At 48.8% G+C, this 247306-nt stretch overlaps 40 protein-coding genes across 40 annotated transcripts; 19 read left to right on the top strand and 21 right to left on the bottom strand.

Annotated features, from left to right (window-relative positions):
* Window positions 1-37873: 37873 nt before the first annotated feature.
* On the bottom strand, window positions 37874-40011 carry GGS23DRAFT_605642 (Cation/H+ exchanger; the record flags this gene model as incomplete). Its single annotated transcript, XM_051519792.1, has 9 exons — window positions 37874-38054; window positions 38097-38194; window positions 38265-38329; window positions 38389-38575; window positions 38723-38805; window positions 38923-39613; window positions 39677-39774; window positions 39894-39918; window positions 39970-40011. The coding sequence occupies 9 exons, from the start codon at window positions 40009-40011 to the stop codon at window positions 37874-37876; spliced, it is 1470 nt and encodes a 489-aa protein (XP_051371039.1).
* Window positions 40012-43425: 3414 nt separating this feature from the next.
* Window positions 43426-44789, bottom strand: GGS23DRAFT_93466 (uncharacterized protein). The gene is made up of 3 exons (XM_051521409.1): window positions 44710-44789; window positions 44223-44563; window positions 43426-44157 (listed from the first exon to the last, which is right to left on the bottom strand). The coding sequence occupies exons 2-3, from the start codon at window positions 44413-44415 to the stop codon at window positions 43721-43723; spliced, it is 630 nt and encodes a 209-aa protein (XP_051371038.1). The 5' UTR covers window positions 44416-44563; window positions 44710-44789; the 3' UTR covers window positions 43426-43720.
* Window positions 44790-45967: 1178 nt separating this feature from the next.
* Window positions 45968-47664, bottom strand: GGS23DRAFT_93443 (cytidine deaminase-like protein). The gene is made up of 2 exons (XM_051521408.1): window positions 47378-47664; window positions 45968-47309 (listed from the first exon to the last, which is right to left on the bottom strand). The coding sequence occupies exons 1-2, from the start codon at window positions 47560-47562 to the stop codon at window positions 46034-46036; spliced, it is 1461 nt and encodes a 486-aa protein (XP_051371037.1). The 5' UTR covers window positions 47563-47664; the 3' UTR covers window positions 45968-46033.
* A 5562-nt stretch (window positions 47665-53226) lies between these two features.
* On the top strand, window positions 53227-55634 carry GGS23DRAFT_605639 (bifunctional 6-phosphofructo-2-kinase/fructose-2,6-bisphosphate 2-phosphatase; the record flags this gene model as incomplete). Its single annotated transcript, XM_051519791.1, has 5 exons — window positions 53227-53265; window positions 53320-53705; window positions 53832-54486; window positions 54543-54704; window positions 54777-55634. 5 exons carry the CDS (start codon window positions 53227-53229, stop codon window positions 55632-55634), a joined length of 2100 nt encoding a protein of 699 aa, XP_051371036.1.
* A 958-nt stretch (window positions 55635-56592) lies between these two features.
* Window positions 56593-57646, bottom strand: GGS23DRAFT_93225 (uncharacterized protein). Its single transcript, XM_051521407.1, has 2 exons — window positions 57371-57646; window positions 56593-57186 (listed from the first exon to the last, which is right to left on the bottom strand). Exons 1-2 carry the CDS (start codon window positions 57521-57523, stop codon window positions 56725-56727), a joined length of 615 nt encoding a protein of 204 aa, XP_051371035.1. The 5' UTR covers window positions 57524-57646; the 3' UTR covers window positions 56593-56724.
* An 834-nt stretch (window positions 57647-58480) lies between these two features.
* Window positions 58481-60881, bottom strand: GGS23DRAFT_93203 (uncharacterized protein). The gene has a single exon (XM_051521406.1). It carries the CDS (start codon window positions 60694-60696, stop codon window positions 58573-58575), a length of 2124 nt encoding a protein of 707 aa, XP_051371034.1. The 5' UTR covers window positions 60697-60881; the 3' UTR covers window positions 58481-58572.
* A 768-nt stretch (window positions 60882-61649) lies between these two features.
* GGS23DRAFT_93144 (velvet factor-domain-containing protein) lies at window positions 61650-63986 on the bottom strand. Its single transcript, XM_051521405.1, has 2 exons — window positions 63368-63986; window positions 61650-63305 (listed from the first exon to the last, which is right to left on the bottom strand). Exons 1-2 carry the CDS (start codon window positions 63510-63512, stop codon window positions 61945-61947), a joined length of 1506 nt encoding a protein of 501 aa, XP_051371033.1. The 5' UTR covers window positions 63513-63986; the 3' UTR covers window positions 61650-61944.
* A 9774-nt stretch (window positions 63987-73760) lies between these two features.
* Window positions 73761-74908, bottom strand: GGS23DRAFT_597548 (family A G protein-coupled receptor-like protein; the record flags this gene model as incomplete). Its single annotated transcript, XM_051518638.1, has 4 exons — window positions 73761-73858; window positions 73949-74146; window positions 74230-74378; window positions 74487-74908. 4 exons carry the CDS (start codon window positions 74906-74908, stop codon window positions 73761-73763), a joined length of 867 nt encoding a protein of 288 aa, XP_051371032.1.
* A 3909-nt stretch (window positions 74909-78817) lies between these two features.
* On the bottom strand, window positions 78818-81935 carry GGS23DRAFT_597547 (ARM repeat-containing protein; the record flags this gene model as incomplete). The annotated part of the gene is made up of 3 exons (XM_051518637.1): window positions 78818-79834; window positions 79895-81582; window positions 81653-81935. 3 exons carry the CDS (start codon window positions 81933-81935, stop codon window positions 78818-78820), a joined length of 2988 nt encoding a protein of 995 aa, XP_051371031.1.
* Window positions 81936-84268: 2333 nt separating this feature from the next.
* GGS23DRAFT_605634 (cyclin-domain-containing protein) lies at window positions 84269-87098 on the top strand (the record flags this gene model as incomplete). Its single annotated transcript, XM_051519790.1, has 4 exons — window positions 84269-84978; window positions 85032-85423; window positions 86326-86884; window positions 87029-87098. 4 exons carry the CDS (start codon window positions 84269-84271, stop codon window positions 87096-87098), a joined length of 1731 nt encoding a protein of 576 aa, XP_051371030.1.
* Window positions 87099-87826: 728 nt separating this feature from the next.
* Window positions 87827-88877, top strand: GGS23DRAFT_605633 (pyrroline-5-carboxylate reductase; the record flags this gene model as incomplete). The annotated part of the gene is made up of 2 exons (XM_051519789.1): window positions 87827-87890; window positions 87973-88877. The coding sequence occupies 2 exons, from the start codon at window positions 87827-87829 to the stop codon at window positions 88875-88877; spliced, it is 969 nt and encodes a 322-aa protein (XP_051371029.1).
* Window positions 88878-89105: 228 nt separating this feature from the next.
* GGS23DRAFT_92772 (acyl-CoA N-acyltransferase) lies at window positions 89106-91046 on the bottom strand. Its single transcript, XM_051521404.1, has 3 exons — window positions 90867-91046; window positions 90521-90796; window positions 89106-90467 (listed from the first exon to the last, which is right to left on the bottom strand). Exons 1-3 carry the CDS (start codon window positions 90877-90879, stop codon window positions 89290-89292), a joined length of 1467 nt encoding a protein of 488 aa, XP_051371028.1. The 5' UTR covers window positions 90880-91046; the 3' UTR covers window positions 89106-89289.
* Window positions 91047-93752: 2706 nt separating this feature from the next.
* On the top strand, window positions 93753-95423 carry GGS23DRAFT_92732 (Zinc/iron permease). Its single transcript, XM_051521403.1, has 4 exons — window positions 93753-93927; window positions 94010-94026; window positions 94106-95107; window positions 95160-95423. The coding sequence occupies exons 1-4, from the start codon at window positions 93889-93891 to the stop codon at window positions 95338-95340; spliced, it is 1239 nt and encodes a 412-aa protein (XP_051371027.1). The 5' UTR covers window positions 93753-93888; the 3' UTR covers window positions 95341-95423.
* Window positions 95424-103852: 8429 nt separating this feature from the next.
* On the top strand, window positions 103853-105106 carry GGS23DRAFT_92611 (uncharacterized protein). Its single transcript, XM_051521402.1, has 2 exons — window positions 103853-104006; window positions 104078-105106. Exons 1-2 carry the CDS (start codon window positions 103943-103945, stop codon window positions 104989-104991), a joined length of 978 nt encoding a protein of 325 aa, XP_051371026.1. The 5' UTR covers window positions 103853-103942; the 3' UTR covers window positions 104992-105106.
* A 2405-nt stretch (window positions 105107-107511) lies between these two features.
* On the bottom strand, window positions 107512-108650 carry GGS23DRAFT_605630 (uncharacterized protein; the record flags this gene model as incomplete). Its single annotated transcript, XM_051519788.1, has 4 exons — window positions 107512-107708; window positions 107798-107887; window positions 107918-108236; window positions 108573-108650. The coding sequence occupies 4 exons, from the start codon at window positions 108648-108650 to the stop codon at window positions 107512-107514; spliced, it is 684 nt and encodes a 227-aa protein (XP_051371025.1).
* Window positions 108651-112451: 3801 nt separating this feature from the next.
* Window positions 112452-114527, top strand: GGS23DRAFT_605629 (WD40 repeat-like protein; the record flags this gene model as incomplete). The annotated part of the gene is made up of 4 exons (XM_051519787.1): window positions 112452-113428; window positions 113479-113841; window positions 113895-114240; window positions 114297-114527. 4 exons carry the CDS (start codon window positions 112452-112454, stop codon window positions 114525-114527), a joined length of 1917 nt encoding a protein of 638 aa, XP_051371024.1.
* An 821-nt stretch (window positions 114528-115348) lies between these two features.
* Window positions 115349-116962, bottom strand: GGS23DRAFT_92510 (uncharacterized protein). Its single transcript, XM_051521401.1, has one exon. The coding sequence runs from the start codon at window positions 116836-116838 to the stop codon at window positions 115627-115629; it is 1212 nt and encodes a 403-aa protein (XP_051371023.1). The 5' UTR covers window positions 116839-116962; the 3' UTR covers window positions 115349-115626.
* A 496-nt stretch (window positions 116963-117458) lies between these two features.
* On the top strand, window positions 117459-119141 carry GGS23DRAFT_571765 (uncharacterized protein). The gene is made up of 2 exons (XM_051516593.1): window positions 117459-118330; window positions 118406-119141. Exons 1-2 carry the CDS (start codon window positions 117642-117644, stop codon window positions 118929-118931), a joined length of 1215 nt encoding a protein of 404 aa, XP_051371022.1. The 5' UTR covers window positions 117459-117641; the 3' UTR covers window positions 118932-119141.
* Window positions 119142-120960: 1819 nt separating this feature from the next.
* Window positions 120961-121832, bottom strand: GGS23DRAFT_92420 (uncharacterized protein). The gene has a single exon (XM_051521400.1). The coding sequence runs from the start codon at window positions 121566-121568 to the stop codon at window positions 121068-121070; it is 501 nt and encodes a 166-aa protein (XP_051371021.1). The 5' UTR covers window positions 121569-121832; the 3' UTR covers window positions 120961-121067.
* Window positions 121833-133620: 11788 nt separating this feature from the next.
* Window positions 133621-137051, top strand: GGS23DRAFT_605627 (Pleckstrin homology domain-containing protein; the record flags this gene model as incomplete). The annotated part of the gene is made up of 5 exons (XM_051519786.1): window positions 133621-133864; window positions 133942-134632; window positions 134719-134960; window positions 135016-135721; window positions 135797-137051. 5 exons carry the CDS (start codon window positions 133621-133623, stop codon window positions 137049-137051), a joined length of 3138 nt encoding a protein of 1045 aa, XP_051371020.1.
* A 2147-nt stretch (window positions 137052-139198) lies between these two features.
* On the bottom strand, window positions 139199-141247 carry GGS23DRAFT_92201 (T-complex protein 1 subunit theta). Its single transcript, XM_051521399.1, has 3 exons — window positions 140934-141247; window positions 139465-140857; window positions 139199-139404 (listed from the first exon to the last, which is right to left on the bottom strand). Exons 1-3 carry the CDS (start codon window positions 140990-140992, stop codon window positions 139219-139221), a joined length of 1638 nt encoding a protein of 545 aa, XP_051371019.1. The 5' UTR covers window positions 140993-141247; the 3' UTR covers window positions 139199-139218.
* A 295-nt stretch (window positions 141248-141542) lies between these two features.
* Window positions 141543-143290, top strand: GGS23DRAFT_571732 (uncharacterized protein). Its single transcript, XM_051516592.1, has 3 exons — window positions 141543-141842; window positions 141997-142235; window positions 142306-143290. Exons 1-3 carry the CDS (start codon window positions 141827-141829, stop codon window positions 142945-142947), a joined length of 897 nt encoding a protein of 298 aa, XP_051371018.1. The 5' UTR covers window positions 141543-141826; the 3' UTR covers window positions 142948-143290.
* A 995-nt stretch (window positions 143291-144285) lies between these two features.
* GGS23DRAFT_605624 (uncharacterized protein) lies at window positions 144286-148881 on the bottom strand (the record flags this gene model as incomplete). Its single annotated transcript, XM_051519785.1, has 6 exons — window positions 144286-144362; window positions 144486-144837; window positions 144945-146191; window positions 147654-148213; window positions 148266-148755; window positions 148827-148881. The coding sequence occupies 6 exons, from the start codon at window positions 148879-148881 to the stop codon at window positions 144286-144288; spliced, it is 2781 nt and encodes a 926-aa protein (XP_051371017.1).
* A 904-nt stretch (window positions 148882-149785) lies between these two features.
* On the top strand, window positions 149786-151118 carry GGS23DRAFT_92008 (ribosomal protein L37ae). Its single transcript, XM_051521398.1, has 3 exons — window positions 149786-149991; window positions 150149-150313; window positions 150396-151118. Exons 1-3 carry the CDS (start codon window positions 149942-149944, stop codon window positions 150457-150459), a joined length of 279 nt encoding a protein of 92 aa, XP_051371016.1. The 5' UTR covers window positions 149786-149941; the 3' UTR covers window positions 150460-151118.
* A 1314-nt stretch (window positions 151119-152432) lies between these two features.
* Window positions 152433-153758, top strand: GGS23DRAFT_91970 (uncharacterized protein). The gene has a single exon (XM_051521397.1). The coding sequence runs from the start codon at window positions 152569-152571 to the stop codon at window positions 153238-153240; it is 672 nt and encodes a 223-aa protein (XP_051371015.1). The 5' UTR covers window positions 152433-152568; the 3' UTR covers window positions 153241-153758.
* Window positions 153759-153961: 203 nt separating this feature from the next.
* Window positions 153962-156269, top strand: GGS23DRAFT_91967 (uncharacterized protein). Its single transcript, XM_051521396.1, has 2 exons — window positions 153962-154425; window positions 154505-156269. Exons 1-2 carry the CDS (start codon window positions 154041-154043, stop codon window positions 156118-156120), a joined length of 2001 nt encoding a protein of 666 aa, XP_051371014.1. The 5' UTR covers window positions 153962-154040; the 3' UTR covers window positions 156121-156269.
* Window positions 156270-158476: 2207 nt separating this feature from the next.
* Window positions 158477-159644, bottom strand: GGS23DRAFT_605621 (universal stress protein family; the record flags this gene model as incomplete). Its single annotated transcript, XM_051519784.1, has 2 exons — window positions 158477-159136; window positions 159228-159644. 2 exons carry the CDS (start codon window positions 159642-159644, stop codon window positions 158477-158479), a joined length of 1077 nt encoding a protein of 358 aa, XP_051371013.1.
* Window positions 159645-159794: 150 nt separating this feature from the next.
* Window positions 159795-160957, bottom strand: GGS23DRAFT_91943 (uncharacterized protein). Its single transcript, XM_051521395.1, has 2 exons — window positions 160279-160957; window positions 159795-160107 (listed from the first exon to the last, which is right to left on the bottom strand). Exons 1-2 carry the CDS (start codon window positions 160698-160700, stop codon window positions 159945-159947), a joined length of 585 nt encoding a protein of 194 aa, XP_051371012.1. The 5' UTR covers window positions 160701-160957; the 3' UTR covers window positions 159795-159944.
* A 6376-nt stretch (window positions 160958-167333) lies between these two features.
* GGS23DRAFT_571698 (uncharacterized protein) lies at window positions 167334-168141 on the top strand. The gene has a single exon (XM_051516591.1). The coding sequence runs from the start codon at window positions 167515-167517 to the stop codon at window positions 168103-168105; it is 591 nt and encodes a 196-aa protein (XP_051371011.1). The 5' UTR covers window positions 167334-167514; the 3' UTR covers window positions 168106-168141.
* An 829-nt stretch (window positions 168142-168970) lies between these two features.
* Window positions 168971-171626, bottom strand: GGS23DRAFT_571695 (eukaryotic translation initiation factor 3 subunit). The gene is made up of 3 exons (XM_051516590.1): window positions 171118-171626; window positions 169914-170954; window positions 168971-169783 (listed from the first exon to the last, which is right to left on the bottom strand). Exons 1-3 carry the CDS (start codon window positions 171427-171429, stop codon window positions 169700-169702), a joined length of 1437 nt encoding a protein of 478 aa, XP_051371010.1. The 5' UTR covers window positions 171430-171626; the 3' UTR covers window positions 168971-169699.
* Window positions 171627-171808: 182 nt separating this feature from the next.
* GGS23DRAFT_571694 (P-loop containing nucleoside triphosphate hydrolase protein) lies at window positions 171809-175597 on the top strand. The gene is made up of 4 exons (XM_051516589.1): window positions 171809-172180; window positions 172267-173207; window positions 173263-175088; window positions 175194-175597. The coding sequence occupies exons 1-4, from the start codon at window positions 172118-172120 to the stop codon at window positions 175580-175582; spliced, it is 3219 nt and encodes a 1072-aa protein (XP_051371009.1). The 5' UTR covers window positions 171809-172117; the 3' UTR covers window positions 175583-175597.
* A 1113-nt stretch (window positions 175598-176710) lies between these two features.
* On the bottom strand, window positions 176711-178747 carry GGS23DRAFT_91701 (kinase-like protein). Its single transcript, XM_051521394.1, has 4 exons — window positions 178691-178747; window positions 177812-178537; window positions 177098-177759; window positions 176711-177023 (listed from the first exon to the last, which is right to left on the bottom strand). The coding sequence occupies exons 2-4, from the start codon at window positions 178472-178474 to the stop codon at window positions 176882-176884; spliced, it is 1467 nt and encodes a 488-aa protein (XP_051371008.1). The 5' UTR covers window positions 178475-178537; window positions 178691-178747; the 3' UTR covers window positions 176711-176881.
* Window positions 178748-182386: 3639 nt separating this feature from the next.
* On the top strand, window positions 182387-184596 carry GGS23DRAFT_91617 (DEAD-domain-containing protein). The gene is made up of 2 exons (XM_051521393.1): window positions 182387-183146; window positions 183217-184596. The coding sequence occupies exons 1-2, from the start codon at window positions 182660-182662 to the stop codon at window positions 184386-184388; spliced, it is 1659 nt and encodes a 552-aa protein (XP_051371007.1). The 5' UTR covers window positions 182387-182659; the 3' UTR covers window positions 184389-184596.
* A 10683-nt stretch (window positions 184597-195279) lies between these two features.
* GGS23DRAFT_91537 (uncharacterized protein) lies at window positions 195280-196425 on the top strand. Its single transcript, XM_051521392.1, has one exon. The coding sequence runs from the start codon at window positions 195581-195583 to the stop codon at window positions 196391-196393; it is 813 nt and encodes a 270-aa protein (XP_051371006.1). The 5' UTR covers window positions 195280-195580; the 3' UTR covers window positions 196394-196425.
* Window positions 196426-206885: 10460 nt separating this feature from the next.
* Window positions 206886-208819, top strand: GGS23DRAFT_91467 (Aminomethyltransferase folate-binding domain-containing protein). Its single transcript, XM_051521391.1, has one exon. The coding sequence runs from the start codon at window positions 207054-207056 to the stop codon at window positions 208479-208481; it is 1428 nt and encodes a 475-aa protein (XP_051371005.1). The 5' UTR covers window positions 206886-207053; the 3' UTR covers window positions 208482-208819.
* GGS23DRAFT_571655 (DnaJ-domain-containing protein) lies at window positions 208743-210190 on the bottom strand. Its single transcript, XM_051516588.1, has 2 exons — window positions 209962-210190; window positions 208743-209853 (listed from the first exon to the last, which is right to left on the bottom strand). The coding sequence occupies exons 1-2, from the start codon at window positions 210072-210074 to the stop codon at window positions 208878-208880; spliced, it is 1089 nt and encodes a 362-aa protein (XP_051371004.1). The 5' UTR covers window positions 210075-210190; the 3' UTR covers window positions 208743-208877.
* Window positions 210191-211645: 1455 nt separating this feature from the next.
* GGS23DRAFT_571638 (uracil-5-carboxylate decarboxylase) lies at window positions 211646-213705 on the bottom strand. The gene has a single exon (XM_051516587.1). The coding sequence runs from the start codon at window positions 213192-213194 to the stop codon at window positions 211977-211979; it is 1218 nt and encodes a 405-aa protein (XP_051371003.1). The 5' UTR covers window positions 213195-213705; the 3' UTR covers window positions 211646-211976.
* A 258-nt stretch (window positions 213706-213963) lies between these two features.
* Window positions 213964-216238, top strand: GGS23DRAFT_91407 (thymine dioxygenase). Its single transcript, XM_051521390.1, has 4 exons — window positions 213964-214322; window positions 214401-215233; window positions 215401-216119; window positions 216189-216238. The coding sequence occupies exons 1-3, from the start codon at window positions 214284-214286 to the stop codon at window positions 215531-215533; spliced, it is 1005 nt and encodes a 334-aa protein (XP_051371002.1). The 5' UTR covers window positions 213964-214283; the 3' UTR covers window positions 215534-216119; window positions 216189-216238.
* Window positions 216239-216758: 520 nt separating this feature from the next.
* Window positions 216759-218340, top strand: GGS23DRAFT_597516 (uncharacterized protein; the record flags this gene model as incomplete). Its single annotated transcript, XM_051518636.1, has 3 exons — window positions 216759-216800; window positions 217061-218099; window positions 218210-218340. The coding sequence occupies 3 exons, from the start codon at window positions 216759-216761 to the stop codon at window positions 218338-218340; spliced, it is 1212 nt and encodes a 403-aa protein (XP_051371001.1).
* Window positions 218341-218715: 375 nt separating this feature from the next.
* GGS23DRAFT_597515 (tyrosine phosphatase-like protein) lies at window positions 218716-219768 on the bottom strand (the record flags this gene model as incomplete). The annotated part of the gene is made up of 3 exons (XM_051518635.1): window positions 218716-218795; window positions 218894-219301; window positions 219528-219768. 3 exons carry the CDS (start codon window positions 219766-219768, stop codon window positions 218716-218718), a joined length of 729 nt encoding a protein of 242 aa, XP_051371000.1.
* Window positions 219769-247306: the final 27538 nt, after the last annotated feature.

The following is a 247306-nucleotide window of genomic DNA, read 5'->3' as shown; positions in this document are numbered from 1 at the left end:
AAAATCGCTTTAAGTTAAAAAATATCGTACTTACGGAAGAATTTAAGCTATCGAGTAATTTATTAATCTATGAAATTACGCTATATCTATAAAAAATTATCTCTCTTATCGCGAAAATATACGCCGTCCTACTTAGGTTAATATTTTATATTAATAATTTATACTCTACCGTTAATTTTATATATAATTCCTAATCCGATCCTACGCTTAAAACGCTTTAACCGGCTCCGCGATTAAATGTTACTTATTATCGATTATATTTTATTACCGCGTAACCTCGGGTATATAGTTTAAGCGTTAAAGAGGTAGCTTTACGCGTAAGTAACGTATTACGATAGTAAATTCGAAGACGGTATAAGGTAACCCGACGTAATAGCGGTAATTCTTTTCTTATTTCTTTATTTTCTTTATTAATAATATAATTATTATAGTAGTACGGTAAGACATACCCTCTTAATATATTACGTAATACGCTACGATAGGCCTTATGCCTATATAGAGTAACCATAGCTCCCGTAAGTACGGGATATGCCATGTTTATTATCTAGTTTATTACTTAGCTAGATTACTATCTTTATTATTTTTGCCTTAATTAAAGATTCGTTTTTATTATTAGATTCGTCGTTCTCCGATTAATATATCTATCTTAGTTATAGGCGCTTAAGTTACTTCGTCGTACCGTTATAAACGAATAAGTAACTTTTGCGTTTTACCCCTTTTCTTTCCTTACCTCTTATACCTTCGGGCTAGCGACTATTATATCTTTACGACTAAGGAATATAGCTAAGATACGATAACTATATTAGATTCCTTGCCTTTCGATTAATATAGTAATATTAGTTTTATTTATCCTGGATTATCGTACGTACTATAGTTTTCGATAAAGTATACTTTCGAGTAAATCTATCCGGGTTTTTAGTATCGCGTACGCTTTATTCCTCCTTAGTAGCGACTACCTTATAACTTTTTCGACCCCTTAACCTTTAGTCTACGGAGTTTTTATTACGCTATTAGGATTTAAAGGATACCGATTACCGTCGGCGCCGCTATTTAACCCGCGAAATAGCCCGCGTTTTACGTTAAATAAAGTATCCCGCCTTATGGTTATTTATTTACTATAGAAAGGTACGTATAAGCCCGGGAACTTTTATAACGATATTATTATTATTAGGATGCTACTTAGCCCTTAATACTTATAACGTTAATAAGCTATCGATATTACGATATAATACGACGATTAAACCGCGTTTATACCGATTAGGATATTCCTCGTATGGTTATTTATTTACTATACGGAAGAACCCGTAAAACCCGGAGAACTTTCGTCGTAATATTACCGCTACTAGGGATAGTACTTAGCCCTTGATATTAATCGCTTCTTTAAACCGCTAATAATATAGTATATTTCGTACGAGTAAATAAAGCTTATAGCGATTAGGGTAGCCCCCTTATGGTTATTTACTTATTATATAAAGAACGTACGAACGCCTTAGTATAAATTACGATAACCTATACGACCCGCTATTCTTTTATTAATACTAAGGGCGGATAAAGGCTAATAGTAATTATACCTTAACCGATCTTACGATAGCTTCTTTTTCCCTCTAAATCTATTAATCGATATAGATTAAATATATAGATATTAATAACTTATTATGCTAGAGATATTTTAGGATACCTAGGCGTAGCGATTCGACGATATAGTATACGATATAATATAGATATTTATATTAATAATATAAATAGAAATTAATAGATTAATAGTTATTAGTAACCGATAGTTTTAAAGAGAACTAGGAATTAATATTAATAGGATTACGTAGATATAGAGGATTAAGGAAACGGAACTAAAGTCGAGTTAATAGGTATACCTATATATAAGCTAGCCTTATATTATTAATTAATAGTTAGTATAACGAGAAGTATTAATATAGGCGTAAAACGGCGCCTAGCGATAATACCGCTAATATTATTAAATAACCTTCGTTAGATCGAAACCGGCCTATAGCTATAACCGGTATCGTATTTAGCGCGATTCTTTACTCGGGATTTATTCCCTATACGTATTACCTTAACGAAGGTTATACGTTAGGAGTTTTAGACCTTAATGGAAGGAATTATCGTCGACTTATTTATAATAATTAAACTATTAGTTTAGGGAATACGTATCGTACTTTAGTTAGGCGTTAGCCGATTAGAGAAGCTCGTATAGTACCCGGATTTTATCGATCGGGATAATATAATAGATAGTAATATACTTATACTAAAGGAAAAGTATTAGGATATAGATAATAATTATTATACCTTTATTTTTATGTTAGATAATAAGACCCTTATTACTTTTTTTTTTACTTTATACCTCGTACCGATAAACTAGACGGAATTCGTAGCTAGGAAACGGAATAAATCGCCGTTAGGACCCGAAGTAATAAAAATTAAATCATTAATAAAGACCTTAAGAGTCGATATTAGCTTTCCGCTCCTATATCCGCCCGAAAAGGAGAAGAACGACAATAAAACTCCTACTTAGTTATTCTTTACCCGCGGCTCTATACTTATTCCGTTAATCCTTATGGTATTATCTTAGAATAGTAATAACGGGGCCTTTAGTAGTTAGAATATACCGGTAGCTATCCCGATTATCGTAATGTTAGTTATTAGGTTTCTTAACCCTACCGATTACCTTTGAGTTTAATAAATATAATATAATTTAATAATTAAAAAGGGTAGATCGATTATTTAACCGCTATCGTATAAGCGACGACGATAAGATTAAGAAGATCGGCGAATAAATTACGACTAAGATTATTAGGGAGCGTATTAACGACGTTACGAAGGATTAAACGATCTAAAGAGTTATCGTTATAGCCTTAAAGTACCGTTTTAAGATTACCGATAAACTAAGCTAAGCTAACGTTAAACGTAAACTCGTATAGCTAGAACGAGGTAACGTAATTAACGATCCTAAGGCGATTTTTACGTATCTTATAAACTATAAACGTCTTTTTAAGCTCGTAAACGATAACGGAAAGCTTCCCTAGAAAGTAGGATACTTAACCGATAAATTCCGGATATTTTTAATTATAAAGTTCTATAAAACGGGAGACTATAATTATAATAAGATCGGAAATATTAATTACCGGATTCTTTATACCTAGCTTTATAAGTAGGCGGAACGTCGTATAGTAGTATAAATTACCGATAAGGCCTAAGCCGAAGAACGACGATAGTAGAAAACGGTAACTTTCGAAGAACCCGAGAAACCTATAATATAGATAGTTTAACGATTAGCGATTCCTAGCTTTTAAATACCTTTACTACCGCCTTCCTTATAGCCTAGACCTTCTTACGGCTACCTAAGTATTAATTAGGAAGCTAGTATTAAGGAGGAGCAGAGCGTACGCGATGCTAGAGACCCGGATAGGTTTACTCGAAAGTACACTCTATCGAAGACTATAGTACGTACGATGGTCTAGGATAGATAAAACTAGTATCGCTATATTAATCGAAAGGTAAGGAATCTAATATAGTTATCGTATCTTAGCTATGCCTCTTGGTCGTAAAGATATAGTAGTCGCTAGCCCGAAGGCATAAGAGGTAAGGGGAGAAAAGAGGTAAAACGTAAAAGTTACTTATTCGGCTATAGCGGTACGACGAAGTAACTTAAGCGCCTATAACTAAAATAGATATATTAATCGGAGAACGACGAATTTAATGGTAAAAACGAATCTTTAATTAAGGTAAAAATAGTAAAGATAGTAATCTAGTTAAGTCGTAAATTAGATGATAAGTATGGCATGTCCCGTACTTACGGGAGTTATGGTTACTTTATATAGGCATAAGGCCTATCGTAGCGTATTACGTAATGCATTAAGAGGGCATGTCTTACCGCACTACTATAGTATATAGGCCTTTTACGACCGGCTTAACGCTTTAGAAATAAAGATAACTTCGTAGAACTACCGTTAGGATAATAGCTCTTATAGCCTTAGGGATACGTATAACGCCGATTAATAATATTAATAGGAAAACCCGTTCCTAATAAACGCGGTTCGGAACTTAAGTCTTTATAACTTATAAACTAATAAAAGGACCCTAGTAAGCTCTAAACGTAATATTATATTAGATTACCGAGGCATACGTAATAGGATTCTATTAACTTAAACGAATAATTATAAGGAATTCGAATATTAATTTTATAGTACTTTTAATCGGTTTTATAACTATAGCCGCTATCCGTTACTAATAAATATAACCTAGAATCGGTTCTGTTATAAGAATAGTAAGCGATTATACTACCTCGAGAACGGAAACTTAAATAAGTTAGAATTAACGCTAGTCCTAGGATCGATTATTACCTAAGCTAAGCGTAAAGGAGAACCGATCGCTTACTATATTTTGTTTTACGTATACTAGAGTAAGGAATCTCTAGAGTAAGTACGTAGGATAGTATATTATTATTTAGCCGGAAAGCTAAAGCTTATATTCCTCGACCTACGATACTTTAAAAGTAAGGAAATAATATTAAAGCAGGAAGAGATATTAAGAGCTATATCGGAAATTAACGTTATTTAGATAGTCGAACGTAAATATAATTACGAATTATACGAAACGGGGATCTTAAGTTATAATTAGATTAAGGATTTTATCGACGACGAAGGTATTTATTATTATAAGGGTATCATTAAAACGAACCTAGTCGAAGTTAACGTAGTTAAGCAAGCTAGAGGTCCTAACGGCGAGTATATCGAAAGAAAAGTACCCGATTAAGAGGATGTAGAAGTCCTATCGTTATAACCTAAGCGTAGACCGACTAAAGCCGGTAAGAACGTTACTTCGAATACGAACGACCTAGTTAGGAAGGCGAAAACTATTAACGAATTATTAAAAGAATTTTAATTAAATAAGATTAATAAGAATAATAAGAAACGCTTCGAGGTTTCGTAGGACGACTTAATTAAGTTTATGCCCAGGTTTTCGGAATAAATAGTTAAGTACCTTACGATACGCGTTATAGAGATTAACGAAGGTTAGCCTAAGGTTATTAAGATTATAAAGGAATAAGTATAAAAGGATCGGGAAGAAAGTATTAAGATATCTAACGTACCGTAAACTACCGCCCCGTTTACTAACCCTTCGAATAAAATGGCGGTAAATTCTATTATCGCGAAGGATATTAAAAACTATATCCGGCTTCTCCCTAAGCTAATAATTAACGTAAGACCTAACGGAAACGAAGCTCTCGTATTTACGGTAATCGATATAAGAACGTAATTTAATATAATCGTAAAAAGCTATATAAAGAAGTAACGTCTTTTTATAACCGGTATTAAGGCGATATAGCGAGGTTTTAGATCCTTTATAAAGACCTTATATATAAGAATAATCGACGGTTCTATCTAGCTTACCGATTACTACCTTCGCTTATCGATTTATATCGTTAAAAATAGGTTCGTTAATTACCCTTTATTACTTAGTATAAACTTTATCTTTTAGTCCCGCATAAAACTCGAATTCGACGGAAGTACTGTAGTGGTGCGGTAAGACATGCCCTCTTAATGCATTACGTAACACGCTACGATAGGCCTTATGCCTATATAGAGTAACTATAGCTCCCGTAAGTACGGGATATGCTATGCTTATTATTTAGTTTATTACCTAATTAGATTGCTATCTTTATTATTTTTGCCTTAATTAAAGATTCGTTTTTATTATTAGATTCGTCGTTCCCCGATTAATATATCTATCTTAGTTATAGGCGCTTAAGTTACTTCGTCGTACCGCTATAGCCGAATAAGTGACTTTTGCGTTTTATTTCTTTTCTTTCTTTATTTCTTATGCCTTCGGACTAGCGACTACTATATCTCTACGACTAAGGGGCATAGCTAAGATACGATAACTACATTAGATTCCTTACCTTTCGATTAATATAACGATATTAGTTTTATTTATCTTAGATTATCGTACGTATTATAGTCTTCGATAGAGTATACTTTCGAATAAACCTATCCGGGTCTTTAATATCGCGTACGCTTTACTTCTCCTTAGTAACGACTACCTTATAACTTTTTCGATCCCTTAACCTTTAATCTACGGAGTTTTTATTACGCTATTAGGATTTAAAGGATACCGATCGCCGTCGGCGCCGCTATTTAACCCGCGAAGTAGTCCGCGTTTTACGTTAAATAAAGTATCCCGCCTTATAATTATTTATTTACTATAGGAAGGTACGTATAAGCCTAGGAACCTTTATTATAATACCATAGCCGCTAAAATACTACCTAGCCTTTAATACTTATAACGTTAATAAGCTATCGATACTATAATATAATACGACGATTAAACCGCGTTTATATCGATTAGGATATTCCTCGTATAGTTATTTATTTATTATACGGAGAAACCCGTAAAACCCGGGAGAACTTTCGTCGTAATATTATCGCTACTAGGAATAGTACTTAGCCTTCGATACCGACCGCTTTCTCGAACCGCTAGTAGTATAGTATATCTTACGCGAGTAAATAACGCTTTTAACGATTAAGGCAGCCTCCTTATAATTACCTATCTACTATATAGAAGACGTACGAGCGCCTTAATATAAATTACGATAACTTATACGACCCGCTACTCCCTTATTAATACTAAGGGCGGATAAAGGCTAATAATAATTATACCTTAGCCGACCTTACGATAGCTTCTTTTTCCTTCTAAATATACTAATCGATATAAATTAAATATATAGATACTAATAACTTATTATACTAAAGGTATTTTAGGATACCTAGGCGTAGCGATTTAACGATATAATATACGATATAATATAGATATTTATATTAATAATATAAATAGAAATTAATAAATTAATAACTACTAGTAACCGATAGTTTTAAAAAGAACTAGGAATTAATATTAATAAAACTACGTAAATATAAAGGATTAAGGAAACGGAACTAGAATCGAGCTAATAAGTATACCTATATATAAGCTAGCCTTATATTATTAATTAATAGCTAGTATAGCGAGAAGTATTAATATAGGCGTAAAACGGCGCCTAGCGGTAATACCGTTAATATTATTAAATAGCCTTCGTTAGATCGAAACCGGCTTATAGCTATAACCGGTATCGTATTTAGCGCGATCTTTTACTCGGGATCTATTCCTTATACGTATTACCTTAACGAAGGTTATACGTTAAAAGTTCTAGACCTTAATAGGAGGAATTATCGTCGACTTATTTATAATAATTAAATTATTAATCCAGGGAATACGTATCGTACTTTAATTAGGCGTTAGCCGACTAAAGAAGCTCGTATAATACCCGGACCCTATCGATCGGGATAATATAATAAATAATAATATACCTATACTAAAGAAAAAGTATTAGGATATAAATAATAACTATCTTACCTTTATCTTTATATTAAATAATAAGATCCTTATTATTCTTCTTTTTATTTTATACCTTATATCGATAGATTAAACGGAGTCCGTAGCTAGGAAACGAAGTAAATCGCCGTTAGGATCCGAAGTAATAAAGATTAAACTATTAATAAATACCTTAAGAGTCGATATTAGCTTTCCGCCCTTATATCCGCCCGAAGAGGAGGAGGACGACGATAAAACTCCTACTTAATTATTCCTTACCCGCGGCTCTATACTTATCCCGTTAATTTCTATAGTATTATTTTAGAATAATAATAACGGGGCCTTTAATAGCTAAAATATACCGGTAGCTATCCCGATTATCGTAATGCTAGTCATTAGATTTCCTAATCCTACCGATTACCTTAGGCTTAAGTTTAATAAATATAACGTAACTTAGTAACTAAAGAAGGTAGATCGATTATTTAACCGCTACCGTATAAGCGACGACGATAAGATTAAAGAAATCGGCGAATAAATTACGACTAAAACTATTAGGGAGCGTATTAACGACGTTACGAAGGATTAAACGATCTAAAGAGTTATCGTTATAGTCCTAAAGTACCGTTTTAAGATTACCGATAAACTAAGTTAAGCTAACGTTAAACGTAAACTCGTATAGCTAAAACGAGGTAACGTAATTAGCGATCCTAAGGCGATCTTTACGTATCTTATGAATTATAAACGTTTTTCTAAGCTCGTAAACGATAACGGAAAGCTTCTTTAGAAAGTAAGATACCTAACCGATAAACTCCGAATATCCCTAATTATAAAGTTTTATAAAACGGAAGATTATAATTATAATAAGATCGGAAATATCGACTACCGGATTCTTTATACTTAGCTTTATAAGTAAGCGGAACGTCGTATAATAGTATAAATTACTAATAAAGCCTAAGCCGAAGAACGACGATAATAAAAAACGGTAACTTTCGAAGAACCCGAGAAACTTATAATGTAAATAATTTAACGATTAACGACTCTTAGCTTTTAAATGCTTTTATTACCGCCTTCCTCGTAACCTAGACCTTCTTACGGCTACCTAAGTACTAGTTAAAAAGCTAATATATAAGCCCTTTACGACCGACTTAACGCTCTAGAAATAAAAATAACTTCGTAGAACTACCGTTAGGATAATAGCTCTTATAGCCTTAGGGGTACGTATAACGCCGATTAATAATATTAATAAGAAAACCCGTTCCTAATAAACGCGGTTCGGAACCTAAGTCTTTATAACCTATAAACTAACGAAAGGACCTTAATAGGCTCTAAACGTAATACTATATTAAACTATCGAGATATACGTAGTAGGATTTTATTAACTTAAACGAATAATTATAAGGAATTCGAATGTTAGTTTTATAATACTTTCGATCGGCTTTATAATTATAACCGCTATTCGTTATTAATAAATATAACGTAGAATCGGTTCTGTTATAGGAATAGTAAGCGATTATATTACTTCGAGAACGAAAACCCGGATAAGTTAAAGTTAACGCTAATCCTAGGATCGATTATTACCTAAGCTAAGCGTAAAGGAAAACCGATCGCTTACTATATCTTATTTTACGTATATTAAAGTAAGGAATCTCTAAAGTAAATACGTAGGATAATATATTACTACCTAGCCGGAAAGCTAAAGCTTATATCCCTTAACTTACGATACTCTAAGAACGAGGAAGTAGTATTAAAATAAGAAGAGGTACTAAGAACTATATCGGAAATTAACGTTATTTAGATAGTCGAACGTAAATATAGCTACGAATTATACGAGACGGGGATCTTAGGTTATAGTTAAACTAAGGGTCTTATCGACGACGAGGATATTTATTATTATAAGGGTATTATTAAAACGGACCTAATCGAAGTTAACGTAGTTAAGCGAGCTAGAGGTCCTAACGGCGAGTATATCGAAAGAGAAGTACCCGATTAAGAGGATATAGAAGTCCTATCGTTATAGCTTAGGCGTAAACCGATTAAAGCCGGTAAGAATATTACTTCGAATACGAACGACTTAATTAAGAAGGCGAAGATTATTAACGAGTTATTAAGAGAGTTTTAACTAGATAAGATTAATAAGAATAATAGGAAACGCTTCGAAGTTTCGTAGGATAACTTAATTAAGTTTATGCCCGGGTTTTCGGAATAGGTAATTAAGTACCTTACGATACGCGTTATAGAGATTAACGAAGGTTAATTTAAGGTTATTAAGATTATAAAGGAATAGGTATAAAAGAATCGGAAAGAAAGCGTTAAAATACCTAGCGTATTATAAACTACCGCTTCGTTTATTAACCCTTCGAATAAAATAACGGTAAATTTTATTATCGCGAAGGATATTAAAAACTATATCCGGCCTTTTCCTAAGCTAGTAATTAACGTAAGACCTAATAGAAACGAAGCTCTCGTATTTACGGTAATCGATATAAGGGCGTAGTTTAATATAATCGTAGAAAGCTATATAAAGAAGTAGCGTCTTCCTATAACCGGTATTAAGGCGATATAGCGAGGTTTTAAATCCTTTATAGAGACCCTATATATAGAAATAATCGACGGTTCTATTTAGCTTATCGATTACTACCTTCGCTTACCGATCTATGTCGTTAAAGATAGGTTTATTAGTTATTCCTTATTACTTAGTATGAACTTCATTTTCTAGTCCCGTATAAAACTCGAATTCGACGGAAGTACCTTTATAGGAACCGTTAACTTTAGCTCGGTCCGGATAATGATTTCTCTCGCTATTAACTTAAGAAGCGATACGTTACTAAGCCTTATATTCGGCGATTAAAAAAACTAAATGCTATTAATACCTTAGGCCGCTTTAATGGCGTATATAAGCCTAAAAACGCGTTCCTAGCCGAATACCTAGAAACCGACGCTAACCTTTAAGCTAAAATTAATTATGCCTGCCTTTATAACGACGATATAGAGGTAATACTTATCTCCGAAGCTAAGGATTCGTCGGCCCTCGAACTTAGTTTGGATAAGGGAGATAAGGCGATCGCTAAATTAAGCGACGAAGAATTTCTTTACGTCTTTAATAAAGCCGTTACGAAGGTAATTCGATATACGACGTAGGAATCGAAATAATATAAGCGAAACCTAATCCTTATTTCGGAATTAACTTACTAAGCTAAACGTATGTTTTTAGTTAATACTATATATAAGCTTAAGTCGCGTAAAGTTTAACCTATAGATAACGTACCGTTAGACGGTTAGATACCGTTAGGAATATTCGATAAAAAGGATTAGGTAATAGGAGAGGTTAAGTCGAAGTACGAACCGCTAAAGGTATTATAGCGCGATAAATCCTATGAGAATATTATATTAAAATTCGTTAGTAACTCCCGAGGTATTAGATTAATAACGGAAAGACTTAACGCTATTAAAGTAGGTTTATTAGATACGGAATTAACCGATTAAAAGAAAGACGTACTTATTAAGATCCTATACTAAAAAGAGATAACCCTAGCTTAGGATTTCTTTAAAATCGGAAAAATCCGACCTAAGGTTTACTTCGATTATGAAATTAAAACGGTATTATATAACGCTTGGTAGGCTAAGGGTATCCCTATCCTAGTACTTCTTAAGGAACGAGTAATCGAAGTCTTACGTATACGACTAAAGAACGGAATCCTAGAAGAGAATTACGGTTCTTATCGAAATACGTAATTCGTAATCGAAAAGAAAGATAGTAGTTTACGACTTATTAACTCTACGATAAAACTTAACGCTTAGATTATTCGCGACGCCTTCCTATCCCGAGATAGAGACTCCTTTACTTAAGAATTCGTTATATATTTAATTCTTATAGTCGTCGACTTTTTTTCTAGGTACGACTAGGTAACGCTAGCGGAAACGAGCCGTAACCTAACTACGTTCGCTACTTTTATTAGCCTTTTACGTATAACGATTCTACTATAAGGCGCGACGAATTTAATTACCGCTTTTTTCCGAGCCGTTATACGAATCTTTTACGATTTAATCCTTATTAAGTACGAGCCCTTTTTCGACGACGTTAGTATTAAAGGGCTAGTATCGAGATACGATAACTAAGAGGCTTTTCTGGGAATACGATGCTTTATCCTAAAGTACTTAGAAAATATCGACGCCGTCCTTTTAAACTTCGAATTAGCCGGTATTATTACTAGCGCCGTTAAGTTTACTTAGTATAAAAGTAATACGGTAATCGTCGGATATTTATACGGTATAAACGGTAGAAAGTCCTCGGAAGCGAAGATAGTTAAGATCTTAGAATAAAAGTTATATAAAAACATAAACGAAGTAAGGTCTTTTATCGGTATTACGGTTTTCTTTAAAATATAAATCGATTATTACGCTATAATCGCTAAACCCCTTCTAGTATTAATACGTAAGGAAGTATACTTTATCTAAGGTATCGATTAATAATATGTTATAAATTCGCTTAAGATTATTCTTATTAACGTACCGGTATTAATTATTTTAAACTATATTATCGAGTAGTTAATCCGCGTAAAAGTCGACGCATTAAAAGACGGTTAAGGCTACGTATTAAGTTAGGATAACGATAAAAATAACTTTAGACCTTCGAGATACGAGTTAGGGATCTAAAGAGGAGCGGAGTTAAATTACGACGCTACGAAACGAAAGTATCTAAGAGTCGTTAAGTTCTTACGACGGCTTCGAAATTATCTTTACGGTATTTACTTCGTACTTAAAACCGACGCTAAAGTATTAATCGTTTAATTTAACGACGGATTCTTTAGTCTCCCGGGCGTTATCCTTATTAAGTAGATAACTTATATTAAGATATTTAGCTTCGATATTTAATATATACCCGGTAAGAGATATTCCGTTACGGACGGTTTCTTACGTAAACCTAGTAGCTTAAGTAACGACGACGACGATTAATAGGAAGGCGATATAAAGGACTTTATTAATATATAGTTTAATATAGTATACGCGAATATAGTCGTATTATTTAACGTCGTCGAATAATCTAACGATAAAGCCTTACCGTTATAACTATTAAAAGAATAATCGATAAAGTCGTAAGAAATAGTAACGTTTCTTACGCGATTTTAATTATTTAGCCGATTAAGAGATAACCGATTAATAGGGTATTAAAAGCGATAGATCCGGTTTAAAAAGGAAGCGCTTAAATACGTCGTTTCGGAGGATATTTTATAGAGAAAGCCCGAGAAGTATAAGGATATACGACGAATTATCGACTAGGAGAAATTACGTAAAGCTATAGTTAAGGATTACTACGAGGATTTCGGCTATAAGGGACGTACTTCGACCTACGATCGGATAGTTAGATTATACTACTAGCGCGGTATATTCGAATACGTCGCCCGAGAGGTTAAATCGTATCCTAAATATTAAAAAGAAAATAATACCCGGAAAGTCGACCCCGCTTTATATAACGAGTTAATTAACGTTCTTACTTACTAGGTAATAAACGTATAATATATACTAATAAATAACGGATTTATCGTAATAATCGAAGTACGAAACGAACTATCCGGTTTTTTCGAAGCTCGAGTCATTAGAAAAATAAATTCTAAAACGATCGCTAAGTTCCTTTAGGAGTAGATATTCTTATAATACGGCGTACCCCTAGTAATTAAGTATAATGATAATTCCGAAAATAAAAAGAAGGTCCGTAAAGTAATAAAGTTAGTCGGTATTAAAGTTAAAATCGATACTACTTATTTCCCGTAATCCTAGGATATAATCGAGGTTAGGTATAAAGTAATTCGCGGAGGCCTTATAAAAGGTATAAACGGTAGCGATCGGAGGTAAACGAACTTATTAGGGGTAATTATATAAGTAAATAAAACTTCGACGCGCTTATACGGAATATCGTTATACGAATTAATATATAAGCGTAAGGCTATTATCCTAATAGAAACCGTTATCCCGACCTAGCGTATTATAAACTAAAAAAATATCCCGGACCGAGAATCGCTTTTAATTATACGCGTACGATTAATCGAGAAACGCTAGGAAGATATATTAACCGTAATTAAGGTTTTAGCGATTAAATATAAGGAAGCTACCCGGTATTAGGACGAAAAGAACGCTTACCGAATGCGAAAAAAGCCCCTAAAAACCGACGACCTCGTGCTATTATACGATACGTTACGATATATAAATAAGTCGATAGCCGTAAAACTAAAGTATTATTAAAAGGAACCGTACTTAATCGCCGAAGATCTAGGCTATAGTCGTTATAAGCTTAAAGAACCGGATAAAGTTACGTTATTATACCTAGTTTTAGGTTATAGATTACGGAAATTTATTTAAGATATTAACGGATTTTAAGAGCTAAAAAACCCGAAGGAAAACGAATAAATTATACGCTTACTACCGATTAAATATAAGGACTAAGAATCGACGATTACTAACGACCCTTAAGCTAAAGGAAGCCTAAAACTTATACCCTCGGTAATCGACGACGAAGAAAAAGAATGGTTAGTTCCGAACGATAAGGCACGAATTATAGTAAAAATACTAAATAAAAAGCTTAAAGGATACGAAGTTATACCTAACGATAAACCCGGACTAAGAAGATCGACCCGACTTAATAAATAACCCTTTTATTATAATACGATAAGGCTATAATGCCTTAAAATAACCTACCTATACCGATCGAAGAATAATAAAGCCTAGGAGCTTAATATATAGTCGCTTTCTTAAGTAAAGGAGGAAAGAAATTATCCTTATATAGTTATTAAACCGGTAGCCTATATACGAAATTAATACCTTAAATTATAATACTAATAGATACGCCTTCCCTTATTTCTTACCTTAAAAGAAAGTATGTTTTTATAGATTATTAACGCTGATTAGCGCGTTTTTATACTTAGATAAGTTATCCTTTACGTTTATCGTTAGGAATCCGGGATATTAATATCCTAGTATTACGTAACTATTATATTTTAATATTGTAGTGGTGCGGTGGATCTAGGCCACGTAGCCTTTTCGATGTATATTTATATGGGTCGCGCACTTATATTTTCATTAGCTAGACTTAGACCTGTAGATATCAGGACCTATAGCTATTCATTCGTTTCTTGCCATGCCTTTCTAGCTATCCTCGTCTTTGCCTTTTTAGTTACCCCCTTTCCTAGCTGCCGTTTTTAGCTGGCCGATTAACCGATTACAGCTGTTTATAGCTGTAATCTTAATTGATCGGCACTGGGCCAGTTGTTGGCAGTTGGGTAGCCGTTTCGTGCCTCCGTTAGCGTATCCACGCTGCTCCTATTCAGTGGCGACCACCTAGTAGCTCGAACCTCACCTCATCTTAGGAGTAACCTTTTACGACCGTTTTTACAGTCATCAGGTTTAGGATTCGTCGATTAGGAGATTCCCTGTTTTTTTAATTAATTAGGAGCTATTTTCGTGGCTCCAGAGCCGTTTTCTCGTGGCTTTCGGATTAAGCCTTTTTAGGTGGCTAGATCAATAGGAAGGGCAGATAACCATAGCGACCATCAATAACCACGCCCTCCTATCAGCTTTTAATCAGCTTACCTGAAAGCTCGTTCGCCGATTAGTAGATCTATCTTATCCTCGTTTCTTAGTTGTCTTTTTTGAAGGAGCTATGCCCGTTTTTACCTAGTTTTACCTCCGTCGTTTTTTAAGTGCCTAGATGATAGTTTTCTCGTCCTTAGTTGATCTGACCCCGTTACCGCCACCACCCCTTTTTATAACCTCGTACGCGCTTAAAGGCAGTTAGTCCTTTCCGATCGGTTTATTTTAATTATAAGAGGCTTACCGATAGATCCGATCGCCCTTGTTTTATCCCTGCTAGCTAGTTACGGTACCTAGGGAGGTTTCTCCCTAACCGATAGGTGTTACGATGCCTTTAATTGCTATAACAAAATACCGATATACCTTATACCCACGAACCTAATCGGGACCTACCGATCAGCGCGATAGACCTACAAACGATACCGCGATATACGAATTAAATAAGATATTAAATAAGAAAGCCTAGAAAAAACAGTCACAAGTTATAATCGGAAATAACCATGATAATACCCGGAGACCCCTCTTATCGCCCTTACCGATATGTGGTTAGTAGGAAGAGCCAGAGCCTCTAGAACCACGTATAGGGGAAGGATCGAGGGTTAAGGGAAGCCCGGTAAATGCTACCGGACGAATAATAGTCACACGAGAACAGCTAGAAACGAATTAGAAACGGGCCTTGAATAGGATATATCAGTCAGTTTACAGAATTAAGATCAGTTAAAAGGATCGGCAATAGCCATGAACGAGAAGGACGGGATTACGTTATATCGTATGGGATTATTTCTTTGTTTCTTACGGGAGCTACGCTTGTTTTACCTGCCCCGTTATAGTTCCTATTTCCTAACTGTTGATCCCTATTGTTTCTTGGTGGCCTTTGATGGAACTGGCTTACTCCTAGTTAATTAGGGTTGATTAGGAATAGGTTAATCAGGTTAGTTTATAGGTTATAGCTCCGCCAGCCTAGTTCTTATTATCAGATCTTTCCTGTTTCCTATTAATCGTTAATTGAACTGGCTTAGCTCCCAGTTAGCAACGATTGAATAGGTTTAGGATTAATTAGGATCAGGCACAGTTAGGCACGGTTACAGTTAGTTACCCACCCTACCACCCACTTGTTACTATTGCAATCGTTCCCAGTTGTTAGGATCACCCTGTTTCTTCCTAACTTATCCTATTGGCCTTTAATTAAACTAGCTAGCTTTCAGTTAATTAGGGTTAATCGGGATTAGGTTAATTAGGTTATTTAAGATTAACAGGAAACGAAAGCTACCGCACCTGTTGTGTTAGGAGTTTAATTGCTCCTTGCGGATTAATTAAACTAGGGAGGCTGTAGTGGTGCGGTGGATCTAGGCCACGTAGCCTTTTCGATATATATTTATATAGGTCGCGCACTTATATTTTCATTAGCCAGACTTAGACTTGTAGATATTAGGACCTATAGCTATTTACTCGTTTCTTGCTATGCCTTTCTAGCTATCCTCGTCTTTGCCTTTTTAGTTACCCCCTTTCCCAGCTGCCGTTTTTAGCTGGCCGATCAACCGATTACAGCTGTTTACAGCTGTAATCTTAGTTGATCGGCACTGGGCCAGTTGTTGGCAGTTGGGTAGCCGTTTCGTGCCTCCGTCAGCGTGCCCACGCTGCTCCTGTTTAATATAGGTATATTTTAGTATTTAAAGGGAAAGTAAGGAAAGTAATTCATATTAATAAAAGCAAAAGAAAAAGGAAAGAAAAGGAATACGCGTCTAAAAATAAGCTAGAAGTAACGTATACCCGCCGATTAATACCTCTCTTTTCCTCTTTACCTTCTTACCTTATCTTTTACTTATTAGTTATTAAGAAAACTAAAAACTTATTTACTTTCCGACCCCTGGAAAGTAGCGATTTTTAAGTTTATTATAACTAATAACTCTTCCCCTATTACCCGTATTATAAGCGGGCATAAGGCTTAGTTTAAATCCTTTATTAGAGGGGGGTTACGATTTATCCTCGCCCGTAGATAAGTAAACCGCTCGTTACGAAATTCGTAACGTATCCCGTTAATAAAGAAAAGGTAAACGCCGTAGGAGTATCCGAAGATACGATCGGGGATTAGCGATCGGTAGGAAAAGAAGGGCTATATATTCGCGTACTTAGCGGTATCGGAAGAAGCGAGCCGGCGCTCGTAGTACTAGTAAGGTACTTCGTTAGGTACCTTATATTATTAAACGAATAAGCTAACGACGTAACGAAGGTCCGTCGCTAACCGACGGAAATACTTATTAACCGGGCCTCCGTTATTAATCTTTATAAATAACGTCCGACGGCGAAAGGATTAAACGTAACAAACGAAGGATATAGCGTAGCTTTAAAGGTAGGTAACCTCTTAAAAGTCCTTACTTATAATCTCTTATGCGATATACCGGCCGGCCGCCGGCCTACCTAAAAAATAAAACCGAACGTTACGAATTATCTTACTATTAATTAATATAACCTTTAATTAATAGATTTTATTAATATTAAGAGCTATATACTTAGCGCTATTAGTTTATTATCCGAATTCCTTCGATGCCTCGGAGTTACTAGCCGATAATTACTTTCGGGCTTTAGTTTAGCGGATAGGAATACGGGGCGTACGGTACTTACTAGGGCTTAGGAATTAGCCGATTAACGTTCCGGAACTCTTCGGTAGAGGGTAGGCGGCGGAAGGATTCGTCGGGTTACTTATTTATTAGATTTACCGGCGGCGGTATCGACTTAGTCCGTTAATGCGTTACGGCTTTTTTCTTATCCTCCTTAGCCTTTTTAAACGCCCCGGTAATCTCTTCGTCGGTAATCCCCGTAGCTTTTAATTATTCGAATAGCTTAAGGGCGGTCGCCCGGTTTAGTTTAAGGAGTTACTTCTGGATAATAAGATTTATTATATATATATATAAGAAAAAGAAAGATAAGGACGACGAAATTATAAATTTAGAATTAAGAAAAATCGAAAAACGAATTAAAACGAAGATAAAGGACCTAGGAAATAAAAGAAAGGAAGTAGATTAGGACCGTAGAATAGCGAGAAATAAGAGGAAAGGTTAGACGAGAATAAGAGAGTCGAATACGTTACTTAGGTCGTAAGTACCGTACTTAGGAAAGTCTCGATAGTATTTATCCTAGCTTACGTTTAATTACGAGTTTACGAACGTACGTACTTATTACTTTATTAAAAGCATATAATAGGAAGTTATAAGTTAACGCGTTTTCTATTATAACTTTATACGTATACGGGGGAACGCGTTTTCCTAAAGCGTTAGCTATAAAGGTATATCTAATTATATCGTTAATACGTCTTCCTCCTTTTCTTTTTTTTTCCTCTTTAGGTATTTTATTTCGAAACCCCTCCTTATAATTATTATATTCTTATTAATCTCTAGCCTATCTTTCTTATTATTAATTTAAATTCTTACTTTTACCTTTAACTTATTATCTTTTTCCCTTTCTCCCTTAATTCTTTTTATTTATTTTTACGATATCTTTCCCTTATTCCGCCGGAATCCCCCTTTCCTTCTTCCTTTCCTTCGTTTATAGAGACGTACGTCGCGCCGATCTAGCCGATTTAATTAAACTCTTACGGGAGATTTACGATAGTAAAGATAACTAGAGTAATATAAAGGAGTATTAGCTTAGTACTTTAAATAACTACGATTCGGGAAAGGGTCCGATCGAGCTAGGATCCGATATAGCCTAGGCCTTCCGGCTATCCGATAATCGATCCCGAACTATAAACTAATAGCTATAGGAATAAACGAAGGTAGCCTTAATTAACTCTTTCGTATGCTTCGCCCGTTACGATTACCTTACTAACGAAGATATCCGCGTCCTTTATATTATAATTAACTACGACCTCGAAAACCGAAAGGCGGCCTTCGAAGTAAACCCGTATTAAACGATAGGCTACCGATCGGTAGGATCGTTTAACTTCCTAACCCGCTAATACTTCCTCGATAATCCTATCTTTATTTTAGTCTTTACGATTTATACGGATCTAGTAAACCTCGAACGAGTTATTACCGACCCTTTAAAGTTCTTTTAAGCCTACTTCGCTATAATATTATACCTTCCTAAGCCCCGGAAATTATTTAGCTTTAATATAGTTAGAAACGGCGCCTTCGATCGGGCGGCGTACGCGTTCGGCTAATTACGGCGAGTATAAAAAGACGGTAATCTCGAGCTTAATATAATCCCTTAGTTTACTTACTACGTTACGCTAGTGGACTAATAAGATAGCTTTAGCTACGGGTTTTAGAGCGGTATTTTACCGTATCTTATCTTTAAACGACCGATCGAAGTCGCCCGCTAAGCCTAAGAAAATAAAGAGCTCGACCTCTTTAATATTATAAAAGAATACGCCGAAGTAGTAGAGTAATTTTATAACGTTCGAGTTTTAAAAGGAAAAGTAAGTATCGTTAAGCGTCTTCGGTAAGCCGTAAATTATTAAAAACGAATTAACCTTATTAACGTTATAGCATTTACTTAAAGTACGCCGATCGGCGAGCCCCTTAGCCGTAAATCCTCCGTTCGGTTTATCGTATAAGCCGAAGTCCGTCGTTCCTTTGTAGCCTTAATACCTAATTTCCTTTATTCCTTTATATCGGCAGACGTAAACCTCCGCTATAATAACCTCGTTAAGGTTATAGCGCGCTCCTTCCTTTCCCCCGGACTAGAAAGGATTAAGGCTTTCTAGTCGGGAAAGACCTTTATACCGTATAAGTAGAAGGGAAATACCTAATTAACCCTCGGGACGCGTTCGTTTCCTTATTATTCCTCTAACTAGAAGGGTTAAAACGAAACTAAGAAGAAGGTAGCCGAAATAAAGAAGGAGAACGCCGATCGGGCTAGATCGGCGAGGATAAACCGGGCTAAGTTAACCGTAAAGTAATAAAAAGGCTTCCTTATAATATTAAACAAGAAACTAAAAGCACGACGGTAATAATTAAATAATAGCCGGTAAAATAAAGTTTCGCGGTAGTTTTTAAGGGAAGATATTAATCGGGATATACCGTACTACCCTTTTTAGTTTAATTATTCCTTACGGTATAATTAAACTAAGAAAGCTATAGTAATATAGTAAAACATATCCTCTTAATATATTACGTAATACGCTACGATAGGCCTTATACCTATATAGAGTAACTATAGCTCCCGTAAGTACGGGATATACTATACTTATTATTTAGTTTATTACCTAGCTAGATTACTATCTTTATTATTTTTACCTTAATTAAAGATTCGTTTTTATTATTAGATTCGTCGTTCCCCGATTAGTATATCTATTTTAGTTATAGGCGCTTAAGTTACTTCGTCGTACCGCTATAGCCGAATAAGTAACTTTTACGTTTTACCTCTTTTCTTTCTTTACCTCTTATACCTTCGGGCTAGCGACTATTATATCTTTACGACTAAGAGGCATAGCTAAGATACGATAACTATATTAGATTCCTTGCCTTTCGATTAATATAGCGATATTAGTTTTATTTATCTTAGACTATCGTACGTACTATAGTCTTCGATAGAGTATACTTTCGAGTGAACCTATCCGGGTCTCTAGTATCGCGTACGCTCTGCTCCTCCTTAGTACCTTCATAGGAATCGTTAACTTTAGCTCGGCCCGGATAATAATTCCTTTCGTTATTAACTTAAGAAGCGATACGTTATTAAGCCTTATATTCGGCGATTAGGAAAACTAAATACCATTAATACCTTAGGTCGTTTTAATGGCGCATATAGGCCTAAAAACGCGTTCCTAACCGAATACTTAGAAACCGACGCTAACCTCTAAGTTAAAATTAATTATACCCGCCTTTATAACGACGATATAGAGGTAGTACTTATTTCCGAAGCCAAGGACTCGTCGGCCCTCGAACTTAGTCTAGATAAGGAAGATAAAGCGATCGTTAAATTAAGCGACGAAGAATTCCTTTACGTCTTTAATAAAGCCGTTACGAAGGTAATTCGACATACGACGTAAGAGTCGAAATAATATAAGCGAGACCTAGCCCTTATTTCGGAATTAGCTTACTAAACCAAACGTACGTTTTTAGTTAATATTATATATAAGCTTAAGTCGCGTAAAGTTTAGCCCGTGGATAACGTACCGTTAAACGGTTAGATACCGCTAGGAATATTAGATTAAAAGGATTAAATAATAAGGGAGGTTAAATCGAAGTACGAACCGCTAGAGGTATTATAGCGCGATAAACCCTATAAGAATATCATATTAAGATTCGCTAGTAATTCCCGAGGTATTAGATTAATAACGGAAAGACTTAACGCTATTAAAGTAGGTTTATTAGATACGGAATTAACCGATTAGGAGAAAGACGTATTAGTTAAGATCCTATACCGAAGAGAGATAGCCCTAGCCTAGGATTTCTTTAAAATTAAAAAAATCCGACCTAAGGTTTATCCCGATTATGAGATTAGAACGGTACTATATAACGCCTAGTAGGCTAAGGGTATCCCTATCCTAATACCCCTTAAGGAACGAATAATCGAAGTCTTACGTATACGACTAAAGAACGGAATCCTAAAAGAGAGTTATGGTCCTTATCGAAATACGTAATTCGTAGTCGAAAAGAAAGATAGTAATTTACGACTTATTAACTCTACGATAAAACTTAACGCCTAGATTATTCGCGACGCCTTCCTATCCCGAAATAAAGATTCCTTTACCTAAGAATTCGCTATATATTTAATCCTTATAATCGTCGACTTTTTCTCTAGGTACGACTAAGTAACGCTAACGGAAACGAGCCGTAACTTAACTACGTTCGCTATTCCTATTAGCCTTTTACGTATAACGACTCTACTATAAGGCGCGACGAACTTAGTTACCGCTTTTTTCCGAACCGTTATACGAATTCTTTACGATTTAATTCCCATTAAGTACGAGCCCTTTTTCGACGACGTTAATATTAAAGGGCTAATATCGAGATACGATAATTAAAAGGCTTTTCCGGAAATACGACGCTTTATCCTAAAGTACTTAAAGAATATCGACGCCGTCCTCCTAAACTTCGAATTAGCCGGTATTATTATTAGCGCCGTTAAATCCACTTAATATAAAGGCAGTACGGTAATCGTCGGATATTTATACGGTATAAATAATAGGAAGCCCTCGGAAGCGAAGATAGTTAAGATCTTAAAATAGAAGTTATATAAGAATATAAACGAAGTAAGGTCTTTTATCGGTATTACGGTTTTCTTTAGAATATAGATCGACTATTATACTATAGTCGCTAAACCCCTCCTAGTATTAATACGTAAGGAAGTATACTTTATCTAAGGTATCGATTAATAATATACTATAGATTCCCTTAAAATTATTCTTATTAACGTACCGGTATTAATTATTTTAAACTATACTATCGAATAATTAATCCGAGTAAAAGTCGACGTATTAAAAGACGGTTAAGGCTACGTATTAGGTTAGGATAACGATAAAGGTAACTTTAGATCTTCGAAATACGAATTAGGGATCTAGAGAAGGGCGGAGTTAAATTACGACGCTACGAAACGGAAATATCTAGGAGTCGTTAAGTTCTTACGACGGTTTCGAAACTACCTTTACGGCATTTATTTCGTACTTAAAACCGACGCTAAAGTATTAATCGCCTAGCTTAACGACGGATTCTTTAGTTTCCCGGGCGCTATCCTTATTAAGTAGATAGCCTATATTAAGATATTTAACTTCGATATTTAATATATATCCGGTAAGAGATATTCCGCTACGGACGGTCTCTTACGTAAACCTAACGGCCTAAACGACGACGACGACGATTAATAAGAAGGCGATATAAAGGACTTTATTAATATATAGCTTAATATAATATACGTAAATATAGTCGTATTACTTAACGTCGTTAAGTAATCTAGCGATAAAGCCTTACCGTTATAACCGTCGGAAGAATAATCGATAAAGTCGTAAGAAATAGTAACGTTTCTTACGCGATTTTAACTACCTAGCCGATTAAGAAACGACCGATTAATAGGGTATTGTAGTGGTGCGGTGGATCTAGGCCACGTAGCCTTTTCGATGTGTATTTATATGGGTCGCGCACTTATATTTTCATCAGCGAGACTTAGACCTGTAGACATCACGACCTACAGCCATTCACTCGTTTCTTGCCATGCCTTTCTAGCCATCGTCTTTGCCTTTCCAGTCCTCCCTTTCCCAGCTGCCGTTTTCAGCTGGCCGATCAACCGATTACAGCTGTTTACAGCTGTGATCTTGGTTGATCGGCACTGGGCCAGTTGTTGGCAGTTGGGCAGTCCTTGTTTCGTGCCTCCGTCAGCGTGCCTACGCTGCTCCTATTCAGTATTAAAAGCGGTAGACCCGGTTTAAGAAGGAAGCGCTTAAATACGTCGTTTCGGAAGATATCTTATAAAGGAAGCCCGAAAAGTATAAGGATATACGACGAATTATCGATTAGGAGAAACTACGTAAAGCTATAATTAAGGATTACTACGAGGATTTCGGCTATAAGGAACGTACTTCGACCTACGATCGAATAGTTAAACTATATTACTAGCGCGGTATATTCGAATACGTCGCCCGAAAGGTTAAATCGTATCTTAGATATTAAAAAGAAAATAATACCCGGAAAGTCGATTCCGCCTTATATAACGAACTAGTTAACGTTCTTACCTACTAGGTAATAAACGTATAATATATATTAATAAATAACGGATTTATCGTAATAATCGAAGCACGAAACGAATTATCCGGTTTTCTCGAAGCTCGAGCCATTAGAAAAATAGATTTTAAAACGATCGCTAAGTTTCTCTAGGAGTAGATATTCCTATAGTACGGCGTATCCCTAATAATTAAGTATAATAGTAATTCCGAGAATAAAAAGAAGGTCCGTAAAGTAATAGAGCTAGTCGGTATTAAAGTTAAAGTCGGTATTACTTATTTCCCGTAATCCTAGGATATAATCGAGGTTAGGTATAAAGTAATTCGCGGAGGCCTTATAAAAGGTATAAACGGTAGCGATCGGGGATAAACGAACTTATTAAGGGTAATTATATAAGTAAATAAGACCTCGACGCGTTTATACGGAATGTCGTTATACGAATTAATATATAAGCGTAAGGTTATTATCCCGATAAAAACCGTTATCCTAACCTAACGTATTATAAACTAAAAGAATATCCCGGACCGAGAATCGCTTTTAGCCGTACGCGTACGATTAATCGAAAGACGCTAGGAAGATATATTAGCCGTAGCTAAGGTTCTAGCGATTAAATATAAGGAAGTTATCCGGTACTAGGACGAGAAAAACGCTTACCGGATACGAAAAGAGCCCTTAAAAACCGACGATCTCGTATTATTATACGATACGTTACGATATATAAATAAGTCGATAGCCGTAAAACTAAAGTACTATTAAAAGGAACCGTACCTAATCGCCGAAGATTTAAGCTATAGTCGTTATAAGTTTAAAGAACCGGATAGAGTTACGTTATTATATCTAGTTTTAGGCTATAGATTACGGAAATTTATTTAAAATATTAACGGGTTTTAAGAGCTAAAGAACCCGGAAGAGGACGAATGGATTATACGCCTACTACCGACTAAATATAAGGACTAGGAATCGACGATTACTAACGACCCTTAAGCTAAAGGAGGCCTAGAGCTTATATCCTCGGTAATCGACGATAAAGAGGAAGAATAATTAGCCCCGAACGATAAGGTACGAATTATAATAAAAATATTAAATAAAAAGCTTAAAGGATACGAAGTTATACCTAACGATAAACCCGGACTAAGAAGATCGACCCGACTTAATAAATAACCCTCTTATTATAGCATAATAAGGCCATAGTACCCTAAAATGACCTACCTATATCGATCGAGAAGTAATAAAGCCTAAAAGCTTAATATATAATCGCTTTCCTAAGTAAGGGAGGAAAGAAGTTATCCCTATATGATTATTAAACCGGTAGCCTATATACGAAATTAATACCCTAAATTATAATACTAATAGATACGCCCTCCCTTATTTCTTACCTTAAAAGAAAGTATGTTTCTATAGATTATTAACGCCGATTAACGCGTTCCTATACTTAGATAAATTATCCTTTACGTTTATCGTTAGGAATCCGGGATATTAATATCCTAGTATTACGTAATTATTACATTTTAATATAGGTATATTTTAGTATTTAAAGGAAAAGTAAGGAAAGTAATTTATCCTATCCGGAGGATTGTTATAATACGCATAACCCCCTGTCATGCTGATTAATTGCGGGGTTAAATACCCCTGTAAATAGCCCTGTAAATAACCCTGTAAATAACCCTGTAAATAACCCTATAAATAACCCTGTAAAGGGGTTATTTAGGGGAAACTCTGTTTTTACTGGCTAAAAAACGCGCTATGGGTCCCTAAAAATGCGTGCACCCAATAAAAACGGCGGGATAAATGGAGTCTTATAATTTGAAATCCTTACGTATATTTACTAACGCGTTTTCTACCCTTATTTCCTAACCTTTCCTGACCTATTTTGCCGTGACCTTTCCTGACTTTTCCTGACCTTTCTTGACCTGTTTTGCAGTGACTTTTCCTGACCTTTCCTGACCTGTTTTGTAGTAACCTTTCCTGATCTTTCCTGATCTTTCCTGACCTGTTTTGCAGTGACTTTTCCTGACCTTTCCTGACCTGTTTTGCAGTGACCTTTCCTGATCTTTCCTGATCTTTCCTGACCTGTTTTGCAGTGACCTTTCCTGACCTGTTTTGCAGTGACTTTTCCTGACCTTTCCTGATCTTTCCTGACCTGTTTTTCAGTGACCTTTCCTGACCTTTCCTAACCTGTTTTGCAGTAACCTTTCCTGATCTTTCTTAATCTTTCTTAATCTTTCCTAATCTTAGATTTTAATCCCGTTAAAAATTATATATAATTTCTTACGTTTTCTATGTTTTTTATTATAAATAAAGTTCGTAAACGTAAAAATGGTTATTAAATAAACTAAGTATATTTATATAAGTTTTCTGTATATAATTTTTTGCGCTTTCTATATTTTTATTATAAATAAAGTTCGTAGCTCTAAAAATCGTTATTAAATAAACTAAGTATACTTCCTATATCTCTCTATCCTCCGGATAGGTTATTATTTTTAGCGTAAATGCTAAAAATAAGCCCGAATTATTCTGCTTCACAGAATAATTCGGGTCTTATTTTATTAGTAAAAGCAAAAGAAAAAGAAAAGGAAAGGAAAGGAATACGCGTCTAAAAATAAGCCAGAAGTAACGTATATACGCCGATTAATACCTCTCTTTTCCTCTTTACTCCCTTACCTTATCCTTTACTTATTAGTTATTAAGAAAACTAAAAACTTACTTACTTTCCGACCCCCGGAAAGTAGCGATCTTCGAGTTTATTATAAATAATAATTCCTTTTCCGTTACCCGTATTATAAGTAGGTATAAGGCCTAGCTTAGATCCTTTATTAAAGGGGGGTTACGATTTATTCTTATCCATAGGTAGGTAAACCGCTCGTCCCGGAATTTATAACGTACTCCGTTAATAGAAAAGAGGTAGACGCCGTAGGAGTACCTAAAGATACGATTAAGGGCTAGGAATCGGTAGGAAAAGAAGGGCTATATACCCGCGTATTTAACGGTATCGGAAGAAGCGAGCCGGCGCTTATAGTATTAATAGGATACTTTATTAAGTATCCTATATTATTAAACGAATAAACTAACGACGTAACGAGGGTCCGTCGTTAATCGACGGAAATATTCGCTAACTAGTCCCTTATTATTAATCTTTATAAATAACGTCCGACGGCGAAAGAACTAAACGTAACGGGCGAGGGATATAATATAGCTTTAAAGGTAGGTAACTTTTTAAAAGTCCTTACTTATAATCTCTTATACGATATACCGGCCGGCCGCCGGCCTACCTAGAAAATAGAACCGGACGTTATAAATTATCTTACCATTAGTTAATATAGCCTTCGATTAATAGATCTTATTAATATTAAGAGCTATATACCTAGCGTTATTAATTTATTACCCGAATTCTTTCGATATCCCGGAGCTACCGGCCGATAATTACTTTCGGGCTTTAGTTTAACGGGCGGAAGTACGGGACGTACGGTACCTACTAAGGCTTAGGGATTAGCCGATTAACGTCCTGGAATTCCTCGGTAGGCGGCGGAAGAATTCGTCGGGCTATTTATTTATTAGGTTTACGGGCGGCGGTATCGACTTAACCCGTTAATGCGTTACGGCTTTCTTTTTATTTTCTTTAGCCTTTTTAGATATCCCGGTAATCTTTTCGTCGGTAATTCCCGTAGCCTTTAGTTACTCGAGTAGCTTAAAGGCGGTCGCCCGGTTTAGTTTAAGGAGTTACTTTTAGATAGTAGGGTTTATTATATATATATATATAAGAAAGAAAGATAGGAACGACGAAATTATAAATCTAGAATTAAGAAAAATCGAAAAACGAATTAAAACGAAGATAGAGGACCTAGGGAAAGGAAGAAAGGAAGTAGATCGGAACTATGGAATAGCGAGAAATAAGAGAGAAGGTCGGACGAGAACGAAAGAATTAAATACGTTACTTAGATCGTAAGTACCGTACTTAGAAGAGTCTCGATAATACTTACCTTAGCTTACGTTTAATTACGAGTTTACGAACGTACGTATTTATTACTTTATTAAGAGTATATAGTAGGAAGCTATAAGTTAACGCGTCTTTTATTATAGCTTTATACGTATACGAGGAAACGCGCTTTCCTAAAGCGCTAGCCGTAAAGGTATATCTAATTATATCGTTAATACGTCTCCCTCCCTCCTTCTTTTTTTCCTCTTTAGGTATTTTATTTCGAAAACCCCTCCCTTATAATTATTATATTCTTATTAATCTCTAGCCTACCTTTCTTATTATTAATTTAAATTCTTATTTTTACCTTTAATTTATTATCTTTTCTTTTCCTTCTTTTAATTCTTTTTTTTTTATTTTTATTATATCTTCCCTCCGTTCCGCCGGAATTTCCTCCTCCTTCTTCCTTTCCTCCGTTTATAAAAATATACGTCGTACCGATTTAGCCGACTTAATAGAACTCTTACGGGAGATTTATAATAGTAAAGATAACTAAAGTAATATAAAGGAGTATTAGTTTAATATTCTAGATAATTACGATTTAGGGAAGGGTCCGATCGAGTTAAGATCCGATATAACTTAGGCCTTCCGGCTATCCGCTAATCGATCCCGAATTATAAACTAGTAGCTATAGAAGTAAACGAAAGTAACCCTAGCTAACTTTTTCGTATGCCTCGCCCGTTACGACTACCTTACTAACGAAGATATCCGCGCCCTCTATACTATAACTAGCTACGACTTTAAAGGCCGAAAGACGGCCTTCGAAGTAAATCCGTATTAAACGATAAGCTACCGATCGGTAGAATCGTTTAACTTCTTAACCCGCTAATACCTCCTCGATAACCCTACCTTTACTTTAGTTTTTACGATTTATATAGATCTAATAAACCCCGAACGAATTATTACCGACCCCTTAAAGTTTTCCTAAACCTATTTCGCCGTAATATTATACCTTCCTAAGCCCTGAAGATTATTTAGCTTTAATATAGTTAGGAACGGCGCCTTCGATCGGGCGGCGTACGCGTTCGGCTAATTACGGCGGGTATAGAAAAACGGTAATCTCGAACCTAATATAACCCCTTAGTTTACTTACTACGTCGCGTTAATAAACTAATAAAATAGCTTTAGTTACGGTTTTTGGAGCGGTATTTTACCGTATCTTATCTTTAAACGACCGATCGAAGTCGCGCGTTAAGCCTAAAAAAATAAGGGCCTCGATCCCCTTAATATTATAAGAGAATACGCTAAGGTAGTGGAATAATTTTATAGCGTTCGGGTTTTAAAGGAAGGAATTAATATCGTTAAACGTTTCCGGTAAGCCGTAAATTATTAAAAGCGAATCGACTTTATTAACGCTATAGCCTCGGCGTAAAGTACGCCGATCGGCGAGCTCCTTAGCCGTAAATCCTCCGTCCGGTTTATCGCGTAAGCCGAAGTCTATCGTTTTTTTATAACTTTAATACCTAATCCCCCTTACTTCTTCGTATTAACGGACGTAAACCTCCGCTATAATAACCTCGTTAAGGTTATAACGCGTCTCTTTCCTTTCCCCGGATTAGAAAGAATTAAGGCTTTTTAGTCGGGGGAAACCTCTATACCGTATAGGTAAAGGGGAGATACCTAATTAACCCTTAGAACGCGCCCGCTCCCTTATTATCCCTTTAACTAAGAGGACTAGGCCGAAACTAAAAAGAAGATAACCGAAATAGAGAAAGAGAACGCCGATCGGGTTAGATCGGTAAGGGTAAACCGGGTTAAGTTAGCCGTAAAGTAATAAAAAGGCCTCCTTATTATATTAAACGAAAAGCTAAAGGCCCGGCCTTAGTAATTAAATAATAGCCGGTAAAATAAAGTTTCGCGGTAGTTTTTTTAAAGGGAAATATTAATTAGGACTTACCGTATTACCCTTTTTAATTTAATTATTCCTTACGGTATAATTAAACTAAGGAGGCTATAGTAGTACGGTAAAATATACCTTCTTAATATATTACGTAATACGTTACGATAGGCCTTATACCTATATAGAGTAACCATAGCTCCCGTAAGTACGGGATATGCTATATTTATTATCTAGTTCATTACCTAATTAGATTATTATTTTTATTATTTTTACCTTAATTAAAGATTCGTTTTTATTATTAGATTCGTCGTTTTCCGATTAGTATATTTATTTTAATTATAGGCGCTTAAGTTACTTCGTCGTATCGTTATAACCGAATAAGTAACTTTTACGTTTTACCCCTTTTCTTCCCTTATCTTTTATACCTTCGGGCTAGCGATTACTATATCTCTACGACTAAGAGGCATAGCTAAAATACGATAACTACATTAGATTCCTTACCTCTCGATTAATATAATAACATTAATTTCATTTATCCTAGACTATCGTACGTACTATAATCTTCGATAAAGTATACTTTCGAGTAAACCTATCCGGGTTTTTAGTATCGCGTACGCTCTGCTCCTCCTTATTATAATTAACGGATTTAACGGTAGCGCTAGAACTAGCGCCCCGGAAACGACCTCCTCGAGTACTTACGCGAGAATTAACTCGTCGAAGCCGACCTTTACGTACGTTTACGTTAAAATAAACGCGAGAGCTAATTCGTCGAAGCCGACCTTTACGTACGCCTACGTTAAAATTAACGCTAGAATTAATTCGTCGAAGCCGACCTTTACGCGCGTTTACGTTAGAATTAACGCTAGAGTTAGTTCGTCGAAGCCGACCTTTACGCGCGTTTACGTTAGAATTAATATTAAAGTAAGTATAAGTACGTCGAAGCCGACCTTTACGGCCCCTTACGCTAAAATCCCCTACGCTAAAACTAACGCGAGAGTAACCGCGCCTAAGCCGACCTTTTAATTAAACCTTCCCCTTAAATACCGTTCGCTCTTAAGAACTTAATAGCGTTTTTAATCGTTAAAATTCGTTTATAATTAAGCCGCTACGGTAGGAAAGAGACTTTAACGTTAACGTAATTAGCGATATCGATTACGCGATTTTAATACGGTTTTAATTAACGTTAAAATAAGAACGACGTAAATATTATAGTCGTTACGGGGAGTATTAGTTTAATATAGATTTAAATACTATAAATATCTATAAGTATTATCGTAATAAAAACTAAATAAAGCGCGTAAATAAGTCCTTTTTTTTTAGCGTAGGTAATTATCTTAACTTTAGTATCCTTCCTTCTTTTAATTTATTATTAAAACTAATAATAATCGAAGAATTACTTATTACGCGGGTTTACGTAATAATAAATATACTTATAATCCGCGGTTAATAATATAAATATCGCGGCTACGTCGTATACTTTATACGTAACGTTAGTAAAATATACGACTATCTTTCCTTCCTTCCTTAATATCTTAATATCGTTTTATTACGCTTACGCGAGCTAGCGTAAAATCCCGAATAAATAACCTAGTTTCGAATTAAGTTTAGAATACGCCGGCGCGTTATCGAAATATAGCTTAAGTATTTAAGATATAACTACCCGGGTTATAAAGACTTTAAATAAAATCGCGCCGCGTTAAAAGAGCTACCTAACGACGGTAATGTTTTTAAATAGCTTAATATTTAAAACTTCGTCGATAATGGTTAAGCGCTCTAGGCTAGCTTAGTTACGAAGGGCGACCTAGAAAGGTTAGAAGCCTAATACGATAAATTTATTATACTAAACGTTACGTTAAAATAAACTAAGATAAAGCGTTTAAAGTTAGAATTAAAAGGGGCGCTTATTTCTAAAGGTTATTCCGTTAAACTTATAAGTACTTATTATTTATCCATACCTTTTATTCGCTAGACCTTTATTAACGAGTTTATACGTTTAACTACGTTATTTTTACTAGCGTTTCCTACTTTATTTCCGCGTAAAGAAGCTAAATTTATATATCTAAAGTAACGTAAGATCGATTTCGACGATTAAGTATAATACGCTATACGTTAACGCGATAATCGATTCGCGTAATACCTTACTTTTCGCGTTATCGCGTTTAATATACTTATGCGCTAGTAAGCGATAGTAGTAAGTAAATATTTCGTAAAAAGAAAAGGCGTTTAATAGTAATAAATTACGCGGTAAGATCTTAAGTAAGCGTTAGAAAACCTTAAGAATACCGAGGCTAATACGTTATTAAGGAATATTACGCGCGTTATAATTTATTTAAAGGATACGCGGCCTTTTTAGTTTAAACGAAAACGCGAGTACGTTACTTTTACTAAGTACTTTAAGGTTCCTAACGCTTTTCTTACCTTAAGCCCTATTAATCTTTACTAACGAAGCCTTTTTTAATATATGCTACGCTTTTAGGAATAACTTTCCTCCCTTAAAATCTAATACATACGCTTATCCCGCGAGTTATTAAAAACTAATCCCTATATTACCGCGTAGCATTTTTACGCTCGGAATTAGCTCTTCCGTAATATCGTCTTAGTTAAGAAGTTCGGCTTACGCGATTATTAAATCGATACGAATTTTAAAGGCGTAAGAATACGTATTATTACGGATTATTTTAATTCGAAGGTAATCCGTTACTTAATATAACCTCTTTCGAATAACGTTAAAATTACGCTCGTATTTAAAGCTACTACGCCTTTACGGTTAATCTAAAGCCGCGCCGGCGCTTAGATTAAAATAAAAGTAATCCGTTCGTACTACGGCCTTTAAACGCGCGGCCGTCGTTTCGTTAGCTCTTTTAGATTATTAATCGTTACTAACGTTATAAATACTTCTCCGTATATTACCTCCGTATTAATAAGTATAAAGCGCGAGAAGCGGGATAGGGTAATGGCGTTTTACTACCTTTAAAATACCGATTTCTTTTCCCGCGGCCGTACCGCGCCTACGCCGAGATTATTATATAGCCGTATAAAACCTAATAATTATTTAAAACGTAACGTAACGACGAATAATTAAATTAATATAATCGAATAATTACCTTTATTTAGCTAGTTAATATCGATATTTCGCCTTATATTAACGTAGAAGCTATTATAAATTACGTAGTAAAGTATTACTTTAAAGTAGAAATTAAAACCGATAGTTATAACATCCTTACTAAATAAATCCTCTTAAAGGTCTTTAACGTAAATCCTTTTCTTTCTTTTATATCGAAGTTAATAAATAAATTAATCGGAAAGCGAAATTACTTTACGTAAGAGGTTTATTATATATTATATAGGCTACCTTTATAAGCTAATTCGCGTATTATACGTAACGTAAATTACCGGCCCTTAACGAAGTAAAACTATAACCTCGAGCTCGGCTTTAGCGACGTTTCTAGTAAGCGTAATACTTATGAAAAGTATCTTTAGCGCGATTTAAAGGTACTAGAGGTTATTAAATTAAGCTTCTTTCGCTTCGTATTAATTTAGAATTTTAATAAGCCATACGTTCGCGATTAACGCCTTTTTTAACGTAACGTAAAAGAACGTATACTTAATTATTACCCTATTTACCGCGTAAATAAAGACCCTAACGAGCTAGAGTCGTTTTACTACGTTAAGCTTATATTAAATTATCCGTATATTAATGAAGAAGAGTTATTTTTAATTAACGGTACTTAATTTCTAACGTATATACTAACGTATACGCGATATTAAATAACCTATTAATACGAGAATAATTACTACGGCGACCTTCCCGGACCCGACGAAGAGGAATTCGAGCTCCTAAAGGAAAAAGAGTAGGCTTTAAACGAGGAGGACTAGGCTAAACTAACGCGTTTACTTCCGAATTAAGCGCTTACGTAAGAAATATTTAACGTATTTAGGAATAAAGATATCGACGTAAATTACGATTAAGTTATATACGTAGCCCGATATAAGTACCCTTACTTTTACGATTTTATTTATTAACGTAAGATAATAAGTACTACGGATACGCCGGAGTAAGAGATCGTTCCCTTAAATACCCGTAATACGTTAAATCCGGAATAAAGGCTAATTTACGATACCGTTCTTAGTTACGTATAAAGTCGCAACTAAAACTAACTCCTGTTTTAAATCGACGATAGTAGCGGTACTAAAAAATCGTATCTAATTAAGATTTTAGCCTCTTACGTTCGCTAGGCTTTTACTTAAGATTCGGTAGCCCTTATTACCTTAATTAACGCTACGAATAATAACATTCGCAAGAAAACGATATATTCTTTCCTTCGTTTATCCGTAAAACGTAACTTTAAACCGTTCTTTAATAACGCTTTCGCTAAGATATAACGACGCCTTATTAACCTTCGCTATTTAATTATCGACGAAAAGAGTATATTAAGGTTACGTATACTTAGGTTTATTAACCGCTATTTACAGTAGATATTCCTACGTAATTCGCGGGTTTTTAATAACGTAAATATAATCTTAATCGGCGACTTCTTTTAGTTACCCTTAGTATTATTAAAGCCTATCTATACTTTTAATTCGACGTATCTTTCGGTAAACGAATTCGTCGGCTATAATACGTATAGAGCTTTTTCTAAGTCGGTATTTCTATCGGTAGTTTAGCGCTAGATAAGCGAGGACTAGGCGCTTTTTCGAAAAGCGCTAAACGAATTACGCTTAACGTAAGTCTCCGTCGAATCGTTTTAGCTCTTATTTACGAAAATAACCGCGGTATTAACTAAGTAAGATCGTTTCGGCTTTAAAGAAGCGGTACGTATATATTCTACGCGTAAAGAGGTACTTTAATATAATTTTAACTATCTCGTAACGCTTAATTCGCTAATTATTTAAACGTACGTTATTTATTACGGCCGAAAAGCGCTAAACGCGCCTAACGACTTAGCCGGTAACCTTTTCTCTAAGCTATTACTCTATATAAGCGCTCGAGTAATATTATTACGTAATATCTCTTCCGAAATACGGCTTATAAATAACTCCTAAGGCTTTATTTACGATATAAGTTAAACGTAAGGCGCTAATCCTAAACGCGAGCCGCTAATAGTAGTTATAATAACTTTCGACGATTACGACGGACCTAGGTTTAAAAATACTTAAGGAAATAAGCTACGCGATTCTCGAGGGAAAAAGGTAGTATTAATATTACGCGAGCGCTAGGAGTTCGACTATAAGGGTATCTCTTATATACGAGAATAATTCCCCCTAACTATCTTATACGTAATAACCGTTTATAAAGCGTAAGGTATTATTATTCTTTACGCTATCGTTAGAATTATAGAAAAGGAATTCGCGTCAAGGTTAAATTACGTCGCCTACTTTAAGGTTACCTCGTTATAAGGCCTAATATTCGACGAGCCGTTTTATAAAAATACGGTATATAAGGAGCTAATAAATAGTAAGTTTCTTTTTACGTTCGTTAATATTTAAGCTAATATATATTTCGTAGGTATAAAAGTTAAACTAAAAGATAAAGATCTCCGTTTACGTATATAGCTATTTACTTAACCTTTATACTTATTACGATACCCTTATAAATAATATACTTTAACGTTATAAATAATAAATAATAATAGCGTATATATATTAATTCTATCGAGCGAATATAGTTTATAATACTTTAATTAATCTCTATATAACTAAACCGCGTAAAAGTAAAGAATACGGGTATAAAAGTAACGTAAATATATTATTTTTTATATAAAAGTACGTTTTTCTTACTTTAATTACGGAGCGTCTTTTAAAGTACGCCGCTCTTTCCTAACGTATAAAGATATCGTAACTTCCTTAGAAATTAGCGCCGTACCTTCCTTTAATCGCGACTTCTTATAACGCTTCCTTATTTACGAAATAAAATAACTTATTTCCTATTATTAATTACTTTTACTATTTCCTTTCCTTTTTCCTTACGCCTCTTACCCCTCCTATAATTACGTAAATTTAAACCTTTACATATAGTTAATTAAGCTTAAAACGAACGCTAACGATATTTCGTAATCTTTTATTTAATAAAATAAAATTAAAGTAGTTAAAAAAAGTAAGAAATTTAATACGCGCGTAATAGATTTAGCTAATTAAAATAATATCTAAGATTTCGACTACCGAACTCGTTAACCTAAGCCTCGATTAGTTATCGGTTAACGACGCCCGCTGCGTAATTAATATTAATATTACGATAGGTAGTATTAATAACCTAGCGGCCGCCGGCGGCGGTAGCGACCCTCCCTCCCCTAGTATACCTTATAAAATAAGTTATACTTTACGAACTTTATAGTATAAAAAAAATACGCGATTAAATAATAATATACGTAGGCGTTAATTTTACTATATAGAATCTACCTATAAACCGAATCCGTTTCCTTATTAATAGCGACGACGACGACGACGACGACGACGGTAGCGACGACGGTAGCGACGACGATAGCGACGACGACGGTAATAAAGAAAGAGCGTTACCTTATAAGGTATACTTTAAACGAATTAATCGATTATAAGCGAACGCTTACGTAAAAAAAACCGGTATATAAAATAGCGTAAAAAACGCGAAAAGTTACGTATACGCGATAACTAATAAATATAAAAGATAATCGCTACTATTATTATTATAAGGGCTACTACGCTTACGCTAAGATACCCCGGAAGGCCGAGCTAAAGCTCGTTAAATTTATAAAATTAAAAAAAGCTCTCGATTTAAAAAAAATTAATAAAAAAGTACGTTAATACGTAATAAAGTACGCTAACGTAGAAATTTTAATTTAAAATAAGCTTTTAATAAAGTCTATAAGAAAACTAAAAAGGTAATCCGGAAGGCGGAAGAGCGGGTTATAAAGTAATAAGGATTAGATATTAATGCTTTTTCTAGTAACGAATTATTACGAAAAATCCTACGTATATTATAGTGGTACGGTAAGACATGCCCTCTTAGTGCATTACGTAATACGCTACGATAGGCCTTATGCCTATATAGAGTAACCATAGCTCCCGTAAGTACGGGATATGCTATACTTATTATTTAGTTTATTACCTAGTTAGATTACTATCTTTATTATTTTTGCCTTAATTAAAGATTTATTTTAGCCATTAGATTCGTCGTTCTCCGATTAATATATCTATCTTAGTTATAGGCGCTTAAGTTACTTCGTCGTACCGCTATAGCCGAATAAGTAACTTTTACGTTTTGCCCCTTTTCTTCTCTTACCTCTTATGCCTTCGGGCTAGCGACTATTATATCTCTACGACTAAGGGGCATAACTAAGATACGATAACTACATTAGATTCCTTATCTTTCGATTAGTATAGCGATACTAGTTTCATTTATCTTAGACCATCGTACGTACTATAGTCTTCGATAGAGTATACTTTCGAGTGAATATATCCGGGTCTCTAGTATCGCGTATGCTCTGCTCCTCCTTAATATTACGAAAAAAAAATACGGATACGTAGAAAAAAGTAGAAAAGAAACGTAAAAAAAAGTAATAAAGATATAAGTTTAAGAGTTTCGTAGTTTTATTAAGTATAACGCCCTTTTTTAATATAGAAATTACGTACCTACGTAATTTTAACTTTAAAAAATTTTTTCTATACTAGATTTCTTTTATATTTTATTCTTTTTAAATTCGTTTTACTATATACGTTTTTTATCGTAAATAATATACGCTTTACTTAATATAATATACGTTAACGTAAAAATTTAAACTAGTTTTAAATTTATAAAAGATAGTTTCGTATGAACTATAAGTTTTCTATATATAATTTCTTGCGTTTTCTAGGTTTTCTATAATAAATAAAGTTCGTAGCTCTAAAAATCGGTATTAAATAAACTAAGTATACTTTCTATATCTCTCTATCCTCCGGATAGGTTATTATTTTTAGCGTTTACGTTAAAAATAAGCCCGAATTATTCTACGAAGCAGAATAATTCGGGCCTTATTTTAAATCAAATGGAGAGAAGAACTTGACTGGTTGATCTTGTCCACCGTCCCAGCTTGGATCCCGTTGCCGCCTCCCTGCTACCTACCTATGGTGTGCAGCTGACGACGAAAGGAGGCCGAGAGGGGGGAAGGAGAAAAACATGGCCCACGGAAAAGGTGCCGCTGACACCTGCTTTACAGGGCTATACGTGAGACGTCGACCCCGCAGCTATGTTTTCATGCATCCATTAGATGCTAACGGAAGGGTCAGAAAAAGAAAGGTGGGGGAAAAAATGAGCTATCACGATACCGACGGAGAGAACTATCTCAGACACGCAGCACGACAAATCATTCCAGATTCGGTGGTGGCACCTCCCCCTCAGGCTCCCGAGACACATCATCGTTATCCCAGACCCTCGGCTGTTAACCCGAACCACACCGTTACGTTGAGGAGGTAAAGGCATGCTCAAAGCTGATTCTAGTATCGGGTCTAGCGTGTCGGTGCCCGGGGTCCTTTGCAGCCGCCGCGGGACCCGTCCGCTTCGTCGGGGATAGCTAAATATAGGTATAAGGAAGGAGAGGTAGCGTCCACGTGCTCTGGGAGAACTCTATAGACAAGTTGCACAGACACGGGGCGCAACTTGCGAGAACTGCCAACTCCCGTTGGATCTCTAGAGTTGTACTGCGGTACCGTTCTACGCTATTGCTCAGACGGCCCGGGGGAGCCCTCCGACGAACTCGGGCTCCCAGAGATAGAGCGAGGAAGGTAGAAACCTAGCTTCACTATGGGAATGCTAAGGCCGTGGACAACCTTTTACTTCATAAGTATACCTAATAGAAAATCCCGTGACACTTTGGGATGAGAGGCTGAAGCTACTTACGACGCTGCTAATCACCATGAACCAGACGAGAACCGACACGGCCTCCCGGAGATGGGCCACATCCCCTCTCGGCTCGTTTCCTCGACCGGGATTTAGGGCCGTGATAAATTCCAGCGTGACGTACAAAAGATAGCCGAGCAGCTGATCGGGCCAAAAAAGCCCATAAAGACAGCATGCCGTAGACTTTCTATCTGCGGGATTCTCTTACGGAGCACCAGGATAGACGGAAGGCGCCTGAACAGCAGCACGAGGATCGCGAGAAGGATTAGCCGGGGCAGAGAGGTAATGCTATTCGCCGGAAAGCTATACCACTGGTAGCATCTCCATGTCAGCGCATTTGGCGGCGGTTCACGTCGGGCAGCCTTGGTAAGCACTAGATATGTATCGAAGACAACTCGCACTTCTATAGCCCGTACAACGCGGCGGGAGGGTACATGGGTATTTTTATATATACTCACAGGGCAAACAGCGCCGTACCACATGAACACGGTTACATTGAGGAGCATATCGATAGTAGGCTGAAGCGAACTGGGACAAGGCACTACAATTAGCAAACTAGATCAATAGTTTCGAAGAGCGTTGCTGAGCGGGTAGTCGTAGACGCATACTACGCCCTCGTCAGTACACCGTATTAAACACAGGGCCGCACTCGCCATACATACCTCATCGAGTGTCTCGAGGCGGTACCGATCGTCCCAATTGAAGACATTGCCGGCGACGAAGCAAGCGAGGATGTCGTCGGTGCCGATCATGCCGCAAGTGCCGGTGATGAAGAGGGCGAGCGAGAAAGCAAACGCGACAAAGCTCTCGTGGTCAATGATCCTACGCTCCTCGCACAAATGAAGCAATACCCTGGCGGCCCAACCCGCGAACGCGCCGTACACCACGCTGAAGATGATGGTATATCCCATCGTCTCCCCGACCCACAGGCTCATGGCGAGGCCGGCGCCTCCCAGTTCGGAACGACCGCCGTCGCCGACATACTTGATCAAGTATAGGGCGAAGAACAAGAAAGGGTAGCCGAGCCCGTCATTCGCCCCGGACTCGGCGATGATGAGGCTCTGGAGATCTTTAGGGACGTTTTTGTCGGCGAGCCTGCCCTTCACAATGACGTTAGAGAGCACCGGGTCTGTCGGCGTGACGCAAGCCCCTATCGCAAGGGCGTGGAGGAAAGGCAGGCGCGGTATCAGGGCCCAGACGAGGAGGCTGGTGGCCACCCACATCGCCGCCATGAGCGGCCTGAGGAGCAACCCCAGCGGCTTCCATTCCTGCCGCAAGTACCGGCTGGGTAGCTGGCCCCCGGCAAAGAGCAGCTGGACTCCGAGCACCAGGCGAGTAAAGGACAAGGTCTGCAACGAGGGTGGTGGTGAGCACTCCTCACTTAAGGGGATGGGTCTTCCGAGCTTTCTCACAGCTGCATCCAGGTTTTCCTCCGAACCAGCATATTCAAGAGGCCGAATAAAATTGGCCCCGCGGGGCGAGAAGACGAGGCCAGCCAAGAGGGAGATGACTAGGCCGATGGAGGGTTCGTGGTTAGCCAGCTCTACATATGCGTGCCTAGGCGGGCGTATGCAGGTCTCAGAAAGAGAGACAGGGTATGGGGGGGTAGACATGCCCGGGGAGACTTACGAGCCTCTGACATATAAAAATGCTCCTTTACCAAGTAGGACACGAGGCCAAAGGCCAAAATTCACCCCCCAAACACGCCGAGGACGATGTTGAAGCTTGTAAGAGCAAGAGTCGGCATTTTGCTATTGACTCGTTGCCGTCTTCTTATTAATTTATTCTTTTTTTCTTGGATATTCTTGATCTTCTCGTTTTAATAGTTAGAACGCCGCAATTCTTCAAGTGAGGTTGAAATTCTCGTGGTAACCACACGACACGGAGCATCGAAGTAAATATACGTGCGCGAAGCGATCTCTATCGAAGCAATTGGTTCTGGTGGCACTCTAGTCAGATTTTAACAAGCCGCCCACCTTGTCTCTCTTTAATATGACCAGATCGGGCTTCACGCCACGAGTGGTCTCCGAAAGCTCCGGTAGCTTGCTGGCGGCGTAGTCTCAGTCGAAATGTTCCCCCTCTAGGCGTAGTGCGTATTGCTTCCCTTCTCAGACTCCCTTTTCTACTACTATGGTACGGCGTGAAGACCGAAGCAGGCTATCTACATGCGGATTCAGCCACACGAGGATTCTACCTCCGCAACCGACTTGTAGTTGTTGCTGATGTGAGGCGAATAACGAAGGATTTCCGGCAGCTAGCACACAGCCATAATACGTATGCCGTATGCTTGTATTCCGAGGATGTGAATGAGGGTGGGTAGATACGTGTAGAGCACGCGTTTATAACGCCGGAGGGATGCGGGATAGGAAAAGGGGGGGGGGGGGGAGAGTAGAGATATCAACTACATGGAGTAGGAGTTAGAACTGGAAAGGGAACGGGCAGGCGGACAGACAGACGTACATACATACCTACATATAGAGGGAGGGAGAGCGAGAGACCAGGGGTTGAGGTGACAGGTAATAACCAACACGGCCTCCAATCCCTATATTAATAGATTTATTATGCGTGCCTGCCTGCATACGTATTGTCTCCCTACGTATTGTAATCTCCTGAACGCAATGGCCGATCTCCCCGAGGCCCGTAGCCCAGTATAGGAAGCACAGAGAACCATTGCAGAATACCCATGTGACACATTGTGGTTCACGTTGGTTCACCAACTAGGAAGTATCAAGTAGCAGCGGGATAATACCACCGAGCAGGGAGCAGTTAATACACTTGTCTGCCGAAATCAATCAACGACATAGTGACGTGCTGGCGAGGGATCGCTTGAGAAATGACACATCGGTCTAGAGAGGGGTGTTTTTTTTTTTCCCACGGCTGCCCGACAACGTGGCTGCTTATCTGTGTGTTGTTGGACGAAGCTATCGGGATCCATGAATCCTACGTGCCGCCCCTAGACGTCCGGAGTCGGCTCACGGATTGGTAGTCACTTGGCAGAGAGACGAAGGATGCCCCAGGCAAGCAGGCCGCCTGGGCGTCCTACCTTACTTTAGTGCGGCTCGTGTATAGAAGCGCACGCAGTACACCGGATAGAGACGAAACCCGGAAACGATGCCCCCCTCCTTTCACTGGGCTTGCTGTGCATGTGTGTGCCCGCGCCTGCGTATGTGCGTATGCAATCCCGGCCTGCCCGACGGCCTCATCGGTTAAGCTCTCGCGCACGCACGGGGCCGTACGCGAGCGATCAGCATTGGCCCTCTCATTGATAGTGGCGACGCAAGTGGTGAGAAGCAGGTCAGCGGAAATACTAGAATCCGAGGGGGGCACAAAGAGCCTATCGATACCTACATTATCGCGTATATCCCTGACTCCCGCTGCCTGCCTTACCTGCCAGCCTGCCTACACATGCAGGGATCGCATCGCTGTCACGACCGCAATGGGCTACTTACGCATACGTATAGCCTCTATCCTGTCCTCCTTCCTACTTAGGCCCGCCTATAACTGACGTGAGGCAGACTACAGTCGCAGCGCTAGCTCTGCGCTCCCTCTGGCTCCCAGGCGGAGGAGATTCCTCCACCCCGCGGAGCAGATTCGCGGCGACGACCCCCTCGCCGCACGAAACAACACGTGAGAAACCCGGGTTAGCAGATGCTGCGGCTCTCCCAATCTTTCCCCGTACGAGGGAGGCGTCGAAGACGCCCAACGTGTGCTCAACCAAAAGGTAGGCATATCCCGGGGAAACCCAGAGAATAATCGACGCCGGGTACTAGGAGAACCATACAAAAGGACCGCAGTTCCCCCTTCCTGCCTCCCTACCGAGTTACTTCGTCGCGAAGGCGCACCGGAAGCCGTAATAAGCATTACCCAAGCGTTCGGGGAGGGACCGCAGACAGACGCTAGTAGCTAAGGAGGTAGGCGGGCCATGAATAGCTGCCCGTCCGAGAGGACTCGGGATGTTGATAGCCGGACGGACGAGTGCCATCAGATCCTCACTCATACGTTTCTGTTCCACCATTTATGAGCCTCTCCCGCTTCTTCTCGTCTTACGTTGTCTTTCTGAAGAGCGGAACAGAAGCTTCCTTCACTGCCGTCGCGACTATCACCATCATCCTCATCTTCCCCCATTTCGTTCTCACACAACTCCACATCAACGTTGTCTCAAGAGACGACTACGCTTTGCTCTAGGCACTATGGCGACAGCTTTCGGATGGTGAGAGCCAGCAGAAAACAAAAAAAAGGGGGAGGGCAGGGGGGGCCGCTTTGAAAGACCAATCCAATCTACATGAGTCTATGTGCATGCCGATTGCCGGCGACGCCACCGTCCTCCTTTTCATAGCGAAATCTTTCGTCCCACTCCCTTTAGACCCTTCGCCCATACGCATATCCGAGCTCGCTCCCACACACATTCATACGTATCTACACATCCCTACACCCTCATATTCACACTCACACATGCGGATACGGGCATTTCTAATCAACTACTACTCAATTTGCCCTTACTTGAAGCTAGGTAGGGGAGGAGAGGGTAGGGCAGGGTAGGCGGGCAAGTAATTAGGTGGAGGGCTCGACCATTATTTCACCTACCCATCTGTCTCACTGTGAGGCTACCGTAGTACGCCGTCAAATATCCTGCTGGTACTTCTTTATTCCAACGACGTGTATGTAGGGTAAGTAGACGCCGCCAGTCTTAACTGTCGCTGTCTTATCTGTTCTGTGTCCTTCCCATCCGAGCCCGATCCGAGACTAATGCACGAGAGAAAAGAAGAGAGAGGGAAAAAAAGGGAAAAAGGGGGGGGGGAGGGTAAGGAGGGGAACAGGGGTGAGGACCGAAAAAAAGATGTAGCAGCAGTCCCGGGGATGGTATCATTCGTTTTGGCGTTGCCTAACCCGTCGTAAGAAAGTCGTCAACCAAAATAAAAAGCCTGCTAGCGCGCATCTCATCGTCCACGGTATCGGCTGAATGGAGGGATAGGGCTCCTAGACGATGACGACGACGAGGCGGACGTTCAGCTGGCTAGCGCTTCCCCATCGCGCCCTGGACAGCCAGCTCGTCGGCCGCCACGTTGCCCCTCTCCTCGGCGTGGCTCTTGACCCACTGGAAGTATGTCGCGGTGCCGAACTCGTTGCGCTCGTCGATCTTGGCGCGGATCGCCTCGACGAGGTCCTTATTCTTCACGAGCCCGTCCTTCGTCCGCCACCCGTTCTTCTGCCAGTTGACGTACCACTCTGTCACACAGCTCAGCGAGTACTTGCTGTCCGAGTAGATGCGCACCTTCTGGTCGACAGCCACGCTCTCGAGCGCGCGGAGGATCGCCGTCAGCTCGGCCCGCTGGTTTGTCTGCACATCGCCCTCAAGGCGCTCCGATATGTTTCTGAGAAAAAGGTGTCGCGCGTCAGGAGGGCCCGCATTGGCCATTTTTTGCCTTCGAGAGAGATCTGGCTTCTTTTTGCCCCACTCACCTTTCGTCGTCTTTCCCGAAATATACGCCGACTCCGGCGGCCGCGCCTGGTTTGCCGTTGGAGAGACTGCTGCCGTCTGTGTAGATATGTTGAACGTCCGGCTCGTCCTCGGCGACGAGACTAGCACCGTTGCTCTTGGTCGTCTTCCTCTTCTTCGAAGGAACTTCGCCGCCGTATTGCAATAACGCCTCCTGAGCAGCTTCGTTTCCGTGTATCCGGATATACTCTATCGCCTCCTCGCGCGTGTCAAATCTTTTATATTTGGGCCCCTTCCACCCCTTGATGGCCAGAGATGCCTTGTCCCAATCGGTGTAGACTCCCGGCTCTCTACCGATGGCTACGGCATAGTACCGCTCCTCGCCCGGTGCGGTGACCGATGTCTTCTTACCGGCTACGTACGCTTCGGCATCTTTTCGACTTAGGAAGGACTTGTCTGCGAATGGAATGTCAGCCGCGGTCGACGCGCAAAGGGAACTCTGAACCGCGTACAGGAAGCACCTCTGTATCCCGCCGTCTGCTTCTGGCACTCGGGCCAGGTCAGGTAGACGCCAGGCTTGAACCCAGCCCGGACAGCATAGTATTTCTGAGCGTCGGGGTCCATCTTGCGTTTCCTGCTGGTTCTAGATGGGGCCGGATTGGCGACTTGGGCCGGTTTCGACACCTTGGTCGTCTTCGTACCGTTCGCCGACATGTTGAATAGTGGGAATATGTGATGTATTTAAAATTCGAAAGGAATTCTCTCGTCCATAGCAATCTACCAGATAACGTCCTCGGAGGCCGACGCGATGTGACACCTGTTCAGGACAAGCCTCTTTGTTACCGGCGTTGGGGAAGGGGCGGGCACGTCTGGGAGGAGGGAAGACGAAGCGCGCGCGAAAAGCGGTGTCGGAGAGGTCAAAGGAGTGTCATTTTCATCGAAGACAGACAGCTTGGGGCCCGGGGAGAGATGAAAGAGATGAGATGTGATGCCCGTCCTCGTTGGCGCCGGTGGATATTTATTTCGGTTCTCTCGCGGGCGAGATGGCAGTGAAATTCCAGAAGGTATAGATGGGTGTTGAGAAGAGGGGAATCGCAGGTGTCAAGTCATCACCAGCGGCGTAAGAGGCATAGCTAAGTATGTACATAGCACACGCCTCTTTACTTGCATACGGTTACCTATGATAAGGGGGTTACATAAAGAAATTACCTGCTACGTGCATACATGTATTTAGGTACCTGAGGTAAGAGAGTGGAACCGTTCTATATAAGTAGGTACGTAACCTGACAGGAGACGCCGCGTAGGATCCAATTAGAGAGCGGATATCTAAGTGTTAGTAGGTATAATAGGAATTATGCTCGTACCTATGCATTTACGTGGTCCCCTGCCTCGCTCCTATCATGCTTCCTAATATATATATATATATATATATATTCCAGATACGCTGCTGGATACATCCCGCCTTCACAAGCACGTCGGCAGCCAAGACAACGGCCTTTCCCGTAGGGAATAAATGTATGGGCTAGTACCTAACGTCTTACCTAGGTAGTTGGCGGACATTTCAAGATACGGCAGTGTCTCGTCACACAGATTGGATACCCAATCTAGGTAGTCATCAAAGGGCATGAGCCTGGTGGACATCCCTATATCTGTAATCAGCTATCACCTTGCCCGTATACAACATGCTTACACATTCGCCCACGGATGCATGGGGTAGCGAGGCATAGTATACGGATCTGACGATAAGATGATAGGTGAAGCCTCGCGTCCGCCTTTGACGGATGGATGGCTTGCGCTTCGCGCCAATGTATGTAGTTACGCATGCATGTATGTACGTGCATACGTACATGCATGTATGCGGTAGAGGTAGGTGGCCTATAGAGAATGAATCAACATGTATTCTTCCCCCGGGCGCATGTAACCGCGACAAACCAAGCCATCCACCCACCCACCCTTACAGGGCGCGACACATGATACTTCTGAAACCAACTGTGAAAGAAGTGTGCCCGACGCCAGACAAGAGGACTGCTTCAGTCGGGGCACACCATGATGCACCACTCCCGTACTCATGCGTAGCCTGTCGCCTCGTGCTAGACATGCCAACGGACACCTCAACTTCTCGGGCCTGGACCATCGTCAAGATGTCCCACGTAAAACCACCATCGGTTTGCCCTTCCAATGTATACAATGCAATCCGATGAGGGCGGTGGCGATACTTCGTCACGTCCTCAGTACAATGCTGCGTGCCCTCTAGCAATGGCAGGCCGACAGAGAGGACTACCTAATTTCTCCATGTCCGCCTCAAAACTAGGTCTGTTTTGATGTTATGCTCTCAGGCATGTAGATGGGGATCGACGGGGAGGCTCTCGACCTTGTCCGTCTCCCACTCCCAACCCAGCATGCTCCAGTTCAGCTCTTTGCGCCAGTGAAGACCTAGGCCCTGACCACCGCCGCAAGAGCCACGCTTGCAAGAGCCGGGTGCTCCGCACGCGTCGTGCCCTCGGTCTTCCGAGCCCATGCCACCCGTCAACGGCATGCGGTGACGGAACACGATCCTGCCCATTCGGGAATGCAGGATTGCCATGGCGCACATGGTGCACGGCTCGTGGGTCATGTAGAGTTCTAGTTCGTGACATAAGTAGCCATCGGGGCAAGGGTGCTCGACATCAAAGACGGCTTGCTCGTCGGCCAGCAGGGGCTTGTCTTGAAAGGCTTCGAACTCCAGAATGTGCTGTTCGGATTCGGGCCGATTTTCGGCCCTCACCAATTTCTGTGCCACCATGCTGATAGCCCTAAGCGCAGCATGAGCCATTGGGTTCCCAGTGTGTCCCGTCTTCTCTTGCTGGTGCCAGCGAGCATCCGCCGCGATAGCAACAATCTGGGCTGTCTCGTTGGTCTCGGCACCCAGTGCGGAAGACGTATCCTGGGCGTCCGGATCTAGCTTCGAGGCACGCCGCCGCTTCCCGTCGCCATTGCAAGTGGGAAAAGTGACGGGGCCAACTTCCACAACTCGGGCGCTTTCATCAGACGAGTCGGACTGCTGATTGCCGTCAGATTCCATCAGGCCCTCCTTCGTCAAAGTACATTTTCCAGAATCGACCCTCGCAGGAACTATGCGCTTGATAATAACAGCGCCGATAGGCTCACCAAAGCCGGCCTTCTGGGACTTTTTGGCGATCTGGTGCGCTAAAGTCATCCACACAGAGGCATCTCGAGTAACGGAGATTTCAGATCGCGTGATGGTACTCGGGTGGGGGCCGAGCGGGTTGTTCCTGCGATACACCGTCTGCCAGAACTGCTGGGACCACATATTGGCTTGCACTTGAGAGGTCGGAGCTAGCAAAGGAATCGGTATTGTTCCCACAAAGATGTCATCACTAATTTCGTCAATAGTAGCGAGGCCTTTCACAAGCTCTTCGTACGGCATAACATCTCGGGGGCCCAGCAGAACGTAGAGCCATGTGGATTTCGTGGCATGTATCAGCTTCCCATTTCCTTCGTTCATGAATTGCGTCTTGAGGTGTGGTGGGAGGTCAGAGGGCTTGGAGCACCGACGTAGGTGCGGTAGGTTCTTAGCCGCATCATCACCGATCAGGGCCCGCGCCATACTATAGTGGACAGGATTAGCCGACGACAGAGGAGTTGACGATGTGTAGGAGGGCGGGTTGTCGCCTACTTTATCACATCATTAGCGAATTTGCTAGGTACACGCGTTACATAGGTATAACCGATAGACAGGTTGTCTCTGAGCTCGAGAACGGTCTTGAGAGGTACTAAGGTTCCTATATCGATATTCGGAGGAACGAGTCTTTGCGAGACGGGGTCGAGTGTCTCGACAACTTCCTTCATGGAATCGCTCATAGCGGAAACCTGCAAACCAGTAAGGAAACGAAGCGTCTGGCGTGCCGGAGTGTTGAGGCGGGACTCCGCTGATGGAAGCCTCAAAACGAGACGGCTGCTGCGAATGCGACGCAGGGGCTGCTATCGCGGTGCTGTGCGCGAAGAGGTAGAGCGTAGTTTGGGTGATTTGAGAAGGCCGTACGAGCCGGAGAGGCTCTGATTCAGATGAAACGGGAGATGGAGGAAATCCAAGCTGGAGGTAGTATCAAGACTCCAAGCATCGTGTCGAATGTTGCGGATGCCAGAAGGATAGGATATGCTCCTGGTGGTTGGCAAGACTCGTTTTTGGTTCTCAAGGTAGACGGAGGTGAGGAAGGTGGAATTTGCCTGGGGTTTATTTTCTTTCCCCCTCTCTCGCGTCGCGAAAGTGTCTCCCGGCGACAGGTCGTGACGTTTTCTCACGCGGACGTCGGAGAGTTCGGTGCGCGGTTTGTGAGGGCGTGAGGGCTTGAGGGGAAGAGCGCAAGCGTGCTGTTGTTTATGGTACGTGTGTGTGTACGTGTATGTATGTGTGTGTGTGTGTGTGTGTGGCAGGAAAATGGCTTTAGGGATCGAAGGGCACGAACTTGTTGCGACTGCCGGAGAGCAGGGTTGAAATTTATTGGATGCTACGTTAAGGTACCTACATACCTACCTACCCCTTATTACGCTAGGTGGTAGGCGTGAAGGGTCCAATCCTGCCGAGCATAGTCTCCCCGCAAGAGAGCATTTGGCGGGGTTTATCGATAAGCAAGCAGAGGTCCGATTTACGTAACTAAGTGAGGTGCGTGATGCTACACGTATAGGCACCTAACGTTTTGTCAACTCTCAGTGCGTCCGTTCCAGGCGCGGGGGGCCGAACCCAATCCTATGCCTACAGGCACCCAACCCAAGGCACCCGCCCTAGGCTAGGTACGTGGAGTTATAGGTACATACCGGGCAGCTACCTCTCCTCTTAGAGGTATGTACCTCCTTTAGGTAGGCTACCTTTAGGTAAGCTTATGTATGACTACCTTCTGTACCTATGTGTAGGTACATACCTCTATATCTACCTAGGTAGGTAGGTAGGCAGGTAGGAGGTAGGCACCTAAGCCACTACGAGTAGGTAGGAAGCAAGTTTCAACTGCCATGAGCAGGTACATAATAACCTTCCGTATGTGGGTACCTGTCTCAAGTACCGATCTATAGTAAGCTAAGCCGTGCCCTTTAGGTTAGATACGATGCATGAAGCTGAGTGGCACCGAAGGTTACGAGATACCTCCCAAAATCTAAGGTATGCGTGATGCAGCCAGTATTTCTCGATCAGCGTCCGCCTGCCTACATTAGTACCGATATCGTAGCCTCCAACCGCTCCCGATTACCAGCATCGACACCTCGCGGGGTTGTGCTGCCTTACAACCGATGTGCAGCCCCAGCTCTTTCGGGAATCTTGTCCGACTAGCTCCCCAGTTGACTTCCCATGGCCGAGCCAAGGATAATCCCGGTGGGGTTTCCTGCTTTTGAATAGATCCTCCCACCCATCCTATGCGAGGCTGCGTACCGATGGTTGGATCGATGTTTTTCCCTCATAACCACCTTATCTTCCCCCCCCCCCCCTTTTTTTTTTCCCTTTTCCCTTCTCTTCGCAGATGCTTTCCGGCGAATACTGCGCTCCTGATTCTCCACGTGCGCTATGACTGGAGAGGCGATGCTCCCAGACCTCTTCGCGAAAGGGGCCCTCGTGCGTCTTAAATACCTACTTTAGCTAGGAATCGTACGGGCGGTTTGCCAAGAATTGGCATAGGTCATCGACCTTCTAGACCGTATCGCTTCCCCAGGTTGACGTTGCACTGGAGTTCAACCACCCGCTCAACGGCCTCTCGCGGTTACAGACGCGACGGATGCAAGGCGTGACCACCGCGGCGATGTGATTCCACTGTGCATCACTAGGGCGGCCTGACGTAGTCGCTCTTGATTAGAGCCATTTCTCTCACATCAGCTCGTCCGAGGTGGTTAATAATGCTGCATGTACCTGCGGTTGCAGTATACGGTTGCAGTATTGGTAGGAAGACGTCCCGTCAGATTACGAACCCGTGGCCGCTGGATCTTTCAGGCGCACTGATCTCAGATCGAAAGGGCATACGGACAGGCTTCTTGGAGAACGACCGGGGTGCGCTTCTTCTCTCCTCGGACCAGACCAGCAAACGCCGGAGCGAGCTGAGGTACCTAGGTAGTTCAGCGAGTTGGTTACATGCCTATGATGCAGGCGTATGCGGCACCTCCCCAAAAAAGGAGAGGAAGAAAAAGGAAGCTATCGCCAAGACGGATCTCCGGTAAATCTCTCAGACAATGTAGGTCGTAGCGAATTGGGCAAGCCATAGCAATACACTTTTACGCCCCGTCTCGGCGCCGAGCACAATACAAATATGGAATTAAGTTGGGAATCGAGGGTGCGTGACGAAGGAAAGACCGCCAAGCTCGGAGTTACGTCAAGGGTGGAAAAAGGGAGTGAGGACAGCGAAATCGGGAGCCCGATGAGGAAAACAGTAGGTAGGTACCTGTGCTAACCAGCCTGTCCTCTTGTTACGTGCCTCCCACCTTTGCACCCTCCCTCTGACTCGAGAGATGTAGGTTTATCTGCGCGATAAATCACGTCGAGACGACAGGCTCCTCTAGGGGATGTAAGCCGGCGAATCATTTGCGGCGGCATTTACATAGCACACACTTCGAGACGTCCTCCCACCAAGATGTTCAGCAAGATTCTGTGGTCGACCAAATCGGTGGATATAATCACTTCCCATGGTAGTGAGTGTATGCTCACCGACCGCCGGGGCCTACCTCGATAGTCGGGTGCATGACTGCGGGTGCGAGATTTTTGTTGGAGACGGGACTGCGAGGCAGGAGACAAATTTGGTATACAATCCCCCGTTTTCCCACTTTGGGTTTTCGATATGACCTCCTCCGCCGAGTAGACTCGTCATATCCTCAATCGAGAATACTTCTGAGAACAAAAACAATACTTCATCTGCCTAGGTAAAGAGACCGTAGGTTCGGCCTAACCTAAGTCGAGCCTAAGGGGCAGGTTAGCTCCGAGAACAAAGCAATCCCCTCCGGCTAATCCAGCATATCCACCTTCTAGATTCAACTATTGCCCGCCTTAGCCATTTCGATTCCACGCAGTGGAACGGACAGCAACGCGCAAACACCAGGTATATAAGTTGATTTAGTCGCAACCCGAGACATTGAGGGTTAGGCTTTAAGTCTACCCGGGCCGTCGATATAGAGAAACAGAAACCCCGAGCGACGGAGATCGGAGAGAGAGGAAGGGGGGGAGTTTTGTCGATTGAGCCAAGGCGACTCAGCCTCAAGAGTAGGTATGTACACATGCTTATCTCTCGTCTCGAGGCGTCAATGATTTATTGCGTCTCGGGCATCACCAACTAGCACAGGAAGAGAGTCGCCAAGGTTGCGACTGGGCCAACTGTTGAGGGTCGCCTCATGGTGAAAAACAGAACCTTACCACTTTTTTTTTTCTTTCAACAACTTATACGTTCGGCCATTTCTAACTCGGGTATATCTCGAACGGGGCCCGCAGGCGCTACATCATCGAGTCCACCCACCAAGGTCCTGGGAGACCCACTTAGAACCCACGTCGACCGACGCCGTCCGACCCACAAACAGAGGGGAATAGACGCTGCCACTTACATAGGTATTCTCAGTGCGCGCTCTCTGCCCTGTAGCTCGCTGCGGCAGGCAGAGGAATATCAGAAACAAGAACCCGCAATCGGCCACCATTCACCTCGGACTATTCCCTCTTGTAATTCATTCTCCTGATATTATCCCGCGCTCTGCTCACCTCTCCGGCTTCTCCGGTCCTCTCTTCCTTCGTTTCCTCTCCTCGTTCCGTTTTCTTATTTCGCATCTACTCAAGGGTCTTCGCCGTTGGGATTTAGCTGCGCGACTGTAGGCAGTCAGCCTCCCCCATCTTTCTCTTCACCCTTCCGCGGCATCACCGGCCTCTCTTTGCGAAACTGCGACGCAGCAGAATTACGACCGCGGTCGGTCGATTTCAGGTCATCTACGAGTGGTGTGAGGCTGCTGCGATCGGGTCTGATTGACACGAGCTGCGGAGGAGGGTTGTGTGACTGGGATCAGTTGGAGATCCGTGTAGACGGACACGACTTATCAGAAGCCAAAAAAAAAAAGAGCGAAGGATAACGCCAGAAAAGAATACGCAGCCACGACGAAGTTCAGTGGAAGCAAGCTTTTAGAAAGTGCAGCCGCCTACTGCACGATTACAAGTCGACCCGGCCACCCGCCTGACCTACCAGGCATCTCCGATTCGCCGGTCTCGCTCCGGCCAGCCCTGCTGCAAGGTTGCATCCCACGCAGTTTCTGCCACCTGAGGCTTTTTACCAGCCATTACGTACTTTGGTTACCTGACAGACGGGTACAGTACGCACAGCGTACAGTACGTCCCACTGTACCTATTTGCGGGCACTTCCCAAGGGGGGGTCGAGGAAAACCTTAAAACCCAGCCAAGGATTGGACCCTGAAAACCCCCCTTCAGCGACAGCAAAAGCTCCAAAGCAGCCCCCAAAAGAAGAAATCGAATCACAGGCCAGGTGCACGGGCGCCGCAGTCCACCACAGTACGTACACATAGGTACGTAGGCGATTGGCGAGCAGCAGAGAGGGCAACTCGCTGGTCCGTGGCACGCGCGCTTGGTCAGGCTACGTACGAGGTACCTAGCGTAGCCGCCCTATGTACATCGCCTCCCCCTGCGCCGGAATACCTTAGGTGCCCTGTTGTTGTTCCTGACGACGTATCCAGTGCCTCCACTATGACTCCTCGTCTACACGTCAAGGGAGCTGGGCCTCATGAGATTGTCGCATCGACCGAGAACATCAGTTCAACAGTGAACCCACAAAATGCCGGCAGCAGTCCTATTAGCAGCAGCAGCAGTCCGTCACCATCGCCAGGTTAGTCCAGTCTGGCACGTTGCGTCGAAAATTACGTACCCATCTGAACTCACATGTGTACACACGTCTCTCCTTTTTCCCTTTTCCCTCAGTCGATATTGCACCGTCTCGTCTTATTACGCTTGCCTCATCTCCCTGCCTCTCCCCTTCCTCTCTCTCTCTTTTTCCTCGCAGCCCCCCCTTGAATAATTTGATTCCTACACCAGCACCTGCGACGCGCGCATCGCGTACATATTGAGTCGTCCCATTCACTCTGTTTGCGCTGTTCGTCCCGTTCTTCCTCTCCCTCTCCTTCTCCCTCCCTCTCTCCTCTGCCTCGCACACTCGCACTTACACGATCCCCACGCTACCCCTACAGCCCAATCAATCCCGACCGTTCCATCCCACCTCCATCACTAACTCCCAGCTGCGCTGCGCTGCACTGCGCTGCACACCAGGGCCCATCTGCCTCCCTCACCTGCCTGTCCACCCTGACACACCCAAGACACCTGCGCATCCCCCCCTCGCTAGACAGGCGCACTTGCGCAACCAGGTGCACCCTCCTCTCTTCCCTATGATATCCCTCTCGGCGCTCCCCGATTATCGGTGGCGTTTACTAAACCCTGCGCCTTTGCGATTTTTTCTAGACCGCAGACCTGTCCGCCGACAGTCCCAGTCGCAGCAATCATCGCTTGCCAAAGCGGCGATGAGCAATCAGCGTCTCGTCTCTCACTCCGCTAGTCCTGTCCATCCCGCAAATGCCGTTCCTCCCAGATCGGTGCCGACTCCGCCGGAGCAGACGACGGCCGCCACCACGTCCGAGTCTCGCATCGCCACTCTGAGCACCCGCTTGCCAAGTGTTCCTAAGGAGGGCACGCCGGCAATGCCGCCCTCGCCGACTTCGCTGCATGACGACAACCACGCCAACAATATAGGGAATCATACGGCGCCGACATCGTACCAGAGCACCCCGAATCAAACCAGCCTCGTGCCCCCCTCCCTCATCAACCTTCCCCATGTTAGTCTCGGTCCAGCTGCGCATTCTTCGTTTTTAGCCAACGCGCTGAGAGCCCTCGATGATGGGCCCGCCGGAGCGGCTGCATTTCGCGAATTCCCTGTGCCTCCGTCTAACGATTCTCCCTATGCCAAGAGCATCTCCTCTACGGCGCCGGCGTCGCCTCGCATGTGAGTTTCCCATTCCAAATCCGGCGTCGTCCGCCGCATGCATGTGTGGCTTCTGTTCTTTTATTAATTTAACCCCCCCCCCCCCCCCCCGTATTTCTATTCGTTGCTGACCGTGGGCTGCCGTAGTCCCCCAATCAGACAGAACTCGGGTTCCCAGACTCCTCGGGTGCGCCCGCACGCCACCACCCTCAGCATCCCTGGTATGACAAGATCGCTTGTTTCTCCCGATGGCAGAATTGCCGATAGGGACGTCGCGGCGAAGCTCGTGATTCTTATGGTTGGCCTGCCGGCCCGTGGCAAATCCTACATCACCAAGAAGCTTCGGAGATATCTCGCGTGGCAACAGCATAACACTCGGATATTCAACGTTGGTAACCGAAGACGCGTGGCCGTCGTGAACCCGCCCAAACATGAGCGCAGCCAGAGCTCGGTAGATGTCCCGGTGCCAGGGGCTACTATTCTCGTCAATGGCGCTCAAATTCCGGATTCTCCGTGCCAGAAGTCGCCTCCCGACCAACCCGACTCTACCCCGATTCCCATGGACCAATCCGCCAAGTTCTTCGATCCGAACAACGAGCAGGCGGCGAAGCTCCGAGACGAGATCGCCATCGACACTCTTAACGAATTGCTGGACTATCTGATCAGCGGCGGCGGCTCGGTTGGCATACTGGACGCCACCAATAGCACGATCCAGCGCCGGCAGAAACTCTTCGACCACATCAAAGCCAGAGAGCCCAAGCTGGGTATCCTATTCATCGAGAGTGTTTGTAAAAACCCAAATGTGAGTCAGGACCTGCAAATCCGGGTTATCTGTGGACCCCGCTCTGACTAGATCAGCTCCTGGAAGCGAACATGCGCTTAAAACTGTCCGGCCCCGACTACAAGGATAAGGACCCTGTCAAGTCGCTGGCAGACTTCAAGGAGCGCGTCAAAGCCTACGAGAGCGCGTATGTCCCTCTGGGCGATTACGAGGAAGAGCACGAGATGCAGTACATCAAGGTGAGCGAAAAGAGTTGGAGTTTTCATTTCGCCGAGTTGCCGGCGTACAGTCTCGGCTGACAACGCTCGTAGATGACAGACGTGGGCAAGAAGCTCACTCACTTCGGTCTAGGGGGCTTTCTGAGTAGCGGCATCGCTCACTACCTATCATCTTTCAACCTGTCGCCGAGACAGATCTGGATCACCCGCCACGGCCAATCTCTCGACAACGAGGTGGGAAAGATCGGAGGCAACTCGGCGTTGACCGATCGTGGAGACGCCTACAGCCTCTGCTTGTATAAGTTCATCACACAGAAACGCAAGGAGTGGCTCGTCGAGCAGCAGAACAAGATAGCGCAGTCGTCATTTCCCCCCTTACCCGGAGACCGGTCGCCGCCTTATCCCGACCTGAGTCGCGAGCTCGACGAGAAGAACTTCTGCGTTTGGACGTCGATGCTGACGCGCAGCATACAGACGGCTCAACATTTCGAAGCAGATGAGGACTACGATGTGAAGAATTGGGAAATGCTCAACGAGCTCAACTCCGGCACGTTCGAGGGCCTGACGTACGAGCAGATCGCCCGAGACCACGAGGACGAATACACCAAGCGCCAGATGGACAAGCTCCAATACGTCTACCCGGGGGTTGGCGGCGAAGGCTACCTTCAAGTTATCAGCCGTCTTCGCGACATGGTGCGCGAAATTGAGCGGATCAAGGACCACGTCATGATTATCGGTCACCGCTCGGTTTGCCGAGTGTTGATGGCGTACTTCATGGACCTCACGAGGGATGACATCGCCGACCTGGATATGCCGCTGGGCATGCTCTACGCGATCGAGCCTAAACCCTACGGTATCGAGTTCCATGCGTACAAGTACAACGAGGGGAAGGCGTGGTTTGATGAACTTCCCAATTACAAGCCGACGAGGACTGTCGATCGCAGTGCCTAAGGCGCGACGAATTACGTGACGAGGGCCACTCTTTTTCTTCTCCACCCCCCGTTTGCATTAATTGACACTGTACACTATTGATTCGTCATTACGGCGCGAGTAAGGAATTGGAGGGGGAGGGGAGTAAAGATACCATTACAGACACGGCAGGCGGCATTCGTGGTTTATCGTTTCCTGGGTTCCGCTGCTCTTTGTTTTGTTTTTTTCTCCTTGTTTTTTTTTTCAGCCCCCCCTCTCCCTCCTGCGAAGGAGGGAGGAGGGAAGGCTGATCGGTCTGCATGCTTTCGGAGTTCGGATAGTCGTGGGGGAATCGGGGACTTCCGACGACCATGGATGTGCTTTCTTCTCCGAGCAAGAGAGAGCTACGGCTGGTCCGGTCCGGTCCGGTTGCGGCAAGAATGGCGTACGGGGAGGCTCCCCAGAGAGAGATTTCCACGCGGCTTGGTTTTGTTTTGTCACTTTCGCATCTTCCGGTATTTGTCCGTCGCCTCCTCCCGTCGTGCGATAGGGTACGAGAGAGAAATGACGGCGAGATACCTGATACGCGGGGGCTGTAGGTTAGCAAGTCAGCAATGGCTCTTGGCAGAGGTTTGGCATAACGTCGGATGCGAGCCCGCCCTACGGCGGGAACGGTCCTAGATGCCTCAATGTTAGTTAGGTATCCACGCATACCGCACACTATACTACATTACTCTGCAAACGGCCGGGGGCAGCTTCTCCTAGAGTCGTGATGTATACGCCTGCCCCGCGGCTGTTTTTTTTCTTTTCCTGGAAACCATTTCGCGTCATTACGCCCGAAGTTTGTCGTCAAGAGATAGAACCACATTCGGCGGGAGCCGAAGATGTCGAGGTGTGTTATGTATTTAGGCCTGCCAGTCTGATTCTAGACAAATCTCATCTATTCGTTGAATATATATGTGTGTGTGTGTGTGTGTGTGTGTGTGTGTGTGTGTGTGTGTGTGTTTCGTTGCCTCTAGAGTCGCTGAACTGATTCCCTGGCTTGCGCCTTTTCTTTCCGCACCGGCGGTCTACTAGCTTAAGCACACCGAGTCTACTACGATAGGTAACATACCAACGCTCACTCACTCAGTCACCAAAGCAAGCCAAGCCAGGGGCAGTCGAGGGAACTAATATATATGAGGCGTACTACACACTGTAGCCCGCCCCATTCCCTCAAACTATGTATGTACATGGACCTTCTTTTTTCTCTCACATTTCTTTTTCTCGCCGTGCGGTCTCTGTGTGTCCCGTCCCGTCTGTTCTGGATGAAAAATTTTTTTTTTTGGATTTGGGCCCGGCTTAGTTGACGGATCGATTGGATCGGTCGTACTTCGGCTGGCTTTTTTTCAATTTTATAGTCGTTCCGTGTCGTTAGCTCGTCATTAATTCCCTGCCGTAGACCGAAGAGCGTAGGAAAAGGAAAAGAAAATTTAGGAAAATGGAAAACCACCGCCGCCACCGCCGCCGCAGGCCGACCCCATTCCCTCTCGGATCTGCCCGAGACAGGTTGAGCCGAACCTAACTTCCCTACGTCATTACAAGTTCGATCCGTCTCTCGGTCGGGAGGAGGGGAGGGAGGGGGGATCTGGTCCCGCAGTCTGTTCACCCGTCCTCGAGCGGATCCCGTATTCAACTGTTCACAGCACGCGTGCCGGTAGAAGAGCGAAGCCGAAAGAGTCGAAAAAGGGCGAAATAGAGAACGGATGATGCTCCTCCCCTCCCCTCCCCTCCCCCGCCTTGAGGATCAGATGTAAGGGAGGTCGATAGACAGGGTCGGGACGGTTTGCTTGCTGGTGCGCCCGGGTGGGCGGGCCATGAGAGGCCGCATTATTGTCGAGTCTGCGTTGGCGGGGGCGTTTTCCGCCTCTCCCTCTCGCCCCCCTTGCCATCGAAATCAAACTGCGGGAAGGGGGCTCGAGGGTGGGAGGAGAGCTATCGCCGTCGTTGGGGGTATATACGCGCCTGGGGGTAAAACGCAGTCTTGCCTCCCCCCGAAGGAAAGCAAAAGCAAAACAACAACCAAATTTGTTTCTTCTATAATTCTCCCCTGAGAGAGAGCCACCGGGCCTAGGTAGGGCAAATAACCCCCCCCCCCCCGGCCTGCTAGGTGACTTAAAAGGAAAAGGTCATGACATCATGGGCAAAAGAAATAGAAGTAGAAGCCGAAGAGAAATCGAACAAGAGTCGAAGAATCCCGTCCCGGAGGGAGGGCCGAACTCAGAAAACCGCCGTTTCGGATACGGCTTTCTTTCTTCGCCTCGTTTCCTTTGTGTCTGCGTCCCTCACTCAGTGTTCCCTCCCCTCCGCTCCCCTTCTTTGTTTCTTTACCCTTGGGGTTCTTTTTTTTCCAGTATTTTTCTCGAATTTTCTAGGTTCCACTTCCCCCCCCCACCGCGACACGCAGGCATCAGACTGAAAAAAAGGAGTATAATGATAATATAGTAATAGCAGCGGTAATATCGGCCCGGAAAGGTAGTGGTGGTATCATGTCGTGTCGTGTCGTACTAGGTTCATTCCGTCGTGATCGTCACAAGACAACAAAGGGAAAGGTGAGAAAAAGAAATCAACAGCAACCACAAGCATATACACACGACGAGACGCGATGCCGCTGTCTGTATTCCAGTCCAGCCGGTCGGTCGGTCGGTCGGTCGATCTTCTGGCCTATCGATGGATGGACGTATCGATGGGCGTTTCCCCTCTTTCTTTCTTTTCTTCTTGCTTTCTCTCTCCCCACCTGGTCTCTTTCGGGATAAGGGGCGCCGGGTTCGTGGAATAGGATGGGTCGGACGTAGCGCAGAGGGCGGTGTAAGGAAGTTATCGGTAGATAGCGGAACCTGGTGTAGTTCGAAGTAGAGCGGCGTAACGAGAATATGGAGGGCGCCTCAAGGACGACAGGACGGTAGGCAGACCGGCTAGATCTGCCGACGCTGTGTCAGCCTTACAATGCCTCCCCGACACCCCGCCCCTCCATGATCCGTGCGTTCTCGTCGGTGACGGTGGCTACGCTGCGCCGGCCCGACTTGCTACTACTGCTCCCGGCGTAGCCGCAATGGTAGCGGTCCGGGATCCGCGGCACGGACGGGATCCCGCGATTCGCATCCGGCACGACGCTCAGCGGCTTCGCCGCGCCGCGGGCGTCCCGAGCCAGCTCGACGCTGCCTCTGCGCCGCAGCGTGCCCTCCTCGCTGCTCTCCCAGTCCATCCGGTCGGCGGCGTAGCCGTTTTCGATGTCGCTGTCGTCGTCGTCGTCGTCATCGTCGGCGCCTAGCACCTCCCAGTTGACCGACGATGTCGGTGTTGTCACCGACGGCGGCGCTACTACTACCGTTGTCGCGGCCATCATCGACGACGCCGTGCCGGGCCGGGACCGCGACCGCAGAGACGACGACTTGCTGCGCTTGCGAAGCCGGTTCGCGCGGGCCTTCTTGCTACTGCTGCTGCGGCTGCTGCTAGTCCTGCTCACTGCCACGTGCTGTTTCTGCTCCTGGTCGCAGTCGAGGTCGGAATCGTAGAAGTAGTACCCGCCGCGCCGCGCCTGCTGCTGGTCCCGGTACTGCCATCCGTCGGCCACCGCGAACGCGAGCGCGTCGTCGTACGACGGCCGCGGTTCGGGAGACGGCGAGCGCACCCTCACCCCGCGCTCCGCCACGTACACCGTACCGCCTATCGACTGCGACGGCGGCAGCCGCAAGATGCCGTCGGGCGCGCAAGCCGAGGAGCCGTTGCGGGTGGCGGGGATCCGGATCAACTGAGCAGTGACGGAGAGGTTGGCGTCAGTGTTGGGGATGTGGGGGCTCGGGTGGGAGGTGGGGGGCAGTGGCGGTGACGAAGGAGTCCTGCGGAGCTTCTTGGCGACCCTCTTGAGCGGCTGGGTAAAAGACGACGAGGACAGCGACGTCGTCGATGACGAAGGCGCCGCCGCGGCGACGAGCGGTACTACGGGCGCCATGAGCGAGACTGGTGACGTCGGCGGCGAGTAGTCCTCGGCGCTGACTCGGTTGCGCTTACGGCCGCGGAGTGCGTACCACGAGTCCTTACCCTGTAGCAGCTGTTGGAAGGCCGAGGGCGGCTCCGCCGTCTCGATCTCAGACGAGACGCGTATCGAGGGTAGCCGTGACCCGTTGCTATTGCGATTGCTGCTGAGGCTCGGCCTGCCGCTGCGGGCAAAGGTGGGGGCGGCCGGGCTCTGCGGCGGTGAGCTATACCACGGGCTGGCGACGACGCCCACCGAAGAGATGCGTGGCGGGGGCACCGGCGAGCGAGCGGCGGCCGGTACTACGGCACCCTCAGAATGGCGGCCACCTGGCGGAGCGTAGCGGGTCGATTGTATGGCATGGGACTGAAAGAAGCCCGAGGCCATCAATTGGTTGTACGACTGCATGATCTCGTCGCGTGACGGGCGGTTGGCGGCACCTCCAGCGGCAGCACCGCCGACGTTAGGTAGCTGAGGCATGACCTCGTACATCTCCGAATGGGACTTAGTATTGCGGAGGTTCTCGGGCCGTAGCATCTCTGTTGTCGCCATCGACGGTAGCGATTGCTGTTGCCGAGGCAATGGCTCCTGGAGGCTGCTGTGCTTCCTCGAGTCCTGCTGTCTGTGTGTCACTACCGCGGCTATTCCTCCGCCACGCGAGGACGACGAGTTCCATCCGGCCAGGGCGTCCCGGACTCTGCTGAAGAAGCTGGTGGACTTCTTATGGGCGACGGTGTGCTGCTCCAGTCCCGTCGTGTTGTTGGCGATGCTGTCTTCACCGCCACTCTGCAGCTGTGCGGGATCAGAGAACGGCCGGTCGCGGCGAGGCTTGCTGCGTGTCTCTCTCTGTGCGGCGGAGGCGGCGGCGGCGGCGGCGGCGGCGACAGCAGCAGCAGCAGCAGCATCAACAGTGGCATGCGGCTCGGTATAGAACATCCTCTCGTACTCCCCCAGCTGCTCGGGCCCGAGGAATTGTGGTGGCGGCACGGCGCTGACTCTGTCGTTCATGGAGCCCTCGACGAATCGAGAAGTCGGTGGACGCGAGCCGCCATTCTGGGTCGGTGGCCTCAGTGCATCAGAGGCCATCATGGTGGCGGCGGTTGGTATGCGGATGACTCTTGAAAGGGGGGGTGGGCGAGCATGAACTCGAGAGGAGTCAGCGGCGGAATGTGGGAGGAAGGATTAAAACGGCAGTGCACTGGCGAGCAGATTGTTTACTCGGTCGGACTGTTGTAGGCTGGTTGCCCCGGTTGGGCGCGGCACGTCGTGGGAGGGGCAACGGAGCCTGTGAGCTAGGATCAACTAGCCCGCCGAGGCATAGGCCGGCTTGGTACCTGCAGATACTGTGTACTTGGGCCGCTACTAACTGCACTGGGCAAGTCGTCGTTTTTGCGCTTCCGCATCAGGTCTAGCCGCTGCTCTTAAGCAATTAGGTACGTTTTTCGAACCTCCTACCTGTAATTAAGGGGGCCGTTCCCTTCCCCTTCCCCTGGTTCTGCTGCCAATATCCAATGTGAGTATGCTGAAGGCGACGCCGGATCCCGAAATGCCTACGTGCATAGAGTACCCCCCGTACACGGATACTCATACAGACCCAACACCGAGGCTGGGGTGCATACATAGGTATATAACAGGTAGTTATATATAACGACCTTACATCTGCACCGCCGTCTCTCATCACTACAACCCACAGCACGACACGCACAGACAATTCACTGTTTCGGGGAGGGGGAGGCTTTGATTCCATTGCTCGTGTATATGTACAAAGACACCGCCCTACTCACTCACTTAACCTCACCTAACCCTCGAAGCGAACACATAAGAACTCTCTAGACTGGATCCCGAACGGGATCAGCCAAGTAACGACAATAGGTATCAACCAACAACGCTGACCAACGCACCATGGTGAGCGCCTCGCCTAATCCGCGGTTCCCATCTTTCCCACGCGTCTCCGCCCGATGACGTTCTGCTTCTATCACACGCAGAACTTCGTGATCCCGGCAACTTTATATAGTATGTAGCGACCCCAAGTGGGAGTTCCCACCAGTCTGCGAGGGGGGCGGGGTTGTGCCAGTTGAAGGACACCTCGACAGAGGGAATCCCCCATGCTAAAGCTATTTACGCTGCGAAAATGAGTGGCAGCGGGAAGTAGTCGAACACAAATGAAACAGAAAATAGTAGGCACATCCATGGCCATGTTGCATAATGTATATATATATATACAAGCGGCGAAAGCCGCCATTGGCGCCGTCCAACGCCCAACTCCGCCGCAAATCTTGCGCGTTGTTATTCGTGAAATCCGTGAACCTGTCGTCAGGCAGCCGCCGCATAAATGGTCTACGCGAGAGTGTCCGGGAATACAGCCGTCCTTTCTGAACCGTCGGCCCTCCGGTACACAGGAAGTCCAGTGTGATAGCTGATCGACGGCCGTTCTCCATTAACATTACGGCCCTCCTGCGTAGTCGACGTGAGTTCGTCAATGGAGCGCTTCATGGGCCTGGACTCCGGTTGAGGGTATAGCGGCCGAGGCAGGGCCGCTATCGAGCCCGAACGGTCGCCCAAGTGGGATGGTGACATTTTCGGGCTCGCAATTATCGATGGCAGAGACGGTATAGGCCCGATAGATGAGGCTGTGGGAGGTCTCGGCGGCACCCGGGAGAGGGAATACGGCGCTGGGGGCTTGGCGGAAATCGTAGAGAAGCCGGCTGACGACCGCCTTCGAAGATCCGGGTCTCCGGTAGCAGGTTCGTACTGCGAATAGCCGGACGAGTAGCTAGGCGAGGGAGGCGGCGGCGGGAAGTTGACACCCTGGGGGAAGAGCGGCGCTGCGGGGGACACCGGCGTGGATTGGCTCGCGGGAGGCGCGGGCCCGTAAGGTTGGGCGAAACCAGAATTGCCCCCGTGTCCAAAATTTAACATGGCTGAAGGGGGTTGTCCGTTCTGGTAGAGCGGCGGCGGCGGCGGGCCATACTCGGCGTTCGAAGGGCGACGCGGGTGGTCAGGAGCGTATGCGGCTCGCTCCATGCTCGAATTGCTCATAGACCGGGCGCGGTAAGCTTCGGGGGTCTGCGTTCTATGACGTCGAGTATATTCGTCTTCGGCGTTGTTGTCATATTCGCTAGCAGCAGAGGCCTTGGTGTCGCGGCGCCTCATGCGGACGTCGCGTCGGATACGTACGCGGCAGCCCTGTTCGGCGACGGTACGACTCAGTGAGGTGCTCTCGGTCAGACCGGGAAACTTCTTGGCACTATAAACGATGAAGTCGGACGACCTCAGGTCCATACGGTGGTTGGCGTTCCCCGCACTCAGATCCGACATACCATCCTCGGGGTCTGGAGGCGGCGCGTCTCGGTCTTGGTCTTGTTCCTCCTTGATCAACTCGTACAGACTAAAAACCAGTCGGTAGCGTCCTTCGTGGCGGACCGAGAGATCCGGGAATAAGAAGTACCCAGCCGGGTCCGGACGGTCGAGATAGCAGCATCCGGACACGGGAAAGCCCGTGAGAACAGGCGGCGACGTGGCTGCCGGGGTCTGGACTCTGCCGTGGGCCATAGGGCGGGCATGTTCGAGAGAGGCGTAGCAGAAGAAATCCACATTATAATCGAAAGTGATATCCCGCGCAGTATCAAAGTGTTCGCCTTCGAAAACCCTGAGGATGACCACTGGCGGCGGGTCGACAGGGCGTCGATCGGCAGAGGCTATTGTATCTCGGTTAGAGACTAGGTTCTTTTCGAGGGCAAAGAGAAACAGCTGTTCGTACATTTGGGGCCCGAACCGCACGCTCTCGCACGCTCGGGCTGCTGCAAGACTTCCAGCTGGTACCAAAGGTGCCTACCGCCCTTGGTGATCCGATGCTCACGAGTGGCGCACAGTTTGCTGTCGGCGGGGGCTATGGTATTCGCCATGCTCGACTCGGGCTAGAGGGCCATCACATATTAGCATGAATTTGAACGGCAGAAACAAACGCCGAGAAATAGGCAGTGCTCGATGCCTTGACAGTGCCATTCAACAGCAGAGCGGTGGCTCTCGAAGGAGATAAACCCGAGCTACCGGAAACGTCCACGCTCGGCAGGACGAACTGCGACATACCTGGATGGGAAGCATCGCGGCCATTCACCCTCACTCTACCGACGAGGAAGAAAAGAACGGGAATAATGATGAAGTCTTGGATAAACGTATTTCGCGGTGGAATAATCCACCTCGTGCAGTCCTCCTGCTACAACTAGAGAAATCTGGGCCACCTGGCGAGCCGGAGGAACCAGATTGACGGAACCGGGTAAAACGTGGTCGGGCGCATGAATGAGCAAAACTGACGAACGGGAAGAAAGCCCGTCAAATTGGGCCGGGGGGGAGATCAAGTTTGTTCTATAACGTAGTAAGGAACCCGAGGCGCTGGCTGGGACTTTTAGCGCACGAAGGTTCGGCAGCCCAACGACGGGTGGGACGTGTGGTGCGGTCGGGATGACGATAGACGATGTAGTCGAGGAGAACGGTTGGACGGTGGGTGAATGGTCCACGCTCCGAGGGTGAGGGTTGCGAGTCGACGTCCCGGGATGCCTGTCACGCTGCCTTGACTCGTGTGCTGTCGAGATCGACTCAGGCCGACGGTTGAAGGGTCAGAACGTACGTCGACCTAACCGGCGACGAGGCCCACAAAGTAAAAGTAGGCGCGGATTGTCGACGGGATGGCCGGTTGGGGAAAGTCTAATGTGTGTGAGGGATGGTCGGAGGAGGAGAGGGAGAGAGAGGGAAGAGACGGAGCCGAGCCAAGGACGAGAGAAGGACCAGAGAGAGGAGGGAAAGGAAGCGAGTTAGCGTGAGAGAGAGAGAGAGAGAGAGAATAGAGCGTCAAACCTTCAGCCTTTAGCGTGTGCGTGCGTGCGTGTGAATGGTGAGGCGGGCCGGTTTGGGTCGAGGGTGGGAGAGCCAGAGGAGGAGCCCAGCAGGAGGAGCCCAGCAGGCGGACCTACCTACCTAACACAGGTAACCGGTGGCTACTAGTGGCTACCAGTGGCAGGGCAGCGTGCGTGGGTGGGTGGATTTTTGGGGTGGATTATTTGGGGAGAGTGCTAGTGTGAGATTTTGGCAGATTGGGCGATAGCACGAGTGCGAGACCCGCAGGGGGAAGGATGGGATTGGCCCGAGCAAATCAGCCGGGGTCGTGCGGGTTCCAGGTGGAGATGATTGCATCGGGATCCCTAGCTGTGGGTCGGTTCTGCCCAATGGACGAGCCGGTGTCGGTGGGTCACAGGTCCGCTGGGCGACGGTGGGCACGTATCTTGTACCCGTTCACGGATGGGCATACATGAGGATGCCTGCCCGTGCGTGCGTCTCCTTGCGGCACTCCAAGTACCCACGAAGCAAGTTCCGCTTCAGCCATGTACCTGTACACTTGTGGCGCACTCGCTAGGCAGTACATGGCAGGCCCCACCCTGTTCCTCCCCCATGGTTAGGATGGCCCCATCTCTGCCACGCTAGGCTGGTTTTGGGAAGGTCATTTTCATCATACACCACTCAGCGCCACCCAGCACCCTGCCGGGACAGGGATCTCTGAGGAATTTTTCTTGATCAAGTGGCTTCGACAAACCAACACCAAGTACTACATACCTAGCCATGTTCGGCACGCACATACTCGTACATGCGTGGGAGCTACCTCCTATGTACGTAGGCCTAGTCGGTGCCATGCTGTGTACTAGGTCCGCGTGCGCAGCGCATATATACCTACCTACCTAGACGTAGTGTCAAGTACCCGAGACGCCATTACGTATGCGGGCACTACCTCCCTACTGCCTACCATAGAGGCGAGGTAGGTATGTGTATATGTGTATATGTGTACGCATGCATGCTTGTTATGTATACTCATACCATAGGGATGGGGGAAGTCATCCGCTTAATTTCAACCCGGCTGTAAATCCCCGAATGCGCGTGCACGTTCGAGCGAGAGACCAGTCGAGGCAAGTCCCGTCTACCTGGACCGGAGACGGTGTCGGGATGCCACGCCGTACTGTACGTAGGATGCGTGCTGCAGAGCAAATGGTAGAAACTGGTGGATCCCATTTGCGCGGCAACCAACCACCTGCTCTCCCGGGCGCCAGGATTCTCCTTCATCTGAAGTTCCTTGGGTCGTCCTTGTTTTGAGAAGGGCGGCCTTTTTTTTTTTTAATGTCTCAAACCCAGACCAGGGGAGGAAATACAATACAAAATGCACGAATTGCACTTTCGCAAGAAGACGAGATCCGGTTTCCCTTCCCCAATACCATGATGGCGGGAACAACCGTACCCCACCACACATACACGTATATGTGTATGTATATATGTATCTATGCAGTTATACATACTACAACAGATATGTACACGCGACGCCATATAGGGAGAGACGAGACCCAGTTGCTAACGCGCTTCTATGTAAATTGCGTCCGTGCCTCGACCCCTATGTATGTGTATTTATATGGTACATCTAAGATTAGGAATGGGTCATATATATATATGTGTGGTGTGTGTGTATGTGTGTTTTGAAGGTCGAGCTAGGTACGTAAGAAAGTAGTAGGTAGGTATCAGCGTCAACAAGCCTTCGTAGTACCTAAGGTGTTAGGTAGCAGCGAGACTAGGTAATATGAAGCAGCACCAGGTTTGGGGATTAGACAATGCATAATTTCGAGGTTGAGGTCTCTCCCCTCACTAAGAGCCTTTGCGAGGTATATCGTAGAGGGATACATTCTTTAGGCAGCTTGCTAGGTTTCCCGCAGTCATCATCCAACTATATCGTATACGATGCAATAAACTCAACAGAAACCCGATACCGTTTGCTTCTTATCTGCTTCTGATGTGCATATATATACTCACGTTTTCTTCCTTGCTACCACTTTATAGGCCCTGTCCCCCTTTCCCCCATTTCGGCCTTTTTTTTTTTCTAATATAAAATTGCACATGTACGTGGGATGACAAACCCCCCATTCTATGTCGGATGAAACTGCCATGGCCGTAGAGTACATACGCCTCCGCTCTCAAAATCCCCCGTCGAGTCTGCACACATTAGGTACTACGGCGAGTGTAGATGTATGCATACGTGCATATAATATACCTGTCTGCATGTACCATATGTGTTGTGGTGTAGGTAGGTAGGTAGTACCTAAGGTAAGATCAACACTCCCGCCGGGTCGCTTTTCGCACTGGCTCTTTTTTCCAGAAGATCGGTCCACGAGGTAAACAGGAAGCGATCTGATGTGACGATGAAACACCGTTGCAGCCTCCCGGGTTCGTACCATTGTAGGTAATAGCATGCTACGTCGTGTGCATATGTACGTAGATATGCACGGAGTGCCCACCCGCCGGACCTGGGAACCCACCCAATACATGCCCACACCACCCGTATAACGCATACACACACATATATACATACACAATACCCATACTCCTCGCGTATAGATTATCTATATACAGTGGGAGCCCAGGCGGGTTACAGGGCCAAGCACTTACATAACGAATCTGCGTATTATCCATATCTGTTTATCCGTGTGATACGTAGGTACCTACATTTATTCACTTGCTACTCCCCACGTCCAAGCACTATGGATATATACACTACCCACGCATTCCCGCAAGCTGACGCCCCAGGTGCCTACATAAGTACACACATAGTAGTATTTATTCAAGTCGACGGCTCAGCCATTACGGGAGAAAGGGGCTAGGGGGGTTGGAAATCGCTATCACACATTCTCCAGCTCGGGACCCGCAATTCCATTCCGCGTGTTAAATTCCGAGTCGAGTAGCAGCGAACCATTGCACCCCCCTACTACTTACCGTGGTTGCTTCCGCCAATTCTATACGCGTAGTAGGCTTGGGACGGGCAAGGTACCACGTGAGGTACAGTACAATATGCACCGTGTGCGGCATGATACATGTACGGTGCCTGCTCTGTCTATATGTACCTAATGTGGGTGTGTATGCATGTAGGAACTTTGTCTTAGGTAGGTACTTGGCCACGTTTATCAGGTGTGTTAAGTACCAAAGGCAGCACCCATGTACTTACATTTACTTGCATCGAACGATAGATGCTACCTGGAGGGTGTGTACCTCATATGTACTGCGTCGTAGAAGCGAGGTACGATTCAGTAGATATAATGTACATGTATGGGCAGATCCACCGATGGATCGCGGCCCGGTTGGTCGGAGTGGAGGTTGATTAGAAATGGCGGGTTTACATATGTCCCATATGCCATGTGGTAGTGGGTGGACTGGGTTGGGCAGGTAGAATGTACCGGATGTACATATGGGTATGCTGTCTGTACGAGCATGAGAGGTATCTCTCATATACAGGCACCTACCTATACTTATAGAGGTAGGTGTAGGATCGTGAGTTGCCCCGAGCTTGTTAAGAAAGTCGAGTTTGTCGATCTAGCAAATCCCACGCGCCATCTGTGCTTCAGATACTGTACCGTTCCACCTTCGGAGCCGTTACCGAGATGATCCTTTCAGCATTGATAACAAATCGTTAGATGCGTGCATGCCTACCTTAGGTAGGTACCTATACGTAGGTATATATACAGGCTTGTCACGCCTTGCTGGGATACTACTAGGTATGTACACACGTAGATGCATGCCTCCCACACCAGGACAATGTTACTATACAATATACCCAGATACTGTGCAAGTATGTGGCGCCGGCGATAGCAATCCAGAGATATGTGTCCGCTCTCCTCGATAAATGGGACGTGTTTGCCAGTCTCGCGGGTGGCACGGGCAGAGAGGACCTAGGACCGACATTAGCCAGTCCAGTCTCCCTGGCATCGTCGCCATATAACTAAGTTTGAACGGTACCATGATTGACGGCGTAGCGCTAGGCTCTCTTGGCAGCGTTTATAGTATAAGCGGCACCTAGAAATTTGTCCCGACATCCACCTAATATAGCCGTCGAGATGGGACGACATAGCTAATGTTCATCCGTCCCCCCCCGGCTTAGTGGCGCCTCAACTACCTTCAAGGTTGGGGCGACGGCCTGTAAGTTTGTGAGAGCCACAGCGAAGAGAAGGGAAAAGAGATAGATATTTATCTGGCTATGTGGTTATTCCCATGTTTGCTTATTCTTGTTCGCTTGTTGGTTGCCAGCGAATGTCAGCGGCCGGTTGGTTATTATTGGTTGGTCGATCTGTTTGGTAGGTTGCCTCGACAGCGAGGATGGCGATAGGCCAGTCTCCAGATCGTCGCCGTCGTACACGAATGTACGGCCGAGACCCTGTCCGTCCTCTGCTCCGGGAATACTGACTCAGCTAGGCAAGAAATCGTGATCGGTATCCCTTGCAGTCATTGGGGCCTCAACTAGAAGCTTAGTCAACGCGGTACGCCAGGAGCCCAGACAAGGCGCCCATCTAAGCTCCGTCAGACGAAAGCGACGGCGGCAATTAGGCCTCTGGACGCCCGCCGATCTACGGACCAGATTTTATATGCATCTCCCACCGTCACCCATGTATGTATCTACTACTTGCAAACGCTTCTCACCAGGGCGTCTGTCTCGCCCGCCATCCATCCCGAAGCGCCGCTGCCGCCTCCTCTCTTATTCTCTCGGCGAGCGACTTTAGTGACCAACGGTAGAAGTTTAGACGCATTCATACCGTGCGCCCCCGTTGCTAGCGCGGCCGGCCGATGCCCAATACCGGCCATATCCATGACAGAGCGTCGCCGAGGTTTAGGCACACGGCTACGCGAGGAACGGTGATCCGGCACCATGGCCTCTGCTCTGCATTATCGCCTCACCGTGACGCGCAAACCTTGTCGTGTGCATCCTCCCAGTCTAGCAAACCGGAACCAGACAGCGGTGCAGACGAAGATTACTTTAGACGCCACATCCTACTCAAGCTACTCAAGACCGACATCGTGCCGGGCAGGGAGGCGTTCCCTCATCAACAAGCATGGAAACCGAGGTCATCCCCATCCGTAGGGTTTTGATACTTAGTTCAACTACCCTGGCCCCGGGGATACTCGACAGGAAGACGAAGGCGAGAGGAGAACAGGTTGTAGAGCTCAGGCAATGCCTAGTACTACCTCTATAGGTATATTTGATGTATAATTGATTTTGGTGTCTTGTCAACCCATCACAATTATTTCTATGGTTGAATTAGTTACTGCCTTGGCTCCCGCACGTTATGGGACAGCGTTGCAGGATGTTAAAAATAAAATAAAGAACTTACAGGCATGTAGATAGATAGATGAATGCAGCACCACATGAACCCCTCTACCGAATGTACCTAACTTGCACTTACAACTAGATCTCAACACAAATTATAGCGTATGAAACGGCAATACGATATACATATACAACTATATACTATGTAGTATGAATAAATTCACCTAAAGAGTATATGGGTCAAGGGCAGCGGGTATTACCTAGGGAATTTTGTGTCTGCCTTGCATGTGCTTCGTCAATAGTCGAGGAGCAACGACAATCTTCATCGGGTGAGAAGAGGGGGGGGGGATTAAATAAAACCCAGGCCCTCAAGCAGTAATAATATAACAAAATATGGACCAAATATCACAGCTCTTAAAAAATAGGTAATATTATCTCTCGGAAGGCCCAGCATAGATCCCCGAGCCTCCGGTTCCTTCCCAGAAATCGCGCCGGCCCTTCGCATGAGGACATGTACGCGAAGAAAATTAGCGAGGCGAGTATCGTGACCGGCATCGCCCCTTTTCTCTTTGCGCGTCTCTCTCCTATAATCCACCACCTTCGCTCTCTCTTCGTCTCTCAGGTTTTTTTTTTTTTGGTTTTGCATTAACGGGAACTGCAGCAAGCATGTAATAACCCCAAACTCGGTAGATTGGTAGATTGTATGGCTCGGTCGGAGCAAAGGATGGATAGGGAGAGCGAAGGGAGGTATGCGGTAATAATCTTCTCGCCGTTTTACACAAGTAGCACTCCGCCCGATGACCGGATGTCGCGCTGGCAGCTCCCCCACGCGACAGGCTTTTTCTTCTTTTTCCTTTTCGCAATGCCGTCCCGTAGAGCCGACAACCTGGGTCTCATGACACTCGCGAAAGGAGGGGAGGACACTCTCGAACAAGAGCAATAACGAGGAAAGAAATTAATAAGATGGAAAAGGGGAAAAATGAAACCAAATAAGCAAAGGGTCGATCATGAGCTGGTTAGACTAGGATGGGCCTTCTCCACGAGCGGCTCTAGACATGCGCACTGATAGATGATATGTATGCCGGAATCAATTCATGGCATTTCCTCGTGTCCACTCTGCCTTCGAATCACACCGCTTGATAGGCACGATGCCCGAAGCGCTTACGTATGTCGACTGCGATGCTCAGAGGACTCAAGAGAAGGAGATGCGGCACAGTCAAGTCGCACCACATGGCATCCCACACGTACGGAGCCGATGGAACACCAAGCTCGCCAAAGAAATGAATGCATACGTACATACATAGTTGCATGCACTAGTTACGTAGAACTGGGTGAAGCACTTGGCTCATATGACTCGAAGGGCTCTATGGGGAGATGCTGTCTCGGATAGATAAAATACAGATAAATAAATAGAGAACACTCCCGCACCCCCTTTCCAAAAATGCCCCCAACCGTACCCCCTAATCGTATCCCCCTCGACCCGGGAACGTAGGTATGTAGTAGACGTAGAAACGAGAATGAGGCTTCCAGAAACCAATGCAAATAATGTATACGCACACATGCTTTCGTATTCGTTTACTCAGTCGTTAAGTATCCGTATCGGCTGCGTACGGCTCACGTCACGCAGATTTCTCGGTAGCTGAGACTCTAATACTGTCACGTCACACGATAGTTGAGGGAGCCAGCGAGCTAGCGAGTGGCTGGGCCTCTCTCTCTCGGTAGTTGTCGCTCGCCGCTCACCTCGTCTCGGTACCCTTGCTGGGTGTTAAGCTTGTTTCACCCACCTACGGGGCGGAGGTTTGTTTGGGTGGGGAGAAAGGGAGAGGAGCGCGACGAGGTCTGTTGATGTAGGACGGTAGGGATCGTCTCATTTCTAACAAAAAAGAAGCTGAAGCTTCCCGTGGATAAGATGGAGCAGGTGATTAGGCGGTGGTAGATCTCTGCCAGGAATAAGTCGAACAACGCCGTCATTGCTTCGGCGTCTGAACGCATCTCATGTGGTATGCCGTGGAAAGAAGAGTAGTGAGCTACGCCATACTACTAAGGAGTATGATATATGCCCAGTGTGTGTACCCCGATACCCCATATATCTTCTAAGCTTCCCGAAGTAACTAATAAGGACAATTCATTATGAGATAGCCATGCGTCGATTAAAGAGTATTCGTGTATCTGTATATCCCACAGGCTACTAGAACCAATACTAATGTCTATCCTCCTAGAAGCCGCCATCCCTCACCACTACGCATATCACTGACGCTCACGACTCGTTTACTTACACACGGCGCTCTCTCCCCCCCCTTCTGTTTCTTGCCACAAGCTACAATGCGCCATTCCAAGACTTACATGCCTAATTATACGACGGCATCTTCCCCCTACGCAGATGCCGCCAGAAAAGAGTGAATTATTATGCCGCGTCTGTTTCCTCCCTAGCCACACTCCCCGCTCAGTTCCTTTCTTTACCGGGACGCCTAGCACCGGCGTAACGCCCGAGAAATTCTAGGGTCGAGCGGGAATACTAGAAGCAAGAATCGAAGATGATCCTTGGGGAGAACGTTCCCCGTAAATACGCGAGAATGGCGACGAGCCGGGTAGATAGGTTGGGCGCGTTATGACAACCCCTTGCCCTTCCCCGACTGATTGCTCCTCCAGATATGCTTCCTTGGTCTCTCTCTCCGCGTACACAGAAGAGAGGCTTGAATGTTCCACGTATGGCCGGTATTCGGAGATGAGGTCAGACAGGCATGAGACCGTAAACCAAAGAGCACGTCGCAACGGGACCTCCCGAAGACTAGAGAGCCCACATGGTACACCCGCCTCCATGGTGATGGTGCCAGCGCGGACTCGGCGAACCTAACGGCACGAGTCAGGCGGCTCAGTGAAAAAGCTCGATCCCCTACTCTCCCAGCCTCCCGGGTATGTAGAGGGCTAACTAGGCATGACTCGCCGGGTACATAACCGTTGCCGAGGGGGCTGAACCAGGAAGGGTTGAGTGTATGCCCTTCTCGTTTACAGGTGTTAACAGTCCCAGGCACCGGGATCCCGGAACCTAGAGAGCCATCTCATGAACTTCAGCTTCGGTCGAGTCTTATGGGGGCAAGATCGTGGTAGAGGTGTCTAAGTCCCTTATTTTGACGCGTATGGGCCAAAACTTTTGGACAGATATACACATGTAAGTTGGCTAATCGCATGCCGATGCTGTCTTCTCAGACCTCACGTAAGTGTACGTAATGCCGACCACGATGATAGGGCGGAGCTACTAGAGCTAATTAGTCTCAAGCCGAATCTATAGAATTCGAGTCCGCGGAGTCTGGGGCTGAGAGGCTAGTCCCCGTGCGTAAAGTCCTCTTTATTATAAGAGGTGTAGCTATTGCTAGCACGCAACCACAGTGACTTACTGAATGCGGATGATATAAATATTCATGTTTCGGGTCGAAGCGGCGGAAGGAGAGGGGTATTTATTTCGTCTCTCACTCGCACTCACTACTCCATTAGCTATTAACTCTCATCACCCTCTCTCCTCAGTCCTTGACCCCCCAAATTCCCCCCTATCATACCATAAAACAGCGTAATTACTACGAAGGGTATAAGTTTTCGCGTTCCTGCCTCTCCTTTATAACGAGCGAAGGTTCCTGGGAGTGTAATCAAGCGCGCGCGCCAAGTTAAGACGCACACAATTTACCCCATTCATAACAGACGTCCTTAATAGCCAATTCCATCCGTTTTCGTCACTCGGGTATATCGCATGTGTGCGTTTATATAATCCATATGGGTCGTGTTCGTGATCGTCGTTCTTGGGTCGGGTCTCGTGCCGAGCCGTCATGTAATGACCATAACGACAGCAGTAACAATTATAATATCGGATAGCGAGTGTCGGGCCCTACCAAAGAGAATAGAGAAAAGAAAGATAGTCCGAAAGACGCCGTGGTCGACTTTCCGTAGGTCTGTCCATGGGACGTTTGTCGAAGGGCGGAAAGTCGCGCCGTCTCTATCGTGACGCGATGCGGCGCACGTATGCGCGAGTCGCTCAATTCCTCTATGCGGCCTGCTCGCCAACGACGGCACCCTGCGCCGGGGCGGCGGTCTTCTCGGGGAACTGGCCTGAGGTGGGGACGCGGCCGTACCGAGTGAACGCTACAGCAACCTTCAGTTAGCTTCTCTCTTTCTTGCTTATGGATAACTATAAAAAGGAGGGGTGGAGGGTTGGTGAAGGGAGGTGCGTACCGATATTAAGCTTGCCGTAGTCCCAGCGGCGCGCGAGGAAGAGGAACGCGAAGGAAACGGCGGGCACAAGCAAAACGTCGAGGATGCCGAAGAAGATGTACGCCGGCGTCACACCGATACGGTTACCACCGTCCGACAGGCCCCAGGCGATGGGGTACAGGAGCCACAGCAGGTTGACCCAGCCGGCCAGGAGGGTGTCTGGTCGAGTTAGCCACCAAACTCTCACCCGTACGCGCACAAAAGAAACGGGGAGTGAAGATTGGGGAAGGCGTTAAACGTACAGTCGCCAGCGACCTCAACCCGACGAGCGGCCACAGTACCTCCGAACAGGGTGTTGAAGGCGAGGAGTCCCCAGGCAGTGGTCCCGAAGGCATAAAATCCCCACTTATAGTTGGTCGTGACGAAGGCAGAGACGAGGTAGGAGATGGCCCTTCAAACCGGTCAGCCCCTTTATCCCGACAGACATACGAGAAACTTTGCGCATTCGCGGCAAAAGGGGGTAGGGAGAGGAGCGGGGGAGAGGAGGGGTTTTACTTACCAGGTCCATGCGAGAGTCACATTATATAAGATGGTAGCCCAGGAGATGCCGCTCAGAAGGCCGAGGGCGATGGTGATGGCAGGCCAGCTGACGACCCAGTTGACGTACTCAGCCCAGAAGACCTGGCGGGTCCAGAATTCTTCGGGACGGTAGTTGACGACGGGGATCGCGACAAAGCCGAGGTCGGAGGCGATGGCAAAGGAGGTGATGGAGCCAACGAGCAGGGCAATGGTAAATAAGTAGTGGAAGATCTTCTCGCCGGACCGAGCCGCGAAGCTGGTGGCGAAGAAGGCGATGAAGGAGACGACGTAGATAGCCGTCACGGCCCAGAGCCAGTTACTCCCATTTACCGTGAGCTCCTCGTTGCCCGCTGGAGGGTTGATATCCAGAGCCTGATTTAAGCGTGGGAAGATAACAGCCATGGTGAAGGTTGGCTATGTTATTGATGGTTTGTTTACTCGGGATGAATTCGGTAGATTTAGACCTGGAAGATTTCAGATGGGCGAGGCCTCAGTTTCGGGGATGAAAACGGGGGGGGGGGGGGGGTTTAGGTGATTCTAATATATATAACCTTTCGATCACGGGCTGAGGCGCTGCGAGCAAGGCAACTCAGAGGAGGGGAGGGTCCTATTATAAAGAAGAGCCTACCAACATCACTGCAACCCCCTTTCTTCCCCTAGCTTAAAAAAAAAAGGGCATCGAGGACCGAGCCGCGCAGAGTCACATCTGCCGCGAGGCCCGGAGACCGAGTATTGGCGGTGACTCAGTGGCCAAGGATCAAGAGGTAGGACTAAAACCGAAGTCCGAACAAAGCATTCCGCTTGGTCGGTCATATGATCTCTATTCCATGGAAACTTCCACAACGTCTGGTAGGTGGCGGGCGGCGGATCACGACGGATCATGGTGATGCGGTTGTGGCATGGGATAGATAGCCCAGTTAACTACCCACATCGGGACTGGGTTCGGCATGGGTGGGACGACGCAGTGTCTTCTGACCCCGACGAAGAGCAGGTAAAAGTCTTCATGCAGGATAAAAGCCTTTCGTGATACACAATTCTTTGGACCAATACCGCCGGCCCTCCCCAGTCCTGGTGTGGGGAAGCTATAGGACTCTACGTATCAATGGCAAGGAACGTGGCAGCTCGCAACCGGTTCAAGCCGACACCGGGCATCCAGTATTAGTGCAAGCCTTGTCTGAGACGAATATCCGCGGAGCAACCTCCGGAGGACGGTCATAAAAGCACAAGCCGACCTATGAGCGGCTCGATAGGCAGTAGTAGGTAGCATCGAGCCTGGCGTAGCAAGGGGAGAGGGCGCCGGGGATGGCCCACTTGTTCTATCCCGGCCCCCGGTCGACGTCGCCGCCTTACAAATGAAGCCGAGAGAAATACGGAGAAGGGGAGAGGCTTGCTCAGAAGGACGATGACGGTTATTCAGAGAAGGGAAAGCTAGGAGGATGCTTCGGGATCTAGTCAGCAAGAAGCAAGGTGTGCCCGGTAATCATGTCAAGTGATAATCTATGCGTGAAAACCGGTGATCCGTTGCCACGACTCTTCGAGCTAGTCTGTGTAGATGAGGGATGGCGAGATGGTAGATGGGTGGGGGCTTTCACGGCAGCGTCGGATGAACTAACTCAGGACAAGAAGAAGGCCTAGTCTGACGCGGGCCATTGGGTTCCCACGATGCTGGACCACGTTCCCGTCTAAGAAGGGCAACGCGCCATCGACCAAAACGGGCTTAACGATCCAGCAATGCCGGAGCTTTCCCTGCGCCTGAGCGGCGTGACATGGGCTTTGCTGGGCGCGAGAGACCTCTCGACCCCTCCAACTCAGGTCGGTAGCGGTTAAGCGACTGGGCAGATGCACTGTGGCGTCGACTTGACGTGACGTGACGTGATTATAATTAAGGTGCTGTGACGGCGGACTAGTAAATGGACCATGTAGTATTGCTCGCCCAACCTACCTAATTGTAGTTCGCAGCTAGCGGGTATTGGAGAGGGTTGCCAGGAGGCGACGAGATAGGTAGATCAATATGTCTCTCACCGAAATAGCCTCTTTACCCCTATCGACCAACTAGTCTCGCCCTTCTCGTTCATGGCAACTTTGCTCTCGATTAGAACATGCCGGTATGTGAGTAGGTAGATCGTTCGTTCCAGGCCCATCATTACCCTCTTCAACAAGGTACCTTGAACCCAAAATCGGCGAGGTTGGAGATGGAGAGAGGGGGAACATGGGATATTGGGCCACTGAGAGCCTCAATTGCCCGCAGTTCGAACCCCATCCCCCCCGGCTCCCGCGGAATCACCAATGCAACCCAGCTGCCACGCTAATCCTGTCTGAGATGACGATCGACCACACGGGTTGTCATGCCACCGGGTCTTTCAGTCGCGGCCGTGGGCGAACGGAGTTGGAAATGGGTCGTCTAATAATAATAGCCGGCAGAAGATTTAACAGAGAAGAGAGCTTGTTTAAACATCCCTAGGAAGTCAAGTCAGGTGGAGATGAAATGAAAGTCCGGATGCTTCGGCAGGGGCTGACTTATAAACCTACGAGGTAGAGAAGCACAAAGAGAAAGCTGAGGGCATTGGATGGTGAGATGAGATGAGCCCGACATCGGGTATAAGTCAGCAAGGGGTGTAAAAGAAATGCACGAGTTCAAGGAAACATTTGCAGATCGGGGGCTGTCTAGGCTCACTAACGAAACCTACGAGCGCATACCCATACCCTCCTATACATTCATGATACACCCCCTTTTAGTTTTGATGTCCTAAGCCAAATGCCGAGGTACGAAGTCGGCGAGAGTGACAGGTAGCGACGGGTGACTACGTACGCCGCCGAGCGGTGGCTCAAATGCACGGGAAAAGTGGCCGGCGAGCGCTCTGCAATAATACTCTGCAATAGCACCCGTGGAGTTTTCGGTTGAACTTGTCCGTCGCAACGCTCAACCCAAGCCCGTCGGAAACCGTTGCCCCATCAGCTCTCCATCGGGTGCTACATCGCACGCCCGCGTGGTACGGCGTCAACAATCTGGATGCGAATTGGCCGGACTTGCTGGGTGCCTCGAGATTCGGGAAAACAAGGAGGGAGGAAAAAAAAAACCAATGCGTTGTTACAACTCGTAACATAACCGCTGGCTCATCGTAAGCAAATCTTCGCTTTTTTGTTTTCCGTCCTTCTCCGAGGTGTAATTCGCTAAGAAGATCTCGCAGAGCTCCCCCCCCGTTCCGCGCCCTCCCCCCTTCGTACTCACTCACATGTGGCTTCGCGATGAGCTCTCACTCGCTGGCGCGCCGGCTCGGCACCTCGGACACAGGGAGCATGCCCGAATGTGCGGAGGGGAGGGGAAGAAGGCAAGTAGTAATATACAACCACCCATCCATCCCACACGATACATACACCATCCATCCCACACACCATCCATCCCACACACCATCCATTCCACACATACATACCGCAAAGGCAATGCAGTTGGCGAATCAACCCTACCCGCTGCTGCTACGGTACTGCGGATTATTGGCCCAGAGTAGGACCATGTAAATCGTGCCACGCCCGTCTGTATGTGCCGGTCACGCCATTGGCTCGTCCTCCCGTCCTTTTAGCTAAGAGCTTCAACCCCATACCTCAAGTGCCATCGCCCATCGCCCATCCCCCGCCGGCGTAGGGCCTAGCATATGCGCCATGGCATCCTCGTCGATCTGTTGTTGTATGTTAATCTGTTGTATGTAGTTATTGTATCTTTGACGCCTTCTTTCGACGATCCGCCGACACACACCGACGTGTTTTCATTCTTCCCCTCCGGGCCCTACCCAACCTCTCTCTCGTTCTTTCTCGCCACCCCTTTAACTCACTCGGCTAGCCTTAGCATAGCTATCTAGGGTCAACTCTGGGGGAAAATCCCGCCCACCTGACTTCGAGACTGCGCGCCGTCTAGTCGCTAGGCCTGATGCCAATGTCAGTTCGGTGTATGCGACACACGGGCGTACATCCGTCTACCCAATATATGTGCGGGATTCCGGTGGTATCTGAGACTGGACCTAGGTTAAGGACTAGAATTGTGACGACATCCGGGGTTAGTATTCAGCAATTAATACTTGGGCGGCCGATGTGGTAGGCATACACTGTGGACAGATATACACTCTGCCGGTTTTGTTCGTCGCTCCGAGGAGTTCACGACTACCCAGGTAGGAGGAAAACGCCTAGAACGCCGTTTCGCCTGCTATGCTAGGCATACTCGGCTGCCTATCCACCATCAGCGCCCGTACCAATATTGCTCCTTAGGCCGAGCTGCGCCCGGGTCTCGGCCTCGCAGCATCTCTTCCTAGTGTTACATTTTTAATAGGCCGCCGGCTTCATCTGCCACAGAGCGGATTTCGCCCGTTCGCGCACGTCGATCTCGTCGTCGCCCTCCCTAAGAGCCTCGAGTTTCGACAAGAACCCCAACTTCTTTAGCTCGAGGGCCCTCTGAGAACATCCTGGTCCGTCGCTGGCATTGTCTAGCCACGTCAAGTTGTTGATGAGGTGGCACAGGGCCACCCGAACCTCTCTGTCCTTACTATTAAATAGCTTTGCGAGCTTTTTGAGTAGCTCCGTCTGGGATACCACTAACTGTCGGTGACGTGGTATGCTGGCCGCTATGTGAACCAGGATGTAGATAACCGATTCGATGATCTTGGTCTGCGGCTGAAGCACGCGGGCCTTGTTCCCCGTAGGGCTCCGCCGGCGATAAGGGTGGAGCACCTTAACCCGCAGCTTGGAGGCGAGGATTCCGAAAAATCGGTCTTGCCCCAAGGTATTGAACAAGTAATCGATCATTTCTGTTGTCTCGTTTGCCGAATCAGCGCTGCTGCTAGAGTGGGCACCGCCAATCAGATTCCGTATGAATCCCAGGCCTTGTTCCTGAATCCCGAGGTCGTCGTGCCGTGCTTTGGGGATAGGATCCAGCTCTGGTGCCCGGAGCGCTCCTAGCTCCATTTCCGCGAGCCGGATTATGCGGACATCGGGCTGGGCTCGGGTAGTAGGCGTCTTGTAGAAGGCTGTTGAAAGGACAGAACGATTATGGTCACCCGGGAGACCCATGTCTACATCCTCGTCCATGTCGTCGGGTATATCCCGAGAGGCTGGCCTATCACCCCTCGAATTTGCTAAGAAGAGTGCGTCGTCCTCGGTGTCGTCGCAGATTAATTGAACTAACCAGCCCGACTCAAGCTCCTCGACACACCTCTTCTTCAGATCGACGCTCGACGAATGAACTAGATTTTTAAGGGCCCACAGAGCATTTAATCGTAAAGATGGGTTGTGCGAGTGCGCGTGCTCGCACAGTATCCCGAGGATGCCTGCTTCAACAAGGGGCTACAAAAAAGCAGGGTTAACCGTTGAGTAGGTTGGATTGAGCTTGCTTTTATCACTTACTTCTCTCATCGGGCTGAAGTCCATGACGAGATTGCAAACCGCCGCGGTGGCTGCTACCTGCACCTCGATATCATGATGTCGAAGGAGCTCGAATAGAGGCATTGACACCGCATGGTCGACGAGCGCTGTCCGCAAAATATTAACCGAGCGAGAGAGAGTGCGGACAGCATAACAGGCTGCGATAACAACCGGAATCGGGTTGCCAGGGTTTTGAGCCACAGACTCGACGATGTAATGAATTGCTTCCTGGTCAACGATAGCTTTCCGGTATTCATCCTTAAAGGTTGCGAGCGCGCCGATAGCTCTCAGGGTGCTCTCCCTGACTTTGACGCGATGGACTAAATATCGGTGCTCGCCTTCTTCGCCTAGGCGACACTCTGGGGGCAGCCGACTGGGCGAACCTGGGCTCTTGTTGTGCGTCGACCACGTCCATGATTTGGCAAGGGGGGGCGGTACGTCGTAACTATCTTTGAGTAGCTTGCATACCGTCCTCACCGCGCCGCAATCGAAGGCTGCCTTCTGAAGAGGTTCACTATCGGTGATTAGGCGGGCTAGTATCGCCGGGGCCTCCTCGATAATATTGAGCATCGACGCCGTATCACGATCACAGTTACTGTAATCGACGCCCCTCATCTTCGTCTCGACCTCGTTTAGTATACTCAAGAGGACCGGTACAACAAGAAGGCCCAGGCTCGCTTCCCTTGTCTTATACGAGAACCCGGCTTTGAAGAGAGAGGTTAGAATCGAAGTGGCCATCAGGACCTCGTTGCCACTCCGTGATCTAACTAGAGTAATGAGCCAGGGTATCAGGGGACTCTCAACTTTTTCAAAGTCAGTATCGTTGTTAGGAGCAAAAGCATCCTCAGATGGGGTTCGTGAGGCAGCGGCACTCTGGAATTTGGATGCCGGGCGCCCGTTGGGGGTCGCATTCTCTCGTACTGTGCCGTATGATGGGAACGAGGCGTGGTCCGGGTGCCCCCGAGATTGAGCCAACATATAGGGGAGAAGCAAGTCCACAGGTTCGAAATCGATGTGTTTCGTTGGCCCTATCCCAGGGAGTTCCACGGGACCAGAGGGAGATTTCGTAGACTTAGTCGGATCGGTATCAACAATGGGAAAAACAGCTAGAATCGAGGGCGAATAGAGTAACTTGCACGTGCGATACGGCGAATCCCCGATAATGGCAGCGATTGCGCCTAGAACGCCGTCCAAACTACTAGTGGACGTAGCAGGCTCAGGCATATAATCCTCCAGGCCCTCCAGACGGCTTATGATATCGGCTCCTGGTAATACCTGGCCGTTGGCAACCACGAAACTAGCCAACCTGGTGGCGAGTGCATCTAGGATCCTGCTACTGACTAAGGCGGCCTGGTAGCGTTCCTCACGGCAAAGGCTCTTTATCAGGTGAGCGACGATTGATATTTGGGCTTCGCTATCGGGATTCGAGGCCTTGGGCGTGAGGATCTGGTAGATAGACTCGAGAGTAGGGCTGGTAAATAGTATGTCGGCCAGGAATGAGGAGGTGATAGGAGAAGAGGGCGAGGCAAACGCGGCGGCACCGGCAACGTCTCGTACCACCCGAAGGGCGGCCAGGACGATTTGATGATGCTCGTTTTGGAGACATGCCGGACTCAAGACGGCGGGCAAGACCCCGGCGGCATATAAGGGAGCGAGGAATGCAGGGCCGGCTATACGACACGATATGTAAGCTCCGTGCTAGATGCGCGGTAGTAGCCAGGGGGACGAGAGGGTGCATACCGTTGGCAAAGCTGGCGAGGAGCTGCAAAGCCTGGAGCTTTGCGCTATCTTCGTCGGTAAACGCCCTGAGCGTCAAAAAGGGCGGTTGCGTGCCTTTGCTATCTGGCTCGAGCGCATCGGAGGCTATGATATTGACGATGGGCCGGATGACGCCGTGCCGTACCCACTGCTCCTTCTTTTGCACATGGCCGACCACCTCGTTCTTCAGGAACCGGAGAGCCGTGACCTTGTCGCGAGTCCTTGCGTTGAGCTTAACTAACAGGGACTGGGGATCGAGCGCCATTGATGGCCAACGTGTCGTTTCTGAACCAGTCAACTTCGAGAGAGGGGAGAAGGGAGACGGTTTAGGGCGCAGCGTTGTGATATGGATGTACGTAGTCAGTCAGCGCACGAGGAGAGAGAAGGTTGATAAGTAGATTGATAAATAGCGATCGCGGCTTCGTTGCGAATGTCGTTGAATTACATTCTACGAGGGAATCCACAGGAGTGCTGGTACGTCCAGAACAATTACAGAGGTACATAGGTACTTATATAAGGTATCGACCTGGTTGGTAGGAGGTAGGTTAGGTGTAGGTACCTAGTCCGCCTAAGAGGTTTGAAAGAGGTACCTATCTCCTAGGAGTCTCACCTAACGCAATAATAAGGTACCCAAGGTACTGCGTGCCTGCCCTATATTAGGGGTACCTCGGTACCTACCTGTACTCCCGCAGACAGGTAGGTGGCAGGCATACCTGGTATGCGAACCCACCGAGGGCGTGGGACCCAGAAGAGCTGGAATCCATTGCTACATCCACCATCGTACATACTTCCTTTCTTCCCCTTCCTCTTTCATACCCGGAGCTTTTTAACCCAGACGCAGATGCGCCACAATGCCACAGCATCATGAAAAACGTTGCCATCATGCCCGGCACATGTTGATCTGCCAATTCAGGAATATAATTACTTCTCTATAGCCTCGGCACATAAACGGTCGAATAGAAGCCAAGGACTGATACCTTAAATTCGAGTAAGAGACTTAGGTACCTATGGGCTCGGACTTTGTAACTACAAATACTGAGGTCCTTAATTGGCTAAGATTGTAAACGTCATTTTTAGCTCTCTTTTCTGCCTGAGAGCCCTATAGAGAGAGCAACATCCAGTGGGATCCACCATTTACATTGATTTGTATAGAAATATAATGACGTCCTGATACCTTTGGTTTCTAACTGTTTAAGATAGTCGATATGTATGTGAGCATTGTGGGTTGTATTCTGAGTCGAGTTAGCTGCCTCTAGGGAAAAGAACTCTACCCTATGTCGCGCGGAATAAAGGATATTGAGGATAGAAGAGTTGCCAAGAGATTAGAAACTATACTCATAGATGAAAATTTCACCCCGCGCCTAGTGTTTTTGGTCCTTTTCGAATAAAAACCATTGCAAGGTCAGTATGTGTAGTTGAACTAGGGACATGTCCTATGGTACAGTACATGGTAGGTACATATTTTACATGCATGGATTAAGGCATTTACTCAAAGGTAGGTACCTACAAGTAGTAAAAAGTAAGATACTTCCATAAGGACATTGAAGCTTCCAACATAAGAGGTATGGAATCGTAATCGCATTACAAGCCAGATATATTCAGCCAGCTAGATGTAGTAACACATCCGTATATACGCATCCCGATATGCTAATACAACTGTCTAGGGATGAGCTAATATGTCTATGTCTACCTCGCATACGTAGGTATGTACGGTGACAAGTACCTGCCTAGGTATACTAGAGGTGTGTGCCCCACTGTTACTTACCTAACCTCTAACCCCTCATTGATTAATTCCCCCCCCCGTCCACCTCCCATGTGCATAATCTTCAAGTGCTGCTGCTGGAACCACGGACGCCTTGTTCTCCCTCCCCAACTACCTAACCTACCCAACCCAGCAAGCCTAAGAGAAAAAAAAAAACGCCTACCGATATCTACCTCCCACTATATCCCTAAGTCAATATAGTCCAATTTTGCATACCACTCCGGTGCGTGAGGCATGTGGCACCTCCGGTAGCGTGATCCATTCACTGACCCCCGATTCGTCTCTCCCATATCCGGAGCGACGCTCTGTAAGGGCAGACCTGGGAGTGGTGGGTCACCGCATGGAACTCGTGCCGAAGCAAATCAGCACCCAACCGTGGCCCTTGGTTTTTTTTGCCGCTTTTCACTGTTCTGTGGTGCGTTCTTTACCTCTCGACCTTCCAATCCCTATCGGTCATGACATCGAATATGTCTCACCGCCGCCTCTCACAGAAAGCAGAATTCTCCTCCGCCTGCGACCACACCCTACCTAACCCGCATTCCCTCTTCTAGGCGAACCGCCAAAGCGAGGCGTAGAAACGGGGAGCGAGAGTGAGTGCGTGCGTGAGCGAGCGAGCGAGCAGAAGAGGGGAAGAACAAGAGAGAGAGGCAGAGACCGAGTCGGAGAGCGCAGGTGTGAGTGAAGGGAAAAGGGAAAAGAAGAGAAAAGAAGACAATCTCTCCAGTTGCAGAGGGTGCTATTTCCATGACTGTCCACTTAATCCCGTTGGCGTAAACAACGAGTCGATCGCTCCCCAATAGTCAAGACGGCCGAGACACTATGACGCTGTGGAAATCATGTTAACATCGTCGCCTACGATAGCAGGAGCAACGAGCGCATCGCCGAAGACTCTCCATTATGCGACATCACGTTCTCCGCAACAGTCGCCCAAGATAACGGTGCCATTACCGCGTCGCCAATCTCGACATTCTCTATCACGTTCCTCGCCTTCAACCTCCATACGCTCTCCGTCCCTGTCTAGGCCAAAGCAATATGTGGGAGTCGATGCCGCCACCCAGTACTCACCGATGGAACCCTTCGACCCCATGGTGCCCTTACGAGCCGCATCGGTGTCAGGTCCCAGAATATCAAGCTCCACGGCTGCCGCGACAGCGATAGCGACAGCACCAGCGACGGTGATGACCACGACCGAGATCGAACCCAAACCCGCAATTTTGGAGACTTCGGTTGAACCAAATATATCTTCGGGCAGAAACGCGGAGGCCCAACACCAGGTCCAGATCCAAACCCTCTCCCCTAATAAAAGGCGCAAATCGCAGGACCCCATCGCCGCCCAGCCATCTTCGTCGATAGTAGCTTTGAGCCAACCGAGCTCTCCAAAACGGTCGAGACCTAATGAAGGTCCTCCTAAGGTACTGCCTCTGAGATATGAGCTGTGTGACGTGGAGGATATGGTGGTCCTCATTTCGAACATGCTCGGGGAGTTGATTGAAACGAACGACTCGATTGCTATGAAAAGCGCCCACCTCACGAGGTTTCATTCTAGGTGCGTTCCGGGCATTTCACGCGACCGGGCGATGATATTGATGAGGAACATAGAACAGCTCCGGGCATATCAGTTCTGGACTATCTCCAGCGACTCGCGAAGCACGCTACGCTAACGCCGCCACTTCTCCTTTCCATGGTGTCCTACATCGACCGCCTATGCGAGGACTATCCTGATTTTACAATCAATACTCTGACAGTGCATCGCTTTCTGATCACTGCTGCTACAGTGGCGGGGAAGGGCCTGTCGGATTCGTTCTGGAACAATTCGTTTTATGCGCGCGTCGGTGGCGTTAAAGTAGCGGAGCTGAAACTGCTAGAGCTTGAATTTTTAGGTCGGGTGGACTGGAGGATAGTGCCCAACCCGGAAGTCTTGGTGGCCTACTATAAAGGTCTGGTTGCGCGTTGCCCCGGCTACAGCCTGCAAGATGAGTTGTCCCTATCTGGTGGGGAAGACGAAGACGAGGAGAATGAAGATATATCGAATTAAGCAGGGGGAAGGACGGTTCTCGGCCTGCTGAGGATGGGGGTTCCCCGGGGGTCCTCGTCACTGCGAGGTTTCAACTCCTTTGTTATACCGAAAAGCAAGAGTTGCTTCGGTCGTTAGATCTATTTTCGGTCATAAGCGACACGGAGAGCTTTGCAGACACCAAGAAGAATCGGGGTCGCGATCCGCACCGTCACATCCATAATGAGGGATGTGTAGTGCTCAACGGAGACTACTTACTGGACAGCAATACATGAGTGGCCCTGAGCGTATATAACAACTTGACACAAGTATCAGGACGACAACTGGGTTTTTATCGTAATAAATAGATCATTAATGTATTGGAGGGATCCATGAATTTACAATAATTCGGTTAATTACGTCTCTCTTGTGGAGGTAGGTATTTACATCGGCTACGTACCTCTCTGTATGCTGGGTTGGCAGTTGAGGCTCATTTGGTTACAGGAAGAGCAAGCGGGACTAGGGATACATATGCACATCGCATTGATGTATGAACATGGAATTTGCTTACTATGGGAAGTTGCATGTGTACCTGAATGCTACGTAGCCAGGCCCCACTGGAGGGGGGATCATCGATAAAGGTGCATACATGTAGGTACCTTATTTTACCTTAGGTTAGGTACCTCCTAAAAAGGTACCTCCTTTAGGTACTCTCCACTACATTACCTGGTACCTGCGTGCCGACCTACCTATTTCTGTACCGGACACTGTGAACACCGCCTGCTACACCCCGTACATCACAGATCAACTGCTATCAACCTACGCCATTCGACATTCGTAACCCTGACTCAACACTACTCATCGCTTTCCGCCTCCTTGAATTTTACCTTGGAAACTCAGCACCTGGCTTCAAACCCCATGAGAGCTCCATGAAGTTCCTATCAGGCGTCTACGGCCTCACGGCCCTCGCGCTGGCCAGCCTAGCCAGCACCGCCGCCAGCGACCGCACCGCCGCCATATACATCCAGCCCGTGTCACTTTCGGCTGGAGAGCCGGCATCGGCCCCAGCGCCTCTCGCCGAGGTCCGGTACGACGCGTCGGCGGGCGCGGAGGTAGTTTCCTACGAGGCACCCGAGCTGCCGGAGGGAACGCGGCTCGTGCGGGTCGGGGTGTGGGACGCGGGCGGTGGGCGGTGGGCGTCGTCGACTACGGTAGGTTCGGCGGATAACTTTGGCAAGGGATTGGCGCCGGCGCTGCTGTTGTCGGTCGACGCGCGCGGTGACGTGCTCAGTGCAGCGCTCCGCGGGGTCCGCATCGACGCCGGTCAGACGCGTGACTTCGGCCCCCGCGCCCTCCTGCTCCCCTCTCTACCCGGCCGCCAGCCCGAGCTCAACAAGCCCGTCGTGCTATCGCCCGAGGGCAAGACCGTCGCCCCCGAAGAGAAGACGTTATTCCAAAAGTAAGCCGACCCCATAACTCTTCCGCGCCTATCTGATCTTACTCTGGCTACCCCTCTGCTCCTAGTTGAGTAGCCAGCCTTGCCTGCTTACCTGGAGCACCATCTTTAGCCCATGATCTGTTTGCTAACCGTGGCGTTATGTAGATATTGGTGGGTAATGGCCGTTGTTCTCCTCCTAACAATGAGCGGAGGAGGTGGTGACCAAGGGAAATAAGAGTTAGACTACGCGACGGGACGGGGACGGGCCACATTGCTCTACTTAACCGAGAGAACTAGATTCTTACTTACTCCTTTTAACTATAGCAGCCTGCTCTCTATAGGTATAGATAGGATAGTGGCGATTATCCAAGGACAGGGCACTATTTATGTTGGCTTTGGCACTGCTTGCCGTATTTATACATCACAAGTGCACTCGCCTTCTACTCTGTGATAGGTCGTCAATACTGCCGACACTTAAAAATGCGGATTTATGGGAAGAGCGTGTTATGAACTTAATTTACAATCTCGTCGTTCACCAGTCTATCCCATCCAGGCGAGGCATCGCACTCGGTAGGTATACACATCCCAGGTACTGTTGGTTGTATGATTTCCACAGGCAGAGGGAACCAGCGATAAGATAAGCAAAAGTGGAAGCGATCGAAAGCAGTTGGCGGTGAATACTGGCATAAGGTAGCTGAGGTAACAACTAAAACAGGTTTCTGCTTGGGAAAACAACAAATCAGGACCAGGACTGGAGGCACATCGGGTGGTGGCACAGTTCTTCGTGAAGGCTTACACCCTATTCTTGACTTTTCTTCGCCTTCATTTTGCCTCTCCCGTCTTAGCCTACTCGTCTAGTCGTGCATTGGACTTGGCTTGGCTTCAACACCAAGACCAACCTCTTTGGGCTGCAGCGACCTCTTGACAGAAACACCCGAGCATACTACTACGATAGCTAACAATATGCTGGCCCTCACGCATCACGAACACAATGCGCCGGAACTGACGCTGTCGGTTCTTGGCTGCGGTATGTCTTGCCTGACGTTTCATGCAGCTCGCGGCAGCTAACGGATTGGCCCGTCCCCCTCCCCCCTCCCCCCGGTGATTAGGTACTATGGGTATTGCCATCCTCTCCGGCATCCTGAGCTCGCTACAGGAGATGTCCGGTCCCAAGCCTCTGCAGACACCTTCTGGACGCTCGACGCCCCAGGATGAGGTCCCCGCCCAGCTGCCCTCCCGCTTCATCGCTTGCGTGCGCAGTCCCGAGTCCGCCAAGCGGGTCAAGCAGGCCCTGTGGGCTCACAGCTCGTCGCTCAAGGTCGTGCAGCGGGATAACGTGTCGGCTGTGACCAAGTCCGAGGTGGTCATCCTCGCCTGCAAGCCCTACATGGTTGAAGAGCTCCTCAACGAACCCGGCCTGTCCAAGGCGCTCCACGGCAAGCTCCTCATCAGCATATGCGCCGGCGTCACCGTCCCGCAGATCGAGAAGGTCCTGCACGGCGCCGTGCCCGAGAAAGACCCCGAGGTCGACGGCCGCTGCCGGATCGTGCGCGCCCTCCCCAACACTGCCAGTATGGTCCGGCAGGGCATGACCGTCGTCGCCAACAGCAATCCACCCCTGCCCCCGCATACATCGAGCCTCGTGACATGGATTTTCCGGCGCATTGGTGACGTCCTCTACCTGCCCGCCGAGAGCATGGACGCGTCGACGGCACTCGCCGGCGCTGGCCCGGCATTCTTCTCCCTCGTGCTCGAGGCCGCTGTCGACGGCGCTGTATCGCTGGGCCTCCCGCGCGCCGAGGCGCTGCGGATGGCAGCGCAGTCCATGAAGGGTGCTGCTGCCCTGGTGCTCAGCGGGCAGCACCCCGCGGTGCTCCGGGACAATATCAGCACCCCCGGCGGCTGCACCATCGAAGGCCTTCTCGTGCTCGAGGACGGTCGGGTCAGATCCACCGTGGCCAAGGCGGTGAAGGAAGCCGCCGTCGTCGCGAGCCAGCTGGGCAAAGGTATCTAAAGCTGAAGAAAATGAGGGAGAACCCTCGGCGTCGAATGTATACATGGGGTGGAGTTAAGGGCGTCGTATATCCTGTATAGACTGTGTCCCAAAATGCCGGATAATGCGTTCATGTATCCGCTGATCGCCGCACTCGCCTGCTTTTTTCGCCTAATCAATCGTCTCACATGAGAATGCAGTTGGTAGTGTAGGTAATGACTACATGTCTTCCGTACAACGACTAGCAGCCGAGCCGTGCTCTATAACAGCCAATAATGGCATGTTCCTCGGGCAAGATACCTAATTACGACCTCTCGAAACCAGCGCGAAAGTACAGGAGGTATCTATGATTCAATGCCAGCCATAACTCCGTTCCCACCTGCAAAGCACGAGATTTCTCTCATAAGCGTCTAAAAGCCAAGACTATGCCTTCCTACGAGGCGTCCCCGACGCGGGCCTTTTTGCTCACGGGATTCTCGCCGGCGTCCGCGACATCGAGCTTCCTCTTCCCATCCGAAGCGGTAGTCGCCGACTCGAGCCGGTCCAGAATCCTCGCATACTCCCACTCGACGTTGCCGACAGTCTCGTTTAGCTTAATGATGCGCTCCGTGATCTCGAACTCGCCTAGGACAGACATATTGCGGCGGTACAGCCGCTGCTTGAGAAGCAGACGCCAAAGCGCGTAGGCATGCTTGTCGGCTTCCGGTGCCGCTTGCTTCCCAGAGTCCCTTTCGGCTTGGGGCCGGACGGAATCGGGAAGGGTGGACATTAGGTGCATCTCGACGAGTCGTGAGAATTGCCGGGGCGCGATTTTCGACTTGACCCGTAGACTTTCCAGCCTCGCGATGTCTACGATCGGATCGCCAGAGGCGCTTGCATCTTCCGAAGCGGATACTTGCGTGCTGTGGTGCAAGGTGGCACCCTTCTCGGGGATAGCGATCTCGGTGTTCAGCCTGAGCCCAGAAAATTCCGGCGCATTCTTGCGCAAGTACTTCATGTCGCACAAGTCCCGCAGGAGGTCGAAGTCGTCGTTCGGATCTTCCACGGTGACTTCTTTAACGGCGCTGTTGTTTATCGCTAGCTCGAAGATGGTATTGTAGAGGAAAGCGCCGATTCCCTTGCCTTGAAAGGGAGGGAGGATGACAAACTGTGAAATTCGCACGCGGTGAGGCAGGTACTCGAGTGGAAAGTCCCCCGTCGGTAGCTCCCAAGACTCGTTATTGGGAATCTTTCGAGGAGCAGGTGTTTGGTACATCCAGAAATTATAGACCGTCGAGTAGCCCTGGAAAGTATACTGATGCTTGCCCGCCGCAGCGGGATCTGCTTCCTTCTTGTAAACGAAGAAGATGGACCATCGAGAGAGAGAATAGGCGGGTTCATCCTTCCCTTCGGCATCGACTCCGATGTAAGATCCCCCTTCGATGAAGAGAAGAACTACGAATTGGATGCGCTTGACGAGTTGTAGGATAGCCGGATCGGACAACTTGCCATGCCAAATCTCGTACGTCTCTCCGTTCTTCTCATAGGTCTTGAGGAGGCTTCCGGGAGGGGTCCAGTTGTCGGGGATATTCTTAATAGCTAACTGGAAGTCTTGCTTCGATTGGAAGGCGACTGGGCATTGTTAGCAGACATCGGAAGCGTCATGCTAGAAGAGGGGCGCAAACCTCCGGGCAAGAACTCTCTCAAAGTCTCCCTGATATCAACTGCCTCAACATCACCAACAGCCGTAAATTTGCGCGCGGACGAAACGGAAAGATTCGGTCGCAAATCCCTAGCATCGTATTGCAATTCAATCCTCAAGCCCTTATATCCGAAAATGCTCTCATCCTGGCCAAAGACGGCATACGTAAACTCGGGGTGGAAGGATGCGACTTTATCGATGGCGGTGGCAGTCGGTCGCACAAGCGACAAGGAAAGCGCATTATTGGCATTGACCGTCCCTGAGAGAGATTTAGTACGGGAAATACCTGGTAAGACAGAAATGAGGTAGATGGATCAGGTGTCACCTACACTCGTCCTCCATCTCGACACGCAAGGCTCGCAAGGCTCAGATGTGGATGATCGATCAGCGTTACAAGTCGTCTGGGAATTTTCGATCGGCGAGTTGAGATTGCATGGGATGAGATGAAGACAAGATGCGATCTGATACTCTGCGGCAACAAGTAGCAAGTGGCAGGCGTAAGAGGCAGCTTCGTGAGCTAGCTAGGTAACTGCCAGGCCGTTGCGAGAGAGCAAATTAAATCAATCGATTGAGGACTAGCAATAGAGTCGCGAGGAGAACTGTTGGAATAGCAACTATCTCCTGACTTCCCAATGCGCAATGTGTAAAGGACCCGAGTAAGGAGACGGAGGGAGGGTTCAGTGTAAACCAAACCGACAATGGATGACTTTGGTGGAAGTTTTCGCACCACCTACACTTAACGCGCTTGGAGATATGTAGGTAGGTATATGGCGTTCTGGGTTAGGAACAAGGGTCCTCTAGCTGGGTACCCAGGCACATCTTAAGGTACATGCACCCACCCCCATATCTGTACTGTGATATGACTACCTACGTCATGTACCGAATGCATACATGCAGATATACTTAAGGTACCAAAGATATAAGTATTAAATATTTAATACTACTTATTATAAGTACTTATTTACTATTATAAAAAAGTTAATAGTAAAGTATTTTTATAATAATTATAAATATTTTATTAGTAGTAGTAGTATAATATAAATAAATATTTAATATAATATAATATAATTATATTTAATATTTTTTTAAATATTTTTTTAAAAAAATTAAATGAATAAGTATATCATTATTCTTAATTTATTAACTTATTATTTATTTATAGTAAAAGCAATTCTTAATATAAAATCTATAAACTTTTATTTTTTTTCATAGCATATCGAAGTTAGGTACGTGCTTAGGTAGTACTAACAGGTACGTAAGGTGGTTATGCCTTTCCTAGAGCTGTAGAAGGTACCTATATGCACCCTCTACCTCCTGCCTTAAGAAACCTTAGGTGCCTCCTCTCAAGTACGTGATAGAGCCCTGTACATCCAGCGTTGTGATTTTAGTTAATTATTCCAGTCCACCCCCGGAATAAGAATAACTAAAACAAATAGAATAATAACTAAACTAAACTAAAAAAAAATTTCTACGGAATAAAAATAAACTAAATTAACTAAGGATTAACTAAATTAACTAAAAAAACTAATATTTTGAATATTTTATACATGTAATAATTGAAATTCGAATTTTTATTTTTCTTTAAAAAATAATATATACATAATACGTTATAAATCGTTTATATAGATTATTAATAATCTAAGAAAATTCTAAAACCGTTTTTTTATTAAATTAATAAGTAGAATATAAATATTTTTAAAAGGTTTTTATATATTTCTATAAATTTCTATAAGTTTCTTTAAGATTCTTTATATTATAAATTAAGTTAACTTAATAATAAATCGAACTTTCGAGATTAAATTACTTATTATTATAAAGATCTCATTATATAATACTAGAAACTTCTAGAAATATTATTATATGTATAAATATTCGATAGTTTTCTGAAGGTTTTTATTTTCTCCCTTTTAATCTTACTTTATCATACGAAACTCTAAGCTATATAATTTGATTTTCATATCATTATAAGTTTTAACTTTGGCTCTATTAATTTATATATCAAATCAATATTATATAACAAATATTAAAAGTTCTTCGATTCTAAGAAATATTATAAATAAATCTCAAAATCGTTTATTACCTAATACGGTTAAAGAGCTTATTTTATTCAAGAATTTAAAGGTTAAAGATGTTAAAGAGTTTAAAAAGTTAATGAAAACGAAGAAGATATGGAGAAAGAGATAGAAAATAACAAAGATTGATTATTATTATTTTTTATAAATATAATAAATATAATATTAAGTTCAGTATTAAAGTTATTAGAGTTTAGCTAAAGGTAAAGGGTTAGGGTTCAAGTAAGGGTTAGTATTTAAGTAAGCATTAAAGTTAGATAAGTTTACTATTAGAATAAAGTTTAAAAGAATATATTTATATATTATATTAATATAACTTCTTTATTTTATTCCAAATTTTATAATTAATTAAAATAGTTCTTTTCATATATACTTATATATATAATAAATATATTAAACTAGCATTTTATTACCCTAATATATGAAATAAAAAAAGATTTTTAGTTTTTTTAGTTAATACAATGACTAAAAATATTAACTAAAGTAACTAAGGAATAATTTTAAACTAACTAAAAAATTTTTATTCCAGTCCACCCCCGGAATAATAATGTATTAACTAAGGAATAAATAATTAACTAAAAAAACTAAGGAATAATTTCACAACCCTGTGTACATCTACATCTAGGCTCTTTCCCCACCTAAATTACATCCCCCAAATCTGAATCACTTGTAGGGGTTACCTAAGCAGGGGGCAGGTACCTACCTAGGAGGTAGATAATAATAGGAAGCATATACTTGCGCAAGGGCCAGTGCGAAGTTCCTAGGTAGGAAAATCGGAGCGGCAGTGACGCGCTCTGGCCCCGCCTAGAAAATGGGTAAATTTGTAGCAGGGATTGCCGACAGCCTAGCGGCCGTTTATTGGACACCTGCAGCAACGGCTGGGACGGCTTGAAGATTCGGGCTGGATTTGAGGCTACAATCGAAAAAAAAGTGGCCAACCTACCACCACCACCACCACCACTACAATCATCACTACTACTGCCGTCGCCATTATCTTTCCTTGCCATCCCATCTTCTGCCTCCGTCCCGCCGTCTCCCTCCTGTCGAATCGAGTCCAGTCACGTCGCCTTGACGGGCAATCAGTCAAGTTTGCGGCTTGCCATTCTCTGAACTTGTCAATTCTATTCTTCCTTTTTCAATTGTCTAGTCTCGACCAACCTAGGCGCCGCCCGATTCCCCAGACCCGGAATCCAATGAATCGGTAGCAGGAAACCCTCTCCACCAAGCAATTTCCCTCACGGGCGCCTCCTCCTTGAGTTGAGCGAACACAGCAGCAACCATGGCTGGGACAGGGCTGCTCGTCCTACTCGCCTTGACAGTATGCCGTTTCCCTCCTCCATACCCACCCCCCTAGCTCCCTACGCGGCGACTTGGACACTGATGAACTCTCTTCTTTCCAGGTTGTCATGGCTTTAGCGTGAGTTCCTTCAACAACCCCGCCCCCCCCAAGTATACCAAGCACCTGTCTCTGCAGACCAGAAACCTAACCGAAACAGCTCCTTTCTCGCCGGCGCATTACCGCTATCTATGTCCTTGTCACAATCTCAGCTCCGATTGATATCGAGCATCGGCGTGGGTATCCTCGTCGGTACCTCGCTTATAGTCATAATACCCGAGGGGATCGGCGCGATCACCGAAACTTCCGCCGTCCCCGCCCATTCACAAAATACGAGGAATATACATGCGCCCAAGTCTCTGCTGGAAGTCAAATGGGTAGATAGCCGATCTCTTAGCTCGCAGGGCGATTTAGCATGGACCAACGTACCCGGAAGAAAGGGGGATGGTGACGATGCGTTACATGCGCGTTCCGGTGCAATGATTCCGGAGGAGAGTAGTACCAGCTTCGCGCCCTACGCGAGGAACCCTACGGAGGATCAGGGTACTGCCTCAGACGTAGAGCCGAACCCCGAAGGGGGCCATCGACATGCCCAGGGGGGATTTGAACTTCCTACATTCTACATTGGCCTCTCGCTGATCCTCGGCTTTGTCCTCATGTTCCTGATCGATCGACTGCCCCGTCACGCATCGGAGAACTTCCAGCCGCCGCCAGCGCCCAGGCACATTAGCTTGAGCAATCTAGGCGGCTCGTCCCTGGCTGGTGGCGTAGAGGAACGCGAGGGTTTCCTCGGCTCCTTAGCACCAACACCGAAGCAGTCGAGAAGCCTAGCGACCACCACGGGACTGGTCATCCACGCCGCGGCAGACGGCATCGCGATGGGGGCGTCAGCCACCTCTCCAGATACCAAACTAGGCTTCATCATATTCATCGCCATCATGGTGCACAAGGCGCCCGCGGCCTTCGGACTAACCTCCATCTTGTTGAAACAGGGTCTCTCTAAGCGCGCCGCGCGTGGTCACTTGATCGTCTTTAGCCTAGCTTCTCCATTCGGAGCCTGGGCAACCTTCCTCCTCGTCAGTTTTCTCGGTGGGGGCAGCGGCGGCCAGCTAAACCAGTGGTGGACCGGCATGTTGCTACTATTCTCAGGAGGGACGTTCCTGTAAGTGATGTCCACCACTCCGCTCGGTCTATGTTCGTTAATACCTCCCCAGATATGTCGCGATGCATGCCATGCAAGAAGGAGACTCCCCCTTTGGCCACGATGTAGGCTCGCTAGCCAACGGCTACGACGGCAATCCGCGCAAACACGCACACCCGCAGATGCGGGAGACGCTAGCGACCATGATTGGCATGTTCCTGCCTCTTCTCACACAGTTCGGGCATCACCATTGATGACGTTGGTCCAGCCCGTCCTTCTTCCCATTTTCTTCTATTCTCTAGTTTTCCTTTTCATATTAGATCAGCGCCCCCTCCGTGAGCCATTGGCGGAGCTAGGGGCCGGCCCTGTGGAGCTGAACAGTTAACTTCATATGTTTGAGTCCGGGGGGAAAACGACGGATGGAAGCGGAGATACCTCACAGGCACTATCTCTTATTAAAAGAGAAAGAAAAGGGGGTGAGATTTTGCGATTACGTATCGCGTACGCAAGGGCGTCGTACTGAAACTCTGATTAATTCCCGGCACAACAGAAGTTATGACATGCTCATTCGTGTACAGAATATACCCTCCCGGCATGTAAATAGACTAAACTTGCCGCTAATTCCTATGTACGGATATGATAAAGATAGGGGGAAGGCTCCCCCCCTTTCTAGTCACTCATCACGGGGTGACAGAATTTCCCCACATAGCATCAGGTCCACTTGATACCCATCAATCATTGTTCATTGTGATATACATGCTGTAGCACCTCGTAACGAGGTCTACCCGTCATGCTTATACTCCGGAACCAGACGGATAGCCAGCCATAAGAGGGGGGGAGGAGAGAGAGCTCATGGTTTCTCCTTGCTTTGACTTCATAAAGTGCGGATTTGCGATAGGGTTCATAAGAATGCTTTATCTCTTCATCCAAATCGCTTAGATTATCACTGGCAAGTCTAGCTGAGTGTGTAGATGGGAGCGGCCAACTAACCTGCATGTGGGATATTCAAACCGACAAGGTCGAAGTAATAGGCAGGTAACCCCGAGAGGGTTTTGTCAGTCATACTGAGTGTTTCTCGGCGACGAGGCCACCCAGCAGAAGTATACCATATTGAGCCGTATTACCTCTCTACCTTCTTCGAAAACCGCCAGAGAGTATGGTTTCGTAGTTCGAGGGCCGTATCCATCCTGTTTTCAAAACCGAGCTCTACAATGTTAGTGCGCCTAGAACTTGAACATTCCCGGCTTACAACCGCGAGTCAGCCAAGCAGATGAGTAGATGACCGATATCATACCTCTTTGCTTTGCTCCTGGCGCTCGTGTCTATGTTAGTTAATTTAGGGGTGACATTGATCGCTTTCAGAGCGGCCGTCGGCAGTCCTGAGCAAGCCCTCGGGTGGACGAAGCCATCTATGAGGCGAAACACGAAGACGTACCCGCTCCCAAAGCGTCGACGTCTCACCAGGCGAGGGCGCAGTCGCACATGACTACCACTTATATCGAAGAAACAGCCCATCACAGAATAACCACACCCACAAGCCTATACAACCCACCTTTTCCCCTCAGAGAATAGGTCCCGGCCTATGATGCTACCAGTGTACCTACAAATCACCGGGCCGATGCACACAGGCCCTGGCCCCGGCGAGCTTTGTAAACGACTGTAAGCTGGCAAACGAGCGAGGGCGCTTCAGCCTTGCGTCTCCTGCATAATCACGGTGCAGAAGCCAATGATGGCCGGCGACCATCTTTGAACAGGTCCCAGTTACTTCCGCGTTGCGCAAGTAAGCTGCGGCGCACGCTGGCCGCGGGCGCTCTCGTAGAACTCGCGGGCGGGTTCGGCTCGAGCAAGCAGCAAATGCCGATCGATAGAGACGATGATGTTCTCTCGGAACGCGCGGTCTCGCACCCCAAGGCCCGGACAGACATTCCTGTCCGCTTACTGTGTGGAGTTTGCCGAGACTGCCCCAGTGCAGCAGCGCTTACCGTTCTGCCTATAATGGGGGTTAATCGTCCCTGTTTTATCCGTATTGTAAATCAAGTCGCTGATGCTGACCGATACGATCGGGTCTGGCCCGGTGCGGAGGGACGAACCGGACTGGGCCAACCAAGAAGCCGGACGCATTTTTATTTTTAGCTGGCTGATCAAGACTCGTAGTCATAATTCCGATAGGGTCTTTTCCTGTCAGGTATGTGAGGCCACTCCGAAGGCGAGTGTAGTAGCGCCTGGTAGGTAGAACTAGCTGTCCACGGTCTGAGACACAAGTTGAAGGCCGTAAGCCCAAACGCGATCGTGAACTTTGACGCCTCAACTAAGCCGGTGACCACCTTGGCGCATCAGCAACCCGCTGTTCATAGCCCACGGGAGACCAGCGAGGAGCATGTTAGTGTGATGTCATACATAGCCACCTGTTGCTATACAGAACGAGCTATATGTCCCACGGTCGCTGTGAGGTTCGGGGGGAAGTAATCTCGAGGAGAAACGACTCGCGAGCCCGTGCCGTGTAACGATAGGTCTCTCATATCCGACCAGCGCTTCTCCACGTCCAAGCAAGGTCCTTACGCGTTCGACAGATGATCCTTCCCGCTAGATGACCAGCCACTCGCAGGTGAGAAGTTTGATAGACCGCCCCGCGTCTGGGAGAACTCTCGGAAAGGGATACCTAGAACCGGTGACACAGAGTGTAAGATCTTTGTGACCTTTATCTCGACGCGATTGGTAGCGGCGAAGCTGAGTTTTCTGTAGTGGAAAAGGAAGACACAACCAACGTGTAACTGGGTAGGTAGATAGTGTTTCGAGCCTGCAGGTTTATAAGCCGATAGTGTTGGGGCCGCTTCGGTTCTATGTTGTAAAGCGACAGGATTTAATGGAGAGAACATAAGACGACGAGACAGTGGGATTCGCTTGAGACCCTTGACGCGATCTGTTAACGTTCCTATCAACTCAGGAGCCACCCGGGCAGAGCAGACACGCGTCCGTCATCGGACGTCGAGATGACGCCAAAAAGGGGCGTAGTTCAATATAGATGTAGGCATGCACTTGAACCCCTGTTCGCTCAATGCACATGAAGCCAACATGATATGGGCTAGGACTTCTCCTGCTGGCAATAGCATGCTATACTATACCATGCAGAAGAATCATCGTTATAAACCCGAAGGAAAGTTGCCCCTGTGCCGTTCGTCAGCGCCAATCTATTACAGCGTTTATAATGTTATGTAGGTAGCATACGTTTTACTAACTCCGAAGTAACTATACGCCTCCCTAGGTAGGTAAGCGATTCGAGTATCATATACCGTCGTTCACCGCCGTCCCGTTTTCGTTCACAGGCCCCTCTCTAACCTAACATAGCGCGCCTACAGAAGCTCTGATCGACTAGTCGGTTAAGGATATGCCAGGTTTGCGAGTGTATGTACCATGTCGCCTATAATGCAACCGCTAGGTCAGATGCTCTGGAATGCTCACTTACGGCGCAAACGTCCTAACAAGCTTTCTCCTTGTGCCTAGCAAGGGAGAGTTGGTTTGGTCAACGGCGTGTTGCTAAGACTAACTCTTTATGGCACTCTGAGCCTGGCCAACTCGATTTTGAGATGGGGCCCTAGGGGCGGGCTTACTTACATACGCAACATCATATGCAATGCCGACGAATACTAGCATCTAGATCAATCTAATGAAACGTGGGGGTCAACCCGCGATATCTCGTATAATCTGACGAATGGCATCTAGTGAAGATATCCTGACATGAGGTTAAGGGATATAGCGCGAGAAGTGCCAGAAAAATGAACCCTCCAAATAAATTATGTCAAGTTGGGTGTTAGCTATCACGAAAAGAACCGAATCATACCATCAAACCGAGTTATTCGGATCCTATGAACCCAGTACGCGGCGCCAGTTCCATTCACGCTTACTAGGAGGGTGTCGGCGATTTAATATCCTGCTCATTCTGTGCCGCCCAGCGAATCCTACTGTCCGTGGGATTCCGTTCCGCCTAATCCATCCTCATCCGCAAATGGAATGATGGCACTAGCATAGGGCGGAATGGTGCTCCCAGTATTATGTCTGCGTGAGTATGCGACAGACTTGGGGCACACACCCAAGCTGAATCTGAATCCGGCCAAGATCGCCTTTCGAAGCTCGACGATGAAACGATCTCGTCAATCTAGGTGGCGAAAATGCTGGTCGCAAGGCCAACACCCTGACAACCCCGGTTGCTCGCAGAGGGGCCATCCGGGCGACAATTGACCGCGTTAGGGTAACAAAATGACTGTACGGTTAGGTTGAGAATTGCTATTGCGGTAATAGAAGATCTGGTACATCACATTTGCTAGGCGTGGACTTTCGAGCTTTCTTGTAGTGGTAGCACGGGCTCTCTTATCTATTATGGCATACCTATAGAAATAAAATCGCACCGTTGCCCCTTCGTTTACTCACTCGGGTAGTCATGTGGGCCCAATACTGTGGAGTTTACAGCGATAGTACCTTAGATGTAGGCAAGTAAATCGGCAGCTGAGCATTCGCGGGGGGTCGAATGCTGGTACCCGGGCGAGTACCTATATCCTCAACTCGAGCGAATCGTCGTCGTATCGGTGGGACCGTCGCTGCGAACCGAAGAGCTTTACGAAGCGGCGGAGCTTATGCTGAAACTCGACGTCGAAAATTGACAGGTTCCGTGGCCCGGGTGAGACGGAACCTTGGCTCGGTTCTCTCCACACGTCCCCTCGCACACGATTATCAACGATTGGGTTAACGTACGGACCCTTACGCACGTTGTCGATTGGGGCGCCAACATCGAGCTGCAGCCTCACCTCATGGCTCTAACCATACGCGTCGCCATCGACTCGACGTTCCATCCCCGCCAAGCAACCCATGGTGCTGCCTGGTACATGTTCTGGACCGGGTACTACCGAGACGCCATCCCGCCTAACGTCCTACCCCCCCTGCCACCCTTTAGGTCGCGGACTACGGTAAGATTGATGGGCACTGCGTCGTGCTGACCGCCAAGTCTGAGCATCGGCACCTCAATAATTCACGTGACGGGCGGACCGTTGTACGTGAAGACACACATACCTACCTACGCTGACGGCAGGCGAAGGCGGGGAAGTGATCACAACAGGCCTACAGAGGGGTTGTCAGGGTAGGTTCCCGTGGTGCGTAGCGGTGAAGCCGGGGAGATATCTCCCGCCATCATAAGGATGTCGGGGAAGCGGCCCTCATTGAGCGCTGAGACGAGTTGTTAGGGCTGCAGGAGATCGACCGCATGGCGACTATCAAGGACGATGCATGGCTCAATGGAAAGTTGGTAGGACTTGGAAGCAACCTGCAGGGATAGGTTCAGGGACTCGCGGGATAAGATCATGTTGAGAGGTAACGATGTCCTATAGAAGGGCAGGTTCATTGAGTTGGGATTCTAATATGTGAAGAATAAGGGATAGTGGACGCAAAGCAAGAGTGATGTAATTGAATAACGCTAGCAATGCCCGTCCCCTTGCGATAGATGAGTGGTAGTAGGATTTATTTAGGTAGTTGAAGGTATCCTATGCGCTGGGCCAAGGTAGGACGCTCCGGTCGAGGGGATTGGCGCGTCAACCAGAATGACCGCAGCGCCTCTCTGTATGGGAACAAAGCTTGACTGAAAGGTGTGTAATGTGTGCCTTAGGTGGGTAGGTAGGAGGTAGGTACCTTGGGTTAGATGCTCATAACACCCGCTGAGACGTCCATCCTTAGGCTGAGCGCCTAATATACGTACATACATACCTAGCGAAAAGGCCTGGCCCCTGATGCACTGCCTATCATCATGAGGCGGTTACCTACCTAGGTAGGTAGGCAATTTGCCAAGGTACAAAGGGTCCTTCTAGGTTTAGGTACGGACTGTCTAGCGTATTCAGCAGCCGGGCCGGCGACCTTCTACAGACATGCTATCTACCTAGGTATATTTATTACATGCCTACAGGCTATACCTAGTAAGCTTGCGACCGGTAGGCAGCGAAAAAGCGAGACAACTTCGTAAATCGACCTACCCGAGCCCGGGTAGGCAAGCAGGCAGGTTAGGCAGGGTACATTAAAGGCACAACCTAAGTCGTGGGTGAGCTGGCTTGAATAACGGTGTGCATTCCTATTGGCGGGTACCCGATCCTCTCTCTCCAAGCTCCGCGTACAGATTTGGTTCAGAAAGCTACGTACGTTTCGAGGATGCCTACCTCGTAACGTAAACGTCTAACCCAACCTGCCGACCTAGTCTATTTTCTTACCTGTCGTCTCGTAACGCCCTCGGACTTATCCGCCTGTCCGCCCAACCTATCTACGTCTTAGGTTCCTTGCTATATACCTGCCTGTAAGACCCCTTCCGAGTTTCCAATCTCTAATCATGTTCTCGCCTTATCTGACACCCGATATCAAACAGGAATTACTAAACTCGCTTTTATAACTGGATAACTACGGTACTGCTAGTCCCATAGAAGCTTAGCATGGACTAAGTAGTTATCTAGGCTGCGAAAGTGCACAAAACGCTCCCCAAGCCGTCTCTGTAAAACGGGCGACTTGAGCACATGCCTGACTACCTACCTAGGCGTCTACCTAAGCATCTACCTCCTGGGTAGGTTAGGTACCTACTGCGTGCAACCTCAAGCCGGTTGGCCAGATAAGAACTAACTAGGTATTATGTAGGTAGCTAAGGTAGTGGTCGTCATAGATTTATGTGCATACCTGAACTATGGAACGGACCGTGATGGCGCATTACCAGATGAGCCTAGTATTTTTATCCACTCAGATAGGCAACCATTAATCCTCGTCTGGCAGGGAACATGCGGGTTTCTCTATGTATATGTATGCCCTACAAATATATACACATGTACAGGCAATTCGACCAGTATGAATTAGCGTCTGAATCGCGCTTATTTTAACGCGTTCCTGGCGTTTCCTTCGGTGTGATATTGCCCTCGCCCCTGTCCATCTCAGCAGGTCCCGCCGAGACTATGCAACCGAGTAGGTTGCTAGGATATTCGCAGTCGTAAAAAAAAAAAAGTTTAGTACATACTGAGGTAGGTAGGTATATAGGTACGTGCGATCACGCAAGAGGCAGAAATGCGGCGACGATAATATCCAACTACATGTTGCCTGCCCACCAACCTAATCGTGCCCCCGAATTGCCTTCGATGGGTATGTACCTGTGTGTTATCCTGAAGTCGTTTTTATACACGGCCCTTAGGGGGGCTGTCAGCACCGAACCCCACTCACCTTCACACGCCAATTAGGCTAAGATCACCACCCAAGGCTTGTTTCGCCATGTGGAATACAGGCTTGTTGGTGAATCCAGAATCAAAAAGCATCTGTCTAGGACTGGAGTTGACATGGGCCTCCCTTAGGCAGGTAAGAGACCTAACTTAGGGAAGTTAGCCGGGGAACTCCCCATATGTATGTATGGCGTGGACCCGACATTACGTGCCTGTAGCCAACATGCACAGAGTGTATGTAGATATGTGCACATTGAGGGAATTACCTAAGAGGAGACCAGGTGGCCGATCTCTTTCCAGGCATGTCGTGTCTAACGCCCATTGTGTGCTTATCTTAGGTACCTAACATTGTATAGGTATACTGAGTCACGTGCTTGGTGGTCAGATAATCTCTACTCTACCACGTTCCTGATAAGACGTTGCCTTCTTCGCTCCTTGGTCCAGCCAATCTCCCCCCCCTCCCCCCCCTTTTTCCTTAAATCCCACTCCTGTCTTCTTTTTGCCTCTTCGGCCCATACGGTGATCTGCCAGGGAGGCACAGAACGTCCTAAGGTCTCTTTAGGAGACCTACGACTGCGTCTAACCCAACCTTGCTTATGATGGATCGCTAAAGAGCCCCGGACCCGCAAGCGGCTACCAATTTGGAGCGCGCTAGCCATTCACTCCATCCGGTCCGCCGGCTCTTCAAGCCTCCTCGAGTTCCGTGTCTCGTCCCTTCAGGGTCCTGCCCTAGCCCGATTCCAAGACTCCATGTGTCCCTGATGCCTAAGTGTCTTCTAGTCGGAAGATCCTTGAAATGCGAAACCTGAAGGAACCGAACAAATTAGGTACCTAGATTGGCCGCTCTGTCCGGGAGGTCCCTAGCATTTGCGCGTCGGTTTTTCTATCTACCTACCCAACTGAGATTCTTCCGATAGCTGTCGTCGATGCCAGAATATCAGCAGTGACGGCAGCGGGCACATTTAGGCCTAGGCAGTAAGTAGTCTGCACACCGAGTCGGACTCGCTGATTTGTCCTACAGCCCCCCCTCTCTCCCCCTTTTCCCTCAATTCCTACTCGGCACTCTCTCCTAACTTCCTATGCATGTCAGCCAACCAGCCGCAAGCGGCAGATATGCTCACGCCACGAATCACATTGCCGCTATGGAAACTATCACGTTGAGATTATGCATGTTGTGTTTCACGACTCAAGGTATAATACAACTTCTCGTAGGATCTAATCCGGTATGGGCGTTGCTTCAGCTTAAACCATATGCCTAAAATGTTTAAGACTTGGTATTAGAAGGGGGTGGAGGGCAAGTTGGACCGAGTTGACTCCCGTGGATGGTGCCACGACCAGAGAGCATGGGTTCCTGCACCGCTGTAATCCTGATATCTCGGCGATCCAGGCATGTCAGCGGCGCCAGGTAGCGGGCTGCACGGGTAGCGAGCCACGAGGCGTTATGATCTTCTAAGACGCTAATTCTGAGCGGGGTCCTAGTCAACGGGGTGTCTGTCAGCATTAATACGGCTATCCTCTCTCGGCCTCGACTCGTAGTGGGAGAGGCTTGACCATTAAAGGCCATTGTCCGTCGAATGAGAGGCATCCATTCCTCAGTTCGAGTATCCAGCATTATATCGCAACTCGCTTGACCATGACCGACGCTGCATCCAAGGACAAGAGACGACGCCAGAACCGGGACTCACAACGCCGATTCCGTAAGGCTCTCCGCAAGGAAGCACACCTCCGCTGAGATCATCGGGAAACGCTAATAGCAAGAATTCCGTAGGAGAGCGAAATAAAGCCCGGCAGTCTCTGAGCCTCTCCTTAGCTGGTCAGATCGGGCCTCCCATCTCCTCGCCAGTCTCGCTACTCTCGGGCTCAAACAGTACGTCGCCTGAACAGAACTCCGCCGCTTCACACATCCCAAGCGGCACTTCAAGTCTGCTCTCTTCTGAGGGTCTTCCCTCGACTACCACCGAATGGACGAGTGCTAGAGCGATAACTTCGCCGTCCAGTCGCGGGGATGTACGGTATCGCCACACCCAAAGTTATTACAGCAACCCAAGCTCCGCACCGCCGCATCTGGGACTCCCACCTTTAGCCGCAGTATACTCGATGGACGATATGTCGATGCTCAGTACAAATCGGGATGCTGGGAGCTACCACCAACAGCAGGACTTCGGGCACGTCATGCAAGTAGCCGGGAGCGCGAAGGACGTGGTCCTTTCACCTATATCGTTGCTGGGCGCCGCCGACCTGCAGATGGGCGGGACCGAGCCCTCGAGGCCGTCTCGGGTCGAGGAGCAACTGCGGCGGCCGCCCCGGCGGCGGGCGTCCGAGTCCAGGGCCGAGCAGATGATATCCGACGTCGAGCGGTTGTACGAGTTCGGTGTGCACCTCTCCATCTTCCCAGAGGACGTGTCCCTGCAGAACTCGCTACGGAAGATGAAAGAGCGGTTCCGCGCCCTCGCGAGGACGGATATGTCGGCCGGCGGCGGCATAGGTGGCAGCAGCGGCAGCCGTAAGAGCCTGGACGCCGCTATCGGTAGCGGCGCAGCGAGCGACATCTACGAAGGCTCGACTCGGGAGAGCGATAGCGAGGAGGAGTCAAGCCTGTATCGGCAAGGGCCCCAAAAATCGGGCTTCTTCGAACGCCAGGACGTTGGCCAATGCAGACCGGCAGGCTCCTCCCTGTCATGATAATTCCCGGTTTCGATGGCTTCGCCCGAGCACGACTAGGTGCTTTATATACCTACGTGCATATATAATATCTACATAGAGTGTATCAGTAGGCATAGGTATAGGATGCGTGATTATGATAGTCACTTCGATTATGCATATCCCTCGCTCGGCCTAGGCTGCCAATACCACCATACGGTCAGTCTCCGGTGGTGTAGAGGGACAGACTTCATTGCTAGGCTGTGGCCTCGTTACCTACCTGTTAAGTGCGGCTCCCCCCTACCTCCCTCTCTTCCTACCTGTCGTGGCATCCCAAGGCAAGGCTCTGCACAAAAAACGCTGGGTAATGATATGGAAATCTCGGCAGGTGGTCGTGGTCCCGAGAGGGCATTGATGTAATCATCCGCCCTACACCGTCGATCTCTACCGCTCCTCATCCTTTGCCGCCACCACCAGCAACTAGCAACCCCAAAAAGAAAGAAAAAGAAAGTGAACTCGATTGTCTACCTTCCCGGGGGGCTGGGTCGGACGGCATTTACGTATGCTATGATCTCAATCCCGAAAATTCCCTCTCCCCCCCGGACCTCTTCTTATGTTATCGAGAACCATCCTCCTCTGCCTGCTTGCGGAGTATGGCGGCTAGCTTAGGCCGTGCGCCGCGCCTAGTCACCTGCCCCGCGAGAGAGCTCGCCCGGAAGTCAACCGGAACACAGGGCCGATGTGACACCAGCGGGTTGCGCACAAGTGTGTACGCATCGAAGCTGTTCGCGACTTGCTCTCAATGCCGCCGGCCAAACTCCCTACGCGCTGAAATTCGATGAGGCTGGTAATCGGTTCGAGCACCGGCTACAGCGCATCTCAATCGCCCTGGGGACGCCCCGGATAGCGGGTTATGAGGCGACTGGCGACAATGAGGCGAAAGGTACAATCGTCTGCCCGTCTCGTATAAGTAGAAACCGGCCGGAACTTAGGCTAGATATTTTGCTTGTCCAGGATACTGGATATCTATAAAGCCGTAGGCCAAGACTCGGTCGTAAAACGATACGCTTATGGACATTAATTTTGTCGCTGTCACAAAAGACGTGATAGGTACTTGTAAGTATCTCCTGTCGCTTGATCCACCGCCAGAGCTCGGAACCAGCGCAGATATATCCCGTCTCAGGGGGAAGGCCATGTGTGATTGATATAACGGGATATACCACAGTTATGGCGAGGCCGTCTTCAGAATAATCCAAAGATTCCCACCTCGTCCTAGGAAGTGTGTTACCGTGCCGCCACCCCTCCTAGTGACTGGAAGTTGCTTCATAGCTCTGCGCAAGGAATAAAGGGGAGGCCGGTCTATACTCCTCAGTCCTGTGCCCCTCAGTCCTAACAGACAGTAGGATTTTGCTGTGCCGTTCTATGCCCCTACCGATCGACCTACATGAAACCATTTCCGTCTTTAACAGCCCTCGGCCTCGCTATCGCTTCCGTCCTATTCAAGCTCGGGTTCAGTATAACTTCCGTCAGTAGACTCCTGGTCGACCTCTCCGGGGGGCTCCGAATTGTCAATGCGCGGGGTTGGCGCCCGCGAAGGCGATGGTGGTACAGCAAACGAGGCTTCCCAAGGCTGTGTGTCTGGCGTCTCACTCCCCGGATTGAAGGGGGGTGGTTGGCCGGCCACTCGGTTTGTCGAAACGGATAGGTTATGACTCCGCCACGCCTGCCTATGGATAATTTCCAGAGCGGAGCTGCCGTCACTCAATATTGACGCTGGCCGCCTTTTGCGGTTATTGACTTTCTGTTCGACATCGGTGTTTGCTTCGACTTGAAGGGGCTCCCGGGTAGCTGTCGTCTCCTTAACATCCTCCTCAATGTTAGTCCCTTTATATGTGCTGCGCCGCTGACTCGCATCGGCACCAGCATCCTTGGCCAATTTCCCATAACCATGTTCGGCACTTAAGAGCGGCCCATCTCTTTTCGGTTTGCCTACGGAGTAGTCCCCTCAGTAAGGGCCGAAACCTCTGCGGCGCACCCGCAACGTGTGGAAGAATTGTCTTGCGCATCCAGAACCTGTGTTGATGACGGGCCAATGAACCTGAAGCCCATGCCTTGTCTGAATGGACATCCCATGGTGTTAGACACTGGACCCCAACAAGCCCTAGAGAGAACATGTCGACCTTGTCGGCATACAGCAGCGGCCGTTTCAAGAATTCGGGAGCCATGTAGATGGGTGTTCCGGTATACGTCTCCATATATCCATGCACGTGATATGTGGCAGTTCCGAAGTCAGCTAGTTTGGCGATTAATTCTTGGTTGCGTTGGATCAGGATGCTGTCTGGTTTCACGTCGCGATGCGTGATGCCATTGGCATGCATATATACTAATGCGCTGCTGATTCGTGTCAAAATGATGGTGATACTACGTTCGTCGAGGTCTTTAGGGGAAAGGCTCTTAGGGATATACTCCATAATCAGCCAAGGGGGAGGTTTTTCGTCTTCAGCCAGCACCAGGTCTATGGCTTTACAATGTATGGCTGGAAAATAAAGATAGTCAGTGGTGTCACCACAATACTGAGGCAAAAAGTAATTGCTCATATGATCTAATATGATGATTCTCATACTCCCTTCTTAGTTCCTCCCACCGGTTTCTCACCTTGCCGAAGTCGCCATTGGTGTTATAGTACGGCTCTTTAGCACCAAATACTGCCCCGGATATTCGTTCTTCCACGAGCATAACGGAGGCAGTCGTTCCTTTGGCTTCGACCCCCCCCCCCCCCCCCCCTTATTAGCATACACCGTGTTATTCCTTCTATAGCGGACATTGGAGGTTATCGTTTCAGGCTGACCGTTCAGCGGAGGGAAAGACCTGGGCAAGGAAGCGAGGACTTCCCTGCTCCAATCCAGAGCCTTTCTTCTGTACATCTCGTCCTCAGTAGCTGTCAGCTTCGGGCGCTATGCTTGGGAACTGATAGCCCCGAAGTCGATGGTGGCCATGCGGGAAATATCTATGGACCTTCCTTGGCAGAGGGATACCATGCAGTCCTCATCGACGAGGCGGATAGCACCCGCAAACAATACCGTCAATCTCGGGTTGCACGTGATTGGATGTGTATCGATTCGGAAGTGCCGTCTGCTTATACCGGTCGTGTTGTCCTTAGCGAGCTGGAGGTCACAGGTGTCAGTGTCCGCCGCTGAGCCAAGTATCCAGCCCTCCGGAGAAAATATGTGCTCTCCGAATGCTAGGCACAGCAGAGGGCCCTTGTGATGTTCTTCGGATTCGCCTCCCTTCCAACGTGTGGGTTAATTGGTATCGCAAGTGTGAGGGGTGAACTCGTATCTCGAATTTTCCGACAATTCAAATATGTTGTCGATGATGGTGAAGGATCCTTGAAACAACACTATGTTGGCCAGATCCCAAGTTTGAGTTGTCTCTATGGTTGATAGAAATTGACATAAGATGGGACAGTGCCTTATGAATGCTGGAATCGCGACCTGGGACGTCAGGCTTGCTGCCTAATTTACACCCCAATACTACTATAACGGAGAGTGGAAAGGACGAATAGAAGTTGGCATCGACGCGCCGACTTCCCGTCACGTTGGTTTAGAGCGGCCCTTGGTGACACTGCGTAACTTGCGTTTCGACACGCCCGCCTCTGTATAGTTACCCGCTTTAGATCTCGTTCGATTAGACACTGTCATCTTGTAGGGGTTCAGCCTCTCGACGTAGTAGCTGTCGCAAAGATTCCTCCTTGTGAACCCGGCGCCTTGCTTCCCTTTTCCTCGAGTGCTCTCTTAATTCGTTCTCTTGAAGATTGGATAAGACTTCATACAGCTCTGCTTCGGTCTGCCAGTAATCTTGGGTATCGATGGAGTGTCGAAGTTGTTCAATTTGTTGTGTGGAAGACCCAAGGCTTCTCAAGGCATCTTGATAAAACTTGGCAATGTCCCGCCGGCCCTCCGCTGTCGTCGGCACACCAATGGCCTGGCCGGATTCTTCAAGAGCTATCTTCCATAATTTCTCGGCGACCGCATCCTTGTAATGATCGGCTTCGCGCTCCCAGTACTTGGGCTCGTTGATGCGTGTCGGTACCTTTCGGCTTCGCGAGGATCGAAAATGGGCTCGCAACTCTTCACATATCCATTGATAGCACTGCTCAACGTTTTCGTTCTGAAATTTTGGCTCAGGAGCCGCTTCGTCTCGTAGTCTGGCCGCTTCCTCCAAGCCTTGAGTGAGTCGTTCGGCAAAGTCTTGGGTGAAAAGTTCATCAGGAAGGACAGGTTCCTGGGCTCCGTTAGGTGGCGAGTTCACCTTTTCCCTTGGTATGGTATTCCTGGGATAAGCGCACGAAGCAAGCGTGGAAAGGACGGACAAGACAAGCCCGCTCAGGGCCAGTGGAGTGTGAAGTTGAAGAGTCGTTGGTGGCAGGAAGAATGTGTCGCAAGCAGAACCACGCGTTCGGTTATGTTGAGACGAATTGGAGGAATTAAATATTACCACATGTCACGTGACCACGGGCCACCTTCATCCTACCACAAAACGCTAAAAGTTACTAACTTTGAGCATATTACTTATTAAAATACGTCGAAGCACTCCGCGCTTCTCCACGTTTTCGTACCGAAAACCTAGGGGCCTCTCCGAAGGCTGGGGAAAAAGAGGTAAGTAGGAATCGACGCTTGATTTAACTACGAAAAGAGATTAATTAGTAATCGACTTTTAATTAAACGAGGAGAAACTAACCTCGATTAATTAATTGATATATAAATATGATTAAAATAGGTAGGTAATTAATACGTTAATAGGTAAATAGTAATATATGAATCCTATTGTGTATGCTACGGTTTTATTAAATGTATTCTTTTTAAGTAAGCTGTATGAACTTTTAGCTAATAAAAATAGAGTATCCTTTAAATACTCTATATTTATAAGATTATTTATAAAGTTATTTATAAGATTATTTATAAAATTATTTTTTAAAATAAATTACTCTTATAAATTAATTAATATAACAGGGAGTTTAACGTATTATAGCTATCCTCTGGATAGAATTAATATTAAATTTATTCTTTAAATATTATAATTATAATTTTACTAAACAGTATTCAGTATCTTATTATTTCTAAAATTACTTAAAATATTTTAAACGTTAATAATAACTTATAGCTTTTTAAGAAATATAAAAATAAAAAACTTTTTAAATAAAAGAAGAATATTTAGCTGGACGGCTAGAATATACCAAAGTAAGCTTTATTCTCCCTTCTTCCTAAGAGAACAGGCACACTCTACCGAGATGGCAGCAGGTATTAAGGCCTAGGTACGTATTCCTGTAGGTTAAGGATAGCGCGGATTCGCGTTCACATAAGGTATGCAATTTCTTCGATTCTGGCGGCAAGCTGTGCAGTCTCGAGAGGAAACAGCATTTCACAACACGCCTTGGGCGAGCTTAACGATGGCAATATTGCCCGCCGCACATACCCGTGTCTATAGCACGCATGTACCTGATGCAATAAGGCAGACTTGATGCCACCTCCAAGCTGCCGGGGCGCTTAGTCGCAGGTTCACCCTGCCCACCCCTTATTATAGACGCCCGCCAGTTTAGCTCAGTATCTAAATACGCTCTTGCATGAATGCATGCAGGCCTAACCTTACTATGTTGTCGAGCGGGTGGCATCCTCCTCACAGCGATGGCCTGCACATGGCCTGCACATACCTACGTGAATACATACGTGCCTTACCCGGGCACTGTCGGCGACGTACGACAGCCGTTCGGAGAAGATACCAAATATTATCATAGACTCAATGTCTACCCTTTCGTTCGGAACCGACCTGCCTCATTCACGGTCCCGTATCTACTTAGGTAGGTAGGTAGGTAGGTACCTATGCAATGTGTAGGTACGTACATACCCAGGCGCATCTTTACCTGCAGCGTCACAGTATCAGGTCGCTGGAAAGCACGGTGAATCCAAGGCAGGCATGTTTCGATAACGCGGCCCTGATACAGATTGACATGTAGTTATCCCTTCCGTCCTCCGCCCTCCTCATTTGCAGAGGTTGAGACTAACCCCCCTAAGAGGTCAAGCTGTGCATACTCAGCACACAGGATGTTGTACAATAGGCATTCGGCGCGCTCATGCCTAGAATGCATATGAGTAGGAGCGTCTAATGCATATATGTATGGGAGTATATGTGTAGGTATGCGTTTTATACTTAGATACACCTAGGAGCTAGGAGAGGTAGGTCATGCCTCCAGGTGCCTGCCCTTGGGCGGGTAGGTACCTACGTAGGTATGTAATATAGGTACCTAGGTACCTACCATGCCTACCTAACCTCCTCCTCTTATGCATGTATGAGTATGAGAGCAGAGACAACGCGCTCATTACTTAGGTAGGTACCTACTTGGTGTGCTCCGGGGCCCCCGTTCTTTCCAGAAAGTCAATTGCCTTGCCCATCTCACCATCCCTAACTGACTAATTTCGTTACGCCGTCTGTCCCATCCCATCCCTCTCTTTTTTTCATATTCCATATTTAACACCCCGTCTGAAGAGGAACCCCGACGAGACCACAGCCGCGCTCTCCCTGCCAGCCTAAAAATCGCCCTCTATTTCTTTTTAGGGTGTGTCTCCGTGTCTCGTCTTTCGATTGTGGGAAGAGCACCCAGGCTCCGCTTCTACCTCACTCCAGCCTCCAGTCCGGTGCCCCCAAGAAGAAAGGACTTCTTGCTGGATCACGGCCAATGTCTTTAGGGCCTCTTCTGCCATACATGTTCCTGTCGCTGCCGTCGTCCTCTCCGATTCTCGTAACCTCGCCTCGACCTTCCAGTAGCCTCGGTCTGCTCCTCGCTCCATCTGTGGCCTGAGCCTCGATAACTACTATAGGCCGTTCGACTCACCAATCGCGTTTTCCGAGCGCTTGTCTCATTGATTCGAAGGTACACACATGCGCACACATACACATACACAATCCGTCCTTGTGCTTCCCGACCCCAACACTTGCATGATTGTATGCCCAGTCCTATCATTCCTAGCCCTTGGGCCACGCTTCCCCCGCTGTCTTTTGGCAGACCGACATATCCTAATACTTCGGGCATTGGAGACATTTGGCGCCAGTTCCGCTTCTCGTCGTGCGCGAATAATACTCTTATATAGCCCCCTGGCTCCCTTCGGTTCCTTTCATTGCGAGTGTCGGCTTTATCTCGTCCATGCTGATGGCTAATCCCGTGTTGATGTAATAGTTTGTCTGTACGGCCTACTTCGGACGACGTGGCGGGAAACCGGTCGAAGAACTTGTTCGAATCACCCGTCGAGAATCCGGCTATAGGCGCATCTAGTTGCCTTGACGTAGATCGACGGCATCGCGATCGAGTCTGTACCGCGAATATATCAAAGATGTCGGGATATGGCCGCCCTCTTAGTCTCTCGGGGAGGAGAGGCAGCGTTTTGGCCTGTGGTGATGAGTTGACTCTAGACACCACCAACGCTGCTTCCATCATCATAAATCACAGAATGGATAAGATGATCCAACAGCCCAGGCCGAGGGGGCCGCCTACGCCCAGCATGAGTACCCCTGCTCCTGACTTCGAGCAGCAACTTACAGGATCGCCTCCGCCTCCCCCTACACCCGCGGCCTCACCAGGGCCGACAAACGCGCAGCCCGATTGGAGTGATGCCGCCGACGACGAGGACTTCTTTCTGGCCCACGTACGCCAGCACTTCAAGAACTGTTCGGGCCCGCAGAGGAACCGGATCCTCGCTGATCTACTGAACATATGCACGACTCAACAGCTCAGTTTCGTGCACCAGTTTGTCAGCCCCCTACTTAAGAAAGACCCGTTTACCAGTTTACCGAACGAGCTGTGCTTGAGGATACTGTCCTTTATCGATGATCCGCAGGTCCTCGCACGGGCATCGCAAGTGTCTAAGAGGTGGAGAGATCTTTTGAGTGACGATGTAACGTGGAAAAACCTTTGTGTCAAACACGATTATGGTCGTCGACTTTCTGAAGTTTCCTATGGAATGCAGCCGCTCACATCGAGTAGGCCCGAAGCCATGCCTCTTTCCGACCCTGAATACACCCATAGCTTTTCAGGCGCTATTCCTGGGCTTTCGAATTTTCACCCTGCGGTGCGCAGCTCTGACACCGTCTCGGAAGGTTCATCAAGCCTAGGCCGACCGAAGCTTCGGTCGTATAAGTCTCACTTTAAGCAAAGATACCTCGTCGAGTCGGCGTGGAGGACGGGTGGGCGCAACACTACGCGTACTATCACCCAGGATAATCGCGTCGTGACTAGTTTGCATTTAACCCCGAAATACATTGTCGTCGCTCTTGATAACGCGAGAATTCACATCTTTGATCGGGAAGGCAATGCCCTCCGCACTCTCCAAGGCCATATCATGGGCGTCTGGGCCATGATTCCGTGGGAAGATATCCTCGTCAGCGGGGGGTGCGACCGCGATGTCCGAGTCTGGGATATGACTAATGGGTAAGAGTACTCAGGATCTTTGTCTAATCCTAAACTAATTCCTGGGACAGAAATTGCCTGTATACTCTGCGTGGCCACACGTCGACGGTACGCTGCCTTAAGATGTCAGATGCGAACACTGCAATTTCCGGCTCGCGAGATACCACCTTACGGGTCTGGGATATTAGACAAGGCGTCTGCAAGAACGTGCTTGTCGGTCACCAAGCCAGCGTGAGGTGCCTAGAGATCAAGGGTGACATAGTGGTATCCGGGAGCTACGATGCGACGGCGAAGATATGGAGTATCTCTGAAGGCAGATGCCTCCACACTCTGACTGGACACTTCAGCCAGATCTATGCTATCGCGTTTGACGGCCATCGCGTTGTTACGGGAAGTCTCGACACCAGCGTTCGTGTTTGGGACGCTCATACTGGGTAAGTTTGGGTGCGCCAGATTTCGGGAGCGCACATGCTGATCCGAGGAAAAGCGAGCCTATTGCCGTTCTTCAGGGCCATACCTCCTTAGTAGGCCAGCTACAGCTCCGCGGAAACACGCTCGTCACTGGTGGCTCCGACGGCTCGGTCAGGGTTTGGTCTCTCGAGAAGATGTGCCCGATCCACCGGCTAGCAGCACATGATAACAGCGTCACCAGTCTCCAGTTTGACGACACCCGTGTCGTAAGCGGTGGTAGCGACGGCAGGGTCAAAGTATGGGACGTGAAGACTGGCCATCTCGTCCGCGAGCTCATCACCGCCGAGTCCGTTTGGAGGGTCGTCTTTGAAGACGAAAAGTGCGTCGCGGTTGCTAATAGGGGTAGTAGAGTTATGATGGAGGTAAGCCAGCCCATCCCAGGTCGATCCGATGACCTATTTCTCACATACCTGTCCAGGTATGGTCGTTTTCACCCCCCGAGGACGCATTTTGCGAGAGACAGCTTTCCCTCCCCCAAACGCTAGCCGAACCATCTCCGAACCGACCTCTCACGGGCGACTTCCGGCGGTCTACATTAGGGTTAGGATGCTCGGATGAAGACCCCGGGAGCAAGGATGTGGACATGAGCGATGCCGGCCCGTCTACCGCGCCTCTCATCGGCAATTCGACATTCTTCCACGACGATTAGTGTACTATATTTGGCTTTTCGGAAGCAGCATATTTTCACTTCGAACCCGGTTATCATCCGCATAGTCCTTCACAGCCACCAGCTTTCCACATTCCTGGTTCCTCAGAAAACCCTACCGGTGCTGGACCAGTACTTGAATGTATTGCATTTGTCGGCGTTGAAGTATGGTGTCATTTTCTAAGCATTATCTGCGCACCCATCCGGGGGTGTGAAGAAGAGACTGTGGAGGGCGGGTTCGAAACGGCGCAAATGATGGCACGGCTTAGCATCCTCCCAGGCTACCTTATCTTGGGAAGTTTGAGAGCAGCACCTTTTAAGACTGCCGGGGGCGCTTCACGGGAAACAAGGGGAGAGGGTGCCACTATCAAACTACGTTATCATAAAACCGTCAGAAGGTTTACATCTTATCATGTTGCTCTTAGCGTGAGGATACAGCGATGGAGAGGGATGGGTAATGGAAAGGAAGGGAAGGGGACAAGGAATGGAGATATTACTTTTTCATCGTTGCTATCGTCGAGTCCCTGCAGAGGCGAGCCAGTCTAGATGTTATGTATATGTTGAGACGGACGAAATGACGGCGGCTATTTAAGGCAGGCATTAGAAGGGTCGCGCTAGCGGCCTTCTCCAGTGACAGGTAGGTACTCGGTACGGGTGACTTAGACGCAGTAGTAATCATTGCCCGGCTTTATCCGCCCTCCAGCGGTGATGTACATGGCATGAGTGCGTGAGTAATGGTCTATCAGAGGCAGGTGGTAGATGAGGGCTAGAAGTAGGCGTGTGTAAGCATATTCGCCAGAGAGAAGTGATGGGGGAAGCTGTGGACGGGGTGAGCCATGTATCCCACGATAGTCGACAGTGGGGTGCGTCATAGTATATATAAATCCGTATGTCTGGGTATATAAATATATCCCCGTAGTGGCGATTCCTTTTGTACGACACTACTAGAGCATGGCCGGACCGGATAAGAACTCCTAGGCATGTTATAACGTCGTCTCATGGAGTGGTACAAGCCGTTCCTGGCGCTCATGTGCACGGTCTAGCCTCCTCGTTACACTTCTGACGCGTGTGGACGGATAGGTAGAGAAAGGGGGGAGGGCCATCAATTGACAGTCGCCTCGTCTCCCGCGATGCCCAGCCACTCGTCAGCGAGGACGCGCCTCTCCCGAGCGGTGAGGCCATCTTCGCCGTCCGTCCCTGCGTCGGCGCGGCATAGTTCTAGGTGCGCTAGCTCGCGCGCCGCGGCATCGACGTTGCTGATGGCGGCTTTCTGGAGGAGGTTCATCCACTCACCTGCCCCTCCCCCCTTTTCTCCTTCTCGTCTCGTCCCCGGCTCTGTCTCTCCTGGAGAGGGGGTGCGAAGCAGCTGCGCTAGCTCGTAATGCGCCTCGGCGTTATCAAGCTCGTAGACCCCGATGCGTAGGGCCGTCACGGCCGCCCGCTCCCACCCCCGCCGCAGGTATATCCGCGCTTGAGCGAGTACGGCGCTCGAGAACCACTGCCATGCCACGGCTGCCGGGCGGCCATCGCCGTCGCCACTACCGCGCCGGGCATCCGCGAAGATCTGCGCCGCCTCCTCGAAGTACCGCAGCGCCCGGTCGTCAGCTTCGGGGTCGGCTCCGGCCTGTTGGTTCTGCCGCTGGATCTGCGCGAGTCCGAGAAGTGTCAGGGCATCCGGTCGATAGTAGGGGCTGGAGTTGCTGTCCTTCCGGGCTAGCCTCTCAACAGCCCCGCGCGCGTCTAGGAACTGCGGGCCGTTGAAGAGGCCGCGGCGCAGGGCGATGCGGGCGAGCGTCAGCGCGGAGGGCGCGTAATCGAGCATGGCGCCCGTGTGCAGGATATGCGTGGCGAGGTGGCCGGCGAGGACGGGCGGCCGCGTGATCATCATGACGGCGGCGTAGTGCAGCGTATACAGCAAGATCCTAGAGTCGTTGCCGTGAGAAGAGACAGAGGCGCTGAGCGCCCGATGCCGCCACCCGCGCTCGCCGCTGATTGCCAGCGCGGCGTACCGCCCGCAGGCCTCGGAACAGGCCTCCGGGTGGATGAGCTTATCGTCTTCCGGGAGTAGAAGGTCTCGCGCGCGCGGCGCCCAGACTGACGGCGGCGGCACGTCGGCGACAGTAAAGCGCACCCGGGCGAAGGTGTCCCGATGGGGCACAGCGCGCACCTTCTCTGCTGTACGCCGGGTCGAGCTTATGGACCGGGCGGAAGCGAGGTGGGAGCCGGAGGGGATCCGGACGCGATGGGAAGGAGGCGCGGAGGAGTGGGGGGGGTTGGCGAGGGACCTTATCCGCGGCGGATTGTGCAGACGCATGATGAGAGGCCGGACGGGAGACGGGGCAGTTATTCTTCTTTTTTACAACCACCCTTTTCAAGGAGTAGACCTAAACAAGAACCGGGCTCAGTTCTTGGTGGGATTGGCTTATTCTCACGATGGGTGCCGGTTCGGTAAGCTCCCAAGCAGTGGAAGAGCCCCACCAAACACCCAAGATGGATGTTTTATACCCCTTCGAAGGCGACAGGACTCGCCCCGGGGATCTCGGCAGAGTACTAGTACTGGATTAAATCAAAACATCATGTTCGCAGACCAGAGGATGAAGCCGAGACGTTAAAGATGTTAGGTACCTTGGGTAGTATTTAGTAGGTAGGTGTAATTTGTGACCACTGTGTGTAGATGGTGAGATACTTGCATAATTATGAAGCACAATCTAATACTCTATTATACCTAGAATTATATGCTGTATTGTGCTATTTTAAGCTGTTGTATAGATATGAATTTATATTGTGCAGCGGTGCACTAAGCTGTGTTGTGCCATGTGATAATAGATGCTAACTCCCAGCTTTCCAGGTGGTCAGGTACCTAGGTACTTAGGTACCTAAAGTCGTAGGTGGTATCTGTCAAATATTAGGAGCCTATCAGTGATTTTATCTTATCAACAAACAAATAGAAAAGTTGCGACAACGCGCAGAGGAGGACCGGATCGCGCACCAAAAAACGCAACGAAATGAATAAGTGAAATAACCACGACGCCCACCTACTTTCCTGCCCCCGGAGCCAGCTTCAGAATTGCACGATAGTCCCCATTCTTGCGTGGCCAGCTGAGAACTAAGGCCGTCATGGACCCATCCACGACGGGGCAGATAGGGCAGACGATCTCGAAGCCCACTGCCGCAGACGATGCAGCCAATACACCGCCGGCGTTAGATGCGACAAGGGCAACGATAGCCGACCTCTCTCTCGAAGAGGAGCCAGCTTCGTCGCTCAGAAGGCGTAAGCTAACAGGAAGCGAGAGGGACGGGAATAGCGACACCGTCACAAACCCGGACCCAGAGAGCCCGAAGCGACAGGCGCTCACGCTGCGCACGAGAGAAGAGAGCGAAAGGTCCGGCAGTAGACGAAGAACGAGAGCCGAGATGGATACACCCAAGATCGTAGCGTCGAAGGGCTCTCGCATAAGTCGAGTGCTAGATTCGGAAGCTAGAGAGGACCATGTGTCAGAACTAGAGCCTAGGACGGAACCCACAAACGCCCCGAAGCAGCTCCATGAGGAGGCGAGCCATAAATCGGGGGAATCCCACGGGCTAGATCCTAAACCGAAGAATAAGCATGTCGTGTTCGGCGACGACGACGACGTAGACGACTTCATCGCCAAGGCGAACCGAGAGGTAGGGATGGCGGAAGTAAGCGGGCGTAACGAACAAGAAAGTGGTAGCGATGACGATGACACGCCCGAGGCGGTATCAACGCGTGACTCTGCCCAGAAGGTGCACAGGGATGTCCAGGAGGCGTACGAGGTAACCGAGAGGTAAGATTCTAGTCTCGAGTTTCCCGGGAGTTTCTTACGTTTACCATATTGCTAACTCTGCACCACTCTCTATAGAACAACTGCATCTCTGAAACGGAAGCGTCGGGAAAGGGACAGCCTCTACAAGAAACAAGCAGAGCAACGCAAACGCACTCGCGTGACAGTGGAGGTTCATCAGGCCAAACCGGGAAGTGCGCCGCCCGGCGAGGCAGATCAGGAGGGCCGAAGGGGCGAGATAGCCGAATTTGAAAAGGGGGTAACGGGCGGAAGACGGCGGGTCGAGAAATTCAACCTACCCACCGTGCTGCCGGCTGAGTTCCTGACAGATTCATCGAGCGACGACGAGGCACTGGAACGGGTAGCCAAGAAACCCAAGAAGATCACTTTTGAGGATGCCGCTGAGGCGCTCGGTAGTGGCGAGAGCAGCAAGAAGTTGCGGGACGAGGTCGTCGGGTCCACGAGGTACAGGGTCCTAGCGCAAGAGGGCGATTCAAATCTTGCTCCTCCATCAAGAAGGGGCGCTAAGCGTCCTAAGGAGAATCTCCTGAAGAGGACGCGTGTCGGCGTCACGCAGAATAAGGGCTTCCTCGTCAAGCGGTAGAGACGGCCTATTCTACTATTCTATGAACAACTTTCTTCGCCCCATCCGGATTCGAGACCTCGGCGAGATAGAAAATCGTATATAGCTGCTTTCAAGAACCGTTGACCGCGTTCGTGGATCTAGTTCCGACATATATTCAACCTATATAACCTATATATCTTACCATGCGAACGGGACGGGGGGGGGGGGGGGTTAAGGCGTCGGCGTAGCGGTCTTGATAATATCCAGCTAGTCTCTAATGCAAGTGCCTTTATCGTCAAATTGTTATGCCCGCCCCATTAGACATTATTATAGCATCATTCAGCACGCGTGGGGAATGTGTGGACGTGTATGGCCTAGTAGTAGGTACCCCATGGTGATATCGTGAGGAGTTCAGTCACCCATAAGTCTCATCGCCATCGTTATGGAGAATAAACACACCCTGCACTGCAAGACCACATGGCTGCAGAGTGGCGTCGACGGATCTCCTCCAGGGTCTCTCGAGAGGGTTCCCCAGCACGGCGACATATCCGAGAGACGGGCGACCCCCGAGACCGTATGCCAGATGCTCTCTCTAGACGCATCGCCGCCGACCTATTGGGCGGGCTGAAGACGTAGCCGCGATGGGCAGGCAATCAATATGTCGCTGCCGGGAATAAGAACAGCGGGATGACGGGGCTCCCGGCTACGCGACTACCCTAGTCTTCGCGAAAATTACCACTAGGCACTATTCGATCGCCAGCCAAGGTCGCATAGGGACGTAACGAGCGCTGTCCAGGAGGCGGTGCCCTGATCCGCCCCCCCCCCCCCCCCCCTCCCCCTGCATCCCCTCCCCCGCGGCAGCAGAGGCAGAGCTAGAGACAGCGGCGCACCAGCCGAAGCCGCGCCCCGCGAGGGCCGGCTGGCTTGCGCATTCTCGCGCTCCTAGCACGTGCCCGAGGTGCAGCAGCAGGTAACCTAAGTGATGGGTGGGCGAGCGAGCGGTCGTCACAAGCCTGGAATCAGCTAGGTCGCAGGAGCGGTGCGGCAGGTCTCCCTCGAAAGGGGGGGGGGGGGTAAGGAAAGCATTGGCTGCTCGGTCGACCGTCCAGACACCTTGGCTGACGGTGTAGCGGCGACGTGGGTATGCTTGGCAGGCAGAGAAGCAGGCAGGCAGGCAGGCAGGTGAGGCTGCTCGTATCGCAAAGAAACAGCGCCTTCGGGCTCGTCGTCATCTAAGTATCTTGCCATGTTAGCCGTCTTCCACCGCGATTGATATTACAGAAGGCAGGCGGGCTATCCTATGCCCCCTATTCTCGGGGGGGGGGGGGGGGGGGAGGGGCACTGCCTACCTTTTCGATGCTACCGCTACTATTTTCCCCTACGGCGGGTCGATCGTAAAGATAGATATTTTCGGGCGTGTCTCCTAATCTCCATCTCCTGGTTGCTCGCTCACTACTGCCCCCGACAATGCCTATTTTTTTCTCATGGTACTATACGTGGCAACCCTCATAGGGGGTAGGCGGGAGCAGCGGCAGGCAAAAGTACTAACTGCCTGCCCCGGAATAAAAAATATATAAATGAGAAAAACAAAGGAAATTGGCCCCTGACCTGATACTCGTCAGCAGGACGAGACGAGATTTCTTCTCCTCTCCTCCGGTACCTAATATTGTAGCTCCCCCTCTCCCCCCCCCCCCTCTGTATCCTCCCCTACCCCCCCTCTTCTCCGGCACCAGGTCTTGCCGCTCTGTATGAGCCAGCTGAGCAGGCAAGCCATCCACAGGAAGCAGCACCTTTCTCCAGTAAGAGACCGCCGAGAAGAACGACAAGAAAAAAATACGAAAAGCAAAGAAAATCCTTTACGACATTCCTATATACAGCTACATAGGTTTTGAACCATCCCGCCTCGACTGGACTGGCCGAGCCGACTAATGGCATATAAACAACATGCTCGCTTACTGCCATAGCCGTCGGCGACAAATCCTCATTGCCACGCCCAGGGAATTACCTAAGTCGGGCTGGTCTTCGTGTATTTAGTCGTCGTTACCGTTAAGCAGTACGCGCCGAGACGTAAAATATACTACCTACCTACCTACCTAAGTCGGGCTACACGCGGGACCCGCCTAGGTACCTCTTACACTGGGTACCTATAGTCTGTAAGCACGAGAGGTACGAGTGTCAGCAGAGTGTAGTAGAGTAGGAGTGTGTTGTATTGTATTGGTGGGGGATGGAGCTGACGACCGTCGTGCTGCAATCACATGTAGGCAATATATATAGGCGGGTGTATCGTATCGGCTTGCGCATTTGTGCAAGCACACACATATTCGGCTGTCTGTTCTCCTGCGCGTACCATGTGTAATATGTAACTGTTGTAGGCACATGCACGGGCACGATATGTAGTGCTAACCAAGCAAGGCAGCCGAGCCACTCCACGCAGCCCAAGCGGTACACGCATGTGCGCCGCGCCGTTCGTAAGAGCAGCCTGTTGGAAAAAAGAAGGCGAGGAACGATTAGAAACAGCCAGAGAAGTAATATGCGAGTGGGTGGGCGAGCGAGGCACACGTGCTTAACCGCCCCTCCTCCCTCCTCCCTGCCATGTGAGTAAGTGGAGTAGAACGAAAGAAGGGTCGGAAGAGGCGTGGAAGCGAAGTTGTCAGGATAGGCAGTCGGGTAGATCATGCAAGCAAAACGAGGCAAGACGAGTAAGGCATGTTTGGTAATCCGCCCCGTCCGAGCTCGCTGCGCGGTAGCGGAGAGAGAGAGGAACCGCCGGCGTAGGACCGGACTGGTGGTGTGAAGAAAGGAGATCTGCGTTAGATGGGGTAGGTAGGCAGGCGGGCGAGCAGGTAGCTGAGGGGGGCTAACGGGATGGAAACCGAGGAAAAAGGAGACACAAAATGAGGGAGAGGCAGAGAGAGAAAGTCAGTCTGCGGAAGCTAGATAGGCAGGAGAGAGGCACGGTGGTCGGGCGGTTGGGGGAAGGGATGTTGGCTGGGTAGGTTTAGCCGCCAGCCTGTATTTTCGAAGGATCTGACCACCTCTCACTGCGTATCGTATAGGTTAGGCTAGGTGCGTGTTTCTCTACATGTAGGCGGGTTAGATGTAGGTAAGTGGTGTGTGTGGGGGAGTGGTGATTGGACGTCTACGAACCTACCGGCTTACGTATGGTACCTACAGTAGTGTGTGGCCCGTCGTCATGCGTACCTATCACGCAAGCACCCGAAGGTGGTCGTGTCGGCGCTGAAGATAAGGTTGCCTGCTTTGCCGCCGCCGGGGTGCGATCCTCCCGAGGCCTCTCATTGCCGGGGGAAACAGCATGAGAGGGAGGAAGATGGTGGGACCGGCCAGGTGAGTATGCGTGAATGTGAGCGGGTGGCGACGGGTAATTAGCTGGCTCGTGGGCTGCTTCTTCGTAGCCGGCAACATGAGAACGTACGTACAGACATATACACGTACATCAACCGTCCCAGTATAGGCAAGTGAACTGGTTTCTAGTTTAGGCTCGGCTGCGACGTATAATAAGGGCGTGGCGTAAGTGTGTGTATACGTGCCCGCAAGAGCTAGAGAGATGGAGAGAGGGGGGAGGGGAGGAAGGGAAATGGCGTGCAAGTATGAAACGGCTGGGCAGGCATGTACGGCACGCCCTTACAGGCTGTACCTATTGGTATGCTCGCTGCCAATCTGATCGATACCTTGCTCACCATGTGGCGGGACTGCAATGTATGCAAGGAATGATATGATGGACGACAGAGGGACGACGGGATTCGCACGCGCCCCCTTCGTTCCTCATGCATGTATACGAGATCGGCCGGGCTAGATGACGCCTCACGCACGCCTTCGTGCGAAGATCCGTCTACGTCAGGCAGCATTTTTTTTTTCTCGGGGGGGAAGGAGAACGAGGGAGAATACAAAGAAGAAACGGGGACGGCGATAATGACAGCAGGAAAATCCCACGTCCGAAAGTTGGCACAGAGGGCACACGATTCCTCCGCGGGACGAGGGAGACCTACCTACCTACCTAGGTAGATAGTAAGCCAAAGAGAAGGATGAACAAGCGAACCAGCAGGCTCCGGCATACGCAATACGAAAGCGAGAAGCGGGAAAGAAGAGGGATCCGTCACCAGGCAAGATGTGGCCCACCTACCTATATCGCACCCGCTCGCGTTACGCGTACACTGTGCGGGGAGAATGGCGCAAGAAGGCTCCGAGGGGGGCCTCGAAGGAGCCAGGCGACGAGCCACAGCAGCAGCAGGAGGACAAGATCTCATCCGCGAGCACGAGATGCTGCGATGGTAGGAACGGGATGGACGATTTGCGACCTGGCGGAACAGGCAACGGGGGTGTGAATGGGCGTGGCAGGTCGTCCCGCGCCTACGCAGCTACACTAGACGGATGACGACGTATTTGTAGGTGTGCGGGAGGAGCTGTCCCGAAATGCGCGCCCGGGTCGGGTTCGCTACCGAGGTGCGCTGCGCCTCTCATCCGTCCGAGATCTGACCGTGATGTAGGTACAACCTGTCAGGTTACGTATATACCTATGCACAGCGCGTACGTCCTGAGAGATGTTAGTGGCTATAAGTTCTCGAAGACTACCTAAGGTAGGCTCTTTCGACGATTTTGTGTGCTACGTTGTCGCGAGCTGAGTGGGAGGACCTGCCTATGTATGCAGCAGGTAGCGGCGGCGGTAGGGAGAGAAGATGTCTCTCTACGGCAAGATCTACCCTAGGAACAACAGGTGTGCTTTACGCAGACCACGTTGATAAGACGAGTACTCATAGGAAGGACGAGTGGTCTGTGTGTAGCAGGTAGGCTGGTTAGGTGAGTATCGTACTCGTGCGTAGCTATAACCTGGTCGGGCTGGCCACCCCATCGGAGGCTGAGGGTGTAAAAGGGGCGAAGGTGGAGGAGGAGGTGGTAAGTAAAGGAAGGGAAAGGGAAGGGAGAAGGAGGGGAGGGGATTTCCCCCGATTGTGGGCTATCATGCGGGGGCCGCTCTGCGAGCTGTCCATCTTCGAGATAGACTTAAGCATAAAGTGGGAGCGTGGAGATGATCGTGAACGTCAGCGAGCTAAGGAGGGCTTGACGTGGCGAAGGAAGCAGACGGGGTTCGCTAGAGAGGCTCCTGCGTACCTTGCCGCTGCATCCGTCGAGATAAACTTCCGAGTCCCGGCGCCTCAATCTCACCCTGTCTCTCCTTCTCGCTCTACTCAGTGATATTTCGTCGACTACTTTCTCTCCATCCTACCAGGATGGTGATTATGGTTCTCTCAAGTCTTAGACGAGGAGGCGGCTCCAAGGGGGGGGGAGGAAAGGGGCGGTGCCGAGACACGGTGTGCAACTATAGTACTCATAGGACCTCGCTCTTCTTTGCTCGCTCTACCGTTCTTTCTCTCTCGTCTCGGTCTCTCTAAACGAATTCTCCCAACGAAAGAACCAGGCCTTGTTTAGCGGCAGGCCGTCTCTGCAGGGAGCCCGGGAGGCCATTCGGCCTTGGTAGTGGCGCCAACCCGATCCATACATAGGTACCGATCTTAACCCACCCCGTCCCTACATGCGTACATAGCATAGATACTGACCGAAGGCCTGCGCTGATTCTGTTGCCGCCGACGGCCTGATTCTCGAAGTTGCCTCCAAACATCTGTCGACTCTCGGGCGTCTCGACCTAGCTTGTGGAGAAGATTCGGTGGGGAAAACGGATGCTTGCGTTACAACGTGCAGAAGCGGCCTCCTAGTACCTAATCCTAGCGAAGAGTCTCGGGCCTAGGGTCCTGATGCGAGAGAGAATTGGGCGCGGAGAGGCCTGGCAGGCAAGAAAATACATATGAACTTAGTGTGGCGGTGCCTGAAGATGCGGTGCTCGTGAAGACGACGAAGTTAGAAAATGAGTTGGAAAGGAAAAAAAGAGAGAAAAGAGAAAAGTCCTCCACTCCCACACGGATTGAGATGTGCTACTTTGTGTACCTCCCTACCTGCCTACCTCCCCTAAAGCACTACGTGTAAAGGGACTCAATATAGTAGGGGGTACCGAAGGTATTGAGAAAATAAAAGGCGGGCTTATTATCCCTTTTCGTCCTGTAACATGCCTCAATCGCAGCCCCATGTGCCGAGGCCCATACTGTAGGTACTAATAAAAGGTACCTACCTGCCTGCCTGCTTACCTCAATCCACCTCGCAACTTCTATGTAACTTGACAGTTACAAACCCAAGTGCAAGGGAGGTGACGCCGTAACGGCGGTAGGGGACGCAGGAGAAGAATAAGGAGGGGAAATGCAAGGTTCCGAGATGTGTATAACGGATGCGGACATTACTTTAATCTACCTTCCTCCTTACCTTAGGTACCCATGGCCGCCTCCTAAGGTAACGTACGTACCTATACGTAACATACTAAGTACTACCTCCTCGTTTCATCATCGCTACCAAGGGAAACGATGCGACGGGATTTAACGCAGGCGAAATAAGATCTCTGGTTTACTGGAACGAACCGGCCTGTGCACCCACCCGCTGCGAATAAAAACCCACCTTCGAACTACTACTCTACACAGGGATTCCAGGTTAGGGAATGCATGTTCTCGAAGCTCGGCGACCCCATACGTTTGCATCCATACCTATAGTAGATGCATAGACTTTAGCTGGTCACGGAATGCATGCGTAGAGAGTTGGGACGAAGACTGCAGCTGCAGACATACGGATAGAGGTACCTACGTGTACATGTGCCATTAAACACCCAACATGTACCCATGCGTCTACCCCCTCCATGTACCTACATACCTAGGTAGGTAGGTTAGGTACCTACCTGGTCTAGGAGGTAGGTACAGGTAGGTACCTCTTCGCAAATCCTTAGGAAGGAGACCCAGTGGACCATCCACATACATATATCTATGTTCTATGGTACCGCGCAAGCGACGATACCACGCTCGACGTCCGTATCGCATGTGGTGGTAGCACCGAGGCGGGCCTGGTAGCCACGAAATCTCCACGTCCGGGATCTTATGACCGGCTGCCCGTAGCCTTTTTCTCTCCGCTACAGGGTTGGATTTACCTCCGAAGCGGGTAGAATCAACTGATTTGAATTTCCTTTTACCTTGTGAGGCGGGGGCTAGCAACTAGCTCTTCATATGAGTATAGTCTCAACTAAGCCCCCGGATCGAAGGGCGCGGATGGGGAACGGGACAGACAAACCAACCCCTCACGCCTTGTTCCCACGGTTTAATGGGGCAACCAAACAAGATAGGCAGATATTCCCAAAGTTCCCCCCCGTTGAGCCACCACCACTATTGCTACCGGTACTCATTACCTACGCAGTTTGTCCCCCTTCCCGAAAAAAAATTCCGACACAAATACACGCATAGCTAGGTGGCACTCTACACGATCTCGTCTCTGTGCGTGAATCGATGTGAGAAGGGGAAAGAGGGCGGGGGTGTCTCGAGCAATACGGTGATGGCGATGATTCCTCGTCCGCTCCTCCCGCGGTAGTAAGACGATGATTTCTATCAAGAAGGCAAGGCAAAAAGTCGGGAATCTCGAAGTGCAACATGTTGGAGAGGCCCGTTGATCATAGGGTATCATCGCTCTAGCCTCGACATGCGAGCACAACTTCATTCGCTCTCCCTCGATATGCAGCGCGGCCGTCTGGTCCGTTCTGCATCGGCTATTGGACCAAACCGTCGAGCGCCCCCCCTCAAGCATGATACGCTAATACCTACTGCCAGAGGAGGATTCTTGTGGCACTGCCTGGTGAGCCTGTATTCGGCCAAATATAATGCACACTACCCGCGTCGAGGGTGTACGCCTATGCTTCCTCCTCCTCCCCGCCGCCTCCTACTACTCCTCATCCTACTATGCTACTCACTCTATCTCTCTCGCCCTGCTGGCTCCTTGCGGCGACCCTGGGGCACTCCTGGGGCACTCTTGGACACTTACCCCACGCCGCGTTGGGCACCCCTTCGTACGTGTCTGTGAATGCGAAGGATTCTAGATAAGACTGATAGCAACCTGAGCCGACTACTCAGCGTCATATCGGACCTGAAGTGCTCGTAGGATGCGGCATGAAATGCCCCCTCTTCTCCCAGTAGCACCCTCTAACAGGTTCCGTGACTGGATCACTGGTCGTAATCGACGGCTGATGTCTTGCTATTATCGGCATGTAGTTCCTAGTGACATTGGCCTGGACAGTCAGTAAGTGCAGGTGTGGTCTCGGCATCTAGCTACGATCCCGAGCCCGTGTTGGGGAGAGGGGGGGAGGCGCACCGAGAGATCAACCGTCTGGCTCGGGAGTGAAGCGGGCATTGCCTCATTCTCAGAAAGGGTCCTAGGTTGGGAGGTAGCGGGCGTGATCCTTTAAGAGGTAGTGAACGCTCAGGTAGATTTCCCAACCCTCGATCGTCCTGCTGCTTATGTACGTCGTACACGGAAGCTCCTCGTGGCTCTGGCCACGTGGATTGCGAGATTTAGGGAATATCGCAATCTGACATCTGCTTCGCTAGCATGCGACAGAGTTGCATGGGCCGGTTCCTCAGCTTCTCGAGCAGGGGAAAGGGAGCCGGCGGGCGACGCGGCTAGTCGGTGCTACTAAAATAGCACATGTAAACTGAAGGCTCTCTTTCTCTCTCTCTCCGCTCGATCTAGACAGATACACGCTAACCCGGCGAGGACCACTAGGGGGGATAACGAGGCGTGTAGATCGCGGGAGCCAGGACTATCGATTTGCCCTCGTAACCTAGTAATTATCAGCGCAAACGGATAGACACTTTAGCCTAGGACTGATGGAGCTACTCCCCTTCCCCTTTTTCGACGATACCTAATTCTTATCATTTTCTCCCCGAGAATTTTAACATGTCGGCAAGAAATGGACCAAGTAGAAGACGGGAGGATTCCCCCTTAGATGTGCTCTTGTGCTGCTAAATACGGGCGTCGTCTATGATCTAAAGCTTCCGCGGCGCCACCAGCCACCATCGGCGATTCACCCCTCGGTGCTGAGTACATATGTATTGGCGAGTACGACATTTTGGGAGGGTGTGAACTGGTGCTTATCACTCCTAAATGGAAAGCTGATGTGAGATCCTCTAGCACATATATTAACTGGCACACTCCCATGTATGCAGGGCGCGAGACATCGGTGTCGAATGCATGAGGATAGCGGCGTCGCGTTCCTAGGGCGCTGCTGTCCCGCCGTGTTGGTCCAAGTGCGCCCGTAGGCGGCAGGTTGTCCTCCTGCGTCATCCTTTAGCCCAGAGCGCGTAAGGTGCCCACAGTGACGATGCTGATGGCTAAGAAAGACTTGCTGCCTAGAAGGGGGGGGGGAACTAACACGGAAGTATCTCGCCACGCTGGGGTGAGAGGGAATAACGGGGTGAAGTTCGAAGCCCTATCATCCGTATTTCCTATTCTTACTATTACCGATTGCTGCTTTGAAATCTGAGCGTCGAGGCCGTGATTCTACCGGCCAAAATCTGACGGAGACGGGCAACCCCGCAGACAACATCGGCGATTACTAGGGAGTTCACGACTCGGAGGCACGTAGGTATATTTAACGGCAGCACGATGGCCTGCGTCATCATCGATACCTCACGACCCTTCTCAGACTCGGGCTGAACCGGCGTTTTTTTTCTCTTCTGCCTTGTGGGCATAGTTGATGACGGGTCGGTGCCCCTTAAAGCTTAAATCCCATTATGTTCGGCATCCTTCGTCCAGGCGAGTGGCGCCGCCGTGGCTGCCATGGAGATCTGCTAATAAGACACTCAGTCAAAACTCAGTGGTTCCCATGGCTGACCATACCAACGATTACCCAACTTCGGGAACTATGGAGGGGAGGGGAGGGGAGGGGAGGGGGGGGGAGAGGGCCTCGGTACACAGGTGGGTCAGATGATTAGAAGATAGGGGATCTTTGTATGGCGTTGAGAAGGCTTGGTTGACTCCGGGAAATCTTCACAATATTGTTCAGTCAAGGTGCGTCAGTGTCTCTCTCGGCGGCGCCGAAACGGACGAGTCGGGACGTCTCCATGGCTCTATCTGCCTCGCTGACTAAGAGTGGCCACCCCTCGACCTGTGCCGGGCAGGGAGTTGCCGGCTCGCGAAAGGCGGAGAAAAAGTAAAAGTGCGTGTATACGTGTGTAGGTGTGTGTGGTGGTGACGGCGGAGCATTGGAGAAGTTGAGCTGTGTTGTGTTGCAGGTGAGACGGGGTGACCGGCTCGGTGGTTGGCAAGTCGTCTCGCTCCGGTGCTCGTCACGTCGCCACACACCTCTCGCTACTTCCGTTAGGTACTCTATTACGAGCCGTTCTGTTTCTTCTATGTGGGGTTGTGATTGGTTCAACGGGGCTCGTTCGTGAGATGACATGTCGTCATCCCCAGTACCGGAACGCCTTCGTATGCCTATCCACCGTCGGTGCCTGGTGATTGGGCCACCGTATGTGTTACCTGTCAAAGCGTGATACTAGGTACTTAGTAGTCCTTCGTGTGCTCTCCGTGGCTCCTGGCCGGTTGGGAAGATGCCTGGACGGCTAAACAGGCTTAGTTCGTTTTGTGCATGACTCCGGCTATCCGTTTCGCACCTGTTTAGCGAGGTAGTGCCTCTGCTGATGCAGAGAAGACGCAGAAGCGATGGCAGATCGGGAACAAGCAGCTTTAGTTGTCGGTGGGGAAGGAGACGGGAGACCCCATAATCGGCAGGGAGAGACAAGTCGAGATCACGACAAATGAGTTGCTCATCTCTCTCTCATCCACGATAGCCCCTGTTTTCTCATATCCAAACCCCCTCTCTGCGCGTGCTTGTCGGAGTCAGCTAATGTTGACGATTACTACCCTTGCTGAGTACATACACACATTATATGCATATACATGTCCGTGTACCAACGTTGTATGCACAACCTTCCTGTGGCAGACCTCTAGACCCGAGGGCGGGCACATATATAACTATGTATACATATACCCACGTTTTTGTGCTTTGCAACAGCTTATAAGGGCAACTGATATAGCTATATCACTGCCGGCATTGTACGGCTGGACTTGTTCCCGAGGAATGTTTCAACGCTGCCCTCTCTGTCGTTCCAGTACTGTGAAGGGAGCAAACGCCGAATCGTCCGAGAAGGGATGGATGCGTGGCTTTTGTAGGTATATGTAAGTGTGTGTAGTATGTACCTAGGTGGTAGGAGGTATGTCGAGCCGGGCTTCCATTACTTTACCCACCCCTCGATGAGGAATACTTAGCGAGCCAACCAACCGATCGAACGTTCTATGTACGTGTGAAGTATGCAAGTATGCATGCAATTGCCTACATATGTGTGTGTATTGCTAACTCCTACGACCAGGAAGGCCTGCCTGTTATACCACACACATGCCTAGGAGGTAGGAGGTACATAGGAAGGAGAATGTACATGCGCAGAGGAGCCTACTCATAGAAATTGCATTGACTTGCGTTCACCCTAAAGTCATAGTTGTCAAGACGCCATCGCGGAACCACGTGAAGGCGGTTCCTGGGCGTTAGCGTAAGCCAGTCTGGCGCTATTCCCAAGCTCTTGGGTAGCGCAGTCTCCATTGCCCGCCTCCAGATCTATCGATTCTAGTGCCCTACCTTAGAATTTGTCGATACGGCGGCTGAGAGGCCATTCGACGACATTAGAAGCCCATAACGGGAATGCCACCGAAGATTAGCTACCTAAGCTAAGCTGGCCACGCAAACGGCGTATTCGTGGCTAGATTCCTCTTGCTGTCCCGCGCACCACATAGGTACATAGCCAGGTGGTAGGTCCGGGACAAGTTTGGAGATGATGCCTGACAAGACGACTAACGAACCGATGCAACACTCTCTACCCAGGGTCTCAGTTCACGTATGTACATATATGGTATCGGCGTGAGGTTGGCAAGCTATCGTTGATCTCCTTCGGCTTGTGACTGCCCCCTCTCTCGGCTCGCGTTCGTAGGTAATGTGAGTATGAACTTGAGTGAAGAGGGTCTTGGTTCTTCCTGGCAGTGGGGTGTATGTACATATGTACCTACATATACATACCTACACAGATGTTATCCATGGACATGGATTATAACATGGTTTGGAAAACAGGGATTGACCCCATGTCAACAAGGGTAGAGAAAAATTCCTATCCCATGTCTATCCCATGCCATCAGACTAAAAGTCGACAGACCCCTTGATAACGGTCCCTGGCTCAGCTCGACTTCTCTTTTGGGTCCTTCACCTAGACTCCCAGGATGCTGTTATGGGCCGGCCCACCCCGCGGGCTTGACGAGACAGGGTACCGGACCGTCAACCTCTCCCCCCCCATCGAGTCCTTAATTGCAATGCTCTCTGTGCGCACATGATAGGATATGAATCGGTGGCCACCTTGGTCCTTATTCCGTACATATACACAAGGGGCTGACGGCCAAAGTATTATACCTGGCACGTGGTGTTCGACGGTAAGGTGGCGTTACATCCATGAGGTACCTACCTACCTACCTACCTACCTACCTGATACCTACTTTTATATGTATGTATATAGGTTAGGTAGGTATGAATAGGTATGGTAGATATATTCCTCAATATTTTGTAGCACCATGTAGCGACATGCGTTGATGTACATATATATTCATCTCGCGCAGAGAGGAGCGGACAGACCCTCGCACGCTCGTTCGCGATGTTACTTACACCCGCCCATATCCACACTTAGCAGGATGGATGGGATGTAAGGTACCCCTGATGCTGGGGAGGGGGAGGATCTCCAGCCTACCTGTGCACAATGTAGTAACAACCACCCCCAGCATCGTAGCAGTCGTAATAATAAACGAGAGAATAATATAGGTAGGTACGTACATACGATACATAACATAGGTACCTAGGGACCTACCTCCTCTACTACATTTGTATGAACTACTACTATTATAATGATGTAGGTAGTACAAGCATGCGTGTGTATTCATGTAGACATCATACCCGCCATATGTACATAGGTATGTACACACTCGGAATGTACCTAACCTAATGTACTTGATCCCTACGGCCCCCACCTAGGTTAGGTAGGTCTTTTTCCCTCCTCCCACTGCCTCCTCTGCACTGCTCTCCTGAGAGTCTCCCTCTCAACCACCCCCCCCCCCTCGCCCCCCCCCCCAATTCCGACGACTCATTTCTCGCAGGGCCGTGTCATTCTCTCCTACGTCTAGAGTTGTTTCCAGAGTTGTCAACGCTCATTGTTGCTAAATGTCAGTTGCGCACTGCCGCTCCGTCGATTATTGCCGGCCAGGACCAGATACATAACATATACGCGCGCGCCATATCCTTAGCGGCCACCAGAGGATTACATACAGTAGACCACCCGTTCTGGCATTCTGAGTCCAGGGTCTACCTTGCTTCTGAACGAACTGGGGAGGGGAGGAGAGAAGGAAAAAAAGAAAGCAGCAACTCGAAAGGCCGGGAGGAGTCCGTCCCCCTTTCTCTCAGTGACGGCACTCCGGTTCATCAGACCAGTTTACCAGCAACTTCCTTTTGCCAGTTTGCAGGGAAGGGTTGGCAGCCTGATTGCCGTTTCTGAGCACCACATCGGGGTGCTCTTTAACTCACATCTTATTAGGAAAGATATTGTGAGAAGCGCTAGCTCCCATCTGCTAAGAGGCCAGGAGGATCCCGACAACTAGGGAACCCGTCTGGTGTCCCCTCTCTGTCTCTGTTTCTCTCCCTCTCCCTCTCCTATTACTCTGATTATTGTTTCCCAACCGCCACGACCGCGAACCACTGCGTAGCCTAGCGATTGCGAATAATCTCGGGGATAGTGGGATACGGTTGACTTACGGCTATATACATAGTCTGACCCGGCAGGCTGTCCAGTTTCAGAAAGCAGGAAGCCTTGTCTCCCTGCATAGATGCGCCATCGCCGACATTCAGTCTTCTTGGTGACGGGCATTGAGAATACCCCAAACTTGAAACGGCCCTTAAGCAGTCAGTTGTCACAGCCGCCCGAAAGCAGAAGCAGAGCATCGGTTACTAGTCTTCTCAGCTCTGGGGACACGGCACCACTAGCAGCGACACCACCACCACCACATTCGTTGTCACCACTGTCCTGGATATCACCGTCCTCCTCACCCATCTGCATCAGAGCCTAGCAGCAGCACTCGCCTCACCTACCCACCCACCAACATAACCCACCAACCCCGATTTCCACATATCCAACGTCTCTCATGTTTGGTCGATCATCGTCAAAGTCATACGGATTCTCTGGCGCTACTGGTTCGAAGGACCACAAATTTCGAGAGGGACAGCTATCGAACTTGTTCGAGCTGGGCCTGTCGAGACCTGGAGTTGAGTCGCGCTCTCTCCGTTCTCTGCGGAGAAAGAAACAGGACGACTGGAATAGCCTCCACAGTACCCCGTCTTATCCCGAGAAGAGTAAGTCTCCGACCTCAATCTCGTTCTAGCTTGTCCTGTCCTGCCCCGTCCCGTTCCCGTCTCTGCATGCGTGCGCGTCTGCCTCTCGCCCTACGTTCTGGTATGGACTGCGGATTCAGTCTTCCCTTCCGCGGGGGCCCCATTGCAACGGGTTATCGCATCTCTTCATTGCGCAATCGTAGGCGTTACGGTGCTGATTTTTTTCTTCGACGATTATTAGATCATTCCATATCCGCGGCCAATTATCGCCCGACGCCGCAGCCGCAGCCGCAACCGCAGCGGGCGCCGTCGCATCGCTCTAACACTTCTATCAGCTCCTCTACCTCTCGAGATACCATTCGCCAGAACAACATGTCGGGAATGATGAACACGGACCGGGGCCGGACGCGGAGGGAGAGGACCTTTGTGGGGAGTGAGTGCGCCGTCTGTGAGGAGCCGCTGGAACACACGCTCCGTGGAGAGAGGATCCTGCAATTTTCGTGCTCGCACGTTTCCCACGAGGCCTGCTTCTACGAGTTTATCCGCGATTTCGAGTCGCAATATTGCCCAGCATGCAATGCGCCCTTGCATCTAGATACGAGCCGTGGAGGCAACGTATTAGATATCGGTAAGCCCCCACTCTTCGAACCAGAGTGCCTCCTTTTTAGGCCTTTCGAGTGTGTACTGATATTTGCCACGACGTAGAGAGGATAACAAGCATGGTGCGATCAGCGTCGGCTGGCGATAGTAGATCACTGACGACACCGACACCGAACCCGAGTAACGCCTGGGAGAGCCAGGGTAATGGCCGGCCACCTAGTGGGGAATCGAATGGTAGGAGTATAGCCCCTAGTAACGGTCGTGAGAGTGCAGCCCGAGGTAGCCTGCGAGACAGTCGGGAAGCACCCAGTTCGGAACGGTACAACGGGGCGAGACATGGGCGAAGCGACAGCGAAGCAACTGGTGTCGCTTCCTCCACTGGATACCCTGAGACGGCGCAGAGCGGACCGCCGCGCCGACACGACTATGACGTCCAAGCCATGGAAACGACGCCCGGCAGCCCGAGACCCATGTCGCGAAACCCGATCCCGCCGCCTTCCGTCGTGGTCCGGTCCGAGTTCCCTACCATAAATCGATCGAGACAGCAGCAAACCCTTACCTGCCTGGTCACGGTAGAGGTAGCTGATAGCAAGTGGAAGCCAGATCCCGAGGACCTAGCAGTTGTGAATCCGGCACCACCTATGCGTATAGAGGATGCGTTCGCGCAGAGACCGCCTTCGCCAGCGAGGAGCTCGCAGCCACGTTTCTACCCGTACGAGGCTCCAGAGGTACTCGAGGAGATGACCGAGAATCTAAGGAACCGGGTTGACAACTGGCACGGACTGGATTTCAACAGGTTAGTTGTTTTCCTTGCTCAGGCATTTCTCACCTACAGGAAGGGGAGCAGGGGGTTGCAGAGGGATGGGCTAACACGAAGCGCAGATTTGGAAAACTGCGGCTCTACGGCACTCTGCGAGTCGGAAAAGATAAGGTTTCGTGGCAAGAACTAGAGTGTTATCTCTTTGCGGAGATGCTCATCTGTGTCAAAGAGAAAAAGAACCTCCCGCCAACGCACCAGCAACAATGGGACGAAAACGGAATGCCTCGGAAGGCGACACGGTGTACCTTAAAGGGGTCCATACTCATCAAGAAGCATCTGAATGAAGTCACAGAAACTGGTATGAGTGAGTCGTCAGTTGAATGGGAGAGCAGGAGACATGGCTAATTCATTTTTCGCAGTCGACGAGAACATCCTGACGCTCAGTCTCTCTGTTACCGAGCTTCCGCAGTTCCACCTACGTTTCGATAACCGAAACCAGCTGAAGTTGTGGCAGCAGGCTCTGCTCGATCTCAACGCGGTCGAGGGATCTCCGATCAGGAGTCCGGACTACGAGCGGGCTGAAGCGTCGGAGACCGACGACGAGGAATGGGGCCGGAACCGGCAGCGGGTTTCGTCGCTGGCTTCTTCGTACGGCGGGCCTAAATCTGTGACGACGGCCCCGACCGAGTACACAAGCGTCGTCAAGAGCCCCCTGATCTCGTCGTTCCACGTACCGATTGACGTAGTCGTTGTCGTGCCAATCTCGTCGTCGATGCAGGGCGTCAAGATCAACCTTGTGCGAGACGCCCTGAAATTCATGGTCCACACGCTCGGTGAGCGGGATCGCATGGGCCTAGTTACGTTCGGCTCGGGAGGCGGCGGTGTGCCCATCGTGGGGATGACGACGAAGGCGTGGCACGGGTGGCACAATATCCTGGCCTCGATCAAACCCGTGGGCCAGAAGAGCCACCGCGCCGACGTCGTGGAGGGTGCTAACGTCGCCATGGACTTGCTGATGCAACGCAAGTACAACAACCCGATCGCGACCATCATGCTCATCAGCGACGCTTCTACGTCTGACGCTGACAGCGTCGATTTCGTCGTCTCGCGAGCGGAAGCGGCCAAGTAAGATCTTTTGCCAAAACCCCCCTCCCCCTTTTCTTTTAGATATAATCGTATGTGTGCTGACTGATTTTCTAGGATTACAATCCACTCGTTCGGTCTCGGCATGACACACAAGCCGGACACCATGATCGAGCTGTCGACGCGGACGAAGGCGTCTTACACATACGTCAAGGACTGGATGATGCTGCGCGAATGTCTCGCGGGCTGCCTGGGTTCGATCCAGAGTCTGTCACACCAGAATGTCAAGCTCAAGCTTAGGCTCCCCGAGGGCTCGCCGGCGCGCTTCCACAAGATCAGCGGCGCCTTGCAGATCACGAAGCGCGCGACGGGCCGGGACGCCGAGGCTGCACTCGGTGATCTGCGCTTCGGCGACAAGCGCGACATCTTAGTGCAGCTCGTCATAGTCCCCGACAACGCGTCACAGGAGCAGCTACCGCAGGACCCCTGGGAGACAATCGTGTCCGGCCTCGAGGCCCTCGGTGGCCCCGTCGACCACGATGATCAGCGCACCCTCTCCGTCGAGGAGCTCCCCCTCATCCAGGCCGACCTTGTCTGGGGCGACATCCTGCGCGACGGCACCATGATGCACCTCCCGCGCCCCTCCCTCCTTGCCATCACCATGCTGCCCGCCCCTGGTACCAACTCCAAGAAGTCTTCGTGGCAGATCAACCCACCGATCCCGCCCCACCCACACATCGTTCAGCGCCGCATGGAGCTGCTCACATCGGACATGCTTACGCGAGCGCTGACGCTCGTCACGCGCGGCCAGCACGACCGCGCGCACACGCTCCTCAACGAAACACGGTCGATCCTCAAGGGCCTCGGTAAGGGAGGCCTGCCGCCGGTACCGGTGCCGCCGCTGCCGCTGTCAGGAAAGTCAAATCCGTCGACGCCGCAGCCAGGATCCGAGGGGTCACCCATCTCAGCGACGCCGGATCGGAAGCACACACCATCGCCGACAGCTTCGGCCCACTCGTCGGGTGCGAACGGCGGTGGGTTCCCCACTGGCACGCTGCTTCCGCGGAGTCGGTCCAACGACGGCCTGGCGCTCGGTGCCGCGACTGGCATCGACGCCGGTACTGTCGCCGCCCTCGACGCCGAACTCGAAGCCAGCCTCGAGTGGATCAGTCACCCCGCTGTCTTCGGCCGTGATAGCCGCAAGGCGGTCCTCCAGGCCATCGGCGTCATCAGTAGCCAGCGCGCCTTTACCTTCCGTACTCCCATCGAGAGCCTCTGGGCCGCCCGCGTTGGTGGCGTCAAGCGCCTCACCGACAAAAGTCGCGAGTGGCGCGAGGAGGCTGGAGGCGAAGGCATCATCGAGGAACCATGAGGGGGGGAGGCGAGAGAAAGAGAGACAGAGAGTTTAGCTCTGAAATACGAGAGAGGGAAGAGGGAGGGCGAGTCAGCGAGGCGTTAAAACTATGCGAAAAGGGGTGGTTCTTCTGCTTTCCTCTATACGATCACGCATGCAACGATATTAAAGCAGGCAACGCCAAAGGAGAGGCTATCATCTATGCCGGGGAGCCTTTTGAAGGATCCTTCTGCACGTCCGAGATAGACAGACGACCTCTACGGGATCATGTTATGAACGACCGATTCATTCTACCTATATGCCGGGCCTCTATATTTCACCAACGAACTACCATACAGCCTATTACTTACGGCTATCACCGCCACTCATGAACCCTTAGCACCACCGTCACCGACGGTGGATTCATTTCCAGGCTTTTCTCCCCGCGCTGCGAATTCTTTTTTCTCCCTCGCCGTCACTTCTCCGTCTACGTCGAAATCCATATTTTTCTGCCTTTGCTTTACGGTTCGCCGAGTCTTTACGTCTGCCTATGCCCACTTTACTTGAATCCTCCCCGTTCCGGATATCGTGTGCCTTTTTTTTCCTACTCGATTATGACTTCAAGATACCATTTTGGATTTTTTTCGCCCCCCTACTTGTGGCGTTGATTATACTTTTCAAAAAGAAATAAAAATCAATCCTTTGCGAAACCGTGAGCGGACGGGACAAATTTTTACGACCTTCACCACTACTGCGGCCTTTGCCTGTCTGCAAATACCCATGGTTTTGCATGGCTGACTGCATTTATACATGTATCACAGTGCCTTCAGAGTCTTTTTTCCCCTCCTTTTCGTCACCCCGGGATGAGAGAAAATAAGGAAAATGTATGGCGCGGCCCCCCCCTACCCCTCTAGAGGGCCTGTTTGTTCTATTTGCGGTGGACTGATATCGAAAGGGAAAACATCGGTGTCTCAAGGTGTGTTGGGGGGAAAAGGGGGTTCGTGGGTTGGATCAGCCAGGCCTAGGTGACACTGCTGGTATTTGGTTAGGAGGCAGGGGGAAGGAGGCTGATTGGTGTCTTTACCGAACGTTGTATATTACGATTTGTATGGTTTGCTACATAAGACATCTCGGCGGAGGAACTCCGTTGCAGGGCCTCGAATACCAACTGTTCTATCACCTGGGACTTCGCGTAATGAACGATAGCAAACACCGATGTCGCCAGTCTACCCTGTGCCTGTGGGACTAGCGACGACCTATATCAGATCTACTAAGATATAATCGCGATGCCAAGTAGAGAATACCGGGGGCATTAATTGCCAATATATGCAACTCTACTGGCAATACGGCCGGCCCTAATATCCCGACATGGCTATGAGCATCCAGCTACGAAGGATCGATCCTCCCTCATGCGAGCTAAGACTATTGAGTATAAAGGGCCAACAGTACAATAACGCGCGTCTAGGTACCGCCGTTTTTACCTACTATTCGGGGCAAGCGATGGATAGATAGGCGTTGATTGGGCATGGTAGTAGAGTACCACCACGGATCGGATAGGGCAAGACGTAAATTGGAGCTAAACCAAGAACCAGTTTCTCGTCCAGTCTATGTAGTTCGGACGCGTGGGACTCGTATAGAAGATGGGGGGTAGAGAGATTTATAGTGCATTATCACTTATTAGTTGCTTCATAGGCAAGTCTTATCGAAGTCCGCTCTATAGCAGCTGCTCATCTGGTCCGTTCCCTTTTACTTCCCTCTACTTACTTTCCCTTCTTCTCTAAGCACAGGAGAAAGGAGCAAGAAAATGCTACAGTACTGTGGAGAAACATACATTACAGCATAGCTCACTAGACGAGTACTAAGCTATTACCGGCTGAAGAGTGTCTGTCCAACGCAGGCTCTCGAGGCCTCAGGTTCCGCTTTGCCTAGCTTATGAGATTGGTATGGCTAACGTGGTACCAAACCAAGATATACGAAGTCGAAGGCGTCGTGTCTATGTGTGGGCACTCGGTGGTCAAGCGAAAGAGCACTCTCATAAATAACGCTCGAATACCTCTTCAGCCTAAGGTCAGCTCAGTCACCAATAAATATCAATTTTCATGTGTAGATTGGCCGTCTATACTCGCGTGGAACTCTGAGGTCCCCCCCCCCCTCTGCTCCCCATAGGTAATGTTTGTTTTTATTTAACTACCCTATTGCAATCTCTTCAGTCCTCGTCCCAGTTCGGGTTGGGACCCGGCGGTTTCGGTCCGCCGGCTTGTCTCGCGACGATGATCTGGTCCACCGAGAGCACAGTTCGTGCTGCTTCCGTGGCCAGCTTGATAGCCCAAGACTTCGTAACCATAAGATCTAAGATGCCCTTCTTCTTGGCGTCTAGTGTATCCTCGTCGCCCTGTAAAGATTAAGTTAGTCTTGTATTTCTGGCGTAGATTATAAGCATCGGCGCCCTCACCTCAATATCGACCCCTGTGGTCCAGTTATCTTTCTTGTGGTGTGCCGTATACAACTTGCTTAGCACCTCCGTGGCGTCCAACCCGGCGCTCTCCGCTATCGTCCTTGGTACCACCTCAAATGCCTCGCCGTATTTCCGGATGGAGTACTGCGGCAAGCCTGATGTCTTGTCACCAAAGGCTTGAATTCTGCCCACCAGTTGCAGCTCCGTTGCACCCGCACCGGGTACCAGTCGCGCATCACGGGTTATGGCTTTGACCACGTTGACTCCGTCGTCCACTGCCCGTTCGACATCATCGAGATAGTTTTGCGTCGCGCCCCTGAGGACGATAGTTGCTGTCCTCGTAACTTCATCCTCCTGTCGGAATACCGTCACACGATCTCCACCGATCTCGAGGGTTTCAACGACGTCTATAGACCCCATCTCGTCCGGCATAGGGGCGCCCAATCTTGCGAGAGGGGTGGCACCGACAACTCGGCAGACCCGCCGCAACTCAAACTTGCTTAGGATCTTTATGACAAGAATGCCATACCGGTTAAGGTAGTGTAGAGCAAGCTCCCCGACGGTCGAGCCGGCGATTACGACTCTCAACCCGACGTCGTGCAACTCCTTGATGGCGGTCTCTAGCTGGGTCTCCTCCCCCTTGGTGAAGTCAATCATCTCCTTGGCGTTATGCAACAACACAGTGCCCTTCGTTTCAGTTTGGCTAATGTCGATAGAGCACGAGAAGACGCCAACCTTGGCCTTCTTTGCTTTCTTGACGGACCCATCTGGCTCCTTGGCGAACACCATGCCCTTGACCACCCGGCTCTGCTCCAAACTTCCGCCCATAATCTTCACTACCCGAATATTGTCGACATTGAAGTTGGAGGGGTTCTTGGGGAGTACGGCAAGGACAGCTTCAGAAACGAGGCTGGCCAGGGTATCCTCATTTCCGTTCTGCTTGCTCGCTACTACCGTCCGGATTGCCTTGCTCAATTCTTCCTGGTTTCTGATATCTTCCACCTTGTCTACGACGAGCTCTTCTAACGCTTCGAGGGCAAAATTCTGGGCGCGCTCATAGCCAATCACTATATCAGCGGTTTTCAACCCCATGCGGAGTAGGTCTTCGGCCTTCTTCAGGAGTTCTCCAGCCAGGACGATGACGAGGTTCGTGGCGTCACCCATCTCGGCCTCCTGTTGCTGGCTTGCCATGACGAGTAACTTCGCAGCGGGGTGAACAACGTCGAGCTCCTTGAGAATAGTGGCGGCATCGGAGGTGAGGATCATCTTTTGCAGATGGTTGATGATGATCTTATTTCGGCCATAGGGACCTAAGGAGGTCTGGACGGTGGATGAGATGGCTCGGCAAGCGTCAATGTTCCGCAGCACGGCTCCATCTTCGGAATCGTAGCTGCAGGGTCTATCGTTAGGCCTCTCTTCTCTTCCTTACGCGACCTGCCAACGATCGTGGGGGTGGGTAGGCATACTTGTTGTAGCCCTGCTTGAACAGGCCAGCATTTGGCGCGCTGGGCACGTTCAACGACATATCTGCTGGAATCTTTCTCAAGGATAGAGAGCGGGTTGCGTATGCCCGAGTAAGGCTTCTCTATGGGCGTCGGTGAAGCGAAAAGCTGTTGAGCAGTAAAATGGGGTTGGTTGAGCCCTGCCTGGGCTAACTGAGGTAATCGATAGATTATCGAAGCTCTCCCTCTCGAGTATCTCCGTAGGGGAAAAAAAAAAAAAAAAAAAAGTAGCGGGGCTATCTCCCTATCGAAGCTGAGGTGGACTTAGAGGAGGTAGGTACCTAAGGCAGTTAACGAAGGTATGTAGGTAGGTAGGTAATATGCACTTTACACCCTTATCTGATCACAATTCATTTAGGTACCTACCTACAATTCCTACCAGGTACCTAAGCTAATGCACGGGGGGGTTAACATCCCCACCTGTATGTACCCAGGTACCTAGATACATTAGACGATGCCCCCAGCAGCCTCAACATAGTGGGCCTCTAGCTTATGAAACAACCCAATCAAAAGCTGCTGGTATTTCCCATCAGCCTCGTCCCTTGCATGCTTCCGAGCTGGATGCTTCTTCCACTTCCATCTTTCCGTCGTCTGCGTATCTGTGCCATCTCACTCTTCTCAACATCCTCTTTAGGTCCAACACCAACACCAACACCAACCATTTGGCATCCTATAAACGTATAGAGAGGCACATACTGTTTTGCTTTTCAAAAGTGGCACGCATTCATTCGATCCTTCGTTTCCTTCACTCTAGCAATCGAGGCTGAGTTCATTCAGGCGCATCGCCAACAAGCAACTGTTTTCTACCATTGCCTGCTTTTCAAAGCAGTCTACTGGCCACCGGTGCCATTGCTAAAATGGCTCCGCAGAACTGTAAGTGAAATTCCCTAGATCATTCTGCCCGGTCGGCGACACAATCTGTACCCCCCACCAGTCTTCTTTATGGCCTCCTACCCAATTGGAAACTATTCAGATAACCATACCTCTATCTCTTCAAGCCTAGGAGCTGATAATGGTGATTCCGCAGTGAATCCGCCCTCCCTGCCCCCCACTGTGGAGGAGGCATATCGCCGAAAGTGCATCCAGTTGAAGGAGCGAACCAAGGAGATCGAAGAGGAGGCCAAGGCCTACCAGCTGCGACTAAGCCGCCTCCAACGTCAGGCACAGAAGCTCCGTCTCGAGCGCGCGTTCCTCCTTGAGCAAGTTGCCAAACGTACAAGCACCAACGTCGAGGACTCCGACGGTAGTCCGAGCCCACCACCTACTGTACGTAATTGCAGTTCGCTCATTATTATTTGAATCTGGTCGGACACAGACTTCTAATAATATTCGCCAGCCTAAGGACAAACCCCTGCGCACCAAGCGTGGCCACCGAAAACCCTCTCTCCTCCCCGCCAACGAGAACAGCGTCGGTACTAGCACAACCTTCATCAACCAGAACCTGACTACGCTCTCACCGAGTTCCGACGCTTTTTCACACTCGCAATTAGACTCACAGAAGGACCCCGGCCGCAACGCGACAAACGGCACAACTCCCAAGCGCCCTAAGCGACCGAGCAACGCGTTCGAGATCTACTGCAACGATAAACGACCGGTCCTCCAGGCCCAGAACAAGGATCAGATCGAGGCAGGCGAGTTCCGACTTGAGGAAGAGTTGGCGCGCGGCTGGAAGGACCTTCCTGATAAAGAGAAGGAGGAATTCCAGGCGCGCTACGAGCAGGAGTTAGCGCAGTACAAGGAAGCGGTCGAGGAATTCAAGCGGGAAACTAAGAGCGCCGCGGCCCGTGAGCGTTCGCGAAATCGCGAGACCAACCGCTTCAGCCGCGGCGGACGCACTCGCGTCGAGGAGCTACAGGAGGACGAAGCCGGCGATGAGGATCCGGACGTCGAGATGGCAGACTTAGGTGACGCCGCCGACGCAGGCGCTGCCGACCCTGATAACACCGACCCCGAGACAGAGGTCGATAATGACGACTAGAAAGAACTACCAGAAGATTTGAGCGTCTGCTATTTACGGCAGTAACCGCCAGGCCGACAGAAAGTGAGCCGAAAACGGCGCTCACCGCTCCGCCCAGTTGTCGATCTATAGTACCCTCCTTTGAGGCCTTGAATCAGACACGAGCTTTTTAATTTTTCTCCTTTTTTTCCCCCTCAATCAATATATCTTTTTACTTTTTCGCCGGCTCCTGGACTGTTCAGGACGCAGGGGAAGAAGAGATATGAATAGAGACCCGGCAATTCAGAACATTACTCTCTCGTGACACCACCCCCGACTACCTATCTCATCCCCTGCGGGTGTTTTTTTTTTTTTTTTTTTTTTTTACGGGGGCCGTTACTATCGAAATTTTTGTCCGCTATAAACATGGTAGGGCTAACTGGCCGGACCGACTCATAACGCAGAGCGACAGGGCAGCTTGCTTTACCTACCCTACCCTAGTAGACCCGCGTAAGGCTCGGGTGGCCAGATGGGTGGAGGGAGGACAGATAGAGCTCTCTCCGGTGAAGGTCTGGTAGACTCAGTAAGGGAAAGGAAGGTAGAGCAGAGAACGTGAATAGAGACCTCAAGAAACGATTGGGAATAGTAGAAATAATTGGCAGTAGCGCGAGGAATCAAGCTGGTACGTAGTACACGTGGTAAAATCATATTTTCAAATTGTCACTCCCCCGCCGGTAAAGGGGGATAAGAAAGCGCAAGCATTTTTCTCTTTTCCCTTTCCGCATTACTCCCTGCATGTATATGTCGGCTCTCACCCATTCATTTCTTACTTGCATTCCTGCTATGTGAAGGCCTCTTATTCTTCCTCTCTCCCGACTGTTACATTACCTACATCACAACCCCTTCCTGCTCCCGCCTCTCCACCCTCCTAGCTTGCCTCCCTTCTCCAGTTGGTGCTAGCCGTGAAGCTTGCTCTTTTCTTTCTTCTATCCTTGCGGGGGACTCATTGCGGTGGTATTTTTTTTTTAAAAAGAGGTACGCCGGGCAAGATGAGAGGACGAGACGAATCGTCGGCTGTAGCTCGTGGATGGTGGGGTGGCTGATATCGTGATTGCTGTTTGGGGACCCAGACGCGGCTAGAATTGGACCAGATGGACATTATAGACTACGGATTACGAAATGACGCAACACCGCATTACGCCCCTGCTGTCGCCTTACCCAGAACGCTGAAAATGATTAGAGTGGTATGAGAAAAAAATAAAAAGGGAGAGGTAGGGAGGGAAGGGCATGCCAACCAGGCAGTCCCAACACCCACACTCACACTCCACCGCGATCGTGAGCAATGATGTATCAAACATGGACATTGTGATGAAATGAGCATCAGTCCAGGCCCGCATATAGGTCAACAACAATGTTGATCGCCGCAACAACAATCTCAGCGGCAATAAGTATAATGACTACCAGGTAAGTCGCGTTAGCAAGCAATACCCCTATGGAAATTCACCTAGGCTAGACAGAAGTAGAAGGCAGGCGGGAAAACTGGATAAGGGCACGTAGAGGAGTGACGGGGGGTAGCTTACCAATCCACTCGAGCATTTCTCCATGGCCGTGGCTCAGCTGATCCTTGAGGACGGCGAGCAAGTCAGCAATGACGTCGAGACGTTCGGTCAGGAGGCCGACGCGCTGGTCCATCTCCAGATAGCTGCGGACGGCCTGGTAGACGGGCTCAAGGTGGGGTTCGACCCAGAACAGCTCGGGAGTGTCGAGGACGGAGCCGTTGAGGTGGATGTTGATACGGAGGATGAATAGCTCGCCGATCTGCATATTGATCTGAGCACGCGATAGCGCGATTTTCCCTGTCAATGCGATCTGCGTCGGTATATCCTTGCATGTGTCTATCGTTGAGGCGATAAGCTCTTCGAAGAGTGAGGTCTACGTCGCCGCGGTGGCGGGTTAGTGGAGAGGTCAGGTATATAGAGGGGTGTGTATATCGCTAAACCTGAAGGGGGTTAACGGGATGGAACGGGCACTGGAAATACCTTGACACTTTGCGCGAGTGCATGCGAGATAGCTAGCTTCGTCATGTAATTCCCTTTGTCCCGTAGGGTGATGAAATCGTTATATATACGCGGCTGGTACTCGCTCGTGTAATAGAAGTTAAAGCACTCGGTTTCCATATCATCTGGATCCAACCTCTCGAGCTCAAATTTCTGGATATCCCTTAGGAATCGCTGCTCGTGTGCCAGAGTCATTCCCCATATTACCACAACACCGTAGTCAAATAGGAACACCTCGGGGGTATGTACTTGGATGTCAAAATCGGGATCGTGTTGCTGACCTTCCGAATCCGAATGCGAACCATGCATTGCGCTGTCGTCGTCCGGATGTGGTGGGTAGGCGAGATTGTTGTGTACATCCCGGCCGTTGACGAATACCGGCTCAACATCTGACGTTCCGTCCTGTTCCGACGCCTGCAGGCCCTCCCTCCTATACGACTCCGAATGTTCTTCCACCCCTCCCGTCGAATGTCTCCTTTCGTACGCCTGGATCGGCCTCTGTCGTATCTCTTCGACCACCTCGGCTCGTTCCGCTGACTTTCCGAGAGAATAATTGTATGGAGAATAGATGCACTCGTCGATTAGTTTGGGGTTTGCCCCTCGATTCTTCCCTCTGCCCTTAAGAAAGCGCATCAAACCGTCCATCTGGTACTTTGTCGCGGTACAATACGCTGTGACACGAGGTAGCCTCTCGCGATCCGCTTTGCCTAGTCGTGCGGCATCACGCCTCGCCGTTGGGTCTTTTATTCGCGTATACTGTGAATAAACATCCCGTCCACTCTCTTCGTCTGGCCCCTCCTCGTTGCGTTCTGGATTCGGTAGAAGCTTCAACTTTTGCGCATTCTTAGAACTTCGTTGAGGACCAATCTTCGGCACGGAACCGACTGCTGGCGGGAGGCCGGTAAAGAGGGCGCCGTGGCTATTGCGTCTGCGCAGACGGGTATTTAGCGCCGAGAGCATCGGCGGCGGACCGGAGTCGCCACCCGGGACCGTCAAGCCTGTCGCGCGTGCAGAGCTGAGACGGTTGGCGGTATGGGGCGATGAGCTTAGAGGAGATGGATCTGGATCGATGGTTCTCGTTACGGGGTTCGCGTTGAAAGTTACGTTGCGCACGACTTTGGGACGGCCTGAGTCCTGCCTCAGGAGAGGGGTTCTCTCTGATGTCGGGCTCATGGTACTGGTTGATGCCCTGGGGGGTGTAGCCATTGCGGTGGTGAGCCGAGGTCCGGCTTGACACAACAAGGGCAACGTGTCGCGACGGTGACGTTCTCGAGAGGTATAGCTCGTGAAGACCTGTGCTGTCGTGCTGCCAGAGGAAAGATCGGGTTCTCGGTTTATGTCAACTACCAGCTGTGAGCAGGTATGCAGCGCAGTGCGCGTACGATGATACCTCCACCGGGTATCTTGCGGGGGCTGGGAAGCTCCCTCCGGCCTCCGGTTGAGGAGCAATGCGGGTTATACGAAACACGAGAGCCTGAATGGTTAGTCCACTTAAGTTGGGCTACCCAGAGTAAGAGGTAAGAGGTGGAGGTAGTGGCAGTAGTAATGGTGGTCTTGGGAATAGTGGTGCAAGCTGGGGGAGGGTGAGGTAATGTCTATGATGACGTTGGGGGAATTGGCTGCCAATGGGTCAAGGGGGCCTCTTTAAAATAAAAATAAAAGTTTTTTTTTTTTAAGCTAGCTCCTGAGCTACGTACCTTAAGTACCTAGACGGGTACCTAGGTACCTATTAGCACTCACACACAGAAACACGTACCTGCCTAGGTACATACTACGGTACAAGCAAGCTCGAAAGCAGGTAGGTACCTCTTTAGGTAGATGTAATGTATTTCCTACCCAGGTTAGCATAAAAAGACCGGGCCAGTGCACGGTTCTCCTTATGGGGAACCGGGATCCATTTCACCTGCCATCCCTCTAGGGACTTTTTTCTCCAGAATATCCGTGTTACTAAGGCAGTGCCTATTAGGTACCTAACCTATCCATACTACGGAGTAAGAAGCCATTATAAACAATCACATGGCAACAGTAGGTATGTACATAGGGAGGCAACTCTAGATACTCAACTACTGCATGGGTAGGTACCTAGGTACCTAGCGGATATATCAGCATAGGTTCGCTTCTCTACATACATCCATGCATACAGGATAGATCAGGCATTCTACCTATCAACAAGTAGCTCATACCTACCTACCTATATTGGGGCTTCGTATAGGTGGATAAAGCTGCGTACGCGTACTACCGTAGCGGTAGCATTCGCGGATAGGCAGCATACCATCTCGAAGCGGCTCGAGAAGAGCGGCTCTTGTAAGAGATACCTAGACTATTATTTGCCCCAATCCCCTTCCTAGCTAGTTAAGAGTTACCTGCCCACAACCTACGCTCGATGTCGTCCCACGTCGTATTAGAATTCTATGAGCTGAAGCCGAGCATCGGCACCGTATTTGCATCGCCTACAGGAACCGCCCCCACAGATCCATTGTTAGGTATCGATAAGCCTCGTCTCTATTCTGAACCCGGCATCGCTCAAACGGTCAATATATGCCTGTCCCAGACATGCAGGGGTATAAACCCCTCCTGGAAGCTCGACGTGGTCCTGTAAGATGGTATTGGCGGCTTGGCTGAGGAAAATCGCGGTAACTATGGCGTGTGTCAGCTCGACGATTACCCCGGTTTGAGAAGTTGCCCACTTACGGGAGTACAGTGCTCCCCGATATTCAGCCCTACACCATGCCCGCTTGTTGGTCTTCGGTTCGGCGTCCGGTGTAGCAATCCCTTGAAATTCGACGTACTCCTTACTGGAATCTTCTTTGCTCGCCCCTTGTCCGGGCTGGTAAACGAGTGGGCGCATCATCTTCCTAAACAAGGGACAGAACGTAAGCAGCAGCCCGCCAATTAACAGGCTGTAGTGCGTCACGATTCCGGCCAGAAAGCTCTTGGCTCTCATAAATTCTCGATACGTGAAGTTTGGCCCATAAAAAAAAGGCTGTAACGAGGGCTCTCGCTTGAATAGGCCCCAGGTGCGTTGCACAACTGCCGTATTTGTCCCTGCTGTCATAGATGTCGACAAAAGACCAATCGTCGGTATGGAGCAGAGGCCGGTCAGTCGGGAAAATAGCGAGGGTCTTGGCGCTTGTTTTGAGTTCGGCACGGGAGACAACGCGTACGGCTGATGCGATCTCGCGACCTCCTTCCGGTGAAAGGTCTCGTAGAGGGCAAAAACTGTAGCAAGAGTACCGCCCGAAGGCGCACCGCTGTGCTCTGTCAGCAGGGCGCTGCTGAATTTATAGGCAAAGAGAGACCTACTGCAGTTCATGCACCTCCACCACAACGTCGCTAACCGGTACGGAGAATTCGGATCGGATAAGCGACGCCATCGAAAAGGTCATGAGGTCTGACGGTGCCGATTCGATGGCACATTGGGAAAAGAGACAGGCGCCCGTGGCTTTTGCTGTCGCCTCATACTTTTCGATCATGTTCATGTGCCAGACAGCCTCGCCCGTGCAATCAAAGTAGTGAGTCCCAGCTTCCGCGCAGGCCTTGAAGGCGTACTCTCCGTACTGCCCATACGGGCCGACGGTCGTTATGAGAGCAAATGTCTTCTGGGCCAAGACACGGATTTCCGCGTTGTCGAGGCCGCAGATTTCAATCTCGGGTGCTCGACGATCGGGGTTAAGGTCCTTGCACGTTCTAACGACGTCTCGTAGCTTATCTACGGACCGGCCGGCTACCGCCCATCTCAAATTGGTCGGGAGGTGAGTTGTGATGTGCTCCGCGGTCAACAACCCAGTATAGCCTGCTACGTGTCAGCTTATCGAAGTGAAGTTCATCTCTTGCGAGGCGACAGTGACATGTTTAAGGCCCTACCGGTTGCGCCGAATACTACTAGATCGTACTGGCGAGCGTGCTTTTTGAACGACATTGTGACCTCGAGGTCTTGATTAAGGGTTAGAATTGGGCAGCCGTAGATAAGGCAGACGGGAATATTCAAGAGCCACGGGAGTACCGAGTCAGTCAATTGATAGATGCTTGCGATTAGACTGGGTTCGCTTTGGAGAATATAAGTGGGCGGTCACTTCCCAGGGGACGCCCGTCGAGTCAAACACTGGACAGGCTCGAGTCGGAGATGTGAAGACAGGTCCCGATATTTGTCGAGACCTTATTCATCTTCTAGCCAGGCTTATATATCCCGAGACAAGAAATAATATGGCTGCGCGGATCGGTTGGTTTGATACTCCCTCCCACCCCCGGGGCCATGCCGCATTGTGTCTTGGCCCGGGATGCATATTAAGGATGCTTTTCAACTCGGTAGGAACCGATCGCAGGTTTAGCTACGAAAGGGAATCTGGGCCGTACGTGCCTCGGCTTCACCCCTCCAAACGAATGGCAGCTCCGGTGTTTCGAGACGGTCAATCCGATCGACCAAGCCGTATCTCTCGGCTTCGTACTGGAAGCGGTTTAGTCGGTTTGACGATCGCGGCAAGGGTGGCTCCTATGGGTGCCCTCGCCTGTAGCAAGGTTGGCCAATGGGAATAGGGAATCTCCATCAATTACCCACTTCGGATCGGAGCATTCTGAACTGGAACGCATCGCCGCCGTTGGTCATGGACACAAGCAGCAGAGTATTTGATGCCCCGAGTCACATGACCAAAGCCAATCCTTCACCCTAATCTTTGCCCCTATCTGGGCTCCTTCAGGTCGATCAGGTACCCGTGTACCTCTCATTCAACATATGGTCCGAGCGTCAAGTCCTCTTCTTGTGTTATCCAAAAAAATAAAAATAAAAACAGCGCGTCGCTTAGGCCCTACATTACGCCGGGACCCCACCACCACGGAGCAATTTCGAAATCTCCCTCCATCCCTCCATCTCGAACATTTTCGACGACGACCCGGAACGAGACATCACCACCGCATATCGCAACACCCCCCTATACATTCATTCAGCTCCTAGCTGTTGTCTACATACTCCCCGGCCTTTCAAAATGACGAAAAGGACCAAGAAGGTGGGAATTGCCGGGAAGTACGGTACTAGGTGAGTATATTCATTCTATCGAGATGTACCGTTAGCATCTGGCGGCTCTACGAGACGGTCCGCGAATCGACAATCCTCCTCCAAACCCTCACCACCATGCTATATCTACAAGATTACAACCGGCGGCTGACAATAACCCTTCCCTTTCTTCGAACAGATACGGTGCCTCCCTCCGAAAGCAGGTAAAGAAGATGGAGATCACCCAACATGCTCGGTACACCTGCACCTTCTGCGGTAAGGTGTCTGTTAAGCGTCACTCTGTCGGCATATGGGACTGCAAGTCGTGTGGAAAGACTGTTGCTGGAGGCGCATATACCGTGTCGTACGTGAAACAATTATGAGTGTCCAGGGCGTTAACTCCGCTCAGTTGGGACGGGTATGATGTGCTGACTTTCATGTTGTAGGACTGCCGCTGCCGCTGCCATGCGATCAACACTGCGAAGATTGCGAGAGATCCAGGAAGTTTAGGCATAGGCCGGATGATATATGGTGGCGGTGGTTAGTTCCACGCTTGACTTCGGCGTACAGGAAATCGGGTTTCTACACAAGCCATGAGAGGTCATGGTAACGATCGATTAAATCCACAACCAGCATCAATAAGATGTTTGATGGATATGTGAACAAATTCCGACAATTGTTCGGGTCATCACTGCGGCCCGGCTCCATAATATGCACAATGTGCTCTTCCATGTGAACGAACGCTCGAGGGAACTATTCCAATGTTATCTTCCAAGCTTAGTCGTCCGATACGCGATTTTCACCTATCTGCGTACCCAGGAATCATAGCCGAAGGTTTCTCTACGTCATCCTAGTGAATGCAGCTTGATGCGCCGATGTTGGGGAACAGTGCCGGGCCTTCTAATTCTGGCAGCTTTGGGAGGATGATAGGAGGAGTGACCGGTGTCTAGGTTGTGAAGGCGAGGTCGGTAGGACGATCCCTAATGTCCTCTCCGGTTCCTATCCCCACCAGCCTGACCACTTCGACGCACATGCCATCAACGTCACCCACTAAGATGAGTTATCTAGCGACCTAGTAATCGTGTCTGTCTAGAAAGCTGGGGTGTAGGTCGACGCACACTCTGGGAGACAAATGGCATGGCCGCGAAGGACCCAGACGAGACTTACCGTGGCGACAGTGAACCGGCCCCCTGCTTTCTCTCACTCGAGCTGACTACTGGATCTCTCGAGGCGAATTGCTGACAGATAACGATGATTAGATGCAACGATGCCTTCACTATAAACCAGCTATCAAGTCTTGCCCTACCTATAGGTACTTAATCCATCCCCCCAACCCCCGCGCGCCTGGCCTCTACCTGGCCACATAGGCACCGTCCTCTCGATCGTCAGGTGTAATTGGTCTCCCTCCCACATAATAGCCTGCGAGGTGTACGCAAATTCTACGTGGGCTATGTCCTTCCCGGAAATTTACAGGTCCCGTAACACAGATTCGGGGAATGCCCACTCTTGGCCTACGGATCAAGAGCAGCATAGGTACATTTACGACGCAAAGAGCTGAATTCAGAAGCATCCCCCTCCCCCAAGAGGACCAACGGAGACGCTGGCGATTGTAGGCAGGTATAGGCAAGAGTTGTGAGGAGACTGGTCGCAATGTAGGCAAGTGGACAGGAATCGCGGGGGAACGGGTCCTTTGGAGGCGCCTATGAGTTATGTTCCTTCGTCAATCCTACCAAGTGGCCGACCACTAGGATATGGGAATGAGAGGAAATGCTGCATTAATCGCAACATCACAGCACGCATCGTGCAGTTTCTGTTTTATTACCTCCCATTAGGCGTACCCGTACCCGTAGAGTGCCATGCATGTGCCTAGGGGCCTGAGCGGAATCCGACCATCTGCCTCACCCCCCTGCCCGCCTTGGAGGCAAACATACCGTTTTGAGAGGGACCCTGCTGGCGCCCGGCGAACCGACGTGGGGCTACTTAGGTAACGTATGGTGCCTCTGTCTACTTGGCAAGCGAGGTACAGCATCAGATATCGAAGCCCAGGAGAAAAGCTAAGCGCAGGAGAGCCATCGTAGGTTAGTAAGTGGGAGTAACGTATGCCTAGCAGTTTTCCAGTGACGGATTTCGCAACTAGACTCTGTACCTAGCCGTATTTTTCTGGGACGAGACGGATGGATACTCCCTCTTGTCAAGGTGCGTTGCCGGGCATTTATCATGAGAAACATGGAGCATTTCCACGGTCGTCGTCTTGTGATGACGACTACGATACTGAAGTAGGACGTCTCAGGATCAAGTCAGGTTCGTGTTTGCGTATGACGTGTTGTCGAGGGTGTTGGAGGAGAGTATTGTGACTACCTGCTTACCCTATCATAGAGACCAAGCCTGACGACTAACTCCTTACTGGGTAGGTAATATTAGGCGTCTACATCCAACATCAGTGAACTTTGCATGCGTTGGGAACCTTCTTGGAGCCCACAAAACGGGCTATTTACAACGGAGGATTTGCAACCTGTGACTCCTTTCTGGTATATAGGTACATCGTAGGTATCCACGGCTACTTGAGTACCTGATCTACAGAACCCGCCTACGTACCTACCAGGTAGCTGCTTTATATGTATGTACCTACCTAATGTACCTAGAGCAGCCTTTTGTACAGTACTTGCATCTTTTCGTTGTCCTTCTGCTTCTCCTCCGTATCCCCTAGGCTTCGCGGACATACACGCGCCGTATAACGCACACCACGCAAATACAACACCACAATACCATCCACCGTACCCCATAGCGGACTCGCACACAAGTCGTACCTACATCGCGGGATGGAACAGGCTTCAGCTATCGCCTACTTCCGCTTTCTTCGGGTCACCTAACCCTCTTCCACCATCGGCTAGACACTCAGCTAACCCCCGCCCCCCTGACCAAATCAACTTGCCTCGTTTTACCTATTATCTAATTGAAAGTTCGTCAGGACATTCCCAACAACGACCAGGTAAGGGGGGAAAGGCTACCCATTGCTTACCTCTTCCGTGCCAATTCCGCCACCATCGGCTTCCACGTCTCCCTCCGCTGTCTTTGGAAGCTAGTCCAGTTGGCACGGATTATGCCACTATCGCTGCTGCTCCTGACTCTTTAATAACTCGCCTATTCTACTTGCAATTCTTCAGACGTCGTGCAATCATCTCTGGCGCTGATATTAATATTAAAAAAAAAACTGGGCCTACAAACGCGCGGAATAACGGACTTTTCGACCGAGAGAAAAGAAGAGAGGGGGAGAAGAGCCCGGAGGAATGAATAAAAGGTCATAGCTCTCTGACCACCGAACTATTACCTATTTCTGGCATCGACACAGCAAAGCCCTGATCACTTGCTCGCGCCCGTGGTAACAAATAATTACCTTGGCTGGCGGTACACGCGGACGCATCACTCATCAGCCATACCTACCTCAGTCAAGAACAAGGCCCCATTCACCTACCTCTCATACCCACCCCCCTTGCCTACTCTTATTTTATTTTATTTTACCTGGCTGCCCAGCTAGCTTCCCATCATCTTTAATTCGTCAGTCAAAATCGGGCGAGCCCCTCGAACATTATCGGCACTTATCGACTTATCTCTGTCCCTCTTCCCTCTTCCCTCTCTCTCTCTCGTCCTTACCCTCGCCCTCACTCTCCCGCCTCTCTATGCCTATCCGTCCAATCCGTCCACTCACCCACTCCCATCCACCCGTACCTTGGTGTACTCATATAGCCGTCGTCGTACATACCTCCATATACGTACACCCACAACCCAAAACACGACACACACACACACACAACACGTACACGCACCCGCAGCTACAATCTAGGCTAGGTAGCCCGACGCATCCATCTCCCGTCCCTCACCAAATCCCATCCTCCATCCACCCTTCGTCCACAACCAACCGCCCACCTCCTTAGCCCACCCACTCAAATCGCTGGTTCTCCGCGACGAATTAGCACTTGCCTAGCCGCACGTAGGCTTGCTGCCTCCTGCTGCAGTACCTCATACACTGGACTTACATCAGATCACGTATATGTTGTATTCTCAACATCAACAGTTCATCATAATCTGCCGTGATGGCTGATCAATGCATTGTGTGTCTGGAAAATCTAGACCCGAGGCTGTCATCACCGCCTTCGCAGTTGCTGCTATTTTCCGAAGACGATGACCGGTTGGAGAGCTCCTCCTCTGGTCTGCCGACGTTCACGCACACAGAGGCAGCAGCAGACCCCGACCTAGAGGCACCACCACAGCTGCTGTCATCATCGTCAGCAAAGTCTCCACTCCGCAACGCCACCGACCTTGCCAATCATGACACTCCAGACAGCAAGATTGCCGTCATTCAGATTTGCGGCCACGTCCTGCATGATGCCTGCTTGCGGGAGTGGACTGGAAAGGCGAATAGCTGCCCCATTTGCCGACAAGCATTCCACCTCGTGCACGTCTACGACAAGGTTGGAGGTAAGTAGGCGAGCCCATCATCGTGGCCGTACACCTTTGCGGAAATGAGCTAATTGTTGCCTTCCTTCTCCCCTCCTAGGTACCCAACTGTCTTCGTACAAGGTAGAGGACAAGAAGCAAGTCGCCGAGTTCGATCCCCAGGCATGGTTGAACGATAACCCTGAAGAGGAAGAGGCGGCGATTCCCTGCGCCATCTGCAACCAGTCCGACCACGAAGACGTCCTGCTCCTGTGCGATAGCTGCGATGCACCCTACCATACATATTGTGTTGGGCTTGACAGTGTCCCCCGAGGGCATTGGTTCTGCCTCGAGTGCTCAGAGGCTGCTGCCGAGCTCTTGGGCGCCGAGCTTCAGGACCCAGACCCCGATGTAACCGGCTTCTCCGATGGCCGTTCTGATTATTTGCCGCGCACACAAGCCGCCATGCGGCGGGTGAGGCGGCGAGCCCGATCTGATGAGTGGCAGGGTGCCTGGGGTCAAATTGCAGGCCAGGTTTGGGACGCATTAAGCCTGGACCTCGATAACCACGACGACGACGACGACGCTTTGCGAAACTACCGACGGTCGCAGCAGCGACGAGAGCGGGAACGACGCGAATACCAGAGATGGCAGCAACGCTTCAATATAGCGACTCGCCTTGGGGCGCACGACGTGTTCGCTCGTGGTCTCCCGAATTCTATCTCACACGTCGTCGCACACCGACAACAGCACCCGCAGCCGCCCCCGCCCCCCCAGGAAACGCCGGAAGAGAGGCAAGCCTGGGGCGCGCTAGAGAAGGCTATGGAAGCCAACAATACCACTCGCACCACTCCAAATCATCGAAAACGAAAGTCCCGCTCGGTGACCACCTCCCCAGTTGAACCACCACAGCAGCCAGAACGCAAGTTAAAACGGCCGCGGACCAGACGGGCACCCACGACGGGCGAAGCATCGTCCTCCAATGGAGCCTCGACGCAGACCGTACATACTCCTGTCTCGTTACCTTCTAGGTCGACCCAGCCAGGAGCTAGCCAGGCTCCATCCTTCCTCTCTTCATTATTGAAGGAGGTCGAGATGAGCACGCCCTCCGACGACGAGAACGTGCGTGCCCTCTTCAGCATGCCGAAGGCCACAGCCGATCCGTCATCACCCGTCTCATCCCCGTCGCCTTCTGTTTACAACAGCCCTCGAGCCCTCTCGACTACTCCGCCGCCGCGTGGTATTAATGACCGCCCGGGATCACCGCTCTCTCTCAGCTCGCATATAGAGCCGATCTACCCGCCCGCAAACTACATGCCAACCCGAGGCAATGGTGATCATAGCGACTCCGAATCGAGATCGCGCCAATCTGTACGCCCCCATCACAACAGCGAGGCGCGTAGTCATTCTCCTGAGATTCGGCAACCTCGACCACGGCGCCGACAATCGGCAAATATCAGCAGCAATTTATCTCTGGCGCAAGATGTCTCCCCGACGCGTGCGGCATTGCCGTTTGAGATGAAAGAAAGTATCAGTGGCATTGTTAAGGACGCACTAAAACCTCACTGGCGGTCTGGGCACCTCACAGCCGATCAGTACGCCTCGATTAACCGTGACCTGAGCCACAAATTGTACAAGGAGGTTTCTGAGGTTGCCCTCAACGATGATGCTCGGCAACGCTTTGAGAAAATCGCAACCAAGGAGGTCGCAAAGGCCGTTGCGGATCTTAAGGTGTGACCTCGCCGCAAACCTCGTCGTAACAAGGACGAGAACAACGAATACGAACAGTGGGCATTTATGCGGCGTTACAAGGCTCACGGAACCATCATTGGAAGATTCGAGCAACCGGTAGAGTCATTGCTCCTGTCTAGATACCCCCCCCCCCCCCCCCCCCGAGTGGATTGTTCTGTTTTACTATCCCGAGGCGGGTCAGGTTTGGCCATGAACCTCCTTTTTTGCGTGCATACGCATGGCGTTTGGCATCAGTTCAATAGAAGGGTTCTCCCTATAGAGGCACGGATGAGATGGCAAATGCGCGAGATGTCGATAAGGATCATTCTATTGTTCGTGGATAGGAAAGACGACCCATCTCAGAGAAGGTGCGGATATTGATAGGGCACGAGGTTATGAAGAGGAATATCAGGCGTATCGGGCATATATAAATAGAGCATCACCGATGTAAATGACGAGGCGAACGCGATAGAGACGTGACATGTACCGATGGGAAGCATCGGGGAATTGATACTCTCGTTATCGCTACATAGCTCGTGGATGAGATAAATCTTCATCGGTACAACATTACGAAGTAGGGACCCTAAAACGAATTGATCCGTGAACTGCCGAATGCGTGCTTCTGCGGACCTGAAATAGAAAACCATGATACTACTCAAAGTCGACGATGAGTGAGATTTGTACGCGCGGGCTCGCAGTAAAGGGCAAGCTACAGTAGTAAAGTTTGATTAGTAATTACGGCTGATACGCCGGACCTTTTGGCCCCGTTTTCCCCCGCCAATCAAGCGGAGGCTTCTTTTTTTTTTCTATAAAAGCTCTGTAGCGCCGCCGGTTTCCCTCCGTTCCCTTTCCTTCTTTTATAAAACCAAGGCACGGAATCCTTATCGTCAGGACCTATTCCCGCGAGAGAGCGGCTCTGCGAAGCTTCTCTCTCCTGCTCTAGGAAACGTCCTGATCATTTACGCGTGCCGAGAGCGAGCGACACGGGCAGCCTTTTTTCGCTAGCAGTACCTGCAGGTTTTGAGAAACAACATTCACTGGGTCGCTGTTAGATAGACGCTGCCTACATTTCCTTTGGGGGACTCTTGCTGCCTCTTCGTAGAGCGGAAAGGAGAGGGGGAGAAATGGAGAGAGGAAGAGGGAAAGCGTGGGAGGGAGAGAGACGACCTGCCCCGCGGCGAGGCGCAGTAGTTCGTGGATGGCTTGCTTAGGAGGCCCGCGTCAGAGCTGGTCGGTCGATAAGGCGGCGTAGACGGGATGGGCTAGGTAGGGCTGACGTCGATAGATGTCCACAGGTACACCCGCGCGCGCGTTATCGTGGACGTATGAATATCTACATGAGAGCACGTTCATTTACGTAGACGAACTGGTTAGACGGGCGTTCCCATCACCGTCGACGGATAAGTGGCCTACGGATCACTCCTACATATTCTATAATCAAGCGCCTATCCTTCATATAAAGCAGCTTGGCCTGGGTGATAGATGCCGCATAGGCAGCTACTTGAGCCTGCATCTCCGAAGAGGAAACGCGGGCGTCTACATTTTCCTGTAACGGAATAACGAGAGCTAGCTAAGGCTTCACGGCGATGGCAACGAGTACCGCCGATAGACCTCCGTAAATAACTAGGTCGTGCCACACTATATCACTCGATATACTAGGGCGGTGTTGTGACGGTTTGGCGTGACGATTTGGCTTACTTGGTATATACTTACCCATCCACCTATCTACCGACCTATCCAAGACCTATTTGACTGCGGGTTGTTTTTATACCTCCCACTCTCGATTACTACCCTAAATATACAACCACCTCTGTATCAAGTTGAGAAAAAATCGACTAATCAAGAGGCTAGGGGATGTAATGCACTACCGATCATCCCTCTCAGGAATTTTAAATGCACTTATCCCCCCGTCTCTCCTACTCACTCCTTATATGCCAAATACACCGTTGTCATCAGCTGCCTAGTGATAGTTTGGCAGCCATTGTACAGAAAAAGTTCGTAAATGTCTATGGAGGAGAGATGCTTCCTTGTTTATTGGACATTGGTGCTGTGTAGCAAAGGCTATGAACGCTATAACACACATAACGCGGCCTTGTTAAATTAGGTAGTTAAACACTACCTTGAATTTTGACGTCTTGTCTAGGAGCCTGCTTACTATGCAGATTATACTTCCACAAACACACACCCTCTCTCCCCTTCACGCGAACACCGTTAGGGGTAAGACCGCTATATAATCCGTGTCGGTCACCTCTCCCTTTAGCGAAGGCACGCGCTTCCGCTCTACGCCGGTGATTAGGAGTAACCGTGCCGAGAGATATACCCTACGTGCTCATGATACCTCATGGGCCCCCGTACCTGACTGTCATGTCTTGGCGGCCCCACCTAGCGGATCTTCGTCACTGTCGGCAGACCCGGACCTATGCTTCCTGGTCTCGGCTCTGAGGGCGGCCCCTTCATTCGACTCCATCTTATGTAGGCGCTCTCTCTTTAGCAGCTCCGCGCCCGTCGTAACCTCGAACTCCCCCTCGGAGTCCGATTCCGATTCCTCACGATCTGGCGACTTCTTCTCAGCAGGCAGGCCGCCCTTAGCGACTACTGCCAGAACTTCCTTCGACACCTCTGACATGGGTTTGCGGCCCGAGTTCTTCAGCAGGCTGGCGGGGTCGATGGGTTTGATGGTTGGGTCATAGGCTGCTGGTAGCCCGACGGCTACGGCCACGCGGTGCGCCTCCTCATCAGCTGTGAGGTTAGGCTCTAGCTCGTAGACACTGCTATTCTCGCTATCTGCCTCGTGGGGTTGTCCTAGTAGCATCTGCGCATAGCTCTGCCTCGACGGGTCATGCGCCCGCTTAGCCTTCTTCTTCTCGCGCTTCTCATTAGGACGTACAACAACGACAGGCACCGGCGAATACTGCAGACAGTATTTCGAAAAAGAGCTCCGGTTCACGAGGAAACCCTGGACCCCCTCGAGGCTCCGGCCCTTTGTACCGACGATTAGCATGGACGGCTGGTAGATTTTTATCTGGCACAGTTTCCGTTAGCAACACAATTACTATCCGAACGCGCTACCAACCGAACGGCCAGGCGAAGGGATAACGCGGTGATATACTGACAAGATGCTGGAACGTGTTATGCAATTTCCCAACAGCATATTCCAATACTAGACCAATGGCACGATTCTGGGTATTCTTGGCCTGGATTGATTCCATCAAAGCTTTTGCGTCTTCCTGATACGCCTTATCGGTCAGGCGCGCTTGTGTCTCGATGACTCGGACACACACTATCTCGTCACCGTCATCTACCAGCTCGTCCAGCAGCCACTGCAGAGCGTGGTCGGAATACGAATTGTCGTCCACGCCGACCATAAATGTACGATGCCGCCGCTTAAATTGGAAGCCCGCATGTCGATAATTGAGGGTGAACGAGATGGGATTGTACTCGGTCGACTCGCCGAGGGGAATGTTGTCGAATGCTACGTGGGACTCGAACCTTTGCGAGCGCGGAGACTCTGTTAGCGTTTCGGTTGCCATCAGCTAGGAGAGCAATGATGGAAAACGCAGACGATGAATGGAAGAGAGGACGGAGATGAGCGGGTCGACGGTGATAGAAGCTGGCTCCATGTAGACATCTCTCTCTGCGCGAAATTCGAGAGGTTGCTAAGAGCTCAGCCAAGTAGAAGTACTAATGCCCAGTGTGCTGCGCCGTCGTCGGTTCGTCCTCGAGCTTTGGGGATACAAGAACGATGTACACGCACGCTTGGCTGAGGGACACGGGGCGGGGGGTATAGTGAGCGGGGTAGCACGGCGCAAAGCTGACGAATGGCGCTCCGTTTAGTGTAGGCCACGCGAGTCAAAAACCAGACTAGCTCGACGATCCTGACCTAGATGACAATGCGGCATCCGGACATGCGACCACAAGGCCAGAGAGCGTGGATGCGCCGACCCCGTCTTACTCGAGACCAGCTCGACAATCGCCCGAGGGATCGGAGATGACCTCATCCGTAGATTATTAAGCTGGCCCACGACAAGGCCGGACAAGGCTGGACAAAGCGAACTCCTCAACAGCCGACGGGTCCCCATCGAGAAGCAGTAGTAGCGCCCTGCTCCCTCTACCAATAATCGGGGAGATGCAAGATGCCAAGAGGAAAGGAATACAATGACTCACCTGCGATGCGGCGGTGAAGCCGCGCGAATCCGACTGCCAGCATGGGGCTTCTTCAAACCCTGGGGTAGCAACGGGTTGCGTGGAGGCGCGAAGGTCACCGAGGAGACGGATCCCTTCCTAGATGGAGGCCCACTACTCCCCGTACTAGAGCCCGTCTCGCCCGGCGTTGTAGCGCATACGTCCCCGGTGCTCTCGGTAGCTTCCTTCCCCTTTCCCTTTCCCTTCGGATCGAATACGGCTCGCTGTGCTGACTCGAATCTCGAGGCGATCGACTGCGAGCTACTCTGAGGCGTGTTGGCACCAGATGATGGGCCACCCTTCTTCTCGATGGTGAAGTAGTCGGATCTTGTGGCCGTCTGCCGTGATTTAGGAGAGACTTGACTCTCGGACCTTTTCACTGGAGCGGGTCTACCTCCAGACATATTTCTCCCCTTTCTCTCTCTCTGAGTAGTGAAGTTGTGGTAATCTAGATAGCGCGCGATGCGGATACTATCTATACCTAACTCACGTTGCCTCGGTCAGAGGGCGGAGGGGGCAAATTCGTACGGACGGCATTGGTCACGAAAGACTTGAACTGAAGCTCAAAGGGGTAGCTCGGGGCCACCCGTTCTCGTGATGGTCTGATGGGGGCGTGTAGGGAAAGGGGGCGAAAGTCTTGAGTTCTCGAAGGCCGATTTGGCGAGCCACGTGGGCCAACAGGGATGGATGTCACGATGAATATCGACTGTGAAACACGAGTCGGTCGATTGGTTGATGGTATGTTTTGGTAAACGACAGGCACAGAAATGCGCGCGTGGGTGTGCTCTCGGAAAGCGTGGGCGTAATTGTCTAGAGGGCGTGCGAAGATACGAGTTAGCCGCAAGTATTGAGCCTCCATCTACTATAATATCTTGGCGGACGGACCACTCGCAGCAGTGGCGGTCGCTGGGACAACGAGGTGCGTGCAGACACCAAGACGCTGCCCCATACACAACTGGAGAGAAGGCGAAGGAGGCATGCGCATCCAAACGGCTGAATAACGTCCTGCGCATAGACAGGCAGCTATATGATGTTGATAATAGACTTGACTCACGGTAGAATAACACAGCCGCGTCAAGGCACGCTAAGAAGAAGGAGAAGGAGGATGGGAAGAACAGGATAAACGGCCGAAGAAGTCGGTCAAGTAGTAAAAGAGGTAAGGAATGGAGGGAGTTCGTCAAGGGCGTCACATCTTGAATGATGGTAGGAATAAAAGTCGAGATTGGGCGGCCATGGACGGAGGAACTAGGTACGGGCCACGGTCAGATTTACATATCGAGGTAAAGGGCTTAAGGTCGGAGGCAGGCGGTACGCAAGATGGTTTGGTAAGATACATGCATTTAACATGGGTCTTCCTGGGGTTGTGGAGGTAGCAGGCGTGGTAAAGATGCGTACCGTGGGCGGGTAGGTACCTATATATTGTATGTACTACTATGTATCACGCCTGCCCTGAAAATCCACATACGGATCCATTTATACAGGTACATAAGTGCATACCTAGGATTTATGTACCTATGTACAGATCCCCCTCCCTCGTATGGGAGGCAAATGAAGTATTTAATGTAGATATCGTATGCAATGTACCCAATAGGAGCTACCTCAAGTAGGCTGCGGCGAAGAAGCTTCCTTGGCTCCTTCCCTCTCCTCGCCTCTCACCTCTCCTTCTCCCTACACCGGACTAACCCAACTGAGAAAGACCTTAAGCCTAGATTGGGAAAACGCAGGAAAGCGTTGACTAGAGCTGTAGCCAAGAGAAACTAGTTAGACCTTGCGGTAGATGAACGGTGCAGGTTGCGCTCTACAGGTTTCCTATTTTTACCCGCTACAGTGCACTACATTGACTGCACACTTCCCTGCTTGCTGCAATTTGATGCATATGTACATGTATATGTACATGTATATATAGGTTGCCGCCCCTAGGGCCGAAGCCTATAAAGCAACATACCTGGTTAGGTTATGCCTTATTAAGTAAGTTAAGAAATAAAACTTAATTTATTCTTTTAATTAGATAGATTCTACCTAAGTTATAGTTAAGTATATAAATATATTATTAATTTTTCATTAGTATATATTTATTTTATATTAGTAACTACTTAGTATATTAAATATTTATTTATTAATAAATAAGTAACTATTAATAATACTAATAGATATATATATATATATAATAGTAAATAAAAATTTAATACTAATATATTTTCTTTTATTTTCAGATAATATAAACTTAATATGTTAATAGTATATACTGATTATTTTTATCTTTATCTATATATGTAACTTGGCACCTACCTAATGTACTGAAGCAGTCTAATGAAATTAATGCATACCTCTTTAAGTACCCGATGTACGTGTAAGACGGGCAGCGATAGGAGGTGTCGATATGTAAAGCAAGATGGTGCCTGCAATTTATGCAGGCCAAGTAAGAGGCGCCTGCTCATGCTGCCCTCCCTTATATTTCTATGTGTATCCAGCCTTTCCACTCTGTTGAAATTTCCTATCCCATCTTCTCATCCAACACTGTCTTCGTTCGTTCCCACCGTCTTCCTCTTCCCTGGCCTCACCCGACAATTGCATGCCTTTTCTATCTGACGGCAGACACCTTGATACGACGCCAGGTCTCCGTAATCGTCCGATCCGCAACCGCTTGTTGAAGATTTCCCGTACTTGGAGATATAAGACTCGCACACCTGCCTAAGATAGGCACCTCTTGCGTAGCACGCGGCCTGCGTAGCCTATCTTGATTGCAATTAATTTTGTGCCTGCTCCCGAGTGAAGATCCAATTCTAGCTCAGGCTGTATCCTCAGCCTGAGAACGATTGCAACTCGGCTTCTAACTCGTCCTCCATAATATCACCTGCCTACGTGTCATAATGGCTTCAGCTTCGATTACGATTTCGATATCGGCTATCGACTGTAGAGGTCGCACAGATCATTGTACCTATATCGAGGTGATAGGGACTAATCTTCCGTCCACAGCATCTGCATTCGGGGAGCCAACCGCATTCCCAGACCAGCGGGTTAAAGCCAAGAACGAACATCCACCCCTCATCACCTTGTCCTTCTCACTAATCCCGCCACTTCCCTTGCTCTTGACTACATCCAGAGGGTACCTTCAAAGCCTATTGTGTATGTCTAGATTGTAAAAATAAAAATGAAAATCATTCAGCACGCCATCAAGCCTTCACCCGCCACCAACGTGACTTACACATGGCCGCGCACCTCTTCACTCCATCTCACTTGGTATCCATGCTTAAATGACAGCTACATATCCTAATGTTGGCCAAGCTGCGTCTGCAGAGCCTTCATTCTCATTCCAGCCGAGGACCTAAACTGTAGGAAGTGCCCCCATGTTGAGTAAGAACGTTACATGGCTCCAGGCCATAACTGAGACTGCGGAGATGAAAATGAAGATTTGGACGCGAGGGACGAGGTAGAAAGGAGCGACAAAAAATATATCTTGTCCCTGACAAACTTAGCGCACACATGCAGGCACACAGCATACAAATCACGGCCAAGATATCAGAGTTAGGGTTACTTCTCTTTCTAACGTTTAATATCTGTTGTGATGATACATTTGTGTGACTGCTATAAGCAAGAAACAATAACAACCAGAACGTACGAAGATGGGCACATAGGACGGTTGACATTCCCTGTCTATCTACGTATATGGAAAGCGACTAGCGTACAACACTCTCCATATTCTCTCCCACCGAAACAGGGAGCATGGATATGTGCATACACAGTGTGTTTCCCCAAGAACGGTCCTGGGTTTTAAGTGTCCTCTGACACAGCTCCGCCTCTAAACCCCGACGTACGAGTCCCAGCCCAGGAGGAGCTAGCGGGTCGAGCCGTATCTAGCCAACCACCTGCTGCTATTGAAAGCTGAGAAGGCATCTCTAATATAGTAAACTGTAGGCCACATTTCCCCAGCTACTCCTGGTGGTATGGATATGACGGATCTTGTCGCATCGGCACTGCTCCCTGCCGAGACAAGAGGGAGGACCCTTACGGATTCCATCTTTTCCAGACTACATATAGAGGTCAAGGACTTCATGAAGGGCACCTAGATAGACACGCAACCGGTGTACAGTTTGCGCAACGTCAACGATACATACCCACCTAGGTAGTTATAGGCTGCAGATTCCCCCTTGGGGCAGGGGCGGCATAGAAACAACAATGTCGTTTTTCACATGCTAGGAATACCACGAAACAGAGAACCCTAGAATGGCACGAGATAAAATGGTAAATTCGCAGACTTGACAGAACTTGAGATAACGCCACAAAAAAGTACCCATGTCTCATATGGGCGGTCGCTTGCCGACCACGAGCAATGCATGAAATCTTGGCTTTCTGGAGCCTCGCCGAATACATCGCAAGCTCATGACCTCGTGGCTCTCGTACAGGCCATAGTTTCGTTTAACTATTTATTCACTCCAGTCCAAACCGCGCCTAAAGTGCAACTATGCTCTAAACAAAACTCCTACCGCACATAATAACCAAGCTAACTGGTTCCAAGGTGTGACTCGTCAGAATCAAATATGTACACCTAGAGCTAGGCGACTGACGGAATCTGCGCCCGCAGGTTAGTCTCCTGTCGCAGAAGCAGGAGGGTGAAAAAAGCTGCTCACCTTGACAAGCCCACCACTCGTTTCTCAGTCTCCTTGACCGCCTTTCAACTACTCTCTCAATGATAAGTTACTTCGGCATGATTCGGTGCCGTGAGCCGATTTGGCTGTGATGCTGTCACTGGCAGCCTACCGGCCTTGGAATTTGTCAGGCATGCCTAGCAAGCGAGGAACTGGACAAGCGCCACTTCAGAAATCGGCCATGCTCACTACCACAACCTAGGCCAGCTTTCTTTTTTTCCTCCTTTCTACTCCCCTCTACGTGGGTTTTTGTTCCCAGGAAGGCCCAACCATCGTGGGTCCTGCTGTCGACACATACGCCTACGTTAATAGGTCCAAGGTCTTCTCGGCCCTGATAGCCTGAATGGTGTCTAGCCTGTTGCGAATTTTCAAGGCCGACTAGGCCAGTCACGGCCATTGCTACTCCCACACGTAAAGATTACACATGTATGGATGTTCAGCTAACGCGTATAGCGGCCTAATTGCTGGTGTGCTACTACGTTCCCAAGCATCTCCTCCGCTTCGTCACAGGCTAAGCCCCCTGGCCCCCTCACTTGGCATGATGAGATGAACGATCAAGGTACCTAGGTATGAAGTAGGTGCTCGTCTGGCTCGGGCGGAAGAGGAGTTCCAGGAGACACAGGTTTACCTAGGTAGGTTACCTACCTTAGGTACGGGAGTGTTGCTCTACCATAGGTAGGTAGGTACATTATCTAAGGTACCTGCCTACACGCGGCAAGGTATACCTAACACGCGACGTAAGTCAATATAGGTATACCCAGGGCCGACAAGCAACGGGTGTCGCCTATCCGCCCTGTTTCCGTACGGATTGCATCTATTGTTGAGCCAGTTATTGCTTGGGTAAGCCCATAGGGGGTAGTAGATATGAAGTCGCATCCGGCACGCCTTAACCGACCAGGTTCGAACACATGATCGACTTAGGGTTGAAGACTCGGTAGGGTGATGGCAGGATGATGACACGGTATGGTGGATTAGATGGTAGGTATCGCTAGGACATTACGATATATCACATCCCCGAGCGTCACCCCATCATCCATGCCTCCGTAACCAACACGTACCATACATATACACGTGAGTAATCGCCTCGTGTAAGTAACGATAATACCACAAGCGTATATGTAGCACCAACTACCATAACACCTTACTCCTCACCACAAACATCGATATCGCCGTTACCATCACCATCATCCATCGGCAAGGTGGCGCAAAGTGGGTGCATAGGGTAAACAATCGCAGCCCCGGTCTGCCCGCGCGCACGCATTTAACTCGGGGGAGCCAAGGGAGAGATATAAAGAGAATGCCTCTAGGTAAGAAGCTATATGGCATGAAGAGGGGGCGGGGGAAAGCCGAAAGGGAGCGAAAAAATAAAGGAAATAAGCCCGAGAGATCATTATTCGAGTTTACGAGTTTGAATGCCAGCAGGCACAATGACACGCGGCAGCCATTCTTCTTGCTCGACTCCTCGACAAACTACATATAGATATAGCGTCCCATTATAGCGCCTATAGACTCCTACCGGGTCTCGCGACAGCAAAAATCTTGCTGCTACTGCTCCGACGCTTACCTAGGCGTATAACAAGATGGGAATGGATGCACATGGAACACACTTCTCCCTCGTCTCGGGGAGTAACGCGACAACGAATAGGCCCGAAAGACAGCGCTCTTTGCTTTCTTTTTCTTTTCTTTTCTTTTCGAGATGAGCATAGCAAAGCTGTAAGCCGGCGTCGTTGCGCTTCCTGAGCGCCTCGACCCATCTGCACGGCGAACCGCGCGCCGTCCCAGTTCCTCTCGATGCCTCGCCGCCGCGCCAGCATCCACCAGACACCTGCCTACATGTTTGCGTGCTTACATGCCTACATGCGTATATCCAAACGCTGCGCAGGGGATACCTATCCCTACATACATACGTGCATACACACATGCATACCTCATACGCACATTAGGTACTTAGGTAGGTAGATACCTACCTGTATGCTTGGATAACAAGACGGGACGAGACCGAGGGTCGCATGAGGTTGGCCCTGGCTTTCAGCAGGCAGGTATTACTTGCACACGGGCATGGCTTTTTTACTCGCACCGGCGGCTCGCAGACGCAGAAAACCCCATTGCATGCTACCCCGTACAGTATACACGCCCACATGTTCGGGGAGCCAAGTCAAGACCATCCACACCCACTCTCCCTTCTGTATCACACGTCTCCGTCCATGCCTCCGTACCTCGCTACCCAATTCCCTTGGCATCCTTAAAAGCCCTTCCTTCTCGTTCACGAACCCACCCACAACACACTCACATACATACACACATGCATACATACACATACACAGGAGGCCTCCCTAACCCGGTCCCCTCTGATGCTCCTCTCGTCACGCTCCTCCGCCTCCTCCTTCTCCTCCTCCTTCATCCCCCCCCCCCCCACTAGACACAACGCCCCTCCCAGCAGGGTCTATTCCCCCTCCCTCCGCTAATTCGCTTGGTCGTAACCAGGTAGTATGCTAGCCCGCCCATCTGCCTCCTTACATGCTTACATGCCCACCTACATATCCAGCCGTTCAATCAGCCCCGCCTGCCCGCCATGCGTACACACCACCGCCGTCCTAGTCCTAGCCCATGTTGTCGCCTGACGACGTCGCCGTCCCAGGCCGCCCCACTGCACCTAACCACCACCCCGCTGCCCGAGGGCCCCGCACCGCCCGCGCGCTCTCCCCCGCGTCTCGCTTGCGTAGTCCGTAGTCCGTCTGCTTACACGCCTACGTATATACACCTACATTTTTACCTTACCGGGTCCGCGTTTCCCGCAGCCGCTCCCGTCGTCTCCCCCCCCCCAATCTCCCCTTCCTCGCCGTCTCTCGGTATATGCATAGTAGTGCTACTGCGGGATGAGGTAAGGGTGCCAGGGGGTAGGTGGGAGGAGAGCGAGAAAAGGAGGGCCAAGCAAGGAGGAGGAGGGGGGGACCTAGTGGGCTGCCAGCAGTGGCGACGGCACCCAGCAACAACGGCAGCAGAAGCAACAGCAGTCCTTGGCGTCGACTCTACGAGGTGTCAGCCTCCACTCCGCGTCGTAGGTATGTGTGTAGGTAGGGAGACAACGAGGTCGGTCGGCTGGGGCCTGCTTCGTCTTGGCCACAGGGATCTGCCCATGCCTACCACCTACGTAGGTATGTAAGTGAGCTGTCGAAGACTGTGTTTATGTGCGAACGGGCAAGTGTTACCTAGATGGTGTATAAGTGTGGGTGTCGACCGAGGTATGGACGTGCCGTCTGTCTACCTTCTGGTCTGTCTACCTACGCATATGCATAGGTACCTACCTTCATACATACCCATGTTATGCATGCCCAGATAAGCCAATATTCACCTGAATCCAGTTGATATAAATAAGCCGTCAATTAGCAGTTAGCTCCTAGTTATCACCTCAATAGATCAGGCACAGGCTCAGCATCCTAAAGATTCGCATACTAGTTGATTACTCAGTATCGTGGATCACGGGAAGCGAGCCAGCCAAAACGCACACTCTACACCTACGAGTCAACTATAGGCAGTACTTGCATATCTTGGCGTAAATACACACACATCCCATACGACAAAGCCATGTTGGCAGCCACATAGGTACGTACGCCTGTACCTCTCCTTGCTCTCCTCCGGTGTGCCCCTCCACCCTCGTCCTCGCCCTCGCGAGATCTTACCTACCTCGACATAGGGATGTATCGAGAGCTGCGTGTGTGTCGCATAACGCGGCGTGTGCTGTGCCGGTTACCCCGAGTAGGGAGGGAGCTTCGGTATACCCCCAGAATCGCCCGGCGCCTCTTCTGCAGAGAGATGGAGATTTCGATGAGGAGATGTGAGTAAATACGTACTTACGCTAGGCATGATATGGCTGCCTAGCGGCAGCTCGGTGCCGTCGAGGATCACATCTGCACTACCTACCTAACCTGCTACATCTACATACGTAGGTGGAGGTCCTGCGGTATGGTATGTAATTGCTAGAGACAGTCGTACATCTCCACACAGGCACGATGCAGATCGTCTAGACGTCAGGTAGGACTTTAGTGTGTGCATCTATTTGCTAGTAACGCGTGTTCATACATACTACACGTAGGCGCCGTACTTAGGTAGATGAATAGCCCTTCTTGTGGACCTACATACACCCTCACTCCCTTCCATAGGCTAGGTTTGCAGGCTGGCTTCGCCATATAGGTAGGTAGGTCGGCGACGCCGTCCGTACGCAGGTCGTTGCTCGACTGACCGACTACCCACACCTCCGCGCCCTTGGCCTCCGTGGCGTATACAGCCACGTTCTATCCCACCTCTTCCCTTCTACTCCGCTCTTCTAAGGTTGGTTTTCTCTCTCACCGGCTCGATCGGAAAGCCTGGCAAGTGGGTGGGTAGATCGGTAGTTGGATATATAGACCGATGAATTAGGTCCAGCTGGTCGAATAGTTGGTCGTATAGTCTACTGGTATCCTCTCCTTTGCTGACCTGCCCCTCCCTGCTTGTGTTTCCTACTCTGCCGTCGCGGTGAGTAGCACACAGACGTACCCATACACACATGCACACGTAATTCCATGACGCCTATGCAATGCAAACGTAGGGACAAACCGGGTGAGAAGGACCCCGTAGTTCTGCTCGCCAATGTCCCTTTGCCCCTGTTTTCCGGCCCTGCCGAAGGGACAGGATTCCTTCCTTTACGTTCTCTGGGTGCCCCCATAGGCAAGATAACGTCTTCGTCACCGCTCGGTATGACGGAGTGATGTAAGACTACCTTAGTTGTATGTCCGCGACAGGTTGCGGAGATACCAGTCTACCAGCTTACGTCCGACCTTGGCTTCCGAGATGTGAATCAAATCCTGCACGTCTCCGTCAGCGCTGTCCTACACGAGAAAAGCTTGAATTGTAACCAAGAATAAATCAACTTTCGGGGAGAGATAGACAGAAGAAAAGATGGCAGAAGCACGGAGGCGGGTGGTAGATACGTACCCCTTGCAATGCGTAATCCAGATCGCTGACGTTAACCCACTCCCCTTCCAGTAGAGCATGATCAGTCCACCGCAGCTGCTTGGTGCGCTGCTTGTTGACGAGTAGCCAGGAACGCAGCTCCTCAGGCTGTACCTCGAGGAAACCGGCAAGTTTCTTGAGGTCCATGGTCGTGTAGAGACGCAAGTAAGACTTCACAGTGGGGTTCCACATGTTCGTCTTAACCTCGTCCATGAAGATGGATAGATGATGGTCGATTGGATCAACGTTGGCCTCGGGGTTGTCGAAGTCGGGGGGGACGGGCGAGATGAACTTGGGGCAGGCCGCCTTGAACAGCTCCTCAAAGATGGGCAACGACTCCGGGCCGCCGCGCTGCAGTTTGAGGAGTTGGTCTCCGTACTTCTCCCTCAAGGCAGTGTGGATAGTGTCGTCGAGGCGAGTTGGCTGGAAGGCGACACAGATGGCAATTAGGGCGTACATCTGGTCGTTCTTCTTGGTGATGGAATCGTATTGAGCATTCTTCTGGAAGTTCTTGGTACGTGATACGTAGACGAGGATGTGGCTGAACATGCGGATAGCGTCGGCGTATCGGTGCATCATCATGTAGGAAAAGCCTACGTAGTAGTAGGTAGTGAAGTGTGCAGCCATAACACGCGCAAACATGGCCTTCTTGTTCAGCTCAATGTCATCAAGGGTTTTGAGGGCTAGGCTGAAGTCGCCGAGGAGACAGTGGACGCGCAGCAACCCGATAATTGAGAAGTAACCAAGCATCCTATACAGGGTTTTAGAGCCATACTCGCCAGCGACGGCGGCAGGATCCTCGTTGCGCTTCATGGCAGCGAGTTGCTCGATTATCTGCGATCGCTGGATGAGCGAGTACAGGACATTGAGGACACTGTAGCAACCCCAAGTATTGGGATTCTCGCGCAGGATCTGGCGCTCCTCCTCGTTATCTCTCGCTTGCCTAGCGATCCGTAGGCGGTAGGAGGAGAAGGAGTTGAACTGGTAGATGAACTCGTCAATGACGTCCCAGGCCCAGTAGTGCTATATTACTTGATCTGATTAGCGCGACCGAAAATGACAGATTCGCCTGACCATGGATGCACATCAACGGTAAGTAAATATATACCTATCCGTTTGCATGATCTCTCTCTCTCTCTCTCTCTCTCTCTTATATTACATATGTGCAGAAGGAGGTGCTACTAACGGATGGTGGTTCTAGGTCGACGGGCCCATCGGAGTTGAGGATGAAGTGGAACAGGTTGCAGTAGGAATCGTAGCTCTGGAACTTGACCTCGAGGGGCGCGGAGAAGTCCAGAGGTTGAGCGGCGGCAACGAGCCGCGACTGGATGTCGTCGGTCTGCTGGGCCATAGTCAGGGAGTTGGCGTGGTCGAGATCCTCCATGCCGTCCTCGTACTGGACCTGCTCACGGTAGTCGGCGACGAGGGCCTCCTCTTCGACATCGCTGTCGTCCTCCATCGAGCGCACAGGCGCGGCGTTACTGCGTAGTCCGCTCATGGTGGCGGTATGGCCTGGGAGCGACGTTGCAAGAGGGTTGTGCCGTTCCTTAAGGAAAAAGGTCCTATCGCCGTGGTCTTTGACGATGTAGTCTTTGAGGGGCCGCCCGATTTAAATTTTGTTCGGCCCTCGCGAAAGGGTCCCGACCTACCGGACGGCAAAAATGAAGTCCCGAAGTTTTAGCGAATTAGGGCTTTCTTCTTTTTTTCCGTAGCTTTTCTTCTTCTTTTCCCTCTGTATTCCTTCCTCTGCGCATTTTCTTTAATGCGAGGCTGCACATTCCCCCACCTTCCCAATACGTAAGTACCTAGGTACGTACGGTATATATAATCCTGCGACCCGATGCCTAATTTCTTTGCCCCACCATCAAAGAGAGGTAGGCAGGTAATCACGTAGTTAGGTAGGTATATGAGTAAGGCGACGGAAACGCAGATCTATTCAGCCGTCCATGCGTCACCGACAGCAAGTGCGGGTATGAATACACGGCCATATGCATGTCTCCTCTCTTACTTGCATATCCTCTGTAGTCACTCGCCGGTTTCTGACTAAAACAAGTCTATCTCGACTCCATAGAAATACCAAGTCATAAAGACCCTTCGTTTTGGCCGCTTATATTTGTTCATTCCCAACACTATTCAGGTCAAATCAATACTCTGGAGTCGGGATACAACACGCAAAATCCTTCACGATGCCGGTTGTTGCCCCGGACAAGCTGGCTGCTCTGCAGCAGCACGCAGACGACATAAGAAACGTAACTTACCCTCGCCTCCTCCTCTTCCTCTCCTCAACTTTCATATTGGTAGATGGCATTCCCTCAAGACTAAACCCTTGCCCTAGATATGCATCTTAGCCCATGTCGACCACGGAAAGACCTCGTTAACTGACGGCCTTCTTGCCACAAATGGCATCATCTCGCCAAAGCTGGCTGGCAAGATCCGCTATCTCGACTCCCGGCCCGATGAGCAGATCAGGGGCATCACTATGGAGTCCTCTGCTATCTCCTTGTACTTCTCCATGCTTCGAAGGACTGCTCCGGATGCTGAACCGACGCCTAAAGAGTACCTTGTCAACTTAATAGACTCGCCTGGCCACATTGATTTTAGTAGCGAGGTATCTACCGCCTCGAGGCTATGCGATGGTGCCCTCGTACTCGTTGACGCTGTCGAGGGTGTCTGTAGCCAAACTGTTACCGTCCTCCGCCAGACGTGGACGGAAAAGCTGAAGCCCCTTCTCGTCATCAACAAAATGGACCGTCTGGTTACCGAGTTGAAAATGACACCGGGGGAGGCATATATCCACTTGAGCAAGCTCCTAGAACAAGTAAATGCTGTTCTAGGAAGCTTCTTTCAAGGTGAGCGCATGGAAGAGGACCTAAACTGGCGGGAGCGGATGGACGAACGGGTAGCTGCCGCAGCAGCTAAAGAGACGAAGCTCGGAGAGATCGAAAGCGACGCTGGAGATTTACAATTCGAAGAACGAGACGATGAGGAGCTATATTTCGCCCCTGAGAAGAACAATGTCATATTTGGTAGCGCCATCGATGGATGGGCCTTCACAGTTCGGCAATTCGCAAGCCTTTACGAGAAGAAGCTCGGTATCAAGCGTAATTTAATGGAAAGAGTCTTATGGGGAGATTTCTACTTGGATCCAAAAACGAAGAAAGTTCTAGGCCGGAAGCATCTCAAGGGTCGTAACTTGAAACCCATGTTTGTCCAGCTTGTTCTCGAACCCATCTGGACGGTATACCAAGCAACTGCAGGAGGCGACAATGGAAGGGGGTATGCTGCTTCTCCCATCATCCGATCATATCCTTCGTAGCTAACTATCATATAGGGACCCAACGTTATTAGAGAAGATCACGAAGTCGTTAAGCATCACTATACCTCCTCATATAACCAGGTCTAAAGATTCTCGATTGCTGCTTACAACGGTATTTTCATCGTGGTTACCTCTCTCGACGGCTTTGCTAGTCTCCGTCGTCGAGTCTTTACCCTCACCGAAGGCCGCCCAAGCCGAAAGACTACCGCAGATGCTAGAAGACTCGCCTGGTTCGGCCCATATCGACGATTTAGTTAAAGACGCCATGGTGAACTTCAAAACCTCAAACTCAGACCCCATTGTCGCGTATATAAGCAAGGTGGTGTCTATACCAGAAAGCGAGCTGCCGGAGAATAAGCGGCGAGCTGGTCAGCTCACTGCCGAAGAAGCCAGAGAGTTGGCCAGGAAAAAAAGGGCGGAATTCGCGCGTGCACGAGCTGCGGAAGGGAACAATGAGGTAGATGATCTCACTACAGCACTTGGTAATGGCACGCTAGAGGATATCGTGCCCCAGCCAGAAGAGGATAGCATCGACCCAGAGCATCTGATAGGATTCGCGCGTATGTACTCTGGCAATCTCTCCGTTGGCGATGAGCTCTACGTCCTACCACCAAAGTTCTCTCCCGCAATCCCCCACGCCGCTCCCGAGCCACACAAAATAACTGTTACGGCCCTGTATATGCTGATGGGGCGCAACTTGGAGCCGCTGACTTCCGTCCCCGCCGGTGTTGTCTTCGGAATCGGTGGCCTTGATGGCCACATTCTTAAGTCGGGAACACTATGTAGTCAGCTTGAAGGTTCTGTCAACCTAGCAGGCGTAAGAATGACGGATAAACCTATAGTGCGTGTGGCTCTCGAACCGGTGAACCCGGCCGACCTAGACAGGATGATCGAGGGTCTCCGCCTACTTGTGCGAAGCGATCCCTGTGCCGAATATGAGCAGTTTGCAACCGGGGAGCACGTATTGCTCACCGCTGGCGAGCTGCATCTCGAGCGGTGCCTAACCGATCTCAAGGAGAGGTTTGCGAGGTGCGATATTCAGGCGGGTGCGCCCATCGTGCCATACAGAGAGACGATCGTACGGGCGGACGAGATGCGACCCCCGGCCAACAAAGACCTCGGGAGAGGAGTGATGGTCGGTGTGACAAACTCGAGACAAGTTAGCATTACGGTCCGAGTACGGCCACTGCCCACGAACGTCACCGAGTTTCTAAACAAGCACCCTGGAGCAATCAAACGCCTGTACTTGGAGCGGAACGCACCTGACGTGGCCGAAGAAGGAAACGGAGACGACGCAGGAGGACAACAAAACATAGAAGAAGACGAGGATACGCCGCAAGGCACATCCATATCCTTGGAGGAGCTGAAGAAACAGCTCCAGACCAACCTGGAGAGCGGCAAGGGGCGCGAGGGCTGGGGAGGCATCATCGACAAGGTAGCGGCCTTCGGGCCGCGGCGAAACGGTCCGAACCTGCTGATTGACGCGACCAAGGAGGGCTATTTCCCGAAAGTCTTTGCTCCGGAGGCGAGAAACGCGGATGGCAGCAAACCGAAGCCAGACGAGGCACTGCAGGCCTCGCACCTGTGCGATAAGATCACGCACGCCTTCCAGCTGGCGATGAATCAGGGGCCGCTGTGCAATGAGCCTGTGCAGGGCGTTGCCGTGATCGTCGAGGACTTAACGGTCACGTCCCCGGAAGAGGAGACATCAGCTCGCGATAGCCTCGGCAGGCTGACAGGTGAGGTCATCAAGACAGTGCAACAAGCTATACGGCACGGGTTTTTGGACTGGTCACCGCGCTTGATGTTCGCGATGTACTCGTGCGAAATACAAGCAAGCAGTACGTTTTTTTTGGGGGGGCCCTCCCCACTTCCCTTCCTTTCCTTTGCGCTGTCCGGCCTACCACCGTCGTCTTTGTTTCCGACTAAAGGCTAACGCAACGCAGCTGAGGTGCTAGGGCGCGTGTACGAGGTACTGACGCGGCGGCGCGGCCGGGTGCTGTCCGAGCAGATGCAGGAGGGGACACCGTTCTTCACGGTGCGGGCGGCGGTACCGGTGGCGGAGTCGTTCGGGTTCGCGGACGAGATGCGGAAGCGAACGTCGGGGGCGGCACAACCACAGTTGCGGTTCGCCGGGTTCGATGCGGGGCCCGTCGACGAGGACCCCTTCTGGACACCCTTCACCGAAGAGGACCTCGAGGATCTTGGCGAGCTCGCCGACCGCGAGAACGTCGCCAAGAGGTACATGGACGCCGTGCGGCGCCGCAAGGGCCTGCTCGTTGAGGGCAGGGGCGAGAGGGTCGCCGCCGAGAAGCAGAAGACGCTGAAGAGATAGAGAAGGAGGACGGGGGTTGGGGGGGGGGGGGGGGGGGCATAGTGGAGAATAGGAGGCTTTTGGTCATGCGATGGGAGAGAGACGACGGACGGCCGGCCGGCCGAAACACTGTCAGTAGTAGGACCGCTTAGTCCTGAAGAATGAATACATCATGTAGTCGATGACGGTTGAGTAGGGGCAACCGTGGTGGTGCATAGGCCGAAGTGCAGCGCAATGAAAAAAGTCGTGCAGACATCAAGACTATGACCTATCCTCCCCTGTGCGTATGAGCGTGATAATACGTGCATACTACTACCCTTCCTTCGCTCTAAGGGTGAGGAGCGCCCACGAGATACGTCGACCGGTTTCCCAACGCCTACCAGCCTGATCCCGTCCTTTATACTAGGGTCGCGCAGCTTATCATTCCCCAACCAAAAAGGGCACGTATCTGGTTACCAAAGTTCGTTCCATTCATTGGTGAGTAGGCTTGGACAGGCGGACACCCAGCAGGAGGCGGTGACGCGCGCGACAGAGACAGACAGATAGGACATAGGCATCCTTACGGTGCATTACCCCCCCCCCCTCCCCGTCGCGGTCTCCCGCTTTTCATAACTGGCTATATTTTGGCTATACCGTTAACCTCACCTCCCCCCCCGTCTCGACTGTGCTATTCCTTCCTCAGCCCTCCTGTCCGTCCATCCCTGTTCCCATGCCGTCCCGTACCGTCCTAATTGAACCCCTTTCCTTTCCCCTTAACCCAAGTGCGTATGCGGTGGCAGCGTCTGGTAGTGTAGGTGATATGTGTCTGCATACATATACACTTCTCCGGCTTTGGTCTCCGTCCTACCCCCTGGACCTATACGTCCCAACTGTCACTAGGTATCTTGAGTATTAATATTCGTGTTGAGTATCTATTCGGATCGTCTCACCTCGTCTCAGCTATCCGTACCTCTCCCTCTTGTCTCCTCGAGGATATAACCCGTAGAGAGAAGTAGGACGGTTTAAGGGGAAGGGGGAGGTGTGGTTGAGAGTGAGAGTGCGCCGGAAAGGGTGGATATCCGTCCCTTTGTATCTAGCAAATTGAGTGTTTTTTTTTCTTTCCCTTCACGTTGGGTCGGAAAATGAAATTCTGCCCGTATGTAGATTCGACGATCTAGGTATAAAATTTTGTCTCCTCTCGTTCGCTTATCCGCCTCTGGGGTCGACGTGAGCAAGAGGAGGGGGTATCGTAGGCAGGCCGTACGCAACCTGGTGTCTAGCTATTCGTGTTGGGCTTTGGGGAAGGGGGCGTGCCTAGGCCCTGGGAGGTCCCTTCGATGTTCATTTCGTCTCCTTCTCGTCCCAGCCCCACACCTGGGAAAGATACCTTTCCATGTTAACTCGCTTCGTTCTCATCTCCATCATCCACGGGTGTTCGAGCATCCTCCACGGACTAGCCCGTCGGCTCGGCTCTTTTTCGAGACTGTGAAGGATGTTTCGTTAGCTACTCCGCGACGCACTCCTACTCAACAGCACAACGGGTACGTATTTACTTACCAGCACTCGATGAAATACTTGAAGCTATCGCTCCAGTAGATGTTAGCGTCCGGCTCGTCCTTGAGCTTGGGAATTGGCTGCCGGACGATGTACGTTAACAGGTCGATCAGCCCCGCCTTGGGTTGCATCTCAGTGCCGTCAGCCGGGAAGGGAAATCGGTGCTGCGCCACCTCGAGGAGGGTCACTCCGGATGACCAAACGTCCGAGGTAATGGTGTAACTCTGACCGGTAATGCGCTCAGGTGCCATGTAGTAGCTCGTCCCGATGAACGTGTTGGCTTCGCCTTTAGTTCCGAAATCGCCAGACACACCAAAGTCGCACAGCTTGACTTCGCCGTTACGACAAAGTAAGATGTTCGACGGCTTGATGTCTCGATGAATGATCTTCTTGCTGTGGAGGTACGTCAAACCTCGTAGGACGCCTTCGGCGATCTTGCCGAGGACCTTCTCGCCTGTCCGACCGCCGAGCCGCTTGACCTCCTTGTAGATGCTGTCGAGGGATCCGCCTTCGCAGAATTCCATGGCGATGGAAATGGTGGCCGTGGCGGGGTCGCCGAAGACTCCGTAATATCGACAGATGTGTTCTGACGCGCACTCCTTATTAAAGTTGATCTCACGAAAAATCTGTTTCTTGACATCCGGGTCCGGGTTTGTCGTGATGACCTAAGATGCGTTAATACTATTCACAGCCGTCTCTCGCCAGCGTTGTACATACCTTGAGAGCGAATACTGTCTTCCCCCCTTTGAGCTGGCAGCGGGTGACAGCGCCTCCGGCGCCTTCGCCTAAACTGCCCAGCTCGGTGATTCTGTTTTCCGCGCTCGCAATTCGCCACCCGTTGTCGTCGAGCTCCTCCACGTCGGCGGACCTTGCTTTCTCTAGGGTGAGCTTATCAAAGCTATCCTCAAGCCCCTGCGTGCTGCCGTCCCGTTCCATGCCGATGCCGCCTTCGCTTCTTTCAGAATAGATGGATCCAACAGCGGATATGGGGTCTGACGTGCCCTGCGGCCGCGAGCCGATGCCGTACTGCGAAGCGAACGAGAGGGCGGAGAACTGGGAACCTGCGGATGTGGGGTTGCTTGCCCTGCCGTCAAGAGGGCCAAAACTGCCGGACCTCGAGTGCGCTGCACTGCTTTCGCTGCCACCGCTCGCTGATTGTCCCGCCTGAATAGATGGTCGAGTTTGTTCGTACGGCGCCACGGTGCTGCCCATCGGAGTGGCAACGTGGACGGTGAGTTGGGGACGCGAGGGCGCCGCGGCAGCACCCACCGGCTTCACATTAGGAGACGGAGGAATAGCTAGGCCCAATCTTGGTGTGCGTCCGGCGCTTGGCCTGCCACCAGCGAGCGCGGGTCGGAGAGGAGCGGGAGAGGGCGACATGATGGGGATGGGTGTCGAAGTTTGTTGCGGAGGTGTGCCAACGACTGCGATCGCGGTTGAGGCCTTCATAATCAACAAGCGTTAGCATCTAAAACACAGAGAGGGGGAGCTCGTCGCTCACAGCCCGGGCACAGGTATATGGAGAGCAGCGCGGTGAAGGCAGCGAGAGGGAAAAGAGGCCGTGATCAAGACACCTAGGAGGAAACGTTGAATTACCTACATTTTGGGTCCCAAGCTCCGGGGCCTGCACGGTGTTCTCGTACTCGGGCATTGGTGATATCGACTTTTCAACGCCCAAGGGTTGCGCAGCAAACCTATGGATGCGTATGGGTGTGTGCGTGCGTGCGAGAGAGGGTGAGGGAGTAGGCGAGTGGGAGAGATTGGAGTACGATAGATGTACTGTGTGGATGCGTGGATATGCGTCCGTGTCAACGAGTTGGCGTGGTGTGCCGAGGAGTCGGTCGGATTAGCTCAACGTCTGGGAATAAAAGGGCCGAAGCCAGCGATGTGTAGCAGTCGGCCGAGACTCGTCCAAGTACGTCTTGGGAGGTAACACGGCACCGCAGGCAATATATCCAACTGGCTTACACGCCTGTGTCTATTGGCGGTGCCGGATCTGGTGCGTGAGGAGGAGGAGGGGAAAGTAGCGAAGGAGGTTTGACGCTGCTTGGTTATCGTCTCGTATCAACTGAAAGCGAATGAGGCTCAAATCAACAACCAGAGGCAGTACAAGCTGAACGGAACTGTCCCTCCCAAACAAACGATTGAAAAAGCACACGGAACCAAACAAATATCCAAGCGCTGGGAGGGGAGGGGGGGAGGCAAGCAGGTGATATGGTGTGGAGGACGAAAGGTGGAAGGGAGAACAGAATAAAAAGAAGACGAGATAACCGGTGGAGGGGGAGAGCAGTGGTTATTTCTCCCTTCTCTTTTTTTTCGGGGCTGGTGCCGCGGGTGGTTAAAAAGCCCCTGCCAATCTCGAGTCTGAGCGCAGAGAAGTTGATTAGAGAGAAACCGGGCAGACGAGCTAAAACTCTGAACTTGGACTTGTTTTGTTGTGGATTATGCAGTAGTGTTGGTGTTAGTTGTTGGTGCTGGTGTTGATGATAACAGCGGCAAAGGCGAGAAGCAAAGGTGTAAGGTCAGTAGCAGCGGCAAGTTAACGATGATGTCGGGTGGTAGCGGTAGCGGTGCCCTGTAAACTGCTGCACCTGTAAAAGACGGAAGAGACGGACCAGACGACAATGCCCCTTGCAGGGATCCTGATACGGGGCTCTCCCGCACCAGTAAGGTCACTGTTCGTTCTCCTTCCCCCCAATGCCAAAAACCGCGGAGATTGGGCGACAAGCAATGCTGGACGGGACCAGCAATCAAGGAGCGACCGGTAGAGAGGGAAAGAGGAGAGATTGATGTGTGAAGGCTTGATTGGGCTGTTCCCAGTCAAGCGGATAGCTTCAAGTAGAGGAAGGCCTTCTCTACGTTGGCTAATAGCGCCGGCCTGTTCCTAGGTATATGCGTGTGTAGGGGGTTGCTTAGCTTGCGTGTATACGTAAGTAGAGGCCGTATAAAGAGGCCAGTTGAGTCTTAATGCCGGGCCAAGTTGTGTCTCTCCGAGACATTGGTCGACTCGGAGGTACTAAGGAAGACAACAAAGACAACCCAAGCTCGAGATTGAAAAGACCGGCCCGAGCCTAGGCACGAGCGATGCCAGCAGACAACTATCTAAAGCGTCAGGTGGCTGTTGGTCCGTCGACGTTGCGTTGTTTCGGGTCAGATACGGTTCAACCGTCTGGCGGTTAGCTACAGGATTGGGAATCACAAAGGCGGGATTGGGAGAGGAGTCGGGTGTTAACTCGACGGAAGGGCGAGGCGTGCGCGGAGACGATAAATGAGGGAGGGGGGGGCATTTGTACGCAGAGATTTATGTGCTGTTACACGTGCCTTCTATCGCCCTCTGCGAGCGTGAGAGAGAGAGCGAGAGAGCAGCCGCCTACACAGAGACTGATCCCCACCATCCCCATTCTCAAATGTGATAGCTCTCGAGACCAAGAGGGATCGTCCGCCATCCCACCCACACCAATGAATATGTAGGCACATGCTCTGCACGCAGGTGTTCTACGGAGTACCAAAAGAGATGGTGAGAGAACGAGAGCTGTTGCGCACACAAGGGCCCAAGCTGGAGTATACATGTTAGGTACATACCTCATGCATAGGTACCTACCTACCTACCTCCTACACAATAGCTGGTCCCAGGGAATCCAGTGGTGGAACATCGACGCCTCCAACAAGACCCTTGGCCACTTGGCCCCATCCCACCTGTGTCGACCCCTTGGCCCCCAAGCCCACCACTCGCAGCCCATGTCCGGCATCATCACAAGAGAGGCGCTACCGGGCTCTCATTACAGGGACGGTCAGCGAGATTGACACGGTAGGCCGGGGCTGACATACTACATAACGTCGTATGTCGGTGCCGTAGTGTCTTGGGCGTCAGACCGAGTGAGATGGAGAGACGTTCTCTCACCCGTCGGCGAAGGCGAGATTACGTCTCAATTCTTCAGACAACCGATGCCCGCCAGAGGGATAGCGTGCTTACGACAATATATGTTAAGCACCTGCATCGTCGTAGGTAGCCAAGTTAACCCGCACAGGGTAGGACGGTATGCCCATATAGATACCGTATGAAACCCCCTACCCCAAATCTGTGGCACTGCGACCGCCGGCAAGGCGTGCAGCGTGGGCGGGCGCGGTGGTTTTGGGGTCCGGGTCCAGCCCAGTCCAGCCATGTATCCATATGGAGCAAGGACAAGTTCGGACCCCAAAAGGCTCTTGACGGCGACACGAGGCTGTACCAGATTGGACCGGTGGTCATTCGAAATTTTGGATCTTGGGGTCGAAAGGATCAGTGGTGCCCGATCACGATATCCTGCCTCCTCCTCTATGCTATATCAAGCAACGACAGGCCGAACCATCATGGTTCGACGGGACGAGGGAGGGAGGCGTCCGTACGTGTAACGTAGGTGAGTGGCCGGTGACCTCACCGTGCGGTTTCCAACCGCTCACTCTGTCGTCGGCTCAGGGAATTGGGCAGAGAGAGAGAGAGAGACTGAGGGCGTTTTTTCTTTTCAGCTAGAGGGGTCCCCATAGGCCAGGGGGAGGCGGGAGGGAGGGGCCTATGAAACTTGCGTGTACTTAATAACCCCACTGCACATCTCGGTGCCGTGACCTGCCCTGCCGATTCCGAGAGCTGCGTGAAGTTGAAACATTCGAAACGGGTCGTCCGCATGATACAGCACACAGAAGAGTCTACATCTGATGTCGATCCTGTGAACTGCAGGGGAGGGGTGCAGTGCATCCATTCATCCATCCCATCCCTACGTGCTATGGATGGCGACGAAGACGAACGTGGGCAGGTATGGAGGTAGAGTCGGGTGCAGGTGGCAGAAGCAGAACGACCAGTACTCCATGGAGGTTAGGTACCTAAGGTACCTACCTATGTACATGCCCAGACCTCCCTTCTAGGGACGTCTTAGGTACCTACAGGTACCTAGCAATACCTTTAGGTGCCGGACCTCCTAAGGTACGCCAGCACCTGCCCGTTCATAGGGACAGTTCGAGGAGGTAGGTACATAAAGGCACCTACACCTAAGGTCGGAGGCAAGGATGTACCTGTGCCCGAGTGATGGGTGAGAGGATACCTTGCCCACCGAGCTCAACGCATGGCATACCGAGCGTACCTGCCTCGCGGCAAGGAGGGGCTCGGATGATACATACCTCACCTATCATAAGTACGTGTATGTGACATATGGAAGCCTGTGCGCAGAGATTGTCGGGATTAGGGCGATCGATTGCATGAGCAGCCGCGCGTTTACACGCTAGGGCGGCCTCGACGAGTAGGTACTTTACGGGGATGAAGCATCTCATTAGTCCACACTTCGCTTTTCCCCAATATAGTCTCCACATTTTAGAACCCCTGCCGATTCCCGCAAGCCTATCGGCTTCGACCTTTTCTTGCCTGTCTTTTTTTTTATTCTTCCAGATTTTCAACTCGTCCTATTTTTGCTTCACAATGAGAATACCGGCGCTTAGCGAGAGTCTCCTTTATGCGCCACTCTCCCTCTTGGACCGGGCATAACCACATAAATCCCTTGCAGCCGGACGCGCTTTGGTTTTCTGTTGAAACCGACGATGGCAACGTCCGTGGACGGGAACGTGGAAGTGGCAGACGTAGCCGCTGAATTCGGGTCTGGGTCGGACGACGAGCTGTTGAACTCGTCGCCGTCGCGACGATCTAAGACCGATGGGCACGAGTCAGGCTCTGGGTCAGACTCCGACTCGCTCGATAGCGTAGCTTCTCGGAAGAAACGTAAGCTATCTACGTCTGTAGATCCGAACCCTAGTGCTGCTGCTGTTCTCGGCGCCTCGTCCTCCCTCAATGTACCCTCTAGGATCAAGCGCAAGACTGCCGGCGCGGTGAAACCCGCTGCCAAGCCGGGTTCATCATCTACTGCGGTCCCTGTAAACGCTCCCGTTGCTGCCCCGGTGGACCACCATACTTCCTTCGAATCCTTGAAGTTGAAGCCGTGGCTCGTCCAGTCGCTCTCCAACATGGCGATCAAGCGCCCAACTGGCATCCAGAAAGCCTGTATCCCGGAGATCCTCAAGGGCCGAGACTGTAAGTCTTCCTTTGCCGGTTCGAATCTAAGTATATGAGTATAGTAGCCCCTGCTGATCACACCATAAAGGCATCGGAACCAGCAAGACAGGCTCGGGAAAGACGGTTGCTTTTGCTGCTCCCATACTTCAGAGATGGGCCGAAGACCCGAGTTCTATCTACGCCGTCGTTTTGACGGCGACTCGCGAGCTAGCCCTGCAGATATACGAGCAGCTCAAAGCAATATCTTCACCCCAGTCTCTCAAGATAGTCTTGGTCACTGGCGGGTCCGACATGCGCCCGCAGGCTATCGCGCTCGCCCAGAGGCCGCACGTGGTGATCGCTACCCCGGGCCGGTTGGCAGATCACATTCGCTCTTCCGGCGAGGATACCATTTGCGGTCTACGACGGGTCAAATTCGTCGTCCTAGATGAAGCGGACCGATTGCTGGCTGCAGGTGGCCCTGGTAGCATGCTGCCGGACATTGAAGAATGCTTGGCTGTTCTCCCGCCCTCAAATCAGAGACAGACGCTCCTATTTACTGCCACCATTACCCCCGAGGTGCGTGCTCTCAAAGACATGCCGCCAAAGCCCGGAAAGGATGCGGCCTTCGTCTGCGAGGTCGACACGCAGACATTTGCTATCCCAACAACCCTGCGCCAGACGTACATCCAAGTCAACGTGACGCACAAGGAATACTACCTCCATGCTTTCCTCCTAACGGAGGCCAACGTGGAGAAATCGCTCATCATATTCTGCAACAGGACCTCGACCGCCGAGTTCCTCCACCACCTGCTGCGGCTCCTCGAGCACCGCGTCACATCTCTGCACTCCCGACTACCGCAGCGGCAGCGCGTAGACAACCTGGGACGCTTCCGGGCCTCAGCGGCTAGGATCCTCGTTGCGACAGATGTCGCATCACGAGGTCTCGACATCCCCGAGGTCAGTCTCGTGGTGAACTACGACGTGCCGCAGGATCCGGACGACTACATCCACCGGGTGGGACGTACTGCTCGTGCGGGTCGGAAGGGTGACGCCGTCACGTTCGTCGGGCAACGGGACGTTGAACGCATCCACGCGATCGAGTCCCGCGTGGGCCGGGAGCTAGAGAAATGGGAGGAGGAAGGCGTCAACCTGGAGAGTCGATTCATCCGTGATCATATGAAGACGATCGGGGAGAAGAAGAGGGAGGCTTTGCTGAACATTGAGGAGCATCGGGAGGTAGGTGGGAAGAAGAAGCGGAAAAAGCTCCGACTCGAGTAGGGTCCGGGGCAATCGTCTTTGGTGTGACCAGCAGTAACTCTCTACACATACGTACACGTACAAATACAGTATAACCGGGTCAGGAGGGAAAAGATGTGCGAACTATAACAACATAATAAAATCCCGTTATTACACGATAGTATGCGCTTAAGTCACCCGATTTATCAAGCTTTATTCGAACAGCGATGTGGCTATCCTCAGCGCCTAATTACCTAGCTGATTATCTACTAAACGACTCTATGTCGCGTATGTTCCCGGGATCGAATGAGAGACTTCATACAGGTATATATTGTCTTCAATGAACAGTCTTAATACTGTCTAGGAACGTTGTGTTCAACGATGAAGTACCATGCGGAAATTAGCCAGCTCGAACCCATCTCAGCTACGGATAGCCTCCAGAAACAGCCACGGGCCCTGCACTATCCTGTAGGCCGTAGGTATCGTGACCGCAGCTCTCACCTCGTACCTATAGTTATATATATATATATATATTCGCCCAGGCAACGGCTCGCCGTACCTCATACCCTGCTACATACACCAACAAACCTATGTCTCTTTTGATTTCGCTAACTAGAACTTCTAACTAGTAAACAAATTGGCATTCTCGACCCGTGTTGCGCCTTATAACACGTCAAGCGCGAAACTTGGACATCAATGTGTCATCAGTCTCGGATCGGGAAGTAAACAAATGCCTACGCCTTGCTGCACTACCCCGAATGTCATACACACCTCCCAAATCCTTACAAGCACGGGGTGGACGAGTCCCCTTTCATCCTCCTCCTGCTATGCAAAATAGGGGTTAGCTTTCCACACGGACATGGTAGAAGGAGCACAAGACCCGGAGACTTGGGACGATTCTTGAGCGTCTGGGCTAGCTGGAGGCTCGAGACGAGGCCGGGTTGGCCTAATTTTGCCATGTGGCTGGGTTCTAACAGGGACCACGCTCCTTCGTCGGCTACCTCGACGTAATACAGACTATCCTCCGTACATGGGCTGCCACTTAGCAATATGCTAGATCCGTGTGTGTGCCCCGTATGCAAAGCAGCCCCAGCTCGCGCCAGCCCTGTTCCTCCGTTTTCACAAGCCTATCTCTACTGTTAATGCTCCTACTACCACCCCCCGCGCCGACTTCAATCTCCCGGGGGAGGGCCGGGGGGAACAAGCTCGCCGGCTAATAGAATATGGCAAAGCATGGGCTTGTCGTAAAGCCGTGTCCGTGCTTCTTCTGGGTGCCCCTTGGATTTGCGTATCTGGGAGGGGGGAAGTCGACCATCAGCTACTCCTATCCGGGGTTGAGGGAGCTCCCAACCGGTGAGAAACGGTCGTTGGAGCCCTGCCGATCTGGTACCCCGTAAATAATATCTCCCCTTCCTCATAGGCTCACCTGTATATGCCAGCTCCTGCGCCCTCCGCCGGGACCGTGGAAGGGAGGAGGATACGAGGGCGAATAGGATACCGACGGCGTACCATGAAACGCCGCTCCAATACTTTCGAACATGACGACGACCCGACCCGACCCGACCCGGCTAGTCTCGTCCCCAGCCGTCGTCGTTTGCCCGTTTCAGGTATTGCAGATTACGTGAGCGGGTCAGATCGGCATCTCCGATAACCCAAGGGCTCGGGACCGGCCCCCCTAAGCTCCTCCCTCTCCCCGAGCTTTCTGACTGACTGCCTCTCTGCCTATTCTACTCGGATCTGTGCGTGCTGGGAGTTATTCCTCTGCCTTCCTCTCAACCTCCCTTCTTCACTGTGTCGCCGGTCTCGTTCGAAAACGAGATAGCATTTCTGCGTTCCTAGCGGATACTATTGCCCCCCATCCCTCTCCCTCTGCAACCCGGTAAGTACCAACCTACATGCATTCGTGTAGTTATGAGGTATCTAGGAATGTAGCATCCTGCCTAGTGCCCATGTGTGTGGCGCGTGTCGTGAATGTAGGTATGTCTCACTCAGACGACCTTCCCAATCTGGCACACCCACTCACCTACACACTCACACTATCGCGGTATATTGTACCTATTATATTGGATAGGCAAGGTCGGGAAAAGCCCGCATCGAGGTGACATCTGATCGCCGGCAAGGCGTGAGCCGAGAGACAGCATCCCAGCCCATCCGCACGTGGCTCCTATGCACCGACTCGCCGCCAATGAGAAGCGTGATGGATGAAGAGGAGAAGGGGAAATAATCGAAGAAAAGTCGGTAGGTACCTCTCGTTCGTCCACACGTCCACACGCCAATTTCATCCGACCTGCGTCCATGTAGTATTTGAAACAGCCCACCCACCCATACACACACGCACCCACACACTTGCACACCCATATACATGCATATATACGTACCTACATACATACCACCATACAATCTCCGCTACTCTGACATAAGCCGGCGAGGAGAAGAAGAAATCCCACCAGGGGCGGTAAAGGGGGTTACGACGAGTAGCTAACGAGGTTAGCGAGGCGTCAATATATCCTCCCTCCCCCCTGTCTCTCACCAATCATCTCATCCCGCAGGGTCTTGCCTCCTTTCTTGCGCGGCCAGAGGGTTATCCGAGATGCGTACTCTCCCTGGAAGTATATATATATGTGTGTGTGTGTGTGTGTGTGTGTGTGTGTGTGTGTGTGTGTGTGTGATCGCGATCGATCGTCGTGCTGGTGGCAATAACAACAAACAGCGATAGTAAGTCATAACAATAATAAGCTTATATTGCGTAGCTATGTGTTTCTACCTATATATCTTGCTGATCCGGGAAGGGGACCTCTCTAGCCCCTTCACTCATCCTAGGGGCATGTAGGCCGGCGTATATCCGATGTATACATGAACGAACGAATAGATATGCGCGCACATGGTGGGCATACCTCCCTCCTGTGTAGATCCTGTTTATCTTAGGTGCAAGCGAAAGATGCCTAGGTAACTAGGCAATGGGCCTCAAGGCTAGAGCTGAGCCGCAATACTACGCGCATTTTATCCCACCCATCGGGTTGGAGCCGCAGCGGTCCTGAGACCTCTCCTTCATCCCTCCGTTCTTCAGGCATTCCCTCGCCTCGCGCAGGCGCCAGTCAGCGCCAAATGTCAGCTCCCTGACGCCGCCGCGACGCATCCGCATTGTCTTATCTTACCCTACTCTATGCCGCCTTGCCCTGCCAAGACAATCCCATACCGCCCTCCGCCATGTACCTATAGTGCAACGGGGTTTGGGAGAGGGTGTCGATACATACCTGGGTTGGTACCATACGACTGCATCGCCCTACGAAGAAGGTAGGCAGATACTTACTTCGATATTGACCATCGTCAATCTCTAGCTCACTCTGCGGAGGCAGCCCCGCAAATTAGTCGCTCACCTGCCTTCTCATCTCTATGCCTGTTTCTACGGACGCGATCATAGCATACGTCCGCAGGTAGTACAGCGGGAGATTTGGCAATCTGCCGGCCACGCTGGCCCCGAATACGCTTAGGTGTCCGTCCGGTAGTATGCCGAACTTCTCACCCTCCCCTCCAGACTCGTGCTGTTCCTCAAGAGTCGCTAGGATTCGTTAATCCAGAAACTGAGTCCCGTAGTAGCAATCTATGAGTACGACGCCGAGACACGTAGGTAGCCGTAGAGGTATTTGTAGCGTATACACATACGCAATCCTGACAAAACGAGAGACATAACCACCTGCCTAGTCGGATGCGTTGCATCAATTGTATGTATACGTCTGGCGCGTGGCTTTCGGGCATGTGGGGACAGGGGGACCCCTCGCCCTGCTCCCTGAGCCACGTGTGAAGAGGTTGGGGGCCGCACGGAGGGGTATAGAGGGTGCCAGCGAGAGCGAGCCTCTCCATCCCATGCCGCCTGCGCCGCCCATCTTCTTTCGGCACAAAGCACCGAAGGTGAATGCTGTGCCATCGCCTAATCGTCGTAGCCAGGCACGAAGCGGGAATCGACAGGCATAGCGCGACCTTGTTCTCGAGAACCGTTCGCGCTCCTTCGTATTATCCGCGTCGGTCATGACCGCACGTGCAGGTCGTCATACAGGACCTCGTCTAGAAGGGTACGAGAACAAAGGGAGATCTTCAGAGTGCTGGTCATTCGACATATTTTCTCTGCCCCTTTCGTTACACCAACAGGTTCAGGGGAGCCACGCGAGCGCCTGCACGTCTCTTCCGTAGGGCGTTGACCCCAAATACCCCTATTGGGCACATTCGGACAAAATTTTTTTCGGGGGAAAGGTGCGCCGGCGAGACTGGCCGTTGCGCCAAAAAGGTTTATACGTTCCTGAGACTTGCATGTCGTATCGACCCGTCAGAGCACATGCGACCCCTCCCCCCCGGAGCTGAATGAGATAGGCTTGCAGAAACATCGCGTGCTAGTTTGTCCCATCTCGACGTTTCGATTTGGTGACGAGGGGCTTGGTACAGTCCAGCTCTTCCTCTCATACCATTAGATGAACTAGGATTGCTGGGGAAGGTGTGTAGCTGCTGATGTAAGAAGGAGAGATTGGGACTACCGAAGCTGTTTGATGGGGTTGCAATGTAGGAGCCATGGATGCCACGTTTTTCTGGTTTCCTTGCCATGCAAAGGAGGGTTGCACACAACAAGAATCCTTCGTACCCTCATTACTCGAATCGCGTCGCACCTTACCGTAGGCGTGGGCGAGGTTGGTTGGCAGAGGGAGCATGGCCAAAGGATTTTTCGACATACCTATATGGTAGGTATATCCGTCTGAGCCTAGTATCAATGCGACGGTACGCACACACCTTTACACACCCTCGGAGAACCTACCATAGACATGCAGTTTCGAGCGTGTGCGATGGAATCCGTCGAGGAGAGGTCGGACATCGACGGCCCCTTTCGGAAAGGACAATTTCGATCCTGTTTTCGTGGACCTCCTAATGCTATTACGCCTTGCCATGTGCGCATGGCAGGGGCACGTAGGGGATGCCATTGACGGGGAGGATTTCGTATCGAATATACTCAATAAGCCAAAACAGCAACCCTACTAGCCAGTTCGTTTTGCAGCTGGAAGAAGCGTTGTAACGTAAGCAAAGGCTCTCTCGGATTCGGCCACGTGTATGCACGCAAGAGATGCCTTCTGGAAGGTCGAGCGCTGCAGAGGAATATCATCTCTGCAACCCTACTCGGATGTAACAATTCCCTTCGTGCCCCTTTTCATACGGATTCTGTCTGGACAATGCAGATTCGTCCATCCACCCTAATCACAAAGTCCAAGCTGGGGTGGGACGTCAGCCTGATATGGAATGAACCCTCCTAGGAGGTGTGTGTACGTCGGCGGGTAAGAATACCTCCGAGGAATGCCCTCGATCGCTCGTCAAATTTTCAAGGATACCAAGGCCGGAGCTGCCCCGACTCGGATCTGTCCCTTAGACGTAAGGGGATTGATTCGGTTTTTTTTCTTTGTTTCCTGTCTCATTTCGATCTCACAGCATTGAGTCAGTGCCGTCTGGAGAGGATTCTTGACGCTCGGGAAGATCAGACCCCGGACTGCAGAACAATTTGGTTGGTTAAGATGCGAGGAGTTCTAGACCACAGATGGCTAGACCACAGGTGCAAGTACCAGCTAGTAACAGACATCAACGGTGCTGGACAAGGCGAGACCCTATCTACTAAGCCGCTGGCGGGGGATTGATCCCGTCCAGCATCGCTATCGTGACAACAGTCTACCGAAGCTTCTTTCGTGTCATGTCGTGGGCAGTGCCGTCAACCGTTCAGGGCATGGGAAAGGTCCGGGGTTGTTGTCGCGCAATCACATTGATTGGCGTGGATGGAGGCGGTTTACGCTAGGGCCTGTCGAGGAAGCGCAAAGCCACGATGCGTGCAGCAGTCTCGAGAAGGGCGGGATGACAGGCGTTGCGACGTTACCGCCAATGGTCACCGCATTGTCCCCGAAGCCACCCAAGCCCCGAATTGTCCGTCTTGGGTTGGTGGAGGTGAGAAAAGGAGCAGTCGAACCGTCGCAGACTGGGCTGAGTTGCTGACATACATACAACTAGACAGATGGCACCATGCATCTATACGTAGGTAGCTGATGCGAAGATCCTGGGGAAAGTAGAGCAAATTGGGCTCTATCAGGCTGCCGCATAATACCGCACTGCGCATCTGAAGGTCTCGAAGCGCGATTGGAAATGGGCGGAAGGGATGGGATCTGACGACGCACGGGATGAATAAGTCCGGAGTCCTGTGACTTCCCGGGCTCTTAAAGTTACCGAGTGACAGGGAAGTCTAGAAGGATACCTAGGTAATGCAAATTTCAGCCCTACAAAAAACACCCAGGTCTAAAGTGCTATACAATGCATGAGGTACCTAGGTACCTAGGTACCTAATCTATCAGACTGAAGGTACCTACCTGTATCTAGGTACAGCCCAGGTGCTGCCGGCCCGAGGTTATACCTGACAAGGGCTTTCACATTGCATTATCTAGGTACCTAGGTACCTATGTATATCCATGGATCAGCAGCATCTAGGTACACGTAGGTAACTTTTATAAGGTATTGCACAGCTAAACCACAATACCTTATTACTCACTCACCTATCGCCTGAGATCATAAAACTGTGCTATGGGGATTCTCTGGCAATCCATCCCATTGAATTCAAGTGCTATCTTACGTTTAACGAGTTGATATACAGGTGTTAAAGGTGCAAACGTAATAGATCGCGTCAGACACACGGCTCAATACGTCCTATACTGGTACCTAGGGTAGGTGTCTACCTCTCAGTAGGCAGGCATGTATACCAATAAGACGTTTACCTGGGGATATAGGTACCTAGGTACATAAGAGAGGCCTAATGTGCTGGGCTTTGCAAAAGGTACCTACACCAGGTAAGAGGTAGGTAATTCCACTCTTAAGTCTTTTTTCTTGGCTCTCCGCATTTTGCCTCCCTCTATCTGGCTTATTGATCTTTGCGGGCGTACTAGTTGTGTCATCAACATCCATCCAACGCCAACATGTGGATGAAATTTGCGAAGGTGCGAGTTTGGGCTAGTGACAATCTGGCAGGTAATCCGTCGACCGGTTGTGAGGTCGCATCAAATTAAATCCTATGGTCTCTTCGTGCTGGCTGCGTTGGTGTTGTTATTGTCGTCGTCGTCGTCGCGAGATGAAGGATATGGGGTGGGGAGGCGGCGATGACGCCCAATCAGCCCGATTTGCGGACAAGTCCTTACTGTCTTCCACCCTGTTTCATGAGGAAAAGCAGATGACCTCTTACCCTGTTTGTCACTTGGGCGAGGACGCCGAGCATCGATACGCATTGGCAGCCAGTGTGAAGCGAACGCATTCAAAGCGAATGCGACCGCCTGATTCCCTCGTGACGCAGTCCTCTCGCTCTCCCCCCCCCTTCCGTCTGGGCTCGGGAATTATGTTGCGTCGCACGCGTCTTGCCAACCTGCGCCATGTGGACAAACGGATTTCCCTGGAAAGCGAGCGAAAACGAACCGCGTGTTTCGCTTCGGTCGCGGGTCCTTCGCAACATCCCGCGGGGAGCGAATTGCCGTCACCTACGTAGACACCTTACGTAAGTCCGAGGTTGACTTGCCCTCCAAATTCCTAGTCGGAGTCGGTCGCGATGCATTGCGTGTACCGTTGGTATCTGCCAGAGCCTAAGGCTGCACATCATAAGTCCCATCCACGCGGTGGGGGCGGCGTTGCAACGGCTCGAGTCCATACAGCGTGCGCGATGCTCTAGTCACAGTGTTGTTGCCTTCGCGGGTCTGCGGAGCAGGCCCTTGTGATGGACCCGGATATTCCTCGTGATTACGTCCGCAGCCATTCGCACAAATTACCTAGCATCACGTACATTAGTATTGATCCTGAGCACATTGGCAGAGATGTATGCGGATAAGGCGGGAATTGCCTGGCTGTATGTACACATACCTAGCCATTGTCGATTAAACAACACACACTTGATTGGGAACGTGCTAGGCGAAAATACATACGTCTACACGTATATCGTGGCTTAGTACGCTACACATACGGGAGGCAGGTCCCGGTAGGCACCTGCCTAGGTACCTAAGGCAATTCAATACAGCCGTTCGCTTCAATATGTACAATAGGTACCTACGTATCGCATATTCCTACCACGACGATGTTGATCGGAATAAAGCAACCCATTTTGCTATTCCTGCTAGGCAAGAGAGAAATAAGGCTGCGCCGGCTTGATCGGTACTTACATATTCACGTTACAACATAACTCTATAATAACGAAGGAACACTAAATTGTACTCGCATTGGCATCATGCATGTGCTCTCCGGTGATCGATCGATCCGCTTTTGGGCTTTGGGCGATAAGCGACTGCGGAGACTCGCCAACTCTGGGATCTGGATTGAGCATTTGAGTGCACTAATCGTGACGAGACAAGGGCCTGGAATATTGGGCCTGGAATATGGCAGTTGTCGTCGGGGAGCGTCGTGGGTGTCACGGATGCCATCAAATCGTTGTTGCTTGGCTCTCTTCACCCACTCCCGGATGGATACGGAGGGGAGGAGACGATGGCGGACTCGACTTGGGCCGACTTTTAATCGCCTCGGCCCTATGGTTGCGCCTCGCCACGGCTATGGGAAACTGGGGTTGGTTGTGTGGGATGGGAGCGGTATTATTATTAATCGATGGAATTCCGTTACCCACCCGTTCCCGATCGGCGGTAGATGGCGACATAACCTGGGTATCTCTGATAGCTTGCCGGCTCATGTACGTATTGATGAGCGATCCCGACAAAGATCCGATTCATCAGCAATGACCTCAACACATCACGAAGACAGACAAAGGCGTCCCGGCGCCCGTTGGCCGGTACACAATGTACCTCTTCCCGGATATTAGCGTATAGTAATGCTATACGATTGTCACCTATGCTGTACCATGTCATATCCATAGGTACCCGAGGAGGGATTTTTCTCGCTAAGGTGGGTGTTATTGATTGCGAAGCCACAAATCGGTCAGCAGTCAATTCCGACTTTTCCATCTGGACACGACACAGCTTTGATTTCAGATTTTAGCAATAGTGGGGGAGGGGAGCGTTATCCACCTCCCTCACACCAGATGATCCTTGTTCGCGAATGGATACTCGAAGAATCCGATGACCAAGACAACGGGCAGATGGAGACCAGACGATCTCGACGGAAGGACGGGACGTATGAAGGCACACATACAATAATGAGGAGTCACACACGGGAAATTAATAGCTTAAGGCGTGTACATTGATAGGTACCTACCCAGGTTACTGTAGGCGGTAACCTAAGGAAGGGGGTGATTGCAAGGTAATGATAGGTATGCATAACGGGAATGTTTTGCAGAGTTGCGAGCGAAACATCAAATTTACCCGAAGTCATGATATAGGTATGCATGGCTTTCCCGCAAGGTTTTTACGTCTTATTAAGGCAGAAACTGTTTCGAAATCTGGCTGGCGGGGTTAGGTAGGTATAAAACCGTGAATCAACATTTGTGAAAGGCTTGGCACGCCAAATACCCCAACCAACACATGACGGAAGTACATACATGTGTACAGAGACGACGCACCACCCACCCATTACCTCCATGATACGTGGAGGCCACTAGATACCTGCCTCTTAAATGCGGTGAAGAGGGTGACATGGCCAGGACAACCTGACTTACATTGACTTACATCCATACCCTCCTACTTGCAGAGCTAGGTAGCTTGGGAGACGGGGAGGGAGAGGAGGTATATGCGCATCTCACAGTCCTAGTACATGTTACTGGGCACTGGGGAGTCGCGCATCCGCGTTCCGTACGATGAGTTGAATTGATGGAGGATGGGCACATCTTGAGCAGGGTAACGTAGATACCTGCCTGATGTCCTAGCCAGGCGGCCCCGGTAGAGATGTCTGATGTTCCGTGTCGTACTAACTGTAACCGGTAGTTTTAATAGGGCCCCACGGTCTGCGCGAAGGCTGTAAGGTTCGTTGCCTTGACTGCCTTGGGTATACCTAGTACGGGCGGTTATTAATCATACTGGTCTGGATACCTGTAGAAACTCGAGGTACTGCCACGCCGCACACTTAGGGTAGCCAAGCATTAGAGATGCCCCGAGACCCCGTCTCTCCGTTTAAGCCCGAGCCAAAGTCCATGACAAACCCCATCCGATTTACTTGCGAGGCAGAGTGCTCCCCATATGTACATACTTCACTTCCGACGTAGAGACGACCATTACAAAAGAATCAGCCCCCCCTCCTCGCTCCCATCCCGTCTCTCCAGATCCAGCCTTCAGCTTGGTTTCCTCCCTATGCGCGGAACTATTTCGCTCTAGTCGACCCCAGAAAGCAAACGAGCCAAAGCAAACCAGCAACCTCCCGGTCGCTCTCCATTCTATTGAGAGCCTCACCCCAATAGCCTGAGATCGATCTTGAGATCGTGGCACGGTCCAGACTCGCAACGCATAACGCCTCCAACAACACATCGACATCTTACATAACCTTGCATACTACCTCACCGACAACTCGCTCCCATCTATCCTTGAGGGGGAGCAGAAAAATAAAGAGAGCGGGGGGACAGATAAAGGAAATCAACATCTGAGGATCCAAGCAAATCTTGGGTACACTACGCCGCTCTTACCATAGGCGCGGCGCACTTCCAACACAGACCCACGCACACTCCACACACACCGCAAGCTCGAATCCCGCAACGGGCGGCCGGTAGAGTTACACGTACTATCGAGGGTTGCAAATTTGAGTGGAGGTACGAGTAACCCCCCCCCACCCCCCCGGCCTACCTGCCTGCCTACATTAGGTACCTGCCTGGGGGTACTTGTACCTCCCCTACCCTGCCTGCAGGTACATCGATGCCTGGCGAGCTAGGCCCCGACAGCCAGGCCAACGCAGCACACACTGATGGGCTTGACGCTGACATATTGAAGGGACATAGGTACGGCTGGCTGACCCCGGTAGGACCTACGGTACATCCAATCCACCCACCCACACCCGTCAAATACATTGCGTACACATATATATGTACCTTGGGCTATCCCGCACCCCTGCCGAGGACACTCCCCGTTTCCGCTGCGATCTTAAGTGAACATAAAAGACTAGGACCTGCTGTTCGGTCGTTGCCTCTACCTACCTCCTGGCCGGATATCGGTGCCTGACTCACACACGACATAGCGAGAGAAAAATTGCAACCTATTGCACCATAATATAACCATATTCAACACTGACACCCAGACGCCGACCTTCTTCACCCATACAAAATGCTTTCCACAACCACCACCTCGCCCCCCTTTCACCCTCCTTCGCAGCCGCACCCTTCATCATCACAACCACTGCGGAAGAAGAGGATGATGTCTGTCACGCAGACCTACTTACTCGCACACAAGGCCCGGGCAAAACTCTCCAGCGAGGCTGCCCGGCCCGACCACAACCTCCGCCTCCTCGTCGGCCACGCCAACCTGCTGGACTCGCTAATGCTCGAGCTCGCCGAAGCCGAGCGGGAACAGGAGAGCTGGTTCAACCAATCCGTCCGGGGAGCTGCGCCCCACGCGGGAGAGCGACACGTACAATGGGCCGACTCCGTTGCCGTGGAGGACGACTGGGAGGCCGACTCCTCTGACTCGGACACGGACTCAGACGACGAGGATGAAGACGTCGAGATGGCCGACGCGGTCCCCCTGAGGCGGGTGCCTTCTCACATCGCGGTGCCGCCGTCCCCTCAACTACACACGATGGACGAGATGGAAGAGGAGGAGGATGACTTCGAGGACGACGATGAGGACTACGACGCCTTGTCCCTCACACGATCCCCCTCGCATTTCACTGCATCGCCGCCCGAGCTCGAGCTTGACTCGGACTCGTCAGAGGACGAGGCAATGCCCCCGTCACCCCCCGCCGCATCCATACCCACATTCTCAGAGAAGCAGAGGGAGAGCGCAGTCACAACCAAGTGCTTCGACCAGAGGCAAGAAGAGGAAGACGAGGAGGACAACAAGGCCGACTTCTACAACGAAGGATATTACCTGCCGCCGCGACACCCGTCACGAATAGTATCCACGATACCGGTCTACTAACGGTGTCAGTCCTATCCTTGCCAGTAGTACCAAATCACTGGCTGGCGTACTGCCACTACTCCCGTCACCCTCTACCACTACTCATCATCCCGTACTCTACCTCTTCATGAATTGCATCGGCATCGGGACAGGTAAACATTGGGACGTGCTCTTCATCTGCATCTGGGCGGCGTTTCACCAAAAAATACCAATGGCGGCATGGCATTTTTTTTTTTTTTACAAGCGCAAGCGAATTCCGTTTGATTTGATATTTCCTTACTTGTTGGTCAAACCATGGTTGGCGTGAAGTAGGACGGTATCGGGCATAACCGAAGTCCGGAAACAGGCTGGACTTCGCATTGGCATTCTGGAGAGGAGAGGGGGAGGATATTTCACCGCTCACACGCATGTCTCTTTTTTATTTAATTGGAGGATTATCGGGGTAGCGTTGCCGAATCGGGCAACTATCCAAGAGAACTTGGTGGAGACGACGGTTTTTTTTTCCCTCTCGCTCCCTAGGAACAACCTACCTACATCTCGGAACCGACTACGTCAGGCGGTACGTACATAATGCATAGTACATAATGCCGCCCTGCGTTGGCATGCGGTTGGGGGAAGGGAATGGAGGACGGGAAGTGTTCTAAAGGTTGAGCGGGAGAGTTGGGAGAAGGCGGCAAGCAAAGAGAGGAGACCTTTGTTTAGATGACCTCGCTTCGCCGAGATCCAATTGTATGGTAGCGAATTGCTTTACTATCCTCGCGAAAAGAGGAGGCAGTTTAAAGCCCATCTCCATCGCACAAAACAAATAATTACCCCAAAAGATGAAATAGCCCTCGAGAAACATACGTGTAGGTGGCTAATCCTCGTGGCGCTCTCAATAGTACACGCAGTCACAACTAGCCGAGGACGAATGGCACATCCATTACAGTAGTTAACAATTGTATGCATAAGCTCCACCGAGCATCGTAGGAAAAGAATAAGTAGAAAAAGAAAGACAAAAACTCGAACCCGAAAGCCCGCAGACCCGTGCGTGACTTAGGTTACTAGTTTGTAATTATCGAGGGCGTGGAGGAAGTGAGAGCATATGATTCATAAGCCGAACATGGGTAATATTTGAGTCATGTGCTGCGGTCTAGCGTTGGATGTGTATACATACAGAGAGTTGAAGAGCAGGAGCAAGTAGGAGGAGCAATACAGAGGTTGCTTGAACGTGGCTTGGGAGAGGTATCCTGGGTTGGGTACATGCATACTTCCCTCTATCTAGGTAGGTACCTACCTGAGAAGTACCCCCTTAGCTGGGGAGGTATGTATCAAGTACCTAATGTGGACTGTACGTTAGGTATACACGGAGCAGGCTGGGCTGGGCTGGGCTGGGCTGGGGTTAGGGCCTGTGGGGACAGAAGGCAATTGAAAAAGGCAAAAGGGAAAGACAAAAAAATACGTGTCTGTTATGGAGTTGCGGTGCGGTGCGGGCGCGATATCGGTAATGAGGTAAGGCTGTTTAACGGTAAGAGGTACCTACCTAGGTATATAATTGTGAACTTAGGTACCTAACTATACCTATGTACCTAGATACTTACCGAGTACGACATCTCCAAGTCGTCGTCAACAAGGCGCGTGGCGGACGATGGAGGATACAGTAACGAGAATGGAATACCGAGATCAGTAAGAGGTATACACAGATATGTCTACCTACGTAGCTAGCATGTAGTAATGGCGGTAAGAAGATAGGAGGTGGTAATCCGGCACAACGGATTTCCTCACATGGACAGGCACTTACATTAAGTACCTGAGCAATAAGGCACGCGGGTAGCGACAGAGTAGGGACAGGTGAAGGAATTGTCCTGCAGGGGAGAGGGAGGGAAGGGACGGTGCGCGACCGACGGCCAGGGACTAGGCTAACTTAATCTCTGTACTCGTAGGTATCCGGGATACCTAGGTACCTTTACAATCCTACCTCATATGAGATACCTAGGTACCTACCAAAAGTACCTACCTTTACCTTACCAGACAACAACACTGCACACGGGGAGGTCGCAGACCACATGCCGCGCACGACACCGAGCCTAATTGAAATCCAACTCTACCTGACTACCCTAGTCCCCTTAGACCCCCTTCTCGTGACGCCCCTCCTCCTGACTTGCTGTCCTGACCGACCGACCGACCGTTTAGGCCATCACACTCCCTACCGTGTCTACGGCCACCAAACTACTAGGGCACGCAAGCAAGCCCCAGAACCCGGCGCAAGCCTACCTGGCCGTCCGACGCTGGCGTCGCCCTAGGCTACGTCACGCATGGCGCTCGAGCTTCTAGCTTCTAGCTGCCCTCTGAGAGAGAGAGAGAGAGAGAGAGACGGAGAGGGCGAGACCGAGACTGAGTTGGAGAGACAGGCAGGGCCATCTACGCTACTCCCGTGCTAGGCCCGCGGGGTCCCGGACCAGTGCGGGCCCCGGCGGAGCCGGCGCGCGTGGTTGCGCGGGATCGCGGTTTACCCTTACCCCGCTTGCCTGCGGTGTGAATTGGGCATGTGCGATAATGTCGTATACGCGCAGACGCTACACATGCCTAGGCGGCGGGCACGTAAGTAGGGTAGGTATGTTTTACGCGTGTGCCCTAGCATGTTGCAGCGCGTTGTTCGTGGCTCGAAGTCTTAGATCCGAGTAACCTTCAGGGGGAGGCTATAGAGGGTGAGTGAGGGACACAAGGCGTGCTAGGTGCCTACATGGGTAAGCAGGCAGCGATCGGTCGATCGTAGTGCACCATAGCGTAGATTAGCCCAGCGGCGCATTTACATCTCCCCCCCCCCTCCCTCTTTCCGACCGCGCGCAAACTGCCCTATGCGGTATCCGGAGGTGACGTATGCGACGGATCGACCGGAGAAGAGACGGGGGGAGGGGGGTGGGGGAGGTTCTCCGGTCCCGAAGGAAAAGGGACGAATGACAGGTGGGGAAAGCGACGGGAACATCGGAACATCCTCGCCTCCCTTCCTTTCCCTCCCTGTCGCAAGGCCCGAAACGAGCGAACGGATGAATTGGGGAGTGCCTACTAATCCGGTGTTATGCCGTACGTTGCGTATGTACGTACGTATAGGTGGGTGGGATGTAAGTAAGGGTGGTTTCGTCTGGTTTCACGTCACCTGGTTTCATCTGGTCGGTCGGTGAGCCAGGCTTCAAAGCTTGGTATATATTTGATATGCACATTAAGTAGGAATGGCGTGAGTTAGTCAATTATTTGATCGGCCGGCCGGCCTTGACGCTGAGCCGTCGGGCCTTCATCTCTCCTCCCCCCCCCCCCCCCCCTCCCCTCCCAGGTAGGGTTAGCGAGCCGGAGTTTTCAGTTACGGGCTTGGTTTGGGTAGTTCGTGCCCAGGAAGGTTAGCAGGCTATCTGATCATGCAGATAAGAGCTTGGAGCGAGCAAATGATCCAGGACACGATACAATACGGAGCACTTAAGTTACACCTCCTGAGCCCCGGACTAATAAGCTAGAAGGTTATGTATACAGAACAATCAAGCGGAGCGAAAGAAGAAAACGAGGAGGAGGAAGAGGAGGAGAGGATATCAGGTTTCCCGCCTGGTGTGAGATGTCTTGACGGACATGCAGAGATAAGACCCTTTAACCCCAATAAAGTCCGGGGATTATCACCGCCGGAATGTGCCCTCCCTGACGTGCATAACCTAACGGACTAGCCTACATACGTCCATATACGCATACATATAATACCTACGCATAAGTAGTCTCGCCTTTCCCGGGAGGGGGGGTTTTAACAACATGGGGATAAGCAGTCCCTCCGCGGAGAAGAGAAAGGGAGAGGCGAGACATTTCGCCAGGTGCGGTAGTAGGCTAATAGAGCGAGTTGGGCAATCTCGTCCGTTTATCGTTTCTGATCCTAGGCGCAGGGGTGCGGTATGTCCGGCGGTTGTGTCCGACAATTTTGTCGGCCCCCGGGGGGTTTGGCAAGCCCGTGTCGTGCGAAGGGAGTTATTGTTGCCGTCGCAGTCGTATCGTAGCAGGTGTACGCACGCACGTATTCACATGCTCGTATCTCCTCCCACCCATACCTTGGCTGGCTGGCTTGGTAGATCAGCTAGGCCAGGTTCATTAGCTAGCCCTAAGAGCCAAAAGCGATGGGCTCTACCTCTTTACCGGGTCGGTCAGCCGCCGGGTGATTTACCTCTAGCTCACGGACGCTGGTAGGTACGAGTACTGCGTAGCTACTTGGGCCCTGTAGAGATATGTACTATATGTACACATGCACTTGGCTGGTATATATGTCATCCTTTGTATAGGTAGAGTACGGAGATCGCGGGTACCGTGGACCAAGTTAGTGGTTAGCAGGCGGCTTGGGCTGGACTGGGCTGGGCTGAAGAGAGGCTAGCGTCAAAGTCCCGCCCTGTCCAGTCCCAACCGCCTGGGTTCCCGGAGTTGCTTGGGTTGTGTTTGAAGCAGGGGCGCGTTGTGTATGTGGTGTGTGTGGCCGTTTAACTGCCCAATCAGGGAATGCCGCGACGACGTCCCCCCTTGGACCTGGCCTGAGTTTTCTCGGAGTCTACAGATCAGCCCAACTAGTCCCCTGAACCTCACCCCAAAGCGGGTCGCGGCTTCCTAAAGATTCTATTGGCTCTTTCCTACGACCTTACTCCACTAGTTGGTTGGGGTGAGATCCTTTTGATTACTTAAGCCTCTACTACCGCTACCACCAAGTCAACTGCACTACCAAGTCAACTAGCACTACCAAGTTAACTGCACCACCAAACCACCACCACCAAACCACCACCACCGATTAGTTAATTGTTAATTGAATGCTTCTAGGGCAACTTTTAATCGCGAAAAAGAATAAATCAAGTGCACGTTCGTACGGTGGTTAGAAAGGAGAATTTAGTAACCCTTGTACGAAACAGGGATAAAGTTTGGTTGACAGGGAAAAAGCTCGGCAAAATCGCCTAATCCGGTTAGAGGTTGGGGTGAGGTACAGGGGACTAGTTGGGCTGATCTGAGACCTCTTTTCTCGAGGGTGGAAAGGGGAGGGCGAGATTTGTGACCTGACAACTGACAACAACCCTCCCCCACAATCTCGTCTAATTAGGTGGTCTACCCAGTATCGCCCGCGCGGCCTGGTCCGGCTGAAGGAAAAAGACAAGGGATGGTAGCGAGGTGGGTTTTGTTGTTTTCGTTACTTTTTTCTTCTTTTGTCGCCTTGTGCGCGCGCGAGCCCCGCGATCGCTTCACTTTCCGGAGTCGTGGTCTCGTCTCGTTTACGGATCTAGACCTCCTAATTACCCGGGGAAGCCTCAGCTTGAGGGACTTTGCTACTCGTAACTATACCCTTCTCTACCCCTGCCCCTCTCTTGTCTTTTTTTCTTACTCTTTTCTTATTTCCTTTTTCCTTGTTCGGCTTGTCCTTTTGTGATTTATCCGCTGTATAACGTAAAGAGGAAAGGGATGTATTCGCGATGTACCTGGTTCCGGGATCTAGACCTGAGATGGCGTCCATCACGGACCGCCACGGAGTCGACGGGGGATGGGACGAGATAGGCAGTCTGCTAAGCAGGAGCGCCGCCGACACAATACGGTGGATAGGTGCCACACGACACGATGCGTCCAAACCAGGGCGTAGGGACAGGTACCTAGGTATGTAAAGGTTGCCTGGAACGGCCCCGTCCGAACTGGAAATCATCCCATCTCAAATCGGACTCGATTCATGTGTCCTGACTCCTCTCACTCCACGGATATCTTGTCCTCGCATCCGGAGACGAATGGGCTGGCGGGCCAACCAGCTAAGCAGCCCTATGTGGTCAGCATTAGTGACACCGCCGCACAACCTCGTCAATCCATCTTATCCTGGGAATTGGTCTGCCTCGTAAAGCGTGCTATGTTTCCCTTTCCTTTTCTTATCTGGCCATACTTCTGTCGCGATTACACGCGGCAGCCCTGTCTTTACCGATTTCTCACATATCCACAGCTACGTAGTCATAGGTTAGGATGTATGTTTGCATTTGGACATCTCCCTGTTTTTTTACCCCTTCTCGACATAAGAGGGCGAAGAAAAGGGGGCAAAGGGGTAGGCAACGGGGAAGCTCAGTTCATCGGTCGGCAGTCATCCGCACCCGCCCGTGCTGAGGTCATTGTCCACACAGCCTTTTCGCATCCGTCCAGTCGGGGGGGGATCGCCTCGTCGTGCTTGGTGCGCGGCCGCGCTCTCTTCGCACGAACCCTCCCGCAGGGTAGATGCAGCAGCACACCATAGTATAGTGCATAGTATATAGTAGAGCTGAGCCAGCGATAGTATAGCCCGTGAGTACTTACTACCTACGTACCTAGTATGGCGCGTATGCAGAGGTGGTGTATGCAGGCTTAAGCCCACATCTGCGGTCAGCTTCGAGCTTCTCTGTCACCGCTCTCTCCATATTCTCTGCCCACCATCGACTCCGTGGTTTGTGGGTGTGCGTGTGTAGTGGCAAGCGATGTGGGCATGCGCCCCTCCCCTGAGACAGAGATACCGACTTAACTTACAGCAAGTCAGGAATGCTACACCATCAACCAGCGACCTTTCGACACTGCTGATGCCGTCTCGCTGCCTCCGCCTCCGCCTCTGCCTTTCCCCATTGGTTCGCCTACGCGGCGATGATGACTGCACAACCCCTCCTATAGGAAAATGGTCTGTCCCCGTTCCCTCCTACTCCCATCCTGTCTCTTGGTGAACGTCTGGTCTGCACATATCCTATGCGCTGATGAGGGAGGGGATAAGCGTTGCAACGGTGCCGACACAAGAAGCAGGTAAGACGCATCATAGACGTCGCCATTCCTACTACCACTGCCGCTGCTGCTGCTGCGGCGGCGGCGGCGGCGGCGGCGGCAGCGGCAGTAGCAGTCGCTACCTATTTCTCCTTCTCTTCCGCCTTTTTCAAACCCCGAGACTCGACATCTCAAAGAGCGATATCGCTTCGTGCTGCTCTTCTCGCCTTCTTCTCTCTTTCTCCGGAAGGGCTGTGTAGTATTTGCTCGCTCCGCCAGGTCACGACGGAATCATTTCCCCGCCAAATCGATATTGATCAGCTGCTCACCTCTTCATTCGCGAACGAGCGTGCCGTGCACAACGTGCAACCTCAATTCAGCTGTGTGTCTCGACGGCACGACGCCACACGGTCACATGTCGCGATCCCCCGATTCAATGAGGATTAGTATTTATGCGATCTGGGTTGCTACCCGTTACCTACCTGTCCAACCCGACAATACCCCGCGAACAGCATTTAGGTAGGCGAGGATAGGGGCGGGTAATAGAACAGCATTGGTTACGCTTCCTACACACCCATTCACGCCCGACCGAAGCACAACATGCCCGTCGGATCACATGCTTGGCCGAAGCGTGTCTCTCTTTTTCTCTTCTCTCGTTACTCACAGTAGTCGGGAACGATGCGGGTGGAAACGGCGAATCGGTGTAGAACCCAATGCCGAATCAGTTATATCGAGACATCTGCTCGTCCTGTCCGTCGCTTCAACATTCGCTGATCAATGAATGAATGATCTGGTCTAGCCTGGCTCGACACCCGCCTTGCCCTCCGTCTGTCCGTCCGGTCGACCTACACACACACAATCCGGATGAACCTAGCCCTGCATACCTTGCCGCAGGGTAGGTTGGTAAAAGCGTAGCTACGTAAGTAGGCATGTATGATGCGTGCACACGTGTATGTATGTGTGTATGTACCTATGCATAGATGTAAGTGCGTACGTGCGTACTTGCATGCCTACACATACACATCCACACACACATATCCAACGCAAGTACACGCAGGGAAATGGGAGAGGGTTAGGTACCTCTGTTCTATGCAAGCTGAGCCATGGCGCGTGAAAGCGTGCCGAGATTACCTGGCCAGCTAGGCGGAAATGCGCATGCGATGTAGTGGTGGCTTCCGCAGTCCATCCGGCCCCGATTTGCGGTGGCGGCGACGGTGCTCCGGGGGGGCCGGTCCCGCGCGCTCAGACTCGATTGATGTCGTACGTCGATAGTACGACGTGGCCGATCGAGACGGCGACGGATGGGGAAGAGAAGGGGAGTAATAATATGCGAGGACGAGGAGGAATAAGAATAAGACGGGATGTTCGGTGAAGAGAGGTGTTCGGCGGCGATGCATAGTGCCCAGTTGGTACTCCGGCGATCGATCGCGGAACCCTTCCGTATTGGTCGGCGTACACGACAGGGCTAAAGCAAGTCTCGGCTGAACCACAGCCCCACACGGATACTAGGTATCCAATATATCACATACTTACATGTCTGGTACAGAAACCAGGTTTGGTGGGCTTTAAGGGCCAGTATGGAGATATGGGTGTACTCAGCATGGGCGCGCTCATGCATGTACGTGTAAGCACCTACCTAAGTTATCTGGTGGAAGGCAAGTAAGTAGGTGTTGTCCGTACGTGTGGAACTGGTCCACTTGCCAGCCTATCTGCCGGAGGCGTGTTCAAGGGGTCAAAGAGGTTGAGGTTGGGGTTTCTACTATGCATGGATGTATGTAAGGAGTACCTCCTCAATATATTGGTCAAATGTTGTTGTTGATGAACCTTGTTCTCTCTGGATACGACCAGAAAGGTGAAGAAAAACGCAGCACAGCAATAAGGGGTGATAAAATAAATAACTAAATAATAAAAACTAGAGGGTTGAGGGAAAGCCCCCTGCCTGTCAACTAGCAAGCGATGGATATATGAGTACATAGATAGTATAGATGGTTGGCGGGGCTTGGCTGCTTTTGTTATTCATTGGAAATGCGGTGAGACGAGGCGCTGGCAGATGGGCGGGACGGTACATATATCAAGGTAGGTAAATGTCAGTATGTACCTACCTAAGGTAGGCATGTATACGTGTGAATATGTGAGTGTACGTACGTACGTAGGTAATATGTACGTGGGTAGGTAAGTACCTTAGGTAAGTCCCTACTTACCGACCCCCCTTAGGTGGTAAGGTAGGTGAGTATGGAGGCATAATGTTGCAAAGCGGAGGACGGCAGGGGGCACGACGAGACGGGGAACTCTGGTCCATCTACTATGGATCGTGGTGAGTGCTAAATGGAGGAGGCATGGATGGGGGATGGGTGGATGGGATGGTGCGTAGAATCATGAGGGGCGAAACTAGCGATTGGCCTGGTCCAGGATGGGGGAGAGAATAGGCAGAGAAGGCGGAGAGAAGAGAGACAGAAGAGGCGAGATCTGACTGACAGAGGTAGATACCTACCTAGACCCAAGGACCGAGAGGATTAGGGACTTGATGTACATAGATGGGTACCTGTCTAGGGTATTTCCCCACGTTGTCTAGAGGTACCCAAGTCGCCAATATCACCCCCACCCACCAACTAGGATACCCAGGTAGGTACATTTTGATGGGTGTTGGTAGGTGATGTGACTAAGGTTGGCAACTCGATACCATACCTACAGCGCATCAACGCAACACCATGCTGCCATATTGGTCAGGCTTTTCTCGGCCAGTTTGTTGGGCTATCGACATATACACACCACAGCAAGCCACTTCAGAGTCCATCTACCCACACATACACACACACATACACACAAATATTTCTCTCTTCCCATGCCATGTCCTTCGCTTAACCCTGCGTCGTGCCATTATGCATAGAGATCTAACCATTAGACACGATACGTTACATGGCCGGAACCGTAACACGAGCCTGGGCCGCCATTGAACAGAGCCCGCCGTTGCATTACGGCAATACGCAACACGGACAAGAGATACTAACCTAGGCACCTTTTCCACACGTCTGCCGGTGAATACATGACCGTCCAACCGCTTATCATTTGTGTTGTGGTAGCCTGCCATATATCAGTGATACCCTCGCGGAGTGCTTCCTTCGACCGCAGTATCTTAGCGAGGCTATCGGTATTGTCGTGAGCGAGCACGTGCTTCGATGAACCCATTATTAAATAGTCGGAAACCTTCCCCGATAGTGATTCATCGAACTACCGACAGGCAATGGGGGTGGGAAAGGCGAGACGTGCGAACTACCCGCTCCGGTAGTGATGTCAGCTATACCGCGCCCGCCCTCCCGTATGATGCCTACACGATGATGATGATATCTATTGACGATAATGATTAAACCTGCTGACGTGAGAACCGAAGTGCCCTCCGTCCCCGGACGGACCTGCGGAAAGGATGGGTCGCCATACGCTTACTGGTGGACGCTGGAGATGCTTGTTTCGGTAGCTGAGAGGCATTTTGATGAGATATTCGTTTTGGTAGGTAGATCTTATAAGAAGTACTTAAGGTACCTTTAGGTACCTAGCCAAAGTTGCCCAATCCTAGGATGTACAGTACATAGATACGTACGTAATCGTGGAATTAAACCCCGATTTCCGACATCCCTCAGTGGGCCTTAAATATGCTATCTCCGACAGGCCGATGTCTACCGAGTCATCGCCGACGAGAGAGACCTTACTGACGGCTTACCTAATTGGGCAGCGGGTTGGTGGGCCAGAGGGGCATTACATCATCGCTTAATCGGAACTCGCGGCGACAATCATCGCGACTCGGCCACTCCGCGGCATACACTGCATCCGACGTACCTACATATCTTGTTTACCCGGTAGGCATGCATATGGCTACCTGCGGGAGGGGGTCGATGTCACAAGCCGCGGTCGCGAGTACACCACCCATCGACGACGCTCGGAAAGATTCGCCATGAAAATTTTCCCGCGAAGCGTCCCTCTGCGGGCAACCCTGAGCGCCGGAGCAGCTCCCTTTGTCTGCCGGTCGTGCCGGCGGTCCTCGCACCGGAAGTTATCTAGCGCGTCAGCCCGCCGGAGAGAAGCTGACTCAGGTCCGCCTGCGCCGCCCCCGACCGGCTACGCGCGTCTCACCTCGCGCCGGCTGATCAGCATCGCCGGTCCTGACGCGCCCAAGTTCCTGCAGGGCCTCATCACGCAGTCCATCATCCCTGGCGGCAGTCGTACTCACAGAGGACAAGGCCGCGACGGGGCTTCCGGCGCGACGCCTGCCGCTACCACCGCTGCGAGCGGTTTCTACTGTGCCTTCCTCAACGCAATGGGCCGTGTCCTGTACGACGTCTTCGTGTATCGGGACATACTGGGCCTCGGGACGGCAGCGGGGTCCGACGGCGAGGCGTTTGTCGTCGAGGTCGACGCCGCGCAGGCCGACGCGCTGGCGAAGCACATCAAACGGTACAAGCTGCGCAGCAAGTTCAGCTGCCGTGTCATTGACGAGGAAGAGTGCGCGGCGTGGCAAGTGTGGGAGGACTCTCCCTCTCCCTCTTTTTCCTCCTCGCCACACCCGCAGCAAATCCTCGACCCGCCCCGGCTCGCACAGCTACAGGGCTGCATCGTACTTCCAGACGCGCGGGCGCCAGGCATGGGTTATCGGGTCCTAGCGCGGGCCCCGTCGCTGGAGCCGCTGCTACTCCCGGCCCTGGGAGGCCAGCCGCCAGCAGGGGGCCTCGCACGCGCCGACGACGACGCGTACCGCTTGCGGCGGTACCTGCGGGGCGTGGCGGAGGGCCAGAACGAGATTCCGCGCGAACACGCGCTACCCCTGGAGGCCAACATGGACGTTTCCGGCGGCATCGACTTCCGCAAGGGCTGCTACGTCGGCCAGGAGCTGACAATACGCACACGACACCGTGGCGTCGTCCGCAAGCGTATCCTACCCTGTCTGCTGTACGCCCCCGCCTCTTCTCCTTCCGCAACTACCGCCACCACCGCCGCGCCGCCGCAGAACCTCGAATATAGACCATATATAGAAGGAAGGGCAGGGGCAGGGCACGATGAGGGGGAGGGGACCCGGCTTACCGCCGCCGACGTGCCGCCACTCCTGAGTATCGGCCGCTCGGGTGCCACGCGCAACCGCAGCGCGGGCACCTGGCTCCGCGGCGTCGGCAATGTCGGACTCGCGCTGTGTCGGCTCCAAGTCATGACCGACGTGGAGCTGCCAGGGGAGACAACGACTGGGGCGCCGTTCGACCCGGTAGCTGACGAGTTTTTCGTGCTCTGGGGGGGAGAGGGCGAAGGCAAGCAGCAGTCGGTGAAGATCAGGGCGTTCGTGCCGGATTGGCTGCGCGGAAGGCTGCGCGAGGACGGCGCGGGCGCGCATTAAGGAGGGTGGGTTAGGCCGCCGGCTGTTCTGTCAATGCTACGGTCGCCCAGTATATATGAATGTGTGAAATACGGCCATTTGGTTCCCGGAGCGGGCCAAATCGTCACGACGAATCTCCACCTGATATATATTACCTATATAGAACCCGATCTGATATGTGGCAGGGATTTATGTTTGTCCACAGCTGACAGCATGCGTGGATTTCACAGGGAAGTAGAACATATGTGGGCGTCAATAATAAGAAGTATGGGTCGAATATATGTGATTCGGCAGTTGACTTCTATTCTACAGCCTTTGATAACTACTGTACACTTCTACCGTAATCTCAGGGGTATCATAATCTAGTATGCAAGAACAGACATTCCAATATGCTAGAGGCAGCAGCACTTTGCTCTCTCAGCTACTAGTAGAGGCGGCGATAGCATCAGAATTGGCCATCGGAGTCGCTGCCTCTTCGACTTCGGCCTTCTTTAGGGCCTCCTTGTCGGCCTGCGCGGCGCGCAGTCTGGCCATCGTCGATGAGAAGTCTCCCTTGACTCGGGGCCTACTTCCTGCCATGGGGGTGGATGCGGACGTATGGGCGGACGTAGCAGTAGCGGGGACCGAGGCAGACTTCGCCAGCGACGGTGGCGATCCCTTCTTCTTGTCAGCCTTTGGCCTCTCGGGGATGTTAGGAGTCAGGGGGGTTGAAGTAGCCTGATGAGTCTCGGACTTGCTACCACCGCCGCTACCACCACTGCCCTTTGCCGCCGCCTTCTTTTCTTTCCTCGCCTCTTTTCGTCGTCGCGCCTCTTGTAGCCGTCTTTCAAGGTCTGCGATCTGGCCGTCGTAACCGTCATCTTTCGGCATAGATTCAGGATCGACGTTTCTCTCAGAATCTGGTATATCGTCAGGCGTTTTGCGTCGATTCCTTTCCTGCTCTCCCGCCTCGGGCCGTCTGACCGGATGCAGTGGCTCTGTCTGCTGTTTTGCGTTCGTCTTTGCTAGCTCCTCTTCTCTTTCCCGTTCTCGCTGACTCTCCCTCGCCTCGGCTTCTCTCATCAGTCTCTGCCTCTCTTGAACACGGCGCCTCCCGGCCTCCGCTAGCTGGTTCCTCTCAGTATCGCTCATAGTGGGGCCCTCACGATCGCCTCGCGGGCGCTTGACTGCCCCTCGCTCCCGCGCCTCGAGGTCCTCTACCATCGCTCGCCGCTTAGCGTCCATGGCACGGCGCTGCTCCTCACGCAGAAGGGCGGCCGATCTCGCTCCATCGTAGGCTTCTCGGGCGGCCACATCGGACAGTACATCTCGAGCTCGTTCGAACAACTCCCATTTAGCCGCGTCGAATTGCGCGCCCGCCTTGTCTGGATGGTACTTTATACTGCGCTTTCGCCTGTGGTAAAGGGACATGCGGTTAGTGACGTGGCTTATAACTTGAGGCAAGGGGAAGGCGACACAGAGGTAAACCCAGGGAGAGAGAGTCGGAGGTAAGTCGTCTTACCAGGCGCGGTGTATGTCCTCTTTCGGGGTGTCGGAGGTGACACCCAAGAGCTCGTAGAGATCCCGAGTCGTGGCATATTCTTTAGCATAGGCGAGGAGGTCGGACTTATCCATCTCCCTGGTCCCTTCTATCAATTATAAATATCACAACAAGCGTAGTGGTGTGTGTGGGTGAAAGAACGAACGCCGAGTCGAGCGATGATGATGTTTTTTTATCATGACAAGATGAGAGAGCTTTAAGTTGGAACTCCACCAAAATATGTGTAGACCTTTGAGACCCCCGCCTAATTGAACTCATGCCATAAAAAGGTCATATGCAGTTAATAGGTGAATACAACGAGCGCGATATATACATAAATGTATACCTGCATATTTACCCATACCGTTCGTCAGGCCAGTAGAAGCCGTCTGCAGTAATATATTGAAAGACAGATCCCTATATTCTAACAACTTTAGTATTCCTTTAGCATGGTAATTTGAATGAGTTGCAGAGAATCCGTCCTTCCACAAGTTGTGGTTATTTCAAGCATAGCTTACCCTCTAAAATATAATTATAGCTTCATAATTGAAAGACATGAGAGCTATTCATCGGGGAGGGGGGATGGCTTCGATGCTTGTTAACATGAATTTTAGGTAGCAGGTAGTACAGATTCGGCAGAAAGCTTCCCTGGGATCCTTGACTTGTATAACTCAACGACATATTACAACGGGATTAGATACCTGGGAGGGGCAAAGTAAGTATCCAAACGAGATAAAGTATATAATACTTAACAATACATAGTTTTGCGTGAGAAAATATATAAGCCTATATCTGTAGGTTATAACTGAGGAGATATATGGTAGGAAGATGATGTTCATTGCAGTTAGATGCGAAGTGATGTAGAGGGACGAGAGTCCTGATATATGGAGAGTTTAAGCGTAGGAAAGCTTTTTGTAATCAGAGACAACTTTAGTCAAAGTGAGTTCCGGAATCTGAATGCATAATTGAGAGGACCTACAGCCAAGTTGGTTCTACAAACTATCTCTTCAGTGTGAGGTAATCCTGGTGCCTAGCTAGTTAAAAGGACTTTCCGCAGAAGAGGTATATTCCTCATGGGGCACTCGAAACGTAAGCACTTAATCCCCTTCATCTCCTCTTGTGCTTGCGGTGCTAAGATTAACTACCTGACTGATAGGTTTGAAGGAGGCGGAAGGGAGGTTGTGAGGGATTCGGAGATGGGAGATATTAAAACGGTGGAGGGGTGAGGGACTTTCCCTTGTTCCGCAAATCCACCTGAAGCATCGTATAACCGGTTACTCTGTCATAATCATCGAGAAACTACAACTCATACCACAGCTGGGAGGTGAGAGATCCTTGAACATTTTGAAGGCTCCCGCCGCTTAGACTCTCGTCTCCCCTTTCGTTTTGGCGTCGAAAGCGGGAGCATATTATGTGAGGCTGGTCCTGCGCAGCGTTCGATAGGACTCGAAGGTTTTGACTCCACCATGGCTCATCACGGTTCGACTGAATTTGGTACGCCGTTACGTGGGCATAATGCACTCAATTTCCGTTCGTGTAGTTAGTCTCTGCTGGTCCCGTGGATGTCTTTCAGCTTGGGAGGTTCTGTATGAGTTGTTGTAGGATATAATGGCCTTACAATGAATAGGTAGCGCATGAAAAGTGACGACATAACCGTGGTACATACCATAACCCGTAATGGGTGGACTCGGTTTACTCAACGTGGGTGACTTAATAGGGGGTAGATTTTATCTCGAAACCTCCTTTTATAGCTTTAGACCCCGGTGGGGAATACCCAACCAAGTTTCGCTAGACCTGCCCATTTAAACCGGTTTGGGATTTTGAGACGACACAGATAACCAGAGTTACAAGTCGGACCCTGGCTTGTTCCCGATCTCCCAACAAGGACCGAGTCACTGCTGTAGCAAATCCCTGGTAGGAGCAAGTTACTACGATCCCCTCGCCTTCGAGTTTCGCAAGTACCACCCCATAAGCTGATCGGCCGATCGATCGGATGATCAATCCCCTTCCTCATGCAAACGTAGGACCCTAATAGCGTTCCCGCCCATAACCGCCCTCGCCTCCGCGCTCCCCTCGCCCAGGGCAGCGGCGACCGCCTTCGCATTCGCCGCCGCGCTCTCCCAGACGCCTTGCTCGGCGTCCTCGCCAGCCCCGACGGGTGGGAAAAAGGGGTGGTCAGTGCCGAACATGAGCCTGTCGGCGCCTCCGGCGGCGTCGATGGCCGCGCGCAGCGCGACCTCGGAGTAGACGACAGCGTCGAGGTATACCTGTTCGCGGAGGACTTGCCAGATGCTCCTCCTGCTGCCACTCGACGTCTGCGACTTGGCCTCGCCCACGAGCTTGCCATCGTGTCGCACACAGCTCTCGATGCGGCCCGCGAGGAACGGCAGCGCGCCGCCGCCGTGCGCGAGCACGAGCCGCAGCGCCGGCACAGCGTCGAACACCCCCGCGAGGTACATTCGCGCAACTGCCACCGTCGTCTCGACGGGGAAACCTAGCGCGAGCGGCAGCACATGCCCGTAAGCGCCGGCAGCGCCGCGCCCCCCCCACACCGACGAGGGGAGCCCGTAGTGCGGGTGCAGGAACACGGGCAGCCGGCGCTCAGCGAGGGACTCTAGCACGGGTAGTAGCGCCGGGTCGTCGAGGCCGGCGCCGCCTAGCCCCGATGTGCCGAGGATGACGCCGCGGCAGTGCTTCAGACCCCGCACGTGCTCGACGGCCGCGAGGAGGGCTTCGGGTGGCGCGGTGAGCGGCAGCGTCGCGAAGAAGTAGAGGCGGGGGTGGCTACTCCCCGCGTTGCCCCGGCCGGTGGTCGTGGTGACGCACATGTCCTCGAAGTCTTGGTTGATAGCCTGGGCGGTCTCGCCGGCCTCCTCGGGCGCGACGAAGTCGAGCCAGGGGTTCGCGAGCGAGACGACTGAGACGTCGATTCCATGGGTGTCCATGAAGTGCAGCTTCTGCTCCAGGGACGAGTAGTGAGTGGTAACGGGGCGGCCCGGAGGGTCCTGCTGCGAAGAGGAGTACGATGAAGCGTCGGCGGTCGCGACGCTGTTCATCGCGTCGACCTCGTCCCGGAGGATAATGAGCCGCGGCGGCCCGCCGCCGGGGTACTGCCGGATCATGGGGATACTAGACCGCGACTCGAGGAGCCGGATATATGCTGGGGGGTACATGTGGGTGTGGATGTCCACCACGTGGTGCTCCGGCGAGGCCATCTCGGTGCCGGTGCCGGTGCCGATGTGCTAATCGCTTATGGTTGGGTAATGAGGGGTGGGATGAGACGGCTTGGTGCCTTGGGTATGCGGAAGTAGGATGGAAGTGATACGCAAGGGAGAACGGGTCCAGGGGTCGCAGACAGACAGCAACGGTGTATTTTGTAAGCCCAATCAATGGCGGCGATCAAGCAACCGAACTGGCTTCCCTCTGGTTTACGCTCCGTTGTCCCGTGTCAAGTCGACGACGTCTTGGTGAGCCGGCCCGCTCCAATCTGACACTTCTCTTAAGATACGGTAGGTAGGTAGGTATATACCCATCGAACGGTCTCTTAGCCGGACCCAACCCGGGTCCAAACTTGATGGAATACATAGAAGGAGTAGGTAAGTAAGAAGGGAAAATAGTAGGCCTGGCGGACTAGAGCCGAGAATAAAGCCACTTACCCTATCATTCAGCTCATTCACCATCGTATTCACTCCAACGCCCTCCACACCCACTCCCTTCTTCCCCACACCCCTCTCGAGCTGCTTATCTGCCTACCTGCTTATCTCAGTCTCTCCACATGTCTCGGCTCCGCCTCACGTAGATGAGAGTGCCTTATCTCTACGGCGGGGCATCTGGATAGATATACGTTACGTCGTCGCCCCAGGAAATGTAGGCCATATCTCTCTGCAGCCCTTTCGTACCTTGTGCACACGCTTCGCTATTATTCGTTAGTCATGTACATTACGTGTGCTCCCCCGGGTACGAACTTGACAACCTTGATAAGGATGAGGAGGCCACTGAGGCTATCGTTCAATGGTGTCGAGGTGCCTCAACGTCTCGCACGATTAGGTGTTCAGGCTTGATAACGTCAGGCCTCGCCGATCTAGACAAAGATTCGATATATATAAGCCAACGTCGGTAGCTCGCCTCACTACTTCCTCCCGGTGGCGCGTGGGAGCTTGCGTCCTGGCTTTGGTTTTCTTATCACCACGTGCTGCGACATTGTCTCACTCCAACGAGAGGAACTATCCGTCCCCTTCCAAGCTGAGTAGCCAGTAAATATCCATCCACGCGTGGCGTTTCTCCACGATCAGAGGAAAGTAGCCATGGAGGCCGCCGTGCAGAGAGAGGGTCTCGTTATCCCGGTAGGTTTGCCGCCAGACCTCAGTAGATGCGGTTACGGCGCGTGAGGAGGTGGCTAAGTGCGGGAAACCCCTTTGCAGCTTATCGACTTCTCCGCATTCTTGAACGGCAATCCGGAGCAGAGAAGGGAGACGGCGAAGGCCATCCTCCACGGTTTTCAGACGGCGGGCTTCATCTACCTCAAGGGCCTGCCCATCACATCGGAGTACCGAAAACATGTGTTCGAGACCTCGGCTAAGTACTTCCGGCTGCCAACCGAGACCAAGATGTCTCACTGCTGGACGACGCCAGAGGCGAACCGGGGCTACTCTGCCCCCGGCCGCGAGAAGACGACGTCGCTGACGGATAGGGAGGAAGTGCAGAGGCTGCGGGACACCGTGCCCGACATTAAGGAGAGCCTCGAGATCGGGCGCGAGGACGAGCCGGGGCACCCGAACCACTGGCCCGAGGAGGAGGGGGAGCTGGTGGGGTTCAAGGAAACGATGCTCGGGTTCCACACCAAGTGCAAGGAACTGCACATAGAGGTGATGCGGGCGATCGCGGTGGGGCTCCAGATCGAGGAGACGTGGTTCGACGACTACACGGACGTTGGGGACAACACGCTGCGGCTGTTGCACTACCCCGAGGTGCGCAAGGACGTCTTCCGGACCAACCCAAGCCAGGTGCGGGCCGGGGCACACAGCGACTACGGATCCATCACGCTGCTCTTCCAGGACGCGCGAGGCGGCCTGCAGGTACGCAGCCCGACGGGCGTCTTCGTCGACGCGACGCCGATCGAGGATACGTGCGTCGTCAACGCCGGCGACCTGCTCGCCCGCTGGAGCAACGATAACATCAAGAGCACCATCCACCGCGTCGTTGAGCCGCCCTCACGCAACGACGAGGACACCTATGGCGCCCGGTATAGCATCGCGTAAGCGCATTCCTTTTCTTTTTGGCCCCTCCACTCTCTCTCTTTTCCCTTTTCCTTCTCCCGACCTCCCTACGGCATTTACGGATACGCCATCCTAGTGTTAGGTAGATCAGAGTTGCTGACGATGGGTGGGCGCGCGCGCACACGTGTGTCTCACCTCTACTTAGGTACTTCTGCAACCCCAACTTCAAGAGCTACATCGAGGCGATCCCCGGGACCTACGCGGCCGAGGCGGACCGCAAATATGAAGGAATCAACAGCGGCCAGTACCTCGTGCAGAGGCTGACAGCCACTTACTAGCCGGAGGGAGGAAAACGGAGTAAAACGGCGTGCGGGACGAAGGTGCGTTGAGTGGTGGGCCGTATGTAGCGTGACAGAAACGTGGTGTCTGGTCTGCGGGAGGGGAAGAGAGAGCGATCGAGTGAGACGGAGAAGGCGTTGGATAGATTCGACCTATGCAGTGGCCCACTCAGGGATCCTAGGTGTGATTCCACGTCTCGTGTGCGATTCGTGGCCGTGCTGGATCCGGGATGAGACGCCATTTGACCCGCTTGACAATGGTCGATGGAACCCGCGGTCGTGGGCGATAGATATTGGGTCGAAAACGGTGCTCCTATTCGCGGTGGGTTCTGTTGATCATCGTTTTTTCTTCCTCTTCGCCTCGTCCCGTCTTCCTATGCCTTAGGGTACGATCCGAGTATCCGCAGGCTCGAAATCGAACCGCTACAAAATCATTAGAGTGTGTTGAAGACCTGGTGCTTCTATATGTTGGGGCTCCTGCTACGTAGGTAGTATATCACCTAAGTCGCATGGTGCGCTCGGTGTTGCAGGCCATATGTACATATGCAATATATGCCGCAAAGCCGTGGGGAGAGCCGAATAAGGGGTAAGAAGACGCTAATGCGGTGATGCGCTGTACCTATCTCAGTGGGGGGCTAAAAAAACGTCATTACAGAATAGGCGGTCGCTGCAGCGTTAGTGACGATTAGTGGAATCGGCCCTACGGATAGTGGTGGGCGGCGGTGGGGTTTTAGGCGGGCTCGGGTCGGTTCAGGTACCCCCTTTTAGCGCGTGCATATCTAAGGTAAGGTACCTACCCCTACCTGACCACCCGCGTACCTAAACTGCGAGGAGAGGACCGGCTCGGGAGAAACAGCAGAGAAGGGGTAGCATGATGGGGACAATCACGACACATCTACCCTCGGCGCGCGTGGGATATTACCACGTAGGTCGGGTAGGTATCCAGCGTGGGCTAGGTATCGTCGGCACGGCTGTCGTGGAAAGACCCCTGGCGTGGCCCCTCATTGCCTACGACGACTTGAGTCGCGACGGCTCGAGTCGTCCGTGTAAGCTGCTGCATCATGTACCTACCTAACCTCTACTACGACCCAGCCCGATTCACCCTGTTCAGCCATATATCGTCTTACGCCTACAAATCACCCTCCTCGCCCTCCTCCGACTCGATGGACCTCTCCCACCTCCTCGGCTCTAACTCTCTCTTCCTGCCTCTGCGTCGGACTTTAAGATGAGGAAGACAATTCTTTTATGTTTCATTCACGGCTTCAAGGTGAGTCCCTCGGTAAACGACTTGCATCATAACCACCTTATCATTGGCAATGGCTTATCTCTGACCATTTCTTCCTTTGTTGCCTCATTGTCCTCCTCCTCCTTCTCGCTCCATCATCTCCAACGCTCTCTTCCTCTCTCTGCCACTTTCTCTCTCTTCTTCTCCCCCTTTCCTGGCTTGTCCTCAGCTGCCTCACCGCCTGGACGAAACTCACCGCAAGTTCGTGCATGTAAAACTGACCCTTGCCCGCACGCGTACAGGGAGGCGATGACACCTTTGGCGAGAAGTCCGAGTTCGCACTGCGCCTCGCCGATCTCGTCGGCGCCGCCCTACCCCAGGTCGATGTCCGCGCCGTTACCTACCCGCGGTACGAGACGCGCGGCGACCTTCACGAGTGCGTTGCGCGCTTTCGCGACTGGTTGCTGAATAAGGTTATCGATATGGAGGTCGCCAACAACGCCCCGAGCCCCACTGTCGATCCCTCCGTCCACGTCATCCTCATCGGCCACTCGATGGGTGGCATCGTCGCCGCTGAGACTGCTATCGCGCTCGCCTCCGAAACCCCAATCTCCGCTGGTGGCGACGACGCCTCCACCACGGCCGGGCTCGGCTCGACGGCCGACCTCACGAGCCACCTCATGTTCCCCTACATCCAGGGTGTCCTCGCCTTCGATACCCCCTACCTCGGCATCTCTCCCGGCGTCGTCGCCCACGGCGCCGAGGGCCGCTACCAAACCGCCAACGCTGCCCTCACCCAGCTCAGCGGGCTCTCTAACATCTTCTGGACCGAGTACAACAAGAGTAGTGGGGCTGCCAGCAACGATAACGCGAAGCGGCCCGCCGGCGCCCTCCCTCCGCCCCCGGAGCCCGAGAGGAAGAAACAAGACCGCCGTCCGGCCGGCGGCGGCTGGGGCTGGAGCCAGATCGCGATGGTGGCCGGGGCGGCAGGCGCGCTGGCGGCGGGCGGCGCGGCCGCCGCGTACATGAACCGCGACACCATCGGCGCCGGGTGGGGCTGGGTGAGCTCGCATCTCGAGTTCGTCGGGTGCCTGGCACGCGGCGAGGAGCTACGCGCGCGGGTGGGCCACATGGTGCGGCTCGAGCGCGAGCTGGGCGTCGGTTTCGCGAACCTGTATACGCGCCTCGGCAAGGGCGCTGCGGCGCGGCAGGTCGGCCTTGTCGGGTCCGTCATAGGCGGCGACCGCACCTTCTGCAATCTCCCCTCGGCGAAGCACAACGCCGGGCTCTGGCGCGCCGCTGTCAACGATAAGGCCTGGGACGAGACGGGAGCGCATATGGGTAAGTGGATCTTTCGTCAACGTTTTGTTCCCCCATTCCTAGGAATGTGGTCTTGGAGCAATGTAAGGTATATATAGACGATGCTAACGGCGACGACGTCCGCATTGTAGGCATGTTCGAGCGCAAGGAGAACCCCGGGTACCATAAGCTGTCCGAGGACGCGAAGGATCTGATTGTCAGGTGGGCACGCACCGATTGGTACCCCTCGAGCAGGCGAGGTAGCAGACAACCATCCAGCTAGACGCGCCTCGCTGGATATTTTCTCCCTTCTCTCTTTTTCGGGCGTTCCTGTATGAAAAAACACACATAAAAGCTTATGGTCTTGGCTTGGCATGTATGGACCACGGATGGATCGGATGGGATTGTTCATGGTTGCTCTTATTGTCTCATATACCCTATCTTATACCAACCTCACATGGAGGTTGGTAAGTATCCTCCATCCCCCACCCCTTTCTCCCGCTGTACATATATCTCCTGTCTAAATATATCAATCATCCTGCCCTGGTTAGGCGGGCAGGCGGACGGTCTCGTAACCGTGAGGCGTTACTGGTTCATATCATATCATGAAATTTGAGCTACACTTTGGTAGGCTTGGCCCCTTCCGTCGATATCGCGGTCATGCCTTCTTCTGCTCCTTAGCGGCCTTCGTGACCTTGCGGCGCTGGGCCATCATGTGCGTGTAGAGGATGTAGGCCGCTGCGATATTAGGCGTTGGTTAGCACCACATCCAACCAACTACTAGGGCAAAACAACATGCACGGTCAATACGTGCTGGGTGGGCCGTCCACACTTACAAGGGGGATACACGATGGTGACGTAAGCGAGCAGGACATTCGCGTATACTGGGCTAAGGGTGTCGCGGGCAGGGGCGACAGCGCGCCAGATAAGGTAGGCCTCGCTCGAGATGCCGACGGGGTATAGGACAAAGAAGGCGTGGTAACGGAGCCAGTGGAGGGCGCGGCCTAGAGGCCCCGCGGCGAGGATGGGAGCGCCGAGCGACAGCGCGAAGAACGAGTACCGGATCACCTCGGTGGCGCCCCAGGCGCTGAGCATGGCCGAGTACGCGACCGCCGAGTACAGGTCGCCCGACCGCGCAACCTCGCCCCGCGCCAGCCCTGAGAACAGCCCCGTCACCCCCCACACGATGGCGTATCGGCTGAAGACTTGCATGAAGGTGGTGAAGAGTGGCGCGCGGACGATGCCTAGGGAGAGGGGGGGGGTTTGTCAGTGATTGCATTCACGCGTGTTCCATTTCTTAATTTCTTCCCCGCGGACTTTTCTATCTCTCTTCACGTCTGAGCGCAGCTTTATTTTTTTCTCTTCTTCTTTCCCCCACCTCCCGGGAGAGAGAAGGTGGAGGGTAGGGAGCGGGCCGGTATGATGGGATAAGATGGAACGCGGACGTGGACGGGGAACAGCCAGACGTACCCAGAAGCGAGTGCAACACCTCGAGGCCGGCCAGCGTCTGAGTCCACTTGCAGAATTCGCCGACAGCCGGGTACGCGAGCTCGGGGCCTCCGGCAACGTTGGCAGCGGCGACGCGGCCCAGCACTGTCAACCACAGCGTCGCGGACGCGGCATTATACAAGACGAGGTAGCCATTCTTAATCGTCGAGGAGGATGAGGAGGAAGGGTCCTTGACGCCGGCGGATTTCGGTTCGCCGGCCATTTTTTTCTGGGACGTTTTCGTTTAGTTGTCGTTCCGGGTTTTCTGATCTCGAGGAAACCGCCGATTGTGTTTACCCTTCCTCTCGTCTTCTTTTATTCTAGGTTCCCGGCTAGGGTCAACAAGTCAGCTGCTACCGTATACGGCCCTCCGTCGGTCACGTCGCTGTCGAGTCGCTGGTGGGATGAAGCGCGAGAGCTTGGAGATACAGTGGTTTGGGAGCTTAGACGAAGGGCGGCAAAGTTAGGTAGGTAAGTGAAGTCGACCTCTCAACATCCGAAAAGCTACCCCTGTCTCGCCAGGGAGAGGTTAGGGAGGGAAGGAATAAGAATGGTTGGGGCTTAGAAGTACCCGGGTACCGCGATACTTGGGTACTCACATATAAGAGGATGTGGGTTGGTCTGTGGTAGTACCTTAGTACCTAACCTAACCTACATGACTTAGATTTCTTCTCGAAGTTGAATTCTCTATCTTAGCCTGAGGACTTTTATTGCTAGATGTTCTAGGTAAATAATTTTGACCCTGTTAGGACCAGAAGTTTCGTTAAAACGGTTACATTTCCCGAACCCAATCCTCTCTTGACAGGCTATAGACTCATCCGCTTGATGGAAAACAACTCTGGTGGACAATGTCGATCTTGAATCCAACCGTCAAGTGGGGGAAGATTGCGGCTTACATGCACCCCATCAACCTAGATATAGGTATATCTCAGGACGGATACTTTTCCAGGATAATTGGCATGTTGAAGGGACAATGGAAGCTGGAGGTGATCATGCGACTTAGATTGATGGATTCGGAACCCGGGATTCCTAATGACAGGAGAACGGATTGCCTAAGACGGCTACTACTTCGAAATTGCAATGCAATCTACCAGCTCATCAGGATAGCTCTGGGGGGAATTATCATCCGCATAACTTCGCCAATCTCCATTACTGAGATCTGGCCGCTGAAAGAATTTAACATATTATTCTCGGTACTCGGGATACCGTCCCGCGTCCTCTCAGTCGATGTACAATAATATTTCTCTGTGAAAGGTCACAGCGCGATAGAAAAATTACGTGATCCGTTCGTAATCGTTGAGTGAAGGCAATATATCAAGTAGGGCTCGTAATTGTCGGGCGATGTTTTTCTTTTCGTGAACAGACATGTGGACCACATTTCTTCAAGTGTTTGGTCCTCAATGTGTCTTTTCTACACGACGGACACGTGGTGCAAGTAGTTCGGCTTGGTAAGTTATTCGGAGTGCTTCAGCTTCTTCGAGAAAGACATATTTTCCGGATTTTATGGCCACATTGCCAGGATGCAGGGTAACCGTCCGGGAGACGAGTTGGCGTAAGATGAGAGCGCCTAGCATCTCTTGTCATTCGACAAAACTACGGGATTCAGTAGCCAAAGGGTGTGTCAAACCTTCGTAAAATTCTTCATCTAATTCATCCTTATTGGAGGATCGCGTTTGCCCTCTCCGGTTTCAGGCTTTGAGCTTTTCAAGATATCGAGACTTCTCGGGTTTCTGGAACGAGACCGACGCAACATCTAGGTAGCCGCTGATGTTTTGGGGAGCATGGGGTGTCCGTTTGACCGTCCAAAGTTTGTTCTTGCGATAAGTAGGAGGGAGGCTTGAGATAGAGACGCAGGCGGTACGACACGCAGCAAGATGAGGGGTGGAGAAGTACGCATTGGTAAATAGGACACGTCCCATCTAGGTGTTTAGACGCATCATGCCTTTGGTGCTGTCTGTCTACGATCCAGGCGGGTGCCTGACTTCAGGCATAAACTTCACAATAAGCGGTGCCGGATATCGTCGTAAAAGAAACCGTGGGAGTAGGTTAATGAAGACGAAGTTGGGGTCGTCGGGGGGTTACCAGCTGACTGAAGGGAGGTCGATGCAACGGAACCGTGGCTGGCCGATTGAGAATTGGAGGGAAACCCCTATTTTGAGCCTCATGTGGCTCGTTGAGGGAGCCACACCTACGGTCCTATACTGAACGGGATAACGTCAATCTAAGCCACCCTTAACTTAGCACAACGCACAATTTTCAATTCTCAGCCCAGCGACTGTCTTCTACGTTGGTTAATCCTAAAATAAGGCCCGAATTATTCTGCTTCGCAGAATAATTCGGGCTTATTTTTAACGTAAACGCTAAAAATAATAACCTATCCGGAGGATAGAGAGATATAGAAAGTATACTTAGTTTATTTAATACCGATTTTTAGAGCTACGAACTTTATTTATTATAAAAAACCTAGAAAACGTAAGAAATTATATATAGAAAACTTATAGTTCATACGAAACTATCTTTTATAAATTCGAAACTAGTTTAAATTTTTACGTTAACGTATATTATATTAAGTAAAGCGTATATTATTTACGATAAAAAACGTATATAGTAAAACGAATTTAAGAAGAATAAAATATAAAAGAAATCTAATATAGAAAAATTTTTTTAAAGTTAAAATTACGTAGGTACGTAATTTCTATATTAAAAAAGGGCGTTATGTCTAATAAAACTACGAAACCCTTAAACTTATATCTTTATTACTTCTTTCTACGTTTCTTTTCTACTTTTTTCTACGTACCCGTATTTTTTTCTCGTAATATACGTAGGATTTCTCGTAATAATTCGTTACTAGAAAGAGCGTTAATATCTAATCCTTATTACTTTATAACCCGCTCTTCCGCTTTCCGGATTACCTTTTTAGTTTTCTTATAGACTTTATTAAAAGCTTACTTTAAATTAGAATTTCTACGCTAGCGTACTTTATTACGTATTAACGTATCTTTTTATTAATTTTTTTAAAATCGAAAGCTTTTTTTAATTCTATAAATTTAACGAGCTTTAGCTTAGCCTCCCGGGGTACCTTAGCGTAGGTATGGTAGCCCTTATAATAATAATAATAGCGATTATCTTTTATATTTATTAGTTATCGCGCATACGTAACTTTTCGCGTTTTCTACGCTATTTTATATACCGGTTCTTTTTACGTAAGCGTTCGCCTATAATCGATTAATTCGTTTAAAGTATACCTTATAAGGTAACGCTCTTTCCTCGTCGCCGTCGTCGTCGCTACCGTCGTCGCTACCGTCGTCGCTACCGTCGTCGTTATTAATAAGGGAGCGGACTCGGTTTATAGGTAGATTCTATATAGTAAAATTAGCGCCTACGTATATTATTACTTAATCGCGTATTTTTTTTTATACCATAAAGTTCGTAAAATATAACTTACTTTATAAGGTATATTAGGGGAGAGAGGGTCGCTATCGCCGCCGGCGGCCGCTAGGCCGTTAATATTACTTATCGTAATACTAATATTAGTTACGCGGTAGGCGTCGTTAGCCGATAATTAATCGAGGCCTAGGTTAGCGAGCTCGGTAATCGAAATCCTAAATACTACTTTAATTAATTAAATCCATCGCGCGCGTATTAAATTTCTTACTTTTTTTAACTACTTTAATTTTATTTTATTAAATAAAAGACTACGAAATATCGTTAGTATTTATTTTAAGCTTAATTAACTATATACGAAGGTTTAAACTTACGTAGTTATAAAAAAGGTAGGAGGCGTAAGGAAAAAGGAAAGGAAATAGTAAAAGTAATTAATAATAGGAAATAGGTTATTTTATTTCGTAAATAAGAAAGCGTTATAAGAAATCACGATTAAAGGAAGGTACGGCGCTAGTTATTAAGGAAGTCGCGATATCTTTATACGTTAGGAAGGAGCGACGTACTTTAGGAGACGCTCCGTAATTAAAGCAAGAAAAACGTACTTCTATATAGAAAATAATATATTTACGTTACTTTTATACCCGTACTCTTTACTTCTACGCGATCTAGCTATATAAAGATTAATTAAAGTATTATAAATTATATTCGCTCGATAGAATTAACGTATATACGTTATTCTTATTCGTTATTTATAGCGTTAAAGTACGTTATTTATAAAGGTATCGTAGTAGGTATAAAGGTTAAGTAAATAACTATATACGTAAACGGAAATCTCTATCTTTTAGCTTAGCTTTTATGCCTACGAAATATATATTAGCTTAAATATTAACGAACGTAAAAAAAAACTTACCATTTATTAGCTCCTTATATACCGTATTCTTATGAAACGGCTCGTCGAATATTAAGCCTTATAACGAGGTAACCTTAAAATAGGCGACGTAATTTAACCTTAACGTAAATTCCTTCTCTATAATTCTAACGATAGCGTAAAGAATAGTAATACCTTACGCTTTATAAACGGTTATTACGTATAAGATAGTTAGGGGGAATTATTCTCGTATATAAAAGATATCTTTATAATCGAACTCCTAGCGCTCGCGTAATATTAATACTACCTTTTTCCCTCGAGAATCGCGTAACTTATTTCCCTAAGTATCTTTAAACCCGGGCTCGTCGTAATCGTCGAAAGCTACCATAACTATTATTAGCGGCTCGCGTTTAGAATTAGCGCCTTACGCTTAACTTATATCGTAAATAAAGCCTTAAAAGTTATTTATAAGCCGTATTTCGGAAGAAATATTACGTAATAGTATTACTCGAGCGCTTATATAAAGTAATAACTTAAAGGAGAGGTTACCGGCTAAGTCGCTAGGCGCGTTTAACGTTTTTCGACCGTAATAAATAACGTACGTTTAAATAACTAGCGAATTAAACGTTACGAGATAGTTAAAATTATACTAAAGTACCTTTTTACGCGTAGAATATATACGTACCGCTTCTTTAAAGCCGAAACGATCCTACTTAGTTAATACCGCGGCTATTTTCGTAAATAAGAGCTAGAACGATTCGGCGGAAACTTACGCTAAGCGTAATTCGTTTAGCGCTTTTCGAAAAGGCGCTTAATCCTCGCTTACCTAACGCTAAACTACCGATAAAAATACCGACTTAAAAAAAGCTTTATACGCATTATAGCCGACGAATTCGTTTACCGAAAGATACGTCGAATTAAAAATATAAATAGGCTTTAATAATATTAAGGGTAATTAAAAGAAGTCGCCGATTAAAATTATATTTACGCTATTAAAAACCCGCGAGTTACGCGGGAATATCTACCGTAAACGGCGGTTAATAAACCTAAATATACGTAGCTTTAATATACTTTTTTCGTCGATAATTAAATAACGAAGGTTAGTAAGGCGTCGTTATACCTTAGCGAAAGCGTTATTAGAGAGCGGCTTAAAGCTACGCTTTACGGGTAAACGAAGGAAAGAATATATCGTTTTCCCGCGAATATTATTATTCGTAACGTTAGTTAGGATAGTAAGGGCTACCGAATCCTAAGTAAAAGCTTAGCGAACGTAGGAGGCTAAAATCTTAATTAGATACGATTTTCTAATACCGTTATTACCGTCGATTTAAAACAAAAGCTAATCTTAGCTACGACTTTATACGTAACCGAGAACGGTATCGTAAATTAGCCTTTATTCCGGATTTAATATATTACGGATATCTAGGGAAACGATTTCTTATTCCGGCATATCCGTAGTACTTATTATTTCGCGTTAATAAATAAAATCGTAAAAGTAAAGGTACTTATATCGGGCTACGTATATAATTTAATCGTAATTTACGTCGATATCTTTATTCTTAAGTACGTTAAATATTTCTTACGTAAGCGCTTAATTCGGGAGTAAATGCGTTAGTTTAGCCTAGTCTTTTTCGTTTAAAGCCTACTCTTTTTTTTCTAAGAGTTCGAACTCCTCTTCGTCGGGTCCGGGAAGGTCGCCGTAATAATTATTCTCGTACTAGTAGGTTATTTAATATCGCGTATACGTTAATATATGCGTTAGAAATTAAATACCGTTAATTAAAAGTAACTCGTTTTCGTTAATATACGGATAGTTTAATATAAGCTTAACGCGGTAAAACGACTCTAGCTCGCTAAGGCCTTTATTTATACGATAGATAAGGTAATAATTAAGTATTAAGAAGGAGCAGAGCGTACGCGATACTAGAAACCCGGATAGGTTCACTCGAAAGTATACTCTATCGAAGACTATAATACGTACGATGGTCCAGGATAAATAAAACTAATATCGCTATATTAATCGAGAGGTAAGGAATTTAATGTAGTTATCGTATCTTAGTTATGCCTTTTGGTCGTAGAGATATAATAGTCGTTAGCCCGAAGGTATAAGAGGTAAGGAAAGAAAAGGGGTAAAACGCGAAAGTTATTTATTCGGCTATAGCGGTACGACGAAGTAACTTAAGCGCTTATAATTAAAATAGATATATTAATCGGAAAACGACGAATCTAATGATGAAAACGAATCTTTAATTAAGGTAAAAATAATAAAGATAATAATCTAGCTAGGTAATAAATTAAATAATAAGTATGGCATATCCTATATTTATAGGAGTTATGGTTACTCTATATAGGTATAAGGCCTATCGTAACGTATTACGTAATATATTAAAAGGATATGTTTTACCGTATTATTATAGCCTCCCTAGTTTAATTATACCGTAAGGAATAATTAAATTAAAAAGGATAATACGGTAAGTCTTAATTAATATCTTCCCTTAAAAACTACCGCGAAACTTTATTCTACCGGCTATTATTTAATTACTAAGGCCGGGTCTTTAGTTTTTCGTTTAATATAATAAAGGGGCTCCTTTATTACTTTACGGCTAACTTAACCCGGTTTACCCTTACCGATCTAACCCGATCGGCGTTCTCTTTCTCTATCTCGGCTACCTTCTTCTTAATCTCGGCCTAGCCCTCCTAATTAAGGGGATAATAAGGTAGCGGGCGCGTCCCGAGGATTAATTAGGTATCTCCCCTCTACCTATAAAGTATAGAGGTTTTTCCGGATTAAAAAGCTTTAATCCTTACTAAGCCGGGGGAAGGGAAAGGGCGAGTCGTAACTTTAACGAGGTCGTCGTAGCGTAGGTCGGTATCTACCGATATAAGGAAATAAAGGGAATTAAGTACTAAGGCTATAAAAGAACGGCGGACTTCGGCTTACGCGATAAACCGAACGAAGGATTTACGGCTAAAGAGGTCGCCGATCGGCGTATTCTAAGCGGATATTATAGCGTTAATAAGGTTAATTCGCTTTTAATAATTTACGGCTTACCGGAGACGCTTAACGATACCTACCCCTCCTTTTAAAACTCGAACGCTATAAAATTATTCTATTATTTCGGCGTATTCTTTTATAATATTAAAGAGGTCGAGCCCCTTATTTTCTTAGGCCTAACGCGCGACCTCGATCGGTCGTTTAAAGATAAGATACGGTAAAACGCCGCTTTAAAAACCGTAGCTATAACTATCTTATTAATCTACTAGCGCGATATAATAAGCAAACTAAGAGATTATACCGGGCTCGAGGCTACCGTCTCCTTAAGCTCGCTATAATTAACCGAACGCGTACGCCGCCCGATCGAAGGCGCCGTCCTTAACTATATTAAAACTATATAGTTTCCGGAGCTTAGGAAGGTATAACGCTACGGCGAAATAGACTTAAAAGAACTTCGTAGGATCGGTAATAGCTTATTCGGGGTTTACTAAATCCGTATAAATCGTAAAAACTAAAATAAAGGCGGGATTATCGAGGAGGTATCGGCGGGTTAGGAAATCGAACGATCCTATCGATCGATAACCTATCGTTTAATATAGGTTTACTTCGAAGGCCGTTTTCCTACCTTCGAGGTCGTAGCTTATTATAATATAAAAGGTACGGATATCCTCGTTAATAAGGTAGTCGTAACGGGCGACGTAAACGAAAGAATTAACTAGGGCTACCTTCGTTTACTCTTACTATTATTAGTCCATAGTTCGGGGCCGATTAGCGGATAACCGGAGGACCTAGGCTATATCGGATCTTAATTTAATCTAATCCCTCCTCGAATCGTAATTATCTAGAGTACTAAGCTAATATTCCTCTATATTATTCTAGTTATCTTTACTACTATAAATCTCCCGTAGGAGTTTTATTAAGTCGGCTAGATCGATACGACGTACGTCTTTATAAACGGAGGGAAGGGAAAAGAAGGGAGGGATTCCGGCGGAGCAGAAGGAAAACATAATAAAAATAAAAAAAAGAATTAAAGAAAGGAAGAAAAAAGATAATAAGTTAAAGGTAAAAATAAGAATTTAAATTAATAATAAGAAAGGCAGGCTAGAAATTAATAAGAATATAATAATTATAAGGGAGGGGTTTTCGAAATAAGATACCTAAAGAAGAAAAAGAAAGGAAGGAAGGGAAACGTATTAACGATATAATTAGATATATCTTTACGGCTAACGCTTTAGGAAAGCGCGTTCCCTTACGTACGTATAGAGCTATAATAAAAGACGCGTTAGCTTATAACTTCCTACTATATGCTCTTAGTAAAGTAATAAATACGTACGTTCGTAAACTCGTAATTAAACGTAAGCTAAGGTAAGTATTATCGAAACTCTCCTAAGTACGGTACTTACGACCTAGGTAACGTATTCGACTCTCTCGTTCTCGTCCGACCTCCTCTCTTATTTCTCGCTATTCTACGGTTCCGATCTACTTCCTTTCTTTCATTTCCTAGGTCCTCTATTTTCGTTTTAATTCGTTTTTCGATTTTTCTTAATTCTAGATTTATAATTTCGTCGTCCCTATTTCTCTTTCTTTTATATATATATATATAATAAACCCTACTATTTAGAAGTAACTCCTTAAATTAAACCAAGCGACCGCCCTTAAGCTATTCGAATAGCTTAAGGCTACGGGAATTACCGACGAGGAAATCGCCGGGACGTTTAAAAAGGCTAAGGAGGATAAGAAGAAGGCCGTAACGTATTAACGGATTAAGTCGATACCGCCGTTAGTAAACCTAATAAATAAGTAATCCGACGAATCCTTCCGCCGTCTATCCTTTACCGAGGAATTCCGGGACGTTAATCGGCTAATCCCTAAGCCTTAGTAAGTATCGTACGCCCCGTACTCTCGCCCGCTAAACCAAAGCCCGAAAGTAATTATCGGCCGATAGTATAGTGGTGCGGTGGATCTAGGCTACGTAGCCTTTTCGATGTATATTTATATGGGTCGCGTACTTATATTTTTATTAGCTAGACTTAGACCTATAGATATTAGGACCTATAGCTATTCATTCGTTTCTTGCCATGCCTTTCTAGTTATCCTCGTCTTTGCCTTTCTAGTCTCCCTTTTCCTAGCTGCCGTTTTTAGCTAGCCGATTAACCGATTATAGCTATTTATAGCTATGATCTTGGTTAATCGGTACTAGGCTAGTTATTGGTAGTTGGGTAGCCGTTTCGTGCCTCCGTTAGCGTACCTACGCTACTCCTGTTCAGTAGCGACTACCTAGTAGCTCGTCCTTACCTTAGCCTTAGGAGCGACCTTTTACGACCGTTTTTATAGTTAATAGGTTTAGGATACGACGATTAGGAGATTCCCTATTTTTTAGTTAATTAGGAGCTATTTTCGTAGCTCCAGAGCCGTTTTCGTAGCTTTTGGCCTTAGCTTTTTAGGTTAGGATTAATAGGGAGGGTAGATAATTATAGCGACCATTAATAACTACGCCCTCTCATTAGCTTTTGATTAGTTTACCTGAAAGCTCGTTCGCCGATTAGTGGATCTATTTTATCCTCGTTTCTTAATTATCTCTTTTAAAGGAGCTATGCCCGTTTTTACCTGGTTTCGCCTTCGTTTTTAATAGTACCTAGATGGTAGTTTTTCGCCCTTAGTTAATCTGATTAAGTCACCGCTACTACCCCCTTTTTATAATACGCGCTTAAAGGCAGTTAGTCCTTTCCGATCGGTTTATTTTAATTGCAAGAGGCTTGCCGATAGCTCCGATCGCCCTTGTTTTATCCCTTCTAGTTAGTTACGGTACCTGGGAAGGTTTCTCCTTCCTAACCGATAGGTGCTACGATGCCCTTAATTACTATACGAAGATACCGATATACCTTATACCTACGAACTTGATCGGGGAACCTACCGATTAGCGCGATAGATCTATAGACGATACCGCGATACGAACGAATTGAATAAATATTAAATAAGAGAGCCTAGAAAAAAAGAATAGTTATAAGTTATTAGTTATAGAATAGTTATAGGATTGCCTAGAGACCCCTTTTATCGCCTTTACCGATATGTGGTTGGTAGGAAGAGCCAGAGCCCCTAGAACTACGTACAGGGGAGGGATCGAGGGTTAAGGAAAGCCCGGTAGATATTGCCGGACGAATATAGGAACGGTTATACGAAACGAGTCATAGAAACGGGCATTAAATAGGATATATTAGTTAATTTATAGGATTAGGAATTAGTTGAAAAGGATCGGTAAAAGATAGCCATGGACGAGAAGGACGGAGATTACGTTACATCGTATGGGATTATTTCTTTGTTTCTTACGGGAGCTACGCTTATTTTACCTACCCGTTATAGTTCCTGTTTTCCTAACGGATCCCTATTGTTTCTTAATGGCCCTAATGGACCTGGCTCGCTTCCAGTTAATCAGGGTTGATTAGGAATAGGTTGATTAGGTTAGTTTATAGGTTATAGCTCCGCTAGTCCAGTTCTTGTTATTAGATCTTTCCTATTTCCTATTAATCGTTAATTAAACTAACTTAGCTCCTAGTTAGTAACGATTAAACAGGTTCAGGATTAATTAGGATCAGGCATAGTCAGGCACGGTTATAGTTAGTCACCTACCCTACCACCCACTTATTACTATTATAATCGTTCCTAGTTATTAGGATCACCCTGTTTCTTCCTAACTTATCCTGTTGGCCTTTAATTAAACTAGCTAGCTTTCAGTTGATTAGGGTTAATCGGGATTAGGTTGATTAGGTTGTTTAGGATTAACAGGAAACGAGAGCTACCGCACTTATTATATTAGGAGTTTAATTACTCCTTGCGGATTAATTAAACTAGGGAGGCTATAGTAGTGCGGTAGATCTAGGCCACGTAGCCTTTTCGATATATATTTATATAGGTCGCGTATTCATATTTTCATTAGCTAGACTTAGACCTATAGATATTAGGACCTATAGCTATTTATTCGTTTCTTACCATGCCTTTTTAGTTATCCTCGTCTTTACCTTTTTAGTTTTCCTTTTCCTAACTGCCGTTTTTAGCTGGCCGATTAACCGATTATAGCTGTTTATAGCTATGATCTTAGTTAATCGGTACTAGGCCAGTTATTGGTAGTTGGGTAGCCGTTTCGTGCCTCCGTCAGCGTGCCCACGCTACTCCTGTTTAATAGCTCCGGAGTATCGAGGAAATTCGGGTAATAAATTAATAACGCTAAGTATATAGCTCTTAATATTAATAAGATTTATTAATCGAAGGCTATATTAATTAATAATAAGATAATTCGTAACGTTCGGTTTTATTTTCTAGGTAGGCCGGCGGCCGGCCGGTATATCGCATAAGAGATTATAAGTAAGAACTTTTAAGAGGTTACTTACCTTTAGAGCTACGTTATATCCCTCGTTCGTTACGTCTAATCCTTTCGCCGTTAAACTTTATTTATAAAGATTAATAATAAGGGCCCGGTTAGCGAGTATTTCCGTCGACTAACGACGGATCCTCGTTACGTCGTTAGTTTATTCGTTTAATAATATAAGGTACCTAACGAAGTACCTTATTAGTATTACGAGCGCCGGCTCGCCTCCTCCGATACCGCTAAATACGCGGATATATAGCCCTTTTCTTCCTACCGATTCCTAGCCCTTAATCGTATCTTTAAGTACTCTTACGGCGTTTACCTCTTTTTTATTAACGGGGTACGTTATAAATTCCGCGACGAGCGGTTTACCTACCTACGGATAAGGATAGATCGTAACCTTCCTTTAATAAAGGATCTAAGCTAGGCCTTATACCCGCTTATAATATAGGTAACGGGGAAGGAGTTATTATCTATAATAAACTCGAAGATCGTTACTTTCCGGGGGTCGGGAAGTAAGTAAGTATTTAGTTTTCTTAATAACTAGTAAGTAAAGGATAAGGTAAAAGGATAAAGAGGAAAAGAGAGGTATTAATCGGTAGGTATACGTTACTTCTAGCTTATTTTTAAACGCGTATTCCTTTCCTTTCCTTTTCTTTTTCTTTTACTTTTACTAATATAAATTACTTTCCTTACTTTCCCTTTAAACATTAAAATATACCTATGTTAAAATATAATAATTACGTAATACTAGGATATTAATATCCCGGATTCCTAACGATAAACGCAAAGGATAACTTATCTAAGTATAGGAACGCGTTAATCGGCGTTGATAATCTATAGAAACATATCTTCTTTTAAGGTAAGAGATAGGGGAGGACGTATCTATTAATATTATAATTTAAGGTATTAATTCCGTATATAGGCTACCGGTTTAATATCCATATAGGGATAACTTCTTTCCTCTTTTACTTAGGAAAGCGACTATATGTTAAGCTCCTAGGCTCTATTACTCTTCGATCGGTATAAGTAGGTTATTTTAGGATATTATAGCCTTATTATACTATAATAAGAGGGTTATTTATTAAATCGGGTCGATCTTCTTAGTCCGGGTTTATCGTTAGGTATAACTTCGTATCTTTTAAGCTTTTTATTTAATATTTCTACTATAATTCGTGCCTTATCGTTCGGAATTAACCATTCTTCTTCTTCGTCGTCGATTACCGAAGGTATAGGCTCTAGGCCTTCTTTAGCTTAGGGATCGTTAATAATCGTCGATTCCTAGTCCTTATATCTAGTCGGTAGTAGGCGTATAATCTATTCGTCTTCCTCCGGGTTCTTTAGTTCCTAAAACCTATTAATATCTTAGATAAATTTCCGTAGTTTATAGCCTAAAACTAGGTATAATAACGTAACTCCATCTAGTTCTTTTAGCTTATAACGATTATAACTTAAATCTTTAACGATTAAATACGGTTCCTTCTAATAGTACTTTAGTTTTACGGCTATCGATTTATTTATATATCGTAACGTATCGTATAATAATACGAGGTCGTCGGTTTTTAAAGGCTCTTTTCGTATCTAATAAGCGTTCTTTTCGTTTTAATACTAGGTAGCTTCTTTATATTTAGTCGCTAAAACCTTAGTTACGGCTAATATATCTTCCTAGCGTTTCTCGATTAATCGTACGCGTATAACTAAAAGCGATTCTCGGTCCGGGATATTTTTTTAATTTATAATACGCTAGGTTAGGATAACGGTTTCTATCGGGATAATAACCTTACGCCTATATATTAATTCGTATGGCGATATTCCGTATAAGCGCGTCGAGGTTTTATTTATTTATATAATTACCTTTAATAGGTTCGTTTACTTCCGATCGCTACCGTTTATACCTTTTATAAGGCCTCCGCGAATTACTTTATACCTAACCTCGATTATACCCTAGGATTACGGGAAATAAGTAGTACCGATTTTAACTTTAGTACCGACTAATTCTATTACTTCGCGGACTTCCTTTTTATTTTCGGAATTATTATTATACTTAATTACTAGGGGTACGCCGTACTATAGGAATATCTATTCCTAGAGGAACTTAGCGATCGTTTTAGAATCTATTTTTCTAATGACTCGGGCTTTAAGAAAGTTAAATAATTCGTTTCGTACTTCGATTATTACGATAAATCCGTTATCTATTAATATATACTATACGTTTATTACCTAGTAAATAAGAACGTTAATTAACTCGTTATATAAGGCGGGGTCGACTTTCCGGGTATTATTTCTTTTTTAGTATTTAGGATACGATTTAACCTCTCGGGCGACGTATTCGAATATATCGCGCTAATAATATAGTTTAATTATCCGATCGTAGGTCGAAGTACGTCCCCTATAGCCGAAATCCTCGTAGTAATCCTTAACTATAGCTTTACGTAGTTTCTCCTAGTCGATAACTCGTCGCATATTCTTATACTTCTCGGGCTTCCTCTATAGGATACTTTCCGAAACGACGTATTTAAGCGCTTCCTTCTTAAACCGGGTCTACCGCTTCTAATACCCTATTAATCGGTTATCTCTTAATCGGCTAAGTAATTAAAATCGCGTAAGAAACGTTACTATTTCTTACGACTCTATCGATTATTCTTCCGGCGGTTATAACGATAAGGCTTTATCGTTAAATTATTCGACGACGTTAAGTAATACGACTATATTTACGTATATTATATTAAGCTATATATTAATAAAGTTCTTTATATCGCCTTCTTATTAATCGTCGTCGTTATCGCTTAAGCCGCTAGGTTTACGTAAGAAACCGTTTATAACGGAATATCTCTTACCGGATATATATTAAATATCGAAGTTAAATATCTTAATATAGGCTATTTACTTAATAAGGATAACGCCCGGGAGACTAAAGAATCCGTCGTTAAGCTAGGCGATTAATACTTTAGCGTTAGTTTTAAGTACGAAGTAAATGCCGTAAAAGTAGTTTCGAAGCCGTTATAGGAACTTAACGATTCCTAGATACTTTCGTTTCGTAGCGTCGTAATTTAACTCCGCCTTTTTCTAAATCCCTAACTCGTATCTCGAAGGTCTAAAGTTACCTTTATCGTTATCCTAACCTAGTACGTAGCCCTAATCGTTTCTTAATATATCGACTTTTATTCGGATTAGTTATTCGATAATATAGTTTAAAATAATTAATACCGGTACGTTAATAAGAGCTATCTTAAGTAAATCTATAGCATATTATTAATCGATACCTTAGATAAAGTATATTCCCTTACGTATTAATACTAGGAGGGGTTTAACGATTATAGCGTAATAATCGATTTATATTCTAAAGAAAACCGTAATACCGATAAAAGACCTTACTTCGTTTATATTCTTATATAACTTTTACTTTAAGATCTTAATTATTTTCGCTTCCGAGGGCTTTCTATCGTTTATATCGTATAAATATCCGACGATTACCGCATTACCTTTATACTAAGTAGATTTAATAGCGTTAATAATAGTACCGGTTAATTCGAAGTTTAGGAGAACGGCGTCGATATTCTCTAAGTACTTTAAAATAAAGCGTCGTATTTCCGGAAAAGCTTCTTAATTATCGTATCTCGATATTAGTCCTTTAATACTAACGTCGTCGAAAAAGGGCTCGTACTTAATAAGAATTAAATCGTAAAGAATTTATATAACGGCTCGGAGAAAAGCGGTAATTAAGTTCGTCGCGCCTTATAATAAAGTCGTTATACGTAAAAGGCTAATAAAAGTAACGAACGTAGTTAGGTTACGGCTCGTTTCCGTTAGCGTTACTTAGTCGTACCTTAAGAAAAAGTCGACGACTATAAGGATTAAATATATAGCGAATTCTTAGGTAAAGAAGTCTTTATCTCGGGATAGAAAGGCGTCGCGAATAATCTAGGCGTTAAGTTTTATCGTAAAGTTAATAAGTCGTAAACTATTATCTTTCTTCTCGATTACGAATTACGTATTTCGATAAGGACCGTAACTCTCTTCTAGGATTCCGTTCTTTAGTCGTATACGTAAGACTTCGATTATTCGTTTCTTAAGGGATACTAGGATAGGGATACCTTTAGCTTACTAGGCGTTATATAGTACCGTTTTAATCTTATAGTCGGGGTAAACCTTAGGTCGGATTTTCCCGATTTTAAAGAAATCCTAAGCTAGGGCTATCTTTCTTCGGTATAGGATCTTAATAAGTACGTCTTTCTTTTAATCGGTTAGTTCCGTATCTAATAAACTTACTTTAATAGCGTTAAGTCTTTTCGTTATTAACCTAATACTTCGGGAGTTACTAGCGAATCTTAATATAATATTTTCATAGGGTCTATCGCGCTATAATATATCTAATGACTCGTACTTCGACTTAATCTCCTTTATTACTTAATCCTTTTAATCGAGTATTCCTAGCGGTATTTAACCGTTTAACGGTACGTTATCTACGGGTTAAACTTTACGCGACTTAGGCTTATATATAGTATTAATTAAAAACGTACGTTTAGCTTTATAAGTTAATTCCGAAATAAAGGCTAGGTTTCGCTTATATTATTTCGATTCCTACGTCGTATATCGAATTACCTTCGTAACGGCTTTACTAAAAACGTAAAGGAATTCTTCGTCGCTTAATCTAACGATCGCCTTATCTCCTTTATCTAAACTAAGTTTAAAGGCGGACGAGTCCTTAGCTTCGGAGATAGGTATTACCTTTATATCGTCGTTATAAAGGCGGGCATAATTAATTTTAGCTTAGAAGCTAGCGTCGGTCTTTAGGTATTCGGCTAGGAACGCGTTTTTAGGCCTATATACGCTATTAAAGCAGCCTAGGGTATTAATAGCATTTAGTTTTCCTAATCGGCGAATATAAGGCTTAGTAGCGTATCGCTTCTTAAGTTAATAGCGAAAGGAATTATTATCCGGGCCGAGCTAAAGTTAACGGTTCTTATGAAGGTACTTCCGTCGAATTCGAGTTTCATACGGAACTAAAAGATAAAGTTTATACTAAGTAATAAGGGATAACTAACGAACCTATCTTTAACGACGTAAATCGGTAAGCGAAAGTAATAATCGATAAGTTAAATAAAACCGTCGATTATTCCTATATATAAGGTCTCTATAAAGGATCTAAAACCTTACTATATCGCCTTAGTACCGGTTATAAGAAAACGCTACTTCTTTATATAGCTTTCTACGATTATATTAAACTACGCCCCTATATCGATTACCGTAGATACGAGAGCTTCGTTTCCGTTAGGTCCTACGTTAATTATTAACTTAGGGAAAGGCCGAATATAGTTTTTAATATCCTTCGCGATAATAAAATTTACCGCTATTTCATTCGAAGGGTTAGTAAACGGGGCGGTAATTTACGGTACGCTAGGTATTTTAACGCTTTCTTCCCGATCCTTTTATACCTATTCCTTTATAATCTTAATAACCTTAAGCTAACCTTCGTTAATCTTTATAACGCGTATCGTAAGGTACTTAATTATTTATTCCGAAAACCCGGGTATAAACTTAATTAGGTCGTCCTACGAAACCTCGAAGCGTTTCCTACTATTCTTATTAATCTTATCTAGCTAAAACTCTTTTAATAGCTCGTTAATAGTCTTCGTTTTTTTAGCTAGGTCGTTCGTATTCGAAGTAGCGTTCTTACTAGCTTTAGTCGGTCTACGTCTAAGCTATAACGATAGGACTTCTATATCCTCTTAATCGGATACTTTTCTTTCGATATACTCGCCGTTAGGACCTTTAGCTCGCTTAACTACGTTAACTTCGACTAGGTCCGTTTTAATAATATCCTTATAATAATAGATACCCTCGTCGTCGATAAAACCCTTAGTTTAATTATAACCTAAGATCCCCGTTTCGTATAATTCGTAGCTATATTTACGTTCGATTATTTAAATAACGTTAATTTCCGATATAACTCTTAGTATCTCTTCCTACTTTAGTACTACTTCCTCGTTCTTAAAGTATCGTAGGTTAAGGAATATAAGCTTTAGCTTTCCGGCTAGGTAATAATATGCTATCCTACGTACCTATTCTAAAGATTCCTTACTTTAATATACGTAAAATAAAATATAATAAGCGATCGGCTTTTCTTTACGCTTAGCTTAGGTAATAATCGATCCTAGGATTAATATTAACTCCGGCTTATCCGGGTTTCCGTTCTCGAGGTAGTATAATCGCTTATTACTTTTATAATAGAACCGATTCTAGGTTATATTTATTAATAGCGGGTAACGGTTATAGTTATAAAGCCGATCGAAAGTATTATAAAACTAGCATTCGAATTTCCTATAGTTACTCGTTTAGGTTAATAAAATCCTACTACGTATGCCTCGGTAGTTTAATATAATATTACGTTTAAAGCCTACTAAGGTTCTTTCGTTAGTTTATAAGTTATAAAGACTTAAGTTCCGAACCGCGTTTACTAAGAACGGGTTTTCCTATTAATATTATTAATCGACGCCGTACGTATCCCTAGGGCTATAAAAGCTATTATCCTAACGGTAGTTCTACGAAGTTATCTTTATCTTTAAAGCGTTAAGTCGGTCGTAAAGGGCCTATATATTAGCTTCTTAACTAGTACTTAGGTAGCCGTAAGAAGGTCTAGGCTACGAGGAAGGCGGTAGTAAAGGCATCTAAAGACTAGGAGTCGTTAATCGTTAAATTATCTACATTATAGGCTTCTCGGGTTCTTCGAAAGTTACCGTTTTCTACTATCGTCGTTCTTCGGCTTAGGCCTTATCGGCAATTTATACCACTATACGACGTTCCGCCTATTATAGTAGTACGGTAAGATATGCCCTCTTAATATATTACGTAATACGCTACGATAGGCCTTATGCCTATATAAAGTAATTATAGCTCCCGTAAGTACGGGATATACTATGCTTATTATTTAATTCATTACCTAGCTAGATTACTATCTTTATTATTTTTATTTTAATTAAAGATTCGTTTTTATTATTAGATTTACCGTTCTCCGATTAGTATATTTATTTTAATTATAAGCGCTTAAGTTACTTCGTCGTACCGCTATAGCCGAATAAGTAACTTTTACGTTTTATTCCTTTTTTTTCCTTACCTCTTATACCTTCGGGCTAGCGATTATTATATCTATACGACTAAGGGATATAACTAAAATACGATAAATATATTAGATTCCTTACCTTTCGATTAATATAATAATATTAATTTTATTTATCTTAGACCATCGTACGTACTATAGTTTCCGATAGAGTATACTTTCGAGTAAACCTATCCGGGTTTTTAATATCGCGTACGCTTTACTCTTCCTTAGTAGCGATTACCCTATAACTTTTTCGACCCCTTAACCTTAGTTTTAGGAGTTTTTATTACGCTATTAGGATTTAGAGGATACCGATCGCCGTCGGTACCGCTATTTAACCTACGAAGTAATCCGCGTTTTACGTTAAATAAAATATCCCGCCTTATGGTTATTTATCTACTATAAGGAGGTACGTATAAGCCCGGGAACTTTTATAACGATATTATAGCTACTAGGATAACGCTTAGCCCTTAATACCTATAACGTTAGTAAGCTATCGATACTACGATATAATACGACGACTAAACCGCGTTTATATCGATTAAAATATCCTTCGTATGATTATTTATTTACTATACGGAAGAACCCGTAAGCCTAGGAAACTATCGTCGTAATACTACCGCTACTAGGGATAATACTTAGCCCTCGATATTAACCGCTCCCTTGAACCGCTAATAGTATAGTATATCTTACGCGAGTAGATAACGCTCTTAACGATTAGGGTAACCCCCTTATAGTTATTTATTTATTATATGAACTAAACGTACGAGCGCCTTAGTATAAATTACGATAACCTATACGATCCGCTACTCCTTTATTAATACTAAAGGCGGATAAAGGCTAATAGTAATTATATCTTAACCGACCTTACGATAGCTTCTTTTTTCCTCTAAACCTATTAATCGATATAGATTAAATATATGGATATTAATAACTTATTATATTAGAGGTATTTTAGGATACCTAGGCGTAACGACTCGACGATATAATATACGATATAATATAGATATTTATATTAATAATATAGATAAGATTAATAGATTAATAGCTACTAATAACCGATAGTTTTAAAGAGAACTAGGAATTAATATTAATAAAACTACGTAGATATAGAGGATTAAGGAAACGGAACTAGAGTCGAGCTAATAGGTATACTAAACAGGAGCAGCGTAGGCACGCTGTGATGGAGGCACGAAACAAGGACTGCCCAACTGCCAACAACTGGCCCAGTGCCGATCAACCAAGATCACAGCTGTAAACAGCTGTAATCGGTTGATCGGCCAGCTGAAAACGGCAGCTGGGAAAGGGGACTAGAAAGGGCAATAGGAATGGCTAGAAAGGCATAGCAAGAAACGAATGAATGGCTATAGGCTGTGATGTCTACAGGTCTAAGTCTAACTAATAAAAATATAAGTACGCGACCTATATAAATATATATCGAAAAGGCTACGTAGCCTAGATCCACCGTACCACTATAGCCTTCCTAGTTCAATTAATCCGTAAGGAGTAATTAAACTCCCAACAACAGGTACGGTAGCTCTCGTTCCTATTAAACCTAATCAACCTAATCCCGATTAACCCTGATCAATTAAAAGCTAGCTAGTTTAATCAAAGGCCAACAGGATAAGTCAGGAAGAAACAGGTTAACTAGGCGATTATAACAGCAATAAGTAGGTGGTGGGGTGGGTGACTGACTACAGCCGTACCTAATCCTAAACCTAAACCTAATCAATCCTAAACCTATTTAATCGCTACCAACTAGAAGCTAAGCTAGTTCAACCAACGATCAATAGGAAATAGGAAAGATCTGATAATAAGAACTAGGCTGGCGGAGCTGTAACTATAACTAACCTAATTAACCTATTCCTAATTAACCCTAATTAACTAGGAGCGAGCCAGGTCCATCAGGGCCACTAAGAAATAACAGGGATTAATCGGAAAACAGGAACTATAACGGGCAGGTAAAACAAGCGTAGCTCCCGTAAGAAACAAAAGAAATAATCCCATACGATGTAACGTAATCTCCGTCCTTCTCGTTCATGGCTATTGCCGATCCTTTTCAACTGATTCCTAATCCTATAAACTAACTAATATATCCTATTCAATACCCGTTTCTATAACTCGTTTCTGGCTGTTCTCGTATAACCGTTCTTATATTCGTCCGGCAGCATTTACCGGGCTTCCCTTGACCCTCGATCCCTCCCCTATACGTGGTTCTAGGGGCTCTCTAGGCTCTTCCTACCAACTATATATCGGTAAGGGCGACAAGAGAGGTCTCTAGGTAATCCTATGACTCGTTTCTATCTTATAGTTATTTCTAGGCTATCTTATTTAATATCGTATTTAATTCGTTCGTATCGCGGTATCGTTTATATAGGTCTCTTAATCCTGATCGGTACGTTCCCGATTAGGCTTATGGCGTAGGTATAAGGTCTATCGGTATCTTCGTATGGTAATTAAGGGTATCGTAGTACCTTATCGGTTAAGGAGAAACCTCCCCAGGTGCCGTAACTAGCTAATAGGAATAAAACAAGGGCGATCGGAGCTATCGGCAAGCCTCTTGTAATTAAAATAAACTAATCGGTAAAGAACGGATGCCTTCAAGCGCGTACGAGGTTATAAAAAAGGGGGTAGTAGCGGTAACTTAGTCAGATCAACTAAGGGCGAAAAACTGCCATCTAGGTACTTGAAAAACGACGGAGGCAAAACCAGACGAAAACGGGTATAGCTCCTTCAAAAGAAATAATTAAGAAACGAGGATAAGATAGATCCACTAATCGGCGAACGAGCTTTTAGGTAAGCTAATTAAAAGCTAATGAGAGGGCGTAGGTTATTAAGATGGTCGCCATGGTTATCTGCCCTCCCGTTAATCCTAACCTAAAAAGGCTTAATCCGAAAGCCACGAAAACGGCTCTGGAGCTACGAAAATAGCTCCTAATTAATTAAAAAATAGTAAATCTCCTAATCGTCGTATCCTAAACCTGATGACTGCAAAAACGGTCGCAAAAGGTCACTCCTAAGATGAGGTAAGGTCGAGCTACTAGGTGGTCGCTACTAAACAGGAGCAGCGTAGGTACGCTAACGGAGGTACGAAATAAGGGCTATCTAACTACTAATAACTAGCCTAGTGCCGATCAACCAAGATCACAGCTATAAACAGCTATAATCGGTTAATCGGCCAGCTAAAAACGGCAGCTAGGAAAGGGGAACTAAAAAGGGCAATGGGGATAGCTAGAAAGGCATGGCAAGAAACGAGTAAATAGCTATAGGCTGTGATGTCTACAGGTCTAAGTCTGACTAATGAAAATATGAGTGCGCGACCCATATAAATACACATCGAAAAGGCTACGTGGCCTAGATCCACCGCACTACTACAATACCCATACATAGGCTAGCCTTATATTACTAACTAATAGCTAACATGGCGAGAAGTACTAATATAGGCGTAAAACGGCGCCTAGCGGTAATACCGCTAATACTATTAAATAGCCTCCGTTAGATCGAGACCGGCTTATGGTTATAACCGGTATCGTATCTAGCGCGACCCTTTACTCGGGATCTATTCCTTATACGTATTACCTTAACGAAAGTTATACGTTAGGAATTCTAGACCTTAATAAGAGGGATTATCGTCGATTTATTCATAATAATTAAACTATTAGTTTAGGGAATACGTATCGTACTCTAGTTAGGCGTTAGCCGACTAGAGAAGTTTATATAATACCCGGACCTTATCGATCGGGATAATATAATAGATAATAATATACTCATACTAAAGGAAAAGTATTAGGACATAAATAATAACTATCTTACCTTTACCCCTATGTTAGATAATAAGACCCTTACTACCCCCCTTTTTACTTTATATTTCGTACCGATAAACTAAACGGAATCCGTAACTAAGAAACGGAATAAATCGCTATTAGGACCCGAAGTAATAAAGATTAAACCACTAATAAAGACCTTAAGAATCGATACTAGCTCTCCGCCCTTATATCCGCCCGAAGAAAAGAAGGACGACGATAAAACTCCTACTTAGCTACCCCTTAATCGCGGCTTTATACTTATTCCGTTAATCCTTATGGTATTATCTTAAAATAATAATAACGGGGCTTCTAGTAACTAAAATATACCGGTAGTTACCCCGACTATCGTAATACTAGCCATTAGATTTCCTAATCCTACCGATTACCCTAGGTTTAAGTTTAACGAATATAACGTAACCTAATAACTAAAGAGGGTAGATCGATTATTTAATCGCTACCGTATAAGCGACGACGATAAGATTAAGAAGATCGGCGAATAAATTACGATTAAGACCATTAAGAAGCGTATTAACGACGTTACGAAGAATTAAACGATTTAGAGAATTATCGTTATAGCCTTAAAGTACCGCTTTAGGATTACCGATAAACTAAGCTAAACTAACGTTAAACGTAAACTCGTATAACTAAAACGAGGTAACGTAATTAACGATCCTAAGGCGATTTTTATGTATCTTATAAACCATAAACGTCTTTCTAAGCTTACAAACGATAACGGAAAGCTTCCTTAGAAAGTAGGATACCTAACCGATAAATTCCGGATATCCCTAATTATAAAGTTCTATAAAACGAGAGATTATAACTATAATAAGATCGGAAATATCGACTACCGGACTCTTTATACCTAGCTTTATAAGTAAGCGGAACGTCGTATAGTAGTATAAATTACCGATAAGGCCTAAGCCGAAGAACGACGATAGTAGAAAACGGTAACTTTCGAAGAACCCGAAAAGCTTATAATATAAATAGTTTAACGATTAATAACTCCTAGCCTCTAGATGCCTTAACTACCGCCTTCCTCGTAGCTTAAACCCTCTTACGGCTACTTAAGTACTAATTAAAAAGCTAATATATAAGCCTTCTACGACCGACTTAACGCTTTAGAAATAAAGATAACTTCGTAGAACTACCGTTAAGAAAGTAGCTCTTATAGCCCTAAGGGTACGTACGGCGCCGATTAATAATATTAATAAGAAAACCCGTTCCTAGTAAACGCGGTTCGGAACCTAAGTCTTTATAACCTATAAACTAATAAAAGAATCCTAATAAGCTCTAAACGTAATACTATATTAAACTACCGAGGCATACGTAATAGGATTTCATTAACTTAGACGAGTAATTATAAGGAATTCGAATGCTAGTTTTATAATACTTTCGATCGGTTTTATAACTATAACCGCTACCCGCTATTAATGAATATAACCTAGAATCGGTTCTACTATAGGAGTAATAAGCGATTATATTACTTTAAGAACGGAAACCCGGATAAGCTAAAGTTAACGCTAGTCTTAAGATCGATTATTACCTAAGCTAAGCGTAAAGAAAAACCGATCGCTTATTATATCTTATTTTACGTATACTAAAGTAAGAAATCTTTAGAGTAAGTACGTAGGATAGCATATTACTACCTAGCCGAAAAGCTAAAGCTTATATTCCTTAACCTACGATACTTTAAGAACGAGGAAGTAGTACTAAAGCAGGAAGAAATACTAAGAACTATATCGGAAATTAACGTTATTTAAATAATCGAACGTAAATATAGCTACGAATTATACGAAACGGAAATCTTAGGTTATAATTAAACTAAGGGTCTTATCGACGACGAAGATATCTACTATTATAAAGGTATTATTAAAACGAACCTAGTCGAAGTTAACGTAATTAAGCGAGCTAGAGGTCCTAACGGCGAGTATATCGAAAGAAAAGTACCCGATTAAGAGGATATAGAAGTCTTATCGTTATAGCCTAGGCGTAGACCGACTAAAGCCGGTAAGAACGCTACCTCGAATACGAACGACCTAGCTAAGAAAACGAAAACTATTAACGAATTACTAAGAAAGTTTTAGCTAAATAAAATTAATAAGAATAATAAGAAACGTTTTAAGGTTTCGTAGGACGACCTAATTAAATTTATACCCGGATTTTCGGAATAGGTAGTAAAGTATCTTACGATACGCGCTATAAAGATTAACGAAGGTTAGCTTAAGGTTATTAAGATTATAAAGGAATAAGTATAAAAAGATCGGGAAAAAAGCGTTAAAATACCTAGCGTACTGTAAACTACCGCCCCGTTTATTAACCCTTCGAATAAAATAGCGGTAAATTTTATTATCGCGAAGGATATTAAAAACTATATCCGGCCTTTCCCTAAGCTAGTAATTAACGTAGGACCTAACGGAAACGAAGCTCTCGTATTTACGGTAATCGATATAGGGGCGTAGTTTAATATAATCGTAAAAAGCTATATAAAGAAGTAACGTTTCCCTATAACCGATACTAAGGCGATATAGCGAGGTTTTAGATCCTTTATAAAGATCCTATATATAGAAATAATCGACGGTCCTATTTAGCTTACCGATTATTACCTTCGCTTATCGATTTACGTCGTTAAAGATAAGTTCGTTAATTACCCCTTATTACTTAGTATAAACTTTATCTTTTAGTCCCGTATGAAATTCGAATTCGACGGAAGTACCTTTATAGGAACCATTAACTTTAACTCGGCCCGGATAATAGTTTCTTTCGTTATTAACTTAAGAAACGATACGCTATTAAGCCTTATATTCGGCGATTAAGAAAACTAGATACTATTAATACCTTAGGCCGCTTTAATAGCGTATATAGGCCTAAAAACGCGTTCCTAGCCGAGTACCTAAAGACCGACGCTAGCCTTTAAGTTAAAATTAATTATACCCGCCTTTATAACGATAATATAAAGGCAATACCTATCTCCGAAGCTAAGGATTCGTCGGCCTTCGAACTTAATTTAGACGAAGGAAATAAGGCGATCGCTAAATTAAGCAACGAAGAATTCCTCTACGTCTTTAGTAAAGCCGTTACGAAAGTAATTCGATATACGACGTAGGAATCGAAATAATATAAGCGAGACTTAGCCTTTATTTCGGAATTAACTTACTAAGCTAAACGTACGTTTTTAATTAATACTATATATAAGCTTAAGTCGCGTAAAATTTAGCCCGTAAATAACGCGCCGTTAAACGGTTAGATACCGCTAGGAATACTCGATTAAAAGGATTAAGTAATAAAGGAGGTTAAGTCGAAGTACGAACCGCTAGAGGTATTATAACGCGATAGACCTTATGAGAATATTATATTAAGATTTATTAGTAACTCCCGAGGTATTAAATTAATAACGGAAAGACTTAACGCTATTAAAGTAGGTTTATTAAATACGGAACTAACCGATTAAGAGAAAGACGTATTTATTAAGATCCTATACCGAAAAGAGATAGCCCTAACCTAGGATTTCTTTAAAATCGGGAAAATCCGACCTAAGGTTTACTCCGATTATAAGATTAGGATAATACTATATAACGCCTAATAAGCTAAGGGTATCCCTATCCTAATATTCCTTAAGGAACGAGTAATCGAAGTCTTACGTATACGACTAAAGAACGGAATCCTAGAAGAGAGTTACGGTCCTTATCGAAATACGTAATTCGTAATCGAAAAGAAAGATAATAATTTACGACTTATTAACTTTGCGATAAAACTTAACGCCTAGATTATTTACGACGCTTTCCTACCCCGAGATAAAGACTCCTTTGCCTAAGAATTCGCTATATATTTAATTCTTATAATCGTCGACTTTTTCTTTAGGTACGATTAAATAACGCTAACGGAAACGAACCGTAACCTAATTACGTTTGCTACTCTTATTAGCTTTTTACGTATAACGACTTTATTATAAGGCGCGACGAACTTAGTTACCGCCTTTTTCCGAACTATTATACGAATTCTTTACGATTTAATCTTTATTAAGTACGAGCCTTTTTTCGACGACGTTAGTATTAAAGGGCTAATATCGAGATACGATAACTAAGAAGCTTTTCCGGGAATACGACGCTTTATCTTAAAGCACTTAGAGAATATCGACGCCGTTCTTTTAAACTTCGAATTAACCGGTATTACTATTAGCGCTATTAAGTTTACTTAGTATAAAGGTAGTACGGTAATCGTCGGATATCTATACGGTATAAACGGTAGGAAGCCTTCGGAAGCGAAGATAGTTAAGATCTTAGAGTAGAAGTTATATAAGAATATAAACGAAGTAAGGTCTTTTATCGGTATTACGGTTTTCTTTAGAATATAGATTAACTATTACGCTATAGTCGCTAAACCCCTCCTAATATTAATACGTAAGAAAATATACTTTATTTAAGGTATCGATTAATAATATACCATGGATTCGCTTAAGATTATTCTTATTAACGTACCGGTATTAATTATTTTAAATTATACTATCGAATAGTTAATCCGAGTAAAAGTCGACGCATTAAGAAACGGTTAAGGCTACGTATTAAGTTAGGATAACGATAAAGATAACTTTAAACCTTCGAGATATAAGTTAGGGATCTAAAGAAGGACGGAGTTAAATTACGACGCTACGAAACGAAAGTATTTAGGAGTCGTTAAGTCCTTACGACGGCTTCGAAACTACCTTTACGGCATTTATTTCGTACTTAAAACCGACGCTAAAGTATTAATCGCCTAGCTTAACGACGGATTCTCTAGTCTCCCGGACGCTATCCTTACTAAATAGATAGCTTATATTAAGATATTTAGCTTCGATATTTAATATATACCCGGTAAGAAATACTCCGTTACGGACGGTTTCTTACGTAAACCTAATAACCTAAGCGACGACGACGACGATTAATAGGAAGGCGATATAAAGGACTTTATTAATATATAGCTTAATATAATATACGCGAATATAGTCGTATTATTTAACGTCGTCGAATAACCTAGCGATAAAGCCCTACCGTTATAACCGCCGGAAGAATAATCGATAGAGTCGTAAGAAATAGTAACGTTTCTTACGCGATTTTAACTACCTAACCGATTAAAAGATAACCGATCGGTAGGGTATTAGAAACGGTAAACCCGGTTTAAGAAGGAAGCGTTTAAATACGTCGTTTCGAAAGATATCCTATAAAGGAAGCCCGAGAAATATAAGGATATACGACGAGTTATCGACTAAGAGA

Source organism: Durotheca rogersii (assembly GCF_024521655.1).
Source record: "Durotheca rogersii strain YMJ 92031201 chromosome Unknown GGS23scaffold_13, whole genome shotgun sequence".
NCBI lineage: Eukaryota > Fungi > Ascomycota > Sordariomycetes > Xylariales > Xylariaceae > Durotheca > Durotheca rogersii.
The sequence above is the reverse complement of the archived record's forward strand: the minus strand, read 5'-3'. Positions and strand labels throughout refer to the sequence as shown.

Excerpts from the sequence above, each read along its gene's own strand:
- GGS23DRAFT_93466 (XM_051521409.1), bottom strand. The coding sequence starts at position 44,415 with ATGTCGGCGAACGGTACGAAGACGACCAAGGTGTCGAAACCGGCCCAA. Across the intron at positions 44,158-44,222 it reads GCAGACGGCGGGATACAGAG|ACAAGTCCTTCCTAAGTCGA; the intron begins GTGCTTCCTGTA and ends TTCCATTCGCAG.
- GGS23DRAFT_91537 (XM_051521392.1), top strand. The coding sequence starts at position 195,581 with ATGCTTTCCACAACCACCACCTCGCCCCCCTTTCACCCTCCTTCGCAG.
- GGS23DRAFT_91967 (XM_051521396.1), top strand. The coding sequence starts at position 154,041 with ATGGCTGATCAATGCATTGTGTGTCTGGAAAATCTAGACCCGAGGCTG. Across the intron at positions 154,426-154,504 it reads CGTCTACGACAAGGTTGGAG|GTACCCAACTGTCTTCGTAC; the intron begins GTAAGTAGGCGA and ends CTCCCCTCCTAG.
- GGS23DRAFT_92772 (XM_051521404.1), bottom strand. Across the intron at positions 90,468-90,520 it reads GAGAGAGTTCTTGCCCGGAG|TCGCCTTCCAATCGAAGCAA; the intron begins GTTTGCGCCCCT and ends AACAATGCCCAG.
- GGS23DRAFT_91407 (XM_051521390.1), top strand. The coding sequence starts at position 214,284 with ATGGAGGCCGCCGTGCAGAGAGAGGGTCTCGTTATCCCG. Across the intron at positions 214,323-214,400 it reads GAGAGGGTCTCGTTATCCCG|CTTATCGACTTCTCCGCATT; the intron begins GTAGGTTTGCCG and ends ACCCCTTTGCAG. Across the intron at positions 215,234-215,400 it reads GGCGCCCGGTATAGCATCGC|GTACTTCTGCAACCCCAACT; the intron begins GTAAGCGCATTC and ends ACCTCTACTTAG.
- GGS23DRAFT_571732 (XM_051516592.1), top strand. Across the intron at positions 142,236-142,305 it reads GTCCGAGCCCACCACCTACT|CCTAAGGACAAACCCCTGCG; the intron begins GTACGTAATTGC and ends AATATTCGCCAG.
- GGS23DRAFT_571655 (XM_051516588.1), bottom strand. The coding sequence starts at position 210,074 with ATGGATAAGTCCGACCTCCTCGCCTATGCTAAAGAATATGCCACGACT. Across the intron at positions 209,854-209,961 it reads GAGGACATACACCGCGCCTG|GCGAAAGCGCAGTATAAAGT; the intron begins GTAAGACGACTT and ends CCTTTACCACAG.
- GGS23DRAFT_92611 (XM_051521402.1), top strand. The coding sequence starts at position 103,943 with ATGACCGACGCTGCATCCAAGGACAAGAGACGACGCCAGAACCGGGAC. Across the intron at positions 104,007-104,077 it reads GGACTCACAACGCCGATTCC|GAGAGCGAAATAAAGCCCGG; the intron begins GTAAGGCTCTCC and ends AGAATTCCGTAG.
- GGS23DRAFT_571698 (XM_051516591.1), top strand. The coding sequence starts at position 167,515 with ATGCGTACACACCACCGCCGTCCTAGTCCTAGCCCATGTTGTCGCCTG.
- GGS23DRAFT_93144 (XM_051521405.1), bottom strand. The coding sequence starts at position 63,512 with ATGGCGAATACCATAGCCCCCGCCGACAGCAAACTGTGCGCCACTCGT. Across the intron at positions 63,306-63,367 it reads GTGCGGTTCGGGCCCCAAAT|CCTCTGCCGATCGACGCCCT; the intron begins GTACGAACAGCT and ends GAGATACAATAG.
- GGS23DRAFT_93443 (XM_051521408.1), bottom strand. The coding sequence starts at position 47,562 with ATGAGCGATTCCATGAAGGAAGTTGTCGAGACACTCGACCCCGTCTCG. Across the intron at positions 47,310-47,377 it reads TTCGCTAATGATGTGATAAA|TATGGCGCGGGCCCTGATCG; the intron begins GTAGGCGACAAC and ends TGTCCACTATAG.
- GGS23DRAFT_91617 (XM_051521393.1), top strand. The coding sequence starts at position 182,660 with ATGGCAACGTCCGTGGACGGGAACGTGGAAGTGGCAGACGTAGCCGCT. Across the intron at positions 183,147-183,216 it reads GATCCTCAAGGGCCGAGACT|GCATCGGAACCAGCAAGACA; the intron begins GTAAGTCTTCCT and ends CACACCATAAAG.
- GGS23DRAFT_91943 (XM_051521395.1), bottom strand. The coding sequence starts at position 160,700 with ATGTCTGGAGGTAGACCCGCTCCAGTGAAAAGGTCCGAGAGTCAAGTC. Across the intron at positions 160,108-160,278 it reads GCTTCACCGCCGCATCGCAG|GTCATCTCCGATCCCTCGGG; the intron begins GTGAGTCATTGT and ends TCTACGGATGAG.
- GGS23DRAFT_91970 (XM_051521397.1), top strand. The coding sequence starts at position 152,569 with ATGTACCTACCTAATGTACCTAGAGCAGCCTTTTGTACAGTACTTGCA.
- GGS23DRAFT_571638 (XM_051516587.1), bottom strand. The coding sequence starts at position 213,194 with ATGGCCTCGCCGGAGCACCACGTGGTGGACATCCACACCCACATGTAC.
- GGS23DRAFT_91467 (XM_051521391.1), top strand. The coding sequence starts at position 207,054 with ATGAAAATTTTCCCGCGAAGCGTCCCTCTGCGGGCAACCCTGAGCGCC.
- GGS23DRAFT_93225 (XM_051521407.1), bottom strand. The coding sequence starts at position 57,523 with ATGGCAAGGGGGGCGAGAGGGAGAGGCGGAAAACGCCCCCGCCAACGC. Across the intron at positions 57,187-57,370 it reads CCTTACATCTGATCCTCAAG|ACGGATCGAACTTGTAATGA; the intron begins GCGGGGGAGGGG and ends CCCGACCGAGAG.
- GGS23DRAFT_571765 (XM_051516593.1), top strand. The coding sequence starts at position 117,642 with ATGGACCCATCCACGACGGGGCAGATAGGGCAGACGATCTCGAAGCCC. Across the intron at positions 118,331-118,405 it reads GCGTACGAGGTAACCGAGAG|AACAACTGCATCTCTGAAAC; the intron begins GTAAGATTCTAG and ends CACTCTCTATAG.
- GGS23DRAFT_92201 (XM_051521399.1), bottom strand. The coding sequence starts at position 140,992 with ATGTCGTTGAACGTGCCCAGCGCGCCAAATGCTGGCCTGTTCAAGCAG. Across the intron at positions 140,858-140,933 it reads TTCAAGCAGGGCTACAACAA|CTACGATTCCGAAGATGGAG; the intron begins GTATGCCTACCC and ends TAGACCCTGCAG. Across the intron at positions 139,405-139,464 it reads CCACAGGGGTCGATATTGAG|GGCGACGAGGATACACTAGA; the intron begins GTGAGGGCGCCG and ends TAATCTTTACAG.
- GGS23DRAFT_91701 (XM_051521394.1), bottom strand. The coding sequence starts at position 178,474 with ATGTCGCCCTCTCCCGCTCCTCTCCGACCCGCGCTCGCTGGTGGCAGG. Across the intron at positions 177,760-177,811 it reads AGACAGTATTCGCTCTCAAG|GTCATCACGACAAACCCGGA; the intron begins GTATGTACAACG and ends AACGCATCTTAG. Across the intron at positions 177,024-177,097 it reads AAGTATTTCATCGAGTGCTG|TCTCGAAAAAGAGCCGAGCC; the intron begins GTAAGTAAATAC and ends CATCCTTCACAG.
- GGS23DRAFT_571694 (XM_051516589.1), top strand. The coding sequence starts at position 172,118 with ATGCCGGTTGTTGCCCCGGACAAGCTGGCTGCTCTGCAGCAGCACGCA. Across the intron at positions 173,208-173,262 it reads GGAGGCGACAATGGAAGGGG|GGACCCAACGTTATTAGAGA; the intron begins GTATGCTGCTTC and ends ACTATCATATAG. Across the intron at positions 175,089-175,193 it reads GTGCGAAATACAAGCAAGCA|CTGAGGTGCTAGGGCGCGTG; the intron begins GTACGTTTTTTT and ends AACGCAACGCAG.
- GGS23DRAFT_92420 (XM_051521400.1), bottom strand. The coding sequence starts at position 121,568 with ATGATCTACCCGACTGCCTATCCTGACAACTTCGCTTCCACGCCTCTT.
- GGS23DRAFT_92008 (XM_051521398.1), top strand. The coding sequence starts at position 149,942 with ATGACGAAAAGGACCAAGAAGGTGGGAATTGCCGGGAAGTACGGTACT. Across the intron at positions 149,992-150,148 it reads GCCGGGAAGTACGGTACTAG|ATACGGTGCCTCCCTCCGAA; the intron begins GTGAGTATATTC and ends TTCTTCGAACAG. Across the intron at positions 150,314-150,395 it reads GGAGGCGCATATACCGTGTC|GACTGCCGCTGCCGCTGCCA; the intron begins GTACGTGAAACA and ends TTCATGTTGTAG.
- GGS23DRAFT_571695 (XM_051516590.1), bottom strand. The coding sequence starts at position 171,429 with ATGAGCGGACTACGCAGTAACGCCGCGCCTGTGCGCTCGATGGAGGAC. Across the intron at positions 170,955-171,117 it reads TCGACCTAGAACCACCATCC|CACTACTGGGCCTGGGACGT; the intron begins GTTAGTAGCACC and ends CAAGTAATATAG. Across the intron at positions 169,784-169,913 it reads TGGATTACGCATTGCAAGGG|GATTTGATTCACATCTCGGA; the intron begins GTACGTATCTAC and ends GGAGACGTGCAG.
- GGS23DRAFT_93203 (XM_051521406.1), bottom strand. The coding sequence starts at position 60,696 with ATGATGGCCTCTGATGCACTGAGGCCACCGACCCAGAATGGCGGCTCG.
- GGS23DRAFT_92510 (XM_051521401.1), bottom strand. The coding sequence starts at position 116,838 with ATGCGTCTGCACAATCCGCCGCGGATAAGGTCCCTCGCCAACCCCCCC.
- GGS23DRAFT_92732 (XM_051521403.1), top strand. The coding sequence starts at position 93,889 with ATGGCTGGGACAGGGCTGCTCGTCCTACTCGCCTTGACA. Across the intron at positions 95,108-95,159 it reads TTCTCAGGAGGGACGTTCCT|ATATGTCGCGATGCATGCCA; the intron begins GTAAGTGATGTC and ends ATACCTCCCCAG.